Source organism: Carcharhinus amblyrhynchos, chromosome 3 (genome assembly GCF_965287045.1).
Source record: "Carcharhinus amblyrhynchos chromosome 3, sCarAmb.v2.hapA, whole genome shotgun sequence".
NCBI classification, from domain to species: Eukaryota; Metazoa; Chordata; class Chondrichthyes; order Carcharhiniformes; family Carcharhinidae; genus Carcharhinus; species Carcharhinus amblyrhynchos.
The window spans coordinates 140,643,663-140,928,692 of record NC_137326.1 but is presented as its reverse complement, the minus strand read 5'-3'; the positions used below and the strand labels follow the sequence as shown (position 1 = coordinate 140,928,692).

At 46.8% G+C, this 285,030-nt stretch overlaps 3 protein-coding genes and 1 non-coding gene across 5 annotated transcripts; all 4 read right to left on the bottom strand.

Moving 5' to 3' along the window:
* Positions 1 to 1,589: 1,589 nt before the first annotated feature.
* lrrc34 (leucine rich repeat containing 34) lies at positions 1,590 to 113,661 on the bottom strand. 2 transcript variants are annotated; one of them, XM_080186147.1, is made up of 11 exons: positions 111,627 to 113,661; positions 111,302 to 111,423; positions 94,452 to 94,576; positions 76,056 to 76,120; positions 74,796 to 74,879; positions 73,827 to 73,955; positions 66,274 to 66,369; positions 47,989 to 48,143; positions 28,354 to 28,509; positions 17,634 to 17,760; positions 1,590 to 2,428 (listed from the first exon to the last, which is right to left on the bottom strand). In XM_080186147.1, the coding sequence occupies exons 1-11, from the start codon at positions 111,657 to 111,659 to the stop codon at positions 2,168 to 2,170; spliced, it is 1,353 nt and encodes a 450-aa protein (XP_080042273.1). In that variant the 5' UTR covers positions 111,660 to 113,661; the 3' UTR covers positions 1,590 to 2,167. The 2 variants fall into 2 exon arrangements, with proteins under 2 accessions (XP_080042273.1, XP_080042274.1); XM_080186148.1 differs by lacking the exon at positions 111,302 to 111,423 and having other exon boundaries at positions 111,627 to 111,667.
* Positions 113,662 to 121,020: 7,359 nt separating this feature from the next.
* On the bottom strand, positions 121,021 to 238,377 carry LOC145341221 (myoneurin-like). Its single transcript, XM_080186142.1, is given in 9 exon segments — positions 121,021 to 121,263; positions 148,257 to 148,343; positions 164,700 to 164,783; positions 185,826 to 186,004; positions 214,413 to 214,572; positions 225,214 to 226,082; positions 231,401 to 231,573; positions 231,575 to 231,693; positions 238,319 to 238,377. Coding segments are annotated over 8 exon segments (1,887 nt in total). The 5' UTR covers positions 231,671 to 231,693; positions 238,319 to 238,377; the 3' UTR covers positions 121,021 to 121,024.
* A 26,175-nt stretch (positions 238,378 to 264,552) lies between these two features.
* On the bottom strand, positions 264,553 to 264,743 carry LOC145341675 (U2 spliceosomal RNA). Its single transcript, XR_013886432.1, has one exon. It is a non-coding gene; the product is annotated as a U2 spliceosomal RNA (small nuclear RNA).
* A 624-nt stretch (positions 264,744 to 265,367) lies between these two features.
* On the bottom strand, positions 265,368 to 283,993 carry LOC145341294 (mannan-binding lectin serine protease 1-like). The gene is made up of 3 exons (XM_080186215.1): positions 283,867 to 283,993; positions 274,096 to 274,195; positions 265,368 to 265,561 (listed from the first exon to the last, which is right to left on the bottom strand). The coding sequence occupies exons 1-3, from the start codon at positions 283,927 to 283,929 to the stop codon at positions 265,368 to 265,370; spliced, it is 357 nt and encodes a 118-aa protein (XP_080042341.1). The 5' UTR covers positions 283,930 to 283,993.
* Between the last annotated feature and the right edge of the window lie 1,037 nt (positions 283,994 to 285,030).

Here is a 285,030-nt window from a genome sequence, read left to right as displayed (position 1 = left end):
CCCCAGCTCTGTCCCAGTCTGACAGCCCAGACACTCCCAGCTCTGTCCCAGTCTGACAGTCCAGACACTCCCAGCTCTGTCCCAGTCTGACAGTCCAGACACTCCCAGCTCTGTCCCAGTCTGACAGTCCAGACACTCCCAGCTCTGTCCCAGTCTGACAGTCCAGACACTCCCAGCTCTGTCCCAGTCTGACAGTCGAGACACTCCCAGCTCTGTCCCAGTCTGACAGTCGAGACACTCCCAGCTCTGTCCCAGTCTGACAGCCCAGACACCCCCAGCTCTGTCCCAGTCTGACAGTCCAGACACTCCCAGCTCTGTCCCAGTCTGACAGCCCAGACACCCCCAGCTCTGTCCCAGTCTGACAGCCCAGACACCCCCAGCTCTGTCCCAGTCTGACAGCCCAGACACTCCCAGCTCTGTCCCAGTCTGACAGTCCAGACACTCCCAGCTCTGTCCCAGTCTGACAGTCCAGACACTCCCAGCTCTGTCCCAGTCTGACAGTCCAGACACTCCCAGCTCTGTCCCAGTCTGACAGTCCAGACACTCCCAGCTCTGTCCCAGTCTGACAGTCGAGACACTCCCAGCTCTGTCCCAGTCTGACAGTCGAGACACTCCCAGCTCTGTCCCAGTCTGACAGCCCAGACACCCCCAGCTCTGTCCCAGTCTGACAGCCCAGACACCCCCAGCTCTGTCCCAGTCTGACAGTCCAGACACTCCCAGCTCACTCTCAGTCTCCATTCTCAGTCTGATCTGAAATATGTTCTTGCAGTTTGGGGTCAGAAGCTGCTCTTGTTGCTGTGGTGGGGCAATGGGTCACAGTGGTCCCTCACACCCTCTTCTGTCTGACCTTTAGCCTGACCTGTGCCCCTCACTGGGGTGACCACGCACGCACACACAGACTGGCATTGCCACATCGGAGAGAGGGAGCAGAAAGGAAAGTGTGTCCCACTCTATTGTTCCAGACGGCCAGGACTGTTCTCCTTTGGGGAGCTAGTGGTTCTCACTGTTGACTGATCTGTGGCTGACAGCAATGGTTTTCTTTCAAGGCAGGCATAGAATTCCTACAGTGCAGTTCAGCCATCGAGTCTACACTAACTCTGACAGTATCTTACCCAGGACCTAGCCCCATAACCCACACATTCACCATGGCCAATTCATCTAATCTACACATCTTTGGACTGTGGGAGGAAATTGGAGCACCCGGAGGAAACCCACACAGACACGGGGAGAATGTGCAAACTCCACACAGACCCAAAACGAGAATCAAACCCAGGTTCCTGGAGTTGTGAGGCAGTAGTGCTAACCGCTGTCCCATTATGCTGCCCTCAGTGTCAATACTCAGTTAATTGTAGGGCCTCAGGGAGAGTTTAGAACAAAGAGATCTAGGGGTACTGGTTCACAGCTCCTTGAAAGTGGAGTCACAGGTGGACAGGGTGGAGAAGAAGGCATTTGGCATGCTTGGTTTCATTGGTTAGAACATTGAATACAGGACATTCAGATCTTCGTTGAGTGAGAGTCACAGCAAAACTAACCATGACAATTAGCAGGGACAGAAATATTACATTGATACAATTGATAATTAGGTTAAATATTTATTTGACACAACTATTTTCTTCAAACAATCTGAGATTTTGTATGTTTAAACGGTTAAATTTAACAGTGGATATATAAACAGCGACCTGGAGATTCACAAACACCAATTCTTCAAGATTAAAAAGATTATGGCATATTTAAATCAAAGCACAGAATACAAACCAAGGACATTATTGCAAATAGTGGTTCAAGCTGCAGTATAGTGTTCAATTCCAAGCATCACATTTTAGGAATGGGATTGACGAGAATGTTTTTAGGGGTTTGGGATTTCTGTTATTTGGCAAGATTGGAAAAGTTAGGATTGCTCTCCACTAAACAAAGATGATGAGCTTTGATAGAAGTGTTAAACATTTTGAAGGGTTTTGATGGAGTAAATAAGGAAATAACTGGTTGAGGGGCCAATAATAAAAGGTGTGAATTTAAGGTAAATGGCAAAAGAATCAGATGGGAGATGAGAACATCTTTGACTCAGTCAGTGGTCACGATTGGGAATGCGCTGTCTGAAAGAGCAGTGCTAGTTGGTTCGGTAATAATTTTCAAAGGGAATTATAGAATGGAATTGTCTGGATAACTGTTAAATTCCTTCTTCAGTGCTGGAAGTATCTATCGATTCTTCTATATCAATCTGGCTTATGGATGTTTGGGGCTCTTTCAGCAGGTGAGTGTTGGCATTTAAAGCTGCAGCATCCCTCTCACCATACGTGGGAGCCAAATAATAATTCATCTGCAGTCCGTGAGCAAGTTCAGCCAGATAAACCCGCCCATCAATCCAGTACGGGCTGATGTCTGTTCTCTTCTCTTTTAAACGTCCAGTCTTTAATAGATTTGCAAAATCCTGAAATATTAAATGAGCCGAATTAAAGGCCAAGAACCTACAGAATTTCTGTTCAGCTGTTGCTCCCAAATAAAGTATTTCTAAATTGCTGTGCTCCTTTAAAATTGATGTAATCAAATTAATTATTACTCATTAAAGGATATGAAATTCTGACAACACCAGGTTAAAGTCCAATAGGTTTATTTGGAATCATGAGCTTTCAGAATGCTGCCTCTTAATCATGTGACCCTCCGGCATCTCCGCATTATGAAATTCTGGGTTCTGCCCAAACCGTTTGACACAAACTGATCGGTCTCTTCATGTCTTGGACACGCAGTGTAATTGTGCAATTATCTGAGCCTCACACATTACCTGAACCGGAATCCTCCAGCCATTTGTTGCCTGCAGAGAATTTAGCACTCCCCGCACCAGGAGAATTCCAGCAATGGCAAGGTTGGAGAATCCAGCCCCTTCCCATTTTAGAAGATCAGACAGGATTCTACAATAAGATATGCAAGATAAACACTTACCAAAATCTTGCCAAAAATATTCCAAGTGCCAAATAAGCATGAAAACGGCAGAGTTTGGACGAGTTAAAATCAAATCTTCCTTCACTTGAAGAAAAAATGAAGCAGAATCTGTTTCCTGCCAGCAGGGGGAGGGAGTGGGGCCTGGGATTGCTGAAAGATGGCAGCAGAGGGTGCCATTGCGCACACACATCTCTCAATAGCAGAGATCTGTCAGGCACCTTCCCCCTGGCGATAGCTGCCCTCCTTGGCCGATTCCCCGTCCCCACCCCCTGCCACATGGACTGTTCAATTGCCCATCCAGTCTGCCTTGCACGGACCTATTGCCCAATCCACCCCCCCATCCTCCCACCTCCGCACAGACTGACCGATCTTGGCTGCAGAGTGCACAGCGTCCTCCTGCCCTCTGAGTTGGCCCCATCTCCTTGGCACTGCCTGCTGCCAGAACTGCACATAGTGCTCCAGCTGTGGCCTAACCAGCACTCTATACAATTCCAACATGACCTCCTTGTGCTTATACTCTATGCCACGACTGATAATAACTAATGTCCCATATGTCTGCTTAACTACCCTATTCACCTTCAGGGATCTGTGAATAATTACACCAAAATCCATCTGTTCCTCTGAGCTTCCCAGTGTCCTGCCATTCATTAAATACTCCTTCATCTTGTTTCTTTTTCCAAAGTGCATCACCTCACATTTTTCAGGGTTAAATACCATCTGCCATTGCTCTGCCCATCTGATCAACCCATTTATACCTTCCTGCAGCCTAGGACATTCTTCTTCACTATTAACCAAACACCAATCTTGGTACCATTTGCAAACTTACTTATCATTTCCTGCACATTGTTACACAAATAATATAGATAAAAGACCCAGCATTGAACCATGCCACTGGATACCAGCGTCCAGTCACCCAAACAGCCTTCTACCACAACCCTTTGTGTCCTATTACTGAGCCAGTTCCTGTTCTATTTTGCCAAGTTTCCAATTCCATGTGGTTTAATTGTCTCAATCAATCTGCCATGTGGGACTTTGTCAAAGGACTTGCTAAAATCCAAATGAACGATATCGACTGCACTGCCCTTATCTACACACTCAATCACATTTTTGAAAAATTCAATCAAATTTGTTAGATGTGACCTCCCTCTGACAAAGCTATGCTGACTATCCCTGAGCAACACATGTCTTTCCAATTGGAGATTAATTCTTAGAATTGCAGAATTTTCCCCAGTGATTTCACTACAACTGGCATGAGATTCACTGGTCTGTACTTACCTGACTTATCTCAACAGCTTTTCTTAAATAGTGGAACCACATTAGCTGTTCTCCAGAAATCTGACACCTCTCCCGTGGCCAGACAGGAATTGAAAATTTGGGTCAGAGCCCCTGCAATCTCCTTCCTTTCCTCCCACAGCAGCCGAGGGCACAATTCATCTGGGCCTGGGGATCTGTCCATTTGTAAGCCCGTCAGAGTTTCCAACACCTCCTCATTTCCTGTGTAAAACTGTGCAAGTTCTTCACAGTTTCTTTTCTTGAATTCCATACCTATGTTTCCCTTTTCCTGAGTGAAGGCCAATGAGAAGTATCCATTGAACACCCTTCCAATGCTCTGCAGCATCACCCCTTGGTCTCTAATGGGCCGTACTCTTTCCCTGGTTCACCTCATCCCTTAATGTATTTCTGGAATATTTTAGGATTCTCTCTAGTTTTGTTTGTAAGTCCTTTTTCACACCCCCTTTTTGCTCTTCTAATAGCTTTAAATTCTCTCTTGCACTTCCTATATTTTTCTAGGGCCACAGCAGAATTGCTCCCTTTGGATTTGCTAAACGTCTTTCTCTTCTTCCTTATCCAGTCCTGAATTGTCCTCGACATCCAGGGTTCCCTGAACTGATTGCTCCTACATTTCCCCCTATTGGGTACATATTGGATCTACCGTTACAGGAGGAGCATCAGTGATACTGCCACATTGGCTGTTATCCTTGGAAGTGGTGGGGCGGGAGGGGGAGGCAGGGAGTGCCCCTGGTGACTGTGGCATGGAGTGAGGGTGAGAGCCCCCGCTTACCATGCTGTTGTGGTGGGAGTGCGCCTGACACCATCGTGATTGGGGTGGGGGGCAGCTGGGGTAAGTTTCAACTCCCGGCTGATGAGGATGTCCTTGAAAGTGGATGCCCAGACATTACCGGCTCTGTAAGGTCCCACTCCATTGTAAACCGGCCCCTCCCCAGCCCCCGGGGCTTTTGTGGCAAAGTGCCAGAAAATCTGGTCTGAAAACTTAGTGGTGAATCTGGAGAGGTAGTCACCAGTTATCAGTCAGAATCTGACACTATGGGAAAATTCTGCCCATAGGATTAAGTACAGAATGTGTGAATAGCAGAATAGGGTAACTCAGTGTTTCAGTGGTTAGCATTTCTGACTCACACCAGGGACTCAGGTTCGATTCCTGGCTTGGTTCACTATCTGCATGGAGTCTGCACATTCTCCCCATGTCTGCATGGGTTTCCTCCCTGTGCTCCGGTTTCCTGCCACATTCCAAAGATGTGCAGGTTAGGCTGATTGGCCATGCTAAATTGTCCCTTAGTGTCAATGGGATTAGCAGGGTAAATACATGGGGTTGTAGAGATAGGGCCTGGGTGGAATTGTGGTCAGTGTAGGCTCGATGGGCCGAATGGCCTCCTTCTAAAAACGTAAGAACAAGGAGTAGGCCATCTGGCCCCTCGAGCCTGCTCCACCATTCAATAAAATCATGGCTGATCTTTTCATTGATTCAGCTCCACTTACCCACCCGCTCACTTTAATTCCTCTACTGCTTTAGGGTTCTGGGGTTTTAAAGCAAAAACATGAAAACAAGACGCAGACTGACAGGGTAAGCATTACGAAGGGACCATTCTCTCCATGACCTCCTACCCCATTTCTCTATCAACCCCAACACAGAACATAGAAAAACTACAGCACAAACAGGCCCTGCAGCCCACAAGTTGCACTGAACCTATCCCTACCTACTAGGCTTATCTATAACCCTCTATCTTACTAAGTCCCATGTACTTATCCAAAAGTCTCTAAAAAGACCCTATCAAATCCACCTCCACCACCACCGCTGGCAGCCGATTCCATGCACTCACCACCCTCTGAGTGAAAAACTTACCCCTGACATCTCCTCAGGCGCTTACAGGAGGTTGGGACATGGCAGGGAATATCGGGAGGAATATAAGCTGTGTCAGGTGCCACATGTGGGAGTTCTTGGTGGCGTCACGTGTCCCCAAGGTCCACATCTGCAGTAAATGTTTAGAACTGCAGCGCTTGAGGGCCCGGGTCAGGCAACTCGAGGGGCATCTGGAGGATGCGTTTCTAGTCAGGGAAAACGAGGAGTTAATGGCTGGGAACCATGAGCAGGAAGAGGTCCCGAGGGCTGAAGAGCAGGAAGGTGGACAACTGTTAGGAGGAGAAAGAGGAAGAAGAAGAGTAGTCAGGGACGCCCAGCCTCCCCAGAGGCCCCCCAATGTTCATCGACAGGGGCACAGAAAGATAGGCAGGAGGGGGAGACTGACTTAGAGGGACAGAAGGGGGCTGGCAAGGTAATAGTGGTAGGGGATGGGAGGGTCCGAGGTATTGATAGGAGGTTCTGTGGACAGAGGCGTGACTCCAGGATGGTGGTCTGCATCCCTGGAGCAGGGGTAAAGGATGTAACAGAAAGGGTAGAGGGAATTTTGAAAGGGGAGGGGGCACAGGCTGAGGTCATAGTACACGTAGGGGAGGGGGACATAGGAAGGAGGAGTAGGGTAGAGGTACGTAAGGCAAATTGTGCGGAGGGTGTGGAGAGTCTGCAGAAGGATCCAGATAGGCTGGGCAAATGGGCTAGGAACTGGCAAATGGAATTTAATGTTGGCAAGTGTGAGGTGGTCCACTTTGGTAGGAATAATGGTAGGAAGGATTATTACTTACGGGGCGAAAAACTGCAGCAGGCGACGGTGCAGAGGGACCTGGGGGTCCTTGTGCATGAGTCGCAAAAACCCAGCTTGCAGGTGCAGCAGGTGGTCAGGAAGGCGAATGGGATGCTGGCCTTCATAGCGAGGGGGATTGAATATAAAAGTAGGGAGGTCTTGCTGCGGCTGTATAGGGCATTGGTGAGGCCGCAGCTGGAGTACTGTGTGCAATTTTGGGCGCCGTACTTACGCAAGGATATTTTGGCCTTGGAGGGAGTGCAGAGGAGGTTTACTAGGCTGATGCCGGAGTTGAGGGGGTTGAGTATGAGGAGAGGCTGAATAAACTAGGCTTGTACTCGTTAGAGTTTAGAAGAATGAGGGGAGATCTCATTGAGACGTATAAGATGATGAATGGGATGGATAGGATAGAGGTGGAGAGACTCTTCCCGCTCAGAAAGGACAGTAGGACGAGGGGGCACAGCCTCAAGATAAAGGTTTAGAACGGAGTTGAGGAGGAACTTCTTCACTCAAAGGGTGGTGAATCTCTGGAATTCTCTGCCCGTTGAAGTGGTGGAGGCTGCCTCGCTAAATATTTTTAAGACGCGGGTTGATGGGTTTTTGATAAGAGAGGGGATTAAGGGTTATGGGGAGAGGGCGGGAAAGTGGAACTGAGCCACGACAGATCAGCCATGATCTTATTGAATGGCGGGGCAGGCTCGAAGGGCCAGATGGCCTACTCCTGCTCCTATTTCTTATGTTCTTATGTTCAATTTAGGGAGTTGGGGTCCAAACTAAAGAGCAGGACCTCCAGGGTGGCACTCTCTGGGTTGCTGCCCAGTACCAACAGGGCAAAGAACGACGAGATCATGCAGCTGAATGCATGGTTGAGGGATTGGTGTAGGGTAGAGGGCTTTACTTTTGTGGATCACTGGGAGGTGTTTAGGAGAGAAGGGCAACTGTACAGGAGGGATGGGGAGAATTTGAACGGGAGGGGAACTAGTGTCTTAGCGGGGAGGTTAGCTGGGGTGTTTAGGAATGGTTTAAACTAATGGGGGGGGGGGGGGGATGGGTGTGGGAGAGAGTCGGGTGAAAGGAAAATTATCAGGGAGAAGGAGGTTCCGAGGGACACTCGTGGGTTGAACTGTGTCTGTTTCAATGCTAGGAGTGTGACAGGGAAAACGGATGAGCTTAGGGCCTTGATGTTTGTGAGGCAGTTGGATGTGGTGGCTGTAACGGAGACGTGGTTACGGGAAGGGCAGGACTGGCAGCTGAATGTTCCTGGGTACAAGTGTTTTAGGAGTGACAGAGGAGGGTTGAAGAGAGGTGGAGGGGTGGCACTGTTAGTAAAGGAAAACATCACAGTAGTGCAGAGGGAGGGCAATATGGAAGAGACAGGGATTGAGTCACTGTGGGTGGAGTTGAGAAATAAAAAGGGAGAGATTACGATGCTAGGGGTGTACTATAGGCCACCCAACAGCCCGAGGTCAGTGGAGGAAGGCATTTGCAGGGGCATTTTGGATAGGTGCAGGAAGAATAGGGTGGTTGTAGTGGGTGACTTTAATCTACCTGGAGTGAATTGGAGGGGGCCTAGAGCTGGGGGTACGGAGGGAGAGGAGTTTGTGAAATGTGTTTTGGAAGGGTCTCTAGAGCAGTATGTAACTAGTCCGACTAGGGGAGGGGCTATACTGGATTTAGTGTTGGGTAATGAGCCGGGGCAGGTGGTTGAGGTTGAGGTAGGCGAACATGTGGCTAACAGTGACCACAAGTCCGTCTACTTTAGGATAAAAATGGAAAGGGACGAGTGCCGGCCGAACGGGAGTGTGCTGAACTGGGGAAAGGCGAGCTATAGCAGGATTAGGAGGGAGCTGCAGGACACTGATTGGGAGGGACTGTTAGCTGGAAAGTCCACGGTTGGCAAGTGGGAGGCTTTTAAGGGCAAAATGAAATGGTTGCAGGGGAGGTATGTTCCAGTTAAGCGGAAGGATGGGAAAGGTAGGATTAGAGAGCCGTGGATTACAGGGGGTATTGAAGACTTGGTCAGGAAGAAGAGGGAGGCGTATGTTAGGTCGAAACGACTGGGTATGGAGAGTGCGCTGGAGGAATATAGAGAGAGTAGGAGGGAGCTAAAAAGGGGAATTAGAAGGGCAAAGAGAGGGCATGAAATGGCTTTGGCTGGTAGGATTAAGGAAAATCCAAAGGCATTTTATTCCTATATTAGGAGCAAGAGAGTAGTTAGAGGGAAAATGGATCCTCTTAGGGACAAAAGTGGAGAGTTATGTATTGAGTCGGAGGGAATGGGGGAGCTCCTGAATGAATACTTTGCGTCGGTATTCACGAAGGACAGGGGTTCAGAATCGTGCGGTCTCTCGGAGGGAGCGGAGGATCAGTTGCAGGAAATATCTATTACGAGGGAGGAAGTGCTAGGGCTTTTAGGTAGCGTAAGGACGGATAAAGCTCCGGGGCCTGATGGTATTTATCCCAGGCTGCTTAGGGAGGCGAAAGATGAAATTGCTGGGCCTCTGGCGCAAATCTTTGTCTCTTCTTTGGACACAGGTGAGGTCCCAAAAGACTGGAGGGTAGCAAATGTGGTACCGCTGTTTAAAAAAGGTAGTAGGGATAACCCTGGAAATTATAGACCGGTGAGTTTGACATCGGTGGTAGGGAAATTAATGGAAAAAATACTTAGGGGTAGGACTGGAGGGTCTTAATGACATTACTGTTACTAGAGAGGCGGTGCTCGACAGACTGGAGGGACTGATTGTGGACAAGTCCCCAGGACCGGATGGAATGCATCCGAGGGTTCTGAAAGAAATGGCGGAGGTGATAGTGGATGCCTTGGTGGTTATTTTCCAGACGTCGCTGGAATCCGGGGAAGTGCCGGAAGATTGGAAAGCGGCTAATGTTACGCCGTTGTTTAAGAAGGGTGGCAGGCAAAAGGCAGGGAATTATAGGCCAGATAGTTTAATGTCTGTTGTAGGTAAAATGTTAGAATCCGTCATCAAGGAGGAAATAGCGAGGCATCTTGAGAGGAATTGCTTGATAGAGCAGACGCAGCACGGTTTCATTAAAGGGAAGTCGTGTCTGACAAATTTACTGGAGTTCTATGAGGATGTGTCTAGGGCGGTGGATAGAGGAGAGCCGGTGGATGTGGTCTTTCTTGATTTTCAGAAGGCGTTTGACAAGGTACCTCACAAGAGGTTATTGCAGAAGGTCGAGGGACATGGAGTTGGGGGTAGGGTGTTAGCGTGGATAGAGGATTGGCTGTCAAATAGGAGGCAGAGAGTGGGGGTCAATGGGTGCTATTCGGATTGGCGGATGGTGACTAGTGGAGTGCCCCAGGGGTCGGTGCTGGGGCCTCAGCTTTTTACCATTTATATAGATGATCTGGAGGAGGGAACCGAGTGTATGGTGTCGAAATTTGCTGATGACACCAAGATTGGTGGAACGGCAAATTGTGCGGAGGGTGGTGAGAGTCTACAGAAGGATCTAGATAGGCTGGGCGAATGGGCCAGGAAATGGCAAATGGAATTTAATGTTGGCAAGTGCGAGGTGGTCCACTTTGGTAGGAATAATGGTAGGAAGGATTATTACTTACGTGGAGAAAAACTGCAGCAGGCGACGATGCAGAGGGACCTCGGGGTCCTTGTGCATGAGTCGCAAAAACCCAGCTTGCAGGTGCAGCAGGTGGTCAGGAAGGTGAATGGGATGCTGGCCTTCATAGCGAGGGGGATTGAATATAAAAGTAGGGAGGTCTTGCTGTGGCTGTATAGGGCATTGGTGAGGCCGCAGCTGGAGTACTGTGTGCAGTTTTGGGCGCCGTACTTACGCAAGGATATTTTGGCCTTGGAGGGAGTGCAGAGGAGGTTTACTAGGCTGATACCAGAGTTGAGGGGGTTGAGCTATGAGGAGAGGCTGAATAAACTAGGCTTGTACTCGTTAGAGTTTAGAAGAATGAGGGGAGATCTCATTGAGACGTATAAGATGATGAATGGGATGGATAGGATAGAGGTGGAGAGACTCTTCCCGCTCAGAAAGGATAGTAGGACTAGGGGGCACAGCCTCAAGATAAAGGGGGGGCGGTTTAGAACGGAGTTGAGGAGGAACTTCTTCACTCAAAGGGTGGTGAATCTCTGGAATTCTCTGCCCGTTGAAGTGGTGGAGGCTGCCTCGCTAAATATTTTTAAGACGCGGGTTGATGGGTTTTTGATAAGAGAGGGGATTAAGGGTTATGGGGAGAGGGCAGGAATGTGGAACTGAGCAGCGACAGATCAGCCATGATCTTATTGAATGGCGGGGCAGGCTCAAAGGGCTAGATGGCCTACTCCTGCTCCTATTTCTTATGTTCTTATGTTCTTATGTAGGATGTATGAGCATTTGGAACGTTGCGATCTGATTAGGGATACGCAACATGGCTTTGTTAGAGGGAGGTCTTGCCTTACGAATCTGGTGGAATTCTTTGAGGAGGTGACAAAAACGGTTGACGATGGGAGAGCCGTTGATGTCATCTATATGGATTTCAGTAAGGCGTTTGACAAAGTCCCTCATGGTAGGCTGGTAGAAAAGGTTAAGGCGCATGGGATACGAGGTCAGGTAGCTAGGTGGATTGAGAACTGGCTGGGAAATAGGAGACAGAGGGTAGTTGTGGAGGGGACTTTGTTGGGCTGGAGGCCAGTGACCAGTGGTGTGCCGCAGGGCTCAGTACTGGGACCTCTCCTCTTTGTAGTCTACATAAATGACTTGGAAGAGAGCGTAGGTGGTGTGATCAGCAAGTTTGCAGATGACACCAAGATGGCAGGGTTGGCGGGTACTGAACTGGATTGTCAGGTGATACAACAGGATATAGATAGGTTGGTGCAGTGGGCAGATAGGTGGCAGATGGAATTTAATCCTGACAAATGCGAGGTGATGCATTTTGGAAGGAATAATGCAGAGAGGAGCTATGTGATAAAAGGTAGGCCGATTAGGAGTATAGACATACAGAGGGACCTGGGAGTGCAGGTTCACAAATCCATGAAGGTTGCGACACAAGTGGAGAAGGTTGTTAGGAAGGCTTATGGAATGTTAGCCTTTATAGGAAGGGGTATAGAGTTTAAAAGCTGCCGTCTAATGCTTCAGTTGTATAGAACGTTGGTTAGACCGCATTTGGAGTACTACGTCCAGTTCTGGTCACCTTACTACCGGAAGGACGTGGAGTCTCTGGAGAGGGTTCAGAGGAGGTTTACCAGGATGTTGCCTGGCATGGAGGGGCTGGGTTACGAGGAAAGGTTGGAGAAACTGGGACTTTTCTCCTTGGAAAGACGGAGATTGAGGGGGGACATGATAGAGGTATATAAGATACTGAAGGGAATAGACAGAGTCAATAGTGAGAGACTGCTCCCTAGACTGGGTACAAATACGAGAGGTCATGATTTAAGGGTGAGGGGGGAGAGGTATAATTTGGATGTGAGAGGAAGGTTCTTTACGCAGAGAGTTGTGGGGGTATGGAACGCGCTACCGAGTAGGGTGGTGGAGGCAGGAACGTTGGACTCGTTTAAGGTTCAGTTAGACAGACACATGAGTGAAACGAGGATGGAGGGTTATGGTAGGGGTTATTAAATAAGGTCAGAACCTCGGGAGACACCGGAAAGGCAGGCTTGTAAGTTAACGTTTTTGTCTTTTTATTCCGCAGGTGTTGGTCCACTTCGTGTCAAACGAGGGGCATGCACACGGTGGGTCGTGCGTGGGCTGCTCTTGGAGGTTCTGGGAGTGGCCTAGTACTTCGTGTCGGTGTGTGTGCTTGATCCTGGACCGGTAGACGGGCACCGCAACAGCTCAGTGACTAGCACTGCTAGCTGTGCAGATACATGGATTTGGGCCTGTGTCTGTGGGAGTTTGTGCATTCTCCCTGTGGTTGCGTGGGTTTCCTCCGGGCGCTCCGGTTTCCTCCCACACCCCAAAGATGTGCTCTTAGGCTGATTGGTTTTACCAAATTGACACTATTCTCCCCTGAATCTGGCTAAGTTAGGGGTTCCATTTGTAGACACGCAGGGTAGAATAGGTGTAGGGTGATGCGGCGGCGCGGGCTCGTTGGGCTGAAGGGCCTGTTTCCCGTGCTGGGTTGTTCTTTGTTCTTTGTACCTACTCCCCTGCACCTTAAACCTGTGTCCTCTTGTGGCAGCCATTTCAGCCCTGGGAAATAGCCTCTGAGAATCCACTCGATCAATACCTCTCAACACCTTATAAACCTCTATCAGGTCACCTCTCATCCTTCGTCTCTCCGAGGAGAAAACACCGAGCTCTTTCAACGTATCCTCATAAGGCATGCCTCCCAATCCAGGCAACATCCTTGTAAATCTCCTCTGCACCCTTTCAATGGCTTCCACATCCTTCCTGTAGTGAGGCGACCAGAACTGCGCACAGTACTCCAAGTGGGGTCTGACAAGGGTCTTATAAAGTTGCAGCATTACCTCCCGACTCCTAAACTCAATCCCTCGATTGATGAAGGCCAGTACACCATACGCCTTCTTAACCACATACTCGACCTGCGAAGCCAATTTGAGAGTCCGATGAACCCGGACCCCAAGATCCTTCTGACCTTCCACACTGCCATGAGTCTTACCCTTAATATTATAGAACATTCCAGCGCAGTACAGGCCCTTTGGCCCTCGATGTTGCGCCGACCAGTGGAACCAATCTAATGACCCTCTAACCTAATCTATTCCAATGTTATCCATATGCCTATCCACTGACCATTTGAACACCCTTAAAGTTGGCGAGTCCACAACTGCTGCAGGCAGGGCATTCCACGACCTTACTACCCTCTGAGTAAAGAACCTACCTCTGACATCCGTCCATAATTACCACCCCTTAATTTAAAGCTATGTCCCCTCGTGTTAGCCATCAGCATCTGAGGTAAAAGGCTCTCACTGTCCACCCTATCCAATCCTTTGATCATCTTGTATGCCTCAATCAGGTCACCTCGTAACCTTCTTCTCTCCAATGAAAATAACCTCAAGTCCCTCAGCCTTTCCTCATAAGACCTTCCCACCATACCAAGCAACATCCTGGTAAACCTCCTCTGCACCCTTTCCAATGCCTCCACATCTTTCTTATAACGCGACGACCAGAACTGTATGCAATACTCCAAGTGCGGCCGCACCAGAGTTTTGTACAGTTGTAACATGACCTCACCGCTCCGAAATTCAATCCCTCTACCAATAAAAGCTAACACACCGTACGCCTTCTCAACAACCTTATCATTATATTGTGCCATCCCATTTGATCTGCCAAAATGTACCACTACACACTTATCTGGGTTGAAGTCCATCTGCCACTTCTCCTCCCAGTCTTGCATCCTATCAATGTCTCGCTGCAACTTCTGATATCCCTCCACACTATCCACAACACCGCCAACCTTATCAGCAAACTTACAATCCATCCCTCCACTTCCTCATCCAGATCATTTATAAAAAATCACAAACAGCAAGGGTCCCAGAACTCCCTGGGGCACTCCACTGGTGACCAACCTCCATGCAGAAAAAGACCCATCTACAACCAGTCTCTGCCTTCTGCAGGCAAGCCAGTTCTGGATCCTCAAAGCAACATCCCCCTGGATCCCATGCCCCCTCACTTTCTCAATAAGCCTTGCATGGGGGACCTTATCAACATCTTGCTGAAGTCCATATAAACCACATCCAACTCTCTTCCTTCGTCAATCTGTTTCATCACATTTTCAAAAAATTTAACGTTTGATAAGGTTCACCATGGAAGGCTTCTGCAGAAAATGCAGATGTATGGGATTGAGGGTGATTTAGGTAATTGGATCAGGAATTGGCTAGCAGATAGGAGACAGAGGGTGGTGGTTGATGGTAAGTATTCGTCATGGAGTTTAGTTACGAGTGCTGTGCCTCAGGGATCTGTTTTGGGGCCACTGCTGTTTGTAATTTTTATAAATGATCTGGATGAGGGTATAGTTGGGTGGATTAGTAAATTTGCTGATGACACCAAAGTCGGAGGTGTGGTAGATAGTGAGGAAGGGTGTCATAGTTTACAGGGAGACTTGGACAAATTGCAGAGCTGGGCCGAGAGGTGGCGGATGGAGTTTAATGCGGAAAAGTGTGAGGTAATTCACTTTGGCAGGAATAACAGATGTGTAGAGTATAGGGCTAACGGTAGGACTCTGAATAGTGTGGATGAACAGAGGGATCTAGGTGTATGTGTGCATAGATCCCTGAAAGTTGGGAATCAAGTAGATAAGGTTGTTAGGAAGGCGTACGGTGTCTTGGCGTTTATTGGTAGGGGGATTGAATTTAGGAGCCGCAGCGTCATGTTGCAACTGTACAAAACTCTGGTGCGTCCGCACTTGGAGTATTGTGTGCAGTTCTGGTCCCCACATTATAGGAAGGATGTGGAGGCTTTGGAGAGGGTGCAGAGGAGGTTTACCAGGATGAACATAAGAACATAAGAAATAGGAGCAGGAGTAGGCCATCTGGCCCTTCGAGCCTGCCCCGCCATTCAATAAGATCATGGCTGATCTGTCGTGGCTCAGTTCCACATTCCCGCCCTCTCCCCATAACCCTTAATCCCCTCTCTTATCAAAAACCCATCAACCCGCGTCTTAAAAAGATTTAGCGAGGCAGCCTCCACCACTTCAACGGGCAGAGAATTCCAGAGATTCACCACCCTTTGAGTGAAGAAGTTCCTCCTCAACTCCGTTCTAAACCGCCCCCCCTTTATCTTGAGGCTGTGCCCCCAGTCCTACTATCCTTTCTGAGCGGGAAGAGTCTCTCCACCTCTATCCTATCCATCCCATTCATCATCTTATACGTCTCAATGAGATCTCCCCTCATTCTTCTAAACTCTAACGAGTACAAGCCTAGTTTATTCAGCCTCTCCTCATAGCTCAACCCCCTCAACTCCGGAATCAGCCTAGTAAACCTCCTCTGCACTCCCTCCAAGGCCAAAATATTCTTGCGTAAGTACAGCGCCCAAACTGCACACAGTACTCCAGCTGCGGCCTCACCAATGGAGGGGAGGTCCTATGAGGAGAGACTGAGGGATTTGAGGTTGTTTTCGTTAGAAAGAAGGCGGCTAAGAGGAGATCTTATTGAAACATATAAGATGATTAGAGGTTTAGATAGGGTGGACAGTGATAGCCTTTTTCCTCGGATGGAGAAAGCTAGCACGAGGGGGCATGGCTTTAAATTAAGGGGGTGGTAGTTATAGGACGGATGTCAGGGGTAGGTTCTTTACCCAGAGGGTGGTGAGGGATTGGAATGCCCTGCCTGCTGCAGTTGTAAATGCGCCTAGTTTGGGGACGTTTAAGAGATCCGTGGATAGGTTTATGGATGGAAAGGGATTGGTTTAGGTTAGAGGGTCATTGCTTTTTAACTGGTCGGCGCAACATCGTGGGCCGAAGGGCCTGTTCTGCGCTGTAATGTTCTATGTTCTATTAACACCATCACTTTCCAAACCCCCTTCAAACAAAACAAAGCCAAAAAGCAGCCTTTCTGAAAATGCTGATTTGGTCTTTCTCCCCACAGATCTGTTGAGTTTCCCCAGAACTTTTCTGATTTTATTCTCACAAAGATGTGGAAATTGGAACTGCATTTCTCTAAAAGCCTTTGAGGTTGGAGCTTAATTGCAAATTCCAAAGCTGAGGTGGACAGATCTTGCCTCGGGCAGAGGATGTGAGAGTTATGGGACAAAAAGGGGCCAATGGAATTAAGATACAGCTCACCACGGTTTAATTAAATAGCAGAATAGAATCGAATCGCTGATTGGCCTAATCCTTTATTCCCTTTTTGTTCATTCCTGGGTTGTGGGCATTGCTGGTTGGTCAGCATTTGTTGCCCATCCCTAATTGCCCTCAAACTGAGCCATTCAGGGGGCAGTTCAGAGTCGACCCCATTGCTATGGATCTGGAGTCACATGTAGGCCAGGGAAGGATTTCCTTCCCTAAAGGGACATTAGTGAACCAGATGGATTTTTACAACAATCGACAATGGTTTCATTGTTATTATTACATTTTTAATTCCAGAGTTTTATTGAATTCAAATTGCACCAAATACCATGTGGGTTTTAAACAGCAGGGTCCCCAGTGTTATTTTGAGTCTCTGGAATACAATGATATGGAGATGCCAGTGTTGGACTGGGGTAAACACAGTAAGAAGTTTCACAACACCAGGCTAAAGTCCAACAGGTTTATTTTGAATCACCAGCTTTGCTCCCATGGAGTGCTCCTTCAAAGGCTCATAATTCCAAATAAACCAGTTGGACTTTAACAGGGTGTTGTGAAAATTCTTACTCTGTACTAGTCCAGCGAAAAAGCAGTGAAGATGGCACGGTGGCACAATAGTTAGCATTACTGCCTTACAACTCCAGGGACCCAGCATGGGTGAGAATGTGTCTGCATGGGTTTTCTCCGGGTGCTCCAGTTTCCTCCCACACTCCAAAGATGTCTAGGTTAGGTGGATTAGCCTTAGTACATGTATGGGGCTACAGAGGTAGGTTGGAGGAGAGGGCCTGGATAAGATACTCTCAGAGACGCAATGGGCAGAAATTTAGACTGGAAATTCTTGCTTGAGGTCAACAGACATTTCTACTGTCCACCCCTTGCCCGTTTCGATTCCGTGTGGGCGAGGCAGTAGAATTCCAGCATATGGGCTGAATGGCCTCTTCTGCACTGTAGGGATTCCATAATTCTATGAGAACCCCAAAACCATCAGCTTCCCGATCACTCGTATCAGTCATGTTGAAGCTCAGTGATTAATTTCAAAAAGAAAAGATTTCTCTTACCGAGCAGGCTGATTCGTCAAAGTTATTGCCCCAGACATAGACATTGACTAAAGTGCTGTTGGATTTCAAGGCATTTGCAAGAGCCACCAGACCAATGCCAGAGATGTTGTTCCGGGCCACAGACAATCTGGTGGGAAAAATTATCAAAGAATTCAGTAACTGGGTTTGAAATCTCTAAGCATCATTACTTCAATAACTTGCTGGCCTTCATAGCGAGGGGGATTGAATATAAAAGTAGGGAGGTCTTGCTGCAGCTGTATAGGGCATTGGTGAGGCCGCAGCTGGAGTACTGTGTGCAGTTTTGGGCGCCGCACCTGCGCAAGGATATTTTGGCCTTGGAGGGAGTGCAGAGGAGGTTTACTAGGCTGATACCGGAGTTGAGGGGGTTGAGCTATGAGGAGAGGCTGAATAAACTAGGCTTGTACTCGTTAGAGTTTAGAAGAATGAGGGGAGATCTCATTGAGACGTATAAGATGATGAATGGGATGGATAGGATAGAGGTGGAAAGACTCTTCCCGCTCAAAAAAGACAGTAGGACTAGGGGGCACAGCCTCAAGATAAAGGGGGGGCGGTTCAGAACGGAGTTGAGGAGGAACTTCTTCACTCAAAGGGTGGTGAATCTCTGGAATTCTCTGCCCGTTGAAGTGGTGGAGACTGCCTCGCTAAATATTTTTAAGAAGCGGGTTGATGGGTTTTTGATAAGAGAGGGGATTAAGGGTTATGGGGAGAGGGCGGGAAAGTGGAACTGAGCCACGACAGATCAGCCATGATCTTATTGAATGGCGGGGCAGGCTCGAAGGGCCAGATGGCCTACTCCTGCTCCTACTTCTTATGTTCTTATGTTCTTAAACAACGATCACAGAAGCCAAGACATTGTCTGAATTCAGGAAGAAATTAAATATAGCTCTTGGAGCTAAAGAGATCAAGAGATATGGGGCAAAGGGGGATCAGGATATTGAATTTGATGATCAGCCATGATTAAAATGAATGGCGGGGCAGGCTCGAGGGGCTGAACGGCCTCCCCTGCTTCTCGTTTCTACGCTTCTAAAAACACAAACAGGACTGTCCTCACAGGCATGTTGTTCCTGTCACATACAACTCATTTCTTCTGATCTTGATTCCACTATCTCTTCATTTGGCCAGTCTCTTTTCACCTACATTTGCGATTCTTCTGATGTCCTTCATCATAGCAACAATTTTCATTTTCTTGGCCTTAAACATTGCTTCTTCACTATGGATGTCCAATCCCTCTCCACCCCCAACCCCCACCAGGATGGTCTAAGGGCTGTCCGTTTGCCCCTTGAATAGAGACCCAAGCAATCCCCATTCACCACCAGGGTCTTGTCTGGACCTGGAAGCATTTATCAAGTTTGCTTCCAATTCGTAATCCTCTTTCGCCTTCACATGGCCCATCTCCAAAACATTCCTTCTCTTCCTTGACTTCTCTGTATCCACCAATATTCATTACAAGCTCACTGGCTCTTCATTAGACTCAGAGTCATAGAGGTTTACAGTATGGAAACAGGCCCTTCAGCCCAACTTGTTCATGCCGCCCTTTTTTTTTAAAGCCCCTAAGCTAATCCCAATTGCCTACATTTGACCCATATCCCTCTATACCCATCGTACCCATGTAACTATCTAAATGCATTTTCAAAGACAAAATTGTACCCGCCTCTACTACTGCCTCTGGCAGCTTGTTCTAAACACTCACCACCCTCTGTGTGAAAAATTTGCCCCTCTGGACACTTTTGTATCTCTCCCCTCTCATTAGAAACCTATGCCCTCTAGTTTTAGGCTCCCCTACCTTTGGGAAAAGATATTCACAATCTAGCTGATCTGTGCCCCTCATTATTTTATAGACCTCTATAAGGTCACCCCTCAGCCTCCTACACTCCAGAGAAAAAAGTCCCAGTCTATCCAGCATCTCCTTATAACCCAATCCATCAAGTCCCAGTAGCATCCTAGTAAATCTTTTCTGCACTCTTTCTAGTTTAATAATATCCTTTCTATAATAGGGTGACCAGAACTGTACACAGTATTCCAAGGGTGGCCTTACCAATGTCTTGTACAACTTCAATAAGACGTCCCAACTCCTGTATTCAATGTTCTGACCAATGAAACCAAGCATGCTGAATGCCTTCTTCACCACTCTGTCCACCTGTGACTCCACTTTCAAGGAGCTATGAACATGTATCCCTAGATCTCTTTGTTCTGTAACTCTCCCCAATACCCTACCATTAACTGAGTAAGTCCTGCCCTGGTTCAATCTACCAAAATACATCACCTCACATTTGTCTAAATTAAACTCCATCTGCCATTTGTCAGCCCACTGACCCAATTAGAACATAGAACATAGAACATTACAGCACAGAACAGGCCCTTCGGCCCACGATGTTGCGCCGACCAGTTACAAAACAATGACCCTCTAACCTAAACCAATCCCTTTTCGTCCATAAACCTATCCACGGATCTCTTAAACGCCCCCAAACTAGGCGCATTTACAACTGCAGCAGGCAGGGCATTCCAATCCCTCACCACCCTCTGGGTAAAGAACCTACCCCTGACATCCGTCCTATAACTACCCCCCCTTAATTTAAAGCTATGCCCCCTCGTGCTAGATTTCTCATCAGAGGAAAAAGGCTATCACTGTCCACCCTATCTAAACCTCTAATCATCTTATATGTTTCAATAAGATCCCCTCTTAGCCGCCTTCTTTCCAGCGAAAACAACCCCAAATCCCTCAGCCTCTCCTCATAGGACCTCCCCTCCATACCAGGCAACATCCTGGTAAACCTCCTCTGCACCCTCTCCAAAGCCTCCACATCCTTCCTATAATGTGGGGACCAGAACTGCACACAATACTCCAAGTGCGGCCGCACCAGAGTCGTGTACAGTTGCAACATGACGCTGCGACTCCTAAATTCAATCCCCCTACCAATAAACGCCAAGACACCGTATGCCTTCTTAACAACCTTATCTACTTGATTCCCAACTTTCAGGGATCTATGTACACATACACCTAGATCCCTCTGTTCATCCACACTATTCAAAGTCCTCCCGTTAGCCCTATACTCAACACATCTGTTATTCCTACCAAAGTGAACTACCTCACACTTCTCCGCATTAAACTCCAATTGATCAAGATCCCGTTGCAGTTGGAGATAACTTTCTTCACTGTCCACTATGCCACCAATCTTGGTGTCATCTGCAAACTTACTAACCATGCCTCCTATATTCTCATCCAAATCATTAATATAAATGACAAATAACAGTGGGCCCAGCACTGATCCCTGAGGTACACCGCTGGTCACAGGCCTCCAGTTTGAAAAGCAACTCTCTACAACCACCCTCTGGCTTCTGGCAACAAGCCAGTTTTGCATCCATTTAATATCTCACCCCGGATCCCGTGAGATTTAACTTTATGCAACAACTACCATTAGGATTATATTTGCTGGAGCATAGAAGAATGAGGGAGGATCTCATAAAAACCTAGAAAATTCTAACAGGATTAGACAGGGTAGATGCAGGGAGAATATTCCCGATCGTGGGGGAGTCCAGAACCAGGGGGTCACAGTCTGAGGATACAAAGTAGACCATTTAGGACAGAGGTGAGGAGACATTTCTTCACTCAGAGAGTGGTGAGCCTGTGGAATTCATTACCACAAAATGTAGTTGAGGCTAAAACATTGAATGTTTTAAAGAAGGAGTTAGGTACAGCTCTTGAGGTAAAAGGGATCACTGTATATGGGGGCAAAGCAGAATTAGATTCTATCCTCTGTTCTACAAAATAAAATCCATCACACTTCTTCCAGCTGAGGCCGCAGCTGGAGTACTGTGTGCAGTTTTGGGCGCCACACCTGCGCAAGGATATTTTGGCCCTGGAGGGAGTGCAGAGGGGGTTTACTAGGCTGATGCCGGAGTTGAGGGGGTTGAGCTATGAGGAGAGGCTGAATAAACTAGGCTTGTACTCGTTAGAGTTTAGAAGAATGAGGGGAGATCTCATTGAGACGTATAAGATGATGAATGGGATGGATAGGATAGAGGTGGAGAGACTCTTCCCGCTCAAAAAAGACAGTAGGACTAGGGGGCACAGCCTCAAGATAAGGGGGAGGCGGTTTAGAACGGAGTTGAGGAGGAACTTCTTCACTCAAAGGGTGGTGAATCTCTGGAATTCTCTGCCCGTTGAAGTGGTGGAGGCTGCCTCGCTAAATATATTTAAGACGTGGGTTGATGGGTTTTTGATAAGAGAGGGGATTAAGGGTTATGGGGAGAGGGCGGGAAAGTGGAACTGAGCCACGACAGATCAGCCATGATCTTATTGAATGGCGGGGCAGGCTCGAAGGGCTAGATGGCCTACTCCTGCTCCTATTTCTTATGTTCTTATGTTCTTAGCTCTGAAGAAAAGTCATTCAGACTCAAAGGGAGGTATTTCCTCTTCCTGTCTGCCATGGGAATTATAACGGGTAGGGAGGGGGGGCTTGGAGGGGGAGGGCTGGTGGTGGTGGGTGGGGGGAGGGGGCGGTCCTGCAAGGATCTGCTGGACTCGGGTGGGATTTTTCGGCTTTGGGGCGAGAAAGTCCTGCCAAAATGTTTTACTCTCTCCAGATGAGTATATTTGATTTGATTTATTATTGTCACATGTATTAATCTTATGATGCTAGTGTACCTTGAAGAAACATATTTTTCTTAAGTCATGTTCTTTGCTATTAAACAGCTTCAGTTTTTTTTATTGTTGCCGGGCTATCTGGTTAGAAGTCCTTTTATTGCTGCTTCAGTGGCTTAAATGGGGTTTTGTTTATTTTTACTCGGAGCCTCAGATACTTCCTGGAATATTTTATGACCCTGCATTGTGAAAGGGAAGATTGATTGACAACTCAGAAGGTTCTTCCCCAGAAAAATCTAAGGATTCTTTTTCAGTTTTAGGAATGAAGGGGTGGAATCAGACTGAAAAGCTGTGTTCCTCTTTCCCTGGTATTAGAAATTCTGCTGACAAGCTGGAAGCAAGGTTCCTGGCCTTCCTGGAGTGGAAAAAATCTGCTATTGATGTCTATCTGGAGTCTCTCTCTCTCTCCACATTGCTTTGGTAAGCTACTCTGACTTCAAGCCGGTCGGTGTGTATATTCAGAGATCTGCTGGAAGTTACAGGACTGAGAAAATGAAGTCAGAGTTTCAGAATCGTGTGAACATTTGTATTTTCTGTGCTAAACCTGTGGCAAGGGTTTTGTTTCGGGAAGTTTGTTTGATTGGAACATTTCCCATATTCATTAAGGGTTATACAATATCCCGATTTTTTTTGTTTCTAATGTGTAAAAGTCATTGTTAATTTTCTTTCTATACATGTTAACCATATACTTAAATAAACTTTGTTTGATAAAGCTTCCTTGTGGGTCATTTGAATCATACCTGAAGTGAAACATCTCATGCTTACCCGAGCCAAATTCAAATTGCAAAACTTATGATCCAGGCAGACTTCATAAAATACTGTGGAGTTTCTGACCTGAATTACAACAGTATACAGTAGAAAGTATTATTTCTTGCGTGCTATACAGATGAAGCATACTGTTCATAGAGAAGGAAACGTGAGAGTGCAGAATGTGGTGTTACAGTCATAGCCAAGGTGTGGAGAAAGATCAACTTAATGTGAGGTAGGGCCATTCAAATGTCTGACAGCAGCAGGGAAGAAGCTGTTCTTGAGTCAGTTGGTACGTGACCTCAGACTTTGGATTGTTTTCCCAATGGAGGAAGGTGGAAGAGAGAATGTCCGGGGTGTGTGGGGTCTTTAATTATGCCGGCTGCTTTGCTGAGGCACTGGGAAGTGTAGGCAGAGTCAATGGATGGGAGGCTGGGACAGACTGGGCTTCGTTCATGATCCTTTGTAGTTTATTGTGGCTTTGGGCAGAGCAGGAGCCCATACCAAGCTGTGATACAACCAGAAAGAATGATTTCTATGGTGCATCTGTAAAAGTTGGTGAGAGTCATAGCGGACATGCTGAATTTCCTTAGCCTCCTAATAAAGTAGAGGTGTTGGTGGGCTTCCTTAACTATAGTATCGGCATGGAGAGACCAGGACAAGTTGTTGGTGATCTGGACACCTAAAAACTTGAAGCTCTCGACCATTTCCGCAATGATGTAGAGAGGGGCATGGCCTCCACACGCTTCCTGAAGTCGATGACTGTCTCCTTCAGCCAGATCTGCTGAAATAATTCAGCATTTTCTGGTTTAACTTATGATATTTTGGGGGATTTGGTAATTCTATTTAATATTACGAAGGTCTACTTGGTTTCTCTCTTCCTGGAGGTGGTCATTGCCTGGCACTTAACAGGAATGTTACTTTCCATTTGTTAGCCCAAGCTAGGATGTTGTCCAGGTGTGACTGTACGTAGGCTTGCACCAGTTCAATATCTGAGATGAGCAATTAGCAGTGAACATCTTCACTCTGACCTTAAGATGAAGAAATTTATTGATGAACATAGTTAGGCCTCAATCTCTACCCTGAGGAATTCAGGCAATGATGTCCTGGAGCTGAGATGATTGACCTCCGACTACCGCAACCATCTGCCCTTGTGCCAGTGGAGAGTTTTCCCTGATTGCCATTGACTCCAGTTTCACTTGGGTTCCTTGCTCAGTCAAAGTAGTAGGAGGGATTATTATTTAAAGGGCGAAAAGCTGCAGCATGCTACGGTGCAGAGGGACCTGGGGGTCCTTGTGCACAAATCACAAAAACCCAGTCTGCAGGTGCAGCAGGTGATCAGGAAGGCGAATGGAATGTTGGCCTTTATAGCGAGGGGGATAGAATATAAAAGCAGGGAGGTCTTGCTGCAACTGTACAGGGCACTGGTGAGGCCGCAGCTGGAGTACTGTGTGCAGTTTTGGTCGCCGCACTTACGGAAGGATATATTGGCCTTGGAGGGAGTGCAGAGGAGGTTCACTCGGCTGATACCGGAGATGAGGGGGTTGGACTATGAGGAGAGATTGAATAGACTGGGTCTGTACTCGTTGGAGTTTAGAAGGCTGAGGGGGGATCTTATAGAGACGTATAAGATAATGAAAGGGATGGATAGGGTAGAGGTAGAGAGATTCTTCCCACTTAGAAAGGATAGCAGGACTAGAGGGCACAGCCTCAAGATAAGGCGGGAGGGGGTGGCAGTTTAGATCAGAGTTGAGGAGGAACTTCTTCACTCAAAGGGTGGTGAATCTCTGGAAGTCTCTGCCCGTTGAAGTGGTGGAGGCTACCTCGCTGAATATATTTAAGTCACGGGTAGATAGGTTTCTGATAGACAGGGAATTAAGGGTTATGGGGAGAAAGCGGGAAAGTGGAACTGATCCACTTCAGATCAGCCATGATCTTATTGAATGGCGGGGCAGGCTCGGAGGGCTAGCTGGCCTACTCCTGCTCCTATTTCTTATGTTCTTATATTCTTATGAATGCAGCCTTGATGTCAAGGGCTGTCACTCTCACCTCACCTCTGACATTCAGCTCTTTTGTCTAGGTTTAAACCGAGGTTGGGACAAGGTCAGGAGCTGAGTGACCCTGGTGAAACCCAAACTAGACGTCACTGAGCAGGTTATTCCTGAGTAAGTGCCACTTGGTAGCACTGTCAATAATACCTGCTGATGATTGAGAGTAGACTGATTGGCTGGTAATTGGCTGGGTCGGATTTGCCCTGTTTCTTGTCTGCAGGACATATCTGGGCAATTTTCCACATTGCCAGGTAGATGCTAGTGTTGTAGTTGTACTGGAACAGCTTGGTTTGGGACATGGAACATTCTGGAATACAATTCTTCAGTGGGATGGTGTTTGGACATTAGTTGCATAATCCTTGATATCCGAATGAATCAAATATCTCCTGATTTCACTCTTGAATTTCTGGATTGACATCCAGCATCCATGGCTTTTGTTTATCGATTTGAAATGGCACAGAAATAGGCCATTCAGCCCAGTTGAATTTATGCTGCAGACAAGCGTCCTTCCTCATCTCCTCACTCTATCAGCATATCCCTTGCATCATTTCTCCTTCTTGTGTTTATTTAGTTTCCCCTAAAAGGCAACATCTAAATATTGCCTGTTCCAATCTGTCTCTGGTTACAGAGGTTTTCCTGTCTTCTCTGTTAGATTTATTCATGACTATTTTACATTTATGGCCCTCAGTTCTGGTCTCAGCCACAAGTGGGGAATGTAACTGTTGGAAATCTATAATGTGTGCGATTAAATCCTGAGCCTCTGTCTGATTCTCAGGGTTATCTGCAGCCTCAGGACTGACTGGACTAACCTACAAATCCCAGGGCAGAATATTTTTGTGAGCTGATTTTGGGGCTTTGGTTACATACAATTTGTGATTGTCACACCTGCTCCAGATAATTGTTGTATTATAGAAAATAGGAGCAGGAGGAGGCCATTCAGCCCTTTGAGCCTGTTCTGTCATTCATTATGATCAGGGCTGATATCAATAGCCTAATACGATTGATTCATTCGTGCTAACCCTTAAAGCAGCATAAGACAATTCATTATGCACAAGGAACAGAAAAAAGCCCCTCAAACTTGTTATAGAATCATAGAGCAACGCAGTATGGAAACAGGCCCTTTAGCCCAACTGGTCCAAGCTGAACATAGTGCCCTCCCCGCTAATGTTCTCCCAGTCAAGGAGAAATGGAGAGTGGAACATAGGAGAACCTGCCATTCCCGGGATCGGGCAGCAGATTTATCTCAGCATCAATCCCAGGAAGATTCTTCATGGTTAATTTGGGGGTGAGAAGGTCTCAATGTAGAATTCCTGCCCGTTGATGGCAGCTGTGAATCAGACTGATTAATGAACTTGAATTGGCTGAAGCCAGAGGGTGGTTGTAGAGGGGTGTTTTTCAAACTGGAGGCCTGTGACCAGCGGTGTGCCTCAGGGATCAGTGCTGGGCCCCCTGTTATTTGTTATTTATATTAATGATTTGGATGAGAATATAGGGGGCATGGTTAGTAAGTTTGCAGATGACACCAAGATTGGTGGCACGGTGGACAGTGAAGAAAGTTATCTCCAATTGCAACGGGATCTTGATCAATTGGGCCAGTGGGCTGACGAATGGCAGATGGAGTTTAATTTAGATAAATGTGAGGTGATACATTTTGATAGATTGAACCAGGGCAGGACTCACTCAGTTAATGGTAGGGCGCTGGGGAGAATTCCAAAACGAAGAGATCTCAGGGTACATGTTCATAGCTCCTTGAAAGTGAACTCACAGGTGGATAGAGTGGTGAAGAGGCATTCGGCATGCTTGGTTTCATTGGTCAGAACATTGAATACAGGAGTTGGGACGTCTTGCTGAAGTTGTACAAGACATTGGTAAGGCCACATTTGGAATACTGTGTACAGTTCTGGTCACCCTATTGTAGAAAGAATGTTATTAAACTGGAGAGAGAGCAGCAAAGATTTACTGGGATGCTACCGGGACTTGATGGTTTGAGTTATAAGGAGGTTAAATAGACTGGGATTTTATTTTCTGGAGTGTTCTTATAGAGATCAATAAAATAATGAAGGGCACAGATCAGCTAGATAGTCAATATCTTTTCCCAAAGGTAGGGGAGTCTAAAACTAGAGGGCATAGGTTTAAGGTGAGAGGGGAGAGATACAAAAGTGTCCAGAGGGGCAATTTTTTCACTCAGAGGGTGGTGAGTGTCTGAAACAAGCTGCCAGAGGTAGTAGTAGAGGCGGATATAATTTTATCTTAAAAAGCATTTCGATAGTTACATGGGTAAGATGGATATAGAGTGATATGGGCTAAAGGCGGGCAATTGGGACTAGCTTAGGGATTAAAAAAAGGGGCAACATGGACAAGTTGGGCTGGAAACCTCCATGCTGTAAACCTCGATGACTCTGTGAATTATTTCATACCAATTATCCAAACCCATCAGAGTTCAGGATGTTCTGAGTTACTGAGGATTCTCCACTCCTCCCGAAGACCACCCACAAAACACTATCAGCTTTACCTGTGGCCCCGTAGGGTGAGCAGTCTCTATTATCATCGCTGCAATTGTTCAACATCCCATTTTTGCCTCCAATTACAGTGCACCCCCCCCACCCCCCACCCCACCCAATGCCCTGACATTGCTGGCAAACCCCTCCTCACAAACCCCTCCTCACCCACTCATCCTGTCCTTGAGAGTTTTACATTCAGTTCTGGAGCTGGTGAGAGTAATCCCTCAGCAAGGGAAACATGTAAAACCTAACTGGTTTTCTTTTCCTGGAATAAGCTCCAGGTGTTAAAACAAACATTTGTTAGTGGTTAGTGGAAAAAACTCTTTTCCTAAGTTAGTGAATTGTGAATCAAAGAGATTTTAAGAATTAATTTTATGGGATATGGGTGTCGCTGGTTTGGTCAGCATTTATTGCCTGTCCCTAACTGCCCTCCATTTCAGAGTAAACCACACTGCTGTGGCTCTGGAGTCACATATAAGGAGACCAGGTAAGGATGGCAGATTTCCTTCCCAAAAGGACGTCAGTGAACCAGATGGGTTTTTATGACAACAATCACTAGGCTTTAAATTCCAAATTGTTTATTAAATTCAAATCTCACCATCTACGGTGACAGGATTTAAACTCTGGCCCCCAGATCTTGCCCTGGATTATTGGTCCAATGACAATACCACTTCACCACTGCTTCCCCTTTGTCCCAAATCATTCTGTTTATCCCGTTAGAGTTTGCAGAGATAAGTTCAGAGAGCTCGGCGACTCACGCTAACAGCTGGTCATTCATGTAGCGAATGGCTTCACTGATGTAAACCAACCCATCATCTTCAATTCTGTTTGCCGACAGATCCAGAATCTTCAATGGAGTATTTCGTTTCAGCAGCTCAGCCAATGACTTTGCTCCGTCCGAGGAGATCTGGTTACTGACACAACACATCCAATCATTTGTCTTTATTGCACATTCAGAGAAATCCAGAGGATAATCTTTCATATCAGTCTCAGGGCAAGTGCCCACTTCCGTCCCCCCTGCTCTGCCACCGCCACCCCACACCACCCTCCCACCCCATTACCTACTTAACAAGCCCAAAGAGGTGTGAGATAGAGAGGGGGAGGTAGAGGGAGGGAGATCCAGTGCATTGGGCCCAGGCAGCTGATGTTATGGCCACAAAGAATGCAGAGAATAAAATGAGGATGCCTGATAAGCCAAACTTGGAGGAGCGTGTATATCACAGAGTGTTAGAGAATGGAATGAGATTGCAAAGCCCGGGGGCAATGAGAGCTTGGAGCAATTCAACCACAACAATAAAAATACTTTAAATCCGAAATGTTGTCAGATCAGAAGGCAGTTTGACTCAGTGACCAGATGGAATGCTGCATGTTGGTGTGTAAGCAGCAGAGCTTTAATAGAACATAGAACATAGAACATAGAACATTACAGCGCAGAACAGGCCCTTCGGCCCACGATGTTGCGCCGACCAGTTACAAAAACAATGACCCACTAGCCTATACCAATCCCTTTTCGTCCATAAACCTATCCAGAGATCTCTTAAACGCCCCCAAACTAGACGCATTTACAACCGCAGCAGGCAGGGCATTCCAATCCCTCACCACCCGCTGGGTAAAGAACCTACCCCTGACATCCGTCCTGTAGCTACCCCCCCTTAATTTAAAGCCATGCCCCCTCGTGCTAGCTTTCTCCATCCGAGGAAAAAGGCTATCACTATCCACCCTATCTAAACCTCTAATCATCTTATATGTTTCAATAAGATCCCCTCTTAGCCGCCTTCTTTCCAACGAAAACAACCCTAAAGCCCTCAGTCTCTCCTCATAGGACCTCCCCACCATACCAGGCAACATCCTAGTAAACCTCCTCTGCACCCTCTCCAACGCCTCCACATCCTTCTTGTAATGCGGGGACCAGAACTGCACACAGTACTCCAAGTGCGGCCGCACTAGAGTAGTGTACAGTTGCAACATTACACTGCGACTCCTAAATTCAATCCCCCTACCAATAAACGCCAAGACACCGTACGCCTTCTTAACAACCTTATCTACTTGATTCCCAACTTTCAGGGATCTATGTACACACACACCTAGATCCCTCTGTTCATCCACACTATTCAAAGTCCTCCCGTTAGCCCTATACTCGACACATCTGTTGCTCCTACCAAAGTGAATTACCTCACACTTCTCCGCATTAAATTCCATCCGCCACCTCTCGGCCCAGCTCTGCAACCTATCTAAGTCTTCCTGCAGACTATGACACCCTTCCTCACAATCTACCACACCTCCAACTTTGGTGTCATCAGCAAATTTACTAATCCACCCAACTATACCCTCATCCAGATCATTAATAAAAATTACAAACAACAGTGGCCCCAAAACAGATCCCTGAGGCACACCACTCGTAACTGTACTCCATGATGAATATTTACCATCCACCACCACCCTCTGTCTCCTATCTGATAGCCAATTCCTGATCCAACTTCCTAGATTACCCACAATCCCATACATCTGCATTTTCTGCAGAAGCCTACCATGGTGAACCTTATCGAACGCCTTACTAAAATCCATGTATACCACGTCAACTGCCTTGCCCCCATCCACCTCTTTGGTCACCTTCTCAAAAAACTCAATAAGGTTAGTAAGGCACGACCTACCCGCTACAAAACCATGCTGACTATTTCTAATCAATTCATTACACTCCAAATAACTATAAATCCTATCCCTAATAATTTTTTCTAAAACCTTGCCCACAACAGAAGTAAGACTCACCGGTCTATAATTCCCGGCAAAGTCTCTGTTCCCCTTCTTAAACAATGGGACAACATTCGCTATCCTCCAATCCTCCGGGACTACACCAGAGACCAATGACGACCTGAAGATCTGAGCCAGAGGCTCTGCAATCACCTCTCTAGCCTCCCAGAGAATCCTAGGGAAGATCCCATCCGGACCAGGGGACTTATCTATTTTCAGCCCCTCAAGAATTTCCAGCACATCCCCTTTATCAACCGTAATACTGTCTATTTTACACCCCTGCAACCCAATGTCCTCCTCAGCTATATTCATGTCCCCCTGCGTGAACACCGAAGAGAAATATTGGTTCAATACTTCTCCAATCTCCTCCGGTTCCACACACAACTTCCCCCTGCTGTCTGTAACTGGCCCTAATCTTGCCCTGACCAACCTTCTGTTCTTGACATACCTATAGAACGCCTTAGGATTCTCCTTAATCCTATCAGCCAAAGTCTTCTCATGTCCTCTTTTAGCCCTTCTCAACTCACTCTTCAACTCCCTCCTAGCCAATCTAAAGCTTTCTAGTGCACTATCTGAGCCCTCCAATCTCATCCGAACATAAGCCTCCTTTTTCTTTTTAACCATCGACTCAACTCTTTTAGTGCACCACGGTTCCCTAGATCTACCAAATCCACCATGCCTGACAGGGACATACCTATCAAGGACTCGCAGTAGCTGCTCCTTGAAAAAACTCCACATTTCAGACGTTCCCAGTCCCTGTAATCCCCTAATCCAATCCATGCTTCCTAATTCACTCCTGATAGCCTCATAATCGCCCTTACCCCAGCTAAAATTGCTGACCCGAGGTTCATGCCTATCTCTTCCCATCACTAAGGTGAACGTAACCGAATTGTGGTCACTATCACCAAAATGCACACCAACTTCCAAGTCTAGCACCTGGTCTGGCTCATTTCCCAGCACCAAATCCAATATAGCCTCACCTCTAGTTGGCCTGTCTACATACTGAGACAAAAAACCTTCCTGCACGCTTTGTACAAACACTGACCCCTCTAGCGAGCTAGAACTAAAGCAACTCCAATCAATATTCGTAAAGTTAAAGTCCCCCATAACAATTACCCTATTACTTTCACTCCTAACCAGGATCGTCTCCGCAATCCTTTCCTCAACCTCTCTAGAACTTTTAGGAGGTCTATAAAAGACTCCCAACAGGGTGACCTCTCCTCTCCTATTTCTAATCTCCGCCCATACTACCTCAACTGACAAGTCCTCATCAAACTTTCTCTCCGACACTGTGATACAGTCCTTGACTAGCAATGCTACCCCACCCCCCCTTCTACCTTCTTCTCTACTCCGACTAAAGCATTTGTACCCCGGAACCTGCAACATCCATTCCTGACCCTGCTCTATCCATGTCTCAGAAATGGCCACAACATCAAAGTCCCAGGTACTGATCCACGCTGCAAGTTCATCCACTTTATTGCGAATACTCCTCGCATTAAAGTACATAGAACATAGAACATAGAACACTACAGCACAAACAGGCCCTTCGGCCCACGAGTTGCGCCGATCACATCAACACCTACCAACCTACAGACCTATCTATAACCCTCAATCTCATTAAACCCCATATACTCATCCAGAAGTCTTTTAAAAGACCCCAGCGAGTTCGCCTCCACCACCACTGACGGCAGCCGATTCCATTCACTCACCACCCTCTGAGTGAAAAACTTACCCCTAACATCACTTCTGAACTTCCCTCCTTGCACCTTAAATCTGTGTCCTCTCGTAGCAACCATTTCAACCCGGGGAAATAGCCTCTGAGAGTCCACCCTATCTATTCCTCTCAACATTTTATAAACTTCTATCAGGTCGCTTCTCAACCTTCGTCTCTCCAGGGAAAAGAGACCCAGCTCCCTCAACCTAACTTCATCAGGCATGCCTCCCAGTCCAGGCAACATCCTTGTAAATCTCCTCTGTACCCTCTCAATAGCTTCTACATCTTTCCTATAGTGAGGCGACCAGAACTGCGCACAATACTCCAAATGAGGCCTGACAAGGGTCTTATAAAGTTGCAGCATTACCTCCCGACTCCTAAACTCAAACCCTCGATTAATGAAGGCCAGTACACCATATGCCTTCTTGACCACCTCTTCCACCTGCGAGGCCGATTTAAGAGTCCTGTGGACCCGGACCCCTAGATCCTTCTGCTCTTCAACACTACTAAGACTCCTGCCCTTGATAGTGTACTCGTTCATCCCGTTGGTTCTGCCAAAATGGATGACTACACATTTCTCCGTGTTGAAGTCCATCTGCCACTTCTCCGCCCAGTCCTGCATCCTATCTATGTCCTGCTGCAACTTTTGCCATCCTTCCAGACCATCCACAACACCACCGACCTTCGTGTCATCAGCGAACTTACTTACCCATCCCTCCACTTCCTCATCTAGGTCATTTATGAAAATGACAAACAACAAGGGTCCTAGAACAGATCCCTGGGGCACTCCGCTGGTGACTGACCTCCATTCAGAAAAAGCCCCATCCACAACCACTCTCTGCCTTCTGCAGGCAAGCCAGTTCTGGATCCACAAGGCCAAAGGCCCTTGGATCCCATGCCCTCTCACCTTCTCAAGCTTTAGATAAGTTTCAGTTTACAGGAGGCGCAAATTGAGCACTTGGACAGGAGACATTGTAATCGGTCCAGGGAGAAAGAAAACGTGGATTTGGATTTCAGTAGCAGATGAACTGGCATTGAGTCATAGAGGTTAATAGCATGGAACCAGGCCGTTCAGCCCAACTCATCCATGCTGCCCTTTTTAAACCCCAAAGCTAATCCCAATTGTCTGTGTTTGGCCCATATTTTTCTATACCCATCGTACCCATGTACCTGTCTAAATGCTTTCTAAAGGATATGATTGTACCTGCCTTTACTACTACCTCTGGCAGCTTGTTCCAGACACTCACCACCCTCTGTGTGAAAAAACTGCTCCTCTGGACACTTTTGTATCTCTCCCCTCTCACCTTAAACCTCTGCCCTCTAGTTTTAGACTCCCCTACCTTTGGGAAAAGATATTGACTATCTAGCTGATCTGTGCCCCTCATTATTTTATAGACCTCTATAAGATCACCCCTCAGCCTCCTACGCTCCAGAGAAAAAGTCCCAGTCTATTCAGCCTCTCCTTATAACTCAAACCATCAAGTCCCAGTAGCATCCTCGTAAATCTTTCCTGCACTCTTTCTAGTTTAATAATATCCTTTCTATAATAGGGTGACCAGAATTGCACACAGTATTCCAAGTGTGACCTTACCAATGTCTTGTACAACTTCAACAAGACATCCCAACTCCTGTATTCAATGATCTGACCAATGAAACCAAGCACGCTGAGTGCCTTAGAACATAGAACATAGAACACTACAGCACATACAGGCCCTTCGGCCCACCAGTTGCGTTGATCACTTCTATACCTACTAAGCCATAGACCTATCTATAACCCTCAATCTCATTAGATCCCACATACTCATCCAGGAGTCTTTTAAAAGACCCCAGTGAGTTCGCCTCTGCCACCACTGACGGCAGCCGATTCCACTCACTCACCACCCTCTGAGTGAAAAACTTACCCCTAACATCACTTCTGTACTTGCCTCCCCGCACCTTAAATCTGTGTCCTCTCGTAGCGACCATTTCAGCCCTGGGAAATAGCCTCCGAGAATCCACCCTATCTATTCCTCTCAACATTTTATAAACCTCTATCAGGTCGCCTCTCAACCTTCGTCTCTCCAGGGAGAAGAGTCCCAGTTCCCTCAACCTATCTTCATAAGACATGCCTCCCAATCCAGGCAACATCCTTGTAAATCTCCTCTGCACCCTCTCAATAGCTTCTATGTCCTTCCTGTAGTGAGGCGACCAGAACCACGCACAGTACTCCAAGTGAGGCCTGACAAGGGTCTTATAAAGTTGCAGCATTACCTCCCGATTCCTAAACTCAATCCCTCGATTAATGAAGGCTAGTACACCATACGCCTTCTTGACCACATCCTCCACCTGCGAGGCCGATTTAAGAGTCCTGTGGACCCAGACCCCAAGGTCCTTCTGCTCCTCAACACTGCTAAGACTCCTACCCTTGATATTGTACTCCTTCATCCCATTGGTCCTGCCAAAATGGACCACTACACATTTATCCACGTTGAAGTCCACCTGCCACTTCTCTGCGCAGTCTTGCATCCTATCTATACGGCACAGGGCAGAGCCTATTCCCATTGGAGACCCGGCAGCATAGCACTGAGCGTGCCACTGAGCCAGGAATGGTCCCTGCAATCGCCCCACACTGCTGGCTCCCGATCATTGGCCAGCCCCGTAATCCTGCATCACTGGCTGTGTATCCACCCCTCCCCTGACTCTCTGATCACTGGTCTCCTGGGCATGACTGGGCCAGCCTCGGATCACCCAGTGACCTTTCCTGGCACCCCTGACCCAGCAGTCCTGATCTTCCCCCCTCCACCAGCAGCCCAAACCACCACCACCACCTCCGCCCCCGCACCCCTCCCCTCCGCCCCAGTCCCAAGGACTATCCACTCTATCACAGTCTGTCATAATCTTGTAAACCTCTGTCAGCTCCCCCCTCATCCTCCGATGCTCCAATGAAAATAATCCAAGTTTACTCAACGTTTTTTCATTGTCCATATCCTCCAAACCAGGAAACATCCTGGTAAATCTCTTCTGCACCCTTTCCAATACATCAATATCCTTCCGGTAGTGTGACAACTAAAATTGTACACAATATTCCAAATGTGGCCTAACCAAAGTCTTATACAGCTACAACATGATTTTCCAATTACTATACTCAATGCCCCAACCGATGAAGGCCAGCGTGCCATACACCTTCTTGACTACCTTGTCCACCTAAGTTGCCACCTTCAGAGAACTGTGAATCTGTACGCCCAGATCCCTCTGTGTGCTAATATTTCTAAAGGCTCTACTATTTACTGGATACTTTCTGTCTGCAGTAGATCTTCCAAATCATATCACCTCACATTTGTGTGAGTTAAATTCCATTTGCCATCCTTCGGCTCAGGTCTCCAGCCGATTTATATCCTGCTGTATCCTCTGACAATCCTCCTCATTATCTGTACTTCCCCAATTTTTGTATCATCTGCAAATTCACTAATCAGACCACCTACATTTTCCTCCAAATCATTTATATAACAAACAACAGAGGCCCCAGTACTGATCAAAGAACAGAGAAAATTCCAGCCCAGGAACAGGCCCCTCGGCCCCTCCAAGCCTGCACCGACCATGCTGCCCGACTGAACTAAAACACCTTACTCTTCCAGGAACCATATCCCTCTATTCCCATCCTATTCATGTACTTGGCAAGACGCCCCTTAAATCTCACTATCGTATCTGCTTCCACTACCTCCCTCCACAACGAGTTCCAGGCACCCACCACTCTCTCTGTAAAAAACTTGCCTCGTACATCTCCTTTAAACGTTGCCCCTTGCCTCTTAAACCTGTGCCCCCCCAGTAATTGACTCTTCCACCCTGGGAAAAAGCTTCTGACTATCCACTCTGTCAGTACCCCTCATAATCTTATAGACTTCCATCAGGTCTCCAGTGAGAACAAACCAAGTTTCTCCAACCTCTCCTCACAGCTAATGCCCTCCATACCAGGTAACATCCTGATAAACCTTTTCTGTATCCTCTCCAAACTCTCCACATCCTAAATATTGATGTCTTGAGGAGTGAACATATTACAGAGAAGGAAGTGCTGGACGTCTTAAAGCGCATCAAGGTAGATAAATCCCCAGCACCTGATGAAGTGTATCCCAGGATACTGTGGGAGGCTCAGGAGGAAATTGTAGATCCCATAGCAGAGATATTTGAATCATTGATGGTCGCATGCGAGGTGCTGAAGATTGGAGAGTGGCAAATGTTGTGCCTTTGTTTAAAAAGGGCTGCAGGGAAAAGCCTGGGAACTACAGGCCAGTGAGCCTCACATCTGTGTGGGTAAGTTGTTGGAAGGCATTTTGAGAGACAGAATCTACAGGCATTTAGAGACGCAAGGACTGATTAGGGACAGTCAGCATGGCTTTGTGAGTGGAAAATCATATCTCACAAATTTGACTTTTTTGAAGGGGTAACCAAGAAGGTGGATGAGGGCAGTGCAGTTGATGTTGTCTACATGGACTTTAGCAAAGCCTTTGACAAGGTACCACATGGTAGGTTGTTGCATAAAGTTAAATCTCACAGGATCCAGGGTGAGGTATCTAAATGCATACAAAATTGCCTTCTTGACAGAAGCCAGAGGGTGGTTGTTGAGACTTGTTTTTCAAACTGGAGACCTCTGACCAGCGATGTGCCTCAGGGATCAGTGCTGGGCCCACTGTTATTTGTCATTTATATTAATGATCTGGATGAGAAGGTAGTTGGCATGGTTAGTACGTTTGAGATGGTGCCATAGTGGACAGTGAAGAAGGTTATCTAGGGTTACAATGGGATCTTGATCAATTGGGCCAGTGGGCTGACGAATGGCAGATGGAGTTTAATTTAGATAAATGCGAGGTGATGCATTTTGGTAGATTGAACCAGGGCAGGACTTACTCAGTTAATGGTAGGGCACCAGGGAGAATTACACAAAAAAAAGAGATCCAGAGGTACATGTTCATAGCTCCTTGAAAGTGGAGACATAGGATCTGGAGGAGTATAAGGCTTGTAGAAAGGAGCTTAAAAAGGAAATCAGGAGAGCCAGAAGGGGACATGAGAAGGCCTTGGCGGGTAAGATTAAGGAGAATCCCAAAGCCTTCTACAAATATGTGAAAGGTAAAAGGATGAGAAGAGAAGGGATAGGACCTATAAAAGGTGAAGGGGGAAAAGTTTGTGTGGAACCGGAAGAAATGGCAGAGGCGCTTAATGAGTACTTTGCCTCGGATTCACGGTGGAAAGTGATCTGGGAGGTTGTACTACAGGTTTGCGGCAGACTGAAAGGATTGAATATGTGGATGTTAAGGAAGAGGAAGTGTTGGAACTTTTAAATTCTATCAAGATAGACAAGTTGCCGGGACTGGGTGGGATGTACCCCAGGTTACTGTGGGAGGTGAGGGAAGTGATTGCAGAGCCCCTGGCGATGATCTTTGCATCGTCGATGGAGACGGGAGAGGTTCCGGATGATTGCGGATGTGGTTCCTATTTTCAAGAAAGGGAAGAGGGATAGCCCGGGAAATTACCGACCGGTGAGTCTGACCTCAGTGGTTGGTAAGTTGATGGAGATGATTCTGACGGACAAGATTTATGAGCATTTGGAGAAGTTTAGAATGATCAGGAATAGTCAGCATGGTTTTGTCAAGGGCAGATCGTGCCTTACGAGCTTAGTTGAGTTCTTTGAAAATGTGACTGAACACATTGACGAAGGAAGTGCAGTGGATGTGGTTTACATGGACTTCAGCAAGGCGTTTGATAAGGTCCCCCATGCAAGACTTCTTGAGAAGGTGAGAGGGCATGGGGTCCAAGGGGCTTTGGCCTTGTGGATCCAGAACTGGCTTGCCTGCAGAAGGCAGAGAGTGGTTGTGGATGGGTCTTTTTCTGCATGGAGGTCAGTCACCAGTGGAGTGCCCCAGGGATCTGTTCTGGGACCATTACTGTTTGTCATTTTCATAAATGACCTGGATGAGGAAGTGGAGGGATGGGTTGGTAAGTTTGCTGACGACACGAAGGTTGGTGGTGTTGTGGATGGTCTGGAGGGATGTCAGAAGTTGCAGCGTGACATAGATAGGATGCAAGACTGGGCGGAGAAGTGGCAAATGGACTTCAACGTGGATAAATGTGTGGTGGAAACGTGATGGGGTGGCCATTACAGAGACTTGGGTGACTCAGGGACAGGACTGGATACTTCAAGTGTCGGGTTTCAGATGTTTCAGGAGGGACAGGGAGGGAGGTTAAAGAGGTGGGGGAGTGGAACTGTTAATCAGAGATAGTGTCACAGCTGCAGAGAAGCTGGACGCCATGGAGGGATTGTCTACGGAGTCTCTGTGGGTGGAGGTTAGGAACAGGAAGGGGTCAATAACTTTACTGGGTGTTCTCTACAGGCCGCCCAATAGTAACAGGGATGTTGAGGAGCAGATTGGGAAACAGATCCTGGAAAGGTGTAAAAATAACAGAGTTGTGGTGATGGGAGATTTTAATCCCAAATATTGATTGGGATCTCCCTAGGGTAAGGGGTTTAGATGGGGAAGAGTTTGTTAGGTGTGTTCAGGAGGGTTTCCTGACACAGTATGTAGATAAGCCTATGAGAGGAGAGGCTGTACTTGATCTGATATTGGGAAATGAACCTGGACAGGTGTCGGATCTCTCAGTGGGAGAGCATTTTGGAGACAGTGATCATAATTCTATCTCCTTTACAATAGCATTGGAGACAGATAGGATCAGACAAGTTAGAAAAGTGTTTAATTGGAGTAAGGGGAATTATGAGGCTATCAGGCAGGAAATTGGAGGCTTAAATTGGAAAGGGGTTTTCTCAGGGAAATGTACAGAGAAATGTGGTAAATTTTCAGGGAATATTTGTCTGGAGTTCTGCATAGCAACGTTCCAATGAGACAGGGAAGTTATGGTAGGTTACAGGAACCGTGGTGGACAAAGGCTGTAATAAATCTAGTCAAGAAGAAAAGAAAAGCTTACAAACGGTTCAGAGAGCTCGGTAATGTTAGAGATCTGGAAGAGTAAACGGCTAATAGGAAGGATCTTAAGAATGAAATTAGGAGAGCCAGAAGGGGTCATGAGGAGGCCTTGGCAGGCAGGATTAAGGAAAACCCCAAGGCATTCTACAAGTATGTGAAGAGCAAGAGGATAAGATGTGAAAGAATAGGACCTATCAAGTGTGACGGTGGGAAAGTTTATATGGAACCGGAAGAAATAGCAGAGGTACTTAATGAATACTTTACCTCAGTATTCACAGTGGAAAAGGATCTTGGTGGTTGTAGTGCAGACTTGTAGTGGACTGAAAAGCTTGAGCACATAGATATTAAGAAAGAGGATCTTTTGGAGCTTTTGAAAAGCATCAAGTTGGATAAGTCACTGGGACCAGATGGGATATACCCCAGGCTACTGTGGGAGGCGAGGGAGGAGATTGCTGAGCCTCTGGCGATGATCTTTGCATCATCAATGGAGATGGGACAGGTTCCAGAGGATTGGAGGATTGCGGATGTTGTTCCTTTATTCAAGAAAGGGAGTAGAGATAGCCCTGGAAATTATAGACCAGTGAGTCTAACCTCAGTGGTTGGTAAGTTGTTGGAGAAAATCCTGAGAGGCAGAATTTATGAACATTTAGAGAGGTAAAATATGATTAAGAATAGTCAGCACGGCTTTGTCAAAGGCAGATCGTGCCTTACGAGCCTGATTGAATTTTTTGAAGATGTGACTAAACACATTGATGAAGGAAGAGCAGTAGATGTGGTTTATATGGACTTCAGCAAGACATTTGATAAGGTGCCCCATGCAAGGCTTATTGAGAAAGTAAGGGGACATGGGATCCAAGGGAACATTGCTTTGTGGATCCAGAACTGGCTTGCCGACAGAAGGCAGAGAGTGGTTATAGATGGGTCACATTCTGCATGGAGGTCGGTCACCAGTGGAGTGCCCCAGGGATCTGTTCTGGGACCCTTACTCTTTGTGATTTTTATAAATGACCTGGATGAGGAAGTGGAGGGATGGGTTGGTAAGTTTGCTGATGACACAAATGTTGGTGGTGTTGTGGATAGTGTGGAGGGATGTCAGAAGTTGCAGTGAGACATTGATAGGATGCAAGACTGGGCAGAGAAGTTGCAGATGGACTTTAACCCAGATAAGTGTGAAGTGGTTCATTTTGGCAGGTCAAATAGGATGGCAGAATATAATATTAATGATAAAACTCTTGGCAGTGTGGAAGATCAGAAGGATCTTGGGGTCCGAGTTCATAGGACGCTCAAAGCATCTGCGCAGGTTGAAGCTGTGGTTAAGAAGGCGTATGGTGTACTGGCCTTCATCAATCGAGAAATTGAGTTCAGGAGCCGAGAGATAATGTTGCAGCTATATAGGACCCTGGTCAGACCCCACTTGGACTACTGTGCTCAGTTGAATGAGAAATTGCCTCATTACAGAAGGATGTGGAAGCATAGAAAGGGTGCAGAGGAGATTTACAAGGATGTTGTCTGGATTGGGGAGCATGCCTTATGAGGATAGGTTGAAAGAGCTCGGTCTTTTCTCCTTGGAGAGACAAAGAATGAGGGGTGACCTGATAGAGGTGTATAAGATGTTGAAAGGTATTGATCAAGTGGATAGTCAGAGGTTATTTCCCAGGGCTGAAATGGTCGCCACAAGGGGACACAGGTTTAAGGTGCTGGGGAGTAGGTACAGAGGAGATGTCAGGGGTAAGTTTTTCACTCAGAGAGTGGTGGGTGCGTGGAATGGACTGCCGGCAAGGGTAGTGGAGGCGGATTCAGTAGGGTGTTTTAAGAGACTTTTAGATAAGTACATGGAACTTAGTAAGATAGAGGGTTATAGGTAAGCCTAGTAATCTCTAAGGTAGGGACATGTTCGACACAACTTTGTGCACCGAAGGGACTGTATTGTGCTGTAGTTTTTCTATGTTTCTATGTTCACAAACCAGATGGCCAGCCCCGAACGATGGCCTCCCTCCCTCTGTCACTGGTCCCAGTGCAAAGTAGCAGTGGGACTCCCTAGCCACCCTCAATGATGTCCCCCCACGGCCTCACCTTTATCGACTCCATCCCCCTTGGACACCCGCCCCTTTGGCACTGCCTGATACCCGGTGAGCAGTGCCAAAGTGCCCCCTTGGGCTTTGGCACTTTGCCCCTTGGGCAGTGCCAGGAGCTAGGCTGGCTCTGCCAAGCTGGCAATGCCCAAGGGTCACCCCCCCACCCCCTCCACCCCCCGCTTAGTCCTGGAGGTTCTCGATGGCGCACCTTCACTCCAGCGGGATCGGACCACTGGATCCCCACGAGTGAGGAGCTATAGCAAACCCGTCTGGAGTGAGACACTCTTGGCAGGTGGGGTGGGGAGGGGTCGAGCGGGCTGGGACACTTCCTATTCTGTGGGCCCACGAATAGGAAGCAAATCCTAATTTTGCAGCTCCGGTCCAATTTCTCATGGAGGCCGTAACGTCCAGTGGGAACCCCCTTAAATGGCCTCTGCTCGAGTCTCCCATCATCCCCACCACCCCTCACTTCTCCCTCCACCAGACAGAAGTTCGATGTCAATACTTCAACAAACTCTGCCTTTTAACTCTCTACTTTCAAGTTGGCTCCTAACTTCTCAAATTAATCTTACTTAAACTGTTACAAGCTTTCATAGAGAGCTTCAAGTTTCCAGGTGTGAAGATAGTCATGGCTTCAGAAAGCATAGTCGAGCATATGTCCCTGTCTACATCAGTGGGGATGAAGTAGAAAGGGTCTAGAGCTTCAAGTTTTTAGGTGTCCAGATCACTAATCAGATCTGTCCTGGTCCCCCCACGCTGACACTATAGTTAAGAAAACCCACCAATGCCTTTACTTTCTCAGAAGACTAAGGAAATTTGGTATGTCAGCTGCGACTCTCACCAATTTTTTCCATAGAAAGCATTCCTTCTGCTTGTGTCACAGCTTGGTCTGGCTCCTGCTCTGCCCAAGACTGCAAGAGACTACAAAGGGTCATGAATGAAGTCCAGTCCATCACTCAAACCAGCCTCCCATTCATTTGACTCTGTCTACATTTCCTACTGCCTCGGAAAAGCAGCTGGCATAATTAAGGATCCCACGCACCCCGGACATTCTCTCTTCCACCTTCTTCCTTTGGGAAAAAGATACAAAAGTTTGACAACAAGTACCAACCAGCTCAAGAACAGCTTCTTCCCTGCTGCTATCAGACATTTGAATGGGCTTACCTCGCACTAAGCTGATCTTTCTCTACACCCTAGCTATGACTGTAACATTACATTCTGCACTCTCTCCTTTCCTTCTTTGTGAGCGGCACAGTGGCACAGTGCTTAGCACCGCTGCCTCACAGCGCCAGGGACCCGGGTTTGATTCCTGGCTTCGGACACTGTCTGTGTTGAGTTTGCATGTTCTCCCCGTGTCTGTGTGGGTTTCCCCGGGTGCTCCAGTTTCCACCCACAGTCTGAAGACGTGCTGGTTAGGGTGCATTGACCCGAACAGATGCCAGAGTACAGCAACTGGAGGAATTTCACAGTAACTTCATGTCAGCCTTACTTGTGACGAGTAAACTTTTTTGTCTGTTTAGCACTCAAGAGACAATACTTTTCATTGGATACGAATACATGTGACAATAATAAATCAAATCAAAATCAAATCAAAGTAAAAGAAGTGGCGTCTCTCCAGAAACACCTGAGTCATCCTCTGATGACTTTTCATTAAGTACAATAAGGGAAAAGCCATAGACGTTTACAGATGGAAACAGGCCCTTCGGCCCAACTCATCCACGCTGCCCCTTCTTTTAAAACCCCTAACCTAATCCCAATTGTCCACATTTGGCCCATATCTCTCTATGCCCATCGTACCCATGTAACTTTCTAAATGCTTTTTAAAAGGTAAAATTGTACCCACCTCTACTACCTCTGGTGGCCTTACCAATGTCTTGTACAACTTCAACAAGACGTCCCAACTCCTGTATTCAATGTTCTGACCGATGAAACCAAGCATGCTGAATGCCTTCTTCACCACTCTGTCCACCTGTGACTCCACTTTCAAAGAGCTATGAACATGTACCCCTCGATCTCCTTGTTCTGTAACTCTCCCCAACACCCTACCATTAACTGAGTGAAACATTTGTTTAAACTCCAGAATATTCCAGTGAACCCCAGTTACATAAGAACATAAAAAATAGGAGCAGGAGTAGGCCATCTAGCCCCTCGAGCCTGCCCCGCCATTCAATAAGATCATGGCTGATCTGAAGTGGATCAGTTCCACTTTCCCGCCTTCTCCCCAAAACCCTTAATCCCCTTGCCTACCAAAAACCTATCTACCCGCGTCTTAAATATATTTAGCGAGGTAGCCTCCACCACTTCAACGGGCAGAGAATTCCAGAGATTCACCACCCTTTGAGTGAAGAAGTTCCTTCTCAACTCCGTTCTAAACTGCCCCCCCCCTCTTATCTTGAGGCTGTGCCCTCTAGTCCTGCTGTCCTTTCTGAGCGGGAAGAATCTCTCTACCTCTATCCTATCCATCCCTTTCATTATCTTATACGTCTCAATGAGATCTCCCCTCATCCTTCTAAACTCTAACGAGTACAAGCCCAGTTTATTCAGCCCCTCCTCATAGCTCAACCCCCTCAATTCTGGTATCAGCCTAGTGAACCTCCTCTGCACTCCCTCCAAGGCCAAAATATCCTTGTGTAAGTGCGACGACCAAAACTGCACACAGTACTCCAGCTGCGGCCTCACCAATGCCCTATACAGCCGCAGCAAGACCTCCCTACTTTTATATTCAATCCCCCTCGCTATGAAGGCCAGCATCCCATTTGCCTTCCTGACCACCTGCTGCACCTGCAGGCTGGGTTTCTGCGACTCATGCACAAGGACCCCCAGGTCCCTCTGCACCGTAGCATGCTGCAGCTTTTTGCCCTGTAAGTAGTAGTCCTTCCTACTATTATTCCTACCAAAGTGGATAACCTCACACTTGCCAACATTGTATTCCAATCTGCCAGGTCCTCACCCATTTGCCCAGCCTATCTAGATCCCTCTGCAGACTTTCCACACCCTCCACACAATTTGCCGTTCCACCAATCTTTCTGTCATCAGCAAATTTCGACACCATACACTCGGTTCCCTCCTCCAGATCATCTATATAAATGGTAAATAGCTGAGGCCCCAGCACCGATCCCTGCGGCACTCCACTAGTCACCAACCACCAATCCGAATAGCACCCATTTACACCCACTCTCTGCCTCCTATTTGACAGCCAATCCCTTGTCCACGCTAACACCCTACCCCAACTCCATGCCCCCTAACCTTCTGTAACAACCGTTTATGCGGCACCTTATCAAACGCCTTCTGAAAATCGAGAAACACCACATCCACCGGTTCCCCTCTATCCACCGCACTAGACAAATCCTCACAGAATTCCAATAAATTCATCAGACGCGACTTCCCCTTAACGAATCCGTGCTGCGTCTGCTCTATGAAACAATTCTTCTCAAGATGCCTCGCTATTTTCTCCTTAATTACGGATTCAAGCATTTTTCCTACAACAGACGTTAAACTAACCGGCCTATAATTCCCTGCCTTTTGCCTGCTACCCTTTTTAAACAGCGGCGTAACATTAGCCGTTTTCCAATCTTCCGGCACTTCCCCGGAATCCAGCGAGGTTTGGAAAATAATCACTGAGGCATCCACTATCACCTCTGCCATTTCCTTCAGAACACTGGGATGCATTCCATCCGGTCCTGGGGACTTGTCCACCATCAGTCCCTCTAGTCTGTCAAGCACTACCTCTCTAGTAACAATGATCTCATTCAGGCCCTCCACTCCTACCATCTTTCCATCGTTAACACCCAGCAAACTATTCACGTCCTCCTCCGTGAAGACCGAAGCAAAAAAGTTATTCAAGGCCTCAGCCATTTCCTCATCCCCCACCACTAAATCCCCCCTCTCATCCTCTAAGGGTCCAACATTCACCCTAGCCAGCCTCCTCCTTTTTATATATTTATAAAAACTCTTACTATCCTTTTTTATATTTAGCGCTAGCCTCGATTCATAGTCTATCCTTCCTTTCTATATCAACTTCTTCGTCATTCTTTGTTGATATTTAAACCTCTCCCAATCCTCTATTCGCCCACTACTTTTAGCCACTCTAAACGCATCAGCTTTTAATTTAATACTCTCCTTTATCTCCTTCGTTATCCACGGCTGATTATCTCACCTCCTACGATCCTTCTTTACCATCGGAATAAATTTCTGCTGAGCACCAAGAAAGATCTCCTTAAAGATCCTCCACTGTTCCTCAGCAGTCCTACCTCCCAATCTGCGCCCCCAATCTACATTTGCCAATTCCTCTCTCATCCTATCGTACTCCCCTCTGTTCAAACAAAGGACACAGGTCCGGGACCCTACTTTCTCATCCTCCATCTGCATCAAAAACTCCACCGTACAATGATCACTCTTCCCAAGTGGATCCCTCACAACAATGTCCCAAATTCTACCTGCCTCATTACATAACACCAGATCTAAGATAGCTCGCTCCCTTGTCGGTTCCATCACACACTATTCAAGGAAACTATCCTGGCAGCATTCCAAGAACTCTTCCTCAAGCCCTCCGCGTCCAACATGGGTCGACCAATCAATATGTAGATTGAAATCCCCCATAATTATCGCCGTTCCATTCTTGCACGCATCACTTATTTGTGTGTTTATAGCCCGCCCGAGCTCCAGGTCATTATTTGGGGTCCTATAGACCACACCCATCAGCGTCTTCCTCCCCTTACTGTTCCTTATCTCCACCCACAACGATTCCACGTTCTGCTCTTTGGCGCCTATATCTTCCCTTACTACCACCCTGATACTATCCTTAATCAGCAGAGCTACCCCTCCCCCTTTTTCCTCCTGTCTATCCTTCCTAAACACTTGATACCCCTGGACATTCAGCTCCCAGTCCCTGTCACCCTGCAACCACGTCTCTGTAATGGCCACCAGATCATATCCATTTGTGCTGGTCTGCGCCACCAGCTCATTCACTTTGTTCCGAATGCTTCATGCATTCAGATAAAGTGTCTTCATCCCAGCCTTTATCTGGACCCTATTTGAAGGAACGCTACCAACCTTACTCACGCCCCCTACTCCCTTTATTACTGGGACATCCTTGGCCTCTTCCTGTACCTGTACCTTCTCCTTTACTTTAGACCCTGTAATTTCACCTACCCTTACACCCTCCCCCCCCAGTTAGTTTAAAGCCCTATCTACAGTCCTATTTACATGATTCGCCAGGACTCTGGTCCCAGCACGGTTCAGACCAACCCCATCCCACCTGAACAGGTCCCACCTACCCCAATACTGGTGCCAATGCCCCATAAATTCAAACCCATTCCCCCCACACCAATCCCTGAGCCACCCATTCACCTCTTTAATCCTATCTACCCTACGCCCATCTGCACTCGGTTCAGGCAGTAGTCCGGAGATAACCACCTTGTCGGTTCTGCTTTTTAATTCCATTCCCAGCTTTTCATACTCCCTCTCCAGATCCTCAGTTCACATTTTGCCTACGTCGTTGGCACCCACATGAACCACAACGACCGGATTCTCACCCTCCCACTCCAGGTTCCTCTGCAGCCCAGATGCGAGATCCTGAGCCTGAGCACCAGGCAGACAACACACCCTTCTGTGCACTTTGTCATTGTGACAAAAGACAGTGTCAATACCCTTAACCACAGCTTTTGCATTTGCATCCTGCAGGAGTTCCTAATTTGTTGGGATTTTCATGGAGACAATATTGGCAGAATGAGGATGATCACCAGAGAGAGACGGAGGGAGACTTGGAGCATAGCAACATCGGAATTAGGAGCAGAAGTCAGCAAATTCAGCCCTGTGAGCCATTCAATCAGATCATGGCTGATCTCTCCCTGGTCTCAAATCCACCTCCCCCACCTGCTCTCCAATTCCCCTTTTCCTTTTTTTTATTAGAAATATATCTGTCCCCTTCTCGAAACAATTCAGGCTCCACCATGCTATGGGGGCAGCCAGTTCCACAAATTCTCCACCCTCTGTGAGAAGTAGTTCCTCCTTATCTCAGTTTTAAATCAAGCGCCTCTCAGCCTATACTTGTGACCTCTTGTTCCAGATTGCCACAAAGAGAAAACATTTAGACAACATTTATTTTATGAATCCCTTTTAAAATTTCATATATCTCAATCAGATCCCCCCTCTCCTTCTAAACTCCAGCGAGTACAAGCCCAAACTGTTTAATCTCTCCTCACACATCAACCCTTTCATCCCCAAAATCAACCTGGTGAACCTCCTCTGAACTGCCTCCGATGCCACCACGTCTTTCCTCAAATAAGGAGACAAAACTGGACCCAATACTCCCAATGTGGTTTCACCAACACCCAATACAATTGCAGCAACACTTCTCTACTTTTATACTCCAGTCCCTTTGCAATAAATGCCAACATCCCATTGGCCTTTTTTATTACAGGCTACATCCGCATATTGATGAGGATGTTTACCAGAGAAGGGGAGCGAGACAGAGAGAGGATGACCACTATTTCCTCTCTCAGGACATTCTATTTTGCTTCACATTAACCAATACAATTTAAACATCATGGGCAGGATTTTCTGTTTCTTCAGGCAGCCTGGCCAGTGCCCCCCTCCACACCACCACCCCCCCTCACCCTCATGCAGTCAGTTGCCAGGCGATGGGCTGTGTGAACCATACAAAATGCTATCGATGTGACAGAACCTGAAGCCAATGACAAACCTCTGCCAGAAAAGAGGACACGAGGGAGAGGGAATCCCAGCTAATTGGTTAATATCTTGTAAATTTCTGCATTTGTAATAATTTTCTTAACTGCCTTCCTTCACCATTCTGCAAAAACAAATTATAAAAGCATTCAGCAAAGGAAGCCATTCAGCCCATCATGAAGCTTGGTAACAGAATGAAATAATATAAATACTATTTACCAGTGGAGATCGAGGAGCCAGAGACTCTGGTTGTGAGCTAATTTTTCACAGAGTTGCTCTACGCCAAAGTTTCCCATTGCCATTTTGGCCAGGTGCAGTTCCTGAAGAGTTTGGTTGGTTTGAAGCATGTAAGACATGTGTACAATCGCCTCCTCCTAAAAAAACATCAACAACAAAAGCTGCATTTCTGTCTGATGCCAATGACATTTGACAGTTGTAAATTACTGCACATTTTTATTTATTTCTTTGTGGGACATGGGTGTCGCTGGCTGGCCAGCATTTATCACCCAGCCCTAGTTCCCTCGAGAAGGTGGTGGTGAACTGCCTTCTTGAATCGCTGACGTCCACGTTCTGTGGGTTGATTCACAATGCTGTCAGGGAGGAAATGCCAGAATTTTCACCAAGAGACTGGGAAGGAACAATATATTTCCAAGTCAGGATGATGAGTGGCTTGGAGGGGAACTTGCAGGTGATGGTTAGCACTGCTGCCTCACAGTGCCGGGGACCCAGGTTTGATTCCCAGCTTGGGTCACTGTCTGTGTGGAGTTTGCACATTCTCCTTGTGTGTGTGTGGTTTTCCTCCGGGTGCTCAGGTTTCCTCCTACAGTCCAAAGATGTGCGGGTTTGGTGGATTGGCTGTGTTAAATTGACCCTACTGTCAGGGGAGTTAGCAGGGAAATACGGGGGTTACAGGGATAGAGTCTGGGTGGGCTTGTGGTTGGTGGGCCAACTGCCCTCCTTCAGCACTGTAGGAATTCTATTCTATTCTATGGTGATGTTCCCATGTATCTGCTGCCCTTGTCCTTCGAGATGGGGGTGGTCATGGGTTTGGAAGGTGCTGTCTGAGGATCTTTGGTGAATTGCTGCAGTGTATCTTGTAGATAGTACACACGGCTGCTACTGAGCATCGGTGGTGGAGGGAGTGAATGTTTGTTGATGTGGTACCAATCAAGTGGAAAGTGTCTTGAGTGTTGTTGGAGCTTTACCATCCAGGCATGTGGCAAGAACTCCATCACAGTCCTGACTTGTGCCTTGTAAATAGTGGATAGGCTTTGGGGAGTCAGGAAGTGAGTTACTCGCCACAGTATCCCTAACCTCTGACCTGCTCGTGTAGGTTTATGCATTGAGTCCAGTTGAGTTTCTGGTCAATGGTAACCCTAAGGATGCTGACAGCGGGGGAGTGATAGAAACATAGGAGATGGCAGGAGGAGGTCACTGGCCCTTTGAGTCTACTCTGCCATCCATCATGATCATGGCTGACTGTCCAACTCAATAGCCTGATCCTGCTTTCTCCCCTAAACCTTTGACCTCATTCACCCCAAGTGCTCTCTCCAGCTGCCTCTTGAATACATTGAATGTTTTGGTATCAATTACTTTTCGTGGTAATGAACTCCACAGGCTCACCACTTTTTGGATAAAGAAATGTCTCCTCACCTCCATCCCAAACAGTTTACCCTGAATCCTCATGCCCCTGGTTCTGGACTCCCCCACCATTGGGAACATCCTCCCTGCATCTACCCTATCGAGTCTCTGAGATCCCCCTTCATTCATTTCATTCATTCCAGTGAAAACAATCCTAACCTAGTCAATCTCTCCTCATACATCAGTCCCACCATCCCCGGAATCAGCCTGGTAAACCTTCACTGCACTCCCTCGAGAGCAAGAACATCCTTCCACAGAAAAGGAGACCAAAACTGTACACAATACTCTAGGTGTGACCTCACCAAGGCCCTGTATAATCACAACAATATATCCCTGCTCCTGTACTCGAAAACTCTCGCAATGAAGGCCAACATACCATTTGCCTTCTTTATCGCCTGCTTCAGGGATTCAGATGTTTCAGGAAGGACAGGGAGGGAGGCAAAAGAGGTGGTGGAGTGGCACTGTTGATCAGGGACAGTGTCATGGCTGCAGAGGTTAGTAAGTTCGCCGACGATACGAAGGTTGGTGGTGTTGTGGATAATCTGGAGGGATGTCAGAAGTTGCAGCGTGACATAGATAGGATGCAAGACTGGGCGGAGAAGTGGCAGATGGACTTCAACGCAGATAAATGTGTAGTAGTCCATTTTGGCAGGTCCAATGGGATGAAGGAGTACAATATCAAGGGTAGGAGTCTTAGCAGTGTTGAAGAGCAGAAGGATCTTGGGGTCCGGGTCCAGAGGACTCTTAAATCGGCCTCACAGGTGGAGGATGTGGTCAAGAAGGCGTATGGTGTACTGGCCTTCATTAATCGAGGGATTGAGTTTAGGAGTCGGGAGGTAATGCCGCAACTTTATAAGACCCTTGTCAGACTCCGCTTGGAGTACTGTGCGCAGTTCTGGTCGCCTCACTACAGGAAGGATGTGGAAGCTATTGAGAGGGTGCAGAGGAGATTTACAAGGATGTTGCCTGGATTGGGAGGCATGCCTTATGAAGATAGGTTGATGATAAGATGATGAATGGGATGGATAGGATAGAGGTGGAGAGACTCTTCCCGCTCAAAAAAGACAGTAGGACTAGGAGGCACAGCCTCAAGATAAAGGGGAGGCGGTTTAGAACGGAGTTGAGGAGGAACTTCTTCACTCAAAGGGTGGTGAATCTCTGGAATTCTCTGCCCGTTGAAGTGGTGGAGGCTACCTCGCTAAATATTTTTAAGACGCGGGTTGATGGGTTTTTGATAAGAGAGGGGATTAAGGGTTATGGGGAGAGGGCGGGAAAGTGGAACTGAGCCACAACAGATCAGCCATGATCTTATTGAATGGCGGGGCAGGCTCGAAGGGCTAGATGGCCTACTCCTGCTCCTATTTCTTATGTTCTTATGTTCTTATGTTGAGGGAGCTAGGTCTCTTCTCCCTGGAGAGACGAAGGTTGAGAGGTGACCTGATAGAGGTTTATAAAATGTTGAGAGGAATAGATAGGGTGGATTCTCGGAGGCTATTTCCCAGGGCTGAAATGGTCGCTACGAGAGGACACAGGTTTAAGGTGCTGGGGAGCAGGTACAGAGGAGATGTCAGGGGTAAGTTTTTCACTCAGAGGGTGGTGAGTGAATGGAATCGGCTGCCATCAGTGGTGGTGGAGGCGAACTCGCTGGGGTCTTTTAAAAGACTTCTGGATGAGTACATGGGATTTAATGGGATTGGGGGTTATAGATAGTTCTACGGCCTGGTAGGTATGGATGTGATCGGCACAACTTGAGGGCCGAAGGGCCTGTTTGTGCTGTAGTGTTCTATGTTCTATGCTGCACCTGCACGCTTACCTTCAGTGACTGGTGCACAAGGACACCCAGGTCCCTCTGCATACTCCCCTCTCCCAATTTACAGCCATTCAGCTAGTAATCTGCTTTCTTGTTTTAGCTTCCAAAGTGAATAACCTCACATTTATTCAGTGATGGTAACACCATTGAATGTCAAGGGGCAGTGGTTAGAGTGTCCCTTATTGGTGATGGTTGTTGCCTGGCATTCGAGTGTTGTGAATGTTCCTTACCATTTGTCAGCCCAAGCCTGGATATTGTCCAGATCTTGTTGCATTTGAACATGAAATTATTGGAAATGATTGGAGAGGATTCTTTGAGACAGGATTTACTTCCACTTGGAGATAAGTGGGCGTATTAGTGATAAGAAACATGGTTTGTGAAGGGGAGGTCGTGTCTCACGAACTTGATTGAATTGTTCAAGGAAGTTACAAAGATGACTGGTGAGGGGAGGGCAGGGGATGTTGTCCACATTGACTTCAGTAAGGCCTTTGATAAGGTCCCTCATGGCAGACTGGTGCAGAAGGTGAAGTCGCATGGGATCAGAGGTGAGCTGGCAAGGTGGATACAAAACTGGATCAGTCAAAGAAGGCAGAGGGTAGCAGTGGAAGGGTGCATTTCTGAATGGAGGGCTGTGACAAGTGGTGATCCTCAGGGATCAGTGCTGGGACCTTTGCTGTTTGTAATATATATAAATGATTTGGAGAATAATGCAAGTGGTTTGATTAGTAAGTTTGCGGAAAACACAAAAGTTGGTGGATTTACAGATAGCGACGAGGACCATCAGAGGATACGGCAGGATATGGACCGGTTGGAGACTTGGGCGGAGAAATGGCAGATGGAGTTTAATCCAGACAAATGTGAGGCATTTTGGAAGATCTAATAAAGATAGGAAATATACAGTAAATGGTAGAACACTTAAGAGTATTGATAGACAAAGGGATCTGGGTGTACAGGTACACAGGTCACTGAAAGTGGCAATGCAGGTGGAGAAAGTAGTCAAGAAGGCATACGGCATGCTCACCTTCATCAGCCAGGATATTGAGTCTAAAGGTTGGCAAGTCATGTTGCAGCTTTATAGAACCTTACTTAGGCCGCACTTGGAATATAGTGTTCAATTCTGGTCACTACACTACCAGAAGGATGTGGAGGGTTTGGAGAGAGTACAGAAAAGATTTACCAGGATGTTGCCTGGTATGGAGGGCATTAGTTATGAGGAGAGGTTGGAGAAACTTGGTTTGTTCTCACTGGAGCAACAGAGATTGAAGGGAGACCTGATAGAAGTCTACAAGCTTATGAGGGGCATTGAGTGGATAGAGTGGATAGTCAGAAGTTTTTTTCCACGGTGGAAGAGTCAATTACTAGAGGGCACAGGTTTAAAGGTGATGTATGAGGCAGATGTTTTATACAGAGGGAGTGGGTGCCTGGAACCCGCTCCAGGGGAAGGCAGTGATTTTTAATGGGTGTCTTGACAAATACATGAATAGGATGGGAATGGAGGGATATGGGCCCCGGAAGAGTAAGGGGTTTTAATTCAGTCGGGCAGCATGGTCGGTGCAGGCTTAGAGGGCCGAAGGGCCTGCTCCTTTGCGGTAGTTTTCTTTGTTCTTTGTATGGTCTGCTTCAGTATTTGACGAGTTGTGAATGGTGCCGAACATTGTGCAATCATTGACAAACATCCCCACTTCTGACCTGATGATGGAGGGAGGGTCATTGATGAAGCAGCTGAAGATGGTTGAGCCTCGGACACTCCCCTGAGGGACTCCTACAGAGATGTCCTGGAGCTGAGATAACAGACCCTCCACAACCACAACCATCCTCCTATGTTCCAGGTATGACTCCACCTGATACCCATAAAGATTATATCTAATGTGACAAAATTCCAGTCTGAAGTAACACAAAGTATTGGATAGGAAGGGAAAATATAGAACATAGAACATAGAACACTACAGCACAAACAGGCCCTTCGGCCCACAAGTTGCGCCGATCACATCACCTACCAACCTACAGACCTATCTATAACCCTCAATCTCATTAAACCCCATATACTCATCCAGAAGTCTTTTAAAAGACCCCAGCGAGTTCGCCTCCACCACCACTGACGGCAGCCGATTCCATTCACTCACCACCCTCTGAGTGAAAAACTTACCCCTAACATCACTTCTGTACTTTCCTCCCCGCACCTTAAATCTGTGTCCTCTCGTAGCGACCATTTCAACCCGGGGAAATAGCCTCTGAGAGTCCACCCTATCTATTCCTCTCAACATTTTGTAAACTTCTATCAGGTCGCCTCTCAACCTTCGTCTCTCCAGGGAAAAGAGTCCCAGCTCCCTCAACCTAACTTCATAAGGCATGCCTCCCAGTCCAGGCAACATCCTTGTAAATCTCCTCTGCACCCTTTCAATAGCTTCTACATCTTTCCTATAGTGAGGCGACCAGAACTGCGCACAATACTCCAAATGACGCCTGACAAGGGTCTTATAAAGTTGCAGCATTACCTCCCGACTCCTAAACTCAATCCCTCGATTAATGAAGGCCAGTACACCATACGCCTTCTTGACCACCTCCTCCACCTGCGAGGCCGATTTAAGAGTCCTGTGGACCCGGACCCCAAGATCCTTCTGCTCTTCAACACTACTCAGACTTCTGCCCTTGATAGTGTACTCGTTCATCCCGTTGGTTCTGCCAAAATGGACGACTACACATTTATCCGCGTTGAAGTCCATCTGCCACTTCTCCGCCCAGTCCTGCATCCTATCTATGTCCTGCTGCAACTTTTGCCAACCTTCCAGATCATCCACAACACCACCGACCTTCGTGTCATCAGCGAACTTACTTACCCATCCCTCCACTTCCTCATCCAGGTCATTTATGAAAATGACAAACAACAAGGGTCCCAGAACAGATCCTTGAGGCACTCCGCTGGTGACTGACCTCCATTCAGAAAAAGCCCCATCCACAACCACTCTCTGCCTTCTGCAGGCAAGCCAGTTCTGGATCCACAAGGCCAAAGGCCCTTGGATCCCATGCCCTCTCACCTTCTCAAGAAGTCTTGCATGGGGGACCTTATCAAACGCCTTGCTGAAGTCCATGTACACTACGTCCACGGCACTTCCTTCGTCAATGTGTTCAGTCACATTATCGAAGAACTCAACTAGGCTTGTAAGGCACGACCTGCCCTTGACAAATCCATGCTGACTATTCCTGATCATGTCAAACCTCTCCAAATGTTCGTAAATCTTGTCCCTCAGAAGCCTCTCCATCAGCTTACCAACCACTGAGGTCAGACTCACCGGTCGGTAATTTCCCGGGCTATCTCTGTTCCCTTTCTTAAAAATAGGAACTACATCCGCAATCCTCCAATCCTCTGGAACCTCTCCCGTCTCCATTGACAACGCAAAGATCATCGCCAGGGGCTCTGCAATCTCTTCCCTCTCCTCCCACAGTATCCTGGGGTACATCCCATCTGGTCCCGGCGACTTATCTACCTTGATAGAATTCAAAAGTTCCAACACATCCTCCTCCTTAATATTCACGTACTCAATCCTTTCCATCTGCTGCACATCCATAACAAAATCTCCCAGATCGGCTTCCACCGTGAATACTGAGGCGAAGTACTCGTTAAGCACCTCTGCCATTTCTTCTGGTTCCACACAAACCTTTCCCCCCTCACCTTTTATAGGTCCTATCCCTTCTCTTCTTATCCTTTTACCTTTCACATATTTATAGAAGGCCTTGGGATTCTCCTTAATCTTACCCGCCAAGGTCTTCTCATGACCCCTTCTGGCTCTCCTAATTTCCCTTTTAAGTTCCCTCCTACAGTCCTTATACTCCTCAAGATCTTTAGCATCTCCTAATTCCCTGAACCTCTTGTACACCTTCCTTTTCTTCCTGACTAGGTTCAACACATCCTTTGTGCACCACGGTTCCCTCGACCCACCAAAACCCCCTCGTCTCATCGGAACGTTGTCATTCAGAGCTCCAGACACACATTCCTTGAATATCTGCCACCTTCCTTCGGTACTTTTCCCTAAGAACGCCTCCTTCCAGTTTATTTGTCCAAGTAACTTCCTGACTTCTTCGTATCTCCCCTTACCCCAGACAAACACCTTCCTAGCCTGCCTGATCCTATCTCGTTCCAACGCAATAGAACATAGAACATAGAACACTACAGCACAAACAGGCCCTTCGGCCCACAAGTTGCGCTGATCACATCACCTACCAACCTACAGACCTATCTATAACCCTCAATCTCATTAAACCCCATATACTCATCCAGAAGTCTTTTAAAAGACCCCAGCGAGTTCGCCTCCACCACCACTGACGGCAGCCGATTCCATTCACTCACCACCCTCTGAGTGAAAAACTTACCCCTAACATCACTTCTGAACTTCCCTCCCCGCACCTTAAATCTGTGTCCTCTCGTAGCGACCATTTCAAACCGGGGAAATAGCCTCTGAGAGTCCACCCTATCCATTCCTCTCAACATTTTGTAAACTTCTATCAGGTCGCCTCTCAACCTTCGTCTCTCCAGGGAAAAGAGTCCCAGCTCCCTCAACCTAACTTCATAAGGCATGCCTCCCAGTCCAGGCAACATCCTTGTAAATCTCCTCTGTACCCTTTCAATAGCTTCTACATCTTTCCTATAGTGAGGCGACCAGAACTGCGTACAATACTCCAAATGAGGCCTGACAAGGGTCTTATAAAGTTGCAGCATTACCTCCCGACTCCTAAACTCAATCCCTCGATTAATGAAGGCCAGTACACCATACGCCTTCTTGACCACCTCCTCCACCTGCGAGGCCGATTTAAGAGTCCTGTGGACCCGGACCCCAAGATCCTTCTGCTCTTCAACACTACTCAGACTTCTGCCCTTGATAGTGTACTCGTTCATCCCGTTGGTTCTGCCAAAATGGACGACTACACATTTATCCGTGTTGAAGTCCATCTGCCACTTCTCCGCCCAGTCCTGCATCCTATTTATGTCCTGCTGCAACTTTTGCCATCCTTCCAGATCATCCACAACACCACCGACCTTCGTGTCATCAGCGAACTTACTTACCCATCCCTCCACTTCCTCATCCAGGTCATTTATGAAAATGACAAACAACAAGGGTCCCAGAACAGATCCTTGAGGCACTCCGCTGGTGACTGACCTCCATTCAGAAAAAGCCCCATCCACAACCACTCTCTGCCTTCTGCAGGCAAGCCAGTTCTGGATCCACAAGGCCAAAGGCCCTTGGATCCCATGCCCTCTCACCTTCTCAAGAAGTCTTGCATGGGAGACCTTATCAAACGCCTTGCTGAAGTCCATGTACACTACGTCCACGGCACTTCCTTCGTCAATGTGTGCAGTCACATTATCGAAGAACTCAACTAGGCTTGTAAGGCACGACCTGCCCTTGACAAATCCATGCTGACTATTCCTGATCATGTCAAACCTCTCCAAATGTTCGTAAATCTTGTCCCTCAGAAGCCTCTCCATCAGCTTACCAACCACTGAGGTCAGACTCACCGGTCGGTAATTTCCCGGGCTATCTCTGTTCCCTTTCTTAAAAATAGGAACTACATCCGCAATCCTCCAATCCTCTGGAACCTCTCCCGTCTCCATTGACAACGCAAAGATCATCGCCAGGGGCTCTGCAATCTCTTCCCTCGCCTCCCACAGTATCCTGGGGTACATCCCATCTGGTCCCGGCGACTTATCTACCTTGATAGAATTCAAAAGTTCCAACACATCCTCCTCCTTAATATTCACGTACTCAATCCTTTCCATCTGCTGCAAATCCATAACAAAATCTCCCAGATCAGCTTCCACCGTGAATACTGAGGCGAAGTACTCGTTAAGCACCTCTGCCATTTCTTCTGGTTCCACACAAACCTTTCCCCCCTCACCTTTTATAGGTCCTATCCCTTCTCTTCTTATCCTTTTACCTTTCACATATTTATAGAAGGCCTTGGGATTCTCCTTAATCTTACTCGCCAAGCAATTGTGAAGGAGATAGAATTATGGTCACCATATCCAAGATGCTCTCCTACCGAAAGATCCATCACCTGCCCTGGTTCATTCGCCAGTACCAGGTCAAGTACAGCCTCTCCCCTCGTAGGCTTGTCCACATACTGCGTCAGGAAACCTTCCTGAACACACCTAACAAACTCCTCCCCATCTATACCCCTTACCCTAGGGATATTCCAGTCGATGTTTGGGAAATTGAAGTCTCCCATCATGACAACTCTGTTATTAATACATCTCTCCAGAATCTGTTTCCCTATTTGCACTTCAACTTCCCTGTCACTATTGGGCGGCCTATAGAATACACCCAGCAAAGTTTTTGACCCTTTGCTGTTCCTAACTTCCACCCACAGAGATTCTGTAGACAATCCCTCCACGACATCCTCTTTCTCTGTAGCCATGACACTATCCCTGATCAACAGTGCCACTCCACCACCCCTTCTGCCACCCTCCCTGTCCTTCCTGAAGCACCTGAAGCCTGGCACCTGAAGTACCCAGTCCTGTCCCTGAGACATCCAAGTCTCCGTAATGGCCACCACATCACAATCCCAAACAGCAATCCACGCCCTAAGCTCATCTACCTTATTCACTATACTCCTTGCATTAAAATATATACACTTCAGCCCCTCAGTCTGGGCATTTCCCATCTCCACCGCCTGTCTAACCTCCCTCCCATACTGCCTGCGGTCCTCCCCTACCTGGGAGCGAACCTCCTCCGTCCCAGTTTCCCCATCACAGTTCCCTCCCCCCATCCTTTCTAGTTTAAAGTCCCCCCGGTAGCCTTAGCCAGTCTTCCCGCCAAGATACTAGTCCCCCTGGTATTTAAGTGCCAGGGGGACTAGTTTTCCGACATCATCTTTATAGTCTAGATAAAAACTCATTTATAGAACATAAGAACATAAGAACATAGAACATAGAACATAGAACATTACAGCGCGGAACAGGCCCTTCGGCCCACAATGTTGTGCCGACCAGTCTTATTTTTAAAAAAAAACATTGACCCACTAATCTAAACCAATCCCTTTTCGTCCATAAACCTATCCACCAATCTCTTAAACGCCCCCAAACTAGGTGCATTTACAACTGCAGCAGGCAGGGCATTCCAATCCCTCACCACCCTCTGGGTAAAGAACCTACCCCTGACATCCGTCCTATAACTACCCCCCCTTAATTTAAAGCCATGCCCCCTCGTGCTAGCTTTCTCCATCTGAGGAAACAGGCTATCACCATCCACCCTATCTAAACCTCTAATCATCTTATATGTTTCTATAAGATCCCCTCTTAGCCGCCTTCTTTCCAGTGAAAACAACCCCAAATCCCTCAGTCTCTCCTCATAGGACCTCCCCTGCATACCAGGCAACATCCTGGTAAACCTCCTCTGCACCCTCTCCAAAGCCTCCACATCCTTCCTGTAATGTGGGGACCAGAACTGCACACAGTACTCCAAGTGCGGCCGCACCAGAGTTGTGTACAGTTGCAACATGACGCTGCGACTCCTAAATTCAATCCCCCTACCAATAAACGCCAAGACACCGTACGCCTTCTTAACAACCTTATCTACTTGATTCCCAACTTTCAGGGATCTATGTACACATACACCTAGATCCCTCTGCTCCTCCACTCTATTCAAAGTCCTCCCGTTAGCCCTATACTCAACACATCTGTTATTCCTACCGAAATGGATTACCTCACACTTCTCCGCATTAAACTCCATCCGCCACCTCGCGGCCCAGCTCTGCAACCTGTCCAAGTCACCCTGCAAACTATGACACCCTTCCTCACAATCTACCACACCTCCGACTTTGGTGTCATCAGCAAACTTACGAATCCACCCAACTATACCCTCATCCAGATCATTAATAAAGATTACAAACAGCAGTGGCCCCAAAACAGATCCCTGAGGCACACCACTCGTAACCGAACTCCATGATGAATAATTACCATCAACCACCACCCTCTGTCTCCTATCTGCTAAGAAGGAGGAACAGGAGTAGGCCATCAAAGTCGGAGGAGTTGTAGATAGTGAGGATGGATGTTACAGTTTGCAGAGGGACATAGATAAGCTGCAGAGCTGGGCCGAGAGATGGCAAATGGAGTTTAATACGGAAAAGTGTGAGGTGATTCACTTTGGTAAGAGTAACAGGAGTACAGAATATAGGGCTAATGGAAGGACTCTTAGTAGTGTTGACGAGCAGAGAGATCTCGGGGTACATGTGCATAGCTCCCTGAAAGTTGGCACCCAGGTTGATAAGGTTGTTGAGAAGGCGTACGGTGTGTTAGCTTTTATTGGTAGAGGGATTGAATTTCGGAGCTGTGAGGTCATGTTACAACTGTACAAAACTCTGGTGCGGCTGCACTTGGAGTATTGTGTACAGTTCTGGTCACCGCGTTATAAGAAAGATGTGGAGGCATTGGAAAGGGTGCAGAGGAGGTTTACCAGGATGTTGCCTGGTATGGTGGGAAGGTCTTATGAGGAAAGGCTGAGGGACTTGAGGTTATTTTCATTGGAGAGAAGAAGGTTACGAGGTGACCTGATTGAGGCATACAAGATGACCAGAGGGTTAGATAGGGTGGACAGTGAGAGCCTTTTACCTCGGATGGTGATGGCTAACATGAGGGGACATAGCTTTAAACTGAGGGGTGGTTGTTATAGGACGGATGTCAGAGGTAGGTTCTTTACTCAGAGGGTAGTAAGGGTGTGGAATGCCCTGCCTGCAACAGTTGTGGACTCGCCAACTTTAAGGGCGTTTAAATGGTGAGTGGATAGGCATATGGATAACATTGGAATAGTTTAGGTTAGAGGGTCATTAGATTGGTTCCACTGGTCGGCGCAACATCGAGGGCCAAAGGGCCTGTACTGCGCTGGAATGTTCTATGTTCTATCGAGCCCTTCGAGCCTGCCCCGCCATTCAATTAGATCATGGCTGATCTGAAGTGGATCAGTTCCACTTTCCTGCTTTCTCCCCATAACCCTAAATTCCCCTGTCTATCAGAAATCTAAAAACCCGTGACTTAAATATATTCAGCGAGGTAGCCTCCACCACTTCAACGGACAGAGAATTCCAGAGGTTGACCACCCTTTGAGTGAAGAAGTTCCTCCTCAATTCTAAAATGCCCCTCCCTTATTTTGAGGCTGTGCCCTCTAGTTCTGTTTTCCTTTCTAAGTGGAAAGAATCTCTCTACCTCTACCCTATCCATCCCCTTCATTATCTTGTAAGTCTCTAGAAGATCCCCCCTCAGCCTTCTAAACTCTAACGAGTACAGACCCAGTCTATTCAATCTCTCCTCATAAGCTAACCCCCTCATCTCCGGTATCAGCCTGGTGAACCTCCTCTGCACTCCCTCCAAGGCCAAAATATCCTTTCACAAATAAGGGGACCAAAACTGCACACAATACTCCAGCTGTGGCCTCACCAGTGCCCTGTACAGTTGCAGCAAGACCTCCCTACTTTTATATTCTATCCCCCTCGCTATAAAGGCCAGCATCCCATTCGCCTTCTTGATCACCTGCTGCACCTGCAGACTGGGTTTTTGCGACTCATGCACAAGGACCCCCAGGTCCCTCTGCACCGTAGCATGCTGCAGCTTTTCGCCTTTTAAATAGTATTCCATCCTACTATTATTTCTTCCAAAGTGGATAACCTCACACTTGCTAACATTACACTCCATCTGCCAGGTCCTCGCCCACTTGCTCAGCCTATCCAGATCCCTCTGCAGACTTTCCACACCCTCCGCACAATTTGCTTTTCCACTCATCTTTGTGTCACCAGCAAATTTCATCACCCTACACTCAGCCCCCTCCTCCAGATCATCAATATAAATGGTAAATAGTTGAGGCCCCAGCACCGATCCCTGCGGCACTCCACTCGTCACCAACTGCCAACCAGAATAGCACCCATTGATACCAACTCTCTGCTTCCTATTAGACAACCAATCCTCTATCCACGCTAACACCTTACCCCCAACTCCGTGCACCGTCACCTTTTGCAGCAACCTTTTGTGAGGCACCTTATCAAACACCTTTTGGAAATCTAAAAACACACATCCACCGGTTCCCCTCTGTCTACCGCACTAGTCACATCCTCATAGAAACCCAATAAATTCGTCCAACACGACTTCCCCTTAACGAATCCGTGCCGCATCTGCTTGATCGAACCATTCTTTTCTAGGTGTCCTACTATTTCTTCTTTAATGATGTATTCTAGCATTTTCTCAACTACGGATGTTAAACTAACCGGCCTATAATTCCCTGTCTTTTGTCTGCTACCTTTTTTAAACAGCGACGTAGCAGTAGCCGTTTTCCAATCTGCCGGCACTTCCCTGGAATCCAGCGAATTTTGATAAATAATTACTAAGGCATCCACTATCACCTCTGCCATTTCTGTCAGAGCCCTGGGATGCATTCCACCAGGTCCCGGGGACTTGTCTACCTTCAGTCCCGTTAGTCTATCAAGCACTACCTCTCTAGTGACAGTAATCGCATTAAGGACCTCACCTCCTACCATCCTTCTATCTTTAATATTTGGTAAGCTATTTGTGTCCTCCTCCACGAAGACCGACACAGAAAACTTATTTAAAGCCTCAGCCATTTCCTCGTTTCCCATCACTAAATCCCCCTCTCGTCCTCCAAGGGTCCAACATTCACTCTAACCAGTCTCCTCCTTTATATATATTTGTAAAAACTTTTACTATCATTTTTTATATTTAGAGCTAGTTTAGTTTCATAGTCTATCTTTAGTTTCATACTCTATCTTTCCTTTCTTTATCACTTTCTTAGTCATTCTTTGTTTTTTTTTAATCTTTCCCAATCTTCTAATTGCCCACTATTTTTTAGCCGCTCTGTACGCATCGGTTTTTAATTTAATACTCTCCTTTATTTCCTTCGACAACCATGGCTGGTTATCCCTTTTCTTACAGTCCTTCTTTATCACTGGAATATATTTCTGCTGAGTACCGAAAAAGATCTCCTTAAAAATCCTCCACTGTTCCTCAGCCGTCCTACCAACCAATCTGTGCCCCCAATCTACATTAACCAGCTCCGCCCTCATCCTATCGTACCCCCCTCTGTTCAAGCAGGGAACACTGGTTTGGGACCCTACTTTCTCATCCTCCATCTACACATAGAACATAGAACAGCACAGTACAGGCCCTTTGGCCCTCAGTGTTGTGCCGAGCTATGTCCAAAACCAAGACCAAGCTATCCCACTCCCTATCATTCTGGAGTGCTCCATGTGCCTATCCAATAACCGCTTGAAAGTTCCTAAAGTGTCCAACTCCACTATCACAGCAGGCAGTGTATTCCACACCCCAACCACACTCTGAGTAAAGAATCTACCTCGGACATCCCTCCTATATCTCCCACCATAGGATGTGGAGGCTTTGGAGAGGGTGCAGAGGAGGTTTACCAAGATGTTGCCTGGTATGGAGGGGAGGTCCTATGAGGAGAGACTGAGGGATTTGAGGTTGTTTTCGTTAGAAAGAAGGCAGCTAAGAGGGGACCTTATTGAAACATATAAGATGATTAGAGGTTTAGATAGGGTGGACAGTGATAGCCTTTTTCCTCGGATGGAGAAAGCTAGCACGAGGGGGCATAGCTTTAAATTAAGGGGAGGTAGTTATAGGACGGATGTCAGGGGTAGGTTCTTTACCCAGAGGGTGGTGAGGGATTGGAATGCCCTGCCTGCTGCAGTTGTAAATGCGCCTAGTTTGGGGGCGTTTAAGAGATCCGTGGATAGGTTTATGGACGAAAAGGGATTGGTTTAGGTTAGAGGGTCATTGTTTTTTAACTGGTCGGCGCAACATCGTGGGCCGAAGGGCCTGTTCTGCGCTGTAATGTTCTATGTTCTATGTACCATGAACCTTATAGTTATGCCCCCCTAGTAACAGCTACATCCACCTGAGGAAATAGTCTCTGCACGTCCACTCTATCAATACCCCTCATCATCTTATAAACCTCAATTAAGTCGCCTCTCAGCCCCCTCCGCTCCAAAGAGAAAAGCCCCAGCTCCCTCAACCTTTCCTCATAAGACCTACCCTCCAAACCAGGCAGCATCCTGGTAAAATTTATCTGGAGCAGTGGGGGGATTGGGCAGTTCACTCACCACTGGGCTTCTGAAAGCCTTCAAGTGGCAAATTACTGGCCTCACCTTGACTGCACTGACTGATGCAGATAATACGGGAGAAAAGCTGTTGGTAAACTGTGCTTTTAATGGAACATTATACAGTCTTAGCATCAGGCTCTACATAGAACTTTCTCTCCTCTCCATCCTCAATGGTCATGTGACTTTGTGGCATTGCTAATAACAAAGAAGAACAAAGAACAAAGAAAATTACAGCCCAGGAACAGGCCCTTCAAAGCTGCAAGGCACAATCTGCTGCCAGACTGAACTAAAGCACCCGACTTTTCCGGGTGACCATAGAACACAGAACATAGAACATTACAGCGCAGAACAGGCCCTTCGGCCCACGATGTTGCGCCAACCAGTTTTTTAAAAAAAAACACTGACCCACTAATCTAAACCAATCCCTTTTCGTCCATAAACCTATCCACAGATCTCTTAAATGCTCCCAAACTAGGCGCATTTACAACTGCAGCAGGCAGGGCATTCCAATCCCTCACCACCCTCTGGGTAAAGAACCTACCCCTGACATCCGTCCTATAACTACCCCCCCTTAATTTAAAGCCATGCCCCCTCGTGCTAGCTTTCTCCATCCGAGGAAAAAGGCTATCACTGTCCACCCTATCTAAACCTCTGATCATCTTATATGTTTCAATAAGATCCCCTCTTAGCCTCCTTCTTTCCAGCGAAAACAACCCCAAATCCCTCAGTCTCTCCTCATAGGACCTCCCCTCCATACCAGGCAACATCCTGGTAAACCTCCTCGGCACCCTCTCCAAAGCCTCCACATCCTTCCTGTAATGTGGGGACCAGAACTGCACACAGTACTCCAAGTGCGGCTGCACCAGAGTTGTGTACAGTTGCAACATGACGCTGCGACTCCTAAATTCAATCCCCCTACCAATAAACGCCAAGACACCGTACGCCTTCTTAACAACCTTATCTACTTGATTCCCAACTTTCAGGGATCTATGTACACATACACCTAGATCCCTCTGTTCATCCACACTATTCAAAGTCCTCCCGTTAGCCCTATACTCAACACATCTGTTACTCCTACCAAAATGAATTACCTCACACTTCTCCGCATTAAACTCCATCCGCCACCTCGCGGCCCAGCTCTGCAACCTGTCTAAGTCTCCCTGCAAACTATGACACCCTTCCTCACTATCTACCACACCTCCGACTTTGGTGTCATCAGCAAACTTACTAATCCACCCAACTATACCCTCATCCAGATCATTAATAAAGATTACAAACAGCAGTGGCCCCAAAACAGATCCCTGAGGCACACCACTCGTAACTGAACTCCATGACGAATACTTACCATCAACCACCACCCTCTGTCTCCTATCTGCTAGCCAATTCCTGATCCAATTTCCTAGATTACCCTCAATCCCATACATCTGCATTTTCTGCAGAAGCCTACCATGGTGAACCTTATCAAACGCCTTACTAAAATCCATATATACCATATCCCTCTATTCCCATCCTATTCATGTATTTGTCAAAAATCACTATCGTATCTTCTTCCACTCCCTCCCCTGGCAACGAGTTCCAGGCACTCACTACTCTCTATGTAAAAATCTGCCTCGTTCATCTCCTTTAAACCTTGCCCCTCGCACCTTAAACCTGTGCCCCCGAGTAATTGACTCTTCCACCCTGAGAAAAAGCTTCTGACTATCCCCAGTCCATGCCTCTCATAATCTTATAGACTTCTATCAGGTCTCCCCTCAACCTCCATCACTCCAGTGAGAACAAACCAAATTTCTCCAACCACTCCTCATAACTAATGGTCTCCATACCAGGGCAACATCCTGGTAAGTCTTTTCTGTCCCCTCTCCAAAGCCTCCATTACTTCCTGGTAGTGTGGTGACCAGAATTGAACACTATATTCCAAGTGCGGCCTCACTAAGCTTCTATAAAGTTGCAACATGACTTGCCGACTTTTAGACTCAATACCCTGGCTGATGAAGGCAAGCATGCCATATGCCTTCTCGACTACCTTCCCCACCTGCATTGCCACTTTCAGCGACCTGTGTACCTGTATACCCAGATCCCTCTGCCTATCAATATTCCTAAGGGTTCTGCCATTTACTATATATTTCCTATCTGTATTAGACCTTCCAAAATGCATTACCTCACATTTGTCCAGATTAAACTCCATCTGCCATCTCTCCACCCAAGTCTCCAACTGATCTATATCCTGCTGTATCCTCTGATGGTCCTCATCACTATCCTCAAATCCACCAATCTTTGTGTCGTCCACAAACTTACTAATCAATCCAGTTACATTTTCCTCCAAATCATTTATATATATTACAAACAGCAAAGGTCCCAGCACTGATCCCTGAGGAACACCACTTGTCACAGCCCTCCATTCAGAAACACACCCTTCCACTGCTACCCTCTGTCTTCTTTGACTGACTAAGAAATCTCACAACACCCGATTAAGTCCAACCTATTTATTTGATAGTAAACTCACAAGCTTTCTGGGTTTCGTTGGACTTACCCCAGTCCAACGCCGGCATCTCCACATTCTTTGACCGAGCCAGTTTTGTATCCACCTTGCCAGCTCACCTCTGATCCCAGGCGACTTCACCTTCTGCACCAGTCTGCCATGAGGGACCTTATCAAAGGCCTTACTGAAGTCCATGTAGACAACATCCCCTGCCCTCCCCTCATCAATTATTTTCGTCACTTCCTTGAAAAACTTAGCGAGACACAACTCCCCTTCACAAAACCATGTTGCCTCTCACTAAAACGTCCATTTATTTCCAAGTGGGAATAAATCCCGTCTCGAAGAATCCCCTCCAATAATTTCCCTACCACTGATGTAAGGCTCACCGGCCTGTAATTACCTGGATTATTCTTGCTATCCTTCTTAAACAAAGGAACAACATTGGCTATTCTCCAACCAGTACCTGAATGGTGTAAAGGATAGGCCGACCAACATCAAGGGCTTTGAGACTTTTGTTGTTGTGTAGAACCGTTGCAAAAGCAATCAGGCTTTGAATTTCCTGAAAACACATAGAAAAATATCATAAATTCTGCACGAACAATACCGAAACTGTCCTATAACGTAACCGAGAGCAAAAGCCCTTGAACTGACTTTAATGTACATGGGATTTAATGGGATTGAGGGTTATAGATAGGCCTGGTAGATAGGGACATGATCGGCACAACTTGTGGGCCGAAGGGCCTATTTGTGCTGTAGTTTTCTATGTTCTATCATCAGTGTCCTGTTCAACCCTTGAAGTCCTGTGGCGATGGGTGAGCTATGAAGCAATAGGTGCAGATACACTGGGAGCTGTAATCACGGACCTGCACGCAGGCGGCTCAGGTCTAATGGTTGTTTTCCGCTGACCGAAGCAGCAGTGGAACTCAGCATCTACCTGGGCGACTGAGCAGTCCTCTTCAGGAACACACTGCTCACCCCATAGAATGAGGAAGGGGCTAGAAAAGGTGCCCTAAACATTACCTGCTTCACTACACCCTGGCCAGTTTACCGCGGCTGGCGGGGATCCCAGCTTGCGGTCGAACAAACAAAATAAAACACAAGGTGACATCGCTCACCATTGGCACTTGGAACGTGCGCACGCTTTTGGACAACCCTACAGCAGACAGACCAGACAGAAGAACAGCCTTAGTTGCCAGAGAGCTTGCAAGATACAACATTGACATTGCAGCCCTGAGGAAACTCGTCTTGCCAATGTAGGTCAGTTGACTGAAACTGGAGGTGGATACACTTTTTTCTGGAGTGGCAGCGATGAGCGTTGTGATGCTGGAGTTGGATTCGCCGTCAGGAGTCACCTTGTTCAGAAACTTGATAGTCAACCCAAGGGTGTGAACAACTGGTTTATGTCATTACAGCTTCCACTACAGAACGGAAGAAAAGCCACCCTGATCAGCACCTATGTTCCCACAATGAACAACCCGGATGAGATGAAAGACAAGTTCTATGAAGAACTAGACGCCCTATCAGCAGTGAGCAGCACCGACAAGCTGATCTTGGCGATTTCAATGCAAAAGGAGGGTGTGACTGCAATCTGGCAGGGAGTCATTGGGAGGCATGGAGTGGGCAAGTATAACAGTAACGGCCTACTCTTAATGAAGACCTGTGCAGCACATGACCTCATCATCACCAACACAACCTCCCATCTGCCTACCCGTAACAAGGCCTCTTGGATGCACCCCCGCTCTAAGCATTGGCATCTTATCGACTATGTCATTGTCAGGAGAAAAGACAGGCAGGATGTCAGAGTGACCAGGGCCATGTGTGGTGCTGACAGCTGGACAGATCACAGGCTCATTGTCTCCAAAATGAGGCTCCGCATCAGACCCAAGAGGCGACCACAAGGAAGCAAGGTTATGAAAAGAATCAATGTGGCCGAGCTAAAGAACCCCAGCATAGCTTCAGCACTGGCTGAAGACTTAGAAATCAAGCTTGCTGACCTACACCTCGCAGGCAGCACTGAGGACAATTGGGGACGCTTCAGGGATGTTGTCCATACATCTGTGCTGAAGATGCTCGGGCCCTCTACCCATAAGCAGCATGATTGGTTTGATGAGAATGGTGAGGAGATACAGGCTCTACTTGTTGAAAAGCACCGTCTTCATCAGGTCTGTCAGAACGACCCATCATCATCAGCCAAGAAAAATGCTTTTCCCAGTGCTCGCAGGACAGTCCAGAATAAACTGTGGAAAATGCAGGATACCTGGCTGAGCGCCAACGTAGCTGAAATACAGGGATACGCTGACAGAAACGACTTGAAATGGTTCTATGAAGCCCTCAACACTCTCTACGGACCTCAATCTCTCGGGAGTTCCCCCCTCCTGAGTACAGTTGGTACAACTCTCATTACAGAGAAGGCTCAGATCCTGCAGAGATGGGCTGAACACTTTGAAGCCATCCTCAACCGACCGTCATCTATTAACGATGAGGCAATAGACAGGATTCCCCAGGTCGATATCAACAGCGCCGTGGATGACCCATCGGTAGTAGCCAAAATCACGGAGCTGTCAGCCAGCTATCCAGTGGCAAAGCCCCAGGGGCAGATGCCATACCTGCAGAGATCTATAAAGCTGCTGGTCCTGTACTTATTGAGAAGCTCACTGAGTTGTTCCAGTCCTTTTGGAAGCAAGGATCCATTCCTCAGGAACTTAAAGATGCTTCCATCGTACACCTCTACAAGAGGAAGGGCAATCGGCAAGTATGCAACAACCACCGAGGAATCTCGCTGCTCTCCATCACAGGAAAAACCCTCACAAGAGTCCTGCTAAATTGTCCGCTCACTCATCTGGAGCTGGGCCTGCTTCCAGAGTCACAGTGTGGCTTTCGCAAAGGTCGTGGGACTATTGACATGATTGTTGCTGCACGCCAACTTCAGGAGAAGTGTCAGGAGCAGAATCGCGAGCTCTACGCAACCTTTGTTGACCTCGCGAAAGCCTTTGACAGTGTACATAGAACACAGACCATAGAACACTACAGCACAAACAGGCCCTTCGGCCCACAGGCTGTGCCAATCATATCCACACCTACCAAGCCATAGAACTATCTGTAACTCCCAATCCCATTAAATCCCATGTACTCATCCAGAAGTCTTTTAAAAGACCCCAGTGAGTTCGCCTCTACCACCACTGATGGCAGCCGATTCCATTCACTCACCACCCTCCGCTCAAAAAAGACAGTAGGACTAGGGGGCACAGCCTCAAGATAAAGGGGAGGCAGTTTAGAACGGAGTTGAGGAGGAACTTCTTCACTCAAAGGGTGGTGAATCTCTGGAATTCTCTGCCCGTTGAAGTGGTGGAGGCTGCCTCGCTAAATATTTTTAAGAAGCGGGTTGATGGGTTTTTGATAAGAGAGGGGATTAAGGGTTATGGGCAGAGGGCGGGAATGTGGAACTGAGCCACGACAGATCAGCCATGATCTTATTGAATGGCGGGGCAGGCTCGAAGGGCTAGATGGCCTACTCCTGCTCCTATTTCTTATGTTCTTATGTTCTTATCTCCTCTGTACTTGCCTCCCAGCACCTTAAACCTGTGTCCTCTCGTAGCGACCATTTCAGCCCTGGGAAATAGCCTCCGAGAATCCACCCTATCCATACCTCTCAACATTTTATAAACCTCTATCAGGTTGTCTCTCAACCTTCATCTCTCCACAGAGAAGAGACCTAGCTCCCTCAACCTATCTTCATAAGGCATGCCTCCCAATCCAGGCAACATCCTTGTAAATCTCCTCTGCACCCTCTCAATAGCTTCCACATCCTTCCTGTAGTGAGGCGACCAGAACTGCGCACAGTACTCCAAGTGGGGTCTGACAAGAGTCTTATAAAGTTGCAGCATTACCTCCCGACTCCTAAACTCAATCCCTCGATTAATGAAGGCCAGTACACCATACGCCTTCTTGACCACATCCTCCACCTGCGAGACCAATTTAAGAATCCTATGGACCCGGACCCCAAGATCCTTCTGCTCCTCAACACTGCTAAGACTCCTACCCTTGATATTGTACTCCTTCATCCCATTGGTCCTGCCAAAATGGACCACCACACATTTATCCGCGTTGAAGTCCATCTGCCACTTCTCCGCCCAGTCTTGCATCCTATCTATGTCCCGCTGCAACTTCTGACATCCCTCCAGACTATCCACAACACCACCGACCTTCGTGTCGTCGGCGAACTTACTAACCCATCCCTCCACTTCCTCATCCAGGTCATTTATGAAAATGACAAACAGCAAGGGTCCTAGAACAGATCCCTGGGGCACTCCACTGGTGACCGACCTCCATGCAGAAAAAGACCCATCCACAACCACTCTCTGCCTTCCACAGGCAAGCCAGTTCTGGATCCACAAGGCAACAGACTCTTGAATCCCATGCCCTCTCACCTTCTCAAGAAGTCTTCATGGGGGTACCTTATCAAACGCCTTGCTGAAGTCCATATAAACCACATCCACCGACAAGACCTGTGGAGGATCATGTCAAAGGTCGGCTGCCCCCCCAAATTCATTCAGATGGTACGCCAGTTCCATGATGGCCAGAGTACTGGATGGCGGAGAATCCTCTGAGGCATTCCCAGTCACCAATGGCATCAAACAGGGCTGTGTGCTCGCACCCACACTGTTCAGCATGATGTTTACTGCCATGCTGAATGATGCCTTCCAGGACAGTGTTGCTGGAATCAGCCTCAAGTACAGAGTGGATGGGAAACTCTTCAACCTGCAGAAACTTCAAGCTATTACCAAAGTGAAGGAAAATGTTCTGAGATATCTTCCCTTACTACCGCCCTGATATTATCCTTTATTAACTGAGCTACCCCACCCACTTTTTCCTCCCGTCTATCCTCCCTAAACACCTGGTACCCCTGGATATTCAGTTCCCCGTCCCGGTCACCCTGCAACAAGTCATGTCATTCGTTTGTCAAAGAACGCAACCCAAGCAGCTCCTTTTTGGGGAACTCTCTGCTGGAAGACGCTCGTGCGGAGAGCAGAAGAAACATTTCAAAGACGCACGCAAGGCCTCCCTGAAGTCGCCTGACATTGACATGAACACCTGGGAAACGCTGGCACAAAACCGCCCTACCTGGTGCTGTCTTAGCCACAAAGCCTGTCAAGCTCACAAAGTAAGGTGTATTACAGAAGCACAACTTAAGCTTGAGCTGCGCAGGTCCAGAGCCACCAGCGCAACAACTACAGCATCTACACAAGTCTGTCCAATATGTGGCAGGACATTCCGTGCCCAAATTGGCCTGATCAGTCATCTTCGGACACACTGCAACCAGCCTCAAAATGACTAATGGTGTCGAGGTCCTCATCGATGATGATGGATGAACAACACAACCAGGGTTTATGGTAAGCTCATTTCTTTTAGAGTGAAGGGCAAGGCTGGCAGAAGTCGGGAACCCTGGATGACTCAGGATATTGAGGCCCTGGTCAAGGAGAAGAAGGAGGCACATGACATGCAAAGGCAGCTGGGATCAAGTGAATCCTTGAAGAGTATAAGGGGTGTAGAAATAGAATTAAGAGAGAAATCAGGAGGGAAAAAAGGGGATATGAAATTGTTTTGGCAGATAAAGCAAAGGAGAATCCAAAGAGCTTCTACACATGCATTAAGGACAAAAGAGTAACTGGGGAGAGAGTAGGGCCTCTTAAGGATCAACAAGGTCATTTGTGTGCGGATCCACGAGAGATGGGCAAGATCTTAAATGAATATTTCTCATCAGTATTTACTGTTGAGAAAGACATGGATGTTAGGGAACTTGGGGAAATAAATAGTGATGTCTTGAGGAGTGTACATATTACAGAGAAGGAGATGCTGGAAGTCTTAAAGTGCATCCAGGTAGATAAATCCCTGGGACCTGATGAAGTGTATCCCAGGACATTGAGGGAGGCTAGGGGGGAAATTGTGGGTCCCCTAGCAGAGATATTTGAATCAACGATAGTCACGGGTGAGGTGCCTGAAGATTGGAGAGTGGCAAATGTTGTGCCTTTGTTTAAAAAGGGCTGCAGGGAAAAGCCTGGGAACTACAGGCCATAGAACCATAGAAAATTACAGCTCGGAAACAGGCCTTTTGGCCCTTCTTGTCTGTGCCAAACCATTTTTTTGCCTAGTCCCACTGACCTGCACCTGGACCATATCCCTCCCCACCCCTCTCATCCATGAACCCGTCCAAGTTTTTCTTAAATGTTAAAAGTGACTCCACATTTACCACTTTATCCGGCAGCTCGTTCCACACTCCCACCACTCTCTGTGTGAAGAAGCTCCCCTTAATATTCTCTTTAAACTTTTCTCCTTTCACCCTTAACCCATGCCCTCTGGTTTTTTTCTCCCCTAGCCTCAGTGGAAAAAGCCTGTTTGCATTCACTCTATCTATACCCATCCAAATCTTATACACCTCTATCAAATCTCCCCTCATTCTTCTACACTCCAGGGAATAAAGTCCTGACCTATTCAATCTCTCTCTGTAACTCAGTTTCTCAAGTCCCGGCAACATCCTTGTGAACCTTCTCTGCACTCTTTCAACCTTATTTACATCCTTCCTGTAACTAGGTGACCAAAACTGTACACAATACTCTAAATTCAGCCTCACCAATGCCTTATATAACCTTACCATAACACTCCAACTTTCATACTCGATACTCCGATTTATAAAGGCCAATGTACTAAAAGCACTCTTTATGACCCTATCCACCTGTGACGTCACTTTTAGGGAATTCTGTACCTGTATTCCCAGATCCCTCTGTTCAACTGCACTCTTCAGAGTCCTACCATTTAGCCTGTACGTTCTACTTTGGTTTGTCCTTCCAAAGTGCAATACCTCACACTTGTCTGCATTAAATTCCATTTGCCATTTTTCAGCCCATTTTTCTAGTTGGTCCAAATCCCTCTGCAAGCTTGAAAACCTTCCTCACTGTCCGCTACACCTCCAATCTTTGTATCATCAGCAAATTTGCTGATCCAATTTACCACATTATCATCCGGATCATTGATATAGTTGACAAACAACAATGGACCCAACACCGATTCCTGCGGCATTCCACTAGTCACAGGCTTCCACTCAGAGAAGCAATCCTCCACAACCACTCTCTGGCTTCTTCCATTGAGCCAGTGTCTGATCCAATTTACTACCTCCCCATGTATACCTAGCGACTGAACCTTCCTAACTAACCTCCCATGAGGGACCTTGTCAAAGGCCTTGCTGAAATCCAGGTAGACAACATCCACCGCCTTCCCTTCATCCACTTTCCTGGTGACCTCCTTGAAAAACTCTCATTTTATTAACGTCTATTTAGATATATCTTAAATGTCACTAACGTGTCTGCCTCAACCACCTCACTTGGCAGTGGGGGGATAGGATTAGTAAGTTTGCAGATGATACACAGATTGACCGGGTGGTTATCAGTGAGGTGGAGTGTTCTGGGCTACACAAGTGTTGAGTGTATGCACCACCATAAGATGTACTAACACAATTAGATTTGCACCAACATGCACACTACTGATACCCACACTATTGATATAGGCACATGCATTGAGATGCACACACACTGACTTACACACACACACTGTCACACAGACCCACACACAAGACACACGTATGAATACCCACTAATGCAATTAGATGCAAACTGACATGCACAAGCACCTGGGCACAGTCTGACACATGCTCATACTAACACGGACATGCACACACTAACACGCTAACACACTCATACATAGAGACGTTCTACCCCGCACACTGACATGCTCTAACACATGCTAACATGTGCGCACTGACAATCAGACATACTCATGTTGAGATATGCTCACATACATAGGACCATTCTTGGTCTCAGAAACAACTTTTGCTTCACTGGCTGGTCCCACAGTGATCCATCGATCACACAATCCAAACACCATCACTGACTCAGCAATCGGGAGAAACCACTCGCTGGCCATTACAGATTGGCTTGTGTTAACAAATTTTACTGGGCAACTCACCAAATCACAATCACCGAGATCCAGAGATTCCAATGTCTGGTTTAGCTGAAGCATTGTTGCAAAGTGCAGTCCACCCACGTTGCCAATTTTATTCCCATTCATCCTCAGAGTCTTCAGTGATCTGTTCAACTGCATTAAGATTGGAGTGAGATTGTGGCCTTGTGATTCAGGATAAAGTTTAATCACCAGATTTAAATTCAAAGCTTTTTTATCTCCCTCAGTGCAACTCTGAGACACAAACTGCCCACCAATCCCAGCACAGCTTCACTTTTAACCTCATTTGAAAGATCCATCCAATCCCAAATCAGCTCAAACCCCTTGCTAGCTTGGAAAATATCCATCCCCATCTCTCCCTCTCCCAATCTTACAAGGAACGCAGAGGAACACTCAATCCAAAACTCGACAGAGAGAAAGAAACATAATCCCCAAAATGCTGGCTCTGTTTCCTGTGACCCCCATTGAAAGGGTAACTCACCCAAACCAGCTACAATCTGTCCTCCTGCCATGGGTTTCCATTGGACAGTGCAGCACAGTAGCACAGTGGTTAGCACTGTTGCCTCACAGCACCAGGGATCTGGGTTCAATTCCAGCTTGGGGCACTCTGTGGAGTTTGAACATTCTCCCTGTGTCTGCGTGAGTTTCCTCCGGATTCTCTGCTATAGTCGTAGACTCCAAAGATATGCAGATTAGGTGGATTGGCCATGCTGAATGCCCCTGGTGTCCCACTATATAGAAGTTAGTGACATAAATATGTTGGGTTCCTGGGTAAACCTGGTTAAGAGTTGGTGCAGACTCAATGGGCCAAATGGCCTCCTTCTGCAATGTAGGGATTCCAGGATATGATTCTAGATATTAACTGCTGTTTCCAGTGGGTTGGACCAGTGGCTACATGCACAGTCTGGCTGTGGTTGACAAAGTATCCATTGAGCCCCCAGGGCACAAACCCATCCTCATAGTTCAGATACTCACCTGCAAACCTTTGGCCAACCATTCAGCTCCATGATGGCCAATGTCATTACACATCAGATTGAGATCAGTAAATGTGTTGGATTCCTAGGAGGTAAGATTCAGATGTGATCTTAACAGGGTAACAATCATGACAGAATCCCCAGGCACAGCTACACAAAGATGATTCATCCACAGGTATTTGCAAAAGTGGATGAGCAGATTCAAATCATTACATCTGTTACATCAATCTCAAAATAATATCCCTGCCCCACTCTCTCCCCATAACCCTGTATCAATCCCAAACTAATCCCACTGCCCCCACTCTCTCCCCACAGCCTTGTATCAATCCCAAACTAATCCCACTGCCCCACTTTCTCCCCATAGCCCTGTATCAATTCCAAATTAATCCCACTGCCCCACTCTCTCCCCATAGCCCTGTATCAATCCCAAACTAATCCCACTGCCCCCACTCTCTCCCCACATCCTTGTATCAATGCCAATCTAATCCCACTGCCCCACTCTCTCCCCACAGCCTTGTATCAATCCCAAACTGATCCCACTGCCCCCACTCTCTCCCCATAGCCCTGTATCAATCCCCAAACTAATCCCACTGCCCCACTCTCTCCCAATAGCCCTGTATCAATCCCAAACTAATCCCACTGCCCCACTCTCTCCCCATAGCCCTGTGTCAATCCCCAAACAAATCCCACTGCCCCACTCTCTCCCCATAGCCCTGTATCAATCCCAAACTAATCCCACTGCCCCCACTCTCTCCCCACATCCTTGTATCAATGCCAATCTAATCCCACTGCCCCACTCTCTCCCCACAGCCTTGTATCAATCCCAAACTGATCCCACTGCCCCCACTCTCTCCCCATAGCCCTGTATCAATCCCCAAACTAATCCCACTGCCCCACTCTCTCCCAATAGCCCTGTATCAATCCCAAACTAATCCCACTGCCCCACTCTCTCCCCATAGCCCTGTGTCAATCCCCAAACAAATCCCACTGCCCCACTCTCTCCCCATAGCCCTGTATCAATCCCCAAACTAATCCCACTGCCCCACTCTCTCCCCATAGCCCTGTATCAATCCTAAACTAATCCCACTGCCCTGCTCTCTCCCCATAGCCCTGTGTCAATCCCAAACCAATCCCACTACCCACTCTCTCCCCATAGCCCTGTATCAATCCCAAATTAATCTCACTGCCTCTACTCTCTCCCCATAGTCCTGAATCAATCCCAAATTAATCCTACAGCTCCCTGTAGAATGTTAACACATACCAGAAGCATTCTGCTAAAGATTTCTGCTCCACAGTTTGTTATGTTGTTGTATCTTAAATCAAGACCTGAAAAATACAATCAAAATGGAAATGTTCAGGATCTTTTGGGAGATATTTCAATCTTCAATCCCCAATCCCAAGTGAATCTAAAACCATCCTTGTTCTTTTCAATTGCAGTGCCAGAAAGATCATCAAATCATGGAAGGAATCCCAAACTAATCCCACTGCCCTGCTCCCTCCCCGTAGCCCTGTACAAATCCCGAACTAATCCCACTGCCCCGTTCTCTCCCCACAGCCCTGTATCAATCCCAAACTAGTCCCACTGCCCCGCTCTCTCCCCACAGCCCTGTATCAATCCCAAACTAGTCCCACTGCCCCGCTCTCTCCCCACAGCCCTGTATCAATCCCGAACTAATCCCACTGCCCCACTGTCTCTCCATAGCCCTGTATCAATCCCCAAACTAATCCCACTGCCCCGCTCTCTCCATAGCCCTGTATCAATCCCAAACTAATCCCACTGCCCCGCTCTCTCCATAGCCCTGTATCAATCCCAAACTAATCCTACTGCCCCGCTCTCTCCCCATAGCCCTGTATCAATCCCCAAACTAATCCTACTGCCCCGCTCTCTCTCCATAGCCCTGTATCAATCCCAAACTAATCCCACTGCCCCGCTCTCTCCATAGCCCTGTATCAATCCCAAACTAATCCTACTGCCCCGCTCTCTCCCCATAGCCCTGTATCAATCCCAAACTAATCCTACTGCCCCGCTCTCTCCCCATAGCCCTGTATCAATCCCAAAACTAATCCCACTGCCCCGCTCTCTCCCCATAGCCCTGTATCAATCCCCAAACTAATCCTACTGCCCCGCTCTCTCTCCATAGCCCTGTATCAATCCCAAACTAATCCCACTGCCCCGCTCTCTCCATAGCCCTGTATCAATCCCAAACTAATCCTACTGCCCCGCTCTCTCCCCATAGCCCTGTATCAATCCCAAACTAATCCTACTGCCCCGCTCTCTCCCCATAGCCCTGTATCAATCCCAAAACTAATCCCACTGCCCCGCTCTCTCCCCATAGCCCTGTATCAATCCCCAAACTAATCCCACTGCCCCACTCTCTCTCCATAGCCCTGTATCAATCCCCAAACTAATCCCACTGCCCCGCTCTCTCCCCATAACCCTGTATAAATCCCGAACTAATCCCACTGCCCCACTCTCTCTCCATAGCCCTGTATCAATCCCAAACTAATCCCACTGCCCCGCTCTCTCCCCATAGCACTGTATCAATCCCAAACTAATCCTACTGCCCTGCTCTCTCCCCATAGCCCTGTATCAATCCCCAAACTAATCCCACTGCCCCGCTCTCTCCCCATAGCCCTGTATCAATCCCCAAACTATTCCCACTGCCCGGCTCCTTCTCCATAGCCCTGTATCAATCCCCAAACTAATCCCACTGCCCTGCTCTCTCCCCATAGCCCTGTATCAATCCCCAAACTAATCCCACTGCCCCGCTCTCTCCCCATAGTCCTGTATCAATCCCGAACTAATCCCACTGCCCCGCTCTCTCCCCATAGCCCTGTATCAATCCCCAAACTAATCACACTGCCCCGCTCTCTCCCCATAGCCCTGCATCAATCCACAAACTAATCCGACTGCCCCACTCTCTCCCCATAGCCCTGTATCAATCGCAAACTAAACCCACTGCCCCGCTCTCTCCCCATTGCCTTGTATCAATCCCCAAACTAATCCCACTGCCCCGCTCTCTCCCCATAGTCCTGTATCAATCCCGAACTAATCCCACTGCCCCGCTCTCTCCCCATCGTCCTGTATCAATCCCGAACTAATCCCACTGCCCCGCTCTCTCCCCATAGCCCTGTATCAATCCCCAAACTAATCCCACTGCCCCGCTCTCTCCCCATAGCCCTGTATCAATCCCCAAACTAATCCCACTGCCCCGCTCTCTCCCCATAGCCCTGTATCAATCCCCAAACTAATCCCACTTCCCCCGCTCTCTCCCCATTGCCTTGTATCAATCCCCAAACAAATCCCACTGCTCCACACTCTCCCCATAGCCCTGTATCAATCCCAAAACTAATCCCACTGCCCCGCTCTCTCCCCATAACCCTGCATCAATCCCCAAACTAATCCCACTGCCCCGCACTCTCCCCATAGCCCTGTATCAATCGCAAACTAAACCCACTGCCCCGCTCTCTCCCCATTGCCTTGTATCAATCCCCAAACTAATCCCACTGCCCCACACTCTCCCCATTGCCTTGTATCAATCCCCAAACAAATCCCACTGCTCCACACTCTCCCCATAGCCCTGTATCAATCCCAAAACTAATCCCACTGCCCCGCTCTCTCCCCATAACCCTGCATCAATCCCCAAACTAATCCCACTGCCCCGCACTCTCCCCATAGCCCTGTATCAATCCCCAAACTAATCCCACTGCCCCGCTCTCTCCCCATAGCCCTGTATCAATCCCCAAACTAATCCCACTGCCCCGCTCTCTCCCCATAGTGCTGTATCAATTGCAAACTAAACCCACTGCCCCGCTCTCACCCCATAGCCCTGTATCAATCCCAAACTAATCCCACTGCCCCACACTCTCCCCATAGCCCTGTATCAATCCCCAAACTGATCCCACTGCCCCCGCTCTCTCCACATAGCCCTGTATCAATCCCCAAACTAATCCCACTGCCCCGCTCTCTCCCCATAGCCCTGTATCAATCCCCAAACTAATCCCACTGCCCCGCTCTCTCCCCATAGCCCTGTATCAATCCCAAATGGATTCCTCGGATGGAGATATCTAGCACGAGGGGGCATGGCTTTAAATTAAGGGGGGGTAGTTATAGGACGGATGTCAGGGGCAGGTTCTTTACCCAGAGGGTGGTGAGGGACTGGAATGCCCTGCCTGCTGCAGTTGTAAATGCGCCTAGTTTAGGGGCGTTTAAGAGATTGGTGGATAGGTTTATGGACGAAAAGGGATTGGTTTAGATTAGTGGGTCAATGTTTTTTTTTAAAAATAAGACTGGTCGGCGCAACATTGTGGGCCGAAGGGCCTGTTCCGCGCTGTAATGTTCTATGTTCTATGTTCTAAAACTAATCCCACTGCCCCAAACTCTCCCCATAGCCCTGTATCGATCCCCAAACTAATCCCACTGCCCCGCTCTCTCCCCATAGCCCTGTATCAATCCCCAAACTAATCCCACTGCCCTGCTCTCTCTCCATAGCCCTGTATCAATCCCCAAACTAATCCCACTGTCCCACACTCTCCCCATAGCCCTGTATCAATCCCCAAACTAATCCCACTGCCCCGCTCTCTCCCCATAGCCCTGTATCGATCCCCAAACTAATCCCACTGCCCCCGCTCTCTCCCCATAGCCCTGTATCAATCCCCAAACTAATCCCACTGTCCCGCTCTCTCCCCATAGCCATTGACGAAGGAAGTGCCGTGGACGTAGTGTACATGGACTTCAGCAAGGCGTTTGATAAGGTCCCCCATGCAAGACTTCTTGAGAAGGTGAGAGGGCATGGGATCCAAGGGCCTTTGGCCTTGTGGATCCAGAACTGGCTTGCCTGCAGAAGGCAGAGAGTGGTTGTGGATGGGGCTTTTTCTGAATGGAGGTCAGTCACCAGCGGAGTGCCTCAAGGATCTGTTCTGGGACCCTTGTTGTTTGTCATTTTCATAAATGACCTGGATGAGGAAGTGGAGGGATGGGTAAGTAAGTTCGCTGATGACACGAAGGTCGGTGGTGTTGTGGATGATCTGGAAGGATGGCAAAAGTTGCAGCAGGACATAGATAGGATGCAGGACTGGGCGGAGAAGTGGCAGATGGACTTCAACGCGGATAAATGTGTAGTCGTCCATTTTGGCAGAACCAACGGGATGAACGAGTACACTATTAAGGGCAGAAGTCTGAGTAGTGTTGAGGAGCAGAAGGATCTTGGGGTCCGGGTCCACAGGACTCTTAAATCGGCCTCGCAGGTGGAGGAGGTGGTCAAGAAGGCGTATGGTGTACTGGCCTTCATTAATCGAGGGATTGAGTTTAGGAGTCGGGAGGTAATGCTGGAACTTTATAAGACCCTTGTCAGGCCTCATTTGGAGTATTGTGCGCAGTTCTGGTCGCCTCACTATAGGAAAGATGTAGAAGCTATTGAAAGGGTGCAGAGGAGATTTACAAGGATGTTGCCTGGACTGGGAGGCATGCCTTATGAAGTTAGGTTGAGGGAGCTGGGACTCTTTTCCCTGGAGAGACGAAGGTTGAGAGGCGACCTGATAGAAGTTTACAAAATGTTGAGAGGAATAGATAGGGTGGATTCTCAGAGGCTATTTCCCCGGTTTGAAATGGTCGCTACGAGAGGACACAGATTTAAGGTGCGGGGAGGGAGGTTCAGAAGTGATGTTAGGGGTAAGTTTTTCACTCAGAGGGTGGTGAGTGAATGGAATCGGCTGCCGTCAGTGGTGGTGGAGGCGAACTCGCTGGGGTCTTTTAAAAGACTTCTGGATGAGTATATGGGGTTTAATGAGATTGAGGGTTATAGATAGGTCTGTAGGTTGGTAGGTGATGTGGTCGGCGCAACTTGTGGGCCGAAGGGCCTGTTTGTGCTGTAGTGTTCTATGTTCTATGTTCTATGTTCTATCAATCCCCAAACTAATCCCACTGTCCCACACTCTCCCCATAGCCCTGTATCAATCCCTAAACTAATCCTACTGCCCCGCTCTCTCCCCATAGCCCTGTATCGATCCCCAAACTAATCCCACTGCCCCCCACTCTCTCCCCATAGCCCTGTACCAATCCCAAACTAATCCCACTGCCCCGCTCTCTCCCCATAGCCCTGTACCAATCCCAAACTAATCCCACTGCCCCCCACTCTCTCCCCATAGCCCTGTATCAATCCCCAAACTAATCCCACTGCCCCGCTCTCTCCCCATAGCCCTGTATCAATCCCAAAACTAATCCCACTGCCCCGCTCTCTCCTCATAGCCCTGTATCAATCCCAAAACTAATCCCACTGCCCCAAACTCTCCCCATAGCCCTGTATCGATCCCCAAACTAATCCCACTGCCCCGCTCTCTCCTCATAGCCCTGTATCAATCCCCAAACTAATCCCACTGCCCCGCTCTCTCCCCATAGCCCTGTATCAATCCCCAAACTAATCCCACTGTCCCACACTCTCCCCATAGCCCTGTATCAATCCCCAAACTAATCCTACTGCCCCGCTCTCTCCCCATAGCCCTGTATCGATCCCCAAACTAATCCCACTGCCCCCCACTCTCTCCCCATAGCCCTGTACCAATCCCAAACTAATCCCACTGCCCCGCTCTCTCCCCATAGCCCTGTACCAATCCCAAACTAATCCCACTGCCCCCCACTCTCTCCCCATAGCCCTGTATCGATCCCCAAACTAATCCCACTGCCCCGCTCTCTCCCCATAGCCCTGTATCGATCCCCAAACTAATCCCACTGCCCCGCTCTCTCCCCATAGCCCTGTATCAATCCCCAAACTAATCCCACTGTCTTGCTCTCTCCCCATAGCCCTGTATCAATCGCAAACTAATCCCACTGCCCCGTGCCATTTCCATAACCGTGTATCAAACCCAAACTAATCCTGCTCAGCGACTCTACGAAAGTAGACTCTATGAAAGTAGAGTCGCTGAGCAGAGACCGAGAGCCAAGTTCCACACACATGAGAACCGGTAGGAGGTCACAGGGACGACTGGGTAGGTGTTTTTTTTTCTCCCCCCTCCTCTAACCTTAAAAACAGAGAGAGAAACTCGGAATGAGAGCAGGTAAGTTTAAGTTTATTTTTGTGTCTTGGTAAGGGACGTAATAGGGATGGCAGTGCAGGCAGTGCGATGTTCCTCCTGTGGGATGTTTGAGGTGAGGGACACTGGGAGTGTCCCAGCTGATTACACCTGCAGGAGGTACATCCATTTCCAGCTCCTTGAGGACCGTGTTAGGGACCCGGAGCTGGAACTGGAGGAACTAAGAATCATTCGGGAAGCAGAGGCAGCTATCGACAAAAATTACAGGGAGATAGTTACTCCTAAAAGTGATACGTGGGTGACTGCTCGTAGGGGTAAGAAGCAGTCAGAGCAGCGATCCCCTGAGGCTGTTCCTCTAAAACAAATCCTCTGATTTGGATGCTGTTGGAGAGGAAGACTCAACCGGGGTAAGCCATGGAGTACAGGTCTCAGGGGTAGAGCCTGTCCCTGATATTCAGGTGGGAAGGGGGAAGAAAAGAACAGGATTAGTGACTGGGGATTCCATAGTTAAGGGGATAGATAGGAGAGTCTGTGGGAAAGAGAGAGACTCGCGGTTGGTATGTTGCCTCCCAGGTGCCAGGGTCCATGATATCTCTGATCGAGTGTTTGAGATCCTTAAGGGGGAGGGGAACCAGCCCCAAGTTGTGGTTCACATAGGCACCCATGACATAGGTAGGAAAAGGGACGGGGATGTAAGACAGAAATTCAGAGAGTTAGGGTGGAAGCTCAGGGCTAAAACAAGCAGAGTGGTTATCTCTGGTTTGTTACCTGTGCCGCGGGATAGCATGGAAAAGAATAGAGAGAGAGAACATTTGAACTTGTGGCTAAAGGGATGGTGCAGGAGGGAAGGGTTCAGATACTTGGACAATTGGGGCCCGTTCTGGGGTAGGTGGGACCTCTACAAGAGGGATGGTCTGCACCTGAACCAGATGGGAACTAATATCTTGGGGGGAAATTTGCCAATGCTATTCAGGGGGGTTTAAACTGATTCAGAGGGGGGATGGGAACCTGAATTGTAGCTCCAATGTACAGGAGGATGAGAATAGGGAGGTCATGGATAAGGTTTCTAGGTCGCAGCAGAGTATTGGCAGGCAGGAGGGTGGGTTCATGCGAGGAGCATACGCAATATGGTGGGTGAACTTGCAGCCTGGATTGGTGCCTGGGACTTCAATGTTGTGGCCATTTCAGAGACATGGATAGAGCAGGGACAGGAATGGTTGTTGCAGGTCCCGGGGTTCAGATGTTTCAGTCAGAGCAGAGAAGGTGGTAGAAGAGGGGGAGGCGTGGCATTGTTAGTCAAGGACAGTATTACGGTGGTAGAAAGGAGTTTGATGTGGACCTGTCTATTGGGGTAGTATGGGCTGAGATTAGAAACAGGAAAGGAGAGATCACACTGCTGGGAGTTTTTTATAGGCCTCCAAAAAGTTCCAGAGATGTAGAGGAAAGGATTGCAAAGGTGATCCTGGATAGGTGCGAAAGTAACAGGGTAGTTGTTATGGGGGAACTTTAACTTTACAAATATCGATTGGAAAAGCTATAGCTCAAGCACGTTAGAGGGGCCAGTTTTTGTCCAATGTGTGCAGGAAGGTTTCCTGACACAGTATGTAGATAGGCCAACAAGAGGTGAAGCTACATTGGATTTGGTACTGGGTAATGAACCAGACCAGGTGTTAGACTTGGAGGTAGGTGAGCACTTTCGTGATAGTGACCACAATTGGGTTATGTTTACCTTAGTGATGGAAAGGGATAGGTATATACCGAAGGGCAGAAGTTATAGCTGGGGGAATGGTAATTATAAGGCTATTAGGCAAGATTTAGGATACATGGGGTGGAGTAGGAAATTACAGGGGCTGGGAACATCTGAAATGTGGAGCTTATTCAGGGGGCAGCTACTGCGAGTCCTTGATAAATATGTACCTGTCAGGCAGGGAGGAAGTGGTCGAGCGAGGGAACCGTGGTGTACTAAGGAAGTTGAATCTCTGGTGAAGAGGAGGAAGGAGGCTTATGTAAAAATGAGACGTGAAGGCTCAGTTAGAGCACTGGAGAGTTACAAATTAGACAGGAAGGAGCTAAAGAGAGACTTAAGAAGAGCTAGAAGAGGACATGAGAAGACTTTGGCGGATAGGATCAAGGAAAACCCTAAAGCTTTCTATAGGTATGTCAAGAATAAAAGATTGATTAGGGCAAGATTAGGGCCAGTCAGAGACAGTAGTGGGAAGTTGTGCGTGGAGCCTGAAGAGATAGGGGAGGCACTGAATGAATAGATTTCATCAGTATTCACGCAGGAAAAAGTCAGTGTAGTCGAGGAGAATACTGAGATACTGGCTTTTAGACTAGACTGTATTGAGGTACATAAGGAGGAGGTGTTCGCAATTCTTGAGGGTATGAAAATAGATAAATCCCCTGGGCCGGATGGGATTTATCCTAGGATTTTCTGGGAGGCTAGGGAGGAGATTGCAGAACCTTTGGCTTTGATCTTCATGTCATCATTGGCTACAGGTATAGTGCTGGAAGACTGGAGGATAGCAAATGTTGTCCCCTTGTTCAAGAAAGGGAGTAGAGACCATCCTGGGAATTATAGACTGGTGAGCCTTACTTCTGTTGTGGGCAAAGTTTTGGAAAGAATTATAAGGGATAGGATTTATAATCATCTAGAGAGAAATAAATTGATTAGGGATAGTCAACACTGTTTTGTGAAGGGTAGATCGTGCCTCACAAACCTTATCGAACTCTTTGAGAAGGCGACCAAAGAGGTGGATAAGGGTAAGGCAGTTGACGTGGTGTATATGGATTTTAGCAAAGCGTTTGATGAGGTTCCCCATGGTAGGCTATTGCAGAAAATGCAGATGCATGGGATTGAGGGTGATTTAGCAGTTTGGATCAGGAATTGGCTAGCTGATAGAAGACAGAGGGTGGTGGTTGGTGGGAAATATTCAACCTGGAGTTCAGTTACAAGGGGTGTGCTGCAGGGATCCACTGCTGTTTGTCATTTTTATAAATGACCTAGATGAGGGTGTAGAAGGATGGATTAGTAAATTTGCTGATGACACTAAAGTCGGAGGAGTTGTAGACAGTGAGGATGGATGTTACAGTTTGCAGAGGGACATAGATAAGTTGCAGAGCTGGGCCGAGAGGTGGCAAATAGAGTTTAATGCAGAAAAGTGTGAGGTGATTCACTTTGGTAACAGTAACAGGAGTACAGAATATAGGGCTAATGGAAGGACTCTTAGTAGTGTTGACGAGCAGAGAGATCTCGGGGTACATGTGCATAGATCCCTGAAAGTTGGCACCCAGGTTGATAAGGTTGTTAAGAAGGCGTACGGTGTGTTAGCTTTTATTGGTAGAGGGATTGAATTTCGGAGCTGTGAGATCATGTTGCAACTGTACAAAACTCTGGTGCGGCCGCACTTGGAGTATTGCGTACAGTTCTGGTCGCCGCATTATAAGAAAGATGTGGAGGCATTGGAAAGGGTGTAGAGGAGGTTTACCAGGATGTTGCCTGGTATGGTGGGAAGGTCTTATGAGGAAAGGCTGAGGGACTTGAGGTTATTTTCATTGGAGAGAAGAAGGTTATGAGGTGACCTAATTGAGGCATACAAGATGATCAGAGGGTTAGATAGGGTGGACAGTGAGAGCCTTTTACCTCGGATGGTGATGGCTAACACGAGGGGACATAGCTTTAAATTAAGGGGTGGTAATTATCGGACGGATGTCAGAGGTAGGTTCTTTACTCAGAGGGTAGTAAGGTCGTGGAATGCTCTGCCTGCAGCAGTTGTGGACTCGCCAACTTTAAGGGTGTTCAAATGGTCAGTGGATAGGCATATGGATAACATTGGAATAGTTTAGGTTAGAGGGTCATTAGATTGGTTCCACTGGTCAGTGCAACATCGAGGGCCGAAGGGCCTGGACTGCGCTGGAATGTTCTGTGTTCTATGTCTGGAGACAATACACATTTCTTTAACCTGTGCTTAGCCATCTCTCCACTCACATTGTCTGTATCTTTAAGACTTGATTATTTGTAAAGACTCACATTCTAATCATTATAGTGTAAATTGAGTTTGTGTCTTTATATGTCCTGTTTGTGAACAGAACTCCTCCCCTCCTGACGAAGGAGCAGTGAGCACTCCAAAAGTTCGTGCCTTTTGCTATCAAATAAACCTGTTGGACTTCAACCTGGTGTTGTGAGACTTCTGGCTGTGTGTACCTCCCCTGTAGCCAGTGAGGATACAAAGATTTCTCTCAAGGCCCCAGCAGTTTCCTCCCTTGCCTCTCTCAGTATTCTGGAGTATATCCCAGCAGGCCCTGGGGACTTGTCAACTCTAACCTTTCTCAAGAACCCCAATACCTCGTCCTGTTTCATCTCATCATGACTCAAACTATCTACACACCCTTTCCCAGACTCATCATCTAACAAGTCCTTATCTGGTGAACACTGTCACGTGGGTTTCCTCCGGGTGCTCCGGTTTCCTCCCACAGTCCAAAGATGTGTGGGTTAGGTTGATTGGCCATGCTAAGAAGTTGTCCCTTAGTGTCCAGGGTAGCGGAGATTAGCGGGATTAGTGGTATAATATGTAGGGATATGGGGGTAGGGCCGGAGTGGGATTATGGTCAGTGCAGACTTGATGGGCCGAAGGGCCTCTTTCTGCACCGTAGGGTTCTATGATTCTATGAAGCCCTCCTGGATGCTCCTTATAAACTCTCCCTAATCCATGCTCCAAGCACTAAGTGAGTCCATGTCAATATCGGGGAAATTAACATCTTCCATCACAACAACCCTGTTACTTTTACACCTTGTGAAAACCTGCCTACATATCTGTTCCTCAGTCTCCTGCTGGCTGTTGGGTGACTTATAGTAAGCCCCCAACACTGAGATGACATCCTTCCTATTCCTAGAATGTAAGAACAATTCTGAGCTCTACCCATATTGCCTCGCTGTACGAACCATCCGAGGTGTCCTCCCGGAGTACAGCTGTGATATTCTCCTTAATCAGTAGAGCAACTCCCAAAGAACAAAGAACAAAAAGCAAAGAACAGTACAGCACAGGAACAGGCCCTTCGGCCCTCCAAGCCTGAACCGATCATGTATTCCCAACTAGACCATTCGTTTGTATTCCTCTATTCCCAGTCTGTTCATGTGGCTATCTAGACAAGTCTTAAATGATCCCAGTGTGTCCGCCTCAACCACCTTGCTTAGAACATAGAACATAGAACATAGAACATTACAGCGCGGAACAGGCCCTTCGGCCCACGATGTTGCGCCGACCAGTCTTATAAAAAAACATTGACCCACTAATCTAAACCAATCCCTTTTCGTCCATAAACCTATCCACCAATCTCTTAAACGCCCCCAAACTAGGCGCATTTACAACTGCAGCAGGCAGGGCATTCCAGTCCCTCACCACCCTCTGGGTAAAGAACCTGCCCCTGACATCCGTCCTATAACTACCCCCCCTTAATTTAAAGCCATGCCCCCTCGTGCTAGATTTCTCCATCCGAGGAAACAGGCTATCACCATCCACCCTATCTAAACCTCTAATCATCTTATATGTTTCTATAAGATCCCCTCTTAGCCGCCTTCTTTCCAGTGAAAACAACCCCAAATCCCTCAGTCTCTCCTCATAGGACCTCCCTTGCATACCAGGCAACATCCTGGTAAACCTCCTCTGCACCCTCTCCAAAGCCTCCACATCCTTCCTGCAATGTGGGGACCAGAACTGCACACAGTACTCCAAGTGCGGCCGCACCAGAGTTGTGTACAGTTGCAACATGACGCTGCGACTCCTAAATTCAATCCCCCTACCGATAAACGCCAAGACACCGTATGCCTTCTTAACAACCTTATCTACTTGATTCCCAACTTTCAGGGATCTATGTACACATACACCTAGATCCCTCTGCTCCTCCACTCTATTCAAAGTCCTCCCGTTAGCCCTATACTCAACACATCTGTTATTCCTACCGAAATGGATTACCTCACACTTCTCCGCATTAAACTCCATCCGCCACCTCGCAGCCCAGCTCTGCAACCTGTCCAAGTCACCCTGCAAACTTCGACACCCTTCCTCACAATCTACCACACCTCCGACTTTGGTGTCATCAGCAAACTTACTAATCCACCCAACTATACCCTCATCCAGATCATTAATAAAGATTACAAACAGCAGTGGCCCCAAAACAGATCCCTGAGGCACACCACTCGTAACCGAACACCATGATGAATAATTACCATCAACCACCACCCTCTGTCTCCTATCTGCTAACCAATTCCTGATCCAAGTACCTAAATTACCACCAATCCCATACATCTGCATTTTCTGCAGAAGCATACCATGGTGAACCTTATCAAACGCCTTACTAAAATCCATATATACCACATCTACTGCCTTACCCCTATCCACCTCTTTGGTCACCTTCTCAAAGAACTCAATAAGGTTAGTAAGGCACGACCTTCCCGCTACAAAACCATGCTGACTATCTCTAATCAATTCATTACTCTCCAAATAACTATAAATCCTATCCCTAATAATTCTTTCTAAAACCTTGCCCACTACAGAAGTAAGACTCACTGGTCTATAATTCCCAGGGAAGTCTCTGTTCCCCTTCTTAAACAATGGGACAACATTCGCTGTCCTCCAATCTTCCGGTACTATACCAGAGACCAACGACGACCTGAAGATCAGAGCCAGTGGCTCTGCAATCACCTCTCTTGCCTCCCATAGAATCCTAGGGTAAATCCCGTCTGGACCAGGGGACTTATCTATTTTCAACCCATCTAGAATATCCAACACATCCTCTGTATCAACTACAATACTTTCTATTTTACACCCCTTCACCCCAGTGACCTCCTCAGCTACATTCATATCGTCCTGCGTGAACACCGAAGAGAAATAATGGTTCAATGCCTCTCCAATCTCTTCCGGTTCCACACACAACTTCCCCCTACTGTCTGTAACTGGCCCTAATCTTGCCCTGACCAACCTTCTGTTCTTGACATACCTATAGAACGCCTTAGGATTCTCCTTAATCCTATCAGCCAAAGTCATCTCATGCCCTCTTCTAGCCCTTCTTAACTCCCTTGCTTGGTAGTGCATTCCAGGCCCCCACCACCCTCTGTGTAAAATACGTTCCCCGTATATCTGTATTGAATCTTATCCCCCTTACCTTGAACTTGTGACCCCTTGTGTTTGTCATTTCTGACCTGGGAAAAAGCTTCCCACTGTTCACCCTATCTATGCCCCTCGTAATTTTATAAACTTCTATGAGGTCGCCCCTCAACCTATGTCTTTCCAGAACAACCCTAGTTAACTCAATCTCTCCTCACAGCTAATACCCTCCATACCAGGCAACATCCTGGTAAACCTTCTCTGCACTCTCTCCAAAGCCTCCACGTCCTTCTGGTAGTGTGGCAACCTGGATGCAATATTCCAAATGTGGCCTAACCAACGTTCTATATAACTGCAACATCACATGCCAACTTTTATACTCTATGCCCCGTCCAATAAAGGCAAGCATGACATGTGCCTTCTTCACCACCTTTTCCACCTGTGTTGCCACCTTTAAGGATCTGTAGACTTGCACACCCAGAAACCTCTGTGTGTTGATACTCCTGATGGTTCTGCCATTTATTGTATAGCTCCCCCCTGAATTAGATCTATCAAAATGCATCACTTTGCATTTATATGGATTAAATTCCATCTGCCACTTCTCTGCCCAATCTTCCAGCCTATCTATATCCTGCTGTATTCTCTGACAATGTTCATCACTATCCGCAACTCCAGCAATCTTTGTGTCATCCACAAACTTACTGATCAGACCAGCTGCATCTTCTAACAAATCATTTATATATATCACAAACAGCAGAAGTCCCAGTACAGAGCCCTGCGAACACCACCAGTCACAGACCTCCAATCAGAAAAAGACCCTTCCACTGTCACGCTCTGTTTTCTATGGCCAAGTAAAAAGTCTGACAACACCAGGTTTTAGTCCAACCTATTTATTTGATAATATTCTCACAAGCTTTCGAGGGGACAGCCTCTTCATCAGGTGAATGGAGAGTTCTGGCCTCAGACAGAGCATATAAAGCACAGACAGTTTAGAGATTACTGATTAAAATGCGAATCTTTACACCTAACCTGCTGTTCAAGACCTGAAGTGGCTGACAATGTGAGTGGTAGGAGCACTGATCACAGTTTAAAGAGATGTGTATTGTCTCCAGACAGTACAGTAAGTGAGGTTTTGCAAACCCAGGCAAGTCACGGGGGTTACAGATAGTGCGACATGAACCCAAGATCCCTGTTGAGACCGTCCTCATGTGTGCGGAACTTGGCTATCAGTCTCTGTTCAGTGACTCTGCGCTGTCGTGTGTCATGAAGGCCGCCTTGGAGAATGCTTACCCGAAGGTCAGAGGCTGAATGCCCGTGACCACTGAAGTGTTCGCCAACAGGAAGGGAACAGTCTTGCCTGGTGACTGTCGAGCGATGCTCATTCATCCGTTGTCGTAGCGTCTGCATGGTCTCCCCAATGTACCATGCTTCGGGACATCCTTTCTTGCAACGTATCAGGTAGACCATGCAGACGCTACGACAACGGATGAATGAACATCGCTCGACAGTCACCAGGCAAGACTGTTCCCTTCCTGTTGGCGAACACTTCAGTGGTCACGGGCATTCAGCCTCTGACCTTCGGGTAAGCATTCTCCAAGGTGGCCTTCACGACACACGACAGCGCAGAGTCGCTGAGCAGAGACTGATAGCCAAGTTCCGCACACATGAGGACGGTCTCAACAGGGATCTTGGGTTCATGTCGCACTATCTGTAACCCCCGTGACTTGCCTGGGTTTGCAAAACCTCACTTACTGTACTGTCTGGAGACAATACACATCTCTTTAAACTGTGATCAGTGCTCCTTCCACTCACATTGTCAGCCACTTCAGGTCTTGAACAGCAGGTTAGGTGTAAGGATTCGCATTTTAATCAGTAATCTCTAAACTGTCTGTGCTTTATATGCTCTGTCTGAGGCCAGAACTCTCCATTCACCTGACGAAGAGGCTGTCCCCTCGAAAGCTTGTGAGAATATTATCAAATAAATAGGTTGGACTAAAACCTGGTGTTGTCAGACTTTTTACTGTGTTTACGCCAGTCCAACGCCGGCATACCCACATCATGACTTCTATGGCCAAGCCAGTTCTGAATCCACCCAGCTAGTTCACCCCTGATCCCAGCCTGCCATAAGGGGCCTTGTGAAATGTTTTACTAAAATCCATATAGATGACATCCACGGCCCTTCCCTTGTCAATCATTTTTGTCACCGCCTCAAAAAACTCAACCAAATTTGTGAGTCATGACTTTCCTTGTACAAAACCATGTTGTCAATTGCTAATGAGACTTTTCTGTTCTAAATGCGTATAGATCCTATCTCTAAGAATCTTCTCCAACAATTTCCCTACCACGGACGTCAAGCTTACCGGCCTATAATTACCCAGGTTATCCTCGCTACCCTTTTTAAATAACGGGACCCGTTTGCTATCCTCCAATCCTCTGAGACCTCACCTGTGTCCAATGAAGAAACAAAGATTTCTGTTAGAGGTCCAGCAATTTCATCTCTTGTCTCCCCTCAGTAATCTAGGACAGATGCCATCTGGCCTTGGGGATTTGTCTACCTTAACGCTTCCTAAAACACCTAACACTTTCTCCCTTGTAATTGTGATTTGTTCTAACGGGTCTACACATCCCTCTGAGACACTAACAATCAACGTATCCCTCTCCTTTGTGAATACTGATGCAAAGTATTCATTTAGGATCTCACCTACTTCCTTGGGTTCTAAGCATAATTCCTCTTTGTTCTTGAGAAGTCCGACTCTTTCTCTGACAACCCTCTTGCTCCTAAAGTAGGCATAAAATGCCTTGGGATTCTCCTTAATCCTGTCTGCCAAGGACATTTCCTAACCCTTTTTTTGCCCCTCTAACTTTGTGTTTGAGTTCTTTTCTACTTTCTCTGTATTCCTTTAATGCTTCATCTGTTTTTATCTGCCTGGATCTTACATATGCCTCTTTTTTCTTTTTGATGAGACCCACAATTCCTCCGGTTGTCCACGGCTCTCGAATCTGACCTTTCCTATCCTTCCTTTTTACAGGCACATGCCTGTCCTACAGTCCTATCAACTGCTCCTTAAAAGACTCCCACATGCAGTCACTGGGGGAACGTGAAAACTCCACACAGAGCCAAGGCCAGGATTGCCTTGGTGTGCAGTTTTGGTCGCGGCACTTAAGCAAAGATATTTTGGCCTTGGAGGGAGTGCAGAGGAGGTTCACTAGGCTGTTCCCGGAGTTGAGGGGGTTGAGCTATGAGGAGAGGCTGAATAAACTGGGCTTGTACTCGTTAGAGTTTAGAAGAATCAGGGGAGATCTCATTGAGACGTATAAGATGATGAATGGGATGGGTAGGATAGAGGTGGAGAGGCTCTTCCCGCTCAGAAAGGACAGTAGGACTAGGGGGCACAGCCTCAAGATAAGTGGGGGGTGGTTTAGTACGGAGTTGAGGAGGAACTTCTTCACTCAAAGGGTGGTGAATCTGTGGAATTCTCTGCCTATTGAAGTGGTGGAGGCTACCTCGCTAAATATATTTAAGACGCGGGTAGATAGGCTTTTGATAGGCAAGGGGATTAGACGTTATGGGGAGAAGGCGGGAAAGTGGAACTGAGCCACGTCAGATCAGCCATGATCTTATTGAATGGCGGGGCAGGCTCGAAGGGCTAGATGGCCTACTCCTGCTCCTATTTCTTATGTTCTTATGTTTTTATGCCGGATGTGGATTTACCCTCAAACAGCCTCTCCCAATCAACAGCCACCAATTCCTGCCTAATCTGGCTATAGTTAGCCTTCTCCCAATTCAGCACTTTACCCATAGGACAACACTCATCCTTTTCCACGGCTATCCAAAACTTTACAGAATTGTGGTCACTATTTGCCACATGTTCCCCCACTGAAACTTTGATGTCCTGACTGGGCTCATTCCCCAGTACTAGGTCCAGTATAGCTCCCTCTCTAGTTGGACTATCAACATATTGTTCCAAAGAACCTTCCTGGACACATTTTACAAATTCCTCTCCGTCCAGACCCCCAGGGATTTTCAGTCTCTATGATGGAAATGAAAAGCTGCCACTACAACATCCCTATTTTTTCTACACCTGTCCAGAATCTCCTTCCATATCCATTCCTCAGCTTCCCGTGGGCTGTTGGGAGGCCTGTAGTATACCCCTAGCATAATGACTATGCCATTGTGACTTCCCCACTCCTTTTACATCCCCCTCTATCTCATTGCTACTCTGCAGGCAATCAGTGGGGGGGTTGGGGAGGAAGAGGGGCAGAGGGTCACAAGTGGTCTGGGTAGCGGGAGGGGGGGGTGGGTGGATAAAGGGGAAAGTTATATTGTGGGGGTGGGTCAGTGTCTGTGGGGGCCATCACTCCCGGGCCGCTTTATCAGCTTTCTGTGGCTCGGGAGCGATGTGACAGCGGCACATTTTTAAAATTTTTTTCTCACTGCGTATGCGCATTTCAGAGCTCTGATCGTTTTGGGTGCACTAAACCCAGCCCACAGCGTGATTCAGACTCGCAATTTTTTTTCCAGGTTAAGTGTGTATTGGGGTACTATACTCTGGAATGTTAAGCTGCCAATCCTGTCCTTCCCTTAACCAAGTCTCTGTAATGGCAACAACATCATAGTTCCAAATACCAGTCCAAGCTCTAAGTTCATCTGCCTTACCTGTTACACCTCTCACATTGAAACGAGTGCACTTCAGTCCACCAGACCCTCTCTGATTAGCAACTACACCCTGCCTGCTCTTTCTCTGAGTCTTACTGGCCCTGGGATTGGTATAGGCTAGTGGGTCATTGTTTTTGTAACTGGTCGGCGCAACATCGTGGGCCGAAGGGCCTGTTCTGCGCTGTAATGTTCTATGTTCTATGTACTCTCTGATTCTCTTTCAGTTAATTCCCCTTTGCTTTGGTTGCCACTCCCCTGCCAAACTAGTTTAAATCCTCCTGTGTGATATTAGTAAACCTCCCGGCCAGAATATTTGTGCCCTTCCAGTTTAGACGCAATGCATCCTTCTTGTACAGGTCTCACCTGCCCCTGAAGAGACCCCAATGGTCCAGATATCTGAAACCCTCCCTCCTACACCAGCTGTTTAGCCATGTGTTGAGCTGCACTATCTTCCTATTCCTAGCCTCATTGGCACATGGCACAGGGAGTAATCCTGAGATTATAACCCTAGAGATCCTGCTTTTTAACTTTCTACCTAATTCCCTAAACATCTTCCAGACCATAGGAGGAAACTGGAGCACCTAGAGGAAACCCATGCAGACATGGGAATGTGCAGACTCCACACAGACAGTGCCTCAAACCAGGAATTGAACCCGGATCCCTGGTGCTGTTGAGGCAGCAGTGCTAACCACTGTGTCACCATGCTGCCCCAAAATGACTGCCCCACTGCATAATACTAAATCTACAATAGCTTTATCCCTAGTTGGTTTAACAAATAATGCTCCATGATACAGTCAAGGAAGCAGGGTGGGGAATTTATGGAATAAAATTAAGGTCAAATAGTTGACTCAGACTGAGGAGGACTGACCTGTGATGTATGTGTTTCGTCGTAGGGCATGAACCAGAATTTTAACATCATCATCGGTTAGTTTCTGGGCTTCGAAAAGCCATGTGTTTCCACTGAGATTCATTGTGAAGCCCCCGTACATTGTCCTGAAGGAAAAGGATACACAATTCAACCAATGGACCGGGAGCGATCGGTTATTGGCTCTGCTGTTTACCAGCTGCCTGGAATTCAACCTCATGCTGCTATTTACCGAACCCAGGTAAAGGTGCTCGGTGTTAAGGGTAATGTATTAGCATGGATAGAGAATTGGTTAGAAACATAGAAAAACTACAGCACAATACAGTCCCTTTGGCGCACAAAGTTGTGTCGAACACATCCCTACCTTAGAGATTACTAGGCTTACCTATAACCCTCTATCTTACTAAGTTCCACGTACTTATCTAAAAGTCTCTTAAAAGGCCCAATCGAATCCGCCTCCACCACCATTGCCGGCAGCCTATTCCACGCACCCACCACCCTCTGAGTGAAAAACTTACCCCTGACATCTCCTCTGTACCGACTCCCCAGCACCTTAAACCTGTGTCCTCTCGTAGCCACCATTTCAGCCCTGGGAAAAAGCCTCCGAGAATCCACCCTATCTATTCCTCTCAACATTTTATAAACCTCTATCAGGTCGCCTCTCAACCTTCGTCTCTCCAAGAAGAAAAGGCCGAACTCCCTCAACCAATCCTCATAAGGCATGCTCCCCAATCCAGGCAACATCCTTGTAACTCTTTGGATAAGTAACTGGCTGTCTCATAGAACGACCAATTTATTTGATAATAGACTCACAAGCTTTTGAGAGGGAAACCTCGAAAGCTTGTGAGTCTATTATCAAATAAATCGGTTGGACTGAAACCTGGTGTTGTCAGACTTTTTACTGTGTTTACGCCAGTCCAACGCCGGCATCTCCACATCATGACTTATAGAAGACAGAGGGTGGTGATGGAGGGAAAATTTTCAGACTGGAGGCCAGTTACCAGCGGTGTACCACAGGGGTCAGTGCTGGGCCCTCTGCTATTTGTGATTTTTATCAATGGCTTGGAAGAGGGGGCTGAAGGGTGGGTTCGTAAATTTACTGATGACACCAAGATTGGTGGAGTCGTGCATGAGGTGGAGGGCTCTTGCAGGCTGCAAAGAGACATTGATAGGATGCAGAGCTGGTAGTAGATGGAGTTTAACCCTGATAAGTGCGAGGTGATTCATTTTGGTAGGACAAACTTGAATGCAGATTACAGGGTCAACGGCAGGGTTCTGAGGAATGTGGAGGAACAGAGAGATCTTGGGGTTCGTATCCACAGATCTCTGAAGGTTGCCACATAAGTGAAGAAGGCTTATAGTGTGTTAGCGTTTATTAACAGGGGGTTTGAGTTTAAGAGCAGTGGGGTTATGCTGCAACTATACCGGACCTTGGTGAGACCACATTTGGAATGTTGTGTTCCGTTCTGGTCACCTCACTATAAGAAGGATGTGGAAGCATTGGAGAGAGTGCAGAGGAGATTTACCAGGATGCTGCCTGGTTTGGAGAGTAGGTCTTATGAGGAAAGGTTGAGGGAGCTGGGGCTTTTCTCATTGGAGCGGAGGAGGATGAGAGGCGACTTAATAGAGGTTTATAAGATGATGAGAGGGATTGATAGAGTGAATGTACAGAGACTATTTCCTCAGGTGGATGTAGCTGTTACTAGGGGGCATAACTATAAGGTTCATGGTGGGAGATATAGGAGGGATGTCCGAGGTAGATTCTTTACTCAGAGAGTGGTTGGGGTGTGGAATGCACTGCCTGCTGTGATAGTGGAGTCGGACACTTTAGGAACTTTCAAGCGGTTATTGGATAGGCACATGGAGCACACCAGAATGATAGGGAGTGGGATAGCTTGATCTCGGGATTTGACATAGCTCGGCACAACATTGAGGGATGAAGGGCTTTTACTGTGTTGCAATGTTCTATGTTCTATGTCCTCTGCACCCTTTCAGTGGCTTCCACATCCTTCCTGGAATGAGGTGACCAGAACTGAGCACAGTAGTCCAAGTGGGGTCTGACCAGGGTCCTATATAGCTGCAGCATTATCTCTCGACTCCTAAACTCAATCCCTTAATTGATGAAGGCCAGTACACCATACGCCTTCTTAACCACAGCTTCAACCTGCATAGCAGGTTGAATGGTCTAGTTGGACCAATGCACAGCACAGGCTTGGAGGACCGAAGGGCCTGTTTCCTGTGCTGTACTGTTCTTTGTTCTTAGCTGCTTTGAGCGTCCTATGAACTCGGACCCCAAGATCCTTCTGATCTCCCACACTGCCAAGAGTTTTATCATTAATATTATATTCTGCCATCCTATTTGACCTGTCGAAATGAACCACTTCACATTTATCTGGGTTAAAGTCCAACTGCCACTTCTCTGCCCAGTCTTGCATCCTATCAATGTCTCACTGCAACTTCTGACATCCCTCCACACTATCCACAACACCACCAACATTTGTGTCATCAGCAAACTTACCAACCCATCCCTCCACTTCCTCATCCAGGTCATTTATAAAAATCACAAAGAGTAAGGGTCCCAGAACAGATCCCTGGGGCACTGCACTGGTGACCAACCTCCATGCAGAATGTGACCCATCTATAACCACTCTCTGCCTTCTGTCGGCAAGCCAGTTCTGAATCCACAAAGCAATGTTCCCTTGGATCCCATGCCCCCTCACTTTCTCAATAAGCCTTACATGGGGCAACTTATCAAATGCCTTGCTGAAGTCCATATAAACCACATCCACTGCTCTTCCTTTATCAGTGCGTTTCGTCACATCTTCAAAAAATTCAGTCAGGCTCGTGAGGCATGATCTGCCTTTGACAAAGCCGTGCTGACTATTCTTAATCATATTAAACGAACAGAAAGCAAAGAGTAGGGGTAAATGGGTGTTTCTCTGGTTGGCGATCAATGACCAGTGGTGTAGCTCAGGGATCAGTGTTGGGACTGCAATTGTTTATGATTTACATAGATGATTTGGAGTTGGGGACCAAGGGCCCAATTGTATCATGTTCATTCTAAGTGCTGAATCTGGGCGCAATTCAGATCCGACTTGGAAATCTGTTTCAGGCGCCCCCATACGCACTTAGCCTGAAAAAAAATTGCGAGTCTGAATCGTACTGTGAGCAGAGCTTAGCGCGCCCAAAATGATCGGAGCTCTGAACTGCACATGCACCTATCACATCACTCCCAATCAGGATAATGCCTCCCCCTCGCCCCCACAGACGTTGCCCCACCCGCCAAGTGCATTACAGACCCACCTATCCCCCCACCCTCCACCACTCAAAACAATTGCGAATCCCTCCCCCCTTCCCCCCACCGATCTCAGGCAGAGAGAGCCCCCTCGCTCCCAGCCCGGACCCTCCCGCACAAGGCCCCATCCCACCTACACTCCGATGGCTGTGTGACACCTCCCTCTCTCTCCCCTGTCGCTAATTAATGAGGCACTCATAATAAATTGTCCCTAAATTAGTTTCCCTCAATGTGGATCGCCATAAATAGATAAGGGTCATGGGTGGAGGGGGGACTGGTAATGTTAAAATGGTGGCGCGGGCTCGTTGGGCCGAAGGGCCTGTTTCCCGGGCTGTTTTGGTTCTTTGTTCACTCATCCACCACCACTGACCCGCCCCCGCCCCCGCACCCCTGCGCCCCCGCCCCCACCCCCGACCCCGCCCCTGCACCCCCGCGCCCGCCCCCGCCCCCGCACCCCTGCGCCCCCGCCCCCACCCCCGACCCCGCCCCCGCACCCCCGCGCCCGCCCCCGCACCCCCGCACCCCTGCGCCCCCACCCACGCCCCCGCCCCCACGCCCCGACCCCGCCCCCCACCCCCGCACCCCCGCACCCACCCCCGCACCCGCCCCCACCCCTGCACCCCCGCCCCCGTGCCCCCGCCCCCCCGCCCCCGTGCCCCCGCCCCCCCGCCCCCGTGCCCCCGCACCCCCGCCCCTGCCCCTGTGCCCCCGCCCCCGCGCCCCCGCCCCCGCACCCACCCCCGCCCCCGCGCCCCCGCCCCCGCACCCACCCCCGCCCCCGCGCCCCCGCCCCTGTGCCCCCACCCCCGCGCCCCCGCCCCCGCACCCACCCCCACCCCCGCCCCCGCGCCCCCGCCCCCGCACCCACCCCCGCCCCCGCCCCCGCGCCCCCGCCCCCGCACCCACCCCCGCCCCCGCCCCCGTCCCCGCACCCCCGCGCCCGCCCCCGCACCCCCGCACCCCCGCACCCCTGCGCCCCCGCCCCCGTGCCCCCGCGCCTGCCCCTGCACCCCCGTGCCCCCGCGCCCGCCCCCGCACCCCCCTGCCCCCGCACCCCCGTGCCCCCGCCCCCGCGTCCCCGCCCCCGTGCCCCCGCCCCCGCACCCCCGTGCCCCCGCCCCCCCGCACCCCCCCCTCCCCAGCAGCAGACTGGAAGTGCTCACTTGTTTTCCCTCAATGCTAACAAGCAAACTGTATGGAACTTGCTGGAATGTTCTGTCAAACCACCTGCAGCTGATCTGCCCTAACGAGGGGCAGCTCCTTAAAAAACTCCAGGATGGACAGACAGGAAGTACAGGACCGGGTGCACACGAGCAGCCCCCCACTTCTCTGAGGATGACTTGGGGAGGCTGCTGGATGGGGCCACGCCACCCTCTTCCTCCCAGGAGGGTGCAGACCCGGGGGGGCTAATGGCCATGTGGCCTGGGAGGCAGTTGCCGCCTGGGTCAGTGCCAGGGCACTGGGCCCCCCGAACCCCGAGGCAGTGCTGGAAAAAAATCAGTGACCTCATCCGTGCAGCAAGGGTGAGTGCTGAACCCCATTCAGCATGCCCCCTCCCCCCCCGTATCTCCCCCACATCCTCCTAGTCCCAGCATCCTGCATGTTTCCAGCTCCTGACCCCCAAACACCTCCGTCCTTGCCCCCAGTGAGCCTCACTGTGTTTGCCTTCCAAGGGTCACCACCTGATTCTCTGCATGATTCACACCACCATTTATTTCATTCTGTCTCCACAACACTCGTGAGAGGGTGAAGACAGGGGGTGGTGAGCCAGACCTCCAGGTCCTCACCATGTCTGAGGAGTGGGCACTGGAGCTCCCCAGAGAAGGGAAGATGTGGACTGTCAGTGGCAGCGTGGTCAATCTGCCTTCCTGACCTGAGCACCTATCATTCTTACACACATGGTGAGGCAACTTCTCGGGGGCACGAGTTTCAGGTGCAAGGGGCAAGGTATAAAGGAGATGTATGAGACATGTTTATTTGCATACAGAAGATAGTGGGTGCCTGGAACTCACTGCCTGGGGAGGTCACGGGAGCAGAAACTATAGAGACATTTAAGCGGCATCTCTACAGTGATCTGAATGGGATGGGAATACAGGCAAATGGGGGCAAACATTCAGAGGGGCAGCCTGGTCACTACAGGAGTGGAGGGCCGAAGGGCCTGTTCCTGTGATGTAATTGTCTGGGTTCAGGGTTCCATGTTCAATGGAGAAATGTGATTCATGTGTTTGGCATCCCGGATTCCTCTCCCTCCCTTGCACTTAACCTGTGTTTCAGGGACAGATCCTGACGCTCCGGGGCCTTCTGGACCTCAGGTCCCAGCTACAGCTCCCACCCATCCTGGGAACGATAGCTCGGACGAGTCCTTGGAGGATTTGGGTGAAGGGACATCCGAGGGTGGCACTGTTCTACCTCACAAATCACCATCACAGAAACAGATAGTGTTGAGTCCAGTTAGTGTTGAGGCTTCTGGGTCAGAGTCTGGTGAGCAGGACACATCTGCTGATGTACATCGGGTGGGAAGGTCTGAGTCACTCTAACAGCCTTCTACCACCACTCTTTGGGTGGAATTTTACTGCCACTTTACACCTGTTAGGCGCCAGGAAAATGTAAAATTGGACATTAAGTACTTAGTGCGAATGGCACTGCTTTTTACGACACCTGGATTTCCAGTGTAATCAACCTCTCGCCGGAAATGGGTGAGATGCTGGTTATTTAAATTTGTTTTAATGTTGATTTGTATTTGTTTAGTGAGCCCAGGGCTCACTTGCCTGTATGGCCTCGCCAGGAGAGGTTCTCTCTGGAGGGGAAAACACTGGGTCCCCATGAATGGGGAAACAGTCATGTTGGCCTCGCCAATGGAACCAGAGACTATTGAGGCCCCTCCGGGGAGGCCCAGGGCAAGGCAGGGGTGCTGGCACCTGGGTAATGCCCACTGGGAAGTGCCAGGGTGGGGCCAATGGGGGCAATCCAGGGGGCCAATGGGGGAGGGAGTCCGCGGCCACTCTACATGCAATCAGTGGAGGAGGGAGGGGATGGCGATCAGTTTGGGTGGCAGGGGTGCAGTGGGAGGGGCAGCAGGGGCTGCATCTCAGGCCATGGACCCCTGCAATTGTTGGGGAGGGGGTTGCTGTTTGAGGCTGTTGAGGCTGCCTGCAGTAGCAGGGGCCTGACAGCTCTCTCTCTCTCTGTCTGTCAGACCCGTGCTACTGTTAATGCGCATGTGCAGCATCAGAGGTCTGCACATGTGTAATACCTCCCTCTGCAGGCTGTCTGGTGAGTTAAGCCCCACCCATAGTCTCCCTGGCAAACTAAGCCCTGCCCATAGCCTCCCTGGCGAGCTAGGCCCCACCCACAGCCTGTCTGGCCAGAAATTGACCTGTCCATCTTTTCAGAAACAGAGTGCGTGAGTTTGGGCCTGAAAACCCACCCAAAAAATAGATCTAGACTCTCCGCTCCTCAAAGAAATCCAATAGATTCATCAAGCATGATTTCCCTTTTGTAAATCCGTGCTGACTTTGTCTGATTATCCCACTGCCTTCCAAATGCTGAGTTATGAAATCCTTGATAATAGATTCTTGCAACTTCCCCAGTACCGACATTAGACTCGCTGGTCTACAGTTCCCTATTTTCTCTCCACCTCCCTTTGTGAATAGTGGGCTTACATTAGCCATCCTCTAATCTATAAGAACCAGTCCAGGATCCAAATAATTTTGGACAATAACCACCTACTATTTCCATGGTCACTTCCTCAAGTAATCTGGGATGAAGATTATCAGGACCTGGAGATTTAGCCACCTTCAATCCCATCAATTTCCCCAAAACCATTTCCCTACTAATGCTGATTTCCTTCAGCTCCTCACTGAAATTCGTTTCTCTCTGCACATCTGGTACATTATTCATGTCTTCCTTTGTGAAGGCTGAAGCAAAGTACAAATTTAATTCCTCACCCATTTCTTCATTCCTCGTTATGAATTCTCCCGTTTCTGACCGTAAAGGATCTACATTTGTTTTTATCAATCTTTTTTCTCTTTACGTACCTACAGAAACTTCTATGATCAGTTTATTTGTTTCCTGCTAGTTTACTTGCACACTCTATTTTCCCATTCTTAATCAATCCCTTGTCCTCCTTTGTGAATTTTAAACTGCTCCCAATCCTCCGGCCTTTGCTTTTTCTTGACAATTTGAATGCTTCTTCCTTGAATCTGATACTATCTCTAATTTCCCTTGTAAGCCATGGTTTGGCCACAATTCCTTTACCACTCTTGCGATTAAACAACTTCTGGAGTTAATAACAACATAAGAACATAAGAAATAGGAGCAGGAGTAGGCCATCTAGCCCCTCGAGCCTGCCCCGCCATTCAATAAGATCATGGCTGATCTGAAGTGGCTCAGTTCCACTTTCCCGCCCTCTCCCCATAACCCTTAATCCCCTTGCCTACCAAAAACCTATCCACCCACGTCTTAAGTATATTTAGCGAGGCAGCCTCCACCACATCAACGGGCAGAGAATTCCAGAGATTCACCACCCTTTGAGTGAAGAAGTTCCTCCTCAACTCTGTTCTAAACCACCACCCCCCTTATCTTGAGGCTGTGCCCTCTAGTCCTGCTGTCCTTTCTGAGCGGGAAGAATCTCTCCACCTCTACCCTATCCATCCCTTTCATCATCTTATACGTCTCAATAAGATCCCCCCCTCATCCTTCTAAACTCCAACGAGTACAAGCCCAATCTATTCAGCCTGTCTTCATAGCTCAATCCCCTCATCTCCGGTATCAGCCTAGTGAACCTCCTCTGCACTCCCTCCAAGGCCAAAATATCCTTCCACAAGTTCAGCGACCAAAACTGCACACAGTCCTCCAGCTGCGGCCTCACCAGTGCCCTGTACAGTTGCAGCAAGACCTTCCTACTTTTATATTCAATCCCCCTCGCTATGAAGGCCAGCATCCCATTTGCCTTCCTGACCACCTGCTGCATGTGTAGGCTGAGTTTTTGTGACTCATGCACAAGGACCCCCAGGTCCCTCTGCACCGTAGCATGCTGCAGCTTTTTGCCCTGTAAGTAGTAGTCTTTCCTACCATTATTCCTACCAAAGTGGACAACTTCACACTTGCCAACATTGTATTCCATCTGCCAGGTCCTTGCCCACTCGCTCAGCCTATCTAGATCCCTCTGCAGACTTCTACACGCTCCGCACAATTTGCTGTTCCACTTATCTTTGCATCATCAGCAACTTTCGACACCTTACACTCAGCTCCCTCCTCGAGATCATCTATATAAAGGGTAAATAGCTGAGGCCCCAGCACCAATCCCTGGGGCACTCCACTAGTCACCAACCACCAATCCGAATAGCGCCCATTAACCCCCACTCTCTGCCTCCTATTTGACAGCCAAACCCTTGTCCACGCTAACACCCTACCCCCAACTCCATGCCCCCTAACCTTCTGTAACAACCTTTTGTGAGGCACCTTATCAAACGCCTTCTGAAAATCGAGAAACACCACATCCACCGGTTCCCCTCTATCCACCGCACTAGACACATCCTCATAGAATTCCAATAAATTCGTCAGACACGACTTCCCCTTAACGAATCCGTGCTGCGTTTGCTCTATCAAACAATTCTTCTCAAGATGCCTCGCTATTTCCTCTTTGATGACGGATTCAAGCATTTTTCCTACAACAGACATTAAACTAACCGGCCTATAATTCCCTGCCTTTTGCTTGCTACCCTTTTTAAACAGCGGCGTAACATTAGCCGTTTTCCAATCTTCCGGCACTTCCCCGGAATCCAGCGAGGTTTGGAAAATAATCACTAAGGCATCCACTATCACCTCCGCCATTTCCTTCAGAACACTGGGATGCATTCCATCCGGTCCTGGGGACTTGTCCACCATCAGTCCCTCTAGTCTGTCGAGCACTACCTCTCTAGTAACAATGATCTCATTCAGGCCCTCCACTCCTACCATCTTTCCATCGTTAACACCCAGCAAACTATTCGCATCCTCCTCCGTGAAGACCGAAGCAAAAAAGTTATTCAAGGCCTCAGCCATTTCCTCATCCCCCACCACTAAATCCCCCCTCTCATCCTCTAAGGGTCCAACATTCACCCTAGCCAGCCTCCTCCTTTTTATATATTTATAAAAACTCTTACTATCCTTTTTTATATTTAGCGCTAGCCCAGATTCATAGTCTATCCTTCCTTTCTATATCAACTTCTTCGTCATTCTTTGTTGATTTTTAAACCTCTCCCAATCCTCTTCTCGCCCACTACTTTTAGCCACTCTAAACGCATCAGCTTTTAATTTAATACTCTCCTTTATCTCCTTCGTTATCCATGGCTGATTATCTCTTCTCCTACGTTCCTTCTTTACCATTGGAATAAATTTCTGCTGAGCACCAAGAAAGATCCTCCACTGTTCCTCAGCAGTCCTACCTCCCAATCTGCGCCCCCAATCTACATTTGCCAATTCCTCTCTCATCCTATCGTACTCCCCTCTGTTCAAACAAAGGACACAGGTCCGGGACCCTACTTTCTCATCCTCCATCTGCATCAGAAACTCCACCATACAATGATCACTCTTCCCAAGTGGATCCCTCACAACAAGGTCCCAAATTCTACCTGCCTCATTACATAACACCAGATCTAAGATAGCTCGCTCCCTTGTCGGTTCCACCACACACTGTTCAAGGAAACTATCCTGGCAGCATTCTAAGAACTCTTCCTCAAGCCCTCCGCGTCCAACATGGGTCGACCAATCAATATGTAGATTGAAATCCCCCATAATTATCGCCGTTCCATTCCTGCACGCATCATTTATTTGTGTGTTTATAGCCCGCCCGAGCTCCAGGTCATTATTTGGGGGCCTATAGACCACACCCATCAGCGTCTTCCTCCCCTTGCTGTTCCTTATCTCCACCCACAACGATTCCACGTTCTGCTCTTTGGCGCCTGTATCTTCCCTTGCTACCACCCTGATACTATCCTTAATCAGCAGAGCTACCCGCCCCCCCCCAACTTTTTCCTCCCGTCTATTCTTCCTAAAGAATTTTTTTTCTTGGGCCCCTAACCCTATAAATTAGTGTAGAGAGGCTACCCGATCCTCTACACTGGTAGAGAATCCCACCCTCCCACCTCCTCTAACCTAATTATAAGTGTGGGGGAAGTTTTTTTTATATATTTTTTATTTTTCTGCTGGTAATTGCTTCAGGGATGGCAGTTCAGGCAGTAAGCTGCATCTCCTGTGGGATGTATGTGGTGAGGGAATCTAGTAGTGTTTCAGGTGATTTTACTTGTAGGAAGTGTGTTAGATTGCAGCTTCTGGAGGAGCGTGTAAAGGAGCTGGAGGTGGAGTTAGAGGAACTCTGCATAATTCGGGAGGCAGAGGTGGACATTGATAAGAGTTATAAGGAGATTGTCACTCCTAGAAACCAGTCTTGGGTCACTGCCACGAGGAGGGGAAAGAAGAATGTGGTGGGACAATCCCCTGGGGCTGTTCCCCTCCAAAATAGGTTTTCGGTCCTGGAGGCTACAGTTGAGGATGATTCAACTGGGGATAGCCAAAGGGAGCAGGTCTCTGGGGATGAGCCTATTGTAAAAGCTCAGGTGGTTAGGGGTTGCAAAAGATTGGGACTTGTGATTGGGGACTCCACCGTTAAAGGGATGGATAGGAGAGTCGGTAGCAATGATAGGGACTCAGGGCTGGTGTGTTGCCTACCAGGGGCTGGGGTCCGGGATGTATCAGAGAGGATATTCAAGACTCTCAGGGGAGAGGGAGATCAACCCCAAGTTATAATTCATGTGGGGACACATGATATAGGGAGGCTAAGGGAAGGGGATATTAAGCAGAGATTCATGGAGTTGGGGTGGAAGCTAAAGGCCAAGTCAGACAGAGTAGTTATCTCTGGACTCTTGCCTGTGCCACGGGATAGTTTAGAGAGGAATAGAGAGAGGGAAAGTTTGAACTCGTGGCTGAGGGGATGGTGCAGGAGGGAGGGGTTCAAGTACTTGAGCAATTGGGGCTCATTCTGGGGAAGGTGGGACCTCTATAAGAGGGATGGGCTACACCTGAACCAGAGGGGAACAGATATCCTGGGGGGTAAATTTGTGAAGGTTATGCGGAGTGGTTTAAACTGATTCAGAGGGGGGGTGGGATCCTGAGTAGAGGGGGTGAAAGTGAGGGGGACATAGATGGGGACTACAATGCACGGCATTGTGGGGGTGGGGCAGAGCAGGGTTTGAAATGCGTATACTTTAATGCGAGGAGTATTCGCAATAAAGTGGATGAACTTGCAGCATGGATCAGTACCTGGGACTTTGATGTTGTGGCCATTTCAGAGACTTGGATAGAGCAGGGTCAGGAATGGATGTTGCAGGTCCCGGGGTACAAATGCTTTAGTCGGAGTAGAGAAAGAGGTAGAAGGGGGGGGAGGGGTAGCATTATTGGTCAAGGATTGTATCACAGTGTCAGAGAGGAACTTTAATGAGGACTTGTCTGTTGAGGTAGTATGGGCGGAGATTAGAAACAGGAGAGGAGAGGTCACCCTGTTGGGAGTCTTTTATAGACCTCCAAATAGTTCTAGAGAGGTTGAGGAAAGGATTGCGGAGACGATCCTTGTTAGGAGTGAAAGTAATAGGGTAATTGTTATGGGGGACTTTAACTTTACTCATGTTAATTGGAATTGCTGTAGCTCTAGCTCGTTAGAGGGGTCAGTTTTTGTTCAAAGTGTGCAGGAAGGTTTTTTGACTCAGTATGTAGATAGGCCGACTAGAGGTGAGGCTATATTGGATTTGGTGCTGGGAAATGAGCCAGACCAGGTGCTAGACTTGGAAGTTGGTGTGCATTTTGGGGATAGTGACCACAATTCGATTACGTTCACCTTAGTGATGGAAAGGGATAGGCATGAACCTCGGGTCAGTGGTTTCAGCTGGGGGAGGGGTAATTATGAGGCTATTAGGAGAGAATTAGGAAGCATTGGTTGGACTAGGAGATTACAGGGACTGGGAACGTCCGAGATGTGGAGATTTTTCAAGGAGCAGCTACTGCGGGTCTGTGATAGGTATATCCCTGTCAGGCAAGGAGGATTTGGTAGGCCCAGGGAACCGTGGTGCACTAAAAAAGTTGATTCGTTGGTTAGGAAGAAAAAGGAGGCTTATGTTCGGATGAGGCTTGAGGGCTCAGGTAGTGCATTAGAAAGTTTTAGATTGGCTAGGAGGGAGTTGAAGAGGGAGTTAAGAAGGGCTAAAAGAGGACATGAGATGACTTTGGCTGATAGGATTAAGGAGAACCCTAAGGCGTTTTACAGGTATGTCAAGAACAGAAGGTTGGTTAGGGCAAGATTAGGGCCAGTTACAGACAGTAGAGGGAAGTTGTGTGTGGAACCGGAGGAGATTGGAGAGGCGTTGAACCAATATTTCTCTTCGGTGTTCACGCAAGGGGACATGAACGTAGCTGAGGAGGACACTGGGGTGCAGGGGTGTAAAATAGATAGTATTGCAGTTGATACGGGGGATGTGCTGGATATTTTAGAGGGTTTGAAAATAGATAAGTCCCCTGGTCCGGATGGGATTTACCCTAGGATTCTCTGGGAGGCAAGAGAGGTGATTGCGGAGCCTCTGGCTCTGATCTTCAGGTCGTCGTTGGTCTCTGGTATAGTACCGGAAGATTGGAGGACAGCAAATGTTGTCCCATTGTTTAAGAAGGGGAGAAGAGACTTCCCTGGGAATTATAGACCGGTGAGTCTTACTTCTGTGGTGGGTAAGGTTTTGGAAAGGATTATTAGAGACAGGATTTATAGTTATTTGGAGAGTAATGAATTGATTAGAGACAGTCAGCATGGTTTTGTAGCGGGTAGGTCGTGCCTTACTAACCTTATTGAGTTCTTTGAGAAAGTGACCAAAGAGGTGGATAGGGGTAAGGCAGTTGACGTGGTGTATATGGATTTTAGTAAGGCGTTTGATAAGGTTCACCATGGTAGGCTTCTGCAGAAAATGCAGATGTATGGGATTGGGGGTGATCTAGGTAATTGGATCAGGAATTGGCTAGCAGATAGGAGACAGAGGGTGGTGGTTGATGGTAAATATTCGTCATGGAGTTCAGTTACGAGTGGTGTGCCTCAGGGATCTGTTTTGGGGCCACTGCTGTTTGTAATTTTTATTAATGATCTGGATGAGGGTATAGTTGGGTGGATTAGTAAGTTTGCTGATGACACCAAAGTCGGAGGTGTGGTAGATTGTGAGGAAGGGTGTCATAGTTTGCAGGGTGACTTAGAAAGGTTGCAGAGCTGGGCCGCGAGGTGGCGGATGGAGTTTAATGTGGAGAAGTGTGAGGTAATTCATTTCGGTAGGAATAACAGATGTGTTGAGTATAGGGCTAAAGGGAGGACTTTGAATCGTGTGGAGGAGCAGAGGGATCTAGGTGTATGTGTACATAGATCCCTGAAAGTTGGGAATCAAGTAGATAAGGTTGTTAAGAAGGCATATGGTGTCTTGGCGTTTATTGGTAGGGGGATTGAATTTAGGAGTCGCAGCGTCGTGATGCAACTGTACACAACTCTAGTGCGGCCGCACTTGGAGTATTGTGTGCTGTTCTGATCCCCACATTACAGGAAGGATGTAGAGGCTTTGGAGAGGGTGCAGAGGAGGTTTACCAGGATGTTGCCTGGTATGGAGGGGAGATCCTATGAGGAGAGACTGAGAGATTTGGGGTTGTTTTTGCTGGAAAGAAGGCGGCTAAGAGGGGACCTTATTGAAACATATAAGATGATTAGAGGTTTAGACAGGGTGGATAGTGATAGCCTTTTTCCTAGGATGGAGAAAGCTAGCACGAGGGGGCACGGCTTTAAATTAAGGGGGGGTAGTTATAGGACTGATGTCAGGGGTAGGTTCTTTACCCAGAGGGTGGTGAGGGACTGGAATGCCCTGCCAGCTGCAGTTGTAAATGCGCCTAGTTTGGGGGCGTTTAAGAGATCTGTGGATAGGTTTATGGATGGAAAGGGATTGGTTTAGATTAGTGGGTTAGTGTTTTTTTTTAAAAAGCTGGTCGGCGCAACATCGTGGGCCGAAGGGCCTGTTCTGCGCTGTAATGTTCTATGTTCTATGTAAACACTTGATATCCCTGGACATTCAGCTCCCAGTCCCTGTCACCCTGCAACCACGTCTCTGTAATGGCCACCAGATCATATCCATTTGTGCTGGTCTGCGCCACCAGCTCACCTATTTGTTCACCTATTTGTTCTTTAAATGCCTGCCATTGCCTGTCCACTGCCTTTCCTTTCAGCAATGTTTCTTAGTCCATCAATTCATGCCTCATACCATCATAGTTACCTTTACTGAGATTCAGGATCCTGTTCTCAATGCCACCCACCTCACTTTCCACCTTGATAAAGAATGCTGTGAATCCTTGCAACGGTTCCCATCCCCCTGCCATATTAGTTTAAACCCTCCCCAATCACTCTGGTTCATACCCACTCAAGAATATCAATCCCAGTCCTGCCCAAGTGTAACCCGTCCTGTTTGTACAGGTCCCACCTCCCCCAGGACCAGTCCCATTCTTGTCAATTTGATTGTCCCAGACTATAATGAAGATTAAACTCCCCTCTACAGTTATTAGATTTTCTTTATCACAAGTTCCAAATACTGGCATTTGATTTTTTATTTGATTTATTATTGTCACATGTATTAAATAGAGTAAAAAGCATTGTTTCTTGCACGCTATATGGAAAAGGCATACTGTTCATAAACATAATAAGAACATAAGAAATAGGAGCAGGAGTAGGCCATCTAGCCCTTCGAGCCTGCCCCGCCATTCAATAAGATCATGGCTGATCTGTCGTGGCTCAGTTCTACATTCCCGCCCTCTCCCCATAACCCTTAATCCCATCTCTTATCAAAAACCCATCAACCCGCGTCTTAAAAATATTTAGCGAGGCAGCCTCCACCACTTCAATGGGCAGAGAATTCCAGAGATTCACCACCCTTTGAGTGAAGAAGTTCCTCCTCAACTCCGTTCTAAACCGCCCCCCCTTTATCTTGAGGCTGTGCCCCCTAGTCCTACTGTCCTTTCTGAGTGGGAAGAGTCTCTCCACCTCTATCCTATCCATCCCACTCATCATCTTATACGTCTCAATGAGATCTCCCCTCATTCTTCTAAACTCTAACGAGTACAAGCCTAGTTTATTCAGCCTCTCCTCATAGCTCAACACCCTCAACTCCAGTATCAGCCTAGTAAACCACCTCTGCACTCCCTCCAAGACCAAAATATCCTTGTGTAAGTGCGGCGCCCAAAACTGCACACAGTACTCCAGCTGCAGCCTCACCAGTACCCTATACAGCTGCAGCAAGACCTCCCTACTTTTATATTCAATCCCCCTCGCTATGAAGGCCAGCATCCCATTCGCCTTCCTGACCACCTGCTGCACCTGCAAGCTGGGTTTTTGCGACTCATGCACAAGGACCCCGAGGTCCCTCTGCACCGTCGCCTGCTGCAGTTTTTCGCCACGTAAGTAATAATCCTTCCTACCATTATTCCTACCAAAGTGGACCACCTCGCACTTGCCAACATTAAATTCCATTTGCCAGTTCCTGGCCCATTCGCCCAGCCTATCTAGATCCTTCTGCAGACTCTCCACACCCTCCGCGCAATTTGCCGTTCCATCAATCTTGGTGTCATCAGCAAATTTCGACACCATACACTCGGTTCCCTCCCAGGTTGGAGTCAAGGAGAGCTTGACAAAGACAAAAGGAGCATTACTGGTGGCGTTAAGGATTGAAGAAAGTACTGAGAGTGGCCTAAAGCTATCAGGATGTTAACAAGAGAACAAAGGTAAATGCTCAGCAAAAACTAAAGAACATGTGACAAAAAAGGGCTTAAGATGGAGGAGAAAGCTCACAGTCCAAAATTGTTGAACTTAATGACTAGTCCAGAAGGCTGTAACATGTCTAATAGAAGATAAGGTCTCAGTGGTTTATTCAATTTAAACATAGCCAGCCTTTCCAATTCTCAATTTTCATGTTGTCCATTATCTCCATTTCTGCTGATATTTTGTAGATTTCTCTTCCTGAGGAATACTGTCACAGAGAATCTAATATTTCTGCTACCTTGGTCAATGTTGAGTTGGTCACCCAGTTTTATTCTTATTTTTTCTATAGTCATCTGATAGTCGAGTGGCTTTTCAGAAGACTATTACTATCCAACCAACTGCTGTGAGTCTGATGTCCCATCTATCCAGAGTAAGGATTCCAGGTTTCATTCTTTAAAGGATATTCACCAATGAGATGGGGACAATCTGCTGGCTACATCATCATTAGGGAGACTAGCCTTTTATTCGAAATTTATTCAGTTGATTGAATTTAAGTTCCTGAAATGCTGACTCTTAATTATTAGTCCAGCCCTCTGGATTAGTCGTAAAGTTATATTAATCACTGAAACGCCAGGGCAACTTCACTTTATTAGGATGAGACCATAATGCAGTTTAGTTATCTAGATTTGTAAAGCTTTTACTACTAGCCCGAATATTACTCGCAAGTTTGTTGGAGTTGTTTAGGTAAACATTGTACAAACTGACCCTGGTGGGAACTGGTCAATCTGGAGCGCCACTTGATGAATGTATTTGTTGATGGGTTGTTGCATATCAGAGCAGGCACGGCAATAGTGATCCGCCAGATGTCCTGGGCTGATCACTCTGACCTAAAACACAACAAATATCGATCATCTGATACAGGCTGGTAACCTCAATCACTGTCCCTGCTGCCTCTCTCTCGAAGCCCTGTCTGCACCCTCTCTGCTGCCTCTCCCTCTCCTTTCTCACTCCCGTCTCTATTCCACTCTGCCTGTATCCCTCTCCCTCCATTTCTCATCTCTCCCACCCAGAGTCTCTCTCCCTTTCTCACCTGTAATTCTGATCGCTCTGTTGTGAACTCCATCTTCGCACTTCTGCCTGCCCCGTTCCCACAGCGACCGACAAACAGCAACAAATACCCCTAGCAACAACCCAGAACCAAGAACACCGCACAGAGCCGCGGGAGAGAGGGAGGGAGAGACAGAGAGAGGAAGGGAGTGAGATAGACAGAGAGAGAGAGATAGTGGGGAAGACAGGGGAGCGAGAGACAGAGAGAGGAAAGGGAGTGAGACAGACAGAGAGAGACAGTAGGGAAGACAGAGGGATACAGGGTGGGAGGGAACGAGAACACATGAACTAGGAGCAGGAGTAGTCAATTCAGCCTCTCAAGCCTGCTCCACCATTCAATATGATCATAACTGATCTCATCTGGGCCTCAACTGCTCTATCCTGCCCGTTCTCCATGGTCTTTCAACCCATTTTTAATTAAAAATTTACCTCATGTTTAAATTTACTCAAAGTCCGGGCACCCACTGCACTCTAGGGTAGTGAATTCCAGACTCAACAGTTTTGAGAATTTCTCCTGTTTTAAATCTGCCACCTCTTATCCCAAAACTATGACCTCTTGTTCTAGCTTGCCCTATACAAGGAAACACTTTCTCCATGTCTACTTTGTCAATCCCTCATCATCTGTATGTCTCAATTAGATCTCTTGTTCTTCTAAACTTCAAAGTATACATAGGCCAGTCTCTCATGTAAGACAAGGGAGGGGGACAGAGGGAGAGGGCAACACAGAGAAAGTGAGAGGGAAGGGAGATAGAATATGGCAGAGAGTGGGTTAGGGAGACAACAAAAGAGAGTAGGGAGGGAGACATAGAGAAGGAGAAAAAGAGGGAAATAGAAACAAAAAAATGAAGAGGGGATAGCAAGAGAGATGGGGGGGAGGTGTGGAATACAGAGTGGCAGCAGACAGGATGAGTTAGGGATGGAGGGAAGCAGTGAGATATAGAGGGAGAAGAGAGAAACAGAAAAACAGAGCGACAGGAAAGCATAAAAAGTGAAAGACAGGAGTTCTCAAGAAAGAGATGGAAGGAGAAAGATAATGAGATAGGAAGAGAGAAGTGACACAGAGACAGAAATAGAGGAAGAGACAGAGGTTGGAGATGATAAATAGAGTTAAGGAAGAGATTATCGTGCAAGATTAAAACTCATGGGATTGGGGAAATGTATTGAGACGGATAGAAAACTGGTTGGCAAAGACGAAACAAACAGTAGGAATTAATAGGTGCTTTTCAAATTGATAAGGCTGTAACTAGTGGGGTGCCACAGGGATCAGTGCTGGGACCCCAGCTATTCACAATATATATTAATGATTTGACTGAAGGAACAAAATATAACATCTCAAAGTTTGAAGATGGTACCAAGTTGGGCAGGAGGGTGAACTATGATGAGGATACCGAGATCAATATGTAGAATGCTGTAATCGTTCCCAAATGCAATCTCTTGCCTTGAAAAAGGGATTAAAAGAAAGATGGTGGCCTAACTGTTCCAAATGAACCCTAAATGGTATCAGCTTGTGGAAATGCAATTGTGTACTTATTAGATTCTTTCTAATAAGTAATATCAGTAATAGTTGCATTGAGTGGAGATTGAATTCGGGCATGTTAAAATATACCCCATCCATCCATTAATGGCACTGGTTGTCTTACTGTTCCCAAAACTAACCACACAGATATCTGTCATTGTATAAATTGTTGACCAAAGCTGAACCATGATGTTATTTTATTGGAAAAGATTGTAGAAAAGTGACTGAAAACATAAAGATTAATTGTGTTCTCCCAATATTAAACAAAAAAAAATACATTTGGAGGGCCGAAGGGCCTGTTTCCTGTGCTGTATTATTCTTTATCCTTCAGAATGATCTGGACAGGTTGGGCGAGTAGGCAAATCAATGGCAGATGCAGTATAATTTGGATAAATGTGAGATTATTCACTTTGGAAGCAAAAACAAGAAAGCAGATTACTATTTGAATGGCTGTAAATTGGGAGAGGGGAGTGTGCAGAGGGACCTGGGTGTCCTTGTGCACCAGTCGCTGAAGGTAAGCGTGCAGGTGCAGCAGGCGGTAAAGAAGGTAAACGGCATGTTGGCCTTCATTGTGAGAGGTTTCGAATGTGTTGTAACTATACAGGGCCTTGGTGAGGCCACACCTAGAGTATTGTTGCAGTTTTGGTCTCTTCTTCTGAGGAAGGATGCTCTTGCTCTCAAAGGAGTGCAGCGATAGTTTACCAGGCTGGTTCCAGGAATGGCGGGACTGATGTAGGAGGAAGGATAGACTGGGTTTGGATTATTTTTGATGGAGTTCAGACCAATGAGGGGGGATCTCATAGAGATTTATAAAATTCTAACAGGACTAGACAGGGCGGATGCACGGATGTTCCCGATGGTGGGGGAGTCCAGAATCAGGGGTCACAGTCTGAGGATTCAGGGTAGATCATTTAGGACGGAGGTGAGGAGACATTTCTTCACCCAAAGAGTGGTGAGCCCGTGGAATTCATTACCACAGGAAACACTGAATGTATTCAAGAGGTGGCTGGATATAGCACTTGGGGTGAATGGGACCAAAGGTTCTGGGGAAAAATAGGCTATTGGATTGGATGATTGGCCACAATCATAATAAATGGCGGAGCAGGCTGGAAGGGCCAAGAGGCCTCCTCCTGCTCCTATCTTCTATGTCTCTATGTTTCTAATGGTGACATTTGCTGATTGATGCAAAATGGTCTTTGGATCCTAACGTATAGAAATTAATTTGACTATCCGAGTGGTGAGAGTGCGACCTTCCTGAACTGATACCTGGAAATTGTAAAGGGTGAACCTAGTGATTTTCTCTTTTTCCAATTTTTGTTTCTATTTCCCATTTGCACTAAAACCTGGATAATACAGATAAAATTGCACCCACTGTTTTCAATACCTAGTGAAGAAATTTCTGCGTCTAATTCCAGAAAACAAATATCATTCAATGCCACAGGAGAGGGCTGGCCATTGTTTCATAAAATTCAGTGGCATCATCCTTCATAACTTTCATAATGAGGTTCAACACACTGGCGACATTGTCTGTGAGTTGGAGTCTGTCAGATTGCTAATGCACTCCTACTTACACAGCTCGTACAGGAGCTCAATATTTCTGACCCAGACTACCGAACTGGGTATCCTGAGAACTGTGGAGTGTACCAAACCTTTTGTTTATAGTGCAAGAGTGTAGAGTGGGTGAGTGGAATCGGCTGCCGTCAGTGGTGGTGGAGGCAAACTCATTGGGGTCTTTTAAGAGACTTCTGGATGAGTACGTGGATTTAATGGGATTGAGGGTTATAGATAGTCCTGGTAGGTAGGGATACGATCAGCGCAACCTGTGGGCCGAAGGGCCTGTTTGTGCTGTAGTGTTCTATGTTCTATGAAACCAAGACATGGCCACTTTTAACAGCACTAGCTGCCATTTGGAGTAAGGTTAAATATCCCAAAGCCACTTTGACAAGACATGAAAATGTGTAAGTTAAATGGGTGATGGAATTGGGTGGGGTAAAAGAACATAGCAACAGGAGAGGCCATTCAACTTGTTGAGTCTATTCCACCATTCAATACGATCATGGCTGATTGGACATATTTTACACACACTATCCCCACAGCCTATTATGTTATTGTTAGTCAGAAATCAATCTCGACCTTAAACAGTCTCAATGACTGAGCTTCCAAAGCCCTCTGGGATAGAGAATTCCAAAGATTCACAACCTTGATTGAAGACTGTTCTCAACAGTTCAATGTATTTCATGTTTATCGACTGAGAGCAGCACATGACATTTGTTACCGCTGCTGCCTCACAGCGCTCGGAATCTGGGTTCAATTCTGGCCTTGGACGACTGTGTGGACTTTTATGTTCTCCCTGTCTGTGTGGGTTTCCTCCAGATGTTCCAGTTTTTTTCCCCATAGTCCAAAGATGTACAGCTTAGGCAAACTGACTATGCTAAATTGCCCCTTAGTGTCCCAAGATGTGGTTACGTGGATTAGCCATGGGAAATGCACAGGGTTACAGGGGACAGTCAGTGCAGAATTGATAGGCCAAATGGCTTCCTTTTGCACTGTAGCAATTCTATTTTTCTCATCCACAAACACTGCAATAGTACATTCACTTCCGCTGCTTAAGTCATTTACATTGTAAATAATGCAGCCTTAGCATTGATCCCTGTGGCACTCCACTAGTTCTATAAATGCTGCTCTTAACCCAACTCTCTGTCTTCTATCATTTAGCCAATCCTCTATCCATGTTAAAAACTACTGCTGGCACCATGGACTCTTATTAAGTTATCTTTTGTGCGGTATCTTATTGAACACTTTTTGGAAATCCATTTATATTATGTCCAATGGTTCCCCTTTATCTATCCTGCTCATTGCCACCTCAAAGAATTCTAATAAATTTGTAAAGCATGATTCCCGTTCATGAAGCCACGCTGACTCTGAAGTTAAAGTTATTTATTAGCGTCACAAATAGGCTTATATTAAATTACTGTGATGAAGTTACTGTGAAAATCCTCTAGTGTCCACACTCTGGCACCTGTTCGGGTACTCTGAGAATTTAGTATGGCCAATGCACCTAACCAGCACATCTTTCAGACTGTGGGAGGAAACCAGAGCACCTGGAGGAAAGCCACAGACACGGTGGGGGAGAACGTGCAAACTCTGCACAGACAGCGACCCAAGCTGGGAACTGAACTCGGATTCCTAGTGCTTGTTTGATTGTATTATGCATTTATGAACATTCTGCTATTAAATCCGTTATAATGGGACTATGTTAAGCTAACTGGCCTATAGTTACCTGTTTTGTCACCCTCGCTTTTTGAATAAAGATGTTACATTGGCAGTTTTCCAATCTGCTGCAACTTTTCCTGAATTTAAGGATTCCTGGAAGATTACTACCAGTGCGTCTACTATCACTGTAGCTATTTCCTTTAATATCCTGGGATGCAGCCCATCCAGTCCAGGGAACTTATTGGCTTTTAGCCCCATTAGTTTCCCGCGTACTTTTACTCTAATGAAGAAAATTACAGCACAGGAACAGGGCTCTTTGGCCCTCCAACCCTGCACTGACCATGCTGCCTGACTGAACTAAAACCCCTTACCCTTCCGGGGACCCTATCCCTCTATTCCCATCCTACTCTTATCAAGACACCCCTTAGAAGTCACGAAGTGATTAAGAGAGGGGATTAAGGGTTATGGGGAGAGGGCGGGAAAGTGGAACTGAGCCACAACAGATCAGCCATGATCTTATTGAATGGCGGGGCAGGCTCGAAGGGCTAGATGGCCTACTCCTGCTCCTATTTCTTATGTTCTTACTCCAGTGATAGTTATTGTATTTATTTCCTCTCCCTGTCCCCATTATTGACTTTTGATTATTTAGTATTTTTGGAAGTTATTACTGTTTTCCACCATGAAGACTGATGCAAAATATTTATTTAAGTCCTATGCCATTTCTTGGTTCCCCATTATTACTTCCCCAGTCTCATTCTTTAAGCAGCCTATGTTCACTCTGGTTTCTTTCTTTTTATATATTTAAAGAAGCACTTCCTGTTCATTTTTATATTACTTGCTAGTTTATTCTCATAGTTTATCTTCTCCCTGTTTTTTTGGTCAGTTTTTGTTGGTTTTTAAAACTTTTCTAATCCACTGGCTTTTCACTAATCTTTCTCACTCTGTATTTTTTTTTCAGTTTAAATACTATCCTAAAATTTCTTGGCTAACATGGTTGATTAATCCCTTTACTAGAATCCTTCTTCCTCCCTGGGATATACCTTTGTTGTGGGTCATGAACTATTTTCATAATCTTCCACTGCCGATCAAAATCCTTTCTGCTAAACTCCTTTCTCTGTTCAGGTCCAAATGCAGCAAGATCTGAACAATATCAAGGCTCAGGCTGACAAGTGGCAAGTAACATTTGTGTCACACAAATGCCAGAGAGTAGCCATCACGAACGAGAGAGAATCTTGACATTCAACGGTATATTATCATCTCTGAATCCCCCACTATCAGCATCTGAACGGGATTACCATTGACCAGAAACTGCACTGCAGCAGTCATATAAATATTGTGGCTAAAAGAGCAAGTCAGAGATGAGGAATCCTGTGGCAAGTAACTCACCTCCTAACTCTCCAAAGTCTGTCCACCATCTACAAGCCACAACTCAGGAGTGTGATGGAATAATCTCCATGTGCCTGGGTGGGTGCAGCTCCAACACGAGAGAAGATTGAGACCATCCACGACTGGCACCACATCCACAAACTTTCATTCCCTCCATCACCGATGCACAATGGAATCAGTGTGCACCATCTTCAAGATGCACTGCAAGAACTCACAAAGTTCCTTAGCCAGCACCTTTCAAACCCATGACTGTTAACGCCTTGAAAGATATCAAGAAATACAAGATGCCTTCCAAGCCACATGCTATCCTGATTTGGAAATATATGGCCTTTATTGTTGCTGGGTCAAAATTGTGGAACTCTCTCCCTAACAGCATTGTGCGTATCTACATCACAGACACTGCAGCGATTCAAGGCAGTTCACCAGCACCTCCTCAAAGACAATTACAGATGGACAATAAATGCTGGCCAGGCAGCGATGTCCACCTCTCGTGACTGAATAAAACAAAATCCTTGCATTCTCTGATATATAGGACAACATCAAATCATCAAACTGAGTTCATTAATCAATTCAGTGGATGACCTCAAGCTCCCTTACACTGTCCCTATCAAACACTCCCAGGACAGGTACAGCACGGGGTTAGATACAGAGTAAAACTCCCTTTACACTGTCCCCCATCAAACACTCCCAGGACAGCTACAGCACGGGGTTAGATACAGGGTAAAGCTCCCTTTACACTGTCCCCCATCAAACACTCCCAGGACAGCTACAGCACGGGGTTAGATACAGAGTAAAGCTCCCTCTACACTGTCCCCCATCAAACACTCCCAGGACAGACTACAGTTTACCTAAATGTCCCTCTAATCCAAATTCACCATCGGGAAGGGAGAGTCAGACAGTTGTGGTGAGACTTGCGGGACAGATTGAAGAAATTAAATAAATCTCTGATACAGAGAATTTAACAAAGAGCAAATGTGGGCTCATGGTTAGCATACAGTGACACAGTTGATGCAATGCAAGGAGTTATTGAGACACAAATGAGACACTCAGGTGTTCCTTTTACTGCTATAATGGTCTGCATTCACATTACCGTAATGCTGGGGAACGTTTAAATGCTGCATCAGCCAGTTTCAAATATGTGGACTACTGGGGCTGCACAGCTCCTGCTTAAAGGCAACAGACCCAGGATCTGCTCAGGGGAAGCATGGCTATTCGACACAATCATTCCGCTCTGTGCGTAGACAGAAATATTCACTGCAGCAACAATGTTATTTGCTACAAGAATTCCATTGTGCAAACAGCACAAGGTTTGCCGTGATTTGTATCCAGAATAGAAATGAACGAATTGGACCATCGTGAAGACGTATTGTGAAGGAACAGAGTTTGGGGAGCTGGGAGACATCCAGTCAATCCAGAACAGATCCCCCCCCAACCCCTCCTCGGTGTCAGCAAATCCCACACAGAGCCCAGTATTCGCCCATTCTCTTGGGGCACCCTTTACACTCCCACTACCTACACACTCTCTCCCACATGGGCCATGTGATCCTGTTCCAAACGCTCTCCCTCAGTGAGCTCATTGAATCCACATGTCCCCTCACCCTGGGTGAGCTGAGATCCTCTATTCCTGGATGATCACCTCTTCCTCTGGGTGATCTGTGAAACCCACCTCCCACTTTTCTAATCCACTGGCTTTTCACTAATCTCTGACCTCCTCTCCCCCTGCGTGGGCTGCGTGTCACCCTCTCCCGCTGGGTGGACTGTGGAATCTCCTCTTCACTCTGGGCTAGTCTGTGTGATCCCCTCTCCCCTGGGATGGGGTGTGTGATCCCCTCTCCGCCTGTGTGGGCTGTGTGATCCCCTCTCCCCCTGTGTGGGCTGTGTGATCCCCTCTCCCCCGGGATGGGGTGTGTGATCCCCTCTCCCCCAGGATGGGGTGTGTGATCCCCTCTCCGCCTGTGTGGGCTGTGTGATCCCCTCTCCCCCCATGTGGGCTGTGTGATCCCCTCTCCCCCGGGATGGGGTGTGCGATCCCCTCTCCCCCTGTGTGGGCTGTGTGATCCCCTCTCCCCCGGGATGGGGTGTGTGATCCCCTCTCCCCCAGGATGGGGTGTGTGATCCCCTCTCCCCCAGGATGGGGTGTGTGATCCCCTCTCCCCCAGGATGGGGTGTGTGATCCCCTCTCCCCTGTGTGGGCTGTGTGATCCCCTCTCCCCCCGTGTGGGCTGTGTGATCCCCTCTCCCCCAGGATGGGGTGTGCGATCCCCTCTCCCCCAGGATGGGCTGTGTGATCCCCTCTCCCCCGGGATGGGCTGTGTGATCCCCTCTCCCCCCGTGTGGGCTGTGTGATCCCCTCTCCCCCAGGATGGGGTGTGTGATCCCCTCTCCCCCGTGTGTGCTGTGTGATCCCCTCTCCCCCGTGTGGGCTGTGTGATCCCCTCTCCCCCGGGATGGGGTGTGTGATCCCCTCTCCCCCGGGATGGGGTGTGTGATCCCCTCTCCCCCGGGATGGGCTGTGTGATCCCCTCTCCCCCGGGATGGGCTGTGTGATCCCCTCTCCCCCCGTGTGGGCTGTGTGATCCCCTCTCCCCTGGGATGGGCTGTGTGATCCCCTCTCCCCCCGTGTGGGCTGTGTGATCCCCTCTCCCCCCGTGTGGGCTGTGTGATCCCCTCTCCCCCGGGATGGGGTGTGTGATCCCCTCTCCCCCCGTGTGTGCTGTGTGATCCCCTCTCCCCCGGGATGGGGTGTGTGATCCCCTCTCCCCCGGGATGGGGTGTGTGATCCCCTCTCCCCCGGGATGGGCTGTGTGATCCCCTCTCCCCCCGTGTGGGCTGTGTGATCCCCTCTCCCCCAGGATGGGGTGTGCGATCCCCTCTCCCCCAGGATGGGCTGTGTGATCCCCTCTCCCCCGGGATGGGCTGTGTGATCCCCTCTCCCCCCGTGTGGGCTGTGTGATCCCCTCTCCCCCCGTGTGGGCTGTGTGATCCCCTCTCCCCCGGGATGGGGTGTGTGATCCCCTCTCCCCCCGTGTGTGCTGTGTGATCCCCTCTCCCCCGGGATGGGGTGTGTGATCCCCTCTCCCCCGGGATGGGGTGTGTGATCCCCTCTCCCCCGGGATGGGCTGTGTGATCCCCTCTCCCCCCGTGTGGGCTGTGTGATCCCCTCTCCCCCCGTGTGGGCTGTGTGATCCCCTCTCCCCACTGTGGACTGTGTGATCCCCTCTCCCCCTGGGTGGGTTTTATGATCTCCCCCCGGCCACCCCGTTCTGTCAGTAGAGTTGCTGTAGGAAGATGAGTTGGGTTTCTGGATAAGCAGACACAGAGGGCCGCAGCAACTGTTCGGTGGATAAAGACGGGCCCTCGCTCCCAGGCAATATCATCTGTTGTTGTTCTGCTCCCATGGCAACAGCAAGCGGTATGGATAGATCAGAGGGTTTCAGCTCCACGGGATCCTGAGAGTCACCTTCGACAAAATCTTCCCCATTATTAGCATCTGTCCTTTGTACAGCTGGAAAGGAAATCATTCCATGAAAACAAGGTCACAAACCCCTAGACATCATCCCAGCTTCCCTTTACAGCTCCCAAATAAAGGTGATGGCCTGAAGACCCTCCTTCAACAAAGGGAAGGTGGTGGTACAGTGGTATTGCCACTGGTTTATTAATCCAGAGACCCAGCGTATATCTCTGGAGACTAGAGTTCAAATCCCGTCATGGCAGATGGTGAAATTCAATAAAAGCCAGGAATTAAAATCAAATGATAACCATGAAACCATTGTTGCAAAAATCTGTCTGTGTACATTCTTACCTGCTCTGGACTACATGTGACCCCAGAACCAACATGGTTGGCCCTTAAAATGGCCCAGCAAGCCCTTGGTTCAAGGGCAGTGGGGATGGGCGATAAATGCTGCATCCAATGAATGAAACTCAGGTGACCTGCATCCCAAACAGACAACAGTCGGGCAGGCCAAGGTTTATTTGATACAAGTCCCTTTGGAAGGTGGGGCCTTTTATTAAAGAAATAGGCACTAAGTAAATAAGAAACACAAATGCAGCTCTGTACGAATGTAATTCTGGGAATTTCATACAGGAAGGGATTTTAAGAGTTTGATATCTTCTAAAATCATGTTTGCATTTGGATTTAGGTTAACTTGAACATAAACCCTGCTGAGAAGCTGCTGTAATAAGAACTTCTGACTGGTGTCCAGAAGATGGCAGACTAGCTTTGGGGAAGCAAGATATGGGTTATTTTCATTGAACCATCAAATAGTTTCAGCACAGTAACTTTTGCCAATTATCTTAAATTTGTTGGCACGTCCATAAGACATGAAAGAGATCATAAGCTGTTGAAATCAAATCTTCTTTTCTGCCCTTTTAAAACAGGACTTTGTTGGACAAAATCCTCGACTGCTACAGGATTTGCAAGATGGCTACAATTTTGGAAACTTTCAAGTTATTTACAGGACAAAGCTCTTTTTCCCAGGGTGCAACCATTTGCATGAATTTCCATTATTTTAAAATACAGAATTTTCAGTGCTAAAGGGAAAAGGCACTAGGAACTAGCCAGCTCTTAGTGCAAGAACTGTGTACAGTTCTGGTCACCCTATTATGGAAAGGATATTATTAAACGAGAAAGAATGCAGAAAAGATTTACTAGGATGCTACCAGGACTTGATGGTTTGGGTTATAAGGAGAAGCTGAATAGACTGGGACTTTTTTCTCTGGAGCGTAGGGGCTGAGAGGGTGATCTTATGGAGGTCTATAAAATAATGAGGGACATAGATCAGTTAGATAGTCAATATCTTTTCCCAAATGTATGGATGGTCTGTTCAGATGGGATGGTCTTCATCTGAATCGTGCTGGGACCAGAGTCCTGGAGAATCGTATAACTAGGATTGTAGATAGGGCTTTAAACTAATTAGTGGGGGGGAGGGTGCAGGGGTGGGGGAAATTACAAAATCTAAAGTAAAGGAGAGGATACGTGTGCAGGTAAATGTTGAGGATGTTCCACTAATTAAAGGAGTAGGGGGCACGAGAGAGGTTAGTAGCGTTTCTACAAATAAGGTCCAGATAAAGCCTGGTATAAAGACACTTTATCTGAATGCACGAAGCATTCGGAACAAAGTGAATGAGCTGATGGTGCAAATCAGCACAAATGGATATGATCTAGTGGCCATTACAGAAACGTGGTTGCAGGATGACCGGGATGGGGAACTGAATCATTGTGATCATTGTGTGGTTGAATTTCTGATACAGATGGAGGATGAGAAAGTAGGGTCACGAACCTGGGGATCTTATTGAAACATATAAGATGATTAGAGGTTTAGATAGGGTGGATAGTGATAGCCTTTTTCCTCGGATGGAGAAAGCTAGCATGAGGGGGCATGGCTTTAAATTAAGGGGTGGTAGTTATAGGACGGATGTCAGGGGTAGGTTCTTTACCCAGAGGGTGGTGAGGGACTGGAATGCCCTGCCTGCTGCGGTTGTAAATGCGCCTAGTTTGGGGGCGTTTAAGAGATCCGTGGATAGGTTTATGGACGAAAAGGGATTGGTTTAGATTAGTGGGTCATTGTTTTTTTTAACTGGTCGGCGCAACATCGTGGGCCGAAGGGCCTGTTCTGCGCTGTAATGTTCTATGTTCTGTTTGAACAGAGGGGAGTACGATAGGATGAAAGCGGAATTGGCGAATGTAGATTGGGGGCACAGGACGGCTGAGGAACAGTGGAGGATTTTTAAGGAGATCTTTTTCGGTACTCAGCAGAAATATATTCTGATGGTAAAGAAGGGCTGCAGGAGAAGGGATAACCAGCCGTGGTTATCTAAGAAAATAAAGGAGAGTATTAAATTAAAAGCTGATGTGTTCAGAGTGGCTAAAAATAGTGGGTGATTAGAGGATTGGGAAAGATTTAAAAAACAACAAAGAATGACTAAGAAGGTGATAAAGAAAGGAAAGATAGAGTATGAAACTAAACTAGCTCTAAATATAAAAAAATGACAGTCAAAGTTTTTATAAATATATGAAGAAGAGGAGACTGGCTAGAGTGAATGTTGGCCCTTGGAGGATGAGAAGGGGGATTTAGCGGTGGGAGATGAGGAAATGGCTGAGGCTTTAAATAAGTTTTTTGCGTCAGTCTTCACGGAGGAGGACACAAATAGTTTGTCAGGTATTAAAAATAGAAGGATGGTAGGAGACGAGGGCCTTAATGCGATTACTGTCACTAGGGAGGTAGTGCTTGATAGACTAATAGGACTGAAGGTAGACAAGTCCCAAGGACCGGATGGGATGCATCCCAGGGTTCTGAAAGAAATGGCAGAGGTGATAGTGGATGCCTTAGTAATTATTTATCAAAATTCGCAGGATTCCGGGGAAGTGCTGGAAGATTGGAAAACGGCTAATGTTACACCGCTCTTTAAAAAAAAGTAGCAGACAAAAGGCAGGGAATTATAGGCCGGTTAGTTTAACGTCTGTAGTTGGAAAAATGCTAGAATCCATCATCAAAGAAGAAATAGCGAGGCACCTTGAGAAGAATGGTTTGATAGAGCAAACGCAGCACGGATTCATTAAGGGGAAGTCGTGTTGGGCAAATTTATTGGATATCTATGAGTATGTGACTAGTGCGGTAGACAGAGGGGAACCGGTGGATGTGGTGTTTTTAGATTTCCAAAAGGCGTTTGATAAGGTGCCTCACAAAAGGTTGCTGCAAAAGGTTAGGGTGCAAGGTGTTAGCGTGGACAGAGGATTGGCTGTCTAATAGGAAGCAGAGGGTTGGAATCAATGGGTACTACTCTGACCGGCGGTTGGTGACTAGTGGAGTGCCGCAGGGATCGGTGCTGGGGCCTCAACTGTTTACCATTTACACAGATGATCTGGAGGAGGGGGCTGAGTGTAGGGTAAGAAATTTGCTGATGACACAAAGGTGAGTGGAAAAGCGAATTGCGCGCAGGGTGTGGAAAGTCTGCAGAGGGATCTGGATAGGCTGAGCGCGTTGGTGAGGACCTGGCAGATGGAGTATAATGTTAACAAATGTGAGGTTATCCACTTAGGTAGAAATAATAGTAGGAGGGATTATTATTTAAAAGGCGAAAAGCTGCAGCATGCTACGATGCAGAGGGACCTGGGGGTCCTGGTGCACGAATCACAAAAACCCAGTCTGCAGGTGATCAAGAAGGCGAATGGAATGCTGGCCTTTATAGCGAGGGGGATAGAATATAAAAGCAGGGAGGTCTTGCTGCAACTGTACAGGGTACTGGTGAGGCCGCAGCTGGAGTACTGTGTGCAGTTTTGGTCACCGCACTTGCGGAAGGATATATTGGCCTTAGAGGGAGTGCAAAGAAGGTTCACCAGACTGATACCAGAGATGAGGGGGTTAGTCTATGAAGAGAGTCTGAATAGATTGGGTCTGTACTCGTTGGAGTTTAGAAGGCTGAGGGGGGATCTTATAGAGACATCTAAGATAATGAAGGGGACAGATAGGGTAGAGTTAGAGAGATTCTTCCTGCTTAGGAAGGATAGCAGGATTACTGGGCACAGCCTCAAGATAAGGGAGTGGCAGTTTAGATCGGAGTTGAGAACATAGAACACTACAGCACAAACAGGCCCTTCGGCCCACGAGTTGCGCCGATCACATCAACACCTACCAACCTACAGACCTATCTATAACCCCCAATCCCATTAAACCCCATATACTAATCCAGAAGTCTTTTAAAAGACCCCAGCGAGTTCGCCTCCACCACCACTGACGGCGGCCGATTCCATTCACTCACCACCCTCTGAGTGAAAAACTTACCCCTAACATCACTTCTGTACTTTCCTCCCTGCACCTTAAATCTGTGTCCTCTCGTAGCGACCATTTCAACCCGGGGAAATAGCCTCTGAGAATCCACCCTATCTATTCCTCTCAACATTTTATAAACTTCTATCAGGTCGCCTCTCAACCTTCGTCTCTCCAGGGAAAAGAGACCCAGCTCCCTCAACCTAACTTCATAAGGCATGCCTCCCAGTCCAGGCAACATCCTTGTAAATCTCCTCTGTACCCTTTCAATAGCTTCTACGTCCTTCCTATAGTGAGGCAACCAGAACTGCGCACAGTACTCCAAATGAGGCCTGACAAGGGTCTTATAAAGTTGCAGCATTACCTCCCGACTCCTAAACTCAATCCCTCGATTAATGAAGGCCAGTACACCATACGCCTTCTTGACCACCTCCTCCACCTGCGAGGCCGATTTAAGAGTCCTGTGGACCCGGACCCCAAGATCCTTCTGCTCTTCAACACTACTAAGACTCCTGCCCTTGATATTGTATTCCTTCATCCCATTGGTCCTGCCAAAATGGACGACTACACATTTATCCGCGTTGAAGTCCATCTGCCACTTCTCCGCCCAGTCCTGCATCCTATTTATGTCCTGCTGCAACTTTTGACATCCTTCCAGACCATCCACAACACCAGGAGGAACTTGAGGAGGAACTTCTTCACTCAAAGGGTGGTGAATCTCTGGAATTCTCTGCCCGTTGAAGTGGTGGAGGCTACCTCGCTGAGTATATTTAAGTCACGGGTAGATAGGTTTCTGATAGACAGGGGAATTAGAGGTTATGGGGAGAAAGCGGGAAAGTGGAACTGATCCACTTCAGATCAGCCATGATCTTATTGAATGGTGGGGCAGGCTTGAAGGGCTAGATGGCCTACTCCTGCTCCTATTTCTTATGGTCTTCTGTTTAAAACCAGAGGGCATAGGTTTAAGGTGAGAGATACAAAGTGTCCAAAGGGGCAATTTTTTCACACAGAGGGTGGTGAGTGTCTGGAACAAGCTGTCAGAGGTAGTAGTAGAAGCGGGTACAATTTTGTTTTTTAAAAAGTGTTTAGACAATTACATGGGTACGGTGAGTATAGAGGGATATGGGCCAAATGCAGGCAATTGGGACTAGCTTAGGGGTTTAAAAAAAAGGGCGGCATGGATAAATTGGGCCGAAGGGCCCGTGTGAGCCCAGATTAAAAAACAAACAAGACGCCCATTGTATTACTTCAGTGGCAATGAGAGGACACCAACTACATCACGGCAACCAATAAAAAACCAGGCCTGCTTAGAAAAACCTGCAGAGGAAAATGTGACGTGGTGGCACCGTGGTTCGCTTATGAGGAGAGATTGAGTAAATCGGGTCTGTACTCGTTGGAGTTTAGAAGGCTGAGGGGTGATCTTATAGAGACGTATAAGATAATGAAGGGGCTAGATAGGGTAGAGGTAGAGAGATTCTTTCCGCGTAGAAAGGAAACAAGAACTAGAGGGCACAGCCTCAAAATAAGGGAAGGGCAGTTTAGATCGGAGTTGAGGAGGAACTTCTTCACTCAAAGGGTGGTGAATCTCTGGAATTTTCTGCCCATTGAAGTGGTGGAGGCTACCTCGCTAAATATATTTAAGTCACGGGTAGGTAGGTTTCTGATAGACAGGGGAATTAAGGGTTATGGGGAGAAAGCGGGAAAGTGGAACTGATCCACTTCAGATCAGCCATGATCTTATTGAATGGCGGGGCAGGCTCGAAGGGCTAGATGGCCTACTCCTGCTCCTATTTCTTATGTTCTTATTTCCACGCTGTAAACCTCTATGACTCTATGAAGTCATCACAGACACAACAGGCTGCATGGCCTCCTCTGTGAACAAAGAACAAAGAAAATTACAGCACAGGAACTGGCCCTTCGGCCCTCCAAGCCTGCATCGAACATACTGCCCAACTGAACTAAAGCCCCCTCCCCTTCAGGGGATCATATCCCTCTCTTCCCATCCTGTTAACGTACTTGTCAAGGTGCCCTTTAAAAGTCACTACCACATCCGCCTCCACTACCTCCCCCGGCAATGAATTCCAGGCAACCACTACTCTCTGTATAAAAAAATCTGCCTCATATCTCCTTTAAACCTTGTCCCTCGCACCTTAAACCTGTGCCTCCTAGTGTTTGACTCTTTCACCCTGGGAAAAAGAGCTTTGTCCTGTAATAACTGTTGAAAGTTTCCAAAATTGTAGCCAACTTGCAAATCCTGTAGCAGTCGAGGATTTTGTCCAACAAAGTCCTGTTTTAAAAGGGCAGAAAAGAAGGTTTGATTTCAACAGCTTATGATCTCTTTCATGGAGTTTGGTTACAAGTGGTGTGCCTCAGGGATCTGTTTTGGGGCCACTGCTGTTTGTAATTTTTATTAATGATCTGGATGAGGGTATAGTTGGGTGGATTAGTAAATTTGCTGATGACACCAAAGTCGGAGGTGTGGTAGATTGTGAGGAAGGGTGTCATAGTTTGCAGGGAGACTTAGGTTGCAGAGCTGGGCCGAGAGGTGGCGGATGGAGTTTAATGCGGAGAAGTGTGAGGTGATTCACTTTGGTAGGAATAACAGATGTGTTGAGTATAGGGCTAACGGGAGGACTTTGAATAGTGTGGATGAACAGAGGGATCTAGGTGTATGTGTACACAGATCCCTGAAAGTTGGGAATCAAGTAGATAAGGTTGTTAAGAAGGCATACGGTGTCTTGGCGTTTATTGGTAGGGGGATTGAATTTAGGAGTCGCAGCGTCATGTTGCAACTGTACACAACTCTGGTGCGGCCGCACTTGGAGTACTGTGTGCAGTTCTGGTCCCCACATTACAGGAAGGATGTGGAGGCTTTGGAGAGGGTGCAGAGGAGGTTTACCAGGATGTTGCCTGGTGTGGAGGGGAGGTCCTATGAGGAGAGACTGAGGGATTTGGGGTTGTTTTCGTTAGAAAGAAGGCGGCTAAGAGGGGATCTTATTGAAACATATAAGATGATTAGAGGTTTAGATAGGGTGGGCAGTGATAGCCTTTTTCCTCAGATGGAGAAATCTAGCACGAGGGGGCATAGCTTTAAATTAAGGGGGGGTAGTTATAGGACGGATGTCAGGGGTAGGTTCTTTACCCAGAGGGTGGTGAGGGATTGGAATGCCCTGCCTGCTGCAGTTGTAAATGCGCCTAGTTTGGGGACGTTTAAGAGATCCGTGGATAGGTTTATGGATGAAAAGGGATTGGTTTAGGTTAGTGGGTCATTGTTTTTTTTTAACTGGTCGGCGCAACATTGTGGGCCGAAGGGCCTGTTCTGTGCTGTAATGTTCTATGTTCTATGTCTTATGGACGTGCCAACAAATTTAAGATAATTGGCAAAAGTTACTGTGCTGAAACTATTTGATGGTTCAACTGTTTTTGCTGCGAACTGTGAACAATTCTGGAGACCACCTCTTGGGAATGATGCAACAGCCCAGGAAAGGGAGCAGATGAGATTTATGATTATATCAATGATGAAGAAGCTCAGTTGGGCGGAGAGATTTGACAAACTGGGATTGTTCTGCTTAGGGCAGAAAAGATTATGGGGAGAAAGAAGGTGAAAAGCGAGGGATCTTGATAGAAACATGGAATTTATTTTCCCACATTACATTCAGCCCATCATTGTCTGAAGGAGCAATTCACCTCATCCCACCCCCTGCGGGCCTGAAAATATTTCCTCTCCAGGTAAGATCCAATTACCTTTCCAATGCTTCAACCGATTCTACTGCAGCAGTGCCAGGCAGTGCATTCCAGACCCTCACACCTGCTGCGTATAAAAGCTTCTCCTTCTGTTGTCATTGCTTCTTTTGCCAATTATCTTAAATTTGTTGGCATGTCCATAAGACAGGAAAGGGATCATAAGCTGTTGAAATCAAACCTTCTTTTGTGCCCTTTTAAAAGGGGACCTTGCTGCACAAATCCTCGACCGCCAGCTGCAGGATTTGTAAGTTGGCTACAATTCTGGAAACTTGCAATAGTTGTTACAGGACAAAGCTCAACCCTCATCTTTGTGCAATCTCACAGCTATCACTACATGAACACATTACAGTCAACGGAACAAGGAAGCAGCAGTGAGTCTGTCTTCCCACCCACAGTGAGGCATCGAAGCTTGTTATACCTGTGGTGACGCCAGAAGCCAGTACCCTCTCCTAAGATGAACAAATTGATTTTGACCAGAGCCTTAGAAACTGATTGTTAACCTGAAATCGACTCACCAACAGGCAATATTACATGACAAACTCCTATGGTCTTTGGGAAGTTTTAATGTTACATTCCTGAACTCTCGGGGCAGTCTGTTAAACATCCAGCCTGTCAACACCAAAGCCAAACTCCAGGCTGACAAAGAAACCTACCTCCAGGCTAACCCTCTGTGAACCCTGATTCTCTGGAAGATTCCTGACACAGGCTGTTGAATCCAAGTGTCTGGATACCAATCTCATCTCATTGCCCCATCACCAACTTCAATTCTGCAACTCCTGCTTTCAGCTAGCTGGACTTGCCTGAACTTGAACTTTTACATGAAGTAAGGAACCCTCAGGAGACTCTAATATCTAGAACTTGATTTTCAGGTGAATTAATATTTCTATATTTTTTCTTTATTTTTAATTTATTCCTAGTTGTAGAACTCCATTTCCTCTTACGTTCTCTGCTTGCATGTGGATGTAATTGTGATGACCATCCTCCGGGTTTCAAGGTATGAATAAACATAGAACATAGAACATAGAACACTACAGCACAAACAGGCCCTTCGGCCCACAAGTTGCGCCGATCACATCATCACCTACTAACCTACAGACCTATCTATAACCCTCAATCTCATTAAACCCCATATACTCATCCAGGAGTCTTTTAAAAGACCCCAGCGAGTTCGCCTCCACCACCACTGACGGCAGCCGATTCCATTCACTCACCACCCTCTGAGTGAAAAACTTACCCCTAACATCACTTCTGAACTTCCCTCCTTGCACCTTAAATCTGTGTCCTCTCGTAGCGACCATTTCAACCCGGGGAAATAGCCTCTGAGAGTCCACCCTATCTATTCCTCTCAACATTTTGTAAACTTCTATCAGGTCGCCTCTCAACCTTCGTCTCTCCAGGGAAAAGAGTCCCAGCTCCCTCAACCTAACTTCATAAGGCATGCCTCCCAGTCCAGGCAACATCCTTGTAAATCTCCTCTGCACCCTCTCAATAGCTTCTACATCTTTCCTATAGTGAGGTGACCAGAACTGCGCACAATACTCTAAATGAGGCCTGACAAGGGTCTTATAAAGTTGCAGCATTACCTCCCGACTCCTAAACTCAATCCCTCGATTAATGAAGGCCAGTACACCATACGCCTTCTTGACTACCTCCTCCACCTGCGAGGCCGATTTAAGAGTCCTGTGGACCCGGACCCCAAGATCCTTCTGCTCTTCAACACTACTCAGACTTCTGCCCTTGATAGTGTACTCGTTCATCCTGTTGGTTCTGCCAAAATGGACGACTACACATTTATCCGTGTTGAAGTCCATTTGCCACTTCTCCGCCCAGTCCTGCATCCTATCTATGTCCTGCTGCAACTTTTGCCATCCTTCCAGATCATCCGCAACACCACCGACCTTCGTGTCATCAGCGAACTTACTTACCCATCCCTCCACTTCCTCATCCAGGTCATTTATGAAAATGACAAACAACAAGGGTCCCAGAACAGATCCTTGAGGCACTCCGCTGGTGACTGACCTCCATTCAGAAAAAGCCCCATCCACAACCACTCTCTGCCTTCTGCAGGCAAGCCAATTCTGGATCCACAAGGCCAAAGGCCCTTGGATCCCATGCCCTCTCATCTACGGAGATCTATCAGAGATGCCAAAAGACAGTACCGGACCAAGCTAGAATCCCAGGCTAGCCACATGGACACACCATGACTATGACAAGGTCTGCAAGACATAACAGGCTACAAGACGAAGGCATGTAAAATCGTCAGCTCCAACGCACCCCTCCCTGATAAGCTCAACGGACTTATACCCGTTTTGAGCAAGAGGTCAATGAGAGCATGCCCTCCATCCCAGAAGTCTCAGATGAATCTGTATCCGAGGTCACCACTACCAATGTCAGAGCTGCCTTCTCAAAAGTCAACCACGGAGAAAACTGGTCCAGATGGGATTCCCGGACAAGCATTCAGGTCTTGCGCAGGCCAACTGGTGGGGGTAATTGCAGACATCTTCAACCTCTTATTACATTAATCTGAGGTCCCTACCAGCTTCAAGAAGATGACCATCTCCCCAGTACGACAGAAAACCCAGGCAGCGTGCCTTAATGACTACCACCCCGTGGCTCTGACATCCATCATTATGAAGTGCCTTGAAAGGTTAGTCATGGCACAAATCAGATCTTGCCTCCCGGACTACCTGGATCCACTACAGTTTGTCTACTGCTGCAAAAGGTCCACAGCAGACGCCATCTCCCAAGCTCTGCACTCAACCCTGGAGCACCTAGATAACAAGGACACCTATGTCAGGCTGCTATTTATTGACTACAGCTCAGCTTTCAACATCATTATTCCCATGCAACTCATTTCCAAACTGCATGGCCTGGGCCTTGGCTCCTCCCTCTGTGGCTGGATTCTGAACTTCCTAACTCTCAGATCGCAGTCAATAAGACTAGGCAACAACACCTCTGCCACAATCATCCTCAACACTGGTGCCCCAGAAGGCTGTGTTCCCAGTCCCCCAATATACTCCTTATACACCTATGACTGTGTGGCCAAATTCCCCTCCAACTTGATTTTCAAGTTTGCTGACAACAGCACCATAGTGGGTTGGATCTCAAACAATGATGAGACAGAGTACAGGAAAGAGATAGAGAATCTGGTGAACTGGTGCGGCAACAGTAATCTCTTTCTTAATGTCAACGCAACAAAAGAAATAGTCATCAACTTCAGGAAGCATAGACAGAGGGCATGCCTCTGTCTAGATCAATGAAGATGAAGTAGAAATGGTCAAGAACTTCAGGTTTTTAGGTCACTATCAAGATCACCAACAACCTACCCTGGTTCCCCCATGGTTAAGAAAGCCCACCTACTTTCTCAGAAAATAATGAAATTTGGCATGTCAGCTACGACGCTCACCAACATTTACAGATGCATCATAGAAAGTATTCTTTCTGGTTGTATCACAGCTTGGTATGACTCCTGCTCTGTCCAAGACCGCAAGAAACTATAAAAGGTCATGAATGTAGCCCAATCCAACATGCAAACCAACCTCCCATCCACTGACTCTGTCTACACTTCTTGCTGCCTCGGCAAAGCAGCCAGCATAATTGAGGACCCCATGCACTCTGTACACTCTTCCACCTTCTTCCATCAGTAAAAAGACACAAAAGTCTGAGGACTATACTCAAATCCTCTCACTACGAAGGCCAACATACCATTTGCCTCCTTTACTGCCTGCTGTATCCGCACGTTTACTTTCAGCGACTGATGCACAAAGGCACCAAGGTCTTGTCGAGTATCCACCTCTCTCAACTTATATCCATTCAAGTAATAATCTGTTTTCCTATTTGGGGTGTGAAATGCACTGCCTGCTGCAATAGTGGAGTCGGACACTTTAGAAACTTTCAAGTGGTTATTGGGTAGGCACGTGGAGCACACCAGAATGACAGGGAGTGGGGTAACTTGATCTTGGGTTCGGAAATAGCTCGGCACAACATTGAGGGCCGAAGGGCCTGTACTGTGCTGTAATGTTCTACGTTATGTTATTTATCCCCATTATCCTGCATCTGCCATGCACATGCCCACACACTGTCCAACTCAAGCTGGAACATCTCTGCATCCTTCTCACAGCTCACCCTCCCATTCAACTTGCTACCATCTGCACATATTGGGGCATAATACATTCAGTTCACTCTTCCAAATCTTTGATATGTGAACAGTTGGGGCCCTAGCACAGATCCCTATGGAATTCCACTAGTTCCTGCCTGCCAATCAAGAAAAAATGCATTTACGCCAACTCTTTGCTTCCTATCTGCCAACCAGCTTTCTATCCACCTCATAACATTACCTGCAATCCCATGAGCTTTATCTTTACAGAGTAGCCTGTTATGTGAAATCACGTCGAAAGCCTTCTGAAAGTCCAAATAAGCCACATCCACTGGTTGTCCTCGGTCAACTCTACCAGTTACATCTTCAAAGAATTCCAATAGATTCATCAAGCATGATTTCCCTTTTGTAAATCCATGCTGACTTTGTCTGATTATACCACTGCCTTCCAAATGCTGAGTTATGAAATTCTTGACAATAGGCTCTAGCAACTTCCCCAGTATTGACTTTAGGCTTACTGGTCTAATGTGATCAAATCACACCACAGGGACTGTGGCAGTTCAAGACGGCTGGTTAGCTCGGTTGTCTGGATGACTGATTTGTGACGTGTAGTGACACCACCAGATCAGATTCAATTCCCGTACCGGCTGAGGTTGTTGATTAAGGCCCCACCTTCTCTAGGTGAAGTCGGTTCTCTCTGAAAATGGGGGAAGAAGAATCCAAAGGGAATATAGGAGGCATGGTTACTAAGTTTGCAGATGACACCAAGATTGGTGGTATAGTGGACAGTGAAGAAAGTTATCTCCAATTTCAACGGGATCTTGATCAATTAGGCCAGTGGGCTGACGAATGGCAAGATGGAGTTTAATTTAAGACAAATGCGAGGTGATGCATTTTGATAGATCGAACCAGGGCAGGACTTAGTTAATGGTAGGGCGTTGGGGAGAGTTACAGAACAAAGAGATCTAGGGACACAGGTTCATAGCTCCTTGAAAGTGAAGTCACAGGTGGACAGAGTGGTGAAGAAGCATTCGGCTTACTTGGTTTTATCGGTCAGGACATTGAATACAGGAGTTGGGACATCTTGTTGAAGTTGTATAAGACATTGTTAAGACCAACCTATGATAGAAAGGATATTATTAAACTAGAAAGAATGCAGAAAAGATTTACTAGGATGCTACCAAAACTTGATGGTTTGGGTTATAAGGAGAGGCTGGATAGACTGGGACTTCTTTCTCTAAAGCGTAGGAGGTTGAGGGGTGATCTTATAGAGGTCAATAAAATAACGAGGGGCACAGATCAGCTAGATAGTCAATATCTTTTTCCAAAGGTGGGGGAGTCTAAAACTAGAGGACATAGGTTTAAGGTGAGAGGGGAGAGATACAAAACAGTCCAGAGAAGCAATTTTTTTCACACAGAGGGAGGTGAGTGTCTGGAACAAGCTGCCAGAGGTAGCAGTAGAGGCAGGTACAATTTTGTCTTTTAAAAAGCATTTAGATAATTACATGGATAAGATGGGTATAGGAGGATATGGGCCAAATTTACAACCGCCTGCTGCGGTTGTAAATGCGCCTAGTTTGGGGGCGTTTAAGAGATCCGTGGATAGGTTTATGGACGAAAAGGGATTGGTTTAGGTTAGTGGGTCATTGTTTTTTAACTGGTCGGTGCAACATCGTGGGCCGAAGGGCCTGTTCTGCGCTGTAATGTTCTACGTTCTAAATGCGAGCGATTGGAATTAGCTTAGGGATTTAAAAAAAACGATGGCATGGACAGGCCAAAGGGCCTGTTTCCATGCTGTAAACCTCTATGACTTTGGCAATCTTTGTTTATAAAGTATTTTGAATGGCATGGTAGCTCAGAGGTTAGCACTGCTGCCTCACAGCGCCAGTGACCTGGGTTGGATCCTGACTTAGGTCACTGTACGGAGTTTGCATGTTCTTTCCTTGTCTGCGTGGATTTCGTCTGGGTGCCCCGGTTTCTTCCCACACTCCAAAGACGTGCGGATTAGGTGGATTGGTGATGCTAAATTTCCCCTTAGCATCAAGGGGACTAGCTAGGCTAAATACATGGGGTTATGGGGATTGGGCCTGGGTGGGATTGTGGTCAGACAGACTTGATGGGCTAAATGGCCTCCTTCTGTACTGGAGGGATTCTATGAAGGCAACCCACAACTACATTCTCAAGGGCAATTAGGGATGGGAATTGAAAGTGCTGCCCTAGCCAGCAATGCCCATGTCCCATGAAAGAATTAAAGAAGGGCACAATGAAGAGAGGGGGAAGTGGTGGGAGTAGGATGTGGATAGGTTTTTAAATCTAAAAAGTAAAGTTGAGGCAACAGCAATATGGGTAAAGAGAAGCAGCGGGGGACAAGAAGGCAGAGAGCTGAACAGAATTTTTTACATCACTGAATCAAGACACTACAGAGAACAAAAGTTAAACTTTAAATTCAAGGTTCTTTATTTGAATGCATGAAGCATCCACAATAAGGTAAATTAACTTGTTACACAAACAGAAATCAATGATTTAGATTTAAATGCCATTACAGACACATGGTTACAAGATAATTGAGGGTGGGAAATAAATATTTTAAATACAATATTTAGAAAGACAGGTAGGATGGAAAAGAAGCAGGGGTAGCCCTGATAACAAAATACGAGGGAAGAACATTAGTGAGAATGGACCTGGCTTCAAAAAGGACATGTAATAAGTTAAATAAGTGTGGAGGATTTTAGTCTTCATATCAGTGAGGACAATCAAATTGGCAAGAATGGTCCAGATGAGTATGTAGAATGTTGAAACCTTCATGATTCTGAGAGGGGTTGACCATGAGAAATTGTTTCCATCGGTTAGGGAATCTAAACAGGGGCACAGTCTCAGATTAAGGGACCAATCATTTAGAATTGTGGTAAGAACAAAGAACAGTACATCACAGAAACAGGCCCTTCAGCCCACTAAGTCTGTGCCGACACTGATATCTCTCTAATCTAATATTTTCTTGCCTCTATGTGGTCCATATCCCTCTATTCCCTGCCTATTCACATATCTATCCAGGTGCCTCTTGAACATTGTTATAGAACTTGCTTCCACCACCTCTTGCGTGTAAATCTCTTCTGCACCCTTTATAATGCATCAACATCCTTCTGGTAGTGTGGTGACCAAAACTGTACTCAATACTCCAAATCCCGCCTGTAGCTGCAACATGATTTCCCACCTTCAGGATACATAGAACATTACAGCGCAGCACAGGCCTTTCTATGGATCTGCACGTCAAAATCCCTCTGTATGCTTATATTTCTAATGGCTCTACCATTTCACAGTAACTTCATGGCACTGTTAATGTAAGCCTTACCTGTGACTAATAAATAAACTTTATTTGTTGTACACTTTTATTTTGTAGTAGACCTTCCCAATCGCATCACCTCACATTTGTCGGGATAAATTCCATCTGCCATCCTTTGGCCCAGGTCTTCAGCCGATTTATATCCTGCTGTATCTTCTGACAATCCTCTTCACTATCTGTTACTCCTCCAATTTTTGTATCATCTGCAAATTTCCTAATCAGTCCACCTATATTTTCCTCCAAATCATTTATATATACTACAAACCACAGAGATCTCAGCACTGATCCTTGTAGAACATCGCTTGTCACAGACCTCCAGTTAGAAAAGTACTCTTTCACCGCTACTCTCTGCTTTCTGTGCCCAAGCCAGCTTTGTATCCATCTTACTAGCTCACCTCGGATCCCACATGACTTCACCTTCTGTATCAGCCTGCCATGAGAAACCTTATCAAAGGCTTTACTAAAGTTCATTTATACAACATCTACTGCCCTGTCCTGGTCAATTTTTCTTGTCATTTCCTCGAAGAACTTAATCAAGTTTGTGAGACACGACTTCCGCTTCACAAAACCAGGCTGCCTATCATTAATAAGCCTATTCTCTTCCAGATGCAAGTGCATCCTGTCCCTAAGCATGGCTTAGTGAATGGAAAATCATGTCTCACAAATTTGATTGACCTTTTTGAAGGGATAACCAAGAAGGTAGATGAGGGCAGTGCAGTTGATGTTGTCGACATGGATTTTAGCAAGGCCTTTGAAAGGTAGGTTGTTGCATAAGGTTAAATCTCTCAGGATCCAGGATGAGGTATCCAAATGGATACAAAATTGGACAGAAGCCAGAGGTGGTTGTAGAGAGTTGTTTTTTAATCTGGAGGCCTGTGACCACCGTGTGCCTCTGGTATCAGTGCTGGGCCTGCTGTTATTTGTCATTTATATTAATGATTTGCATGAGAATAATAGGAAGCATGAATGGTAAGTTTGCAGATGACACTAAAATTAGTGGCAAAGTGGACAGTGAAGAAGGTTATCTCCAATTGCAATGGGATCTTGATCAATTGGGCGAGTGGGCTGACGAATGGCAGATGGACAAATTTAGACAAATGCGAGATGATGCATTTTGGTGGATTGAACTAGGACAGGACTTACTCTGTTCATGGTAGGGTGTTGGGAGAGTTGCAGAACAAAGTGAGCTAGGAGTACATGTTCATAGATCCTTGAAAGTGGAGTCATAGGTGGACAGAGTGGTGAAGAAGGCATTCGGCATGCTTGGTTTCATCTGTCTGAACATTGAATACAAGAATTCAAGGAGATCTTGAATTAAGGAGATCTTTAAGGAGATCTTTCTTGGTGCTCAGCAGAAATTTATTCTGATGGTAAAGAAGGATCGTAGGAGAAGAGATAATCAGCCGTGGATAACGAAGGAGATAAAGGAGAGTATTAAATTAAAAGCTGATGCGTTTAGAGTGGCTAAAAGTAGAGGGCGAGAAGAGGATTGGGAGAGGTTTAAATATCAACAAAGAATGACGAAGAAGTTGATAAAGAAAGGAAGGGTAGACTATGAATCGAGGCTAGCGCTAAATATAAAAAAGGATAGTAAGAGTTTTTATAAATATATAAAAAGGAGGAGGCTGGCTAGGGCGAATGTTGGACCCTTAGAGGATGGGAGGGGGGATTTAGTGGTGGGGGATGAGGAAATGGCTGAGGCCTTGAATAAGTTTTTTGCTTCGGTCTTCACGGAGGAGGACGTGAATAGTTTGCCGGGTGTTAACAATGGGAAGATGGTAGGAGCGGAGGGCCTGAATGAGATCATTGTTACTAGAGAGGCAGTGCGCGGCAGACTAGAGGGACTGATGGTGGACAAGTCCCCAGGACCGGATGGAATGCATCCCAGGTTTCTGAAGGAAATGGCGGAGGTGATAGTGGATGCTTTGGTGATTATTTTCCAAACCTCGCTGGATTCCGGGGAAGTGCCGGAAGATTGGAAAACGGCTAATGTTACGCCGCTGTTAAAAAGGGTAGCAGGCAAAAGGCAGGGAATTATAGGCCGGTTAGTTTAACGTCTGTTGTAGGAAAAATGCTTGAATCCGTCATCAAAGAGGAAATAGCGAGGCACCTTGAGAAGAATTGTTTGATAGAGCAAACGCAGCACGGATTCGTTAAGGGGAAGTCGTGTCTGACGAATTTATTGGAATTCTATGAGGATGTGTCTAGTGCGGTGGATAGAGGGGAACCGGTGGATGTGGTGTTTCTTGATTTTCAGAAGGTGCCTCACAAAAGGTTGTTACAGAAGGTTAGGGGACATGGAGTTGGGGGTAAGGTGTTAGCGTGGATAGGGGATTGGCTGTCAAGTAGGAGGCAGAGAGTGGGTGTCAATGGGTGCTATTCGGATTGGCGGTTGGTGACTAGTGGAGTGCCCCAGGGATCGGTGCTGGGGCCTCAGCCATTTACCATTTATATAGATGATCTGGAGGAGGGAGCCCAGTGTAAGGTGTCGAAATTTGCTGATGACACAAAGGTAAGTGGAACAGCAAATTGTGCGGAGGGTGTGGAAAGTCTGCAGAGGGATCTAGATAGGCTGAGCGAGTGGGCGAGGAGCTGGCAGATGGAATACAATGTTGGCAAGTGTGAGGTTATCCACTTTGGCAGGAATAATAGTAGGAAGGACTACTACTTACAGGGCAAAAAGCTGCAGCATGCTACGGTGCAGAGGGACCTGGGGGTCCTTGTGCATGAGTTGCAAAAACCCAGCCTACAGGTGCAGCAGGTGGTCAGGAAGGCGAATGGGATGCTGGCCTTCATAGCGAGGGGGATTGAATATAAAAGTAGGGAGGTCTTGCTGCAACTGTAAGGGCACTGGTGAGGCCGCAGCTGGAGTACTGTGTGCAGTTTTGGTCGCCGCACTTACGCAAGGATATTTTGGCCTTGGAGGGAGTGCAGAGGAGGTTCACTGGGCTGATACTGGAGTTGAGGGGGTTGAGCTATGAGGAGAGGCTGAATAGACTGGGCTTGTACTCGTTAGAGTTTAGGAGGATGAGGGGGGATCTTATTGAGACGTATAAGATGATGAAAGGGATGGATAGGATAGAGGTGGAGAGGTTCTTCCCGCTCAGAAAGGATAGCAGGACTAGAGGGCACAGCCTCAAGATAAGGGGGGGCGGTTTAGAACAGAGTTGAGGAGGAACTTCTTCACTCAAAGGGTGGTGAATCTCTGGAATTCTCTGCCCGTTGAAGTGGTGGAGGCTACCTCACTAAATATATTTAAGACGTGGGTAGATAGGTTTTTGGTAGGCAAGGGGATTAAGGGTTATGGGGAGAGGGCGGGAACGTGTAACTGAGCCACTTCAGATCAGCCATGATCTTATTGAATGGCGGGCCAGGCTCGAAGGGCTAGATGGCCTACTCCTGCTCCTATTTCTTATGTTCTTAAGAGTTGGAATGTCTTGTTGAAGTTGTACAAGACACTGGTAAGGCCACACTTGGAATATTGTGTGCAATTCTGGTCATCCCATTATAGAAAGAATATAAGAACATAAGAAATAGGAGCAGGAGTAGGCCATCCAGCCCTTCGAGCCTGCCCCGCCATTCAATAAGATCATAAAAAGATTTAGAACATAGAACATAGAAAACTACAGCACAAACAGGCCTTTCGGCCCACAAGTTGCGTTGATCATATCCCTACCTAGTAGGCCTATCTATAACCCTCAATCCCATTAAATCCCACGTACTCATCCAGAAGTCTCTTAAAAAACCCCAGCGAGTTTGCCTCCACCACCACCAACAGCATCCAATTCCACTCACCCACCACTCTCTGAGTGTAAAACTTACCCCTGATATCTCCTCTGTACCTACTCCCCAGCACCTTAAACCTGTGTCCTCTTGTAGCCCTGGGAAATAGCCTCTGAGAATCCACCCAATCTATACCTCTCAACATCTTATAAACCTCTATCAGGTCACCTCTCATCCTTCGTCTCTCCAGGGAGAAAAGACCGAGCTCCCTCAACCTATCCTCATAAGGCATGCCACCCAATCCAGGCAACATCCTTGTAAATCTCCTCTGCACCCTCTCAATAGCTTCCACATCTTTCTTGCAAGGAGGCGACTGGAACTGCGCACAGTATTCCAAGTGGGGTCAGACTAGGGTCTTATAAAGCAGCATTACCTCCCGACTCCTAAACTCAATCCCTCGATTAATGAAGGCTCGTACACTGTACGCCTTCTTGACCACATCCTCTACCTGCGAGGCTGATTTAAGAGTCCTATGGACCCGGACCCCAAGGTCCTTCTGATCCTCTACACTGCTAAGAGTCTTACCCTTGATATTATACTCCTTCATCCCATTGGACCTGCCAAAATGGACTACTACACATTTATCCGTGTTGAAGTCCATCTGCCACTTCTCCGCCCAATCTTGCGTCCTATCTGTGTCACGCTGCAACTTCTGACATCCCTCCAGACTATCCACAACACCACCAACCTTCGTGTCATTGGCAAACTTACCAACCTATCCCTCCACTTCCTCATCCAGGTCATTTATGAAAATTATAAACAGCAATGGTCCCAAAACAGATCCCTAGGGCACTCCACTGGTGACTGACCTCCATGCAGAAAAAGACCCATCCACAACCACTCTCTGCCTTCTGCAGGCAAGCCATTTCTGGATCCACAAGGCAACAGCCCCTTGGATCCCATGCCCTCTCACTTTGTCAAGAAGTCTTCATGGGGGACCTTATCGAACGCCTTGCTGAAGTCCAGATAAACCACATCCACCGCTCTTCCATCGTCAATGTGTTCAGTCACATTTTCAAAGAACTCAACCAGGCTCATAAGGCACGACCTGCCCTTGACAAAGCCATGCTGACTACTTTTGATCATACTATACTTCTCTAAATGTTCATAAATCTTGTCCCTCAGGATCCTCTCCATCAACTTACCAACCACTGGGTCAGACTCACCAGTCGGTAATTTCCTGGGCTATCCCCGTTACCTTTCTTCAATATAGGAACCTCATCCTCCAATCCTCTGGAACCTCTCCTGTCTCCACTGACGACGCAAAGATCAGCGCCAGAGGCTCTGCAATCTCTTCCCTCGCCTCCCACAGTAACCTGGGGTACATCCCATCCAGTCCCGGCAACTTATTTATTTTGATGCTATTTAAAAGGTCCAACACATCCTCTTTCTTAACGTCCACCTCCTCAATCTTTTCAGTCTGCCGCAAACCTGCAGTACAACCTCCCAGATCATTTTCCATCATGAATACCGAGGTAAAGTACTCATTAAGCACCTCTGCCATTTCCACCAGTTCTGCACAAACTTTTCCCCCTTCACCTTTTATAGGTCCTATCCCTTCACATCTCATCCTTTGTCTCTTCACATATTTGTAGAACGCCTTAGGATTCTCCTTAATCTTACCCGCCAAGACCTTCTCATGATCCCTTCCTGCTCTCCTAATTTCCTTTCTAAGCTCCTTCCTACAACCTGTACACTCCTATAGATCCTTAACATTGCCTAGCTCTCTGAACTTTCTGTACGCCTTTCTTTTCTTTTTGGCTAGGTTCATTACAACCTTCGTGCACCATGGTTCCCGTAACCTACCAAAACCTCCCTGTCTCATCGGAACGTTGTTGTGCAGAGCTCCAGACAAACATTCCTTGAAAATCCGCCACCTTCCTTCGGTACTCTTCCCCAAGAACGCCTCCTTCCGATTTACTCATCTAATTTCCTGCCTGATGGCTTCATATTTCCCCTTACTCCAGATAAACACCTTCCTAGCCTGCCTGACCCTATCTCTTTCCAATGCTATCGTGAAGGAGATAGAATTATGATCTCCATCCCCGAGATGCTCTCCCACTGAGAGATTTGACACCTGTCCAGGTGCATTAGCCAGCACCAGGTCAAGCACAGCCTCTCCTCTCGTAGGCTTATCTACGTACTGTGTCAGGAAACCCTCCTGAACACACCTAACAAACTCCTCCCCATCCAAACCCCTTACCCTAGGGATATTCCAGTCGATGTTTGGGAAATTAAAGTCTTCCATTACGACAACTCTGTTATTACTACATCTCTCCAGGATCTGTTTCCCTATCTGCACCTCAACTTCCCTATTACTACTGGGCAGCCTATAGAAAACACCTAGCAAAGTTACCAACCCCTTCCTGTTCCGAACTTCCACCCACAGAGACCCCGTAGACAATCCCTCCACGGCGTCCAGCTTCTCTGCAGCCGTGACACTGTCCCTGATCAAAAGTGCCGCTCCCCCCTCCTTTTGTCTCCCTCCCTGTCCTTCCTGAAGCATCTGAATCCCAGCACCTTAAGTACCCAGTCCTGTCCCTGACACATCCAAGTCTATGTAACGGCCACCACATCACATTCCCAAGCAGCAATCCACGCTCTAACAAGGGGCTTTCTATATATTGCCTCAGAAGCACTCTTGGACACACTGAACTTTGCCCCATCCAAGCCTCTGGCACTAAAGGAATCCCAGTCTATGCTGTGGAGGTTAAGATCACCCATCATAGCAACCCTGTTGTTTTTGCATCTTCCCATAATCTACTGACATATCAGTTCCTCCACTTCGTGCTGGCTGTTGGGAGATCATAAGGAGAAATCCAGACAGGAATAACAGGCCATTGATTTAGGCTAAGGGCTGGCAGGTTTAAAACAGGAAACGAGGAGGAATTACATCCCTCAAAGCATGGTGAATCTGTGGAATTCACTACCCCAGAGTGCCGGAAAACTAAACAAATTTAAGGAGAGAGATAGGTTTTTATATCAGCAGCAGGATAGGAGTGGGCAGGAAGGTGAAGTTGAGGCTGAGACAAGATCAGCCATAATCATATTGACTGGCACAGCAGGCTTGAGGGACTGAATGGCCTCCTCCTGCTTCTAATTATGATGTTTAATAATTAACTGGAGAAGAGCCAATTTCAATGGGTCAGGAACTGAGCTGGGCTGGAGAGACTGGAACAAAATGTTACGGGAAAAATATAGCTGAATGATGGGCTACCTTCAAACAGAAATGGTTCAGGCACAGGTACATTCCCTTAAAAGGGAAAGACAAGACAACAAATCCAGAGCTCCCTCGATGAAAAGGAGATAGAAATTAAGATTAAAATGTACCTATGACAGAAGTCAAATTGCCCCCCTGCAATCATGGGAGCTCGTGGCCCGAGATGCAGTCCCTGCGGTCCACCCGCCACCCAGACCAATCATGGCCCTGCTGTGAAGAGTACGCCTGTCAAGTTGAAAAACCCACATTGGATAGCCCATTCACATAAAGGACATTATTGCTATTTCAGTCTGCTACAAACCACAGATCGCCCAGCTTCCTGTGACAGTAAAAGGGGATGGGTCCAGTATTTTTGATCGATATTGGCTGCAAAAAATAAAAACTAGACTGGTCCGATGGAACTGTGGAGCTTTTGGAAGTAGTATGACACTGCTTAAAGATTAATAGGGCAAACTAAAATACACATCGATCCACATACACTTTTTCGAGGCTAGGCAAAGGCCTTACTCACTAACAGAAAAAGTGGAGGCAGAGTTGTGTAAATTGAAATATTCCCAGGATTTCCATTCGGCCCAGTATTCCGAGTGGGTCATACACATTGTCCCAGTCGCGAAGCAAGAACAGACCAGATGGTGACAATAAACTGACAACCAGAGTAACAAAGTTAGACAAATACCCCATTCTCAAAATCAATGACTTGTTCGCCAAGTTAGCAAGTTATTTATCAAGCTAAATATGAAACATGCCTATCAGCAGTTGGAATTGGACAGTCTGTCGAGAGAGTAAATGACAATCAATCCTCATAGGCCTTTGCCAGGACACCAGGTTACCGTTTAAAGTTTCATCTGCATGGGCTACTTTTCAGTGGACCATGGGCAGTTTCCTGCAGGAACTTCCATGTTTGATTGGGTACTAAGATGACAGCTTCATCGCTGGATCAACTGAAGTTGAATACTTTTGCCAACTTTGAGGAATCACTGGCAAGATTTATGGAAGCAGGTGTGCGTTTGAAGTGAGAAAAATGCACATTCCAGGCATCTGAGATAACAAACTTGAGCCACAGTGGACACTATGGGGTTGCATCCTGTTGAAAACAAAGTTCCAACCATTACAGGTGGACCATCACCCTGTAACGTGACACAGCTCAAGACATTCCTACGGATGCTAAATTATTACAGCCATTTCTTATCTAATCTGTCCGCCATACTCACATCACTCCACCTGTTGCTGAGGATGAACCACTGCTGGACTTGGGGTTTGCAGCAAGAAGAAGCCTTTGCAGCAATGAAGACACTGCTTAAATCATCATGCTTCGTATATTATAACCCAGCTAAGGAGCATGTGCTGACGCTTCTCCCTGAGGCATAGAAGCCACAATGTCACAGAGAGGAGGAAGGCTCAGAAAAGTCCATCAGCTACATCTCGATAATACTCTCCCGGGATGAAAAGGGCTACTGTCAGCTGGAAAAAGAAGGGGTGTCCTTGTGTTTGGTGCCAAAAGGTTTCACCAATACCTGCATCTGACCATAAGTCACTGTGTGACAGGCTTGTTCAGTGAAGTCAAAGCTATTTTACCTATAACTTCAGTATGAATCAGGCTTTGGACCCTGATGCTATCGGCTTAAGAGTACATATTTATGTACCACGCAGGCTTGCCAATGTAGATGCACTCAGTGTCTTCTGTTACCAGGCAGTCTTGGCAACTCACACATTCCACAACGATTAGTGTTGTTGAATTCCTTGGATTCATCACCTGATTGCGCTAAACAGACCAAGAATTGGAACATGCTGTGGAGGCGAGGAGTTGGAAAATCCTGCCATTAGTTTGTAATCCCTCTTTCTGCTATGTTGTTGCTTCCAGTGTAGACAGACCAGAACTGCTGTCTGTTCACCTTCCTGCTCAGGCTGCTAGCAGCCTCTCAGTGATAGCCTTGATTCTGGTAACAAGAAAGCAAAGTACCACGTTGGATTCATGTTTGTAGATGCAGAAATGCCCATATGTTCCCCCAGCTATCGAATCGCTTATCAGTCTTCAACTTTTCTGTGTCTCCCTGTAAAGTTAAGCTACCTGTGGTGCCATGGATGGTTCTGTCAGCACTCCCTGGGTGAACTACTAAGAACATCCAGGAAGCACTGACAGAACCATCCATGGAACCACAGGTGGCTTAACTTAACACAGGTGGATTAACATAAGAAATAGGAGGAGGAGTAGGCCATCTAGCCCTTCGAGCCTGCCCCGCCACTCAGTAAGATCATGGCTGATCTGGTGGATCAATTCCACTTTCCCGCTTTCTCCCCATAACCCTAAATTCCCCTGTCTATCAGAAACCTATCTACCTGTGACTTAAATATATTCAGCGAGGTAGCCTCCACCACATCAACGGGCAGAGAATTCCAGAGATTCACCACCCTTTGAGTGAAGAAGTTCCTCCTCAACTCTGATCTAAACTGCACCCCCCCCCCTTATCTTGAGGCTGTGCTCTCTAGTCCTGCTGTCCTTTCTAAGTGGGAAGAATCTTTCTACCCCTACCCTATCCAGCCCCTTCATTATCTTATATGTCTCTATAAGATCCCCCCTCATCCTTCTAAACTCCAACGAGTACAGACCCAGTCTATTTAGTCTCTCTTCATAGTCCACTGCCCTCATCTCCGGTAGCAGCCTAGTGAACCTCCTCTGCACTCCCTCCAAGGTCAATATATCCTTCAGCAAGTGCGGCGACCAAAACTGCACACAGTACTCCAGCTGCGGCCTCACCAGTACCCTGAACAGTTGCAGCAAGACCTCTCTGCTTTTATATTCTATCCCCCTCGCTATAAAGGCTAACATTCCATTCGCCTTCTTGATCACCTGCTGCACCTGCAGACTGGGTTTTTGCGACTCGTGCACAAGGACCCCCAGGTCCCTCTGCACTGTAGCATGCTGCAGCTTTTTGCCTTTTAAATAATAATTCCTCCTACTAGTATTTCTGCCAAAGTGGATGACCTCACACTTGCTAACATTATACTCCATCTGCCAGGTCCTCGCCCACTCGCTCAGACTATCCAGATCTCTCTGCAGACTTTCCGCGCGCTCCACGCAATTTGCTTTTCCACTCATCTTCGTGTCATCAGCAAATTTCGTCACCCTATACTCAGCCCCCTCCTCCAGATCATCTATATAAATGGTAAACAGTTGAGGCCCCAGCACCGATCCCTGCGGCACTCCACTAGTCACCAACTGCCAACCAGAATAGCACCCATTGAAAGCAACTCTCTGCTTCCTATTAGACAGCCAATCTATCCACGCTAACACCTTACCCCCAACTCCATGCACCCTAACCTTCTGTGGCAACCTTTTGTGAGGCACCTTATCGAACACCTTTTGGAAATCTAAAAACACCACATCCACTGGTTCCCCTCTGTCCACCGCATTAGTCACATCCTCATAGAGGTCCAATAAATTCATCAAACACGACTTCCCCTTAACAAATCCGTACTGATCTCATCAGAATTCACAACAAAACACTGGTTGGACAGTGAGCTGCACTTGGGGAACTCCTGCATACTCTTTATGATACGTGGTGACTATATGAATAAATGTGGCATCTTTAAAGCTCTAAGCCTTAGGTAGGCACCTCAGCAACTTCAGATGCTGCTCAAACTCTGAAATTTGGATTGAGTAACTGGGGAGAAACTACTTCTGACAAGTGGGTAACCAGAGGTTACAATTTCCAGGTAATTGTTAATTCCTGAGAGAGGGGGATTGAATATAAAAGTAGGGAGGTCTTGCTGCAGCTGTATAGGGCATTGGTGAGGCCGCAGCTGGAGTACTGTGTGCAGTTTTGGGCGCCGCACCTGCGCAAGGATATTTTGGCCCTGGAGGGAGTGCAGAGGAGGTTTACTAGGCTGATACCGGAGTTGAGGGGATTGAGCTATGAGGAGAGGCTGAATAAACTGGGCTTGTACTCGTTAGAGTTTAGAAGAATGAGGGGAGATCTCATTGAGACGTATAAGATGATGAATGGGATGGATAGGATAGAGGTGGAGAGACTCTTCCCGCTCAAAAAAGACAGTAGGACTAGGGGGCACAGCCTCAAGATAAAGGGGAGGCGGTTTAGAACGGAGTTGAGGAGGGACTTCTTCACTCAAAGGGTGGTGAATCTCTGGAATTCTCTGCCCGTTGAAGTGGTGGAGGCTGCCTCGCTAAATATTTTTAAGAAGCGGGTTGATGGGTTCTTGATAAGAGAGGGGATTAAGGGTTATGGGGAGAGGGCGGGAAAGTGGAACTGAGCTACCACAGATCAGCCATGATCTTATTGAATGGCGGGGCAGGCTCGAAGGGCTAGATGGCCTACTCCTGCTCCTATTTCTTATGTTCTTATTTTCTTATGAAGTGAGAAATAATTTCTTCTGAGGGTTGTTTATATCTAGAATATACTATCTGAAAGGGTGATGTAATCCCATAGGAGGTTTCAAAAGGCCACTAGACTCATACCCTGGCAAATTCATCTTCAAGTCTGTGGAAAAATCTGGGGGGTGACAGGCGGAATATTCTTGTGTAAATACTCACCACCGTGAACTTTACTGTTATGTTTCTTTAAATTCTTCACGTCAGAGTAAGAGTTGCCACACAATTCACAGACAAAAGGCTTTTCACCTGAAAGAAACACTAAGTGAATATTCATGCAAATGGTTCTAATCATGTGAACATGTACATAAAAATTATGAGCATGAGTAGTCATTTGGCCTCTCCAGCCTGCTCCATCATTCAAAGAGATTGAGACTAATCTGATTGAAACCTCAGCTCCACATTCCCTGCTAACCCCAATAACCTTTCACCTCCTTGTTCACCAAGGATCAACCTGACTCTGCCTTTATTGCCTTTTGAGGAAGTGTGTTCCAAAGACTCGCAAAGAAAAAAGTTCAAGTTCAAACGGGTGACCCCTTATTTTTAAGTAATGATCCCTAGTTCTAGATTCCCCCACAAGAAGAAACAACCTTTGCACATCCACCCTGTCGAGGCCCTCTGGGATTATATATGTTCCAATCACATTGTCTCTTATTCTTCTAACCTCCAGTGAGTACAAGCCTGATTATCTGTGCTGGCTTCAAGTCACAATAATCCCAAAAAGCGATCTCACTGCTCCACTCTTTCCCCATAGCTCTATCGATCCCACACTAATCCCACTGTTTAGAACATAGAACATTACAGCGCAGAACAGGCCCTTCGGCCCACAATGTTGCGCCGACCAGTTAAAAAACAATGACCCTCTAACCTAAACCAATCCCTTTCCATCCATAAACCTATCCACGGATCTCTTAAACGCCCCCAAACTAGGCGCATTCACAACTGCAGCAGGCAGGGCATTCCAATCCCTCACCACCCTCGGGGTAAAGAACCTACCCCTGACATCCGTCCTATAACTATCCCCCCTTAATTTAAAGCCATGCCCCCTCGTGCTAGCTTTCTCCATCCGAGGAAAAAGGCTATCACTATCCACCCTATCTAAACCTCTAATCATCTTATATGTTTCAATAAGATCCCCTCTTAGCCGCCTTCTTTCTAGCGAAAACAACCCCAAATCCCTCAGACTCTCCTCATAGGACCTCCCCTCCATACCAGGCAACATCCTGGTAAACCTCCTCTGCACCCTCTCCAATGCCTCCACATCCTTCCTTATAATGTGGGGACCAGAACTGCACACAATACTCCAAGTGCGGCTGCACCAGAGTTGTGTACAGTTGCAACATGACGCTGCGACTCCTAAATTCAATCCCCCTACCAATAAACGCCAAGACACCGTATGCCTTCTTAACAACCTTATCTACTTGATTCCCAACTTTCAGGGATCTATGTACACATACACCTAGATCCCTCTGTTCATCCACACTATTCAGAGTCCTCCCGTTAGCCCTATACTCGACACATCTGTTATTCCTACCGTTTTGTGCTCTCTTCTTATCCCTGTACTAATCCCAAACTGATTCCACTGCAATGCTCTCATTTCTCTGCAGCAATCACAAATTAATTGCACATTTTAAAAAATAATTTCAAGTGACATGAGCCTCGCTGGCTGGGCCAGGATTTATCACCCTGAGCGGAGTGGCTTGCTGGACCATTTCAAAGGGTATTAAGAGTCAACCACATTGTGTGGATCTGAGTCACACGTAGACCAGGTAAGAATGGCTGATTTCCTTTCTTGAAGGACATTAGTGAAGCAGCTGGGTTTTTATGACAATCGACAAAGGTTTCATGGTCAACATTACACTTTTGATGCCAGATTTCTTATTTGCTCTCTGCCTTGGTGTACTAATCCCAAACTACTGCCCATAGGCATGTATCAATCCCAAACTAATCCCACTATCTCTCCATAACACTATCAGTTCCAAACTAATCCCATTGTCGCAACTTCTCCCCATTGCTTTATAACAATTGCAAAATGTAGAAGAATAGAAAGTTTACAAATCTAACTCTAATCCCACTTTATAGCTCTTGGTATGTAACCCTGTGGTTATAACACCTCATTTACATGTCCAAGTGTGGTTAGTATCCACTACCCTTTCATGCAGCGAGTTCCAGGTCCTCACCACCCTCTGAATGAAAAACTTATTCTTCAAATTTGCTTTTCTCTTCACTAGAAGGGTTAATAACCAGGGGTACAGATTCAACATAAGGGCCAGTAGATTTTGAGGGGATTTGAGGGGGAATTTCTTGAACAGGATAGTGGGAATCTGGAACTCATGCCTAAAAGGTGGTAAAGGCAGGGAGCCTCATAACATTTAAGTATTTAGATGAGAATTTGAAATGCCAAAGCACACAAGGCTACAGATCAAGTGCTGGAAAATGGAATTAGAATAGGTAGATGCTTGATGGCCGACAGACACAACGTGAGCTCTCTGTTCAAGAGAGCAGGAAACTATAGGCCAGATAGCTTGATGCCTGTTGCAATCATGATACTAGAATTGATCATTAAGGAGGTTATAGCTGGGGAAAAAAAATCAAGGTAAACAGAAAGAGTCAGGATGGTTTTGTGAAAGGAAAAAATTCAACCAATTCACTTCATCCCAGAATTGTTGCAGCACTGAAGGAAGTCATTTGGCCCATCGTGTCTGCATGGGCCAAACATTATGGATTAGGAAAATTCTCCTGCCATTTCTCTGTATTCCTGCACATTTTTCTATTCAAAGAATCATCTACTGCCTTGATTGAACACGCCTCCAGCATATTTCCAGGCAGTGTGATCGAGACCAGAACCAATTGTTGTGTGAAGGATTTTTTTCTCATTTGCTTCTTTTGCAAGCCATTTGAAATCTGTGCCCTCTAGTTCTTGATCCTTTTATGAGCAGGATGTTTCTCCCTATCTACTCTGTTCAGCCCCTCACGATATTGAAATCCTCCATCAAATCTCCTCAGACCCTTTTTCTCTCCAAGGAGAACAGTTCCATTCTAGAATCATAGAATTTCTACAGTGTAGCAAACCATTCGGCCCATCGAGCCTGCACCACCAATAATGATCCCACCTAGGCACTATCCCTGTAACTCCATATGCTTACTCTGCTAATTCCCCTGACAATAATGGATAATTTATTAAGGCCAATCCACATCTAACTCGCATATCTCTCCCATCTGTCCTCATAACTGAAATTTCTCATCCCCTGGAACCATTCTTGTAAACCTCTTTTGCACTCTCTCCAACGTGTTCACATCCTCCCTATAGTGTGACATCCAGAACTGAACACAATATTCCAGCTGAGGTCTGATCAGTGTCTTGTATAAATTCAGCATAACTTCCTTGCTCTTGTACTCTGTCCCCTTATTAATAAAGCCCAGAATATTATATTCTTTATTTACTGCTCTCTCCACCTGTTCTATACATAGACACCCAGCTCCCTCTGCTCTTGCACCCTTTAAGAGTTTTACCCCTTATTTTAGATTGTCTCCATGTTCTTTCTATAAAAATGCATCATCTCTCACTTCTCTGCACTGAACTTCATCTGCCACCTATCTGTCCTCTCCACCAACTTGTCTCTGTCCTTCTGAAGTTTTACGCTGTCCTCCTTACAGTTTACAATGATTAAAGTTTCATATCACCCACAAACTTTGAAATTGTCCCCTGCACACCAAGATCTAGATCATTAATATATGTCGGGAAAAGCAAGAGTTCCAATACTGACCTCGTGAGAAACTCCAGTACAAACAAAGAACAAAAAGAACAAAGAATAATACAGCACAGGAAACAGGCCCTTCGGCCCTCCAAGCCTGCGTCACTCATTGGAACCTTCCTCCAGCACGAGAAACATCTGCTTCCTATTATTCAGTCAACTTTGTATTATCTCCAAATTTGCAGATGATACAAAGTTGGGTGGGAGGGTGAGCTGCGAGGAGGATACAGAGATGTTTCAATGTGATTTGGACAGGCTGCATGGCAGATGCAGTATAATGTTCATAAATGTGAGGTTATCCACTTTAGTAGCAATAATAGGGAGACAGATTATTATTTGAATGGGTGTAAATCAACAGAGGTGGATACTCAGCGAGACCTTGGTGTCGTTGTACATCAGTCGCTGAAAATAAGTGCGCAGGTATAACATCTGGTAAAGGCAGCAAATGGTAAGTTGGCCTTCATAGCGAGAAGGTTTGCGTATAAGGATAGGGATGTTTTACTGCAATTGCATAGGGTGTTGGTGAGGCCTGGTGAGGTGTCCTTATCTGAGGAAAGATGTCCTTGCTATAGAGGGACTACAGCAAAGGTTTACAGGCTGATTCCTGGGATGGCAGGTCTGTCACATGAGGAGACACTAGCTTGTTTAGGGACTTGAGGAAGGAAGGGAATGAGTGGCCACCAGGCAGTCTAAGGGATGTAGGCAGGTCGTTCAGGAGTCCCCTGGAGTCTCAGTCACAAATTGGTATTCCATTTGAGATTGACGAGTGCTGGTTCCTCCAGGGAGTGCAGACAGAGCCAAGCTTCTGACATCACAAGCAGCCTGCCCACACAGGAGAGAGGGGAGGAGAGGCAGGCAGTAGTAATAGCAGATTCTACAGTCAGGGGTACAGATAGGCGCTACTGTGGCCATTAACGTGTCTTCAGGATGGTGTGTTGTCTCCCTGGTGCTCAGGGCCGGGATGTCACTGAATGGTTGCAGGGTATTCTAAAGGGGGAAGATGATAACTCCCCCACTATCAACATCCTGTAGGTTACCATTGACCAGGAACTGAACTGGACTAGCCATACAAGTACCGTGGCTACAAGAGCAGATCAAAGGCTAGGAATCCCGGAGAGATTAACTCACCTCCAGATTCCCCTAAGCCTGTCCACCATCTACAAGGCACAAGTCAGGAATGTGATGGAATACTCCCCACTTGTCTGGATGAGTGCAACTCCAACAACACTCAAAAACCTTAACACCATCCAGAACAAAACAATCCACTTGGTTGCTACTCTTTCCACAAACATTTAATCCCTCCATCACCAACAAATATTGGCAGACGAAAGTACCATCGAAAAGATAAAGTTCCCTCCAAGTCTCTTAACATCCTGACTCAGAAATATATTGCCATCCCTTCATTGTCGCTGGGTCAAAATCCTAGAACTTCCTCCCTAACAGAACTGTGTGCACACCCGCACCACTGTGACTACAGCAGTTAGCGAAGGCAGCTCACCACCATCTTCTCAAGGGCAATTAGGAATGGGCAATAAAACTGACCTAGCCAGCAATATCCACATCCTGTAAATTAATTTTAAAAATTCATACTCTGTTTTCTACAAGCTAGTCAATCTTCTATCCATACTAATATGTTACTCCTTACACCATGAGTTTTTATTTTCTGCCTAGCCTTTGATGTGGCACCTTATCAATGCCTTCTGGAAATCCAAGTATGTGTACATCCACAATTCCCCTTTATCACATTGCATGTTACTCTTCCAAAGAACTCCAATAAATTATCGACAAAGGATATGGTGACATGAACCACGTAAAACGTATAAGGAGAAAGTGCTGAATATACTGTCAATACTAAAATTTGACAAGGTACCAGACGAGATGCATCCAAGGATATTGAAGCAAGTGAGAATGGAAATTGCAGGGGCGCTGGCCATAATCTTCCAGTCTTCTCTAGAGTTGAGTACCACCAGTGGACTGGAGAACTGCAAATGTTACACCCTTGTTCAAAAAAGGTTTTATGGATATCCCCAGCAATGTAAAAAGTGTCACAACACCAGGTTAAAGTCCAACCAATTTATTTGATAATAAACCCACAAGCTTTCGGAAACACTGTTCCTTTGTCAGGTGTGTGGAAGGTTCTAAATGGTTGGACTTTAACCTAGTGTTGTGAGACTTTTTACTGTACTTACCCCAGTCCAACGCCGGCATCTCCACATCATGACTATCCCCTGCAATTACAGAGCAGATAGTTTAACATCAGTGTGGGGAAGTTTCTAGAAACAATTATTCAGGATAGAATTAGTAGTCACATGAAAAAATGTGGGTTGATTAGGAAATGCTCACATGGGTTTCTAAACAGGAAATTAGTGGGCTTGCAATGGTCTACGTTATTAATCCAGAAACTCAGCTAATGTTCTAAGGATCCAGGTTCGAATCCCGCCATGGCAGATGGTGGAATTTGAATTCAATTTAAAAAAATTGCCTGGAATTAAGGATCTAAAGATGACCATGAACCATTGTTAATTGCTGGAAAAACCCACCTGGTTCACTAATGTCCTTTAGGGAAGAAAATCTGCCATCTTTACCTGGTCTGGCCTACATATGACTCCAGAGCCACAGCAATGTGGTTGACTCTCAACTGCATTCGTTCAATCAGGGATGGGCAATAAATGCTGGCCAGCCAGCAATGCCCATGTCCCAAGAATTAATAAAACACTCCAACAGTTACATCTTCAAAGAATTCTAATAGACTCGTCAAGCATGATTCCGCTTTGTAAATCCATGCCGTCAGGCTAACAGAACTGGAGCTCCCCAAGTCACATTTACAATTGCTCCCTGAAATCTGCAGGAACCATTCCCGAGTTTTGGAAAATGATCATCAATGCATTCACTATCTCTCCAACCATATCTTTCAACATTCTGGGATTTGGATCATTTGTCCCAGAGAATTTGTTAACTTTTGGTCCCATTAATTTCTCAATTAAATTAATACTAATTTCTTTCAGATCTTCAATCTCACTAGTTCCTTGGCTCTCCAGTATTTATGGGAGCTTTTTGTATTTTCCTCTGTCCAGACAGAAGTGTCATTGTACCATTTCTCAGCCATTTTCTTCTTAGTCACAGAGGTTCCATGCCACCCAGTTTTTACCACTAAGCTAATCCCAACTGCCCGCATTAGGACCATATCCCTCTATACCCATCTTACCCATGTAACTGTCTAAATGCTTTTTAAAAGACAAAATTGTATTCGCCTCTGCTACTGTTTCTGGCAGCTCGTTCCAGACACTCACCACCGTCTGTTAAAAATTTGCCCCTCTGGACCTTTTTGTATCTCTCCCGTCTCGTTTTAAACCTACGCCCTCTAGTTTTAGACTTGACCACCTTCAGGAAATGATGTTGACTATCCGACCTTATCTACCCCTCATTATTTTATAGACCTCTATAAGATCACCCCTAAGCCTCCTACGCTCCAGAGAAAAAAGTCCCAGTCCATCCAGCCTCTCTTTATAACACAAACGATCAAGTCCTGGTAGCATCCTAGTAAATCTTTTCAGCACTCTTTCGAGTTTAATAATATCCCTTCTACAATAGGGTGACCAGAACTGTACACAATATTCCAAGTGTGGCCTTACCAGTGTCATGTACAACTTCAACAAGGTATTCCTGTCGCTGCCTTAATGGGTCACCACTGTCTTTGCTAATCGTTTCCTTTCTAAAGGCCCATAGTAGGTTTTAGAGTACAGTTTTGAGTTTCTTGCTAGTTTACTCTCAAATTCGATTTTCTCTATTAGTTTAATTGTTCATTCTTTGCTGAACTAATGAAAAATCCAGCTTGCTACTTTTTTGGCAACTTCATAAGCGTCTTCCTCTCCAAGGAGAACAGTCCCAGCATCTCCAATCTATCCTCATAACTGAAGTTTCTCATTCTGCAAAACAGTCACCTGGACTCAAAACAATAACCCAGTTTTTCCAGCACTTTGTTTTTATTTCAGATTTCCAGCACCTGCAGTATTTTGCTTTTGTTTCTCAACCCTGGAACCTTTTCTGTAAACCTCTTCTACACTCTCTTCAGTACATTCATGCCCTTCCTAAAGTGTGCTCAGAACTGTACACAATAGTCTAGCTTAGTCGAACAAGTGTCGTACACAAGTTCAGCACAACCTACTTGCTCTTGTACTTTATGTCCCTATTAATACAGTCCAGAATACCTTATGCTTTATTAACAGCTCTTTCTACCCGTCCTGCCACATTTTTACCCAGGTTCCTCTATACCTTTCACAGTTGTACCCTTCATTTTATATTGCCTCTACATTTTGTGCTTATCAAAATGCATCACCTCACACATCTCCACGTTGACCTTCATCTGCCATCTATCTGCCCGCTCCCCCAACTTCTCCATGTCCTTCTGAACACTGTCCCCTTCACAGTTTACAGTACTTCCAACTTCTGTATAATCTGCAAACTTTGAAATTGTCCTGTGCACGTCAAGATCTAGGTCCATCAGTATTACCCTGATTTAGACATCATTACTTTCTCCCTCACTCCGACGCAACTTACTAACTTATTTATTCTACATATTAGAGCTGTCTTTCCAGTACTTAGGGTACTTTGGCATTACTCCCTAATAGTCGCTCATTTTTCCTACTACCCTGCTTAGTTGGGTTAAACCCTTTCAGACAACAGTAGAACACCCTGGAAGGGTGTTCAGGTGCAACCTGTCGGCTTCTACAGGTGCCATCACCCCAAAGCCGCTCCCAGTGTTCCAGGAATCTGAAGCCTCCCCTTCTCACTATCACATCAAATACACATTCACCGACTCAAAGTACTGTGTGCAGTTTTGGGCGCCGCACCTGCGCAAGGATATTTTGGCCCTGGAGGGAGTGCAGAGGAGGTTTACTAGGCTGATACCGGAGTTGAGGGGGTTGAGCTATGAGGAGAGGCTGAATAAACTAGGCTTGTACTCGTTAGAGTTTAGAAGAATGAGGGGAGATCTCATTGAGACGTATAAGATGATGAATGGGATGGATAGGATAGAGGTGGAAAGACTCTTCCCGCTCAAAAAAGACAGTAGGACTAGGGGGCACAGCCTCAAGATAAAGGGGGGGCGGTTCAGAACGGAGTTGAGGAGGAACTTCTTCACTCAAAGGGTGGTGAATCTCTGGAATTCTCTGCCCGTTGAAGTGGTGGAGGCTGCCTCGCTAAATATTTTTAAGAAGCGGGTTGATGGGTTTTTGATAAGAGAGGGGATTAAGGGTTATGGGGAGAGGGCGGGAAAGTGGAACTGAGCCACGACAGATCAGCCATGATCTTATTGAATGGCGGGGCAGGCTCGAAGGGCCAGATGGCCTACTCCTGCTCCTATTTCTTATGTTCTTATGTTCTTTCTGAGTGCACCAGCATGTAGAAGGAATATTAGAACATAGAACATTACAGCGCAGTACAAGCCCTTCGGCACTCGATGTTGCGCTGACCAGTGGAACCAATCTAATGGCCCTCTAACCTAAACTATTCCAATGTTATCCATATGCCTATCCACTCACCATTTGAACGCCCTTATAGTTGGCGAGTCCACAACTGCTGCAGGCAGGGCATTCCACGACCTTACTACCCTCTGAGTAAAGAACCTACCTCTGACATCCGTCCTATAAATACCACCCCTCAATTTAAAGCTATGTCCCCTTGTGTTAGCCATCACCATCTGAGGAAAAAGGCTCTCACTGTCCACCCTATCTAACCCTCTGATCATCTTGTATGCCTCAGTTAGGTCACCTTAGGTCACCTCTTAACTTTCTTCTCTCTGACGAAAATAATCTCAAGTCCCTCAGCCTTTCCTCACATATCCTTCCCACCATACCAGGCAACATCCTGGTAAACCTCCTCTGCACCCTTTCCAATGCCTCCACATCTTTCTTATAATGTGGCGACCAGAACTGTACACAATACTCCAAGTGCGGCTGCACCAGAGTTTCGTACAGTTGCAACATGACCTCACGATCTGAAATTCAGTCCCTCTACCAATAAAAGCTAACACACCGTATGCCTTCTTAACAACCTTATCAACCTGGGTGCCAACTTTCAGGGATCTATGCACATGTGAACCAAGGTCTCTCTGCTCGTCGACACTACCAAGAGTCCTTCCATTAGCCCTATATTCTGTGCTCCTGTTACTCTTACCAAAGTGAATCACCTCACACTTTTCCGCATTAAACTCCATTTGCCACCTCTCAGCCCAGCTCTGCAGCTTATCTATGTCCCTCCGCAAACTGTAACATCCATCCTCACTGTCTACAACTCCTCCAACTTTGGTGTTGTCAGCAAATTTACTAACCCATCCTTCTCCACCCTCATCTAGGTCATTTATAAAAATGACAAACAGCAGAGGCCCCAAAACAGATCCCTGAGGGTACACCACTTGTAACTGAACTCCAGGTTGAATATTTGCCATCAACCACCACCCTCTGTCTTCTATCAGCGAGCCAATTCCTGATCCAAACTGCTAAATCACCCTCAATCCCGTGCATCTGCATTTTCTGCAGTAGCCTACCATGGGGAACCTTATCAAACGCTTTGCTAAAATCCATATACACCACGTCAACTGCCTTCGCCTTATCCACCTCTTTGGTCACCTTTTCAAAGAACTCAATAAGGTTTGTGAGGCACAACCTACCCTTCACAAAACCGTGTTGACTATCCCTAATCCATTTATTTCTCTCTAGGTCATGTAATTTATTTTTTAGTTCCCTAAAATTTGCCTCTAGGACCCAATTTTTCTTTTTACCTATGTTATTGTTTCCATTATGAACCATGATTTATACAATCATAGAAAAACTACAGCACAAACAGGCTCTTCGGCCCACAAGTTGCGCCGATCATATCTCTACTTACTAGGCTTACCTATAACCCTCAATCCTATTACATCCCACGTACTCATCCAGAAGTCTCTTAAAAGACCCGATTGAATTTGCCTCCACCATCACTGATAGCAGTCGATTTCATTCGCCCACCACCCTCTGAGTGAAAAACTTACCCCTGACATCTCCTCTGTACCTACTCCCCAGCACCTTAAACCTGTGTCCTCTTGTGGCAGCCATTTCAGCCCTGGGAAAAAGCCACCCAATCAATACCTCTCAACATCTTATACACCTCTATCAGGTCACCTCTCATCCTTCGTCTCTCCAAGGAGAAAAGACTGAGCTCCCTCAACCTATCTTCATAAGGCATGCCGCCCAATCCAGGCAACATCCTTGTAAATCTCCTCTGCACCCTTTCAATGGCTTCCACATCCTTCCTGTAATGAGGCAATCAGAACTGAGCACAGCACTCCAAGTGAGGTCTGACCAGGGTCTTATAAAGCTGCAACATTTTCTCCCGACTCCTAAACTCAATCCCTCGATAGATGAAGGCCAGTACACCATACGCCTTCTTGACCACATCCTCCACCTGCGAAGCCAATTTGAGAGTCCTATGAACCCGGACCCCGAGATCCTTTTGATCTTCCACACTGCCATGAGTCTTACACTTAATATTATATTCCTTCATTCCATTTGGCCTGCCAAAATGTACCACTACACATTTATCTGGGCTGAAGTCCATCTGCCACTTCTCAGCCCAGTCTTGCATCCTATCAATGTCTCGCTGCAACTTCTGACATCCCTCAAACTATCCACAACACCTCCAACCTTCGTATCATCGGCAAACTTACCAACCCATCCCTCCACTTCCTCATCCAGGTCATTTATAAAAATCACAATCAGCAAGGATCCCAGAACAGCTCCCTGGGGCACTCCACTGGTGACTGACCTCCATGCAGAAAAAGACCCATTTACAACCACTCTCTGCCTTCTGTGGGCAAGCCAGTTCTGGATCCACAAAGCAACGTCCCCTTGGATCCCATGCCCCCTCACTTTCTCAATAAGTCTTGCATGGGGGACCTTATCAAACGCCTTGCTGAAGTCCATATAAACCACATCCACCGCTCTTCCTTCGTTTAGTCACATTTTCGAAAAACTCAACCGGGCTCATAAGGCACGATCTTTGACAAATCTGTGCTGACTACTTTCGATCATACTATACTTCTCTAAATGTTCATAAATCCTGTCTCTCAGGATCTTTCCCATAAACTTACCAACCACTGAGGTTAGACTCACCGGTCGATAATTTCCTGGGCTATCACTATTCCCTTTCTTGAATATAGGAACCACATCCGCAATCCTCCAATCCTCCGGAACCTCTCCTGTCTTCATTGATGACGCAAAGATTATCGCCAGAGACTCTGCAATCTCTTCCCTCACCTCCCACGGTAACCCAGGGTACATCCCATCCAGTCCCGGCGACTTAATCTATCTTGATGCGATTCAAAAACTCCAACACATCCTCTTTTTTAATGTCCACATATTCAATCTTTTCAGTCTGCTGCAAGCCTGCATTACAACCACCAAGATCTTTTTCCATCGTGAAAACCAAAGTGAAGTATTCATTGAGCACCTCTGCTATTTCTACCAGTTCTATACAAACTTTCCCACCATCTCATTTTACAGGTCCTATTCCTTCACATCTCATCCTTTTACTCTTCACATATTTGTAGAACGCCTTAGGGTTTTCCTTAATCTTACCTGCCAAGGCCTTCTCATGATCCCTTCTGGCTCTCCTAATTTCCATCTTAAGTGTCTTCTACAAACTGTATACTTCTCTAGATCCGTAACATTACCAAGTTCCCTGAACTTTTTGTATGCTTTTCTTTTTGTCTGGCTGTTCACCATCCCATCTCAAAGTGCTCTGTAGCCACTCAACAACATTCTCCAATTAGAACCTGGCAGACAAGATACCATTTTCAGACGTGACTGTAGGCACAGAAACACAATCACTCCCCCAATTTTTGGATCCCTCATCACTGTTGCTTTCTTGCGTTTCCTCCATCGCATGCCAGATTCCGTACAGTTATGCCTCCCGGCACGCTGTGGCATCGTCTTTGGTTGCAATTCTCAGAATAACCATGATTGTCATCGGTAGTCTCCAATTCCACTAGTGGGGTGCCCCAGGGGTCGGTGCTGGGGCCTCAGCTATTTACCATTTATATAGATGATCTGGAGGAGGGAACCGAGTGCAGGGTGTCGAAATTTGCTGATGACACCAAGATTGGGGGAAAGGCAAATTGTGCGGAGGGTGTGGAGAGTCTGCAGAAGGATCTAGATAGGCTGGGCGAATGGGCCAGGAAATGGCAAATGGAATTTAATGTTGGCAAGTGTGAGGTGGTCCACTTTGGTAGGAAGAATGGTAGGAAGGACTATTACTTACGAGGCGAAAAACTGCAGCAGGCGACGGTGCAGAGGGACCTCGGGGTCCTTGTGCATGAGTCGCAAAACCCAGCTTGCAGGTGCAGCAGATGGTCAGGAAGGCGAATGGGATGCTGGCCTTCATAGCGAGGGAGATTGAATATAAAAGTAGGGAGGTCTTGCTGCAGCTGTATAGGGCATTGGTGAGGCCGCAGCTGGAGTACTGTGTGCAGTTTTGGGCGCCGCACCTGCGCAAGGATATTTTGGCCCTGGAGGGAGTGCAGAGGAGGTTTACTAGGCTGATACTGGAGTTGAGGGGATTGAGCTATGAGGAGAGGTTGAATAAACTAGGCTTGTACTCGTTAGAGTTTAGAAGAATGAGGGGAGATCTCATTGAGACGTATAAGATGATGAATGGGATGGATAGGATAGAGGTGGAGAGACTCTTCCTGCTCAAAAAAGACAGTAGGACTAGGGGGCACAGCCTCAAGATAAAGGGGAGGCGGTTTAGAACGGAGTTGAGGAGGAACTTCTTCACTCAAAGGGTGGTGAATCTCTGGAATTCTCTGCCCGTTGAAGTGGTGGAGGCTGCCTCGCTAAATATTTTTAAGAAGCGGGTTGATGGGTTCTTGATAAGAGAGGGGATTAAGGGTTATGGGGAGAGGGCGGGAAAGTGGAACTGAGCCACAACAGATCAGCCATGATCTTATTGAATGGCGGGGCAGGCTCGAAGGGCTAGATGGCCTACTCCTGCTCCTATTTCTTATGTTCTTATGTTCTTCCACTGCCCACTTCCAATTTACATAAGAACATAAGAACATAAGAAATAGGAGCAGGAGTAGGCCATCTAGCCCTTCCAGCCTGCCCCGCCATTCAATAAGATCATGGCTGATCTGTTGTGGCTCAGTTCCACTTTCCCGCCCTCTCCCCATAACCCTTAATCCCCTCTCTTATCAAAAACCCATCAACCCGCTTCTTAAAAATATTTAGCGAGGCAGCCTCCACCACTTCAACGGGCAGAGAATTCCAGAGATTCACCACCCTTTGAGTGAAGAAGTTCCTCCTCAACTCCGTTCTAAACCGCCTCCCCTTTATATTGAGGCTGTGCCCCCTAGTCCTACTGTCTTTTTTGAGCGGGAAGAGTCTCTCCACCTCTATCCTATCCATCCCATTCATCATCTTATACGTCTCAATGAGATCTCCCCTCATTCTTCTAAACTCTAACGAGTACAAGCCTAGTTTATTCAGCCTCTCCTCATAGCTCAATCCCCTCAACTCCGGTATCAGCCTAGTAAACCTCCTCTGCACTCCCTCCAGGGCCAAAATATCCTTGCGCAGGTGCGGCGCCCAAAACTGCACACAGTACTCCAGCTGCAGCCTCACCAATGCCCTATACAGCTGCAGCAAGACCTCCCTACTTTTATATTCAATCTCCCTCGCTATGAAGGCCAGCATCCCATTCGCCTTCCTGACCACCTGCTGCACCTGCAAGCTGGGTTTTTGCGACTCATGCACAAGGACCCCGAGGTCCCTCTGCACCGTCGCCTGCTGCAGTTTTTCGCCACGTAAGTAATAGTCCTTCCTACCATTCTTCCTACCAAAGTGGACCACCTCACACTTGCCAACATTAAATTCCATTTGCCATTTCCTGGCCCATTCGCCCAGCCTATCTAGATCCTTCTGCAGACTCTCCACACCCTCCGCACAATTTGCCTTTCCCCCAATCTTGGTGTCATCAGCAAATTTCGACACCCTGCACTCGGTTCCCTCCTCCAGATCATCTATATAAATGGTAAATAGCTGAGGCCCCAGCACCGACCCCTGGGGCACCCCACTAACTCCACTACCCTCTTTTTCCCGTATCAGGTGTCCCCTCCCTCTCACTTACTTCACCTCACGTTCTCTCGCTTTCCTCCTCACTATAAGCCTTCTCTTTCTTCCTCAGCCAGTCTGCTCCACGTCCTCCTTCTCACACATTAACTTTTAGGGGAGGCAGTGGCGTGGTGATATTGTCAAACCTGGGTTTGAATCTCTTCATGGTAGATGGTGAAATTTAAATTCAATATAAAATCTGGAATTAAAGTCTAATGATAACCACAAAATTATTGGCACTTGTTGTAAAAACCTAACTGGTTCCCCTTCATGGAAATATGCCACAAGACCATAAGATATGGGAGCAGAATTAGGCCATTTGGCCCATCGAGTCTGCTCTGCCACTTAATCATGGCTGATATTTTTCTCATCCCCATTCTTCTGCCTCTTCCCCATAACCCCCGATCCCCTTATCAATCACGAAACTATCTGTCTTAAAGACATTCAACGACCTGGTCTCCACAGTCTTTTGCAACAGAGTTCCACAGACTCCCCCCCACTCTCTGGCTGAAGAAATTCTTCCTCATCTATTTTAAAGGATTGTCCCTTTGGCCTGAGGCTGTGCTCTCTGGTTCTAGCTTTTCCTACAGTAGAAACATCCTCTCCACATCCACTCTATCCAGGCCTCGCAATATCTTGTGAGTTTCAATAAGATTCCCCCCTCATTCTTCTAAACTCCAATGAGTACAGACCCAGAGTCTTCAACCGTTCCTCATACGACAAGCCCTTCATTCCAGGGATCACTCTTACGAACTTCCTCTGGATCCTTTCCAAGGCTGGCACATCCTTCCTTAGATATGGGCCCAAAACTGCTCACAATACTTCAAATGGGGTCTGAACAGAGCTTTATACAGCCTCAGAAGCACATCCTTTTTCTTGTATTCTAGACCTCTCGATATGAATGCTAACATTGCAATTGCGTTCCTAACTGCTGACTGAACCTGCACATCAACCTTAAGAGAATCTTGGGCATTTGACTCCCAAGTCCCTTTGTGTTTCTGATTTCCTAAGCATTTTCCCATTTAGAAAATAGTCTATGCCTCCATTCCTCCTTCCAAAGTGCATAACCTCACGCTTTTGCATATTGTATTCCACATCTGCCACTTCTTTGCCCACTCACCTAACCTGTCCTTGTCCTTCTGCAGGCCCCCCCACTTCCTCAATACCACCTGTCCCTCTACCTTTGTATCATCTGTAAACTTAGCAATAGTATCTTTAGTTCCTTCTTCCAAATCGTTAATGTATATTGTGAAAAGTTGCGGTCTCAGCACTGACCCCTGAGGCACACCATTAGTCACCGGCTGCCATCCTGAAAAAGACCCTTTATCCCCACTCTCTGCCTTCTGCCAGTCGGCCAATCCTCTATCCATGCCGAGATCTTACCAATAACACCATGGGCACTTAACTTATTTAACAGTCTCCTCTGCAGAACCTTGTCAAAGGCCTTCTGGAAAACTAAATAAATCACGTCCGCTGGTTCTCCTTTATCTAACTTCCTTGTTACCTCCTCAGAAGAACTCTGACAAATCTGTCAGATATGACCTCCCTTGACAAAGCCATGTTGACCCATCTTTACCTGGGGGAGGAGGGGAGGTGCGCTCAGTGAATGGTATGCTATTTAATGACTGGACCATCAAGTTAGCAACTATTCCTAAAGCTTTAAAAATGAGGACCAGCATAGATTCCTTCCCAATGCTGCCATTTACCCGTGTGTGATCGGCTGTGTTTATTCAGCTCTCCTGAAGAGATGAAACTTTTATTACATGTCCGACAGCTGTATGGTTTCTCACCTGCACAAGACAGAGTGAAACAAACTAGTCAAAGTTATGGCAACTTTCATCAATTCAAATCATCAATGTTAGTATCTGACTTATTACGGAATGAGATTGAGGTCTCAACAACCATCTACCAGCATCTAGAATCCTTCAGATGTGGCATGGTGGCACAGTAGTTAGCACTGCTGCCTCACAGCACCAGGGACACAATTTCAACTCTGGCCTCGGGTGACTGTGTGGAATTTGCACATTCTCCCTGTGTGAGAGAGTTTCCTCTGGGTGCTCTGGTTTCTTCCCATGTGGGTTAGGTGGATTAGCCATGCTAAATTGCCCTTTAGTGTAGGTTGTGTAGGTTAGGGGGATTAGTGGGGTAAATACATGGGGCTACAGCGACAGGGCCTGGGTGGGATGCTCTGTTGGAGAGTTGATGCAGCCTCGATGGGCCAAATGGCCTGTTTCTGCACTGTAGGGATTCTCTGAAAAGATGTAGCATTAAACACTAAAAAAACAATTGAAATAGTGTCAGCTTTGTTCAGGCAGTAGCACTCTTGGTACTGAGTCAGAGGCCCTGGATTTGAGTGTACAAGCAGGAGAACATTATTAGCTTCAACACTTGACCAGATACAGGGGTTGGGACTAGGAGACTTAGAATGAGTTGAAGTGAAGAACCCTGTATTCTGAACACAACTGGATCATAGAAATACTGAGGCAACAAGAGCAGGACATAGGCTTGGAATTCTGCAGATAATAACTCGCTTCCTGATTTCTAAAGCTTACCCATCATCTACAAGACACAAATCGGGAGTATGATGGAATGCTCTTCATTTGCCAGGATAAGTGCAGTTCCAACAACAATCAAGAAGCTCACCACCATCCAGCATAAAGAAGCACACTTGACCGGCACCAAATCCATTAGTTTTAAAATTAACGCCCTCCACCATGGATGCATAAAAGCAGCAGTGTGTATCATCCAGGATGCACTGCAGGAAACCACCAAAGGCAAACACAGAATCCCTACAGTGCATTTGGCCCATCAAGTCCACACCAACTCACTGAAAGAGCATATTACCCTCAGTGGGACAGAACATATTCCCAGAGCCTGATAATTTACACCCAGAGTACTTCAGGAAGCGGCCCCAGAAATAGTGAATCCATTGGTGGTCATATTCCAAGATTCTTTAGACACTGGAACAGTTCCTACAGATTGGATGGCAGATAATGTAACCTCACTATTTAAAAAGGAAGGAGAGTGAAAACAGGGAATTATAAACCCGTCAACCTGACGTCAGCATAGGCAAAAATTCTGGAATCCATTATAGGTTTTCTAGCAGAGCACTTGGAAAACAGTGGCAGGATTGGACAGAGTCAGCACAGATTTAGGAAAGGGAATCATGCTCAACAAATTGATTGGAATTCTTTAAGGATTTAAATAGCAGAACTGATGAGGTGGAGCCAGTGGATTGTTTGGACTTTCAGAAGGTTTTCGACAAGGTCTCACATAAAAGATTAGCGTGTAAAATTAAAATGCAGGGGATTGGGGGTAGTGTGTTGAGATGGACGGGAATCAGAAGGAATGAACTGGGTTTTTTTCAAGGGGCAGGCAGTGACCAGTGGGTACCGCAGGGATCGGCGCTAGGACCCCAGCTATTCACTATATATAAATGATTTAGAAGAGGGAATTAAAGATAATGGGGGCGATTCTCCCAGCTAGAGCAGTGCAGTATAAGCAGAAGCTGTGTGCGGGCATCACAGCCTCTGCAATTTCCGGCCACCGGAATTCCAGTGTTATCTGCTCCGTGCCTGAAATCGGTGTGGAGCTGATTGTAATGTTAAAATTGGGATGTATATCCCATTAGCAGGCTCAGGGCTAAAGTTTCTAGGCCTGCTAGCCTCCCACCTCCCCCTGCCATCTCCAGGGGTGTCTCCCCTCCATCGGGTTTACAACAGCTCCCCACTTATTGGGAGCTGGCAGCCCAACCCCGCTGAAGTGAAGGGGGGCCAAGGAGGTCAGGGATAAGGTGGTGGCCTCTGGGCAGTCAGCCTGGCTGTTTCAGCCTGGCCGTTTCAGCCTGGCCCTGGTACTGCCCAACTGCAATGTGGCAATGCCCAAGGGATGCCTTGGCACTGCTCATCAGACATCAGCACTGCCAGCAGGTGAGAAACATAGAAAAACTACAGCACTATACAGGCCCTTTGGCCCACAAAGTTGTGTCGAACATGTCCCTACCTTTGAGATTACTAGGTTTACCTATAACCCTCTAGCTTACTAAGTTCCATGTACTTATCTAAAAGTCCCTTAGAAGACCCTAACAAATCCGCCTCCACCACTGTTGCCGACACCCCATTCCATGCACCCACCACTCTGAGTGAAAAACTTACCCCTGACATCTCCTCTGCACCAACTCCCCAGCATCTTAAACCTGTGTCCTCTCGTAGCGATCATTTCAGCCCTGGGAAAAAGCCTCTGGCCATCCACTCGATCAACACCTCTCAACACCTTATACACCTCTATCAGGTCACCCCTCATCCTTCGTCTCTCCAAGGAGAAAAGGCCAAGCTCCGTCAACCTATCCTCATAAGGCATGCTCCCCAATCCAGGCAACATCCTCATAAATCTGCTCTGCACCCTTTCTATGGGCCTTCCACATCCTTCCTGTATTGAGGCAACCAGAAGTGAGCACAGTACTCCAAGTGGGGTCCCCGTCTGAGGTGAAGAGATCAGTGGGGGTGGAAGTTCTCACTGCCATGCTGCAGTTGAGATCATGGGTACATAGAACATAACAGCGCAGAACAGGCCCTTCGGCCCACGATGTTGCGCCGACCAGTTAAAAAACAACGACCCTCTAACCTAAACCAAACCCTTACCATCCATAAACCTATCCACGGATCTCTTAAACGCCCCCAAACTAGGCGCATTTACAACTGCAGCAGGCAGGGCATTCCAATCCCTCACCACCCTCTGGATAAAGAACCTACCCCTGACATCCGTCCTATAACTACCACCCCTTAATTTAAAGCTATGCCCCCTCGTGCTAGCTTTCTCCATCCGAGGAAAAAGGCTATCACTGTCCACCCTATCTAAACCTCTAATCATCTTATATGTTTCAATAAGGAGCTTAAAAGGGAGCCAGAAATTAGGAGAGCCAGAAGGGGTCATGAGAAGACCTTGGCGGGTAAGATTAAGGAGAATCCCAAGGCCTTCTATAAATATGTGAAAGGTAAAAGGATAAGAGAAGGGATAGGACCTATAAAAGGCGAAGGGGGAAAGGTCTGTGTGGAACCAGAAGAAATGGCAGAGGTGCTTAATTAAGACTTTGCCTCAGTATTCATGGTGGAAGCTGATCTGGGAGATTTTGCTACGGATTTGCAGCAGATGGAAAAGATTGAGTTTGTGAATATTAAGGTGGAGGATGTGTTAGAACTTTTGAATTCTATCAAGATAGATAAGTCGCCGGGACCAGATGGGATGTACCCCAGGATACTGTGGGAGGCGAGGGAAGTGATTGCAGAGCCCCTGGCGATGATCTTTGCGTCGTCAATGGAGACGGGAGAGGTTCCGGAAGATTGGAGGATTGCGGATGTAGTCCCTATTTTCAAGAAAGGGAACAGAGATAGCCCGGGAAATTACCGACCGGTGAGTCTGACCTCAGTGGTTGGCAAGCTGATGGAGAGGCTTCTGAGGGACAAGATTTACGAGCATTTGGAGAGGTTTGACATGATCAGGAATAGTCAGCATGGATTTGTCAAGGGCAGGTCGTGCCTTAAGAGCCTAGTTGAGTTCTTCGATAATGTGACTGAACACATTGACGTAGGAAGTGCCGTGGACGTAGTGTACATGGACTTCAGCAAGGCATTTGATAAGGTCCCCCGTGCAAGACTTCTTGAGAAGGTGAGAGGGCATGGGATCCAAGGGCCTTTGGCCTTGTGGATCCAGAACTGGCTTGCCTGCAGAAGGCAGAGAGTGGTTGTGGATGGGTCTTTTTCTGAATGGAGGTCAGTCACCAGTGGAGTGCCCCAGGGATCTGTTCTAGGACCCTTGCTGTTTGTCATTTTCATAAATGACCTGGATGAGGAAGTGGAGGGATGGGTAAGTAAGTTCGCTGATGACACGAAGGTCGGTGGTGTTGTGGATGGTCTGGAAGGATGGCAAAAGTTGCAGCAGGACTTAAATAGGATGCAGGACTGGGCGGAGAAGTGGCAGATGGACTTCAACGCGGATAAATGCGTAGTCGTCCATTTTGGCAGAACCAACGGGATGAACGAGTACACTATCAAGGACAGGAGTCTTAGTAGTGTTGAAGAGCAGAAGGATCTTGGGGTCTGGGTCCACAGGACTCTTAAATCGGCCTCGCAGGTGGAAGAGGTGGTCAAGAAGGCGTATGGTGTACTGGCCTTCATTAATCGAGGGATTGAGTTTAAGAGTCGGGAGGTAATGCTGCAACTTTATAAGACCCTTGTCAGGCCTCATTTGGAGTACTGTGCGCAGTTCTGGTCGCCTCACTATAGGAAAGATGTAGAAGCTATTGAAAGGGTACGGAGGAGATTTACAAGGATGTTGCCTGGACTGGGAGGCATGCCTTATGAAGATAGGTTGAGGGAGCTGGGTCTCTTTTCCCTGGAGAGACGAAGGTTGAGAGGCGACCTGATAGAAGTATATAAAATGTTGAGAGGAATAGATAGGGTGGATTCTCAGAGGCTATTTCCCCGGGTTGAAATGGTCGCTACGAGAGGACACAGATTTAAGGTGCGGGGAGGAAAGTACAGAAGTGATGTTAGGGGTAAGTTTTTCACTCAGATGGTGGTGAGTGAATGGAATCGGCCGCCGTCAGTGGTGGTGGAGGCGAACTCGCTGGGGTCTTTTAAAAGACTTCTGGATGAGTATATGGGGTTTTATGGGATTGGGGGTTATAGATAGGTCTATAGATTGGTAGGTGTTGATGTGATCGGCGCAACTCGTGGGCCGAAGGGCCTGTTTGTGCTGTAGTGTTCTATGTTCTAAGGTCCCCTCGTAGCCGCCTTCTTTCTAATGAAAACAACCTCAAATCCCTTAGTCTCTCCTCATAGGACCTCCCCTCCATACCAGGCAACATCCTGGTAAACCTCCTCTGCACCCTCTCCAAAGCCTCCACATCTTTCCTATTAAGTGGGGACCAGAACTGTACACAATACTCCAAGTGCGGCCGCACCAGAGTTTTGTACAGTTGCAACATGAGCACAGTGAGGAATGGGCTGATCGGCACTGGCTATCGGAGTGTGGAGGGAGGGCAGAGTCAAGATGCAAGGGTGCGGAGCCAGCCGTACACATCTGGGAGACCAGTGATCTGGTGGGGAGGGTCATACAGCCAGCGATGCGGGAATTGTGGGCTGGCCAGCAATTGGGATGCCCGCAGTAGGGCTATCGTGCATCTTGGCGCTAACCAATCGGCACATGTGCAGTGGCCCACTCAGCTATGCTGGTGGCCTCTCCGGCGGGAATAGGCCCCACCCCTGATTTTGAGCGTGATTGATGCTAGGGCTCTCTGGGATGCACAGAGCATGGGAGAAAGTCGCACTGAAAAAAGTAGCGAATTTACTGCAGTTTTTACATGAATTTAGCAGTTAGAATCTTTTTGGGAGAATTCCAACCAATTTCTCCAAATTTGCAGATGACAGAATCCTGTGTGGGAGGGTGAGCTGTGATGAGGATGCAGAGAGTGGGCAAATGCATGGTAGATGCAGTACAACAGTCGATATTATAACAACTCAGGGAGCCTGACTGGAAAGGAACATAGTTTATTTTCAGAATGCAAAGTAAAACCGTGCTGTACACACACAACCCGCTGACTGGGGCAAATAGTTTTGCAGGCCCAGTCTTGGGTCTGCCTTACAAAAGGTTCAAACAGTTGGGCAAGCCATTGTTATCAGGGGAACTCATAAAACGAGTGCCACAGAGAGATCAGTGACTCCCCATGGATCTTGTGGTGGTTATCACAACCCTCCCCTTCGAGTCTGATCATTCCTCTCGCTCCTTTCACTGTCTCATTACCCATAGTCTCATCTTGTAGGACCTGGATGCGGCATGTAACAGATCAGTGAGTGCCTCTTTCATTCATAGTGCTAAAGAACCACTGCAGGGGCTCATCCTCAGTGGCAACCTCTGACTGCATTTCCACTACCACTGTCTCCGTGTTAGTATCATCAACATCCTGAAGACGAACTTGAGGTTTAGTGGACGGAATGTCCTGTTCATAGGCCGGTGTGAAGGATGCCAATAGTGAAATGTCCATAGAACTCTTTGTCTCCATGGAGGATTGCTTGTGACAGAGGTGATCAATGTGTTTTTGGAAGGTCTCCTCCTTGGTTTGCACCTTACTCGAGACCGGTCCTGTTTTTGAGAGAATAACTCCCAGAATCCACAGGGAGCCATGGCTGAGGTTTCTCATGTGGACCGTATTTCCCAGCTTAAAAACTATGTGGTCTCTGACCATCGTAGCCCCTTTTCTGGGCATCAACACACCTTTGCTGGCCAAATTTGGGAACGTCAGGCTAAGCTGAGTCAGAAGGTGTCAGCCCATCAACACCTCTGCTGGAGCTATTCCCATCGGCACAGCCCAAGAGTTTAAAAAGAAATGTGCCAGCTTTGTTTCCAAGGAATCCGTGGTCTGTTTCATCATGCCACTTTTGAATATCCAGATCGCCCGTTCAGCCAGGCTGTGCAGATGTGCCTTATCTGTTCGTACACATGAAAGTCTGTGTTGGTAAAATGGGGTCTTGTTGTCTGTTATGAGAATCTCGGGTATGTCACACATACTGAAGGATTGACAGAGTTTCTCTGTGGTGCTGTTAGAGGTAGCAGAGGCTATTCAGTGCATACTGATCCATTCTGAATGGGTGATGAGGATTAAAAACGTGAAGCCCGTAAATGGCCCTGCAAAGTCTGCATGTACTTGCACCCAGGGTCCCCCCGGCCATTCCCAAGGATGCCATGAGGCTGCAGGTGGGATCTTCTCGTTTTCGTGGCAAATATTGCACAGCTTCACTAGGTTTTCAATATCAATGCCTAGTCAGGCCACCAGGCATAGCTCCTTGTAAGCATCTTCATCTTAGAAATTCCTGGGTGGCCATTGTGCAATTGTTGAAGTATCGGTTGCTGCTAACCACCCCGGCTCCCCACAAGATGATGTCACCTTCTCTACTCAACTCCTGTTATTTTGAGAAATAAAGTTTCAAATCCTCCATAGAATGCCTTTGTGGTCCACCATTTCAGATAACGGAATTTCGCCAAACTATGGTCCATGCCTGGATCTGCTTGGTGGATACTAGCAGAATGTCTAAGAAGTGCGGCACGGTAGCACAGTGGTTAGCACTGCTGCTTCACAGCTCCAGGGTCCTGGGTTTGATTCCCGGCTCGGGTCACTGTCTGTGTGGAGTTTGCATGTTCTCCTCGTGTCTGCGTGGGTTTCCTCCGGATACTCCGGTTTAAGAACATAAGAAATAGGAGCAGGAGTAGGCCATCTAGCCCTTCGAGCCTGCCCCGCCATTCAATAAGATCATGGCTGATCTGTTGTGGCTCAGTTCCACTTTCCCGCCCTCTCCCCATAACCCTTAATCCCCTCTCTTATCAAGAACCCATCAACCCGCTTCTTAAAAATATTTAGCGAGGCAGCCTCCACCACTTCAACGGGCAGAGAATTCCAGAGATTCACCACCCTTTGAGTGAAGAAGTTCCTCCTCAACTCCGTTCTAAACCGCCTCCCCTTTATCTTGAGGCTGTGCCCCCTAGTCCTACTGTCTTTTTTGAGCAGGAAGAGTCTCTCCACCTCTATCCTATCCATCCCATTCATCATCTTATACGTCTCAATGAGATCTCCCCTCATTCTTCTAAACTCTAACGAGTACAAGCCTAGTTTATTCAGCCTCTCCTCATAGCTCAATCCCCTCAACTCCGGTATCAGCCTAGTAAACCTCCTCTGCACTCCCTCCAGGGCCAAAATATCCTTGCGCAGGTGCGGCGCCCAAAACTGCACACAGTACTCCAGCTGCGGCCTCACCAATGCCCTATACAGCTGCAGCAAGACCTCCCTACTTTTATATTCAATCTCCCTCGCTATGAAGGCCAGCATCCCATTCGCCTTCCTGACCACCTGCTGCACCTGCAAGCTGGGTTTTTGCGACTCATGCACAAGGACCCCGAGGTCCCTCTGCACCGTCGCCTGCTGCAGTTTTTCGCCACGTAAGTAATAGTCCTTCCTACCATTCTTCCTACCAAAGTGGACCACCTCACACTTGCCAACATTAAATTCCATTTGCCATTTCCTGGCCCATTCGCCCAGCCTATCTAGATCCTTCTGCAGACTCTCCACACCCTCCGCACAATTTGCCTTTCCCCCAATCTTGGTGTCATCAGCAAATTTCGACACCCTGCACTCGGTTCCCTCCTCCAGATCATCTATATAAATGGTAAATAGCTGAGGCCCCAGCACCGACCCCTGGGGCACCCCACTAGTCACCAACCGCCAATCCGAATAGCACCCATTGACCCCCACTCTCTGCCTCCTATTTGACAACCAATCCTCTATCCACGCTAACACCCTACCCCCAACTCCATGTCCCCTGACCTTCTGCAATAACCTCTTGTGAGGTACCTTGTCAAACGCCTTCTGAAAATCCAGAAAGACCACATCCACCGGCTCTCCTCTATCCACTGCCCTAGACACATCCTCATAGAACTCCAGTAAATTTATCAGACACGACTTCCCTTTAATGAAACCGTGTTGCGTCCGCCCTATCAAGCAATTCCCTTCAAGATGCCTCGCAATTTCCTCCTTAATGACGGATTCTAACATTTTACCTACCACAGACGTTAAACTAACCGGCCTATAATTCCCCGCCTTTTCCTCCCACAGTCCAAAGATGTGCGGGTTAGGTTGATTGGCCATGCTAAGAAATTGCCCCTTAGTGTCCAGAGAGGTGTAGGTTAGAGAGATTAGTGGGTATAATATGTCGGGATATGGGGGTAGGGCCTGGGTGGGATTGTGTTCGGTGCAGACTCAATGGGCCAAAGGGCCTCTTTCTGCTCTGAAGGATTCTATGAAATTCTATGAAAAGTTCAGAGACATGACGACTTCATCCATCTTCAGAGAAGACAGGCAGGCTGCTGGGGCATCGCAGGTTACAATCAGTAGTCTCAGGCAACGTAACGGGCTAGTATTTTTGTTAACAGCAATTGTTGTTTGATGTTGAAAAACCTGAAGGTTGATAAGTCCCCTGGGCCAGATGGGATACATCCTAGGATACTTTGGGAGGCAAGAGATGAGATTGTGGAGCCTTTGACTTTGATCTTTTGGTCCTCACTGTCCATGGTGATTGTCCAGAGGACTAGAGAATGGCGAATGTTGTTCCTCTCTTCAAGAAAGGAAATAGGAATGACCCTGGTAATTATAGGCCAGTTAGTCTTACTTCGGTGTTTGGTAAGTTAATGGAAAGGATCCTGAGAGACAGGATTTATGACCATTTGGAAAGATGCAGCTTAATCCGGGATAGTCAGCATGGTTTCATGAAGGGTAAGTCCTGCCTCACAAATTTGATTGAATTCTTTGAGGAGGTAACTGAGTGTGTAGACGAAGGTAGAGCAGTTGATATTGTATACATGGATTTTAGTAAGGCGTTTGATAAGGTTCCCCATGGTAGGCTCACGAAGAAAGTGAAGTGTGGGATAGAAGGAAATTTGGTCAATTGGATAAGTAACTGGCTGTCTCATAGAAGACAGAGGGTGGGAGGGGAAGGAAAATTTTCAGACTGCAGGCCAGTTACCAGCGGTGTACCACAGGGGTCAATGCTGGGTCCTCTGCTATTTGTGATTTTTATCAATAACTTGGAAGAGGGGGCTGAAGGGTGGGTCGGTAAATTTACTGATGACACCAAGATTGGTGGAGTAGTTGATGAGGTGGAGGGCTCTTGTAGGTTGCAAGAGACATTGATAGGATGCAGAGCTGCACCGTAAAGTGGCAGATGGAGTGTAACCCTGATAAGTGCGAGGTGATTCATTTTGGTAGGACAAACTTGAATGCGGATTACAGGGTCAACGGCAGGGTTCTGAGGAACGTGGAGGAACAGAGAGATCTTGGGGTTCATATCCACAGATTTCTGAAGGTTGCCACTCAAGTGGATAGAGCCATGAAGGTGGCTTATAGTGTGTTAGTGTTTATTAACAGGGGGCTTGAGTTTAAGAGCTGTGGGGTTATGCTGCAACTGTACCAGACCTTGGTGAGACCACATTTGGAATATTGTGTGCAGTTCTGGTCACCTCACTGTAACAAGGATGTGGAAGCATCGGAGAGAGTGCAGAGGAGATTTACCAGGATGCTGCCTGGTTTGAAGAGTAGGTCTTATGAGGAAAGGTTGAGGCTTTTCTCTTTAGAGCAGAGGAGGATGAGAGGTGACTTATCAGAGGTTTATAAGGTGATGAGAGGGATCGATAGAGTGGATGTGCAGAGAGTATTTCCTCAGGTGGATGTAGTTGTTACTAGGGGGCATAACTATAAAGTTCATGGTGGGAGGTATAGGAGGGATGTCTGAGGTACATTCTTTACTCAGAGAGTGGTTGGGGTGCGGAATGCACTGCCTGCTGTAATAGTGGAGTCAGGCACTTCAGGAACTTTCAAGTGGTTACTGGCAAGGCCATGGAGCACACCAGAATGATAAGGAGTGGAATAGCTTGATCTTGGGTTTGGACATATGTCAGCACAACTTTGAGGGCCGAAGGGCCTGTACTGTGCTGTACTGTACTATGTTCTATGCTTCTCTTGTGGCTTTTGCCATGCCCATTTCTGATCTTTTTTAAACAGTACATTGAGGAATGCCAGTGGGTCATTGAGACGTATAAGATGATGAATGGGATGGATAGGATAGAGGTGGAAAGACTCTTCCCGCTCAAAAAAGACAGTAGGACTAGGGGGCACAGCCTCAAGATAAAGGGGGGGCAGTTCAGAACGGAGTTGAGGAGGAACTTCTTCACTCAAAGGGTGGTGAATCTCTGGAATTCTCTGCCCGTTGAAGTGGTGGAGGCTGCCTCACTAAATATTTTTAAGAAGCGGGTTGATGGGTTTTTGATAAGAGAGGGGATTAAGGGTTATGGGGAGAGGGCGGGAAAGTGGAACTGAGCCACGACAGATCAGCCATGATCTTATTGAATGGCGGGGCAGGCTCGAAGGGCCAGATGGCCTACTCCTGCTCCTATTTCTTATGTTCTTATGTTCTTATGTTCTTATGAGTCACCAAATTCAGTACGAATTTCCCATAATCATTTATGAGACCAAGGAAAGACTTCAACTCTGCTGTGTTCCTTGAAGTTGGAGCCTGTTTTAGGGCCTTCACCTTCTCTTTGGCAGGGTGTAATCCATTCTGGTCAATTCTGTACTTGAGGCACGCTACCTCATTGACCTGGAACACATTTTTCCCTTTTCAAATGAGCATAAGAACATAAGAAATAGGAGTAGGCCATCTAGCCCTTCAAACCTGCCCCGCTATTCAATAAGATTATGGCTGATCTGAAGTGGATCAGTTCCACTTTCCCACTTTCTCCCCATAACCCTTAATTCCCTTGTCTATCAGAAATCTATCTACCCGTGACTTAAATATATTCAACGAGGTAGCCTCCACCACTTCAATGGGCAGAGAATTCCAGAGACTGACCACCCTTTGAGTGAAGAAGTTCCTCCTGAACTCCATTCTAAACTGCACCCCCCCCACCAACCCCCTTATTTTGAGGCTGTGCCCTCCGGTTCTGCTATCCTTTCTAAGCGGGAAGAATCTCTCTACCTCTACCCTATCCATCCCCTTCATTATCTCGTAAGTCTCTATAAGATCCCCCCTCAGCCTTCTAAACTCTAACGAGTACAGGCCCAGTCTATTCAATCTCTCTTCATAAGCTAACCCCCTCATCTCCGGTATCAGTCTGGTGAACGTTCACTGTACTCCCTCCAAGGCCAATATATCCTCTTGCAAATAAGGGGACCAAAACTATTATTTCTTCAAAAGCGGATAACTTTACATTTGCTAACGTTATACTCCATCTGCCAGGTCCTCGCCCACTCACTCAGCCTATCCAGATCTCTCTGCAGACTTTCCACGCCCTCCACGCAATTCGCTTTTCCACTCATCTTAGTGTCATCAGCAAATTTTGTTACCCTACACTCAGCCCCCTTCTCCAGTAAACGGCACACAGTACTCCAGTTGAGGCCCCAGCACTGATCCCTGCGGCACTCCACTAGCGAAATGTTGTAAGACCTCCTCCAAACCCTTCAAATGTTCCTTTGCAGTCGTTCCTGAGATTAAAACATCATCCAGATAGACTGCCACTCTGGGCACCCCAAGAAGGACATTGTCCAGTAGCCTTTGACACAAACGAAAGACACCCGGGAGGGCAAGCGAGTATATTCATCAAGTCCTTTCTGAATATTTATAGGGGCATGCTTCCTGGGTGACACCTCAAGCTCCAACTGGAGGGAAGCATGGTTCATGTCTGATTTGGAAAATGTGATCCCAGCCAACTTCACACACAAGTCTTTGATGTGTGGCATGGTTATCTGTCTAAGCATGAGTTTCTGACAATCAACTTATAATCTCCAGAAACAGACTGAGTTGTCAGGTTTTAAAACTGGGACTACTGGCATGGCTCATTCAGCAAATTGTACATGGCATAAAATGCCATGTACCTCTAGACATTCCAACTTGGCTTCTACTTGGCACGTAGGACTTCGGGGACCAGTCATGCCTTGAATTATTTAGGTCGGGCCTCTGGGCCCATGCAGGTCTTGGTCCTCAAGCCTCGAATCTTCCTGAGGCTTTCTTGGGACATTTCAGGATGCTTCCCAATGACTTTGTATTAATCGCCACTTTAAAGATCTGTTGCTAATCCAGATGGATCTTCTGTAGCCAGTCCCTTCCCAAAAGGCTGGGCCCCTGCTCCTTGCACCATCAGGGGTAGTTGGGCTGTCTGTTGTCCATACGTAATTGGGGATACATTGATCCCAACAATACTCAACGGTTTCCTTGTGTACATGACCAATCGAGCCTTGGTGTCTCACAGGCTTGAAGGCAAGATGCCCAATTGGTGTCACCTAAAACTTAGAACATAGAACATTACAGCCCTTCGGCCCTCGATATTGCGCCGAACAGTGGAACCAATCTAATGACCCTCTAACCTGAACTATTCCAATGTTATCCATATGCCTATCCACTCACCATTTGAACGCCCTTAAAGTTGGCGAGTCCACAACTGCTGCAGGCAGGGCATTCCACGACCTTACCACCCTCTGAGTAAAGAACCTACCTCTGACATCGTCCTATAATTACCACCCCTTAATTTAAAGCTATGTCCCCTTGTGTTAGCCATCAGCATCCGACGTAAAAGGCTCTCACTGTCCACCCTATCCAATCCTTTGATCATCTTGTATGCCTCAATCAGGTCACCTCTTAACCTTCTTCTCTCCAAAGAAAATAACCTCAAGTCCCTCAGCCTTTCCTCATAAGACCTTTGCTCCCCAATAATAAATACAGTGCCTCCTGTGTCCACATCCTTATCTAGGGCGTGGCTATTTCCCTGGAATTTTAATTAGAGCCACTTGGGCTGGCTGCAGAAAATCCACTGTACAGGCAGATTTATTTGCAAGACCCTGTCCTGAGGTGGCTTTGCCTATCAGCCTGGCAGTGTTTTGCCTGTTTCGGTAGTCTTGTCTGGGTCAACCCTATGACTACAAATGCAGCATGGATGTGCTCGTTCCTCATATGTGGTGAAGAGACTTCCCATCTAGTTCTGGAATCTTGTTGCTTCTAACTCCAATCACCCTTTTTTGGCAGCAATTGGAAATGTGAGTATTATCCGCTGAGGATTTGATTCTGCAGCATAGCGGTTTGTACAATCCGAGTACCCTTGAGGCTCCTGGGCCCCTTCATGGGAAAGGGTCAATTCTATGGTTTTCTTGTGGTCCAGAGTTAGTTCAGTCAGTAGCTTCCTTTGGGTCACAATGCTACTGATTTCACGTACTAAATGATCGCAAACATTTGGAAACAGATAGGATCAGGCAGGCTAGGAAGGTGTTTATCTGGAGTAATGGGAAATATGAAGATATCAGGCAGATAATTGGACGAGTAAACTGAAAGGTGTTGTTCTTGGGGAAAAGTACTGGAGGAAGGTGGTGGATTTTCAAGGAATGTTTGACTGGAGCTCTGCACAACAACGTTCCGATGAGACAAGGTTTTGGTAGGTCGCGGGAACCGTGGTGCACAAAGGTTGTGATGAACCTCGTCAGGAAGAAAAGAAAGGTGTATAAAAGGTTCAGAGAGCTAAGAGATGTTAAGGATCTAGAGGAGTATAAGGCTTGTAGAAAAAAGCTTAAAAAGGAAATCAGGAGAGCCAGAAGGGGACATGAGAAGGCCTTGGCGGGTAAGATTAAGGAGAATCCCAAGGCGTTCTACAAATATGTGAAAAGTAAAAGGATGAGAAGAGAAGGGATAGGACCTATAAAAGGTGAAGGGGGAAAAGTTTGTGTGGAACCGGAAGAAATGGCAGAGGTGCTTAATAAGTACTTTGCCTCGGTATTCACGGTGGAAAGTGATCTGGGAGGTTGTACTACAGGTTTGCGGCAGACTGAAAGGATTGAATATGTGGATGTTAAGAAAGACGAAGTGTTGGAACTTTTAAATTCTATCAAGATAGTTAAGTCAACAGGACCGGGTGGGATGTACCCCAGGTTACTGTGGGAGGTGAAAGAAGAGATTGCAGAGCCCCGGCGATGATCTTTGCATCGTCGATGGAGATGGGAGAGGTTCCAGAGGATTGCGGATGTGGTTCCTATTTTCAAGAAAGGGAACAGGGATAGCCCAGGAAATTACGGACTGGTGAGTATGACCTCAGTGGTTGGTAAGTTGATGGAGAAGATTCTGAGGGACAAGATTTATGAGCATTTAGAGAAGTTTAGTATGATCAGAAATAGTCAGCACAGCTTTGTCAAGGGCAGGTCATGCCTTACGAGCCTGGTTGAATTCTTTGAAAATGTGACTGAACACATTGACGAAGGAAGAGCGGTGGATGTGGTTTACATGGACTTCAGCAAGACGTTTGATAAGGCCCCCCATGCAAGACTTCTTGAGAAGGTGAGAGGGCATGGTATCCAAGGGGCTTTGGCCTTGTGGATCCAGAACTGGCTTGCCTGCAGAAGGCAGAGAGTGGTTGTGGATGGGTCTTTTTCTGCATGGAGTGGAGTGGTCCAGGGATCTGTTCTAGGACCCCTGCTGTTTGTCATTTTCATAAATGACCTGGATGAGGAAGTGGAGGGATGGGTAAGTAAGTTTCCCGACAATACGAAGGTTGGTGGTGTTGTGGATAGTCTGGAGGGATGTCAGAAGTTGCAGCGTAACAATAGATAGGATGCAAGACTGGGCAGAGAAGTGGCAGATGGACTTCAACGCAGATAAATGTGTAGTGGTCCATTTTGGCAGGACCAATGGGATGAAGGAGTACAATATCAAGGGTAGGAGTCTTAGCAGTGTTGAGGAGCAGAAGGATCTTGGGGTCCGTGTCCAGAGGACTCTTAAGTCGGCCTCGCAGGTGGAGGACGTGGTCAAGAAAGCGTATGGTGCACTGGCCTTCATTAATCGAGGGATTGAGTTTAGGAGTCGGGAGGTAATGCCGCAAACTTTATAAGATCCTTGTCAGACCCCACTTCGAGTCCTGTGCACACTTTTGGTCGCCTCACTACAGGAAAGATGTGGAAGCTATTGAGAGGGTGCAGAGGAAATTTACAAGGATGTTGCCTGGGTTGGGAGGCATACCTTATGAAGATAGGTTGAGGGAGCCAGGTCTCTTCTCCCTGGAGAGACGAAGGTTGAGAGGCGACCTGATAGAGGTTTATAAAATGTTGAGAGGAATAGATAGGGTGGATTCTCAGAGGCTATTTCCCAGGGCTGAAATGGTCGCTACGAGAGGACACAGGTTTAAGGTGCTGGGAAGCAGGTACAGAGGAGATGTCAGGGGTAAGTTTTTCACTCAGAGGGTGGTGAGTGAGTGGAATCGGCTGCCGTCGGTGGTGGTAGAGGCGAACTTGCTGGGGTCTTTTAAAAGACTTCTGGATGAGTGTATGGGATCTAATGGGATTGGAAGTTACAGATAGTTCGATGGCTTGGTCGGTATAGATGCGATCGGCGCAACTTGTGGGCCGAAGGGCTCGTTTGGGCTCGAGTGTTCTATGTTCTATTTCAGGAAGTGCTGTCCCATACTCAGTGTTCAGTCAATTCACACAGTCTTGTCAAGAATTCAATGATTGGTTCCCCAGGGAGACTAGTTGCCGGTGTTAAACCTGTAGCGTTACAACATAACAGATGGTTTAGGGTTGTAGTGGTCCAAAACCATATCTATCAATTTGTTGAAAGATTTTGAATCCAAGGCTGAAAGTTGGGGTCCAACAAGCGATCAGAAGGATGATTTTTTGCCAGTTGTTCCCCTTCTATCCTGTTTTCCTGGAAGTAGTATTTCATTCTTTCGGAGTACTCGGACCCAATCCTCCACACCTGCATCATAAGTTTCCAAACAGTAGCATTTTCAATATTCCCCCGGCACTATCTTACTGAGATCATTGAAAGGCAAGGCAGTCCAAAATATTTGTTGTTCCTAGTCATCAATGTATTAACCCAGGAAGCCCGACTGGAAAGTAACATAGATAATTACAGAAAACAAAGTAAAACCACTACTGCGGTACACACAAAGTGGTCCCTGTCTGGGACTACAGTTGTGATGAGGAGATGCCGGCATTGGATTGGGGCAAACACAGTAAGAAATCTCAGAACACCAGGTTAAATCCAACAGGTTTATTTTTAAGCAAATGCCACTAGCTTTCGGAACTAGCTGTTCTTTTATCAGGTGGGTGGGAGTTCTGATCACAAACAGGACATAGAAAGATACAAACTCAATTTACAGAATAATGATTAGCATATGAGTCTTTACAGATAATCAAGTCTTAAAGATGCAGACAATGTGAGTGGAAAGAACATTGAGCACAAGTTAAAAAGATGTGTATTGTTTCTAGACAGAAAAGTTAGTGAGATTTTGCAGGTCCAGGCAAGTTGTGGGGGGTTACAGATAGTGTGACATGAACTCAAGATCCCGGTTGAGGCCGTCCTCATGTATGCGGAACTCGGCTATCAGTCTCTGCTCACCAACTCTGCACTGTCTGGTGTTGTGAAGACTGCCACGGAGAACGCTTACCTGAAGATCAGAGGCCGAATGCCCATGACCGCTGAAGTGTTCCCCAACAGGAAGAGAACAGTTTTGCCTGGTGACTGTCAAGCAGTGTTCATTCATCCGTTGACATAGCGTCTGCATGGTTTCCCCAATGTACCATGCTTCGGGACATCCTTTCCTGCAGCGTATTAGGTAGACAGCATTGACCGAGTTGCAAGAGTATGTACCGTGTGCCTAGTGGATGGTGTTCTCACGTGAAGTGATGGCATCCTTGTCTATGATCCGGCACGTCTTGCAGAGGTTGCTGTGCCAGGGTTGTGTGCTGCTATGTCCACCGTTCTCCTGAAGGCTGGGTAGTTTGTTGCAGATAATGATCTGTTTGAGGTTGTGCGGTTGTTTGAAGGCAAGAAGTGTGGATGTGGGGATGACCTTGGTGAGATGTTCTTCTTCATCAATGACATGTTGAAGGCTCTGGAGAAGATGTCATAGCCTCTCCGCTCCGGGGAAGTACTGGACGACAAAGGGTACTCTGTCTACCGTGTTTGTCTTCTGAGGAGGTCGGTGCGGTTTTCGCTGTGGTGCATCAGAACTGTTGACCGATAAGTCGAGCGTCAGATCCTGTTCTCACGAGGGCATCTTTCAGCATCTGGAGGTGTCTGTTGATATCCTCCTCATCTGAGCAGATCCTATGTATAGGGCTTGTCCGAAGGGGATGGCTTCTTTAACATGTCGAGGGTGGAAGCTGGAGAAGTGGAGCATCGTGAAGTTATCCGGGGCTTGCGGTACAGTGAGGTGCTGAGGTGACCGTCCTTAATGGAGGTGCATGTCCAAGAATGTAACTGATTCCGGACAGCAGTCCATGATGAGTCTGATAGTGGGATGGAACTTGTAGATGTCATCATATAGTTGTTTCAGTGATTATTCACCATGAGTCCAAAGGAAGAAAATGTCATCGATGTATCTAGTGTATAGCATTGGTTGAAGGTCCTGTGCGGTGAAGAAGTCTTGTTCGAGCCTGTGAATGAAGATGTTGGCATATTGAGGTACGAATTCAGTCCCCACGGCTGTTCTATGTGTCTGGATGAAGAACTAGTTATTGAAGGTGAAGACATTGTGGTCCAGGACGAAGCGGATAAGTTGTAAAATTGCATCTGGAAACTGGCAGTTGTGACGCTGAGTACTGAGGCAGTTGCAGCAATGCCATCGTCCTGGGGGATGCTGGTGTAGAGTGCCGAGACATCCATTGTGATGAAGAGTGCTCCTGGTTCAACTGCTCCACGCGTGCTGAGTTTCTGTAGGAACTCGCTCGACTCATCAATTGACCGTTCCAATGTGCCACAGCCAAAAAGCGCACTGACCTCGTTAGAAAACAAATTTGGGACAGGGTGGACAGAATACCCTTCATCGTCCAGTATTTCCCCAGAGAGGCTACAACATCGTCTCCGGAACCTTCAACTTGTCATTGATGAAGACGAACATCTCGCCAAGGCCATCTCCACACCCCCACTTCTTGCCTTCAAACAACCGCACAACCTCAAACAGACCATTGCCTGCAAACTACCCAGCCTTCAGGAGAACAGTGACCATGGCAGCACACAATCCTGCCACAGCAATCTCTGCAAGACGTGCTGGATCATTGACACAGATGCCATCATCTCAGGTGAGAACACCAACCAATAGGTACACGGTACATACTTTTGCAACTCGGCCAACATTGTCTACCTGATACGCTGCAGGAAAGGATGTCCCGAGGCATGGTACATTGGGGAGACCATGCAGACGCTACGACAACGGATGGATGAACATCGCTCGACAATCACCAGGCAAAACTGTTCTCTTCCTGTTGGGGAACTTTTCAGCGCTCACTGGCACTTGGCCTCTGATCCTTGGGTAAGCATTCTCTATGGCGGCCTTCACGACACAGGACAGCACAGAGTCGGTGAGCAGAGACTGATAGCCAAGTTCTGCACTCATGAGCATGGCCTCAACCATGTCACACTATCTGGAACTCCCACAACTTGCCTGGACTTGCAAAATCTCACTAACTTTCCTGTTTGTAAACAATACACTTCTTTTTAACCTGTGCTTTATGCTCTCTCCACTCACACTGTCTGTACCTTTAAGACTTGATTAGCTGAAAAGGCTCACATTTCAATCATTATTCATGTAAATTGAGTTTGTGTCTTTATATGCCCTGTTTGTGATCAGAACTCCCATCCAGCTGATGAAGGAACAGCAAGTTCCAAACGCTAGTGGCATTTGCTACAAAATAAACCTGTTGGACTTTAACCTGGTGCTGTGAGACTTCTGACTGGGACTACAGTTCAGCAGGCCCAGTCATGGGTCTGTCTTATAAAACCTTTCAGTAATGAGTATCAGTTGAGTGAGCCATTGCCTGTTACCATGGGAACTGCTACTCAACGCGTCACACAGGGGACCAAGCAGTGATTCCCCACGGATTCTGGAGGGCTTATCACCAATATGATATTATCCACTTTGAAAGCAAAGAAATAGAGAGGCAGATTATCTGAATGGCTATAAATTAAGAGAGAGGAATGTGCAAAGAGACCTGGGTGTCCTCGTACACCAGTTGCTGAAGGTAAGCATGCAAGCGGTAAAGACGACAAATGGCATGTTGGTTTTCATAGCAAGAGGCTTCGAGTACAGGAGCAGGGATATTTTGCTGCAATTACACAAGGCCTTGGTGAGGCCACACTCGGAGAATTGTGTGCAGTCTTGGTGTCCTTATCTGAGGAAAGATATTCTTGCTATAGAGGGAGTACAGCAAAGATTTACCAGATTGATTCCTAGAATGGCAGGACTGACGTATGAGGAGTGACCGAGTCAGTAAGGATTACATTCACTGAAGTTTAAAAAATGAGGGTGGATCTCATAGAAGCTTATAAAATTCTAACAGGACTACACAGGTTGATGCAGAAAAGATGTTCCAAATGGTGGGAGAGTGCAGAACCAAGGGTCATACTCTAAAGATATGCTGTGGGGAATGAGGGGAACCCACTGGGGATAGGTGAAAGGAGGCTGGGGACGGGGGGGGAACCTGCTGTGCCATACAAAGAAGGAGTACTCAGACTTGTTCTACCTTTCAATAGCCCTGGGCAGAGACCAGACAATCACAAAACTGTCCCTGATCGCTGCAAAATGCAGAAAATAATTATTCCGGTTTCCACAGCCCACAAATTAGGATCTAAAAATATCTGAAAGCATTCTGCAGTATGAGGTACGAGAAACAAAAATCAGATTGCTGAAGACTTGTTCACCTCCTGTAGGCAAATGATCATCTCAGCACAATTGTGCAGACACCAGCAACCATCACCCCCGAAGAGCCACCTGCCGCCTCCCCAAGAGTCACCCCACGCCCACCAAAACCTCCCTCATTCCCCAAGTCATCCCACTCCCACCATACCTACCTGAAAGTCACCCCACTCCCATCAAAACCTCCCCCTCACTCCCTCTGAGTCATGCCACCCCCAGCATTCCACCTCTCCATTCCCACCAAAACCTCACCCGCAGACAGTCTCCCCATCCATCACTTATCATACATCCAGTGGGTATCTAACTAAACAGCTGGAGCTTTAAGCACTAATGATTCTGCTCAGGAGACCTACCTCGATGGAAACTGTGAAGGAAATGGCAGTGAACATATACCAGTACTGCTGATAGTCATAGGGTTAACCAAGAATGAGGAACTGTGGGATATATGTCTAAGAAACCAGCTTTTCTATTCAATGAACAGTAAATAACCAGATTAATTCATCATCAAACCTAATTCAATTTTTAACTTGGTGTTAATATGGAGCTTTGCAATGCACAGATCTTACCAGTATGTTTCCGTGCGTGTGTGATGAGGGAGCTGGAGACAGCAAATGCCTTTCCACATGTGTCACAGATGTAAGGTTTCTCTCCCGTGTGACGACGGACATGGTATGTAAGTGTGCTGGCCTGGGCAAAACGCTGCCCACACCTGTCACACACGTATGGTTTCTCTCCACTGTGCTTCCTGCAGAAAACAAGACCAAAAAAAACTTGAAAAATAGCAATCCAAAATAAAACCTGGTATCAGGAGATACTTGACAATACATGCAGAGATGTGGAGAATTTGTTTTTATGCAAGATACGATAACCTGGAATGCATTGTCTGAAATGTTGTTACAAGCAGATTCGATACCAACTTTCAAGAGCACTGAAACATTTGGCATAACTAGTTCATGCTGCTGTCTAAAATTCCACCAGCCGTCTTCAACCCTACCAACATATCCTTAGGGTCATTGAGTCATAGAGCAACACAGCATGAAATTGCTGCATTACAAGAAGGATGTGGAGGCATTGGAAAGGGTGCAGAGGAGGTTTACCAGGATGTTGCCTGGTATGATGGGAAGGTCTTATGAGGAAAGGCTGAGGGACTTGAGGTTATTTTCATTCGAGAGAAGGTTATGAGGTGACCTAATTGAGGCATACAAGATGATCAGAGGGTTAGATAGGGTGGACAGTGAGAGCCTTTTTCCTTGGACAGTGATAGCTAACACAAGGGGACATAGCTTTAAATTAAGGGGTGGTAGTTATAGGACAGATGTCAGACGTAGGTTCTTTACTCAGAGGATAGTAAGGGCGTGGAATGCCCTGCCTGCAGCAGTTGTGGACTCGCCAACTTTAAGGGCGTTCAAATGGACAGTGGATAGGCACATGGATAACATTGGAATAGTTTAGGTTAGAGGATGATTAGATTGGTTCCACTGGTCAGTGCAACATCAAGGGCCGAAGGGCCTGCACTGCGCTGTAATGTTCTATGAAAACAGGCTCTTTCTCTGGCAACCAAACAGTAAATGGCAGAACTCTTAAGAATATTGATAGGCAAAGGGATCTGGGTGTACAGATAGACAGGTCACTGAAAGTGGCAATGCAGGTGAAGAAGGTAGTCAAGAAGGCATATGGCATGCTTGCCTTCACCGGCTGGGGCATTGGGTTTAAAAATTGGCAAGTCATGTCGCAGCTGTACAGGACCTTAGTTAGGCCGCACTTGGAATATAGCGTTCAATTCTAGTCACTACACTACCAAAAGAATCTGAAGGATTTGGAGAGGGTACAGAAAAGATTTACCAGGATGTTGCCTGGTATGGAAGGCATTAGCTATGAGGAGAGGTTGGAGAAACTTTGTTTGTTCTCACTGGAGCGACAGAGGTTGAGGGGAGACCTGATAGAAGTCGACAAGATTATGAGAGGCATGGACAGGGTGGACAGTCAGAAGCTTTGTCCCAGGATGGAAGAGTCAATTGATAGGGGGCATAGATTTAAGGTACGAGGGGCAAGGTTTAAAGGAAATGTACGAGGCAGATTTTTTACACAGAGAGGCCCAGGTTGATAAGGTTGTTAAGAAGGCGTACGGTGTGTTAGCTTTTATTGGTAGAGGGATTGAATTTCAGAGCCATGAGGTCATGTTGCAACTGTACAAAACTCTGGTGTGGCTGCACTTGGAGTATTGCGTACAGTTCTTGTCGCCGCATTATAAGAAGGATGTGGAGGCATTGGAAAGAGTGAAGAGGAGGTTTACCAGGATGTTGCCTGGTATGGTGGGAAGGTCTTATGAGGAAAGGCTGAGGGACTTGAGGTTATTTTCATTAGAGAGTAGAAGGTTAAGAGGTGACCTAATTGAGGCATACAAGATGATCAGAGGTTTAGATAGGGTGGACAGTGAGAGCCTTTTTCCTCGGATGGTGATGGCTAACACGAGGGGACATAGCTTTAAATTAAGGGGTGGTAACTATAGGACGGATGTCAGAGGTAGGTTCTTTACTCAGAGGGTAGTAAGGTCGTGGAATGCCCTGCCTGCAGCAGTTGTGGACTCGTCAACGTTAAGGTGTTCAAATGGTGAGTGGATAGGCATATGGATAACACTGGAATAGTTCAGGTTAGAGGGTCATTAGATTGGTTCCACTGGTCGGCGCAACATCGAGGGCCGAAGGGCCTGTACTGCGCTGTAATGTTCTATGTTCTGTTCTATGAGAGTAGTGGGTACCTGGAATTTGTTGCCGGGGGAGATGGTGGGCGCAGATATGGTTGTGACTTTTAAGGGGCGTCTTGACAAGTACACGAATAGGGTGGAAATAGAGGGATATGGTCTCCGGAAGGGTAGGGAGTTTTAGTTAAGTCGGGCAGCATGGTCGGTGCAAGCTTGGAGGGCCGAAGGGCCTGATCCTATGCTGTAATTTACTTTGTTCTTTGTATTTCATATACGTACCATCCTCTGCATGAAGTTTTCCCTCCGGACCCTTTTAAATCTTTCCACTCTCACCAGAAACCTCAGCCCTCTAGTTTTCAATTCCCCTTCCCTGGGAAAAAGGTTGTGTGCATTTTATACATCTCAATAAGGTCACCCCTCATTCTCTTACGTTCCAAGGAATAAAGTCCTAGCCTGACCAACCTCTCCTTATAAACTCAGGCCCACGAGTCCTGGCAACATCCTCGTAAATATTCTCTACGTTCTTTCCAGTTTATCAAAGTCTTTCCCTATATTAGGGTGACCAAAACTGTACACAGTACTCCAAGTGCAGCCTCACCAACGACTTGTACGACTGGAACATAATGTCCCAACTCCTATACTCAATGCCCTGTCTGACGAAGGCCAGCGTGCTAAACACCTCTTTCAATATCCTTTCCACCTGTGGCATTGCTTTCAATGAACCATGTACTTGTACTCCTAGGTCCCTGCATTCCTCAACGCCGATCTTTGGGTAAGCGTTCTCCAAGGTAGCCTTCATGACAAACGACAGCGCAGAGTCACTGAGCAGAGACTGATAGCCAAGTTCTGCACACATGAGGACGACCTCAATTGGGATCTTGGGTTCATGTCACACTATCTGTAACCCCCACAAACTGCCTGGACTAACAAAATCTCATTAACTTTTCTGTCTGGAAACAATACACAACTTTTTAACCTGTATTTAATGCTCTCTCCACTCACATTGTCTGCACCTTTAAGACTTGATCAGCTGTAAAGACTCACATTCCAATCATTATTCATGTAAATTGAGTTTGTTTCTTTGTATGCCCTGTTTGTGATCAGAACTCCTAACCACCTGACGAAGGAACAGACCATTCTGAAAGCTAATGGCGTTTGCTACAAATAAACATGACTTTAACCTGGTGTTGTAAGGGAAGGAAGACGCTGGTGGGTGTGGTCTATAGGCCCCCAAATAATAACTTAGAGGTGGGGTGGGCTATAAACAAGCAAATACTTGACGCGTGCAGAAATGCAACGGCGATAATTATGGGGGATTTTAATTTGCATATTGATTGGTTGACCCAAGTCGGACGCGGTGGGCTTGAGGAAGAGTTTTTGGAATGCTGTCGGGATAGCTTCCTTGAACAGTACGTGATGGAACCTATGAGGGAGCGAGCTATCTTAGATCTGGTACTGTGTAACGAGGCAGGTAGAATTAGGGATCTTATTGTGAGGGATCCTCTTGGGACGAGTGATCATTGTGTGGTTGAGTTTTTGATGCAGATGGAGGATGAGAAAGTAGGGTCCCGAACCAGTGTCCTCTGTTTGAACAGAGGGGAGTACGATAGGATGAGAGAGGAATTGGCAAATGTAGATTGGGGGCGCAGATTGGTTGGTAGGACGGCTGAGGAAGTGGAGATTTTTAAGGAGATCTTTTTCGGTACTCAGCAGAAATATATTCCAATGGTAAAGAAAGAACGTAGGAGAAGGGATAACGAGCCGTGGTTATCGAAGGGAATAAAGGAGAGTATTAAATTAAAAGCTGATGCGTTCAGAGTGGCTAAAAGTAGTGGGCGATTAGAAGATTGGGAAAAATTTAAAAATCAACAAAGAATGACTAAGAAGTTGATAAAGAAAGGAAGGATAGACTATGAAGCTAAACTAGCACTAAATATAAAAAAGGACAGTAAAAGCTTTTACAAATATATAAAGAAGAGGAGGCTGGCTAGAGTGAATGTTGGACCCTTAGAGGATGCGGGGGGATTTAGTGGTGGGAGATGAGGAAATGGCTGAGGCTTTAAATAAGTTTTTTGCCTCGGTCTTCACGGAGGAGGACACAAATAGTTTGCCGGATATTAAAGATAGAACGATGGTAGGAGTTGAGGGCCTGAATGCGATTACTGTCACTAGAGAGGTAGTGTTTGATAGACTAACGGGACTGATGGTGGACAAGTCCCCAGGACCAGATGGAATGCATCCCAGGGTTCTGAAAGAAATGGCAAAGGTGATAGTGGATGCCTTAGTAATTATTTATTAAAATTTGCTGGATTCTGGAGAAGTGCCGGAAGGTTGGAAAACAGCTAATGTTACGCCGCCGTTTAAAAAAGGTAGCAGACAAAAGGCAGGGAATTATAGGCCGGTTAGTTTAACGTCTGTAGTTGGAAAAATGCTTGAATGCGTCATCAAAGAAGAAATAGCGAGGCACCTGGAAAGGAATGGTTTGATCAAACAGACACAGCATGGATTCGTGAAGGGGAAGTCATGTTGGACAAATTTATTGGATTTCTATGAGGATGTGACCAGTGCGGTAGACAGAGGGGAACTGGTAGATGTGGTGTTTTTAGATTTTCAAAAGGTGTTTGATAAGGTGCCTCATAAAAGGTTGCTACAGAAGGTTAGGGTGCATAGAGTTAGGGGTAAGGTGTTAGCATGGATAGAGGATTGGTTGTCTAATAGGAAGCAGAGAGTTGGTATCAATGGGTGCTATTCTGATTGGCGGTAGGTGACTAGTGGAGTGCCACAGGGATTGGTGCTGGGGCCTCAACTGTTTACCATATACATAGACGATCTGGAGGAGGGGGCTGAGTGTAGGGAAACAAAATTTGCTGATGACATGAAGATGAGTGGAAAAGCGAATTGCGTGGAAAGTCTGCAGAGGGATCTGGATAGGCTAAGCGAGTGGGCGAGGACCTGGCAGATGGAGTATAATGTTAGCAAGTGTGAGGTTATCCACTTTGGCAGAAATAATAGTAGGAGGGATTATTATTTAAAAGGCGAAAAGCTGCAGCATGCTACGGTGCAGAGGGACCTGGGGGTCCTTGTGCACGAGTCGCAAAAACCCAGTCTGTAGGTGCAGCAGGTGATCAAGAAGGTGAATGGAATGTTGGCCTTTATAGCGACGGGGACAGAATATAGAAGTAGGGAGGTCTTGCTGCAACTGTACAGGGTACTGGTGAGGCTACAGCTGGAGTACTGTGTGCAGTTTTGGTCACCGCACTTGCGGAAGGATATATTGGCCTTGGAGGGAGTGCAGAGGAGGTTCATTAGGCTGATACCGGAGATGAGGGCATTGGACTATGAAGAGAGACTAAATAGACTGGGTCTGTACTTGTTGGAGTTTAGAAGGATGAGGGGGGATCTTATAGAGACGTATAAGATAACGAAAGGGATGGATAGGGTAGAGGTAGAGAGATTCTTCCCGCTTAGAAAGGATAGCAAGACTAGAGGGCACAGCCTCAATATGAGGGAGTGGCAGTTTAGATCAGAATTGAGGGGGAACTTCTTCACTCAAAGGGTGGTGTATCTCTGGAATTCTCTGCCCATTAAAGTGGTGGAGGCTACCTCGCTAAATATATTTAAGTCACGGGTAGATAGGTTTTTGATAGACAGGGGAATTAAGGGCTATGAGGAGAAAGTGGGAAAGTGGAACTGATCCACTTCAGATCAGCCATGATCTTATTAAATGGCGGGGCAGGCTCGAAGGGCTAGATAGAATCACAGAATCATAGAGGTTTACAGCATGAAAACAGGCCCTTCGGCCCAACTTGTCCATGTTGCCCCTTTTTTAAACTACTAAGAACATAGAACACTACAGCACAAACAGGCCCTTTGGCCCACTAGTTGCGCCGATCACTTCTATACCTACTAAGCCATAGACCTATCTATAACCCCCAATCCCATTAGATCCGATATACTCATCCAGAAGTCTTTTAAAAGACCCCAGCGAGTTCGCCTCCACCACCACTGACGGCAGCCGATTCCATTCACTCACCACCCGCTGAGTAGATGGCCTACTCCTGCTCCTATTTCTTATGTTGTGAGACTTCTGATTGTGTTCCTCAATACTCCCCAGGGCCCAACCATTCACTGTCTAAGTCTTACCCTGGTTCGGCTTTCCAAAAAGCAACTCTCACGCTTATCTATATGAAACCCATTTGCCAATCCTCAGCCCATTTCTTAACTGATCAAGACCCCTCTGTAATTTCTGATAACTTTCTTCGCGATCAAGAATACCTCCTAATTTAGCATCATCCACAAACTTACTAGCCATGCTTCGTATATTCACATCCAAATCATTTATATAAATAACGAATAAGAAGGGTCCCAACACCAACCCCTGAGGCACACCACTTGTCACAGGCCTCCAATCTGAGAAATAACCTTCAACCATCACCCTCTGCTTCCTACCATCAAACCAATTTTTAATCCAATTTGCTAAGTCTCCCGAGATCCCATGTGACCTTACCTTCCAAACCAGCCTGCCTTGCGCGATCTTGTCAAAGGTGAAATCCATACAAACACCACTTACTGCTCTACCCTCATCCACGCTCTCAGTTACCTCTTCGAAAAATTCAAAGATTTGTCAGACATGACTTCCCACGCATCAAGCCATGCTGACTATCCCTAATCTGACCTTGACTATCCAAATGTTGGTAGATCCTTTGCGGGCCTCTGCAATTTCTTCCCTCGACTCCCACAAGATCCGAGGATGCACTTGATCAGCCCTTGATTTATCCACCTCAACGTGCTTTAAGGCTAAAGATACCTTTTCCCTAATGACACGCATATGGCCCAAGACATCACCACTTGTTTCCCTTATTTCTTTAGCACCCATGATTTTCTCTGCAGTAAACACTGAGGAGAGAAATATTCATGAAAAATCTCACCCATTTCTTGTGGCTCCACACACAGATGGCCATGCTAATCTTTGAGAGGAACTCTTCTCCCTCTAGCCACCCTTTTACTCTTGATATAAGAACATAAGAACATAAGAAATAGGAGCAGGAGTAGGCCATCCAGCCCTTCGAGCCTGCCCCGCCATTCAATAAGATCATGGCTGATCTGAAGTGGATCAGTCCTACTGTCCTTTCTGAGCGGGAAGAGCCTCTCCACCTCTATCCTATCCATCCCATTCATCATCTTATACGTCTCAATGAGATCTCCCCTCATTCTTCTAAACTCTAACGAGTACAAGCCCAGTTTATTCAGCCTCTCCTCATAGCTCAACCCCCTCAACTCCGGTATCAGCCTAGTAAACCTCTTCTGCACTCCCTCCAAGGCCAAAATACCTTTGCGCAGGTGCGGCTATGGAATCTCTTGGGATTTTCTTTAACCTAACCTACCAGATCCATCTCATACATAGAACATAGAACATTACAGCGCAGAACAGGCCCTTCGGCCCACGATGTTGCGCCGACCAGTTAAAAAAAAACAATGACCCACTAATCTAAACCAATCCCTTTTCGTCCATAAACCTATCCACGGATCTCTTAAACGCCCCCAAACTAGGCGCATTTACAACTGCAGCAGGCAGGGCATTCCAATCCCTCACCACCCTCTGGGTAAAGAACCTACCCCTGACATCCGTCCTATAACTACCCCCCCTTAATTTAAAGCCATGCCCCCTCGTGCTAGCTTTCTCCATCCGAGGAAAAAGGCTATCACTATCCACCCTATCTAAACCTCTAATCATCTTACATGTTTCAATAAGATCTCCTCTTAGCCGCCTTCTTTCTAGCGAAAACAACCCCAAATCCCTCAGTCTCTCCTCATAGGACCTCCCCTCCATACCAGGCAACATCCTGGTAAACTTCCTCTGCACCCTCTCCAAAGCCTCCACATCCTTCCTGTAATGTGGGGACCAGAACTGCACACAGAACTCCAAGTGCGGCCGCACCAGAGTTGTGTACAGTTGCAACATGACGCTGCGACTCCTAAATTCAATCCCCCTACCAATAAACGCCAAGACACCGTATGCCTTCTTAACAACCTTATCTACTTGATTCCCAACTTTCAGGGATCTATGTACACATACCTCTGTTCATCCACACTATTCAAAGTCCTCCCGTTAGCCCTATACCCAACACATACCTTAGCAGAGTGTCAGGCAATGACTAATGGGGTACTGCAGGGTTCAGTGCTGAGATCCTAGCTATTCACAATATGCATTAATGATTTGGACAAAGGATTTGAATGCAATATCGCCAAATTTGCAGACAACACTCAGCTGAGTGGCAAACATGTGCTGTCAGGAGGATGCAAAGAGGCTGTACGGTGACTTGGGCAGGCTAGCAGAGTGGGCAAATACTTGGCAAATGCAAAATAATATGGATAAAAGTGAGTTTACCCACTTTGGTGGCAAAAACAGGAAGAAAGATTATCGGAATGGTGGCTGTTTAGGAAAAGGGGAAGTGCAATGTGATCCAGGTGTCATGGTGGAACATTTGCTGAAGGTTGATATGCAGGTACTGCAGGCAGTGAGGAAAGCTAATGGCATGCTGGCCTTCACAGCAAAAGGATTTGAGAATAGTAGTAAGGATATCTTGCTGCAGTTACACAGGGCCTTGGTGAGGCCACACTTTGAGTATAGTGTGCAGTTTTGTTCTCCTTGTCTGAGAAAGCACATTCTTGCTATTAAGGGATTCCAGCGAAGGTTCATCAGACTGATTCTGGAATGGCAGCACTGACATCAGGATTTTATACGTTTCTATGAGATCCCCTCTCTTTCTTCTAAATTCCAGTAAGTACAAGCCCAGTCGATCCAGTCTCTCACATGAAGAATTAGAGTATCGAGTATAAAAGTTCGAGTGTTATGGCAAGGTTATATAAGGCATTAGTGAGGCCGAATTTTGAGTATTATGTACAGTTCCAGAAAGGATGCAAGTTAAGATTGAAAGAGTGCAGAGAAGGTTCACGAGGATGTTGCCGGGACTTGAGAAGCTGAGTTACAGAGAGTGATTGAAAAGGTTAGGACTTTATTCTCTGGAGCGTAGAAGAATGAGGGGAGATTTGACAGAGGTGTATAAGATTTTGATATAGAGTGAATGCAAGCAGGCTTTTTCCACTGAGGCTAGGGGAGAAAAAAACCAGAGGGCATGGGTTAAGGGTGAGGGGGGAAAAGTTTAAAGGGAATATTGGGGGGGGGGGCTTCTTCACACAGGGAGTGGTGGGAGTGTGGAATGAGCTGCCGGATAAAGTGGTAAATGCAGGGTCACTTTTAACATTTAAGAAAAACTTGGACAGGTAGATGGATGAGAGGGGTGTGGAGGAATATGGTCCAAGTGCAGGTCAGTGAGACTAGGCAAAAAAACGGTTCGGCGCAGACAAGGGCCAATGGGCCTGTTTCTGAGCTGTAAGTTTTCTATGGTTTCTATGGGTAAGCCATCCAGGACTGAGATGAGGAAGAACTTCTTCACTCAGTTGTGAACCTGTGGAATTCTCTACTACAGAAAGCTGTTGGGGGCAGTTCATTAGATATATTCAAGAGGGAGCTGGATGTGGCCCTTGTGAATGGGTTACAGAAAGTGCATGATCAACCATGATTTTATTGAATAGTGGTGCAGGCTCAAAGGGCTGAATGGCTTACTCCTGCACCTATTTTCTATCTTTCTATGTTTCAAAGGTCCAAACGGCCTACTACTGCTTCTAGTTTATGTTTCACTCGACAGCACATGTGGGATACCACTGCTGTCTGCAATACAATAAGGAGTTGTGTCATTTGCTAACCGGAGGGTAGGATAGGATCAAAGCATGTAAGGACTTCAGATTTGAGCAGTGCTTATTTTGTTTGACAAAAGAGTTATTGCATTGAGCTGACCACTTCCACTTCTTGTTTTGGCCCAAGAGACTACGCAATGGTTTTAAAATGGCTGCCAAATGTGAAACAAATTCTGTAATAGTTCAACAATCCTAGAAAAGATCGCAACTGGTTAATATTGTGAGGTGTGGACGCCTCTGTGACAGCTTTGACTTTCGAAGGAGATTTGTGAAGGTCAGTGGCATCAATCACTCATCCCAAATAAGCAGAGGACTGGAAACACTCTCACTTGTATTTGCGGATTCTCAATCAATAATCTTCCAATCTCTGAAGATTAGCAGCTAAATTCCAAAAATGGTCCTCTTCATCTCTTCCAGTGACTAAGATGTCATCCAGATCACACTTGACACCACTCAGTCCCCTTAGGGTGAGATTCATTGCTCTTTGAAACAGAGCTGATGGATGCCAAACAGTAATCTTCAGTACTGGAACAAGCCTGTGTGTGTCATGGTTGTCAGACATTCTTGAGACTTCTGGTTAAGATTCATTTGCAAGTATGCCTGGCTTAGGTTGATTTTGCTAAAATGCTGGCCTCCTGTCAATCCTGCAAACAAGTCAATGTGGAGTATCAGGTACTGTTCTGCATTATTAGATTAAGGATGACTTTGAAGTCTCTGCAAATGAGTATGGATCCATCATTTTTGATGAATGATACTATTTGAGTAGCCCATTCACTAATGCTTACAGGATCCAAGATTCCCGGCTTTACCAGTTGTTCCAAGTCAGCCTTCGCTTTTAGCCTAATAATGTAGGGTGCTGACCCCGTCTTCAGGCATTTTGCTTGGCTTCATTCTTTAATCTTCAATTCAAATCTGATGTCTTTCATTCTTGATGTGGAGATGCCGACGTTGGACTGGGATAAACACAGTAAGAATCTCACAACACCAGGTTAAAGTCCAACAGGTTTATTTGGTAGCAAACCCCACTAGCTTTTGGAGTGCTGCTCCTTCATCAGGTGATTTCAGCCCAGTTCAATCAAATCTTTTTATAATCATGCTTGACCCAACAATGCTGGATAATTGCTCTTTACTACATGTGGAAACAAATTTGCTGACATATGAGTCTCAAAACTCTTTGGTGTCAATTAGGAAGCATTGGTTGGACTAGGAGATTACAGGGACTAGGAACGTCTGAAATGTGGAGTTTGTTCAAGGAGCAGCTACTGTGGGTCTGTGATAGGTATGTCCCTGTCAGGCAAGGAGGAATTGGTAGGGCTAGGGAACCGTGGTGCACGAAAAAAGTTGATTTGTTGGTTAGGAAGAAGAAGGAGGCTTATGTTCGGATGAGGCTTGAGGGCTCGGGTAGTGCAGTAGAAAGCTTTAGATTGGCTAGGAGGGAGTTGAAGAGGGAGTTAAGAAGGGCTAGAAGAGGGCATGAGATGACTTTGGCTGATAGGATTAAGGAGAATCCTAAGGCGTTCTATAGGTATGTCAAGAATAGAAGGTTGGTCAGGGCAAGATTAGGGCCAGTTACAGACAGTAGGGGGAAGTTGTGTGTGGAACCGGAAGAGATTGGAGAGGCATTGAACCATTATTTCTCTTCGGTGTTCACACAGGACGATATGAATGTAGCTGAGGAGGTCACTGGGGTGAAGGGGTGTAAAATAGAAAGTATTGTAGTTGATACAGAGGATGTGTTGGATATTCTAGAAGGGTTGAAAATAGATAAGTCCCCTGGTCCTGACGGGATTTACCCTAGGATTCTATGGGAGGCAAGAGAGGTGATTGCAGAGCCACTGGCTCTGATCTTCAGGTCGTCGTTGGTCTCTGGTATAGTACCGGATGATTGGAGGACAGCGAATGTTGTCCCATTGTTTAAGAAGGGGAGCAGAGACTTCCCTGGGAATTATAGACCAGTGAGTCTTACTTCTGTAGTGGGCAAGGTTTTAGAAAGAATTATTAGGGATAGGATTTATAGTTATTTGGAGAGTAATGAATTGATTAGAGATAGTCAGCATGGTTTTGTAGCGGGAAGGTCGTGCCTTACTAACCTTATTGAGTTCTTTGAGAAGGTGACCAAAGAGGTGGATAGGGGTAAGGCAGTAGATGTGGTATATATGGATTTTAGTAAGGCGTTTGATAAGGTTCACCATGGTATGCTTCTGCAGAAAATGCAGATGTATGGGATTGGTGGTAATTTAGGTACTTGGATCAGGAATTGGTTAGCAGATAGGAGACAGAGGGTGGTGGTTGATGGTAATTATTCATCATGGAGTTCGGTTACGAGTGGTGTGCCTCAGGGATCTGTTTTGGGGCCACTGCTGTTCGTAATCTTTATTAATGATCTGGATGAGGGTATAGTTGGGTGGATTAGTAAGTTTGCTGATGACACCAAAGTCGGAGGAGTGGTAGATTGTGAGGAAGGGTGTCGAAGTTTGCAGGGTGACTTGGACAGGTTGCAGAGCTGGGCCGCGAGGTGGCGGATGGAGTTTAATGCGGAGAAGTGTGAGGTAATCCATTTCGGTAGGAATAACAGATGTGTTGAGTATAGGGCTAACGGGAGGACTTTGAATAGAGTGGAGGAGCAGAGGGATCTAGGTGTATGTGTACATAGATCCCTGAAAGTTGGGAATCAAGTAGATAAGGTTGTTAAGAAGGCATACGGTGTCTTGGCGTTTATTGGTAGGGGGATTGAATTTAGGAGTCGCAGCGTTATGTTGCAACTGTACACAACTCTGGTGCGGCCGCACTTGGAGTACTGTGTGCAGTTCTGGTCCCCACATTACAGGAAGGATGTGGAGGCTTTGGAGAGGGTGCAGAGGAGGTTTACCAGGATGTTGCCTGGTATGCAGGGGAGGTCCTATGAGGAGAGACTGAGGGATTTGGGGTTGTTTTCACTGGAAAGAAGGCGGCTAAGAGGGGATCTTATAGAAACATATAAGATGATTAGAGGTTTAGATAGGGTGGATGGTGATAGCCTGTTTCCTCGGATGGAGAAATCTAGCACGAGGGGGCATGGCTTTAAATTAAGGGGGGGTAGTTATAGGACGGATGTCAGGGGCAGGTTCTTTACCCAGAGGGTGGTGAGGGACTGGAATGCCCTGCCTGCTGCAGTTGTAAATGCGCCTAGTTTGGGGGCGTTTAAGAGATTGGTGGATAGGTTTATGGACGAAAAAGGAGTGGTTTAGATTAGTGGGTCAATGTTTTTTTTTAAAAATAAGACTGGTCGGCGCAACATTGTGGGCCGAAGGGCCTGTTCCGCGCTGTAATGTTCTATGTTCTATGTTCAACTCAGCCAATATCAGATTATTCAAACTCAGTTGCTGAGTTTGTTCACAGCCAGCTCCATCAAAACAGCAATTTCCATGGCCTTTTTCAGAATTACGTTACACTTGGTTAGCAGCTACATTGCCTCACTTTGCAGTCCACAGATCAATCTATCCCAGATTGTATCATTCAGCACATCATCGAACTCTCAGTACTCTGCACAGTACAGCCACAAATTGCAAAATTGATTTCCCCGCTTCTTGGAATCTGAACTGCTCTGCAATGACCAAAGATTCTTTGGTGAATATAGTGCTTGCAGACTTTCTACAAGTTGTCCACATAGTTTAGTGCCTGGCTTCTCTGGTTGCACATAATTTCTGAGGAACAATAGAGTCAGAGGTTTACAGCATGGAAACAGGCTCTTCGGCCCAACTTATCCATGCTAACCTTTCTTTTTTAAAACCCCTAAGCTCATTCCAATTGCCCACATTTGGCCCATATCCCTCTATATTCATCAAACCCATGTAACTATCTAAATGCTTTTCAAAAGACAAAATTTTACCCGCCTTTACTATTACCTCTGGCAGCTTGTTCCAGGCACTCACCACCCTCTGTATGAAAAAATTGACCCTCTGGACACTTTTGTATCTCTCCTCTCTCATCTTAAACTTAGTTTCAGACTCCCCTACCTTTGGGAAAAGATATTGACTATCTAGCTGATCTGTGCCGCTCATTATTTTATAGACCTCTATAAAGTCACCCCTCAGCCTCCTACACTCCAGTGAAAAACGTCTCAGTCTATCCAGCCTCTCCTTATAACTCATACCATCAAGTCCTGGTAGCATCCCAGTGAATCTTTTCTGCACTCTTTCTAGTTTAATAATATTCTTTCTATAATAGGGTGACCAGAATTGCACACAGTATTTCAAGTGTGGCCTTATCAATGTCTTGTACAACTTCAACAAGAATTCCCAACTCCTGTATTCAATGTTCTGACCAATGAAACCAAGCATGCCAAATGCATTCTTCACCCTTTGTCCACCTGTGACTCCACTTTCAAGGAGCTATGAATATGTACCCCTACATCTCTGTTCTGTAACTCTCCCTGTCAGAGTGTACAGTATAGAAAGATCCCTTTGTCTCAATGAGGCTGCACCAACAATTACCACTAAAGTCACGCTAATCCCCATTTCCAGCACTTGTCCCGTAAGGTTGCAAGATTTCCAACCTCCACTATCTTCCCAGACAGTGCATTCTAGATACCACTTTCTTGGATGCAAATCATTTTTCTCAAATCCTCTCACCCTAAAACTATGGCCCCTTGTGATTCACCCCTCAACTAAGGAAACGGCTGCTGCTTACTCACCCTGTCCACACCCCTCAATATTATACACCTCATGACCTCCCCCCCCCATCCCCTGGCCCCCCCAGCCTTCTCTGCTCCAAAGAAAACAGTCCAAGCCTATCCAGTTTTTCCTTATACCTCAAATGTTCCATTCCAGCTGGCATCCTGGTGAATCTCCTCTGTACTTCCTCCAGTGCAATCACATCCTTCCTATAGTGAGGTGACCAGAACTGCACACAGTACTCCAGCTGTGGCCTCATCAAACGCTCTGTACAACTCCAACGTTACCTCTTTGCTCTTCTACTCTACGTCATGACTGATAAAAGCAAGTGGTCCCATGTGCCCTAACTATTCTATTCACCTGTCTTTTGGAGATTGGTGAATAAGTTACCCAAAATCCATATGATACTGAGCTTGAGTGTCCTTACATTCATTAAATACTCCCTCGTCTTGTTACTTCATACAATGTGCATCAAAGGAGTTTGAAAGGATTTTTTCCCCTCATCACACTCAGGAAAATGGAAACGCTAATATTGTTTACTATTTTGTTTGCCTGCACAAAATAGTTACATCGCTCAATACTGGAGCCCCTTCGTTGCACAATTCATCACAGAGTGCCACAACGCTAAAAACTCCTGCTATTTTCTCTCGAATGATCACTTTGTAACATGTTTTCAGCAGCTTGCTTGCTTTTCCCATTTAAACAAGACAACAACCTGAGCTTCAGCATGTTATTTTTCAAAACATTCTCAACTCTATAATTGCTCTGCAGGGGGTAGATGTTCATGTCTCCTTGCTGATGATGTTCGGAGCACATGCCAAAGTTTTTTTTCTTTCACTTTTCATTAATTATTTTTCTCTCGAGTGGCTCGCAAGCAGTGTTCAAAGTTCTCTTCACCAGCCTTTGTGTTGATATTATAATGTGATATTATGCGAAGAAACACAGAGGGTTGGACCTCTACAAAAGGGATGGTCTGCACCTGAACCAGAGGGGTACGAATATCTTGGGGGGAAAATTTGCCAATGCTATTCAGGGGGGTTTAAACTGATTCAGAGGGGGGATGGGAACCTGAATTGTAGCTCTAATGTACAGGAGGATGAGAATAGGGAGGTCATGGATAAGGTTTCTAGGTCGCAGCAGAGTATTGGCAGGCAGGAGGGTGGGTTCATGCGAGGAGCATACGCAATAAGGTGGGTGAACTTGCAGCCTGGATTGGTGCCTGGGACTTCGATGTTGTGGCCATTTCAGAGACATGGATAGAGCAGGGACAGGAATGGTTGTTGCAGGTCCCGGGGTTCAGATGTTTCAGTCAGAGCAGAGAAAGTGGTAGAAGAGGGGGAGGCGTGGCATTGTTAGTCAAGGACAGTATTACGGTGGTAGAAAGGAGTTTGATGTGGACCTGTCTATTGGGGTAGTATGGGCTGAGATCAGAAACAGGAAAGGAGAGATCACACTGCTGGGAGTTTTTTTTATAGGCCTCCAAAAAGTTCCAGAGATGTAGAGGAAAGGATTGCAAAGGTGATCCTGGATAGGTGCGAAAGTAACAGGGTAGTTGTTATGGGGGAACTTTAACTTTACAAATATCGATTGGAAAAGCTATAGCTCAAGCACGTTAGAGGGGTCAGTTTTTGTCCAATGTGTGCAGGAAGGTTTCCTGACACAGTATGTAGATAGGCCAACAAGAGGTGAAGCTACATTGAGTGAGGGTGGTGAGTGAATGGAATCGGCTGCCGTCAGTGGTGGTGGAGGCGAACTCGCTGGGGTCTTTTAAAAGACTTCTGGATGGGTATATGGGGTTTAATGGGATTGGGGGTTATAGATAGGTCTATAGATTGGTATGTGTTGATGTGATCGGCACAACTCGTGGGCCGAAGGGCCTGTTTGTGCTGTAGTGTTCTATGTTCTATGTACATTGGATTTGGTACTGGGTAATGAACCAGACCAGGTGTTAGACTTGGAGGTAGGTGAGCACTTTGGTGATAGTGACCACAATTGGGTTACATTTACCTTAGTGATGGAAAGGGATAGGCATACACCAAAGGGCAGACGTTATAGCTAGGGGAAAGGTAATTATGAGGCTATTAGGCAAGATTTGGGATACATAGGTTGGAGTAGGAAACTTTAGGGGCTGGGAACAACTGAAATGTGGAGCTTATTCAAGGAGCAGCTACCGCGAGTCCTTGATAAATATGTACCTGTCAGGCAGGGAGGAAGTGGTTGAGTGAGGGAACCGTGGTGTACTAAAGAAGTTGAATCTCTGGTGAAGAGGAAGGAGGAGGCTTATGTAAAAATGAGACATGAAGGCTCAGTTAGAGCACTGGAGAGCTACAAATTAAAGTAAAAAGTCTGACAACACCAGGTTTTAGTCCAACCGATTTATTTGATAGTAAACTCACAAGCTTTCGAGGGGACTCCCTCTTCGTCAGGTGAATGGAGAGTTCTGGCCTCGGACAGAGTGTATAAAGCACAGACAGTTTACAGATTACTGATTAGAATGCGAATCTTTACACCTAACCTGCTGTTCAAGTCCTAAAGTGGCCGACAATGTTTGTGGAAGGAGCACTGATCACAGGTTAAAGAGATGTGTATTGTCTCCAGACAGCACAGTGAGTGAGGTTTTGCAAACCCAGGCAAGTCACAGGGGTTACAGATGAAGAGGGAGTCCCCTTGAAAGCTTGTGAGTTTACTATCAAATAAATCGGTTAGACTAAAACCTGGTGTTGTCAGACTTTTTACTGTGTTTACCCCAGTCCAACGCCGGCACATCCACATCAGAGTTACAAATTAGCCAGGAAGGAGCTAAAGAGAGATTTAAGAAGAGCTAGAAGAGGACATGAGAAGACTTTGGCGGATAGGATCAAGGAGAACCCAAAAGCTTTCTATAGGTATGTCAAGAATAAAAGAATGGTGACGGCAAGATTAGGGCCAGTCAGAGACAGTAGTGGGAAGTTGTGCATGGAGCCTGAAGATAGGAGAGGCACTAAATTAATATTTTCGTCAGTATTCACGCAGGAAAACGTCAATGTACTCGAGAGAATAACGAGATACAATCTTTTAGACTAGATGGGATTGAGGTACTTAAGGAGGAGGTGTTAGCAATTCTTGAGAGTATGAAAATAGATAAGTCCCCTGGGCCAGACGGGATTTACCCTAGGATTCTCTGGGAGGCTAGGGAGGAGATTGCAGAGCCTTTGGCTTTGATCTTCATGTCGTCATTGGCTACAGGTATAGTGCTGGAAGACTGGAGGATGGCAAATGTTGTCCCTTTGTTCAAGAAGGGGAGTAGAGACCATCCTGGGAATTATAGACCAGTGAGCCTTCCTTCTGTTGTCGGCAAAGTTTTGGACAGAATTATAAGGGATAGGATTTATAATCATCTAGAGAGAAATAAATTGATTAGGGATAGTCAACACGGTTTTGTGAAGGGTAGGTCGTGCCTCACAAACCTGATTGAGTTTTTTGAAAAGGTGACCAAAGAGGTGGATAAGGGTAAGACAGTTGACGTGGTGTATATGGATTTTAGCAAAGCGTTTGATAAGGTTCCCCATGGTAGGCTATTGCAGAAAATGCAGATGCATGGGATTGAAGGTGATTTAACAGTTTGGATCAGGCATTGGCTAGCTGATAGAAGACAGAGGGTGGTGGTTGATGGCAAATAATCAACCTGGAGTTCAGTTACAAGTGGTGTACCCTCAGGGATCTGTTTTGGGGCCTCTGCTGTTTGTCATTTTTATAAATGACCTAGATGAGGGTGAACATAAGAACATAAGAAATAGGAGCAGGAGTAGGCCATCTAGCCCTTCGAGCCTGCCCCGCCATTCAATAAGATCATGGCTGATCTGTCGTGGCTCAGTTCCACTTTCCCGCCCTCTCCCCATAACCCTTAATCCCTTCTCTTATCAAAAACCCATCAACCCGCTTCTTAAAAATATTTAGCGAGGCAGCCTCCACCACTTCAACGGGCAGAGAATTCCAGAGATTCACCACCCTTTGAGTGAAGAAGTTCCTCCTCAACTCCGTTCTAAACCGCCTCCCCTTTATCTTGAGGCTGTGCCCCCTAGTCCTACTGTCTTTTTTGAGCGGGAAGAGTCTCTCCACCTCTATTCTATCCATCCCATTCATCATCTTATACGTCTCAATGAGATCTCCCCTCATTCTTCTAAACTCTAACGAGTACAAGCCTAGTTTATTCAGCCTCTCCTCATAGCTCAATCCCCTCAACTCCGGTATCAGCCTAGTAAACCTCCTCTGCACTCCCTCCAGGGCCAAAATATCCTTGCGCAGGTGCGGCGCCCAAAACTGCACACAGTACTCCAGCTGCGGCCTCACCAATGCCCTATACAGCTGCAGCAAGACCTCCCTACTTTTATATTCAATCCCCCTCGCTATGAAGGCCAGCATCCCATTCGCCTTCCTGACCACCTGCTGCACCTGCAAGCTGGGTTTTTGCGACTCATGCACAAGGACCCCGAGGTCCCTCTGCACCGTCGCCTGCTGCAGTTTTTCGCCACGTAAGTAATAGTCCTTCCTACCATTCTTCCTACCAAAGTGGACCACCTCACACTTGCCAACATTAAATTCCATTTGCCATTTCCTGGCCCATTCGCCCAGCCTATCTAGATCCTTCTGCAGACTCTCCACACCCTCCGCACAATTTGCCGTTCCCCCAATCTTGGTGTCATCAGCAAATTTCGACACCCTGCACTCGGTTCCCTCCTCCAGATCATCTATATAAATGGTAAATAGCTGAGGCCCCAGCACCGACCCCTGGGGCACCCCACTAGTCACCATCCGCCAATCCGAATAGCACCCATTGACCCCCACTCTCTGCCTCCTATTTGACAACCAATCCTCTATCCACGCTAACACCCTACCCCCAACTCCATGTCCCCTGACCTTCTGCAATAACCTCTTGTGAGGTACCTTGTCAAACGCCTTCTGAAAATCCAGAAAGACCACATCCACCGGCTCTCCTCTATCCACTGCCCTAGACACATCCTCATAGAACTCCAGTAAATTTGTCAGACACGACTTCCCTTTAATGAAACCGTGTTGCGTCCGCCCTATCAAGCAATTCCCTTCAAGATGCCTCGCAATTTCCTGCTTAATGATGGATTCTAACATTTTACCTACCACAGACGTTAAACTAACCGGCCTATAATTCCCCGCCTTTTGCCTGGCACCCTTCTTAAACAACGGCGTAACATTAGCCGTTTTCCAATCTTCCGGCACTTCCCCGGAAGAAGGATGGGTTAGTAAATTTGCTGACAACACCAAAGTTGGAGGAGTTGTAGACAGTGAGGATGGATGTTACAGTTTGCGGAGGGACATAGATAAGCTGCAGAGCTGGGCTGAGAGGTGGCAAATGGAGTTTAATGCGGAAAAGTGTGAGGTGATTCACTTTGGTAAGAGTAACAGGAGCACAGAATATAGGGCTAATGGAAGGACTCTTGGTAGTGTCGACGAGCAGAGAGACCTTGGTTCACATGTGCATAGATCCCTCAAAGTTGGCACCCAGGTTGATAAGGTTGTTAAGAAGGCGTACGGTGTGTTAGCTTTTATTGGTAGAGGGACTGAATTTCAGATCGTGAGGTCATGTTGCAACTGTACAAAACTCTGGTGCAGCCGCACTTGGAGTATTGCGTACAGTTCTGGTCGCCACATTATAAGAAGGATGTGGAGGCATTGGAAAGGGTGCAGAGGAGGTTTACCAAGATGTTGCCTGGTATGGTGGGAAGGTCTTATGAGGAAAGGCTGAGGGACTTGAGGTTGTTTTTGTTAGAAAGAAGAAGGTTGAGAGGTGACCTAATTGAGGCATACAAGATGATCAGAGGTTTAGATAGGGTGGATAGTGGGAGCCTTTTTCCTCAGATGGTGATGGCTAACACAAGGGGACATAGCTTTAAATTAAGGGGTGGGAATTATAGGATGGGTGTCAGAGGTAGGTTCTTTACTTGTAAATGCGCCTAGTTTGGGGGCGTTTAAGAGATCCGTGGATAGGTTTATGGATGATAAGGGATTGGTTTAGGTTAGAGGGTCATTGTTTTTTAACTGGTCGGTGCAACATCATGGGCCGAAGGGCCTGTTCTGCACTGTAATGTTCTATGTTCACTTGGGCCAACTAGAAAAATGGGCTGAAAAATGGCAAATGGAATTTAACGCAGACAAACGTGAGGTATTGCACTTTAGAAGATAGAACATTACAGTGCAGTACAGGCCCTTCGGCATCTGCAGAAACTACAGCACTGTGTTTTGGAACTTGAGAGATGGCTGGAGTCATTGTGGTGCATCCATAACATTAGGTATTAGAACCATAGAAAATTACAGCTCGGAAACAGGCCTTTTGGCTCTTCTTGTCTGTGCCGAACCATTTTTTTGCCTCGTCCCACTGACCTGCACTTGGACCATATCCCTCCACACCCCTCTCATCCATGAACCCGTCCAAGTTTTTCTTAAATGTTAAAAGTGACCCTGCATTTATCACTTCATCCAGCAGCTCATTCCACACTCCCACCACTCTCTGTGTGAAGAAGCCCAGATCCCTCTGTTCAACTGCACTCTTCAGAGTCAAAGAACAGCAGAGCACAGGAAACAGGCCCTTCGGCCCTACAAGCCCGCGCCACCCATTTTACCACTCAGTGAGTGCCTTATTCAAGTCTTTCGTCGATTGTTGACATTTTTGTCTACCTCTAGTGGACTCCACAATAAAGGGGATGCAAATTTAGGGAATTACATGTGCGCCAAATTAAGGGGGATACAATTCAGGGACAATTTATTGACACCAATCATCCTAAAAAGCACGTTTTTGGGACGTGGGAGGAAACCAGAGCACCTGGAAAAAATCCATGCAAGCACAGGGAGAATGTGCAAACTCCCACAGACATGGACCCAGGTCGGATCTCCGGCTTGAATCACTGTGACTGCGCAGCAGATGGTGATAGTCACTGAGCTGTCGTGTTGCCTGTCAACTGGTCCAGTTTAAGCGTACACTAACGGACGTGAAGCACTAGGCAACTGTCGAAGTAACATCCAAGAGCAGCCCTCGCACGATCCACCGTGTGTATGCCCCTTGTTGGCCAACAAGGTGGACAGAATCGCCTGTGGATGTAAAAGGAGACACACAACAGGCTATACAGACATTAATGGAAGATCCCCAATAGCTCCAACATAAGTGACAAGGTGAGCCTTAAAATTTGTTGGACGACTGATAGGAATCTATTAATTCCCAGGAAAGTCCTGAGGCTCTCGAACTTCAGCTAGAACATTCTTTTGTATCCCTCCATTTCCAGTCTGCTCATGTGACTATCCAGGTAAGTCTTAAACAACCCTAGCATGTCTGCCTCCACCACCCTACTTGGCAGTGCATTCCAGGACCCCACAACCCTCTGTGTAAAAAAACACCCCTCTAACATCTGAGTTAAACCTCGCCCCTCTCACCTTGAGCCTGTGACCCCTCGTGATTGTCGCCTCCAACCTGGGAAAAAGCTTCCCACTGTTCACCCTTTCTATACCCTTCATAATTTTATACACCTCTATTAGGTCTCCCCTCATTCTCCATCTTTCCAGGGAGAACAACCCCAGTTTGCCCAATCTCTCCTCATAGCTAAGACCCTCCATACCAGGCAGCATCCTGGTAAACCTTCTCTGCACTCTCTCTAAGGCCTCCACGTCCTTCTCGTACTGCGGCGACCAGAACTGGATGCAATACTCTAAATGTGGTCTAACCAACGTTCTATACAACTGCCACATCAGATGCTAGCTTTTATACTCTATACCCCTTCCTATAAAGGCAAGCATGCCATATGCATTCTTCACCACCTTCTCCACCAGTGCTGCCACCTTCAAGGACTTGTGGACTTGCACACCTGGGTCCCTCTGGGTTTCTATACTCTTAATCGTCCTACCATTTATTGTATAACTCCCCCCTCCATTAGTTCTTCCAAAATGCATCACCTCGCGTTCATCTGGATTAAATTCCATCTGCCATTTCTCCACCCAATCTACCAGCCTATCTATATCCTGCTGTACTGTCCGACACTGTTCATCACTATCAACGAGTCCAGCCATCTTCGTGTCATCCACAAACTTGCTGATCATACCAGTTACTCCTTCTTCCAAATCATTTATATATATCACAAATAACAGAGGGCATAGTATGGAGCCTTGCGGAACACCACTAGTCACAGACCTCCAGCTAGAAAAAGGCCCTTCCACTGCTACCCTCTGTCTTCTGTAACCAAGCCAGTTCTCATCCCATCTAGCCACCTCTCCTTGTATTTCTTGATACAAGGAGAGCCTTAACATTTTTCACCAATCTGCCGTGAGGGACTTTGTCAAACGCCTTACTGAAATCCATATAGACGACATCCACAGCCCTTCCTTTGTCAACCGTTTTTGTCACCTCCTCAAAAAATTCCACCAGATTTGTAAGGCACGACCTCCCTCTTACAAAACCATGCTGCCTGTCACTAACGAGATTGCTCTGTTCGAAATGCACATACATCCTATCTCTGGGTGGAGAAATGGCAGATGGAATTTAATCCAGATGAACGCGAGGTGATGCACTTTGGAAGAACTAATGGAGGGGGGAGTTATACAATAAATGGTAGGACGATTAAGAGTATAGAAACCCAGAGGGACCCAGGTGTGCAAGTCCACAAGTCCTTGAAGGTGGCAGCACTGGCGGAGAAGGTGGTGAAGAATGCATATGGCATGCTTGCCTTTATAGGAAGGGGTATAGAGTATAGAGTTCCAACAACTTCCCTACCACGGACGTCAAGCTCACCGGCCTATAATTACCTGGGTAATCCCTGCTACTCTTTTTAAACAACGGTACCACATTTGCTCTCCTCTAGTCCTCTGGGACCTCACCTCTCCAAAGAAGAGAGGAAGATTTCTGTCGAGGCCCAGCAATTTCACCTCTTGTTTCCCTGAGCACTCTAGGATAAATGCCATCAGGCCCCGGGGATTTGTCAGTTTTAATGTTCCCGAAAAAACCTAACACTTACATAAGAACATAAGAAATAGGAGCAGGAGTAGGCCAACTAGCCCTTCGAGCCTGCCCCGCCATTCAATAAGATCATGGCTGATCTGTCGTGGCTCAGTTCCACATTCCCGCCCTCTCCCCATAACCCTTAATCCCCTCTCTCATCAAAAACCCATCAACCCGCGTCTTAAAAATATTTAGCGAGGCAGCCTCCACCACTTCAATGGGCAGAGAATTCCAGAGATTTACCACCCTTTGAGTGAAGAAGTTCCTCCTCAACTCTGTTCTAAACCGCCCCCCCTTTATCTTGAGGCTATGCCCCCTAGTCCTACTATCCTTTCTGAGCGGGAAGAGTCTCTCCACCTCTATCCTATCCATCCCATTCATCATCTTATATGTCTCAATGAGATCTCCCCTCATTCTTCTAAACTCTAACGAGTACAAGCCTAATCTATTCAGCCCTTCCTCCCTTGCAATGGAGATTTTCTCCAACGGGTCAACAACTCCCTCTAAGACACTGCCAGACAACAAGTCCCTCTCCTTTGTGAATACTGACGCGAAGTATTCATTCAGGATCTCCCCTATTCCCTCGGGCTCTAAACATAATTCCCCTCCTTTGTCCCTAAGAGGTCCCATTTTTTCTCTAACAACTCTTTTGTTCCTAACATATGAATAAAATGCCTTTGGATTATCCTTAATCTTGTCTGCCAAGACCATTTCATGACCTCTTCCTATCATTTACCCTGTACGTTCTACTTTGGTCTGTCCTTTCTTTACTCAGAGGGTAGTAAGGGCGTGGAATGCCCTGCCTGCAGCAGTTGTGGACTCGCCAGCTTTAAGGGCGTTCAAATGGTCAGTGGATAGGCATACGGATAACATTGGTATAGTTTAGGTTCGAGGGTCATTAGATTGGTTTCTCTGGTCGGCGCAACATCGAGGGCCTGTACTGCGCTGTAATGTTCTATGTTCTAAAAGCTAACAGAGCTTTATTTACAAGGTGCGTACACTACAGCCTGTTGCTTCACTCTGGTAGTCTCCCATGCTGGTGACTGTGACACCACTTCCAGCAACGACATACACAATGCTTCCTGAAGACACGGAGACTCAATATAAATGTATATAGCAAGGTCCTCTGGAAGCAGTCGAGATGGGTCGCACTCTTGACACTTCTGGCTGAAGACGGGTGGGAAAATGCCAGCTTTGCTTCGGTCTTCACGGAGGAGGACGCGAATAGTTTGCCGGGTGTTAGCGATGGAAAGATGGTAGGAGTGGAGGGCCTGAATGACATTATTGTTACTAGAGAGGCAGTGCTCGACAGGCTGGAGGGACTGACTGTGAACAAGTCCCCAGGACCGGATGGAATGCATCCAAGGGTTCTGAAAGAAATGGCAGAGGTGATAGTGGATGCCTTGATGATTATTTTCCAAACCTCACTGGATTCCAGGGAAGTGCCAGATGATTGGAAAACGGCTAATGTTACACCGTTGTTTAAAAAGGGTAGCAGGCAAAAGGCAGGGAATTATAGGCCGGTTAGTTTAATGCCTGTTGTAGGTAAAATGCTTGAATCCGAAATCAAGGAGAAAATAGTGAGGCATCTTGAGGAGAATTGTTTGATAGAGCAGACGCAGCACGGTTTTGTTAAGGGGAAGTCATGTCTGACGAATTTATTGGAATTCTATGAGGATGTGTCTAGTGCGGTGGATAGAGGAGAACCGGTGGATGTGGTGTTTCTTGATTTTCAGAAGGCGTTTGATAAGGTGCCGCACAAGAGGTTGTTACAGAAGGTTAGGGGGCATGGAGTTGGGTGTAAGGTGTTAGCGTGGATAGGGGATTGGCTGTCAAACAGGAGGCAGAGAGTGGGGGTTAATGGGTGCTATTCGGATTGGCGGTTGGTGACTAGTGGAGTGCCTCAGGGATCGGTGCTGGGGCCTCAGCTATTTACCATTTATATAGATGATCTGGAGGAGGGAACCGAGTGTATGGTGTCGAAATTTGCTGATGACACCAAGATTGGTGGAACGGCAAATTGTGCGGAGGGTGTGGAAAGTCTGCAAAGGGATCTAGACAGGTTGGGCGAATGGGCTAGGAACTGGCAAATGGAATTTAATGCTGGCAAGTGTGAAGTTGTCCACTTTGGTAGGAATAATGGTAGGAAGGACTATTACTTACGTGGTGAAAAACTGCAGCATGCTACGGTGCAGAGGGACCTCGGGGTCCTTGTGCATGAGTCGCAAAAACCCAGCCTGCAGGTGCAGCAGGTGGTCAGGAAGGCGAATGGGATGCTGGCCTTCATAGCGAGAGGGATTGAATATAAAAGTAGGGAGGTCTTGCTGCAACTGTACAGGGCACTGGTGAGGCCGCAGCTGGAGTATTGTGTGCGGTTTTGGTCGCCGCACTTACGCAAGGATATTTTGGCCTTGGAGGGAGTGCAGAGGAGGTTTACTAGGCTGATACCGGAGTTGAGGGGGTTGAGCTATGAGGAGAGGCTGAATAAACTAGGCTTGTACTTGTTAGAGTTTAAAATGAGGGGAGATCTCATTGAGACGTATAAGGTGATGAACGGGATGGATAGGATAGAGGTGGAGATGCTCTTCCTGCTCAGAAAGGACAGCAGGACTAGAGGGCACAGCCTCAAGATAAGGGTGGGGGCAGTTTAGAATGGAGTTGAGGAGGAACTTCTTCACTCAAAGGGTGGTGAATCTCTGGAATTCTCCACCCGTTGAGGTGGTGGAGGCTGCCTCGCTTAATAAATTTAAGACGCGGGTAGATAGGTTTTTGATAGGCAAGGGGATTAAGGGTTATGGTGAGAAGGCGGGAAAATGGAACTGAGCCACTTCAGATCAGCCATGATCTTATTGAATAGCGGGGCAGGCTCGAAGGCCTACTCCTGCTCCTATTTCTTATGTTCTTATGTTTATCTTTTGGACACACATGTTGGGCACTCTCTTTTTGAGGACAGAAATGTTCATGGAGCCTCCTATTCCTGTCAATTATCTGATTTTCGCCCATTGTGCACACCTGAATGTGACTGGACTGCAGAGCTCTAACATGATCCATTGGTTGTGGGATCACTAATCTCAGTTTGGGTCATGCTGCTTTCACTGTTTATCAGGGCCTGGAAAGAGCAGTAATCAAGGTGCAAAAACATCAGGACCCGTGCACCAGGGGCAGTTCTGGCTTGCTGCCAGAACAGCAATCAACGGCCAAGTAGGACTTGTCGGATTTCCAGTCCCTCCTTTTTTGCACGCCAGAAGAATGGCTGGGTTTCTCTTGGGCATTGTGGCGGCAGATGACTTCTTCATTCTTCAGACGTGGCTAGAGTGCAGGAAAGGTAAAGCTCTGAATGCCCCAATGTTAAGCTTCCTATCTACACTCTTCCCAGCCTCCTCCCTTGTTGGTGTGGCTCTTCTTGCTCTCCTCCCTCCATGGTGTGGCCCTGAGTTTTCTCATCTAACCTCATCCCTCAATGTTGAGGCTGACAGCAGTCTACGTTGCCTGCCAAATGGTTTACATTGTGCCTTTCACATCCTCACAAAAATGCTTTTCAGCTACTATGATAGAATTTTATGATCAATGTTGTTATACAGGGAATTTGGACACCATTACAAGATTCATAAAAAGAAAGGTCTAGCTGTGGAGGTGGAATCAGATTTTGGGGTGCTCTGAGGCTCCAGGAAGTTCTGAAATAGAGTTTGTAGCATACATATACAAAGTTTGCAAGGTGCCAGAGTGGTGAGGAGTAAACCAAGGTTAGGCTTCAGGAGAAACCTACGGCCATGATTTCACTCCCTGCTCCTGCATTTGGTGCATGGACACAGGATTGTCAGGGGCTTCCAGGATATCTGACCCAATGACAAATGAAGAAACTGCAATATAGCTCCAAGTCAGGACGGTGATTGGCTTGGAGGGGACTTGCAGGTGGTGGTGTAGCCATGCAACTGCCACCCTAATCTTTCTGGGAGTAAAGACCACCGGCTTAGAAGCTGCTATCGAAGGAGCCTCAGCAAGTTATAGAGTCATAGACGTTTACAACATGGAAACAGGTCCTTCGGCCCAACTTGTCCATGCCGCAATTTTTTCTGAAACCCCTAAGCGAGTCCCAATTGCCCACATTTGGCCCATATCCCTCTATACCCATTTTACCCATATAACTGTCTAAATGCTTTCTAAAAGACAAGATCGTACACGTCTTTACTACTACCTCTGGCAGCTTGTTCGAGACACTCACCACACTAAAAAGAATTGTCCGTCTGGACACTTTTGTATTTTTCTCCTCTCACCTTAAATCTATGCCTTCCAGTTTTAGACTCTCCTACCTCTGGGGAAAGATATTGACTGTCTAGCTGATCTGTTGCCGCAGGACTTCACCCCTCTTTACCAATGTTACTGATTTGGATCACGACATCTGGCTGTCCACCTCCTCCCTCAGACTGTAAAATAAATCAGCCTGTTCATATACAATTGGCCCTGACTGTACAAGAGGAAGTGAGATATGAAGTATTGGACATTTTTGTTAGCACGATATACATTTATTCATAAATGTATACATTCAATCCCCAAGAATTAAAAACAACAAAAACATCAGACTACCTTTTAATCGAGGAATTACGTATCATTCAGTACCTCTGCTCTTGGTGATATGAATATAGAATCTCTACAGTACAGAAAGAGGCCATTCAGCCCATCAAGCCTGTGCCAATAACAATCCCATCCTGTGTAACCCCATGTATTTACCCAAATTCCCCCAAAGCTAGGGTCAATTTAGCATGGCCAAACGATCTAACTTGCAAATCTTTAGGACAATGGGAGGAAACTGGAGCACCCGGAGGAATCCCAAGCAGACACAAGAAGAATGTGCAAACTCCACACAGACAGTCAGTCTCCCAAGCTGGGAATTGAACCTGGGTCCCCGACACCAAGAGGCAGCAGTGCTAACCACTGTGCTGCCCAAACATAAACAGTTCATTGGCAATTAAACAGTAAATCTGACACAAGGTGGGACATTGCATGAAGTTCAACTTTGTGCCCAATCCATCAATGTGTGGAATATATTTACCTGACATGAATTTTCAGGTTACTGGAAGTTGCAAACTGAAGGTTGCAGACGTCACAAGCATATGGCTTCTCCTCACCGTGGTGCATGCGATTGTGGAAGACTAGCTGACATTTCTGGGCAAAACTTTTATCGCACATGTCACATTGATAAGGCTTCTCACCTGCAACAGGTTATAGCAGTACATCAGCTTGCGGGAAAAGACTCTTTCGTCCCACAGATTGAAATTTAGAAATCGAGGATATGCAGCGCATGAGTGGCAGCACGGTGACACAGTGGTTAGCGCTGCTGTCTCGCAGCACAGAGATCTGGATTCGATTTGATTCTTGGTTCGGGTCATTACGTGTAGAGTTTGCACGTAGCACCCGGAGGAAACCCACACAGACATGTGGTGAACGTGCAAACTCCTAACAGACAATTACCCAAGGCCAGAATTGACCCCGGGTCCCTGGCGCTGTGAGGCGTCAGCGCCAACCACTGTGCCACCTTTGGAGAGGAATGCTAAGTGTAGAGGAAAGGGCATGCGGGTTGAAGAGCTGTCCAGTGTCAGGTGTTGGCTCATGTTTAGTTTAGTATTGGTCCTACACACTCTCATAGGTAAAGTTTCAATCAGTGTAGAATCCCTCACATTTGCCTAGGGCTACTAGATATTAGATTCATCATCTAAAAATTACATTTGTGAAAATACTGTACTATTGTTCTGCAGAGTTAAGTGCCATCTCAACCCTATTAGAATTAATTTCTTCCTCATGAGAATATCAATTAAATTCAGTGAGAAATAAACAAAGACAAACAGGAAAAATTGCAGAGGAACAAAGGGTGAGCTTTAAGGAAAAGATGTTTCAGGTACAGGCTTGGCACATTCCAACAAGGGCAAAAGGTAAGGGGTCCAAAAGCTTGGATGATGAGGGGGACAACACAATATCATAAAACAAAAAAAAGACGCTATATGATGCATATGAAGTGAATTCTCCAAGCAAGAACTAGGCCAAATACAATTAGTTATAGTATTTTACAGTATGGAATGACACTCTTTGGCTCGTGTCTGTGCCAGCCATCAAGCACCTATCTATTCTAATCGCATTTTCCAGCACTTGGTCCATGGCCTTGTATGCTGTGGCTGTTCCAAGTGCTCATCTAAATGCTTCTTCAATGTTGTGAGGGCTCCTGCCTCTACCATCCTTTCAGGCAGTGAGTTCCAGATCCCCAGCACCCTCTGGGTGAAAAAGTCTTCCCTCACATCTCCTTTCAACTCTTGCCTCTTACCTTAAATCTATGCCCGCTGGTTATTGACCCTTCTAAGGGGAAAAGTTCCTACCTAACCACCCTAAGACGCGCAATTTTATACATCTTAATCAGGGCCCTCCTCAGCCTTCTCTGTTCCAAAGAAAACAACCCCAGCCTGTTGAGTCTGCCTTGATAGCTGTAAGGTCCAGCCGAGGCAACATCCTGGTGAATCTCCTCTGCATTATCTCCAGTGCAATCACATCCTTCCTATAGCGTGGTGACCAGAACTGCAGAGGATACTCTAGCTGTGGCCTAACTAACGTTTTATACAGCTCCATCATAACCTTCCTGCTCTTATATTCTTTGCCTCAATTAATAAAGGTAAGTGTCCCACCTTCTTACCCATCTTATCTGTCTATTCTGCTTTCCTAAAAGATCTATGGACATGTACACCAAGGTGTCTCTGATCACCTGGATTTCCCAGGGTCCTACCGTTCATTGTGTATTCCCTTGCCACATTGGTCCTCCCAAAATGCATCGCCTCATTTGACAGGGTTAAATTCCATTTGCCACTGTTCTGCCCATCAGACCAGCTCGTCTATATCACCCTGAAACCCAAGTCTTTCTTCCTCACTATTTCTGCGAACTTACTGAACTCACTTAAGAACATAAGAAATAGGAGCAGGAGTAGGCCATCTAGCCCTTCGAGCCTGCCCCGCCATTCAATAAGATCATGGCTGATCTGAAGTGGATCAGTTCCACTTTCCCGCCTGCTCCCCATAACCCTTAATTCCCTTGTCTATCAGAAACCAATCTACCCGTGACTTAAATATATTCAACGAGGTAGCCGCACCACTTCAATGGGCAGAGAATTCCAGAGATTCACCACCCTCTGAGAGAAGTTCCTCCTCAACTCCATTCTAAACTGCCTCCCCCTTATTTTGAGGCTGTGCCCTCTGGTTCTGCTATCCTTTCTAAGTGGAAAGAATCTCTCTACCTCTACCCTATCTAGCCCCTTCATTATCTTGTAAGTCTTTATAAGATCCCGTCTCAGCCTTCTAAACTCTAACGAGTACAGGCCCAATCTACTCAATCTCTCTTCATAAGCTAACCCCCTCATCTCCGGTATCAGCCTGGTGAACCTTCTCTGTACTCCCTCCAAGGCCAATATATCCTTTCGCAAATAAGGGGACCAAAACTGCACACAGTACTCCAGCTGTGGCCTCACCAGTGCCTTGTACAGTACCTCCACTTCCTACATTTACATCGAGATCACTAATGTACACTACAAACAGCAAGGGATTCAGTACCAATCCCTACAGTACAGGGGTGAGGTGCCTGAAGATCGGAGAGTGGCAAATGTTGTCCCTTTGTTTAAAAAGGGCTGCAGGGAAAAGCCTGGGAACTACAGGCCAGTGAGCCTCACATCTGTGGTGGGTAAACTGTTGGAATATATTTTGAGAGGGAGGATCTACAGGCATTTAGAGATGCAAGGACTGATTAGGGACAGTCAGCATGGATTTGTGAGTGGAAAATCATATCTCACAAATTTAATTGAGTTTTTTGAAGGGGTAACCAAGAAGGTAGATGAGGGCAGTGCAGTTGATGTTGTCTACATGGACTTTAGCAAGACCTTCGACAAGGTACCGCATGGTAGGTTGTTGCATAAAGTTAAATGTCACAGGATCCAGGGTGAGGTATCTAAATGCATACAAAATTGGTTTCTTGACAGAAGCCAGAGGTTGGTTGTAGAGAGTTGTTTTGCAAATTGGAGGCCTGTGACCAGCGGTGTACCTCAGGGATCAGTGCTGGGTCCACTGTTATTTGTCATTTATATTAATGGTTTGCATGAGAATAAAGGGGACGTGGTAAGCAAGTTTAAAGTTTGCAGATGACACCAAGATTGGTGGCATGGTGGACAGTGAGGAAGATTATCTCCAATTGCAATGGGATCTTGATCAATTGGGTCAGTGGACAAATGCAAGGTAATGCATTTTGGTAGATTGAACCAGGGCAGGACTTACTCAGTTAATGGTAGGGCACTGGGGAGAGTTACAGAACAAAGAGATCTAGGGATACATATTCATAGCTCCTTGAAAGTGGAGTCACAGGTTGCAGAGTAGTGAAGAAGGCATTCGGCATGCTTGGTTTCATCAGTCAGAACATTGAACACAGGAGTTAAAATATCCTTCCGCAAGTGCGGCGACCAAAACTGCACACAGTGCTCCAGCTGCAGCCTCACCAGTGCCCTGTACAGTTGCAGCAAGACCTCCCTGCTTTTATATTCAATCCCCCTCGCTATGAAGGCCAGCATCCCATTTGCCTTCCTGACCACCTGCTGCACCTGTAGGCTGGGTTTTTGCAACTCATGCACAAGGACCCCCAGGTCCCTCTGCACCGTAGCATGCTGCAGCTTTTTGCCCTTTAAGTAGTAGTCCTTCCTACTATTATTCCTGCCAAAGTGGATAACCTCGCCCTTGCCAACATTGTATTCCATCTGCCAGGTCCTCGCCCACTCGCTTAGCCTATCTAGATCCCTCTGCCGACTTTCTACATCCTCCGCACAATTTGCTCTTCCACTCATCTCTGTGTCATTAGCAAATTTCGACACCTTACACTCGGTTCCCTCCTCCAGATCATCTATATAAATAGTAAATAGCTGAGGCCCCAGCACCGACCCCTGGGGCACTCCACTAGTCACCAACTGCCAATCCGAATAGCACCCATTGACACCTACTCTTTGCCTCCTATTTGACAGCCAACCCTCTATCCACGCTAACACCTTATCCCCAACTCTATGTCCCCTGACCTTCTGTAACAACTTTTTATGCGGCACCTTATCAAACGTCTTCTGAAAATCGAGAAACACCACATCCACCGGTTCCCCTCCATCCACCGCACGAGACACATCCTCATAGAATTCCAATAAATTCGTCAGACACGACTTCCCCTTAACGAATCCGTGCTGCGTTTGCTCTATCAAACAATTCTTCTCAAGATGCCTCGCTATTTCCTCTTTGATGACAGATTCAAGCATTTTTCCTACAACAGACGTTAAACTAACTGGCCTATAATTCCCTGCCTTTTGCCTGCTACCCTTTTTAAACAGAAGCGCAACATTAGCCGTTTTCCAATCTTCCGGCACTTCCCCGGAATCCAGCGAGGTTTGGAAAATAATCACCAGGTATCCACTATCACCTCTGCCATTTCCTTCAGAACACTGGGATGCATTCCATCCGGTCCTGGGGACTTGTCCACCATCAGTCCCACTAGTCTGTCGAGCACTACCTCTCTAGTAACAATGATCTCATTCAGGCCCTCCACTCCTACCATCTTTCCATCGTTAACACCCAGCAAACTATTCGCGTCCTCCTCCGTGAAGACCGAAGCAAAAAAGTTATTCAAGGCCTCAGCCATTTCCTCATCCCCCACCACTAAATCCCCCCTCTCATCCTCTAAGGGTCCAACATTCACCCTAGCCAGCCTCCTCCTATTTATAAAAACTCTTACTATCCTTTTTTATATTTAGCGCTAGCCTCGATTCATAGTCTATCCTTCCTTTCTTTATCAACTTCTTCATCTTTCTTTGTTGATTTTTAAACCTCTCCCAATCCTCTATTCGCCCACTACTTTTAGCCACTCTAAACGCATCAGCTTTTAATTTAATACTCTCTTTTATCTCCTTCGTTATCCACGGCTGATTATCTCTTCTCCTATGATCCTTCTTTACCATCGGAATAAATTTCTGCTGAGCACCAAGAAAGATCCTCCACTGTTCCTCAGTAGTCCTACTGCCCAATCTGCACCCCCAATCAACATTCGCCAATTCCTCTCTCATCCTGTCGTACTCCCCTCTGTTCAAACAAAGGACACAGGTCCGGGACCCTACTTTCTCATCCTCCATCTGCATCAAAAACTCCACCGTACAATGATCACTCTTCCCAAGCGGATCCCTCACAACAATGTCCCAAATTCTACTGCCTCATTACATAACACCAGATCTAAGATAGCTCGCTCCCTCGTCGGTTCCATCACACACTATTCAAGGAAACTATCCTGGCAGCATTCCAAGAACTCTTCCTCAAGCCCTCCGCGTCCAACATGGGTCGACCAATCAATATGTAGATTGAAATCCCCCATAATTATCGCCGTTCCATTCTTGCACGCATCACTTATTTGTGTGTTTATAGCCCGCCCGAGCTCCAGGTCATTATTTGGGGGCCCTATAGACCACACCCATCAGCGTCTTCCTCCCCTTGCTGTTCCTTATCTCCACCCACAACGATTCCACGTTCTGCTCTTTGGCGCCTATATCTTCTCTTACTACCACCCTGATACTATCCTTAATCAGCAGAGCTACCCCTCCCCCTTTTTCCTCCTGTCTATCCTTCCAAAACACTTGATACCCTTGGACATTCAGCTCCCAGTCCCTGTCACCCTGCAACCACGTCTCCGTAATGGCCACCAGATCATATCCATTTGTGCTGGTCTGCGCCACCAGCTCATTCACTTTGTTCCGAATGCTTCATGCATTCAGATAAAGTGTCTTCATCCCAGCCTTTATCTGGACCCTATTTGAAGGAACGCTACCAACCTTACTCATGCTCCCTACTCCCTTTATTATTGGTACATCCTTGACCTCTTCCCGTACCTGTACCCTCTCTTTTACTTTAGACACTTTAATTTCACCTACCCTTGCACCCTCCCCCCCCAGTTAGTTTAAAGCCCTATCTACAGTCCTAGTTATACGATTCGCCAGGACTCTGGTCCCAGCACGGTTCAGACCAACCCCATCCCATCTAAACAGGTCCCACCAGCCCCAATACTGGTGCCAATGCCCCATATTTAGGATATTATCTTGAGGCACAGCCTCAAGATAAGGGGGGGGGGGGCGCAGTTTAGAACAGAGTTGAGGAGGAACTTCTTCACTCAAAGGGTGGTGAATCTCTGGAATTCTCTGCCCGTTGAAGTGGTGGAGGCTACCTCGCTAACTATATTTAAGACGCAGGTAGATAGGTTTTTGGTAGGCAAGGGAATTAAGGGTTATGGGGAGAAAGCGGGAAAGTGGAACTGAGCCACTTCAGATCAGCCATGATCTTATTGAATGGCGGGGCAGGCTCGAGGGGCTAGATGGCCTACTCCTGCTCCTATTTCTTATGTTCTTATGAGTTGGGATGTCTTGTTGAAGTTGTACAAGACATTGGTAAGGCCACCCTTGGAATACTGTGTGCAATTCTGGTCACCCTATTATAGAAAGGATATTATTAAACTGGAAAGAATGCAGAAAAGATTTACTAGGATGCTACCAGGACTTGATGATTTGAGTTATAAGGAGAGGCTGGATAGACTGGGACTTTTTTCTCTGGAGCGTAGAAGGCTGAGGGGTGACCTTATAGAGGTCTATAAAATAATGAGGGGCACAGATTAGCTAGATAGTCAATATCTTTTCCCAAAGGTAGGGGAGTCTAAAACTAGAGGGCATAGGTTTAAGGTGAGAGAGGAGAGATACAAAAGTGTCCAGCGGGGCAATTTTTTCACATGGAGGGTGGTGAGTGTCTGGAACAAGCTGCCAGAGGTAGTAGAGGCGGGTACAATTTTATCTTTAAAAAAGCATTTAGATAGTTACATGGGTACGATGGGTGTAGAGGGATATGGGCCAAATGTGAGCAATTGGGATTAGTTTTGGGGGTTTAAAAAATTGTGGCATGGAAAAGTTGGACCAAAGGGCCTCTTTCCATGCTGTAAACCTCTATGACTCTACACCACCAGACACTGGCTTCCAGTCACAAAAACAACCATCAACCTTTGCCTCCTGCCACTAAGCCAATTTTGGAATTGTTGACTGGGGAAGCGAAAAGCAAAATAAGACCAGCAAATATAGAATGCAAGAATAAAACGTCTGTTACCAAAAAGGGAACCCAGAAATACAATGATGAGCAGGTGGTGGGAGATGGAGTGTCCCATTTGGGACAAAGATGCTGAAAGGTAAAGATACAGGGCAAGGCTGGAATACTTTGTGTTCACTCCATTGGAACAAATGGTGGCACAGTGGTTAGCACTGCTGCCTCACAGCGCCAGGGGCCCAGATTCAATTCCAGCCTTGGGTGACCGTGTGAAGTACGCATGTTCTACCCTTGTCTGTGTGTTTCCTCCGGCTGCCCTCCCACAGTCCAAAGATGTGCTGGCTAGGTTAATTGGCCATGCTAAATTGCCTGTTGGTGTCGGTTAGGGGGTTAGCAGGGTAATTACATGGGATTACGGGGACAGGGTCCCATTTAGGAGAGTCAGTGCGGGCTTAATGGGCCAAATGGCCTCCTTCTGCACTGCAGGAATTCTATGTTTAATTTTTTTTAGTGTCACAAGTAGGCTTACATTAACACTGCAGTGAAGTTACTGTGAAAATCCCCTCGTTGCCACACTGCACTGCTGCCTCACAGCGCCAGCGACCCAGGTTCGATTCCTGTCTTGGGTCACTGTCTGTGTCGAGTTTACACGTTCTCCCCGTGTCTGCATGGGTTTCATCCAGGTGCTCCGGTTTCCTCCGACAATTCTAAGATGTGCCGGTTGGGTGCATTGGCCGTGCTAAATTCTCCCTCAGTGTCCCTGAACAGGTGCCGGAATGTGACGACTAGGGGATTTTCACAGTAACTTCATTACAGTGTGAATGTTAGCCTACCTGTGAGTAATAAATAAACTTTAACTTTTAGCGGGATGTGCCAGTGATTAGGCAGATAGCAAACATGGCATGCTTGGTCAAGAATGGGCATAAGAACATTCTTAGTACAGTTTAAAAAATAATAATCAGCAGTTTTTTTTAATAAATCAACAGCCTACTGCTGCTCCTATTCCATATATTCATATTGTAGAGAGGTTTGAGTTCAGGAGAACCAGCACAGATTTGTTAAAGGTAGAACGTGTTTGGCTAGTTTAACAGAATGTTTTGATGAAGTAGCAGGCAAGGTTGGACAGCGAATGCAATGGGCTCTTGACAAAGTACCTCAGAAAAGGCTGGTTTACAAAATTCAGGACCATAAAATAGGAGGGTTAGTGTGCAACTAGACAACAAAAATGGATAGAAAACAGCACATTATAGGAAATGGTTTTCTAATCTAGATGTTAGAGAATAGTCCTCAAAAGTCAGTGCAAAGACCGCTGCTTTTGTTTGAAATATATAAACCAGACTTAGAGACACAAAATATCTGAAGAATTGAAGAAAAGGAGGCAAAAGTAAGTTTCAGGTATGGACAGGCAGCTTGTCCGTGCAGAATGCCCATCACGTGGCCCGGGCGGGGGTGGGGGGGGGGGGGGGGGGAGGAGGGGGGAGGAGTGGTAGTTGGCCCAGATCCCTCTGCAAGTTTTGAAAACTTTTCTTACTGTCCACTACACCTCCAATCTTTGTATCATCAGCAAATTTGCTGATCCAATTTACCGCATTATCATCCAGATCATTGATATAGATGACACACAACAATGGACCCAACACCGATCCCTGCGGCACACCACTAGTCACAGGCTTCCACTCAAGAGGAGCAATTCTCCACAACCGCTCTCTGGCTTCTTCCATTGAGCCAGTGGCTAATCCAATTTACCAGCTCCCCATGTATACCTAGCGACTGAACCTTCCTAACTAACCTCCCATGAGGGACCCTATCAAAGGCCTTGCTAAAATCCAGGTAGACAACATCCACCGCCTTTCCTTCATCCACTTTCCTGGATTATGTAGGTAGCAAAGTGATTACACCACAGGTTAGGAGCATGCAGGCAGAGAGGGAATGGGTGACCACCAGAAAGTCTAGAAGGATCCAAGGTATTGCAGGAATCATCACAGAATCCCTGCAGTGCAGAAGGAAGCCATTTGGCCCATTGAGTCTGCACTGACTCTCTGAAAGAGCATTCCATCCCAGTCCTATTCATGTAACCTCATGTACTTACTATACTCATCCCTCTAAACTACACATCTTGGACACTAAGGGACAATTTCAAATGGCCAATCCACTTAATCTGCACATCTTTGGACTAAGAGAAGAAACCGGAGAACTCGGAGGAAACCCAGTCCTCAAAGTCTATCTTGCTCATGCATCACAAAGAAAACAAAGAAAATTACAGCACAGGAACAGGCCTTGTGGCCCTCCAAACCTGCACTGACCATGCTGCCCGACTTAACTAAAACTGCCTCCCCTTCTGAGGACCATGTTTTTCTGCACGGAGGTCAGTCACTAGTGGAGTGCCCCAGGGATCTGTTCTGGGACCCTTGCTGTTTGTCATTTTCATAAATGACCTGGATGAGGAAGTGGAGGCATGGGTTGGTAAGTTTGCCGACGACACGAGGGTTGGTGGTGTTGTGGATAGTCCGGAGGGATGTCAGAAGTTGCAGCGAGGCATAGATAGGCTGCAAGACTGGGCGGAGAAGTGGCAGATGGACTTCAACACGGATAAATGTGTAGTGGTCCATTTTGGCAGGTCCAACAGGATGAAGGAGTACAATATCAAGGGAAGGAGTACAATTTCAAGGGTAGGAGTCTTAGCAGTGTTGAACAGCAGAAGGATCTTGGGGTCCGGGTCCATAGGACTCTTAAATCGGCCTTGCAGGTGGAGGATGTGGTCAAGAAGGCGTGTGGTGTACTGGCCTTCATTAATCGAGGGATTGAGTTTAGGCGTTGGGAGATAATGCTGTAACTTTATAAGACACTTGTCTGACCCCACTTGGAGTACTGTGTGCAGTTCTGGTCGCCTCACTACAAGAAGGATGTGGAAGCTATTGAAAGGGTGCAGAGGAGATTTACAAGGATGTTGCTTGGATTGGGTGGCATGCCTTATGAGGATAGGTTGAGAGAGCTAGGTCTTTTCTCCCTGGAGAGACAAAGGATGAGAGGTGACCTGATAGAGATTTATAAGATGTTGAGAAGTATAGATCGTGTGGATTCTCAGAGGCTATTTCCCAGGGCTGAAATGGTCGCTACAAGAGGACACAGGTTTAAGGTGCTGGGGAGCAGGGACAGAGATGTCAGGGGTAAGTTTTTCACTCAGAGGGTGGTGTGTGAGTGGAATCGGTTGCCATCGGTTGTGGTGGAGGCAAACTCGCTGGGGTCTTTTAAAGAGTCTTCTGGATGAGTACATGGATTTAATGGGATTGAAGGTTATAGTTAGGCCTAGTAGGTAGGGATATGATCGGCGCAACTTGGGGGCCAAAGGGCCTATTTGTGCTGTACTGTTCTATATATGTTTTATATGTTCTGTATCTCTCTTTTCCCATGCTATTCATGAATTTGTCAAGATGCCCCTTAAAAGCTGTACCATATCTGCTTCCACTACCTTCCCTGGCAACGAGTACCAGACTCCCATTCCCCTCTGTGTAAAAAATCTGCCTCGTACATCTCCTTTAAAGCTTGCCCCTTGCATTTTAAACCTGTGCCCCCCGTAACTGACTCTTTCACTCTAGGAAAAAGCTTCTGACTATCCACTCTGTCCATGCCTCTCAATCTTATAGACTTCTATCAGGATCTTGTAGACTTTTTTCAGTTTTCAATTCTGATGCTGGAGAACACAATTAGTATTAATTTGCTGCATTTACAGTTACCTGTGTGGGTCCTGATGTGTGTTTTTAGCTGGTTGCATTGAGTGAAAGCCTTTGCACAAAGCTGGCACACGTATGGTTTTAGTCCTTTATGAATCCTCATGTGTCGGCGCAGGCTGCTGGCTTCAGAGAACACTTTGCCGCATATGTTGCAGACTGGCTTCATCTTCAGCTGTTTCCCATCATTGCTCCCTGGCTCCGCCAGCCTGACGCTGCTTCCTCCAGCTGTTAGTTTTGATTTGCACCTTTCTGTCAAGGTGCCATGTCGCCGAGAACATTTCCGTCTTTGTTTCCCATGCGTCTTCTGAATAATCTTGTTTGTAGTTGAAGGATTTTTATTGTTGTTACATAACTCTGACTGAGGATTGTTATTTGGCTGGAGATCATTGCTAACCATGTCTAACAGTGCCACACTCTCATCACGAATTTTATTCTCCACCTTTTTAACAGTGCAGCTGCTTCTCCGTTTAAGCCTTGTATAGTGCAGCATGTTATTGGGACTGACACTGTTCATCTGCAGCACAGAGTTCTGGCCAGTCGCTGGCTTTTCCCCTCTGCTTCCTGGCATTGTGTCTGTGTTTGCTGGCTGTAATTGCAATTCACCCATTTTGCGATCACGGCTTGTGTCTGAAGTATTAAACAACACTTCTTCACAGCTGACCATTGCCCCAGCTCCCTGCTGGATAATCTCCTTCTCTGTTCCTGGGCTGGTGATGCAGCTGCTTGGTTCTGCAATCCTCGGGATGTCAGATGATGCTTTAGGGACAGTGTTCAAATTAACCATAAGTGATTCCATCTTTGCTTTACAGATTTTCACCACATCCTCCATTTGCAGGTAACCGGCGGCAGCCTCTATCGCAGCAGCATTGCATCTATGAACACAATAGATTAGATTGCGACAGAAATGGCTCCAATGACTATTTCATGCAGTCAAATATAGCAGAGACTCTCAGACCCCATTTAGGAACAATCCACAAAGTGAAATAACCAATTCAATCACCAGAACAGCTGTTCTTAAGTTTTAGCTTACATAACTTGTTTGACAAAAACCAACAGAATGGAAACAGAAATCTCAGGAAATTACGGTGTGGATGATACTCAATTTGAGCAAAATGTGTATAAATTTTCAGACAGCAACACAAAGTCATTAAGCTAATTCCGTTCAAACTGTCTTTCAAACCAAAGGACTGAGCATTAATCCAAACTGTGGCAGCAGGGTGATACACTAAATCCCACAGAATACAAAGTCTAGATTCCCAGTAACCCAGCAATCATGCCAAGAGGTCCTCTAGATCTTCCCTCCCTCCAGGCCCCACCACTCTGCATGAAAAACTATCAATGCCTTTAGTGGGCATGGGAATGTGCGAGTGACATGATTGGCAACGAGTTTTCGCAGGTTTAGTCTTACCATGAGAAACCTGTGTAACTAGCTGCCTCCACTTCTGAGTCCATGCTGTATTGTATTTTGATATTTTTATAAGACTGAATATCACAAGGTCAACTACCTTTACCTGGCCAAGTTAGCACATTTTCGTGGTAACAAGCAAAAAACAACAAAATATCAGAAAAAGAATTTAGGAGAATGTCAGGGGATCTCATAGAAACATAAAATCCTGATGATAAAAGCAAAAGCTGGAATTTGAAACAAAATACTGGAAAATCTCAGCAGGTCTGACAGCCTCTGTGGGGAGAGATAAAAGCCGATTTATTGAGTCTAGATGACCCTTCGTCAGAGCTCCAAAGCAATTCAAGGTGTAAATGGCTTCTTTCTGTTTCTATAATGACATGTGCACAGATACCAGTTGGACTATATACCAGTTGGGACTGCACGGTAGCACAGTGGTTAGCATTGCTGCTTCGCAGCTCCAGGGACCTGGGTTCGATTCCCAGCTTGGGTCACTTTGTGTGGAGTCTGCACATTCTCCTCGTGTCTGCATGGGTTGGCAAATGTGGACTGGGGGAGCGCGTTGAAAGGTAGGTCTGCTGAGGAGCAGTGGAGGATCTTTAAGGAGATCTTTCTTGGTGCTCAGCAGAAATTTATTCCGATGGTCAAAAAGGACGGTAGGAGGAGAGGTAATCAGCCGTGGATAACGAAGGAGGTGAAGGGAAGTGTTAAATTAAAAGCGGAGGCGTTTAGAGTAGCTAAGAGTAGTGGGTGAGAAGAGGATTGGGAGAGGTTTAAATGTCCACAAAGATTGACAAAGAAGTTGATAAAGAAGGGTAGGAGAAACTATGAAGCTGGGCTAGCGCTTAATATAAAAAAGGATAGCAAGAGTTTTTATAAATATATAAAAAGGAAGAGGCTGGCTAGGGTGAACGTTGGTCCCTTAGAGGATGAGAAGGGGGACTTAGTGGTAGGGGATGGGGAAATGGCTGAGGTCTTGACTAACTTTTTTGTTTCGGTCTTCACGGAGGAGGATGTGAATAATTTGCTGGATGTTAGAGATGGAAAGGTGGTCGGACTGGAGGGTCTCGATGACATTACTGTTACTAGAGAGGTGGTGCTAGACAGACTGGAGGGGGCTGACTGTGGACAAGTCCCCAGGACCGGATGGAATGCATCCGAGGGTTCTGAAAGAAATGGCGGAGGTGATAGTGGATGCCTTGGTGGTTATTTTCCAGACGACGCTGGATTCCGGGGAAGTGCCAGAAGATTGGAAAACGGCTAATGTTACGCCGTTGTTTAAGAAGGGTGGCAGGCAAAAGGCGGGGAATTATAGGCCTGTTAGTTTAATGTCTGTTGTAGGTAAAATGTTAGAATCCGTCATCAAGGAGGAAATAGCGAGGCATCTTGAGCGGAACTGCTTGATAGAGCAGACACAGCACGGTTTCGTTAAAGGGAAGTCGTGTCTGACAAATTTACTGGAGTTCTATGAGGATGTGTCTAGGGCGGTGGATAGAGGAGAGCCGGTGGATGTGGTCTTTCTTGATTTTCAGAAGGCGTTTGACAAGGTACCTCACAAGAGGTTATTGCAGAAGGTCAGGGGGCATGGAGTTGGGGCTAGGGTGTTAGCGTGGATAGAGGATTGGTTGTCAAATAGGAGGCAGAGAGTGGGGGTCAATGGGTGCTATTCGGGTTGGCGGATGGTGACTAGTGGAGTGCCCCAGGGGTCGGTGCAGGGGCCTCAGCTATTTACCATTTATATAGATGATCTGGAGGAGGGAACCGAGTGCAGGGTGTCGAAATTTGCTGATGACACCAAAATTGGTGGAAAGGCAAATTGTGCGGAGGGTGGTGAGAGTCTACAGAAGGATCTAGATAGGCTGGGCGAATGGGCCAGGAAATGGCAAATGGAATTTGATGTTGGCAAGTGCGAGGTGGTCCACTTTGGTAGGAATAATGGTAGGAAGGATTATTACTTACGTGGAGAAAAACTGCAGCAGGCGATGGTGCAGAGGGACCTTGGGGTCCTTGTGCATGAGTCGCAAAAACCCAGCTTGCAGGTGCAGCAGGTGGTCAGGAAGGCGAATGGGATGCTGGCCTTCATCGCGAGGGGGATTGAATATAAAAGTAGGGAGGTCTTGCTGCGGCTGTATAGGGCATTGGTGAGGCTGCAGCTGGAGTACTGTGTGCAGTTTTGGGCGCCGTACTTACGCAAGGATATTTTGGCTTTGGGGAAGTGCAGAGGAGGTTTACTAGGCTGATGCCGGAGTTGAGGGGGTTGAGCTATGAGGAGAGGCTGAATAAATTAGGCTTGTACTCGTTAGAGTTTAGAAGAATGAGGGGAGATCTCATTGAGACGTATAAGATGATGAATGGGATGGATAGGATAGAGGTGGAGAGACTCTTCCCGCTCAGAAAAGATAGTAGGACTAGGGGGCACAGCCTCAAGATAAAGGGGGGGCGGTTTAGAACGGAATTGAGGAGGAACTTCTTCACTCAAAGGGTGGTGAATCTCTGGAATTCTCTGCCCGTTGAAGTCGCAGAGGCTACCTCGCTAAATATTTTCAAGATGCGGGTTGATGGGTTTTTGATAAGAGAGGGGATTAAGGGTTATGGGGAGAGGGCGGGAATGTGGAACTGAGCCACGACAGATCAGCCATGATCTTATTGAATGGCGGGGCAGGCTCGAAGGGCTAGTTGGCCTACTCCTGCTCCTATTTCTTAAGTTCTTATGTTCCTCCGGGTGCTCCGGTTTCCTCCCATAGTCCAAAGGTGTGCAGGTTATGTTGATTGGTCATGCTAAAAATTGCCCTTAGTGTCCAGACACACATAGGTTAGAGGGGATTAATGGGTAAATATGTGGGGATATGGGGGTAGAGCCTGGGGGGGATTGTGGTCGGTGCAGACTTGATGGGCCGAATTGTCTCTTTCTGTGCTGTAGGGTTTCTATGATTTCCACGATTAATGGCTAAACCAAATATGCCACTCGAGGAGCTAGTAGTTGAGTTAGTAGATTGCAAGATAAGCTTGGTTCATTTAGCACCTGAAAAACATCAAGTTCAACCTTTCAGTAGTACCTCTATAAATCCAGTAACTGCCATCACGCAATTAGGATGGGAATCGGTAGCCCAACCTCCCTTCACCGCTGACTATTAACAGCCCTGCACAGGTTTTCAAAACTTAAAAGTAAAATACTTCAGGTGCTGGAAATCTGCAAGAAAAACAGAAAATGCTGCAAAGACTAAGCAGGTCTGGCAGCATCTGTGGAGACATGAGTTCATGTTTCAAGTTTGTTTGAGTCTAATGTAAGAACAATGAAGAGTCATAGAACTAGAACACTACGGCACAAACGGGCCCTTCGGTCCACAAGTTGCGCCGATCACATCTGTACCGACCAAGCCATAGAACTATCTGTAACTTCCAATCCCATTAGATTCCATATACTCATCCAGAAATCTTTTAAAAGACCCCAGCGAGTTCGCCTCTACCACCACCGATGGCAGCCGATTCCACTCACTCACCACCCTCTGAGTGAAAAACTTACCCCTAACATCTCCTCTGTACTTGCTTCCCAGCACCTTAAACCTGTGTCCTCTCGTAGCGACCATTTCAGCCCTGGGAAATAGTCTCCGAGAATCCACCCTATCTATTCCTCTCAACGTTTTATAAACCTCTATCAGGTCGCCTCTCAAACTTCGTCTCTCCACAGAGAAGAGACCTGGCTCCCTCAACCTATCTTCATAAGGTATGCCTCCCAACCCAGGCAACATCCTTGTAAATCTCCTCTGCACCCTCTCAATAGCTTCCACATCCTTCCTGATGAGGCGACCAGAACTGCGCACAGTACTCCAAGTGGGGTCTGACAAGGGTCTTATAAAGTTGCAGCATTATCTCCCGACTCCTAAACTCAATCCCTCGATTAATGAAGGCCAGTACACCATACGCCTTCTTGACCACATCCTCCACTTTCGAGGCCGATTTAAGAATCCTATGGACCCGGACCCCAAGATCCTTCTGCTCCTCGACACTGCTAAGACTCCTACCCTTGATATTGTACTCCTGCATCCCATTGGACCTGCCAAAATGGACCACCACACATTTATCCGTGTTGAAGTCCACCTGCCACTTCTCCGCCCAGTCTTGCATCCTATCTATGTCACGCTGTAACTTTTGCAAAGTCAAAGCATCTTTTGGAGGCTTGGGGAAACCAGACCTCAGTCAGCAGGGGCGGGGCTGTCAAATGGGGCTGGTAGGGGAAGAGTGGTCAATCTCCAATTAGTTATTGCATACTGTACAAGTGTAGGAGGCTGATGGGTGATCATATAGAAGTCTATGAAATAATGAGGGGCACAGATCAGCTAGTTAGACAATATCTTTTCCCAAAGGTAGGGGAGTCTAAAACTAGAGGGCGTAGGTTTAAGGTAAGAGGGGAAAGATACAAAAGGGTCCAAAGGGGCAACTTTTTCACACAAAGGGTGGCAGGTCTGCATCGAGCTGCCAGAGATAGGAGTAGAGACGGGCTCAATTTTGTCTTTTAAAAAGCATTTAGACAGTTACATGGGTAAAACGGGTATAGAGGGATTTGGGCCAAATATGGGCAATTGGGACTAGCTTAGTGGTTAAAAAAAAAAGGGCGGCATGGGCAAGTTGGGCCGAAGGGCCTGTTTCCATTCTGTAAACCTCTATGACTCTATGAATGCACAGTGCTCGAGTCCCAGGTCAAAATATGCACGCAATCATGCTGTTAGTCTGAATATCTCAGTAACACTCTTAAGCTGACAATGCAACAGCAAGACAAATCCTTACCCATCGATATTAATGTTTCCAGTATACACAAAATCCAGCAGTTTCTGAAAGCCATCAGAGCTAACGTGGTTGTGGTCGAGAAATACAACATTATTGTCGAGGGCGACTCCATAAACTGTTCGGAAATAGTCACTGAATGCAGCTAGAACATTCCGGTGAGCTCTGAATTGCAAACTGACCAATGACAACTGTGCAATCACACAAAAAGCCATTGAGGCGCTGCTGCTGGAGTTGTTCAAGGAGCTGTTTGCAGTGATGAACCTGCTGCATTCTGTAGCTGCAAGTGCTCGCAACTGCAAATCAATACAGCACATTAGTGGAGGGGAAGCCCCAAAATGCAAAGACTATGCAGCTCTCACTCAGCCTCTCGCCACCTCATCTCCCCCTTAAATCTTCCATCTTTCTGTTCATTGTCACTAAACCCTGCTGACCTGCACCCTACTTGGCTGTTTCCCATCCTGTGCCCAATCCTCTTGCGCAGTTGCCTTTCGCCTCTCCCACACACCATGTTACCCCCCTCTCTCACCCATCTCCAACCCGAGAGGTCTCTCTCCCCTCCCTCTTCCAAAAGCCCCAGTAACTCTCCCACCGTCTTCCAATGTAACAAGGGTCTCACCCATCCAGTAACTCTTCTGCACCCTTAGCAAACCCCACTCTCTCCCCCACTTATCACCAGTCCTTCTCCCTCAAAATTCCCTCCCAACAACCCACCCCCACCAGGTCTCTCCACGCAGCCACTCTACATGCCCCTTACACACTGTACCACTCCTCTACCGCTATCTAGCAGCCCATCTCTTTACCGGTGGTCAGTGTAGACTCGATGGGCAAAATAGTTTTTTCTCACTCTCTATCTTTAGTTTCGCCTTCACTGCTGCCACTCCCTCCCACACACCCCACCCAGTCTCTCCCTCCCTAACTCAACCCACTCTCCCTCCCTCCCTCCTATCCCACTCTCGCCCTCCCTCCCCCATCCCACACTCGCCCTCCCTCCCCCCTCCCACACTCCCTGTCCCACACTCCCTCCCTCCCTGTCCCACTATCCCACTCCCCCGTCCCACACTCCCTCCCTCCCTTCCTGTCCCACTCTCCCTCCCTCCCACCCTGTCCCACTCTCCCACCCTGTCCCACTCTCCCTCCCTCCCTCCCTGTCCCACTCTCCCACCCTCCCACCCTATCACACTCTCCGTCTCTCCCTCCATCCCTATCCCACTCTCCGTCCCTCCCACCCTATCCCACCCTCTCCCTCCCTCCCACCCTATCCCACCCTCCCTCCCTCCCACCCTATCCCACCCTCCCTCCCCCCCACCCTATCCCACCCTCCCTCCCCCCCATCCCATCCCACCCTCCCCTCCCCCCCATCCCATCCCACCCTCCCTCCCCCCCATCCCATCCCACCCTCCCTCCCCCCATCCCACTCTCCCACCCTCCCTCCCCACATCCCATCCCACTCTTCCTCCCTCCGCCCCATCCCACTCTCCCTCCCCACCTCCCATCCCTCTCTCCCCTCCCCCCATCCCACTCTCCCTCCCCCTCCCTATCCCACTCTCCCTCCCCCCTCCCTATCCCACTCTCTCTCCCTCGATCTCTATCCCACTCTCTCTCCTCGATCTCTATCCCACTCTCCCTCCCTCCCCTCTCCCACCCACACACCCTGTCCCACCCTCCCCCCCACCCACCCCGTCCGTCCCACCCTCCCCCCCCACCACCCCGTCCGTCCTTCCTTCCCTCCCTCCCTCCCCCCGTCCGTCCCTCCCTCCCTCCCCCCGTCCGTCCTTCCCTCCCTCCCTCCCCGTCCAACCTTTTCCCCCCTCCCTCTCTGTCTCTCTACCTATCCCCCCTCCCTCTCTGTCTCTCTACCTATCCCCCCTCCCTCTCTGTCTCTCTACCTATCCCCCCCTCCCTCTCTGTCTCTCTACCTATCCCCCCTCCCCTCTCTGTCTCTCTACCTATCCCCCCCTCCCTCTCTGTCTCTCTACCTATCCCCCCCTCCCTCTCTGTCTCTCTACCTATCCCCCCCTCCCTCTCTGTCTCTCTACCTATCCCCCCCTCCCTCTCTGTCTCTCTACCTATCCCCCCCTCCCTCTCTGTCTCTCTACCTATCCCCCCCTCCCTGTCTCTCTACCTATCCCCCCCTCCCTCTGTCTCTCTACCTATCCGCCCCTCCCTCTCTGTCTCTCTACCTATCCCCCCTCTCTCTCTCTGTCTCTCTACCTATCCCCCCTCTCTCTCCCCCCACTCACTCCCTCTCTCTCCCCCCCGCTCACTCTCTCTCTCTCCCCCCGCTCACTCTCTCTCTCTCCCCCCCGCTCACTCTCTCTCTCTCCCCCCCGCTCACTCTCTCTCTCTCCCCCCGCTCACTCTCTCTCTCTCCCCCCGCTCACTCTCTCTCTCCCCCCCCCGCTCACTCTCTCTCTCTCTCCCCCCTCTTTCTCTCTATCCCCCCCTTTCTCTCTATCCCCCTCTCTCTTTCTCTCTATCCCCCTCTCTCTTTCTCTCTATCCCTCTCTCTCTTTCTCTCTATCCCTCTCTCTCTTTCTCTCTATCCCTCTCTCTCTTTCTCTCTATCCCTCTCTCTCTTTCTCTCTATCCCTCTCTCTCTTTCTCTCTATCCCTCTCTCTCTTTCTCTCTATTCCTCTCATAAGAACATAAGAAATAAGAGCATGAGTAGGCCATCTAGCCCTTCGAGCCTGCCCCGCCATTCAATAAGATCATGGCTGATCTGTCGTGGCTCAGTTCCACATTCCTGCCCTCTCCCCATAACCCTTAATCCCCTCTCTTATCAAAAACCCATCAACCCGCATCTTAAAAATATTTAGCGAGGTAGCCTCCACCACTTCAACGGGCAGAGAATTCCAGAGATTCACCACCCTTTGAATGAAGAAATTCCTCAACTCCGTTCTAAACCGCCCCCCCCTTTATCTTGAGGCTGTGCCCTCTAGTCCTACTGTCCTTTCTGAGCGGGAAGAGTCTCTCCACCTCTATCCTATCCATCCCATTCATCATCTTATATGTCTCAGTGAGATCGCCCCTCATTCTTCTAAACTCTAACGAGTACAAGCCTAGTTTATTCAGCCTCTCCTCATAGCTCAACCCCCTCAACTCCGGCATCAGCCTAGTAAACCTCCTCTGCACTCCCTCCAAGGCCAAAATATCCTTGCGTAAGTACGGCGACCAAAACTGCACACAGTACTCCAGCTGCGGCCTCACCAATGCCCTAGTACAGCCGCAGCAAGACCTCCCTACTTTATAATTCAATCCCCTCGCTATGAAGGCCAGCATCCCATTCGTCTTCCTGACCACCTGCTGCACCTGCAGGCTGGTTTTTGCGACTCATGCACAAGGACCCCGAGGTCCCTCTGCACCGTCGCCTGCTGCAGTTTTCGCCCCGTAAGTAATAGTCCTTCCTACCATTATTCCTACCTCTCCCACCCTCCCTCCCTCTCCATCTCCTCCCTCCCTCTCCATCTCCCCTCCCTCCCTCTCTCTCCATCTCCCTCCCTCCCTCTCTCTCCATCTTCCCTCCCTCCCTCTCTCTCTCTCCATCTCCCTCCCTCCCTCTCTCTCCATCTCCTCCCTCCCTCTCTCTCCATCTCCCTCCCCTCCCTCTCTCTCTCATCTCCCTCCCTCCCTCTCCTCTCCATCTCCCTCCCTCTCTCTCCATCTCCCTCCCTCTCTCTCCATCTCCCTCCCTCTCTCTCTCTCTCCATCTCCCTCCCTCTCTCTCTCTCCATCTCCCTCCCTCTCTCTCTCTCCATCTCCCTCCCTCTCTCTCTCTCCATCTCCCTCCCTCTCTCTCCATCTCCCTCCCTCTCTCTCCATCTCCCTCCCTCTCTCTCTCTCTCCATCTCCCCTCCCTCTCTCTCTCTCCATCTCCCTCCCTCTCTCTCTCTCCATCTCCCTCCCTCTCCTCTCCTCTCTCCCCTCTCTCTCCATCTCCCTCCCTCCCTCTCTCTCCATCTCCCTCCCTCCCTCTCTCTCCATCTCCCTCCCTCTCTCCATCTCCCTCCCTCTCTCTCTCCATCTCCCTCCCCTCTCTCTCTCTCTCCATCTCCCTCCCTCTCTCTCTCTCCATCTCCCTCCCTCTCTCTCCATCTCCCTCCCTCTCTCTCTCTATATATATCTATCTCTCTCTCTCTCTATCCCCTCTCTCTCTCTCTCTCGATCCTCTCTCTCTCGATCCCTCTCTCTCTCGATCCCTCTCTCTCTCGATCCCTCTCTCTCTCGATCCCTCTCTCGATCCCTCTCTCTCTCTATCCCTCTCTCGATCCCTCTCTCTCTCTATCCCTCTCTCGATCCCTCTCTCGATCCCTCTCTTCTCTCTAGCCCTCTCTCGATCCCTCTCTCTCTCGATCCTCTCTCATTCTACCTCTCTCTCATAGTATTCTATCCCTCTCTCTCTATATCTATCCTTCTCTCTCTCTATATCTATCCCTCTATATCTATCTCTCTATATCTATCCCTCTATCTCTATCTCTCTATATCTATCCCTCTATCTCTCTCTATATCTATCCCTCTATCTCTCTCTATATCTATCCCTCTATCTCTCTCTATATCTATCCTCTATCTCTCTCTATATCTATCCCTCTATCTCTCTCTATATCTATCCCTCTATCTCTCTCTATATCTATCCCTCTATCTCTCTCTATATCTATCCCTCTATCTCTCTATCCCTCTATCTCTCTCTATATCTATCCCTCTATCTCTCTCTATATCTATCCCTCTATCTCTCTCTATATCTATCCCTCTATCTCTCTCTATATCTATCCCTCTATCTCTCTCTATATCTATCCCTCTATCTCTCTCTATATCTATCCCTCTATCTCTCTCTATATCTATCCCTCTATCTCTCTCTATATCTATCCCTCTATCTCTCTCTATATCTATCCCTCTATCTCTCTCTATATCTATCCCTCTATCTCTCTCTATATCTATCCCTCTATCTCTCTATCCCTCTATCTCTCTCTATATCTATCCCTCTATCTCTCTCTATATCTATCCCTCTATCTCTCTCTATATCTATCCCTCTATCTCTCTCTATATCTATCCCTCTATCTCTCTCTATATCTATCCCTCTATCTCTCTCTATATCTATCCCTCTATCTCTCTCTATATCTATCCCTCTATCTCTCTCTATATCTATCCCTCTATCTCTCTCTATATCTATCTCTCTATCCCTCTCTCTCTCTATATCTATCCCTCTCTCTCTCTATATCTATCCCTCTCTCTCTCTATATCTATCCCTCTCTCTCTCTATATCTATCCCTCTATCCCTCTCTCTCTCTATATCTATCCCTCTATCTCTCTCTCTCTATCCCTCTATCTCTCTCTATATCTATCCCTCTATCTCTCTCTATATCTATCCCTCTATCTCTCTCTATATCTATCCCTCTATCTCTCTCTATATCTATCCCTCTATCTCTCTCTATATCTATCCCTCTATCTCTCTCTATATCTATCCCTCTATCTCTCTCTATATCTATCCCTCTATCTCTCTCTATATCTATCCCTCTATCTCTCTCTATATCTATCCCTCTATCTCTCTCTATATCTATCCCTCTATCTCTCTCTATATCTATCCCTCTATCTCTCTCTATATCTATCCCTCTATCTCTCTCTATATCTATCCCTCTATCTCTCTCTATATCTATCCCTCTATCTCTCTCTATATCTATCCCTCTATCTCTCTCTATATCTATCCCTCTATCTCTCTCTATATCTATCTCTCTATCCCTCTCTCTCTCTATATCTATCCCTCTATCCCTCTCTCTCTCTATATCTATCCCTCTATCCCTCTCTCTCTCTATCCCTCTCTCTCTATCCCTCTCTCTCTCTATCCCTCTCTCTCTCTATCTCTCTCTGTATCTATCCCTCTATCTCTCTCTCTCTCTATCCCTCTCTGTATCTATCCCTCTCTCTATCCCTCTCTGTATCTATCCCTCTATCTCTCTCTGTATCTATCCCTCTATCTCTCTCTGTATCTATCCCTCTATCTCTCTCTGTATCTATCCCTCTATCTCTCTCTGTATCTATCCCTCTATCTCTCTCTGTATCTATCCCTCTATCTCTCTCTGTATCTATCCCTCTATCTCTCTCTGTATCTATCCCTCTCTCTCTCTCTGTATCTATCCCTCTCTCTCTCTCTATATCTATCTCTCTATCCCTCTCTCTCTCTCTATATCTATCTCTCTATCCCTCTCTCTCTCTCTATATCTATCTCTCTATCCCTCTCTCTCTCTATATCTATCTCTCTATCCCTCTCTCTCTCTCTATATCTATCTCTCTATCCCTCTCTCTCTCTCTATATCTATCTCTCTATCCCTCTCTCTCTCTCTCTATATCTATCTCTCTATCCCTCTCTCTCTCTCTCTATATCTATCTCTCTATCCCTCTCTCTCTCTATATCTATCTCTCTATCCCTCTCTCTCTCTCTATCTATCTCTCTATCCCTCTCTCTCTCTCTATATCTATCTCTCTATCCCTCTCTCTCTCTCTATTCCTCTCTCTATCCCTCTCTCATTCTCTCTATCCGTCTCTATCCCTCTCTCATTCTCTCTCTCTCTCTATCCCTCTCTCATTCTCTCTATCCGTCTCTATCCCTCTCTCATTCTCTCTCTCTCTCTATCCCTCTCTCATTCTCTCTCTCTCTCTATCCCTCTCTCATTCTCTCTATCCGTCTCTATCCCTCTCTCATTCTCTCTCTCTCTCTATCCCTCTCTCATTCTCTCTATCCGTCTCTATCCCTCTCTCATTCTCTCTCTCTCTCTATCCCTCTCTCATTCTCTCTATCCGTCTCTATCTCTCTCTCTCTATCTCGCTCTCTCTATTCCTCTCTCTATCTCTCTCTCTATCCCTCTTTCTCTCTCTCTATCCCTCTTTCTCTCTCTCTGTCCCTCTCTTTTCCAATCGGTTTTTTTAACCTTTTTTTAATATTTTCTTTCGAAGCTCAGAGCCGCCATCGCCATGACGTCACGTCCTGTCATGTGGCCCCAGGGTCATGACCCTCTTTCCCGCCGGGCGCCTGTTGACTAAACTTTAACTAGTGTAACCAGAATAACCGGGTTACTGCCCGGAGCCTGGTCCCGCCGGTCAGTAACGTTGCTGGTTTACTTAGTTTGCTACTAGTTATTGTAACTGCTGCTCGTGTGTTATGTCATTTAGCGAGTTAATGGGTTTATTATGGTTTAGATGGGTTAACGGTTGATGTGGTGATATTGACCGTCACTCTGGCACCTTAAAGGTGTTCATTCCCCAGACTGAGAGAACGTTCCGGAACCGCCCCCCTCCCCCCCCCCCTCCCCCCTCCCCCTCTCCTCCCCCCTCTCCTCCCCCCTCCCCACTCTCCTCTCAGTGTTGTGATCCTGAGTCATTTGTGATAACAAAGAAAATTACCGCGCAGGAACAGGTCCTGAGGAAGGCCTGCTGAGGAACAGTGGAGGATCTTTAAGGAGATCTTTCTTGGTGCTCAGCAGAAATTTATTCCGATGGTAAAGAAGGATCGTAGGAGAAGAGATAATTAGCCGTGGATAACGAAGGAGATAAAGGAGAGTATTAAATTAAAAGCTGATACGTTTAGAGTGGCTAAAAGTAGTGGGCGAGAAGAGGATTGGGAGAGGTTTAAATATCAACAAAGAATGACGAAGAAGTTGATATAGAAAGGAAGGATAGACTATGAATCTAGGCTAGTGCTAAATATAAAAAAGGATAGTAAGAGTTTTTATAAATATATATAAGAAGGAGGAGGCTGGCTAGGGTGAATGTTGGACCCTTAGAGGATGAGAGGGGGGATTTAGTGGTGGGGGATGAGGAAATGGCTGAGGCCTTGAATAACTTTTTTGCTTCGGTCTTCACAGAGGAGGACGCGAATAGTTTGCTGGGTGTTAACGATGGAAAGATGGTAGGAGCGGAGGGCCTGAATGAGATCATTGTTACTAGAGAGGTAGTGCTCGACAGACTAGTGGGACTGATGGTGGACAAGTCCCCAGGACCGGATGGAATGCATCCCAGTGTTCTGAAGGAAATGGCGGAGGTGATAGTGGATGCCTTAGTGATTATTTTCCAAACCTCGCTGGATTCCGGGGAAGTGCCGGAAGATTGGAAAACGGCTAATGTTACGCCGCTGTTTAAAAAGGGTAGCAGGCAAAAGGCAGGGAATTATAGGCCGGTTAGTTTAACGTCTGTTGTAGGAAAAATGCTTGAATCTGTCATCAAAGAGGAAATAGCGAGGCATCTTGAGAAGAATAAGATAAGTGGAACAGCAAATTGTGCGGAGGGTGTAGAAAGTCTGCAGAGGGATCTAGATAGGCTGAGCGAGTGGGCGAGGACCTGCAGATGGAATACAATGTTGGCAAGTGTAAGGTTATCCACTTTGGCAGGAATAATAGTAGGAAGGACTACTACTTACAGGGCGAAAAGCTGCAGCATGCTACGGTGCAGAGGGACCTGGGGGTCCTTGTGCATGAGTCGCAAAAACCCAGTCTGCAGGTGCAGCAGGTGGTCAGGAAGGCAAATGGGATGCTGGCCTTTATAGCGAGAGGGATTGAATATAAAAGCAGGGAGGTCTTGCTGCAAGTGTGCAGGACGCTGGTGGGACCGCAGCTGGAGTACTGTGTGCAGTTTTGGTCGCCGCACTTGCGCAAGGATATTTTGGCCTTGGAGGGAGTGCAGACGAGGTTTATTAGGCTGATGCCGGAGTTGAGGGGGTTGAGCTATGAGGAGAGGCTGAATAAACTAGGCTTGTACTCGTTAGACTTTAGAAGAACGAGGGGAGATCTCATTGAGACGTATAAGATGATGAATGGGATGGATAGGATAGAGGTGGAGAGACTCTTCCCGCTCAGAAAGGATAGTAGGACTAGGGGGCACAGCCTCAAGATAAAGGGGGGGGGGGGGGGCGGTTTAGAACGGAGTTGAGGAGGAACTTCTTCACTCAAAGGGTGGTGAATCTCTGGAATTCTCTGCCTGTTGAAGTGATGGAGGCTACCTCGCTAAATATTTTTAAGACACGGGTTGATGGGTTTTTGATAAGAGAGGGGATTAAGGGTTATGGGGAGAGGGCGGGAATGTGGAACTGAGCCACGACATATCAGCCATGATCTTATTGAATGGCGGGACAGGCTCGAAGGGCTAGATGGCCTACTCCTGCTCCTATTTCTTATGTTCTTGTGTTCTAAAATGATCTGGGTGGTTGTACTGTAGGTTTGCGGCAGACTGAAAAGATTGAGTATGTGGACGTTAAAAAAGAGGATGTGTTGCAAATTTTGAATAGCGCCAAGATAGATATGTCACCAGGATCGGATGGGATGTACCCCAGGTTACTGTGGAAGGCAGGGGAAGAGATTGCAGAGCCTCTGGCGCTGATCTTTCCGTCGTCAATGGAGACAGGAGAGGTTTTGGAGGATTGTTAATGTGGTTCCTATATTCAAGAAAGGGAACAGGTATAGCCTAGGAAATTACCGACTGGTGAGTCTGACCTCAGTGGTTGGTAAGTTGATGGAGAGGATCCTGAGGGACAGGATTTATGAACATTTAGAGAAGTTTAGTATGATCAAAAGTAGTCAGGGGTAAGTTTTTCACCCAGAGGGTGGTGGGTGAGCGGAATCGGCTGCCGTCGGTGGTGGTGTAGGGAAACTCGTTGGGGTCTTGTAAGAGACTTCTGGATGAGTACATGGATTTAATGGAATTGAGGGTTATAGGTAGGCCTAGTAGGCAAGGATATGATCAGCGCAACTTGTGAGCCGAAGGGCCTGTTTGTGCTGTAGTTTTCTACGTTCTACGTCCTAAGGTTCTATGAAGCTGCAACATGACTTGTCAATTTTTAAGCTCGGTACCCCGGCCGATGAAGGCAAACGTGCCGTATGCCTTCTTGACTACCTTCTCCACCTGCGTTGCCACTTTCAGTGGCCTGTGTACCTGTACACCCAGATCCCTCTGCCTATCAGTACTCTTAAGGGTTCTGCATTTACTGTATATTTCCGATCTGTATTAGACCTTCCAAAAGGCATTACTTTACATTTGTTTGGATTAAACTCCATCTGCCATTTCTCCGCCCAAGTCTCCAACTGATTTATATCCTGCTGTATCCTCTGATGTTCCTCATCGTTATCTGCATGCCCATCAACCTTTGTGTTGTCCGCAAACTTACGAATCAAACCAGTGTACGTTTTTCTCCAAATCGTTTATATATATATTACAAACAGCAAAGGTCCCAGCACTGATCCCTGAGGGATGCCACTTGTCACAGCCCTCCTTTCAGAAATGCACCTTTCCACTGATACTCTGTCTTCTTTGACTGCGCTGTTTTGTATCTATGTAGCCAGCTCATCTCTAATCCCATGTGACTTCACCTTCTGCACCAGTATGCCACTAGGGATCTTGTTAAAAGGCCTTACTGAGGTCCATGTAGACAACATCCACTTTCCTACCCTCAATCATCTTTGTCACTTCCTTAAAAAACTTGATCAAGTTAGTGAGACGCAACCTCCCATTCACAAAATCACGTTGCCTCTCACAAATAAGTCCACTTATTTCCAAGTGGAAATAAACCTGATCTCGCAGAATCCTCTCCAATAATTTCCCTACCGCTGATGTAAGGACCACCGGCCTGTAATTACCTTAATTATTGTTACTACCCAAAGGAACAACATTGGCTACAGGGGAGATCCCAAAGGATTGGAGAATACCCAATGAGGATACATAGATTTCTCTCAAGGCCCCAGCAATTTCCTCTCTAGCCTCTCTGAGTGTTCTGGGGTACATCCTATCAGGCCCTAGGGACTTATGTACCTTAAGATTGGTCCCAGTCTCTCTCACTCTTTTTCCCAGTTTAAACAGGACCCACCCAGACTGATGTTGGGAAGTGGCTAGGGGCAGGGAAAGGGGCATTGTGAATGTTGATAAAGGCTGGGAATGGTGCTAATAGCGTCCATGGAGAGCTGGTGAATGGCAGGGCAGAGGTACAGATTTATGGGGACCATCTGGGGAATTTGCTGTTAGCCCCAGGGTGATGGGGAGGTTGGAGAATGAGGTTGGATAAGTGGAAAAATAAAATGTAATTTTCAAGTGAAACCCACAAACTGGAGGAAGACCACCTCATCTCCTAATTGGGCACCAGGGGATTTTGACAGTAACTTCATTGCAGTGTGAATGTAAGCCTACTTGTGACACGTAAGTAAACATACTTACGCTTGTTGCCATCTGAAATCAATGAGAAGTCTCACAATGTTAGGTTAAAGTCCAACAGGTTTATGTGGAATCACGACCTTTCGGAGTGTTGACCATTCATCAGGCATCTCCACATTCTGGGCTCATTGCGTCCAACAACTTGAGCATTAACTTCTTTCACCTCCACCTCATCTCCATTTATTTTATTTCTTCTTTTCATCTCATTTCCATTTTATTCTTATTTTTAGTTTTCCACTTCTGAAATCTGGCTCTCCATCTTGTCAATTAACAATCTAACTTCGACCTAAAAAAATGCAATCACAGTGCCTTCACTGCTCTCAATTCCATAGAACGTTACAGCGCAGTACAGGCCCTTTGGCCCTTGATGTTGCACCAACCTGTGAAACCAATCGAAAGCCCGTCTAACCGACACTATTCTAATATCATCCATATGTTTATCCAATGACCATTTAAATGCCCTTAATGTTGGCGAGTCCACTACTGTTGCAGGCAGGGCATTCCGCGCTCTTACTACTCTCTGAGTAAAGAATCTACCTCTGACATCTGTCCTATATCTGTCACCCTCAATTTAAAGGCATGTCCCCTCGTGTTAGCCATCACCTTCTGAGGAAAAAGGCTGTCACTATCCACCCTTTCTAACCCTCTGATCATCTTGTGTGCCTCTATTAAGTCACCTCAACCTTCTTCTCTCTAATGAAAACAGCCTCAAGTCCCTCAGCCTTTCCTCATAAGACCTTCTAAGTGTACCAGGCAACATCCTGGTAACTCTCCTCTGCACCCTTTCCAGTGTTTCCACATCCTTCCTATAATGCGGCGACCAGAACTGTACGCAATACTCCAAGTGCAGCTGCACCAGAGTTTTGTACAGTTAGACATAAGACATAAGAAATAGGAGCAGGAGTAGGCCATCTAGCCCTTCGAGCCTGCCCCGCCATTCAATAAGATCATGGCTGATCTGAAGTGGATCAGTTCCACTTACCCGCCTGCTCCCCATAACCCTTAATTCCCTTGTCTATCAGAAATCTATCTACCTGTGACTTAAAACGTACTCAATGAGGTAGCCTCGAGATAGTTGCAACATGACCTTGTGGCTCCTAAACTCAATCAATAAAAGCTAATACACCATAGGCCTTCCTAACAACCCTATCAACCTGGGTGCCAACTTTCAGGGATCTATGCACATGCACACCGACATCTCTCTGCTCATCCACACTATTGAGTGTTCCTGTTAGTCCTTCCAAAGTGAATCACTTCACACTTTTCTGCATTACATTCCATTTGCCACCTCTCAGCCCAGCTCTGCAGTTTATCTATGTCCCTCTGTAACCTGCAACATCCTTCCGCACTGTCCACAACTCCACCAACTTTAATGTCATCCACAATTTTACTAACCCGTCCTTCTACGCCCTCCTCCAGGTCATTTAAAGAAATGACAAACAGCAGTGGCCCCAAAACAAATCCCTGCGGCACACCACTAGTAACTGAACTCCGTAGAACATTACAGTGCAGTACAGGCCCTTCGGCCCTCGATGTTGTGCCAACCAGTGGAACCAATCTAATGACCCTCTAACCTAAACTATTCCAATGTTATCCATATGCCTATCCAATGACCATTTGAACGCCCTTATAGTTGGCGAATCCGCAACTGCTGCAGGCAGGGCATTCCAAGCCCTTACCACCCTCTGAGTAAAGAACCTACCTCTGACATCCGTCCTATAATTACCACCCCTCAACTTAAAGCTATGTCCCCTCGTGTTAGCCATCACCACCCGAGGAAAAAGGCTCTCGCTGTCCAACCTACCTAACCCTCTGATCATCTTGTGTGCCTCAATTAGGTTACCTCTTAACCTTCTCTCTAATGAAAATAACCTCAAGTCCCTCAGCCTTTCCTCATAAGACCTTCCCACCATACCAGGCAACGTCCTGGTAAACCTCCTCTGCACCCTTTCCAATGCTTCCACATCTTTCTTATAATGCGGCGACCAGAACTGTACGCAATACTGCAAGTGCGGCCGCACCAGAGTTTTGTACAGTTGCAAAATGATCTCTCAGCTCCGAAATTCAATCCCTCTACCAATAAGAGCTAACACACCGTACGCCTTCTTAACAGCCCGATCAACCTGGGTGCCAACTTTCAGGGATCTATGCACATGTGCACCGAGATCTCTCTGCTTGTCGACACTACCAAGAGTCCTTCCATTAGCCCTATATTCTGTACTCCTGTTACTCTTACCAAAGTGAATCACCTCATACTTTTCCGCATTTAAACTCCATTTCCACCTCTCGGCCCAGCTCTGCAGCTTATCTATGCCCCTCTGCAAACTGTAACATCCATCCTCACTGTCTACAACTCCTCCAACTTTAGTGTCATCCGCAAATTTAACCCATCCTTCTCTGCCCTCATCTTGGTCATTTATAAAAATGACAAACAGCAGTGGCCCTAAAACAGATCCCTGCAGCACACCCCTTGTAACTGAACTCCAGGTTGAATATTTCCCACCAACCACCACCCTCTGTCTTCTATCAGCTAGCCAATTTCTGATCCAAACTGCTCAGTCACCCTCAATCCCATGCATCTGCATTTTCTGCAGTAGCCTACCATGGGGAACTTTATCAAATGCTTTGCTAAAATCCATATACACCACGTCAACTGCCTTACCTTTATCCACCTCTTTGGTCACCTTCTTAAAGAACTCGATAAGGTTTGTGAGGCACAATCTACCCTTCACAAAACGGTGTTGACTATCCCTAATGAATTTATTTCTCTCTAGATGATTATAAATCCTATCTCTTATAATTCTTTCCAAAACTTTGCCCACAACAGAAGTAACGCTCACCGGTCTATAATTCCCAGGATGGTCTCTACTCCCCTTCTTGAACAAGGGGACAACATTTGCTATCCTCCAGTCTTCTGGCACTATTCCTGTAGACAATGACGACCTAAAAACCAAAGCCAGAGGCTCTGCAATCTTCCCCCTAGTCTCCCATAGAATCCCTATTGAGACCCTATTGAATCCCTGTTGAGGGCCTATTGAGAGAAAATGTATTCTCATCAGTCTTAAATGGGAGGTGCCTTATTTTTAAATAGTGGCCTCTAGTCCAAGCCTGTCCCAAAAAAGGTAACATCCTCTCACCATCCACCCTGACAAATCCTCACAGAATCTTATATGTTTCAATAACAGCACCTCTCTCTCTTCTAAGCTGAAGTATTACAGGCCCAACTTGTCTTATCTTTCCTTGCAAGGTGATCACAACATCTGAACTGCTTATGTAGTTATATCCTTTTCAAAATAAGGGGACCAAAACTGTGTACAGAATGCTAAATGTGTTGTCACCAACGATCTATACAAAATTTCCCTACTTTCATATACCATTCCCCTTGCAATTAACAGCAACTTCCCATTTGCCTTCTGAATCACTTGCTTACCTGGATTTACGTGGTTTACGTGGTAGCTGTACGTGGTTAATGCACCCGGATACCCAGATCCCTCTGTACCGCATTTACACAGTACACTGCTTGTTCATTCCTCCTGCCAATTACGCTCCACCTGCCAAATCTTTGCTCACTCACTTATATCCTGCTGCAGACTGTCTGGGGGCGATCTTACCAAAAACATTCTCGACGCTGAATCAGCGTGGCAACAGGAGAGAATTGCGCCTTTGTTTGGCAAGTTAAAAATCAAATCTTCCCTCAGTTTGAAGGAAAAAAGCAAAATGTATCCCCTGCCAGTAGGGGAGGGCACGAGGTCTAAGCTCACTGAATCCCAGTTGCAAAGGGCGCAGTGTTCCCCTGCCCACCTTAGGCCAGCTCCCTTTAGGCCCTGATGCTTCCAGTAGGCCCTGCTCCCATGCCAGTGCCTGTTAGGTACTACAGGTGTGCCAGGCTGGCAATGCTAGGGTGCCCTGTAGGCAGGGCTAGATTGGCACTACTAGGCAGCTGCTACCCAATGGGCACAACCCCTACCCTGATTTCCCTGGGGTGGCGGGGGGGGGGGGGGTGGTGCTCAATAGCCTCCAGTCCTATTGGCAAGGCCTTTTTTGTGTGGACCATACATGAACATTGTCGATGAGGACTATCACCAGCATTGGATGTTCTGACCCGTGAAACCAAGCATGCTGAATGCCTTCTTCACCACTCTGTCCACCTGTGACTCCACTTGCAAGAAGCTATGAACTAGTACTCCTAGATTTCTGTTTCAAATTCCCCCTAATGCCCTACCATTAACTGAGTAAGTCCTGCCCTGGTTGAATCTACCAAAAAGCATCACCTTTCATTTATCTAAATTAGGTCCATCTGCCATTCGTCAGCCCACTGGCCCAATTGACCAAGATCCTTGAAATCCTTGATAACCTTCTTCACTGTCCACTATACCACCAATCTTGGTGTCATCTGCAAACTTACTAACCATGCCTAGTAAATTCTCATCCAAATCATTAATATAAATGACAAATAACACTGGACCCAGCACTGATCCCTGAGGCACACCACTGGCCTCCAACCCTCTAAACAACCCTCTAAAACCACCCTCTGGTTCTCTCATCAAGCCAATTTTGTATCCATTTAGCTACTGCACCCTGGCTCCTGTGAGATTTAACTTATGCAACAACCTACCGTGCAGTACCTTGTCAAAGGCCTTGCTAAAGATTATATAGGCAACATCAACTGCAGTGCCCTCATCTACCTTCTTGGTTACCCCTTCAAAAAACTCGATCAGATTTGTGAGACATGATTTTCCACTCAAAAAGTCATGCTGACTGTCCCCAATCAGTCCTTTCATCTCTAAATGCCTGTAGATCCTGTTTCTCTAAATACCTTCTGACAACTTACCCACTATAGATGAGAGGTTCTCTAGCCTGTCGTTCCCAAGCTTTTCCCTGCAATCCTTTTTAAACAAAGACACAACATTTGTTATCCTCCAATCTTGAGACACCTTACCTAAGACTATCGATTCAAATATCTCTGCTAGGGGACCTGCAATTTCTCCCCTAGCCTCCCACAATATCCTGGGATACACTTCATCAGGTCCTAGGGACTTATCTACCTTGATGTGCTATAAGGCTTCCAGCACCACCTCCTTTGTTATATGTACACTCCTCAAGACATGACTATTTATTTCCCCAAGTTCCCTAACGTCTATGCTTTTCTCAACAGTAGAACATAGAAAAACTACAGCACAAACAGGCCCTTCGGCCTACAAGTTGCGCTGATCTCAGGATTGCTGTCTGTGCCACGGGAGAATGAGGGAAGAAATGAAATGAGGTGGAGGCTGAATGCGTGGCTGAGGGACTGGTGTAGAGGGCAGGGATTTCGGTTCCTAGATCACTGGGACCTCTTTAGGGGTAGGTGGGACCTGTACAGTAAGGATGGGTGGCACTTAAATCCCAGGGGGACTAATATCTTGACGGGAAGACTGGCTAAGGCTACCGGGGGGACTTTAAACTAGAAAGGATGGGGGGAGGGAATTGCGATGGGGAAACTGGGACGGAGGAGGTTAGCTCCCAGGTAGGGGAGGACCGCAGGCAGTATGGGAGGGAGGTTAGACAGGGGGTGGAGAAGGGAAATGCCCAGACTGGGGGGCTGAAGTGTATATATTTTAATGCAAGGAGTGTAGTGAATAAGGTAGATGAGCTTAGGGTGTGGATTGCTGCTTGGGATTGTGATGTGGTGGCCATGACGGAGACTTGGATGTCTCAGGGACAGGACTGGGTACTTCAGGTGCCAGGTTTCAGATGCTTCAGGAAGGACAGGGAGGATGGCAGAAGAGGTGGTGGAGTGGCACTGTTGATCAGGGACAGTGTCATGGCTGCAGAGAAAGAGGATGCCGTGGAGGGACGACCTACAGAGTTACGAACAGCAAAGGGTCGAAAACTTTGCTGGGTGTATTCTATAGGCCGCCCAATAGTGACAGGGAAGTTGAAGTGCAGATAGGGAAACAGATTCTGGAGAGATGTATTAATAACAGAGTTGTCGTGATGGGAGACTTCAATTTCCCAAACATCGACTGGAATATTCCAAGGGTAAGGGGTTTGGATGGGGAGGAGTTTGTTAGGTGTGTTCAGGAAGGTTTCCTGACACAGTATGTGGATAAGCCTACGAGGGGAGAGGCTGTACTTGACCTGGTACTGGCGAATGAACCAGGGCAGGTGATGGATCTCTCGGTAGGAGAGCATCTTGGGAATGGTGACCATAATTCTATCTCCTTCACAATTGCATTGGAACGAGATAGGATCAGGCAGGCTAGGAAGGTGTTTGTCTGGAGTAAGGGGAGATACGAAGAAGTCAGGAAGTTACTTGGACAAATAAACTGGAAGGAGGCGTTCTTAGGGAAAAGTACTGAAGGAAGGTGGCGGATATTCAAGGAATGTTTGTCTGGAGCTATGCATGACAACGTTCCGATGAGACAAGGGGGTTTTGGTAGGTCGCGGGAACTGTGGTGCATGAAGGTTGTGTTGAACCTAGTCAGGAGGAAAGGGAAGGTGTACAAAAGGTTCAGGGAACTAGGAGAGGTTAAGGATCTTGAGGAGTATAAGGACTGTAGAAAGGAGCTTAAAAGGGAAATTAGGAGAGCCAGAAGGGGTCATGAGAAGACCTTGGCGGGTAAGATTAAGGAGAATCCCAAAGCCTTCTATAAATATGTGAAAGGTAAAAGGATGAGAAGAGAAGGGATAGGACCTATAAAAGGTGAAGGGGGAAAGGTCTGTGTGGAACCAGAAGAAATGGCAGAGGTGCTTAATGAGTACTTTGCCTCAGTATTCATGGTGGAAGCTGATCTGGGAGATTTTGCTACGGATTTGCAGCAGATGGAAAAGATTGAGTTTGTGGATATTAAGGTGGAGGATGTGTTAGAACTTTTGAATTCTATCAAGATAGATAAGTCGCCGGGACCAGATGGGATATACCCTAGGATACTGTGGGAGGCGAGGGAAGTGATTGCAGAGCCCCTGGCGATGATCTTTGCGTCGTCAATGGCGATGGGAGAGGTTCCGGAAGATTGGAGAATTGCGGATGTAGTCCCTATTTTCAAGAAAGGGAACAGAGATAGCCCGGGAAATTACCGACCGGTGAGTCTGACCTCAGTGGTTGGTAAGCTGATGGAGAGGCTTCTGAGGGACAAGACTTACGAGCATTTGGAGAGGTTTGACATGATCAGGAATAGTCAGCATGGATTTGTCAAGGGCAGGTCGTGCCTTACGAGCCTAGTTGAGTTCTTCGATAATGTGACTGAACACATTGACGAAGGAAGTGCCGTGGACGTGGTGTACATGGACTTCAGCAAGGTGTTTGATAAGGTCCCCCAAGCAAGACTTCTTGAGAAGGTGAGAGGGCATGGGATCCAAGGGCCTTTGGCCTTGTGGATCCAGAACTGGCTTGCCTGCAGAAGGCAGAGAGTGGTTGTGGATGGGTCTTTTTCTGAATGGAGGTCAGTCACCAGTGGAGTGCCCCAGGGATCTGTTCTAGGACCCTTGCTGTTTGTCATTTTCATAAATGACCTGGATGAGGAAGTGGAGGGATGGGTAAGTAAGTTCGCTGATGACACGAAGGTCGGTGGTGTTGTGGATGGTCTGGAAGGATGTCAAAAGTTGCAGCAGGACATAAATAGAATGCAGGACTGGGCAGAGAAGTGGCAGATGGACTTCAACGTGGATAAATGTGTAGTCGTCCATTTTGGCAGAACCAACGGGATGAACGAGTACACTATCAAGGGCAGGAGTCTTAGTAGTGTTGAAGAGCAGAAGGATCTTGGGGTCCGGGTCCACAGGACTCTTAAATCGGCCTCGCAGGTGGAAGAGGTGGTCAAGAAGGCGTATGGTGTACTGGCCTTCATTAATCGAGGGATTGAGTTTAGGAGTTGGGAGGTAATGCTGCAACTTTATAAGACCCTTGTCAGCCCTCATTTGGAGTACTGTGCGCAGTTCTGGTCGCCTCACTATAGGAAAGACGTAGAAGCTATTGAAAGGGTACAGAGGAGATTTACAAGGATGTTGCCTGGACTGGGAGACATGCCTTATGAAGTTAGGTTGAGGGAGCTGGGTCTCTTTTCCCTGGAGAGACGAAGGTTGAGAGGCGACCTGATAGAGGTTTATAAAATGTTGAGAGGAATAGATAGGGTGGATTCTCAGAGGCTATTTCCCCGGGTTGAAATGGTCGCTACGAGAGGACACAGATTTAAGGTGCGGGGAGGCAAGTACAGAAGTGATGTTAGGGGTAAGTTTTTCACTCAGAGGGTGGTGAGTGAGTGGAATCGGCTGCCGTCAGTGGTGGTGGAGGCGAACTCGCTGGGGTCTTTTAAAAGACTTCTGGATGAGTATATGGGGTTTTATGGGATTGGGGGTTATAGATAGGTGTTGATGTGATCGGCACAACTCATGGGCCGAAGGGCCTGTTTGTGCTGTAGTGTTCTATGTTCTATGATCATATCCCTACCTACTAGGCTTACTTATAACCCTCAATCCTATTAAATCCCATGTACTCATCCAGAAGTCTCTTAAAAGACCCTATCAAATTTGCCTCCACCACCACCGACGGCAGCCGATTCCACTCACTCACCACCACTTAGGCTGATTGGTGTACCAAATTGACCCTACACTATTCTCCCCTGAATCTGGCTACATTAGGGGTACCATTCACATACACATGGGGCAGGGTAGGTGTAGGAAAATGCGTTGTTGAAATGGCGGCGCGGGCTCGTTGGACTGAAGGGCCTGTTTCCCGTGCTGGGTTGTTCTTTGTTCTTTGTTCACCCTCTGAGTGAAAAACTTACCCCTGACATCTCTTCTGTACCTACTCCCCCAGCACCTTAAACCTGTGTCCTCTCGTAGTGACCATTTCAGTCCTGGGAAATAGCCTCTGAGAATCCACCTGATCTATACCTCTCAACATCTTATAAACCTCTATCAGGTCACCTCTCAACCTTCGTCTCTCTAGGGAGAAAAGACCGAGTCCCCTCAACCTATCCTCATAAGGCATGCCACCCAATCCAGGCAACATCCTTATAAATCTCCTCTGCACCCTTTCAATAGCTTCCACATCCTTCCTGTAGTGAGGTGACCAGAACTGAGCACAGTACTCCAAGTGGGGTCTGACTACGGTCTTATACTAATGAGAAATATTCATTTAGGATCTCACCCATCTCTTGTGGATCTGCACATAGATGACATTCATAGAGTCATAGAAGATTACAGCATGGAAGCAGGCCATTTGGCCCAACTTATCCATGCTGCCCTTTTTTTAAACCCGAAGTTAGTCGAGTAGGATCTCCTTAAGAGGTCCTCTTCTCTCCCTCGTTACTCTTTTGCCCTTCATACATTTGTAGAAGCTCATTGGATCCTTTTTTGCCTTATCTGCCAAAACAATCTCATATCCCCTTTTTGCCTTCCTCATTTCTCTCATAACTCTATTCCTATAGAACATAGAACATTACAGCGCAGAACAGGCCCTTCGGCCCATGATGTTGCGCCGACCAGTTAAAAAGCAATGACCCACTAACCTAAACCAAACCCTTTCCATCCACAAACCTATCCACGGATCTCTTAAACGCCCCCAAACTAGGCGCATTTACAACTGCAGCAGGCAGGGCATTCCAATCCCTCACCACCCTCTGGGTAAAGAACCTACCCCTGACATCCGTCCTATAACTACCACCCCTCAATTTAAAGCTATGCCCCCTCGTGCTAGCTTTCTCTATCTGAGGAAAAAGGCTATCACTGTCCACCCTATCTAAACCTCTAATCATCTTATATGTTTCAATAAGGTCCCCTCTTAGCCGCCTTCTTTCTAACGAAAACAACCTCAAATCCCTCAGTCTCTCCTCACAGGACCTCCCCTCCATACCAGGCAACATCCTGGTAAACCTCCTCTGCACCCTCTCCAAAGCCTCCACATCCTTCCTATAATGTGGGGACCAGAACTGCACACAATACTCCAAGTGCGGCCGCACCAGAGTCTTGTACAGTTGCAACATGACACTGCGGCTCCTAAGTTCAATCCCCCTACCAATAAACGCCAAGACACCGTATGCCTTCCTAACAACCCTATCTACTTGATTCCCAACTTTCAGGGATCTATGTACACATACACCTAGATCCCTCTGTTCATCCACACTATTCAGAGTCCTACCGTTAGCCCTATACTCTACACATCTGTTATTCCTGCCAAAGTGAATTACCTCACACTTTTCCACATTAAACTCCATCCGCCACCTCTCGGCCCAGCTCTGCAACTTGTCCAAGTCCCCCTGTAAACTAAGACACCCTTCCTCACTATCTACCACTCCTCCGACTTTGGTGTCATCAGCAAATTTACTAATCCACCCAACTATACCCTCATCCAGATCATTTATAAAAATTACAAACAGCAGTGGCCCCAAAACAGATCCCTGAGGCACAGCACTCGTAACTAAACTCCATGATGAATACTTACCATCAACCACCACCCTCTGTCTCCTATCCACCAGCCAATTCCTGATCCAATTACCTAAATCACCCTCAATCCCATACATCTGCATTTTCTGCAGAAGCCTTCCATGGTGAACCTTATCAAATGCCTTACTAAAGTCCATATATACCACGTCAACTGCCTTACCCCCATCCACCTCTTTGGTCACTTTCTCAAAAAACTCAATAAGGTTAGTAAGGCACGACCTACCCTCCACAAAACCATGCTGACTATCTCCAATCAATTCATTACTCTCCAAATAACTATAAATCCCATCCCTAATAATTTTTTCTAAAACCTTACCCACAACAGAAGTAAGACTCACCGGTCTATAATTCCCGGGGAAGTCTCTGTTCCCCTTCTTAAACAATGGGACAACATTCGCTATCCTCCAATCTTCTGGCACTATACCTGTGACCAACGACGACCTGAAGATCAGAGCCTCTCTTGCCTCCCAGAGAATCCTAGGGTAAATCCCGTCTGGCCCAGGGGACTTATCTATTTTCAAACCCTCAAGAATATCTAGCACATCCTCCTTATCAACTGCAATACTATCCAGTTTACAACCCTGTAACCCAGTGTTCTCCACAGCTACATTTATGTCCCCCTGCGTGAACACCGAAGAGAAATATTGGTTCAATGCCTCTCCAATCTCTTCTGGCCCCACGCACAAATTTCCACTGCTGTCTCTAACTGGCCCCAATCTTGCCCTAACCAACCTTCTGTTCTTAACATATCTATAGAACGCCTTAGGATTCTCCTTAATCTTATCAGCCAAAGTCTTCTCATGTCCTCTTTTAGCCCTTCTTAACTCACTCTTTAACTCCCTCCTAGCCAATCTAAAGCTTTCCAGTGCACTACCTGAGCCCTCAAGTCTCATCCGGACATAAGCCTCCTTTCTCTTTTTAACCAGCGAACCAACTTTCTTAGTGCACCACGGTTCCCTAGCTCGACCAATTACTCCTTGCCTGACAGGGACATACATATCAAGGACTTGCAGTAGCTGCTCCTTGAAAAAACTCCACATTTCGGACGTTCCGAGACCCTGTAGTCTCCTAGTCCAACCTATGCTTCCTAATTCTCTCCTAATAGCCTCATAATTACCCTTCCCCCAGCTAAAACTACTGACCCGAGGTTCATGCCTATCCCTTTCCATCACTAAGGTGAACGTAACCGAATTGTGGTCACTATCACCAAAATGCACACCAACTTCCAAGTCTAGCACCTGGTCTGGCTCATTTCCCAGCACCAAATCCAATATAGCCTCACCTCTAGTTGGCCTATCAACATACTGAGTCAAAAAACCTTCCTGCACGCTTTGCACAATAACTGACCCCTCTAATGAGCTAGAGCTATAGCTATTCCAATCAATATTAGTAAAGGTAAAGTCCCCCATAACAATTACCCTATTACTTTCACTCCTATCCAGGATCGTCTCCGCAATCCTTTCCTCAACCTCTCTGGAACTTTTAGGAGGTCTATAAAAGACTCCCAACAGGGTGACCTCTCTCCTATTTCTAATCTCAGCCCCATACTACCTCAACAGACAAGTCCTCATCAAACTTCCTCTCTGACACCGTGATACAATCCTTGACTAATAATGCTACCCCTCCCCCCCTTCTACCTCCTTCTCTGCTCCGACTGAAGCATTTGAACCCCGGAACCTGCAACAACCATTCCTGACCCTGCTGTATCCATGTCTCTGAAATGGCCACAACATCAAAGTCCCAGGTACTGGTCCACGCTGCAAGTTCATGCACTTTATTGTGAATACTCCTCGCATTAAAGTATACGCATTTCAAACCCTGCTCCGCTTCACCCCCACGATGCCGTGCATTGCAGTCCCCATCTATGCCCCCCTCACTTTCACCCCCGCTACTCAGGATCCCACCCCCCCCTCTGAATTCCTACACCTTCTATAGTCTTCAAGAGATCCATGTGATCCCAGCTGCCTTTGCATGTCATGTGTCTCCTTCTTCTTCCTGACCAGGGCCTCAATATCCCAAGTCATCCAGGGTTCCCTACTTCTGCCAGCCATGCCCTTCACTCTAAGAGAAATGTGCTTACCCTGAGCCCTGGTTAACACACTTTTGAAAGCACGCCACTTACCAGACGTCCCTTTGCCTTGCCACAGACTCCTCCAGTTAACTGTTGAAAGTTCCTATTGAAGACAACAAAATAGGCCTTGCCCTAATTTAGAATTTTAACTTTTGGACCAGACCTATTGTTCTCCGTAGCTACCTTAAAATTAATGGAATTATACTCACTGGTCCCAAAGTGATCCCTCACTAACACTTCTGTCACCTGATCTTCCTTATTTCCCAAGAGGAGGTAAAGTTTTGCCCCCTCTCTAGTCAGGCCATCCACGTACTGAATGAGAAATTCTTCCTGAATACACTCAAATTTCTCTCCATCCAACCCTCTAACACTGTGGCTGTCCTAATCAATGTTGGGAAAGTTAAAATCTCTGACTATTACCACCCTATTTTTCTTGGCATTATCTGAAATCTCCTTACATATTTGCTTCTCAATTTTCTCCTGACTATTTGGGGGCCTAAAGTACAACCTTATCAAAGTGATTTCCTGCTTTATTTCTCAGTTCTATCCATATAGATGCTGTGGCCAAACCCTCGGATATATCAGTACTGCCGGGATGTTTTCCCTAATCAAAAATGCAACTCCCCTTCCTCTCTCATCTCCTGTTCCATCTTTCCTATAGTATCTGTACCCTGGAACATTGAACTGCCAGTCCCCAGCCATGTTTCAGTAATTGCTATAATATCCCAGTCCCATGTACCCATCAATGCCCTGCGTTCATCTGCCTTGCCTGTCAGGCCTCTTAAATTGAAATAAATGCAGTTTAATCTGGACTTCCCTTGCTCTGTCTTGTTTTTGCCTGGTACTACTGTTTCCTTGAACTGTATGTAACGGAACCTACTAGGGAGCGAATTATCTTAGGTCTGGTACTGTGTAACAAAGCAGGTAGAATTAGGGATCTTCTTGTGAGGGATCTTCTTGGGACGAGTGATCATAGTATGATTAAATTTCTGATGCAGATAGAGGATGAGAAAGTAGGGTCCTGAACCTGTGTCCTCTGTTTGAACAGAGGGAAGTATGGTAAGATGAGGGTGGAATTGGCGAGTGTAGATTGGGGGCGCAGATTGGCTGGTAGGACGGCTGAGGAACAGTGGAGGATTTTTAAGGAGATCTTTTTCGGTACTCAGCAGAAATATATTCCGATGGTAAAGAAGGACTGTAAGAAAAGGGATAACCAGCCGTGGTTATCGAAGGAAATAGAGGAGAGTATTAAATTAAAAGCTGATGCGTTCAGAGCGGCTAAAAATAGTGGGCGATTAGAAGATTGGGAAAGATTTAAAAAACACCAAAGAATGACTAAGAAAGCGATAAAGGAAAGATAGAGTATGAAGCTAAACTAGCTCTAAATATAAAAAATGTTAGTAAAAGTTTTTACAAATACATAAAGAAGAGGAGACTGGCTAGAGTGAATGTTGGATCCTTGGAGGACGAGAGGGGGGATTTAGCAGTGGGTAACGAGGAAATGGCTGAGGCTTTAAATAAGTTTTTTGTGTCGGTCTTCATGGAGGAGGACACAAATAGCTTGCCAAATATTAAAGATAGAAGGATGGTTGGAGATGGGGTCCTGAATACAATTACTGTCACTAGAGAGGTAGTGCTTGATAGACTAATGGGACTGAAGGTTTTCAAGTCCCCAGGACAGGATTGAATGCATCCCAGGAACATAAGAAATAGGAGCAGGAGTAGGCCATCTAGCCCTTCTGAAAGAACCTAGAAGGGTTCTGAAAGAAATGGCAGAGGTGATAGCAGATGCCTTAGTAATTATTTATCAAAATTCACTGGACTCTGGGGAAGTGCCGGAAGATTGGAAAACGGCTAATGTTCCGTTGCTGTTTAAAAAAGGTGGCAGACAAAAGGCAGGGAATTATAGGCCGGTTAGTTTAACGTCTGTAGTTGGAAAAATGCTAGAATCCGTCATCAAAGAAGAAATAGCAAGACACCTAGAAAAGAATGGTTTGATCAAGCAGACGCAGCACGGATGTGTGAAGGGGAAGTCGTGTTTAACAAATTTATTGGATTTCTATGAGGATGTGACTATTGCAGTAGACAGACGGGAACCGGTGGATGTGGTGTTCTTAGATTTCCAGAAGGCGTTTGATAAGGTGCCTCACAAAAGGTTGCTGCAGAAAGTTGGACGCACGGAGTTGGGGGTAAGGTGTTAACGTGGATAGAGGATTGGCTGTCTAATAGGAAGCAGAGAGTTGGAATCAATGGGCGCTATTCTGGTTGGCAGTTAGTGACTAGTGGAGGGCTGCAAGGATTGGTGCTGTGGCCTCAACTGTTTACCATATATACATAGGCGATGTGGAGGAGGGGGCTGTGTAGGGTAACAAAATTTGCTGATGACACGAAGATGAGTGGAAAAACGAATTGCATGGAGGGCGTGGAAAGTCTGCAAAGAGATCTGGATAGGCTGAGCGAGTGGGCAAGGACCTGGCAGATGGAGTATAGTGTTAGCAAATGTGAGGTTATCCACTTTGGTAGAAATAATAGTAGGAGGGATTATTATTTAAAAGGCAAAAAGCTGCAGCATGCTACGGTGCAGAGGGATCTGGGGGTCCTTGTGCACGAATCACAAAAACCCAGTCTGCAGGTGCAGCAGGTGATCAGGAAGGCGAATGGAATATTGGCCTTTATAGCGAGGGGGATAGAATATAAAATAGGGAGGTCTTGCTGCAACTGTACAGGGCATTGGTGAGGCCGCAGCTGGAGTACTGTGTGCAGTTTTGGTCCCCGTATTTGCGAAAGGATATATTGGCCTTGGAGGGAGTACAGAGCAGGTTCACCAGGCTGATACCGGAGATGAGGGGGTTAGCTTATGAAGAGAGATTGAATAGACTGGGTCTGTACTCATTAGAGTTTAGAAGGCTGAGGGGGGATCTTATAGACACTTACAAGATAATGAAGGGGCTAGATAGGGTAGAGGTAGAGAGATTCTTCCCGCTTAGAAAGGATAGCAGAACTAGAGGGCACAGCCTCAAAATAAGGGGGAGGCAGTTTAGAACGGACTTGAGGAGGAACTTCTACGCTCAAAGGGTGGTGAATTCTCTGCCCATTGAAGTGGTGGAGGCTACCTCGTTAAATATATTTAAGTCACGGGTAGATAGATTTCTGATAGACAAGGAAATTAAGGGTTATGGGGAGAAAGCTGGTAAGTGGAACTGATTTATTTCAGATCAGCCATGATCTGATTGAATGGCAGGGCAGGCTCGAAGGGCTAGATGGCCCTCTCCTGCTCCTATTTCTAATGTTCTTATATACTAGGATTACTGACATTGCCATTACTAATTAATGTGCTGTCTTTAACTTCTGTGCTGTCCTCAGTCTTCTCTTCTGTGTCCCTACTGCTTTGGGTCCAAACCCCCCTGCCAAACTAGTTTAAACCCTCCTGAGTGGCTCTACCAAATCTCCCCGCTCGATGTTAGCCCCCCTCCAGTTCAGGTGCACCTTGTCCCTCTTGAACAGGTCATGTCTTCCCTAGAAGAGATCCCAATCATCCAAAAATTTAAATCCCTGTCCCCGTACCAGTTCTCAAGCCATGCATTCATCTGCCTAATTCTCCTGCTCTCACCAGCACGTGGCACTGGTAGTGGTCTAGAAATTACTACCTTTGAGGTCCTGCACTTTAGCCTTCTGCCTAACTCTCTATATTCACACTTCAGGACCTCGTCCCTTTTCCTACCTATGTCATTGGTACCAATACGTACAATGACCTCTGGCTGGTCACCCTCCCCTTTAAGAACATCCTGAAACCACTCAGACATCCTTGACCCTGGTACCAGGAAGGCAACACGTCATCCTGGAGTCTTGACTGCGGCCACAGAAACACCTGTTTGTGCCTCTCGCAAGTCCCCTTTTACTACTGCTCACTTGCTCTTTGCCCGAGCCTGCTCTACAGCAGAACCAGCTGTGGTGCTACAGGCCTGGCTGCTGCTGGTATCTCCCCTCGACAGGCTATCCCCGTCAACAGTATCCAAAATGGTATACCTGTTTGAAAGGGGAGTAGCCACAGGAGACTCCTACACTATCTGCCTCCCTCTCCTGGTGGTCACCCATCTACCTGACTGAACCTGTGGTGTGCCAACCTCCCTGTAACTTGTGTCTATCACACTTTCTGCCTTCTGTACACCCTGCTGCTCTAACCGAACAGTGCAGTCTGTGAGGAGCTACAGGTGGACACACTTTCTGCAGACAAAGTTGTCAGGGAGACTAGATTGCTCCCTTATCTCCCACATCTGGCAGGAAGAGCATGCCTCTGCCCTGGCTGTTATATTGCCCTTATACAGGTAAAAAGATAAAAGAATCTGAACTCACCTTTCCCTTGCTTGTGGTCTCCCAGTGACTTTTGTTTTTGTTTTTATTCCAAATCAATCAAATCAAGTCCAATTCAGAGTCTCAACAAGTTGAGACATTCCCGATCCAAACTGACAAGACGGGGCTCTCACCTCCTGTCCTGGGCTTGATCTACGTGATCCAAGCTGATTAGAGTAGGCATAGCTTCTCCTCCAAGGCTTGATCTCATTTGCATCTTAGCCAAAAGGCTGAGATGCCCCTTTAAAAAAAGCTTCAAATGAAGTTAAAATGTAACTTAATGACTTCAACCAAGTACAACGTGTCAATACCACACTTAATCTTAGCCAAAAGGTCAAGAAGCAATATCTTACCTGAAACAGCCAATGTCACCACTCTGCTGCCCTCACCTAGATGCTTGCTTTCAAATGAAGGTAGAGAGTGTCTTCCGGAGGTTCACCTTCTGATAGCAGTGACTGTGCCTATGCAAATCTTACCTGAAACAGCCAATCAACATCACCGCTCTGCTGCCTTCATCCTGGAAGCCCTGGATGAACCTATATCTGGGATCATCATTGCAGATGTCAGAGCAGCTTTCTTAAAGATCAACCCATGGAAAGATGGGGTATCCGGATGTGCACTCAGATCCTGCACGGATCAGCTGGCGGGGGTATTCACAGACATCTTCGATGTCTCTTTACAACAATGTGAGGTCCCTATCTGCTTCAAGAGGATGACCATCATCCCGGTACCTAAGAAAAACCAGGCAGCGTGCCTTAATGACTATTGGCCGATGGCTCTGACATCCATCATCATGAAGTGCTTTGAAAGGCTAGTCATGGCACGAATCAATTCCAGGCTCTCAGACTACCTGGATCCACTACAGTTTGGCTACTGCCACAACAGCTCTACAGCAGATGCCAACTCCCTGGTCCTGCACTAAACCCTGGAACACTTAGATAATAAGGACACCTATGTCAGACTCATATTAATCTGCCTTTAACACTATTATACCCATGAAGATCATCTCCAAATTCTGTGGCCTGGGGATCGGCACCTCCCTCTGCGACTGGATCCTGAACTTCCTAACTCAGAGACCACAATCAGTAAGGATAGGCAACAACACCTCCTCCACAATCATCCTCAACACCAGTGCCCCACAAGGCTGTGTTCTCAGCCCCCTACTATACTCCTTACACACCTATGACTGTGTGGCCAAATTCCCCTCCAACTCGATTTTCAAGATTGCTGACGACATCACCGTCATGGGTTGGATCGCAAACAATGACAAGACAGAGTACAGGAATGAGATAGAGAATGAACTGGTGCAGCAACAATAATCTCTCTTCCTCAATGTCAACTAAACAAAAGAGATTGTCATCGACTTCAAGAAGCATAGAGAACATGCCTCTGTCTACATCAATGAGACAAAGTAGAAATGACCGAAAGCTTCAAGTTTTTAGGTGTCCAGATCACCAACAACCTGTCCTGGTCCTCTCATGCTGACACTATAGTTATGAAAGCCCACCAACGCCTTTACTTTCTCAGGAGACTAAGGAAATTTGGTATGTCAGCTACGACTCTCACCAACTTTTACAGATGCACCATAGAGTGGCTAAGAGTAGTGGGCGAGAAGAGGATTGGGAGAGGTTTAAATATCAACAAAGAATGACGAAGAAGTTGATAAAGAAAGGAAGGATAAACTATGAAGCTGGGCTAGCGTTAAATATAAAAAAGGATAGTAAGAGTTTTTATAAATATATAAAAAGGAGGAGGCTGACTACGGTGAATGTTGGACCCTTAAAGGATGAGAGGGGGGATTTAGTGGTGGGGGATGAGGAAATGGCTGAGGCCTTGAATAACTTTTTTGCTTTGGTCTTCACGGAGGAGGACGTGAATAGTTGGGAAAGATGGTAGGAGTGGAGGGCCTGAATGACGTTATTGTTACTAGAGAGGCAGTGCTCGGCAGACAAGAGGGACTGACGGTGGACAAGTCCCCAGGACCGGATGGAATGCATCCAAGGGTTCTGAAAGAAATGGCGGAGGTGATAGTGGATGCCTTGATTATTTTCCAAACCTCGCTGGATTCCAGGGAAGTGCCGGAAGATTGGAAAACGGCTAATGTTACACCGTTGTTTAAAAAGGGTAGTAGGCAAAAGGCAGGGAATTATAGGCCAGTTAGTTTAACGTCTGTTGTAGGTAAAATGCTTGAATCCGTAATTAAGGACAAAATAGCGAGGCATCTTGAGGAGAATTGTTTGATAGAGCAGACGCAGCACGGTTTTGTTAAGGGGAAGTCGTGTCTGACGAATTTATTGGAATTCTATGAGGATGTGTCTATTGCGGTGGATAGAGGGGAACCGGTGGATGTGGTGTTTCTCGATTTTCAGAAGGCGTTTGATAAGGTGCCGCACAAGAGGTTGTTACAGAAGGTTGGGGGGCGTGGAGTTGGGGGTAGGGTGTTAGCGTGGATAGGGGATTGGCTGTCAAATAGGAGGCAGAGAGTGGGTGTCAGTGGGTGCTATTCGGATTGGCGGTTGGTGACTAGTGGAGTGCCGCAGGGATCGGTGCTGGGGCCTCAGCTATTTACCATTTACATAGATGATCTGGAGGAGGGAACCGAGTGTATGGTGTCGAAATTCATTGATGACACCAAGATTGGTGGAACGGCAAATTGTGCGGAGGGTGTGGAAAGTCTGCAGAGGGATCTAGATAGGCTGGGCGAATGGGCGAGGAACTGGCAAATGGAATTTAATGTTGGCAAGTGTGAGGTTGTCCACTTTGGTAGGAAGGACTACTACTTATATGGCGAAAAGCTGCAGCATGCTACGGTGCAGAGGGACCTCGGGGTCCTTGTGCATGAGTCGCAAAAACCCAGCCTGCAGGTGCAGCAGGTGGTTAGGAAGGCGAACGGGATGCTGGCCTTCATAGCGAGGGGGATTGAATATAAAAGTAGGGAGGTCTTGCTGCAACTGTACAGGGCACTGGTGAGGCCGCAGCTGGAGTACTGACATAAGAACATAAGAAATAGGAGCAGGAGTAGGCCATCTAGCCCTTCGAGCCTGCCCCGCCATTCAATAAGATCATGGCTGATCTGTCGCTGCTCAGTTCCACTTTCCCGCTTTCTCCCCATAACCCTTAATCCCCTCTCTTATCAAAAACCCATCAACCCGCGTCTTAAAAATATTTAGCGAGGCAGCCTCCACCACTTCAACGGGCAGAGAATTCCAGAGATTCACCACCCTTTGAGTGAAGAAGTTCCTCCTCAACTCCGTTCTAAACCGCCCCCCTTTTATCTCGAGGCTGTGCCCCCTAGTCCTACTGTCTTTTTTGAGTGGGAAGAGTCTCTCCACCTCTATCCTATCCATCCCATTCATCATCTTATACGTCTCAATGAGATCTCCCCTCATTCTTCTAAACTCTTAACGAGTACAAGCCCAGTTTATTCAGCCTCTCCTCATAGTTCAACCCCCTCAACTCCGGTATCAGCCTAGTAAACCTCCTCTGCACTCCCTCCAAGGCCAAAATATCTTTGCGCAGGTGCAGCGCCCAAAACTGCACACAGTACTCCAGCTGCGGCCTCACCAATGCCCTATACAGCTGCAGCAAGACCCCTACTTTTATATTCAATCCCCCTCGCTATGAAGGCCAGCATCCCATTCGCCTTCCTGACCACCTGCTGCACCTGCAAGCTGGGTTTTTGCGACTCATGCACAAGGACCCCGAGGTCCCTCTGCACCATCGCCTGCTGCAGTTTTTCGCCCCGTAAGTAATAGTCCTTCCTACCATTCTTCCTACCAAAGTGGACCACCTCACACTTGCCAACATTAAATTCCATTTGCCATTTCCTGGCCCATTCGCCCAGCCTATCTAGATCCTTCTGCAGACTCTCCACACCCTCCGCACAATTTGCCGTTCCCCCAGTCTTGGTGTCATCAGCAAATTTCGACACCCTACACTCGGTTCCCTCCTCCAGATCATCTATATAAATGGTAAAAAGCTGAGGCCCCAGCAAAACTACTGTGTGCAGTTTTGGTCGCCGCACTTACGCAAGGATATTTTGGCCTTGGAGGGAGTGCAGAGGAGGTTCACTAGGCTGATACCGAAGTTGAGGGGGTTGAGCTATGAGGAGAGGCTGAATAAACTAGGCTTGTACTCGTTAGAGTTTCGAAGGATGAGGGGAGATCTCATTTGAGACATACAAGATGATGAATGGGATGGATAGGGTGGAGGTGGAGAGGCTCTTCCCACTCAGAAAGGACAGTAGGACTAGAGGGCACAGCCTTAAGATAAGGGGGGGGGTGCAGTTTAGAATGGAGTTGAGGAGGAACTTCTTCACTCAAAGGGTGGTGAATCTCTGGAATTCTCTGCCCGTTGAAGTGGTGGAGGCTGCCTCGCTAAATATATTTAAGACGCGGGTAGATAGGTTTCTGATAGACAAGGGGATTAAGGGTTATGGGGAGAAAGCGGGAAAGTGGAACTGAGCCACTTCAGATCAGCCATGATCTTATTGAATGGCGGGGCAGGCTCGAAGGGCTCGATGGCCTACTCCTGCTCCTATTTCTTATGTTCTTATAGAAGCATTCCTTCTGGTTGTATCACAGCTTGGTATGGGCTCCTGCTTTGCCCAAGACTGCAAGGAACTACAAAAGGTTGTGAATGTAGCCCAATCCATCACGCAAACCATCCATTGATCCTATCTATACTTCCTGCTGCCTCAGCAAAGCAGCCAGCATAATTAAGGACCCCATGCACCCCAGACATCCTCTTCCACCTTCTTCGAGAAAAGGATACAAAAGTCTGAGGTCATGTTCCAACCGGCTCAAGAACAGCTCCTTTCCTGCTGTTGTCAGACATTTGAACGGACTTACCTCGCATTAAGTTGATCTTTCTCTACACTCTAGCTATGACTGTAACACTACATTCTGCACTCTCTCGATTCTCTCTATGAACAGTATGTTTTGCCTTAGACTGTTATGCTTTGTGTACCACACAAGAAACAAATTTTTCTACAAGCAACAATTTTTTTTAACTTTATTCCAATCCAATCAAGTCAAATTAAAGCCAATTCAGAGTCCCAACAAGTTAGGACATTCCTGATCCAAGCTGACAAGACAAGGCTCTCACCTCCTGTCTTGGGCTTGATCTACGTGATCCAAGCTGATTGGAGTAGGTGTAGCTCCTCCTCCAAGGCTTGATCTAATTTGCATCTTAGCCAAAAGGCCAAGATGCCGCTTTAAAAAATTGCTTCAAATGAAGCTGAAATGTAACCTAATGACTTCAACAAGTGCAGCATGTCCATACTACACTTGATCTTAGCCAAAAGGCCGAGAAGCAATTTTTTATTGTAGGTTAATACAGGTGACAATAATAAATCAAATCAAATCCACATGAAGATGGAGGGTGTCTTCCAGAGATCCACCTTCTGGTAGTAGTGACTGCACCTATGCAAATTTTAGCTGAAACAGCCAATCAGCGCCGCTGCTCTGCTGCCCTCACCTAGACGCTTGACTTCGCATGAAGATGGAGGGTGTCTTCTGGAGGTCCACCTTCTGGTAGCAGATTCTTGTTTTGCCACAGCTTGCACAGCACTGCAATCCTTGTTTTGTTTGATGGTGTACCCTAGATGTTGACAAATAGTAGGCCATGGGAGCTGGTGTGTTGGCTAATGATTTGGGGTTCAGGTTTGTCATGAAAAGTCAGAGAATATACAGTGATGCTGAAAGAATTTCTTTATTAAACAGCCAGATTCACACCTTGGTGAAAGTTTCTGATCACTTTCATCGCTTTTACACAAATGTGTTGCTGCTTTTTGATGTTATAAAATAGATAATTTACCCAAAAGAACAAAGTATTTACAACCGATTGTTCCACAGAATACTCATCCAAACCTGCAGTAAAAATCATACAAAACAAATTGATATTTTTGAAATATTTTTGACATCCTTAGTCCCTTAAATGTATCAAAAGTTTTTGACCTTTGTTATGTTTTTGATCCACTCCAAGCTTTTCTTGACATTGGAATAAACGCCATATCTGTTGTCTTCTCCACAGCCATCACCCCACGACACCGTCCCTGCCAGGAACCAGCGCTTCGTTTTTTTGTCTTGAGCCACCATTGGACCCCCAGAATCTCCCTGACAAGCATCGCTCCCACCTAAAATCATCAGCAAAGGCAAGTAAATTCTTATATATATTGACTCTCAATAGTTTCAGCACAGAAGACTATGCAATATGTTGTATCTACTGATTCTCTGAAGGGGAGCCGCACTTTCCCAGACATTCCCTGGAGCTTTACTGGAACATTGAGCAGGCCAAGGATGGACATGTGGGCATGAGCACAAGGTGCTGAGTTAAAATGACAGTGACAGGAAGGTTGGAGATGTGCTTGTGGACTGAGCAAAGGTGTTCCATAAAGTACTCACCCAGTCTGTGATTAATCTCCCCAGGGTATAGGAGACTGCATTGGGAGCAGTGAATAAAGTAGACTTTACAGCAGCTTTGAGAGATGTGGTGAAGTAGTGGTATTGTCACTGGACTACTAACCCAGACACCCAGAGTAATACTCAGGGGACCTGGGTTTGAATCCCACCATGGCAGTTAGTGAAATTTGAATGCAGTAAAAATCTGGACTTAAGTATAAATGATTGTTGTAAAAATCCATCTGAATCACTAATGTTCCTTTACGAATGGAAATCTGCCATCCTTACCTGGCATGGTTCAGATGTGACCCCCTTAACTGCTCTCTGAAATGGCCTAGCAAGCCACTCAGTTCAAGGGCAATTAGGGTTTGGCAACAAATGCCCATTAATAAATAAAATAAATTTGCTACAATGACGTATTTACCTTCCCCTGTGGCTCAATCATCATGTCTGCATGAACTTCTATTAATTCTTAATCTAGTGCTGTCTGTCTTTGTTTTTGATTGGATTTATTGTTGTCACATGTATTGATATACATTGAAAAGTATTGTTTATTGCACCCTATACAGACAAAGCATAAAGAAAGAAAGGAGAGAGTGCAGAAAGTAGTGATCCGGTTATAGCTAGCATGCAGAGAAAGATCAACTTGATATAACATTCTGGTTCCTATCTGGAGGGAGAGTAATTAAAATCTGTTTATATTTACTGTTGTTTCAGTATATGCCTGTTGTGTTCTATGCTTTAAAATAACTGTCCTTGGATATTTATGGCCTCCCCTATCAAAGTCAGAAGCTTGCAGCGCATGCCTCACTCCAGAGAGTTGACTGCATGTAGAGAATGGGATCTGTCATTTATTTTAGTGTTTTTTGTGAATTGGTGCTGATTTAATGAAATGCTCTCTCACTGAGGGAAGGTCCAAGACTCAGATTTTTAGCATTGCAACACTGGGCTTGATGCTGAATCTGGTTACAGCAATATAGAAACGTAGAAGATAGGAGCAGGAGGCGGCTATTTGGCCTTTCAAGCCTGTTCCACCATTCATTACGATCATGCTGATCATCCAACTCAATAGCCTAATCCCACTTTCTCCCCATAACCTTTGATCCCATTTGCCCCGAGTGCTATATCTAGCTGCCTCTTGAACACATTCAATGTTTTAGCATCAACTACTTCCTGTAGTAAAGAATTCCCCAGGCTCACCACTCTTTGGGTGAAGAAATGTCTCCTCATCTCTGTTCTAAATGGTCCACCTGGAATCCTCAGACTATGACCCCTGGTGCTGGACTTCTCTACCATCAGGAACGTCCTTCCTGCATCTAACCTATCTAGACCTGTTAGAATTTTATAAGTCTCTATGAGATCCCTCCTGATTCGCCTGAACTCCAGTGAAAACAATCCTAACCTACTCAATCTCTCCTCATATGTCAGTCTCACCAACCCTGGAATCAGCCTGGTAAACCTTCACTGCACTTCCTCGAGAGCAAGAACATCCTTCCACAGAAAAGGAGACCAAAACAGCAACAATAGTCTAGTTGTGTCCTCAGCAAGGCCCTGTATATTTGCAACAACACATCCCTACTCCTGTACTCGAAACCTCTCACAATGATGGCCAACATGCCATTTGCCTTCTTGACCGCCTGCTGCACCTGCATGCTGACCTTCAGTTTAATGATTCTGTTGCTGCCTAAATGAGAGAGGAGAATATTGATTAGCCAAAATGGAGTAGATCAAGAATGCATTTTGTGCAATATGGAAGGAATTAAATGCTATAAGTATTCCCTGTTTTGATTTGCCATGTTTGGTGCGGATCTGGAATGCAGTGCCTGTAGTGAAGGCCAGAAACTTTATAAGACCATAAGACATAGGAACAGAATTAAGCCACTCAGCCCACAGAGTCTGCTGCGCCATTCAATCATGGCTGATATTTTTCTCATCCCCATAACCCCGATCCCTTTATTAATCAAGAACCTATCTATTTCTGTCTTAAAGACACTCAGTGACCTGGCCTCCATAGCCTTCTGCGGCAAAAAGTTCCAAAGGTTCACCACTTTCTGGCTGTAAAAATTTCTTCCCATCTGTGTTTTAAAGGATCATCCCTTTAGCCTGACGTTATAGAATAGAGAACATAGAATGTAGAACACTACAGCACAAACAGGCCCTTCGGCCCACAAGTTGTGCCGATCATATCCATACCTACCAGGCCAAAGAACTATCTGTAACTCCTAATCCCATTAAATCCCATGTACTCATCCAGAATTCTTTTAAAAGACCCCAGCAAGTTTGCCTCTACCACCACCGACGGCAGCCGAGTCTACTCACTCACCACCCTCTGAGTGAAAGACTTACCCCTAACATCTCCTCTGTACTTGCTTCCCAGCACCTTAAACCTCCGTCCTCTCGTAGCGACCATTTCAGCCCTGGGAAATAGCCTCCGAGAATCCACTCTATCTATTCCTCCCAACATTTTATAAACCTACATCAGGTCTCCTCTTAACCTTTGTCTCTCCAGGGAGAAGAGACCTAGCTCCCTCAACCTATCTTCATAAGGCATGCCTCCCAATCCAGGCAACATCCTTGTAAATCTCCCCTGCACCCTTTCAATAGCTTCCACATCCTTCCTGTAGTGAGGCGACCAGAACTGCGCACAGTACTCTGTGGGGTCTGACAAGGATCTTATAAAGTTGCGGCATTACCTCCCGACTCCTAAACTCAATCCCTCGATTAATGAAGGCCAGTACAAATTACGCTTTCTTGACCACGTTCTCCACCTGCGAGGCCGACTTAAGAGTCCTCTGGACACGGACCCCAAGATCCTTCTGCTCCTCAACACTGCTAAGACTCCTACCCTTGATATTGTACTCCTTCATCCCATTGGTCCTGCCAAAATGGACGACTACACATTTATCCACGTTGAAGTCCATCTGCCACTTCTCCGCCCAGTCTTGCATCCTATCTGTGTCACGCTGCAACTTCTGACATCCCTCCAGACTATCCACAACACCACCAACCTTTACATCGTCGGCAAACTTACTAACCCATCCCTCCACTTCCTCATCCAGGTAATTTACGAAAATGACAAACAGCAAGGGTCCTAGAACAGACCTTGGGGCACTCCACTGATGACCGACCTCCATGCAGAAAAAGACCCATCCACAACTACTCTCTGCCTTCTGCAGGCAAGCCAGTTCTGGATCTACTGGGCCAAAGCCCCTTGGACCCCATGCCCTCTCACCTTTTCAAGAAGTCTTGCATGGGGGACCTTATCAAATGCCTTGCTGAAGTCCGTGTAAACCACATCCACCGCTCTTCCTTCGTCAATGTGTTCAGTCACATTTTCAAAGAACTCAACTAGGCTCGTAAGGCACGATCTGCCCTTGACAAAGCCATGCTGACTATTTCTGATCATTCTAAACTTCTCTAAATGCTCATAAATCCTGTCCCTCGGAATCCTCTCCATCAACATACCAACCACTGAGGTCAGACTCACTGGTCAGTAATTTCCTGGGCTATCCCTGTTCCCTTTCTTGAATATAGGAACCACATCCGCAATCCTCCAATCCTTCAGAACCTCTCCCGTCTCCATCGACGATGCAAAGATCATCGCCAGGGGGCCTGCAATCACTTCCCTCACCTCCCACAGTAACCTGGGGTACATCTCATCCGGTCCCGGCGACTTGTCTATCTTGATAGAATTTAAAAAATTCCAACACATCCTCTTTCTCAATGTCCAGATACTCAATCTTTTCAGTCTGTCGCAAACCTGTAGTACAACCTCACAGATCACTTTCCACCGTGAATCCGAGGCAAAGTACTCATTAAGCACCTCTGCCATTTCTTCCGGTTCCACACAGACTTTCCCCCCTTCACCTTTTATAGGTCCTATCCCTTCACTTCTCATCCTTTTACTCTTCACATATTTGTAGAACGCCTTGGGATTCTCCTTAATCTTACCCGCCAAGGCCTTCTCATGACCCCTTCTGGCTCTCCTAATTTTCTTTTTAAGCTCCTTTATACTCTAGGTCCTTAACAGTCCTAGCTCTCTGAACCTTTTGTACGCCTTTCTTTTCTTCCTGACTAAGTTCATCACAACCTTCCTGCGACTTACCAAAACCTCCTTGTCTCATCGGAACGTTGTCATGCAGAGCTCCACACAAACATTCCTTGAAAATCTGCACCTTCCTTCGGTACTTTTCCCCAAGAACACCTCCTTCCAGTTTACTCGTCCAATTTTCTGCCTGATGTCTTCATATTTCCCCTTACTCCAGATAAACACCTTCCTAGCCTGCCTGATCCTATCTCTTTCCAATGCTATCGAGAAGGAGATGGAATTTAATGTTGGCAAGTGCGAGGTGGTCCACTTTGGTAGGAAGAATGGTAGGAAGGATTATTACTTACGTGGAGAAAAACTGCAGCAGGCGACGGTGCAGAGGGACCTTGGGGTCCTTGTGCATGAGTCGCAAAAACCCAGCTTGCAGGTGCAGCAGGTGGTCAGGAAGGCGAATGGGATGCTGGCCTTCATAGCGTGGGGGATTGAATATAAAAGTAGGGAGGTCTTGCTGCGGCTGTATAGGGCATTGGTGAGGCCGCAGCTGGAGTACTGTGTGCAGTTTTGGTCGCCGTACTTACGCAAGGATATTTTGGCCTTGGAGGGAGTGCAGAGGAGGTTTACTAGGCTGATACCGGAGTTGAGGGGGTTGAGCTATGAGGAGAGGCTGAATAAACTAGGCTTGTACTCGTTAGAGTTTAGAAGAATGAGGGGAGATCTCATTGAGACGTATAAGATGATGAATGGGATGGATAGGATAGAGGTGGAGAGACTCTTCCCACTCAGAAAGGATAGTAGGATTAGGGGGAACAGCCTCAAGATAAAGGGGGGTGCGGTTTAGAACGGAGTTGAGGAGGAACTTCTTCACTCAAAGGGTGGTGAATCTCTGGAATTCTCTGCCTGTTGAAGTGGTGGAGGCTGCCTCGCTAAATATTTTTAAGACCCGGGTTGATGGGTTTTTGATAAGCGAGGGGATTAAGGGTTATGGGGAGAGGGCGGGAATGTGGAACTGAGCCACGACAGATCAGCCATGATCTTATTGAATGGCGGGGCAGGCTCGAAGGGCTAGATGGCCTACTCCTGCTCCTGTTTCTTATGTTCTTATCTCCATCCCCGAGATGCTCTCCCACCGAGAGATCCGACACCTGTCCAGGTGCATTAGCCAGCACCAGGTCAAGTACAGCCTCTCCTCTCGTAGGCTTATCCACATGCTGTGTCAGGAAACCCTCCTGAACACACCTAACAAGCTCCTTCCTGGGTTGTGCCCGCTGGTTCTAGTTTTTCCTACTAGTGGAAACATCTTCTCCACATCCATGTTATAAGGCTATAACCTTGAAGAAATATTTGGATGAGCACTTGAAACATCATAACATTCAAATTTATGGACAAGTGCTGGAAAATGGGATGAGTGTGACTTTAATGTTAGGTATTGTTGGTATAGACCAGATGGGTCAAAAGGCCTTTTCTGTGCTGTATTATTCTGTGAATTGCTGTCTGTGTTCACAATTACATACCTGTGGATTGTTGTCTGCTCCTCCTCTCTTTAACTATAGCCAAGGTTTAAGGCCATGTGTGAGAGCTTAAGCTGGTGTAAATCGTGTGTCAGTGAGAGCTGGGGGAATGAGTTGCTTTTGTTTGAGAATGGCTGTGGCTTGTATAAAAAGAAATCACATTTTGCTACTATCCCTTTGATGTACTGTAATTTGCATTAAGAGATAAGGGGATGAAGTGAAGTTTAACTATTGTATTTCAAAAGGAAAATTTATTAATTGAAAAATCACAATGAATAAAACAAAGTATTGAGTTTATTTCTACCCAAAAATAGCCATAAAAATAACCTGATTTTTTAAAAATAATCTCAGAAGAGACATCCTCAGAAATTTAAGAAGAATAGGTTTAGCCATGAAAGAGATAAAACACGTTTAAAAAGACAAAGTTGTCTAGGTGGGAGTGACCATGGTGTGCTGACAGCTGTGCTGTGCTTAGGGAAAGCTGTGCAAGAAGCTGAGTGGACCCTGACCTTCCTCGCAGAGAAGGGTGTTTTGTCTACAAAGTTTTATCAAAGTATTAGATTTCCATTGTCAAGTAAGTGAGAGAAACCCTGTGAAATACTTCACCCATAGGAGCAACAGATGACTCGTGCAAACCTTACTAAGATTGTTTATATATTAAAGCTCTACAGAGGCTATTGTTGAAAAGGGGTGTTTAACTGTTAGTTTAACAAAGCAGAAATCCTTTATATAATGTTTCTAGAACCAGTTTTAATTGTATAAATGTAATCTTCAGTGTAAATTTTATTTTCTTTCTGTTTGAAGGTTGATTACAGAGATTGGGAGGATTGCAGGATTGGTGAAGATTACAGAGATTGGGGGGATTGCACAATTGGTGAAGATTACAGAGATGGGGGGGATTGCAGGATTGGTGAAGACTACAGAGATTGGGGGGATTGGTGAAGACTACAGAGATTGGGGGGATTGGTGAAGACTACAGAGATTGGGGGGATTGGTGAAGACTACAGAGATTGGGGGGATTGCAGGATTGGTGAAGATTACAGAGATTGTGAGGGTTGTAGGATTGGTGAAGATTACAGAGATTGGGAGGATTGCAGGATTGGTGAAGATTACAGAGATTGGGAGGATTGCAGGATTGGTGAAGATTACATGGATTGGGAGGATTAGTGAAGATTACATGGATTGGGAGGATTAGCGAAGATTACAGAGATTGGGAGGATTAGCGAAGATTACAGAGATTGGGAGGATTAGTGAAGATTACAGAGATTGGGAGGATTAGTGAAGATTACAGAGATTGGGAGGATTAGTGAAGATTACAGAGATTGGGAGGATTAGTGAAGATTACAGAGATTGGGAGGATTAGTGAAGATTACAGAGATTGGGAGGATTAGTGAAGATTACAGAGATTGGGAGGATTAGTGAAGATTACAGAGATTGGGAGGATTAGTGAAGATTACAGAGATTGGGAGGATTAGTGAAGATTACAGATTGGGAGGATTAGTGAAGATTACAGAGATTGGGAGGATTAGTGAAGATTACAGAGATTGGGAGGATTAGTGAAGATTACAGAGATTGGGAGGATTAGTGAAGATTACAGAGATTGGGAGGATTAGTGAAGATTACAGAGATTGGGAGGATTAGTGAAGATTACAGAGATTGGGAGGATTAGTGAAGATTACAGAGATTGGGAGGATTAGTGAAGATTACAGAGATTGGGAGGATTAGTGAAGATTACAGAGATTGGGAGGATTAGTGAAGATTACAGAGATTGGGAGGATTGGTGAAGATTACAGAGATTGGGAGGATTGCAGGATTGGTGAAGATTACAGCGGTTGGGAGGGTTGCAGGATTGCAGATTAGATTGTGAGGACTGAGGCAATGGACGGAATTGAATACAAAGATGAGGATCTTAATTTTAAGTAATTAATTAACTGAGATTCAGTGAGTACATTATGAGGAGAGTTTGAATGGGTTGGGCCTGCATTCTTGGCATTTAAAGAATAAGGGTCGATCTTATTGAGACGTAGAATTCTCAGGGGGCTTACAGGGTTGATGTTGAGAGTGTTTTTCCTCTTGTGGGACAGTCTAGGACCAAAGGGTATAATCTCAGAGTAAGATGATGCTCAGAGATTAGGTGGAATTTCTTCTCTTGCAGGGTAGTGAATTTGTGGAATTCTTTACCGCAGGGAGCTGTAGAGGCTGGATCGTTAAGAGTGTTCAAGACAGATAGACATATTTTTAATCTGTAAGGGAACAAGGGTTATGGGGATAAGGCAGTAAAGTGAAGTTGAATATTATCAGATCAGTCTTGATCTCTTGAATGGCAGAGTAGATTTGATGGGCTGATGCTGTTATGGTCTTATAGGAGTGAGAAGTATCTGCTCAGATATAGGAGCAGGACTGAGTTTTGGGTGGGCTTTGGTTTTACAGGGAGTTGTTACAGGGGCATTAATGCAGGGAGCTGCCCGAATTCAACTCTACAACATAAGGGAGTTGCTGGGATCAGAACTCTGTTCTCAATTTCATTTGAAGTTACTTAATCTAATATAGGGTTGCCATGGTTATTCAAAATAGCTCTCAAATGCCTTGGGCTGAATGCATTTCTTTTCTATTAATATTTGATAAGAGTGTCAGTATCTCGGAACACAGTATGAATGGGCACTGGAATCAGAGGGCAGCTGATTGGATGGAAGCAACAGGGGCTGATGCTTACCTTGCTTCAGTCCTGCACAAATCATATCATCTGTAACCTGTCTGCCAAGCTGAGCATAAACATTCCTGCATTTCTCATGATCCACAATAGGAACCTCAATCTGAACAAGAAAAACAGAGTTTGAATTAAATTGCTGAAGCAGAATGCAGCGTAAAACCATTGGAAACGCTGTGCTGACTCATAACTGAACCGAAAACCGCTCCACTCTTCCTTTTCCTTTCTTCATTTCGCATTTTTAACCAAATCATCTTTTAAAAGATACAATGGCGTTTGCCTGAGAACATAAGAAATAAGGGCAGGAGTAAACCATTCGATTCCTCAAGTCTGCTTCACTGGTTAATAGAGTCATAGAGGTTTACAGCATGGAAACAGGCCCTTCGGCCCAACTTGTCCAGGCCACGTTTTTTTGAAACTCCTAAACTAATCCCAATTGCCCACATGTGACCCATATCCTTCTATATGCATTTTTCCCATGTAACTATCTAAATGCTTTATAATAGATACAATTGTACCCGCCTCTATTACTGCCTCTGGCAACTTGTTCCAGACACTCACCACCCTCTGCGTGAAAAAATTGCCCTTCTGGACCCTTTTGATCTTTCCCTTTCACCTTAAACCTATGCCCTCTAGTATTAGACTTCCCTACCTTTGGGAACAGATATTGACTATTCACCTTGTCTATGCCCCTCATTATTTTATAGACCTCTGTAAGGTCACCCCTCAGTTTCCTACGCTCCAGAGAAAAGTCCCAGTCTATTCAGCCTCTCCTTATAACTCAATCCATCAAGTCCCGGTAACATCCTACTAAATCTATTCTGCACTCATTATAGTTTAATAATATCTTTTCTATAATAGTGTGACCAGAATTGCAAGTATTCCAAGTGTAGCCTTGCCAATGTCTTGTACAATTTTAACAATACGTTCCAACTCCTGTATTCAATGTTCTAACTGATGAAACCAAACATGCTGAATGCCTTCTTCACCACTCTGTCCACCTGTGACTCCACTTTCAAGGAGCTATGAACATATACCCCTAGATCGCTCTGTTCTGTAACTCTCCCTAACGCCCTACCATTAACTGAGTAAATCCTACCCTGGTTCAATCTACCAAAATGCATCATCTCGCATTTGTCTAAATTAAACTCCATCTGCCATTCGTCAGCCTATTGGCCCAATTGATCAAGATCCCATTGCAATTGGAGATAACCTTCTTCACTGTCCACTATGCCACCAATCTTGATGTCATCTGCAAACTTACTTACCATGCCCCCAATATTCTCATCCAAATCATTAATATAAATGACAAATAACAGTGGACCCAGCATCGAACCCTGAGGCACACCGCTGCAAGAAGTCTCAGCACACCAGGTTAAAATCCAACAAGTTTATTTGATAGTAAACCCACAGCGTTCCAAAAGCTAGTGGGTTTACTATCAAATAAATTTGTTGGACTTTAACCTGGTGTGCTGAGACTTCTTACTGTGTTTACCCCAGTTCAATGCCAGCATCTCCACATCATGCACACCGCTGGTCACAGGCCTCCAGTTTGAAAAACAACTCTCTACAGCTATCTTCTGGCTTCTGTCATTGCAAACCCTGAAAACTAGGGGCATTTACTAGCAAATAAACCGGTTGGACTTTAACCTAGTGTTGTGAGACCTCACTGTGTTTATTCTGTCATTAAGCCAATTTTGTATCCATTTAGATACCTCACCCTGGATCCCGTGAGATCTAACTTTATGCAACAACCTAGCATGCGATATCTTGTCAAAGGGCTTGCTAAAGTCCATGTAGACAACATCAACTGCACTGCCTTTATTTACCTTCTTGGTTCCCCTCCTTCCTCCCTGCTTTTTACCCCCATCATAATCTTTGCCTCTTTTGTAGATCTAAAATCTGTCCATCTCAGCCAGGACTATATGAAGCGGAGGTGAAAGTGTTCTAGTATTGTCACTGGAATGGTCAGAGACCCAGGGTAAGGACCCAGGTTCAAATCCCACCAATCTCACTTTGAATCCAGTTAAAAATCTGGAATAAAGAAGCTCCAGTGACAATCATGAAACGATTGTTGTAAGAACCCATCTGGTTCCCTAATGGAAGGAAATCTGCCATCCTTACCTGGTCTGGTCTACATGTGACTCCAGACCCACAGCAGTGTGGTTGACTCTTAAATGCCCAGTGAAATGGCCGAGTGAAGCATTCAGTTGCATGAATAAAAAAAATAATGACCACTTATGCCCAAAGATCAATGACCCTCTGAAAAAAGAAAGTCTTCCTCATCTCTGGGACATTATGTTGCAGTTGTATAAGTCATTGGTGAGGCCGCATTGGGAGCATTGTGTATGGCTTTGACCACCCTGTTATAGGAAAGACACTGATAAACTGGAAAGAGTGCAAAGAAGATTTATGATCTTAAGATCTACCAGGATGTCGCCAGGACTAACGGAGATGAGTTAGAGGGAGAGTTTGGCTTAATTCCTTGGGATGTGGGAGAATAAGAGGTGACCTTATTGAAGTGTATAAAACCATGAGGAACAGAGCTAGGGTGAATGCATGTAATCTTTTTCACAGGGAAGGGGAATTGAAAACTAGAGGGCACAGGTTTAAAGTGAGAGGGGACAAATTTAAAAAGGACCCAAGGGGCAACTTCTTTACACAGAGGCTGGTATGTATGGAATGAACTGCCAGAGAAAGTGTTTGATAGCAATATTTAAGAAGCATTTGGTTAAGTACGTGGATGGGAAAGGATTAGAGGGATATGGGCCAAACACGGGCAATTGGGACTAGGTGGGAAGGGACCATGATCAGCATAGAGCGGTTGGGCTGAAGGGCCTGTTTCTGTGCTATATTACTCAATGACTATGGGTGGAATTTTCCCAGCCCACCAGAAATCATAGAGACTGGGGCCAGACCACGCAAAGGTGCGTTGACCTCAGATGGGAACTTCCAGCCTTGGGGCGAGCATGGCTGGAACATCCCACTCTATGACTCTGCCCTTTATTTTCAAACCATGTTCCATATTTCTAGATTCCCCAGTGATTGAAAACACTTCAGTATCTACTCTGTCAAGCCCCCTCAATCTTATATTTCATGTTTTATTCTTCTGAACTCCCATGAAATAGATAAGATGTCAGGAGTAAGTTTTTCACTCAGAGCAGTGAGTGAGTGGAATCGGCTGCCGTCGGGGGTGGTGGAGGCAAACTCATTGAGGTCTTTTAAGAGACTTCTGGATTAGTACATGGGATTTAATGGGATTGAGGGTTATAGATAGGCCTGGGAGGTAGGGATATGATCGGCACAACTTGTGGGCCAAAGGGCCTGTTTGTGCTGTAGTGTTCTATGTTCTATAAGTCCCCTGGGCCGGATGGGATTTATACTAGGATTCTCTGGGAGGCTAGGCAGGAGATTGCAGAGCCTTTGGCTTTGATCTTTATGTCATCATTGGCTGCAGGTATAGTACCAGAAGACTGGAGGATAGCAAATGTTGTCCCCTTGTTCGAGAAGAGGAGTAAAAACCATCCTGGGAATTATAGACCAGTGAGCCTTACTTCTGTTGTGGGCAAAGTTTTGGAAAGGATTAAAAGACATAGGATTTATAATCATCTAGAGAGAAATAATTTGATTAGGGATAGTCAACACGGTTTTGCGAAGGGTAGGTCGTGCCTCATCGAGAACCTTATCGAGTTCTTTGAGAAGGTGACCAAAAAGGTGGATGAGGGTAAAGCAGTTGTTGTGGTGTGTATGGATTTCAGTTAAGTGTTTGATAAGGTTCCCCATGGTAGGCTACTGCAGAAAATGCAGATGCATGGGATTGAGGGTGATTTAGCAGTTTGGATCAGGAATTGGCTAGCTGATAGAAGACAGAGGGTGGTGGTTGATGGGAAATATTCAACCTGGAGTTCAGTTACAACTGGTGTACCACAGGGATCTGTTTTGGGGCCACTGCAGTTTGTCATTTTTATAAATGACCTAGATGAGGGTGTAGAAGGATGGGATGTTGCAGTTTGCAGAAGGACATAGATAAGCTGCAGAGCTGGGCTGAGAGGTGGCAAATGGAGTTTAATGCGGAAAAGTGTGAGGTGATTCACTTTGGAAGGAGTAACATCATTACAGAGTATTGGGCTAATGGAAAGACTCTTGGTAGTGTGGATGAGCAGAGATCTCGGTGTCCATGTGCATAGATCCCTGAAAGTTGGCACCCAGATTGATAGGGTTGTTCAGTGTGTTATCTCTTATTGGTAGAGGGATTGAGTTTCAGAGCCATGAGATCATGTTGCAACTGTACAACACTCTGGTGCCGTCGCACTTGGAGTATTGCGTACAGTTCTGGTCGCCGAATTGTACGAAAGGTGTGGAAGCATTGGAAAGGGTGCAGAGGAGGTTTACCAGGATGTTGCCTGGTATAGTGGGAAGGTCTCATGAGGAAAGGCTGAGGGACTTGAGGTTGTTTTCGTTAGAGAGAAGAAGGTTAAGAGGTGACCTAATTGAGGCACACAAGACGATCAGAGGATTAGATAGGATGGACAGTGAGAGCCTTTTTCCTCAGATGGTGATGGATAACACGAGAGGACATAGCTTTAAATTGAGGGGTGATTAGAATGCAAGTCATTACAACTAATCAGTATTCTGTAAACTGAGTGTGTGCCTTTATATCCCCTGTTAATGATCAGAACAACCCAATCACTTGACGAAGGGGCAAAGCCCTAAAAGCTAGTGGTGTTTGCTACCAAATAAACCTGGTGTTGAGAAACTTCTGAATAATGGATTTCACTTGCCACTTATTGGCCCAAGCCTGAATGCTGTCTAGATCTCGCTGCATTTGGACATGGACTGCTTCAGTATCTGAGGAGTCGTGAACAATGCTGGACATTGTGCAATCATCCATAAACTTTCTCACTCTGACCTTATGATGGAAGGAAGATCATTGATGAAGTAGCTGAAGATTGTTGGGTGTCAGACACTCCCCTGAAGAAACCATTGATGTCTCAGGGCTGAGATGATTGACCTCCAATCACTACAGCCGTCTTCCTTTATTCCAAGTATGACTCCAACCAGCTGAGAGTTTTTTCCAACTCCCATTGACTCCAATTTTGTTAGGGATCCTTGATACCACACTTTGCCGAATGCTGCCTTGATGTGAAGAGCTGTCACTCTCGCCTTATCTCCAAAATTCAGCTGTTTTGCCTATGATTGAACAAAGGCAGTAATGTGGTCAGGAGCTGAGTGATTCTTGCAGAATCCAATCTCAGCATCCAGGAGCATTTGGTAATGTTGTTGATGGTACCTTCCATCACTTTACTGATAATTGAAAGTAGACTGATTGTCCTCCTTTTTGAGTACAGAACATACCTGGGCAATTCTCCACATTGCTGGGTAGATGTCAGTGTTATTATCTGACTGGAACCGCTTGGCTGGGGCATAACAAGTCTGGAACATACTTTATTAGTACTCTTACTAGAACACTGTCAGGATCCATAGTCTTTGCAATATCCAGAGCCTTCAGCTGTTGGTTTTTGATGTCATACGGAGTGAATCAAATCTGAGATGCCTTTGGAGGCGGTCGAGATGGAACATCCACTTGGCACTTTTGGCTGAAGGTTGTTGCAAATGTTTCAGCATTAACTTGGATTGCAGCGATTCATCACCACTTTCTTGAGGGCAATTAGAGATGGGCAATAAATACTGGTCTAGCAAGTGAAGCCCACATCGCTTGAATGAATAACAAATGAAAGATTGAACTAATACTCATAGAACATAGAACATAACAGCGCAGTACAGGCCCTTCGGCCCTCGATGTTGCGCTGACCAGTGGAACCAATCTAATGACCCTCTAACCTAAACTATTCCATCGTTATCCATATGCCTGTCCAACGACCATTTGAATGCCCTTAAAGCTGGCGAGTCCACAACTGAGTAAAGAACCTACCTCCGACATCCATCCTATAACTATCACCCCTCAAAAATGTCCCAATCTATTCAACCTCTCCTTATAACTCAAACCGTCAAGTCCCAGTAGCATCCTAGTAAATCTCTTCTGCATTCTTTCTAGTTTAATAATATCATTTCTATAATAGGGTAACCAGTATTGCACACAGTATTCCAAGTGTGGCCTTACCAATGTCTTGTACAATTTCAACAAGACATTCCAACTCTTGTATTCACTGTTCTGACCGATGAAACCAAGCATGCCGAATGCCGCCTTTACCACTCTGTCCACCTATATCTCCACTTTCAAGGACCTATGAACACGTGCCCATAGATCTTTGTTCTGTAACTCTCCCCAGTGCCCTACCATTAACTGAGTAAGTGCTGCCTTGGTTCAGTCGACCAAAATGCATCACCTCGCATTTGTCTAAATTAAACTCTACCTGCCATTTGTCAGTCCATTGGTCCAATTGATCAAGATCCCACTGCAATTGGAGATAACCTTCCTCATTGTCCACCATGCCACCAATCTTGGTGTCATCTGCAAACTTACTAACCATGCCTCCTATATTCTCATCCAAATCATTAATATAAATGACAAATAACAGTGGGCCCAGCACTGATCCCTGAGGCACACCACTGGTCACAGGCCTCTAGTTTGTAAAACAACTCTCTACAACCACCCTCTGGCTTCTGTCATCAAGCCTGTGATCAAGGGTAGTAAGGGCGTGGAATGCCCTGCCTGCAGCAGTTGTGGACTCGCCAACTTTTAAGGGCGTTCAAATGGTCAGTGGGTAGGCATATGGATAACATTGGAATAGTTTAGGTTAGAGGGTCATTAGATTGGTTCCACTGGTCGGCGCAACATCAAGGGCCGAAAGGCCTGTACTGCGCTGTAATGTTCTATGTTCTAAGCCAATTTTGTATCCATTTAGATATCTCATCCTGGATCCTGTGAGATTTAACCTTATGCAACAACCTACCGTGTGGTACCTTGTCAAAGGTCTTGCTAAAGTCCATGTAGACAACATCAACCGCACTGCCCTCATCTACCTTCTTGGTTACCCCTTCAAAAAAACTCAAATTTATGAGACATGATTTTCTACTCACAAAGCCATGCTGACTGCCCCTAATCAGTCCTTGCATCTCTAAATGCCTGTAGATCCTGTCTCAGATACTTCTTCCTACCTCTCCTTGGATCATCACCACTCTACTGAACATCAAGCCATTATCTCCAACACTGTTACTGACCTCATTTCCTCTGGATGCCTTCCACCTACAGCTTCCAACCTCAGTCTCCCAATCCCGGACAGCCCGCTTCTACCTCCTTCCTAAAATCCACAAAAAGGACTGTCCTGGTAGGCCCATTGTGTCAGCATGTTCCTGCCCCACCTAACTTATTTATAGAACATAGAACACTACGGCACAAACAGGCCCTTCGGCCCACGAGTTGCGCCGATCACATCAACACCTACCAATCCATAGACCTATCTATAACCCCCAATCCCATTAAATCCTATATACTCATCCAGAAGTCTTTTAAAAGACCCCAGCGAGTTCGCCTCCACCACCACTGACGGCAGCCGATTCCACTCACTCACCACCCTCTGAGTGAAAAACTTACCCCTAACATCACTTCTGTACTTGCCTCCCCGCACCTTAAATCTGTGTCCTCTCGTAGCGACCATTTCAACCCGGGGAAATAGCCTCTGAGAATCCACCCTATCTATTCCTCTCAACATTTTATAAACTTCTATCAGGTCGCCTCTCAACCTTCGTCTCTCCAGGGAGAAGAGTCCCAGCTCCCTCAACCTAACTTCATAAGGCATGCCTCCCAGTCCAGGCAACATCCTTGTAAATCTCCTCTGTACCCTTTCAATAGCTTCTACATCCTTCCTATAGTGAGGCGACCAGAACTGCGCACAGTACTCCAAGTGAGGCCTGACAAGGGTCTTATAAAGTTGCAGCATTACCTCCCAACTCCTATCAATCCCTCGATTAATGAAGGCCAGTACACCATACGCCTTCTTGACCACATCCTCCACCTGCGAGGCCGATTTAAGAGTCCTGTGGACCCGGACCCCAAGATCTTTCTGCTCCTCAACACTACTCAGACTCCTGCCCTTGATAGTGTACTCGTTCATCCCGTTGGTCCTGCCAAAATGGACGACTACACATTTACCCGCGTTGAAGTCCATCTGCCACTTCTCCGCCCAGTCCTGCATCCTATTTATGTCCTGCTGCAACTTCTGACATCCTTCCAGACCATCCACAACACCACCGACCTTCGTGTCATCAGCGAACTTTCTAACCCATCCCTCCACTTCCTCATCTAGGTCATTTATGAAAATGACAAACAGCAAGGGTCCTAGAACAGATCCCTGGGGCACTCCACTGGTGACTGACCTCCGTGCAGAAAAAGACCCATCCACAACCACTCTCTGCCTTCTGCAGGCAAGCCAGTTCTGGATCCACAAGGCCAAAGGCCCTTGGATCCCATGCCCTCTCACCTTCTCAAGAAGTCTTGCATGGGGGACCTTATCAAACGCCTTGCTGAAGTCCATGTACACCACGTCCACTGCACTTCCTTCGTCAATGTGTTCAGTCACATTTTCGAAGAACTCAACTAGGCTCGTAAGGCACGACCTGCCCTTGACAAAACCATGCTGACTATTTCTGATCATGTCAAACCTCTCCAAATGCTCGTAAATCTTGTCCCTCAGGAGCCTCTCCATCAGCTTACCAACCACTGAGGTCAGACTCACCGGTCGGTAATTTCCCGGGCTATCTCTGTTCCCTTTCTTGAAAATAGGAACCACATCCGCAATCCTCCAATCTCCCGGAGCCTCTCCCGTCTCCATTGACGACGCAAAGATCATCGCCAGGGGCTCTGCAATCACCTCCCTCACCTCCCACAGTATCCTGGGGTACATCCCATCTGGTCCCGACAACTTATCTATCTTGATAGAATTCAAAAGTTCTAACACACCCTCTTCCTTAATATCCACATACTCAATCTTTTCCATCTGCTGCAAATCCTCTCATCTTGACTCCATCCTCATTCGTCTGATCCGTTCCCTTCCCACCTACATCCAGGATTTCTCTGATGCCTTCTGTAATAGAAACTAGAAAGAGGACTAGTCCATTTGGCCCTTCGAGCCTGCTCCACCGTTCATCTGGATCATAGCTGATCAACAAATTCAGTATCCTGATTGCCCCCCTTCCTCCCCCATATCCCTTGATCCCTTTAGCCCAAGAGCTGTATCTAATTTCTTCTTAAAAATCAGATAACGTTTTGGCCTCAACTGCATTCAGTGATAATAAATTCCACACATTCACCACTGCCTGGGTGAAGAAATTTCTTCTCACCTCAGTTCTAAAAGGTTTACCCCGATCCTCAAATTATGACCCCTAGTTCTGCACTCCCCCAACATTGGGAACATTCTTTCTGAATCTACCCTGTAACCCTGTTAAAATCTAATAAATTTCTGTGAGATCCCCTCTTGTTCTTCTAAACTGCAGTGAATATAATCCTAACCGACTTTGTCCTCTAAGTTCAAAAGCCATTCCTGTGAAGGATATTGGCGAGGGGGGCGGGGTTTGAATTCAATGATCAAAATGAATGGCGATGCAGGCTTGAAGGGCCGAATGGCCTACTCCTGCTTCGAATTTCTATGCTAAAGCAGAAGCAGAGGCTGTGATCACTGGATCTGTTTACCACGCCAGGGAACCACACAGCGAAGCCATACAATGGGTCCACACAGCTAAACCAAGCTGGAAGCAGAGCATCGAGAGGGCTGCATTGAGTTACCCTGCTGCAATGTAACTTATCAATGCCAAACTTACCTCCATCAGAGATTCAGGAATTGAATGCAGGAACTGCTTTCCCCAGCCACTAACTATCACCATATCACCTTCAAAACAAAATAAGGGAAATTTTTAGTATTCAGAATGAATCAACTGTGTAGACAGAAAGAGCCATCAGTTCCATGAGTGGGGAAAACATGGATGGAGAAACTGCTCTGAAGCTTGGGCATACCCAGCGCTAATCCCAAGGGAAGTTGTGCACAGTACCGGGGCTGTAATCTCTGGGTGGACATGGACTCACCAAGGTCAAATATACTGGAATCTGAGAATACTGGGAACAAAGTGCAGCAGTTCTGTCGAGTCTGCAGCACATTCGTGGTTAGAGCATTATGTCTCTCTTGCCTGGAACTGAGCGCCAACCAATAACATTCAAGAAGCTCGACACCATCCAGGACAAACTGACACCCCGTCCATCACCTTCAACATCCTCTCCCTCCACCATCGACATACAGTGGCAGTGTGTGTACCATTTACAGGATACACTACAACAACTCCTGTGACAGTGCCTTCCAAACCCATAACCTCTACCATTTAGGGCAATAGTAGCAGATACCTGCGGACACCACCATCTGAATGTTCTCCTTCAAGTCACTCACCATCTCGACTTGGAAATATATCACTGTTCTTTCACTATAGCTGGTTCAAAATCCCAAGAGCTCCCCTTGTAGCTGTCCTGTGGGTGTTCCTCCACTACTTGGACTGCAGTTGTTCAAAGTGGCAGTTCACTACTAATATCTCAAGAATATTTTGGGATGAGTAATAAATTGTTCCTCTGGAGCAGCACGGAGAGGCAGCAATTTTGGGCGTGCGTGGAGGTCGCGATTAAGGTAATTTTTAAAAAAATTTTTAACTTTTGCTTTCTAGTTTAAAGTTGCGAGCAGCGGTGTTTTTTTTTTCTTTTTTTAAGTTAGCTAGAAACCGGAAGCCGTCATTAGGAGGCTTACCGGTAGTTGTAGTTTTTCTTTGTCCCTCTGACCCTATAAATTGGTACAGGGAGGATACCCGACCCTCTACACAGGTAGAGTATCCCACCCTCCCCCCTCCTCTAACCTAATAATAAGTGTGTGGGAAGTTTTTTTTCTCCCCTCCTGGAAATTGTTTCAGAGATGGCGGTTCGGGCAGTAAGCTGCACCTCCTGCAGTA

Bases quoted from the DNA above. Each gene is read 5' to 3' on its own strand.
- lrrc34 (XM_080186147.1), bottom strand. From the start codon at position 111,659: ATGGAGTTCACAACAGAGCGATCAGAATTACAG. The intron at 94,577-111,301 runs GTCAGTTTGTAC...CTTTTCCTTCAG, and splicing joins ATTGACCAGTTCCCACCAGG to GACAATGTACGGGGGCTTCA. The intron at 17,761-28,353 runs GTGAGTCGCCGA...TTTTCCCACCAG, and splicing joins ATGAATGACCAGCTGTTAGC to ATTGTCTGTGGCCCGGAACA.
- LOC145341294 (XM_080186215.1), bottom strand. From the start codon at position 283,929: ATGGTGATAGTTAGTGGCTGGGGAAAGCAGTTCCTGCATTCAATTCCT. The intron at 274,196-283,866 runs GTAAGTTTGGCA...TTTCTTGTTCAG, and splicing joins TTCCTGAATCTCTGATGGAG to ATTGAGGTTCCTATTGTGGA. The intron at 265,562-274,095 runs GTAAGCATCAGC...TGATGATTTTAG, and splicing joins TTGTGCAGGACTGAAGCAAG to GTGGGAGCGATGCTTGTCAG.